This window comes from Pongo pygmaeus, chromosome 4 (genome assembly GCF_028885625.2).
Source record: "Pongo pygmaeus isolate AG05252 chromosome 4, NHGRI_mPonPyg2-v2.0_pri, whole genome shotgun sequence".
Classification (NCBI taxonomy): Eukaryota; Metazoa; Chordata; class Mammalia; order Primates; family Hominidae; genus Pongo; species Pongo pygmaeus.
The window spans coordinates 42,069,712-42,358,069 of NC_072377.2; the positions used below are offsets into that span (position 1 = coordinate 42,069,712).

General features: G+C 37.1%; 2 protein-coding genes, 1 long non-coding RNA gene and 1 pseudogene across 9 annotated transcripts; 2 read left to right on the top strand and 2 right to left on the bottom strand.

Annotated features, from left to right (window-relative positions):
• Positions 1 to 16,350: 16,350 nt before the first annotated feature.
• Positions 16,351 to 33,785, top strand: RIMOC1 (RAB7A interacting MON1-CCZ1 complex subunit 1). The gene is made up of 6 exons (XM_054489116.1): positions 16,351 to 16,663; positions 19,952 to 20,058; positions 21,961 to 22,107; positions 23,258 to 23,389; positions 24,267 to 24,381; positions 29,170 to 33,785. Exons 1-6 carry the CDS (start codon positions 16,564 to 16,566, stop codon positions 29,451 to 29,453), a joined length of 885 nt encoding a protein of 294 aa, XP_054345091.1. The 5' UTR covers positions 16,351 to 16,563; the 3' UTR covers positions 29,454 to 33,785.
• Positions 33,786 to 37,158: 3,373 nt separating this feature from the next.
• FBXO4 (F-box protein 4) lies at positions 37,159 to 239,140 on the top strand. Of its 7 annotated transcripts, none has more exons than XM_054488450.2 (7): positions 37,159 to 37,731; positions 39,250 to 39,485; positions 41,940 to 42,160; positions 46,247 to 46,322; positions 46,434 to 46,609; positions 51,736 to 51,911; positions 53,480 to 53,856. In XM_054488450.2, the coding sequence occupies exons 1-7, from the start codon at positions 37,543 to 37,545 to the stop codon at positions 53,567 to 53,569; spliced, it is 1,164 nt and encodes a 387-aa protein (XP_054344425.1). In that variant the 5' UTR covers positions 37,159 to 37,542; the 3' UTR covers positions 53,570 to 53,856. The 7 variants fall into 7 exon arrangements, with proteins under 7 accessions (XP_054344425.1, XP_054344427.1, XP_054344430.1 ...); XM_054488455.2 differs by lacking the exons at positions 51,736 to 51,911; positions 53,480 to 53,856 and adding exons at positions 104,933 to 105,009; positions 237,722 to 239,140 and having other exon boundaries at positions 37,200 to 37,731; XM_063664780.1 differs by lacking the exons at positions 51,736 to 51,911; positions 53,480 to 53,856 and adding exons at positions 65,992 to 66,050; positions 67,795 to 67,984 and having other exon boundaries at positions 37,200 to 37,731.
• On the bottom strand, positions 80,970 to 82,328 carry LOC129036824 (bifunctional methylenetetrahydrofolate dehydrogenase/cyclohydrolase, mitochondrial-like; annotated as a pseudogene).
• Positions 239,141 to 267,791: 28,651 nt separating the features above from the next.
• On the bottom strand, positions 267,792 to 285,437 carry LOC129036825 (uncharacterized). The gene is made up of 4 exons (XR_008502657.1): positions 285,244 to 285,437; positions 278,564 to 278,689; positions 271,300 to 271,409; positions 267,792 to 269,375 (listed from the first exon to the last, which is right to left on the bottom strand). It is a non-coding gene; the product is annotated as an uncharacterized LOC129036825 (long non-coding RNA).
• Between the last annotated feature and the right edge of the window lie 2,921 nt (positions 285,438 to 288,358).

Here is a 288,358-nt window from a genome sequence, read left to right on the forward strand (position 1 = left end):
TACTCCTTAACTTTAAGCCAATTTGGTACCTTGTGGTAACAACACATAAAATACAGTATGTAAACATAAATACATACATAGGCACTCAGAAAAAGATCATATAGCTTTTACTTCAAAACTCAAGCCATGAGATGCTAATACAAACTCACCAGTTTAAAAAAAAAAGGTAATTGGATCCAAACAGTTGTTTTTATCTCAATAGAAGTGTAACAGCAGAAAAGAAAATAGAGAACTTAGGAACTCTATAGTTAGTTGAAGGTCAGCCTCTGGACTCCAGATTTTCCCTTGATGCAATTTGTCCATGAGTTTAAAGTGTGCACAACAGACCATAATATGTACAGAACTAAAAAAACTGGCATGCCCTGGAGCCTTTCCATTTTACACAAATACTTGCAAGTAGAGGTGCCATAAAACCAATGAGGTGCCTGAAAGGGGGTCATTCTCATTATCTTTCTTCATCCTTAGATTTTTTGTTTCCTATCTTTTTTTCCCTAAAAGAAGTATCTGAGCTGTGGCTTAGGGTTTAGTGTGGCAGATCAATGTGTGCTGATTGTGGGCAGGATTCCAGTGTTTCACCCCTGAATCATTTTTGCCCTCTTACATATTTCAGTTTCTCTCTCTTGAGGTCTAGCACCTTTGAGATGGTCCAAAACACATAGTGATCAGGTCTTACATGTGTTTCCTAGATAAGGCTTTTTGAACTAAGTTTTTGGGGAGATTCTCTGTAGGGCCACCATATGTCATGGGGGTCAATCCCCCAGATACTCCCATTCAGCCTGTGGTCACCCAGGGGTGCCTTTCCACTGAGAGGAGCAAAATGCCCCTTTTCTTCAGAGCTGAGGAGCTCAGTCTCTTATTTATCTGTGAAAATAACACTTCAGTTTCTCATGCCAATGCACAGACAGGTCAACTGAGTTTAAATTGGGGAGAAAAAAAAATGGAGAAGACCCTTTAGAATGCACCTTCAAACTGGAAACCAAGTGGGGGGTCTCAAAAGGGAGTCATTCTCCTTATCTTTAGAAAAGGGCAATTAAGAAATCCCTTTAGAATGCACCTCTAAACTAGAAATTAGGATCCTACACAACAACTTCCTAGGGGAAAATATAACCCAGCTCAGAATAAACCAAGGACCATCAACCAGAGAGAGGTCCAGGGCTCAGGAGGACGTACCTGTTCCACTGGAGAAGATTAAAGTCAGGACTTCGAATGAAATTTGCTTTCTTCTTTGCACATTTCTGAATGATTTTATTCTGTGTACAAATCATTTTACAGGGGCAAAAATACATTTTCTATAAATGTTTACCTCTATTTAAACACTTTTAAAATGGCAGGAATATGTCTTTTTGTGCCTAATGTCCTCTGACCTCTTACCTAGTATTTAGGCTTACCTAAGCAGGCCAACTTTTCAGGTAAGAAAGTAGAATCAATTTGACAAAAAAAAAAAGTGCTTCTGAAGACGTTTGTGCTAAGACAGTAGTCTAATAGTTTAGGTCATGCTTAGCTTTACATCCTCTAAACTAAAGTTTGGGAAGACGAACATTCTTTCTTGCCAGATCCCTCATAAGTAAACCCGTGTACCCATCAAATCATTGAGGTATAAAGAAACAAGATACCCTCCGTCTTTTACCCTGCTGGATATTATCATCTAATCCAGAGGTCAACAAGATTTTTCTGCAAAGGACCAGACAGCAAATATTTGTACTATTATGTGCCATACAGTCTCTGACTCAAGTATTCAACTCTGCCTTTGTAGGACAAAAATAGCCATAAATTATATGTTACAAATTATGCAAGGTTGTGTTCTTAGAAAATTTTATTTACAAAAACAGTTTGGCTGGATTTTGTCAGCAGGCTGTAGTTTACCACACTTAAATTATAATCCATCAAAATAAACTTTTTTAGAATGTGGAATATTAAGGTTCAGTCTCTGCATAAAAATCAACAACCAGAGGAGAGACTTGTGCACAACAGTATGAGGCTCTCATGGACCCACTCCCTAGGGAAATGGGTTAAAATTATTTTTTGAAAGACTCAACTGTATAGAGTTTCTGAAAATGGCCTAAAAGACATGTAGCAAATAAGAAATGTTTATTCCAGAAAATCTGTAAAAATCTGGCAGAGCAAAACCAAACACTGACATTGGCATTTGCAGCAAGAGAAAGTGAGGCATTTATTTCAGGACTCCAAGCAAGGAGAATCAGGTAGGATGCTTAAGACCAGAACTCCTCAGTGGCCTACATGTAGGGGTTTTAAAGGCAAGGAGGCAGAGTTACAGGCAAAGCCATAACTCAATACATGGAGGCTATACACTGATTTGGTCTAAAGAGGTGGGGCATCTTGAAGCAAGGGGTCACACGTTATTGGGAGATTTAAAGATTCTCGGATTTGTGATTGGTTAAAGAAGCTAAGGTTTGTCTAAAAACTTGGGGTCAGCAGAAAGGAATGTTATGCTCTGGACTTTGGGCATGACTGTCCAGGCTCCGCAAGAAGAAATTTAGAACAAAGAACAGTGCTCTGAGTTCAGTCTTCAGTTCTCCCTTATCTGAAGTCTATGTGCCAACAGATGGCATTTTCCATTTTGTGAAGGTCTAGGTTTCTGAAAAACAATTCAGGAACATAAGTTAAGATGTTATCTTTAGTTTCTATAGGGAAGCAAACATTTTGTGGCTCTAACTTCCTTCACTGTTGTTTTAAGCTACCTTCTTGTTTATCAAGTTGCTCATTTACTACTCAAGGCTAGCTAGGTCCTTGGAATTTTCCTTTAAGGAACTCAAGATTTTCCTATATTAGCATGCTTGTGGGGGCTTGGAAGGTCCCTAAAAAGGGTCCTTGCTCCATTTCAGGTTCATTGATGATATAAGCTGTAAACCAAAAATAAAATTTTAAGTCCCACAACTAACTTAATGGACCTCCCTTTCAATTAAGGGGATTCCAAAGAAACATGAAAAACTATTAATAGTTTAGGCCAAGATGGCAAGAGAGGGGAGTCAGACATGCTTCATTATATCCTCTCCCTTTTGGAGTTTAGACACAACTAAACAGCGTTAGCATTAAAAATAGAGATCATAAGACTGACAGAGCAGACTCTTTGTAGCAATGTGTTACCAACTAAAATCTGATTGTGGTATAACATCATATGATAGATAAGAGGCCCTAAAAGAAATAAAAATATTTTACTCCAAAATGTATTACTTTTTTTTTTTTTTCTTTTTCTTTTGCTCTGTCACCCAGGCTGGAGTGCAGTGGCACGATCTTGGCTCACTCTAAACTCTCCCTCCCAGGTTCAAGCAATTCTCAAGCCTCAGCTTCCCAAGCAGCTGGAATTACAGGCCCATACCACCACGCCTGGCTAATTTTTGTATTTTTAGTAGAGATGGGGTTTCACCATGTTGGCCGGGCTGGTCTCAAACTCCTGACCTCAAGTGATCTGCCCACCTCAGCCTCCCAAAGTGCTGGGATTACAGGCATGCCACTACACCTAGCCCCAAAATACATTTCTTTGACATATTTTGGAATAATCATGCAAGTCTGCCTCATGTGGGGAAAACATACATTCTGTAGAAAATCCCCTTCCCTTTCCAGGTATTTTCCTGATCTACAAGTGATTTAACAAGGAGTCTGAAAACTTTTAAGGCCCAATTAGAGACATTTACCATCTATTCCCTCTGAAGCCCAGTACCCAGAAGCTTTATCTACATAACAAGAACCTTGGCTTCTGTAACCTCCTTTATCTTAACCACAAGCATTTCTTTCTGCTGACTTCAACTCTATAGGCAAAGCTTAACTCTTTCAACCAATTGTCAGTCAAGAAACCTTCAAATCCACCTATTACCTGGAAGCCACCCCCATCCCTTGGAGATGTCCTGCCTTTATGGGCTGAACCAATGTATTCTTTACATATATTAGTTTATGTCTTTGCCTGTAACTTCTGGCTCCCTAAAATGTATAAAATCAAACTGTAGCTCAGTCACCTTCGGAACATGTTCTCAGGACCTGAAGCAGTGTTATGACTCAGAATAAACCTCATCAAATATTTTTCAGAGTTTGACCTTCTCTGTCAACAAAGCAAAATGCAACTGGAAGGTGGTCAGTAGTTTCATTGGAGATATAAGGTAAACTGTAGGTCTGCTAGTTTGTTGGAGAGAACCAGAGGAAGAGGCAGCTGTGGGGAGATCACAAGGGGTCAGAATAAATCTCAATAACTGACGACAGGAACTATTCCTTCAAAGGAGCCCCTTTAGATTGATTTGGTCTGTGGAGCTATTTATGCCCTCAAGGCATTGCTGAAAACAACAGAACACTAACTAGAAGTTACTAGTGCTTGATAGTTAAGGTGTGGTCATGGAAAGACATAATCAAAAAGTGACCTAACCACAACAACTGTCATCTAAAAGTGACTCTGAGAGTACCACAAAGGCTGAGCCCTGATGAGCATCAGAGGCTTCACACTGGGGCTTGGGGGTTGTGGGGATGGATATAAATTCTGTTAAAACAATGCGGCTGGTCGCTAAGCAAATAGCAATAACAAGTATGGGCAGGGGGTGAGAACAGCACTCAAAGTTGCTACAGTTTATTATCTAAAATGTTGAGTTTTCAACAAAAAAAATTATGAGACATGCAAAGACACAGAAAAGTATGACGCTTATAGCAGGAAAAAAAAAATCAGGCAACAGAAACTGCCTGTGAGAGTAACCAGATGTGAGATTTCAATAGTAGCTATTATAAATATGTTCAAACAACTAAAGGAAATCATGATTTAAAAAGTAACATGAGATGACCATGTCACATCAAACAGAGGTTACAGATAAATAGAAACAGGCCAAGTGCAGTGGCCCATGACTATAATCTCCCAGCACTTGGGGAGACCAAGGCAGGAAGATTGCTTGAGCCCAGTAGTTCAAAACCAGCCTGGGCAACAAAGTGATACCCTATCTCTACAAAAATTTTAAAAATTAGCCAGACATGGTGGCATGCATCTGCAGTCCCAGATACTCGGGAGGCTGAGGCAGGAGGATCACTTGAGCCAGGGAGGTCGAGGCTGCAGTGAGCTGTGATCTCACCGCTGCTTTCTAGCCTGGGTGACAGAGCAAGACTTTGCCTCTAGGGGAAAAAAAAAATAGAAATAGAAATAATAAAAGAGAACCCAATGAAAATAATGGGATTTTCAATAAAGTATAATTTACATGAAAAATTCATATGGGGCTCAACAGTAGATTTCAACTGATAGAAGAAAGAATTTACAAACTCGAGCAGAGATCGATAGATTCTACAATCCAAAAAATAGAAAGAAAAATAAACCAGGAAGAATGAACAGAGCCTCAGAGAAATGTGAAAAACATAGGGCAATGACGTATATGTAATGGAGGTACTAGAAAGAGAAGAGAGAGAAAAAGGAGCAAAAAATATTCAAAGAAACAAGGGCTGAAGCTGGGCGTGGTGGCTCACACCTGTAATCCCAGCACGTTGGGAGGCTGAGGTGGGCAGATCACTTTAGGCCAGGAGTTCAAGACCAGCCTGGCCAACCTGGTGAAACCCAATCTCTACTAAAAATACAAAAACTAACTGTGCATAGTGGCATGTGCTTGTAATTCCAGCTACTTGGGAGGCTGAGGCGTGAGAGTCGCTTGAGCCTGGGAGGCTGAGATTGCAGTGAGCCAAGATCACACCCATTGTACTCCAGCCTGGAGAACAGAGTGAAAATGTCTCAAAAAAAAAAAAAAAAAAAGGAAAGGAAAGGAAATGAAGGGGAGGGGAAGGGAGGGGAAGAAAGAAAGGAAGGGAAGGGAGGTGAAAGAGAGAGAGAGAGAAAAGGAAAAGAAAATAAAACAAAAGAAAGAAAAGTTTGAACACTGAAGAAATGTATTTATTGAAAAGCAATCTGGACAACCAGGAAGCTCAATAACTCTAAGCAGGAATAATGTAAAGAAACCCACACAAAGACACATCATGATACAAATAATGAAAGTCAAAGATCAAGAGACAATCTTCAAAATATCAAGAGAAAAATGACTTGTCACTTACAAGGGAAGCTTAGTGATATTAAGAGCTTACGTCAGCAGAAATAGTGGAAAACATAAGATAGTGGTATAACATATTCAAAGTACTCAAAAAACAAGGTCAACTATGAATCCTACACCAAACAAAGCTATCTTTCAAAAATGAAAGCAAAATAAAGACAGACCTGCCCCAAAAAACAAAACTGAAAATGTTTGCTGTTGTAAGACTTGCTATATAAGAAGTAATAAAGGGAGTTCTTCAGGCTGGAATTAAATTACCCAGACAGTAATTGTCAGAAAATATTTGTAAAACATACCTCTCATAAGGAACTTGTATCTAGAATATATAAAGAACTATTATAAGTTGGTTATTAAAATATTAATAACCTAATTTAAAGTGGGCAAAAGACCTGAATGGACATTTTTCCAAAGAAGATATGTAAATGACCAATGAGCACATACAAAGATATTCAACATAATTATTCATCAGGGAAATTCACATCAAAACCAATGAGATACCACTTCATGTGGACAAGAATGGCTTGTGAGAATGGCCACTAATCAAAAAGTGACATAATAACAAATGTTGGCAAGGATGTGGAGAAATTAGAACCTTCATATACTGCTGGTGGGGATGCAGAATGATGTAGCCACTTTGAAAAACAGTCTGTCAGTACCTCAAAAATTAAACATAGAGTTGCCATATGGACTGCAATCCAACTGGTATGTATATATCCAACAAAAGTGAAAACATGTCTTCACAAAAATGTGTATGGGAATGTTTCTAGCAGCATTATTCTTAATAACTAAAGGTGAAAGCAACTCAAATGCCCATCACCTGGTGACTAGATGAACAAAACATGGTATATCCAAACAATGGAACCTAATTCAGCCACAAAAAGAAATGCGGTACCAATATGAGCTACAAAATAGATGAACTTAAAAACATTATACTAAATGAAAAAAGCCTGCCACAAATGGCCATTTATTATATGATTCCATTTATATGAAATGCAGCGCAAATATAGACCATTTCCTTTATTGTGGAAAGTTGTATTGGACAGAGCTGTTCTGCCTGATAGTAAGGGAAAAGGTGGTTATCTTTTAGGCTTAAATAGTTTCTAAAATTAAATCTTGTAAGAGCTGTCATCAAACCAGTAGACATTAAATTCTTAAGCAAGAATCTAGGGTATAGATTTTTTGGTACAGATTAGAGACAGATCTGCATAACTGAAAAGTCAACCGAGGAGATGGGTATGTTAGTTTTCTATTGCTTCAGTGACATACTACTACACTTTTAATAGCTTAAAACAACACAGATTTATTATCTTATTAGTTCTATAGGTTAGAATTCCAGCCTAGGGCTCATTGGGCTACAATTTAAATATTGGGCTTCTTTGAGAAAATACCAAATGACAGATGTTCCTAGTGCTGCCAGAGGGCCCCCCCACACCATGATGTCCTGGAAAAAGAAGCCTTGGCTTCCACAGAGGTTTCTGCAGCAGCATTTGGTCCAAGTCTCAGAGCTTGTGAAGGAACTAAAGACAAGGGATGCCTTCCTATCACCAAGCTGTGCCACCTGGATCAAGTCCACAAAGGAGAGCTTTCTGTTTTCCCTACCCATTCAGTAGTCTGACATCATCTACTATTTCCTGGGAATATTCCTCAAAGACAAGGTTTTAAAGATTACACCCCTGAAAAAGCAGATTCATGCTGTCCAGCTGACCAGGAACAATGCATTTTTCACTATCTTGGACTTTAAGCAACATATCATCTGTGTGTGAAGTGCTCAAAGGAAGTAGCCACTGCCATCAATGAGGCCGTCATCCTCGCAAAGCTCTCTGTAAGTCCCATGCAGTGAAGCTACTGGAGGAACAAGATTGGCAAACTCCACATTGTCCCTTGAAAGGTAATAGGCAGTTGTAGCTCTGTGCTGGTATTTGTCACCCCTGCCACCAAAGAAGCTGCTAATAATGGCCGGTATCCTCAACTACTACATTTTAGCCACGGGATTGCACTACCACCCTGGGCAACTTCACCAAAGCCACCTTTGATGCCATCTACAAGATCTATAGTTATCTCACTCCAATCTCTGGAAAGGCACTGTCTGCTTAACAAGAATTCACTGACCCACACCAGAGTGTCCATGCAGAGGATTCAGGCTCTGGCTGTGACCACCACGCTAATGTCTTTATACAAGAAAAATAAGGTGAGTTATTTAAGCCATTAAAAATTGCTGGCAGTGCTTTATTTTTTCTGGAGTATATAGGTTAAGATATCCAGATCCTAATCCTTAAGACCTTTGAATGTTACTTTGCATGACGAAAGGAACTTCGCAAATGTTATTAAGTTAAGGATCTTGAGATGGGAATATTATCCATAATAATCAGAGACAGGAGACAGTGTAGACTGTACTTCTGTAGTGTTTGGATGTTGGGACTTACATAGAGAATAGAAAGGAGCCAGAGAGAAATTCAGGGACAAGAGATTGGAGAGATTTGAAGATTTTTAAGGTGGACTTACTCATTTAATATAAATGTTAATGAATTAACTCATTAGTATTTAATAATTTGACAAATATTTAAGTGTTCACTATAGGCAAGTCAGTGGTATGTGCAAGAGATGCAACCATACATGAGGTATTCACTCTGCCCTCAAGGAGTTTACTGTCTGAGGAGAATGCACCAGAGGAAACTGACTAGGGACAAGTAAGAGAACTGTCAGGCAGCATGAATGATCCAGCTCAATTTATAGTGGCAGCAATCTGTGTGCAAATGAGGCTGTTGTGCTGCAGAGTTCACCACCTGAATGGCAGGGCAAAGAAACATTGATTGAAGATATGTTGGATTTTACGGGTTAAAAGGTTAGGGACCTGAGAGTGCTGAAAAGATAAGGAACTGAAGGTTTTGGCTTAAGTGATCAATCATGTGACTCAAGCTATAAAAAGAGGGAACAGAGGCTAGAAGGGAGTTAAAAAGATTGGGAGAAAATGTTGCCAAAAGGTTTTCTAGATGAAAGATCTCTTATGGTATGAGATCATGAGAGAAGATGCAGTCAGAGATTGGGCTTTAGAGTTTAAGATTTCTGAGATCCACAGCATGGCTTGCTGGCTACAAGGACATTGGACTGTCTTAGTATTATGGCAGGATTTAGGGTAAAGATAAATAATTTAACCCCAGATTCACTGGCTTTACTGGATATGAGCAAGGAATCCAGAAGTATAGTCAGGGAGCTTGACCTCATAGCAGATGAAGCATGGATTAATAGGTGTTCGCTGGACCAAATTTCCATCTAATTTTGAAAATATGGAGGCATCTTTTAATGTTGGAGCAAAAGTTCCAGGCAGTAGAGTGAAAGGTGGGAGAAGGGTGGTTGTTGGAAAGAATCTTGGGAGAGGGAGTTCAGGATAGTAAGGAGATGATGGCATGAGAGCAGGTTGGAGATTGTAAAGCTTCCATTGTATGAAGACTGTAGGGCTAAGAAATATGCTTAGAATTGACAGACTTCAAAGGATTTAACCTGGGCATAAGATGTGTTTTTTGTTGCTGTTGTTGTTTTTGAGACAAGGTCTCACTCTGTGTGTAGGCTCAGGTGCAGTGGTACCATCTTAGCTCACTGCAGCCTCAAACTTCTGGGATCAAGCAATCCTACCACCTTAGCTTCCCAGGTAGCTAGGTCTACAGGCATGCGCCACCACACTGGCTAATTTTTTAATTTTCTGTTTTGACAAATTCTTGCTATGTTGCCCAGGCTGGTCTAGAACTCTAGGGCTCAAGCAATTATCTCACCTCATCCTGCCAAAATGCTGGGATTACAGGCAGGAGCCACCATGCCCATTCATAAATTGTTTTAAGCCAGAGACAACTACATTATTAAAGCCAATAAAGTAAAAGGAGGAAACTTTCTAGTTTGAGTACAAGAAAGAGTATTTAATTCAGGCAGTTCTCTGATATTGTATTATATGACCTCTTTATTTTTATCAATTAATTAAAGATACAAACTAAAATTTATAAATGTGCATGGACAAACTACATTAATGCTGTCTTTGAATCTCCAAAGTTAATATGATCAACATTGTACAATGGAATGGAGAGAACTTTGACTTCAACAGATAAAGAATTTAGAAGGTAGGTGATGTATTTTTCTTGTTAATAGGCACAAAGCTGTGATTTTGGGCTTTAACTTTGTGCTAAATTAATGGCCAATTCCTACTGATTTTACCTCTTAATAACATTATTGTATCAGGTCCCTCTTGCCCTCCTATGCTGATACTATCCTTGTTTAGGCCATCATCCTCTCTCTCCCAGATTACTTTAAAAGCCTCCCCACTGCTCTCCCTCTCTTTAGACTTAAACCTACTAGTTCATCTTCCTTACCAGCAGTGTATCTTTCAGAAATCTAACCTTGTCATTATCCTACTGAAAGCCATTCCAGTCTCTCTGCTGTCTACAGCTGAGAGTACAAACTCTTTATTATGGCATCACATTGGCTCTATAATGTGTCCCCTATCAACTTTTTCAATTTAATTTTTTTTCCTTGCTGCCAGTAGGTTCCCATCTAATCAAATGCAGTATATCCTAGTTTTTAAAACAGGAATCCTCCATTAAAAAAATTACTAGATATCCGTCTAAAGTATATGCCTGTTCTGTGCTTGACAAATTAGTTTCAGAGTAATTAATCTTAAATGGGTTGGCATTTAGACATGGCTATTCCACTATTGACAACTGGATTATTTTAGGAATTACATACAATTATATTGGAGCTACAACCTTTGAATTTGTGCATAGGAATTGCTATGGATGAAATTTCAGATGCTCAGTATAGGACACATTTTTTAACAGCTTTATTGAGATATAATTCACATACCATATAACTAATTCATTTAAAGTACACATTTCGATGGTTTTAGGATATTCACATATGTTGCAATGATCACCACAATTTTATTTTATTTTTTATTATTTTTTAATTTTTCACATCCTCTTGAGGCATGAGGCATCTGACATCACCACAATTTCAGAATATCTTAACCCTCTCCTCAAAAAACCCTGTGTCCTTTAGCTATCATCTTCGTATACCCCATCTACCTTAACTCTGAGCAAGCATTAATCTACTCTCTGTCTCTATGGAATTTGCATATCATGGGCATTTAATAAAAATGGAATCATATGACACGGTCTCTTGTGTATGGCTTTTTCACATACCATAATGTATTTAATATTTAGATTCTAGCATGTGTCAGTACTTCATTTGTATAACAGAATAATATTTTATTGTATGGTTATACCACATTTTGCTTCTCAGTTCATTGACATTGAGGTTGTTTCCAGCTTTTGGCTATTATGAATAATACTGCCATGAACATTTGTGTAAAAATTTTTGTGTGGCTATATATTTGAATATCTCTTCAGTATATAGCTAGGAATGGAATTGCTGCATGTCTTAGTCTGGATTGCTATAACAAAATACAATAAACTAGGTGGTTTACAAAAAGCCCAGAAATTTGTTTCTCACAGTTTTGGAGGCTGGAAAGCCTAAGATCAAGGCATAGGCAGATTCCGTGTCTGATTAGGGCCCTCTTATTAGACAATCATCTTTTATCTGTGTCCTCACATAGTGGAGAGTTTGAGAGATCTCTCTGCGGCCTCTTTTATAATGCTATTCATGGGGGCTCCACCCTGGTGACCTAGTCACCTCCAAATGCCACACTTCTTAACACTATCATCTTGGGGATTAGGATTTCAACTTATGAATCTGCTTCAGGGCCGGTGGGGGCACATGAACATTCAACCCATTGCACTGGGTCATATGATTACTCTATAATTAACGTTTTGAGGAACTTCCAGCTGTTTTTCAAAGTGGCTGCACCATTTTACCTCACTAGCAGTGTATTAGAGTTCCAATTTCTCCACATTGTTGTCAACATGTTTTTTTACCTGAGTTTTTTATTATAGTCATCCTAGTGGATATGAAGTGGTATCTCATTGTGGTCTTGATTTGCATTTCCCTAATGCCTAATGATGTTAAACATCGTTCCATGTGCAAATTGGCTATTTTAATTTATTTTTCTATGGAGAACTACTTATTCAAATCCTCTGCATATTTTTAATTGGATTATTAATATTTCTACTATTTCATTGTAAGAATTCCTTGCATATTCTGGATACTAGTCTCTTATCATGTATATGTTTTGCAAATATTTTCTCCTATTCTGTAAGTTGTCTTTTTACTTTCTTGATAGTGTCCTTTGAAGAACTGAAGTTCTTAATTTTTAGTAAGTTTAATTTATCTATGTTTTCTTTTGTTGCTGCTTTTTTTTTTCTTGGTGTCATATCTAGGAAAACATCTGTGCTATTATTTCTTCAAATATTCTTTTGACTTAGCTGCCACTTTGATTTCAGATTTCTTACTGCCAGACCTGGGAGCAAATAAATTTCTGTTGTTTTTAAACAATATAGTTTGTGGTATTTTTTTTTTCTTACAGCAGCCACAAGAAACTAACTCTGTTGGCCTCGTCACCTTCTCTTTCTCATTTTTCCCCAAGGAAGAAATAGGTCATCTGATTGAGTGTGGCTCTAGGGAGTATCCCTTCATTCCCCTCCCCTAGCTGCCAGTGGCTGTCATCAATCTGTGGTATTCCTTGGTGCGTCACTCTAATCATTGCCTCCATCTTATATCTGTGTCTTCTCTTCTGTCCCTTCTAAAGATATTTGCCATTGGATTTAGGACTCACCTAGATAATCCAGGATGATATTATTTCAAGATAATTAAATTAGTTACATCTGCAAAGACCCTTTTCCTATATAAGGCCACATCCACAGGTCCTGGGGTTTAGGACATGGACATATCTTTTTGGAGGCCACCATTCAACCACTACAATTACTCTCATGGTGGTCTCTCCATATGGAAACATGGGGGAAGGGAGAAAAGTTCTACTTTAACTTATGCTCATTGTAGCATTTGTAAAAAATAAAATTAAAAATTAAATGTCACCTATATGTGCACCCATTGTATGAGTTTATTATTCATAATTGATATTCTCTCAAATTTTGGATTCATAAACCCAGATTAAAACTGAAGCTTGTCCGGTACCGTGGCTCACACCTGTAATCCCAACACTTTTGGAGGCTGAGGCAGGTGGAACTCTTGAGCTCAGGAGTTTGAGACCAGCCTGGGCAACATGTTGAAAACCCATATCTACAAAAAAACACAAAAATTAGCCGGGCATTGTGGCATGCACCTGTAGTCCCAACAACTTAGGAGCTGAGGTGGGGGGATCACTTGAACCTGGGAGGCAGAGCCAAGATCATGCCAGTGCACTCCATCTTGGGTGACAGAGTGAGACTCTGTCTCAACAAAAACGAAAACAAAAATAAAAACCAAAACTAAAGCTCTACTCTATGTACTGTTATACTTATTTTTATTTAATAAGAAATTATGATCATCTTAATCTGTCAATAGATATGGAGATAAAACATAATTTTTAATGCCTACAGCATATCCTGTTGCATAAATATACCAAAACTTATTGAATCAATCTCCTATGACAGATATCTGTGTTATTTACAAATGTTCACAATTATGAACAAAATTGTGGTGAACCTCCTTGTTTTATTGAGCTTTACACACTTCTCCAGTTGTTGCCTTAGGATAAATAACTGGATTAGTTATTTTTAAAGGCTTTAATACATAATTCATCCTTCAGTAGTTTGTATAAAAGTATATTCCTAACAACAGTGTAACGAGAGTGAGTGCTTATGATTTTGGGTATTACCCATCTTTTAAATTGAGTATATTCTAATTAGGATTTTTGCAAATATATTCATGATATTTGTTTGTTGTGTCTCCTTTTGTGCCATTTTTGTCACAAAGCTTGGTGTTTACCATAGAGGCCTAAAAATTAGAATCACACTCATAGCTAGAGAGAAATACTTTATTAGGAGCCTGGTAAATATGAAAGAGTCTTAACGTCAGGACTCAATGCTCCTTGGTAGTTTAACCAGACAAGACTGGCTCAGCCTGATAAAGCCGGAAGAAATGTAGCAGAGTCTGGAGAGATTGAGCAAAGATGGCAAGGAAGAAGTTATGGGGGTAAGGGTGATTTTATTATATTTCAATATTTTACAGTTTACTTAAACTTTGAACTAAAGAAAATGCATTAACAAACATGAAGTTTCTACATTTGACCACGGCATTAACTAGGGAAAGAGAACATAAAGGTAAACAAGAAAAAGACTTCGAAGTATTGGAAACACACTCCACTAAAATGTTTTTATTTTTTATTTTTATTTATTTATTTTTTGGGACAGAGTCTCTCTCTGTAACCCAGACAGGAGTGTAGTGATGTGATCTCGGTTCACTGAAACCACCACCTCCTGGGTTCAAGTGATTTTCCTGCCTCAGCCTCCTGAGCAGCTGTCACTACAGTCATGTGCCACCATGCCTGGCTAATTTTTTTGTATTTTTAGTAGAGAAGGGGTTTCACCATGTTGGCCAGGCTGGTTTTGAACCCCTGACCTCAGGTGATCTGCCTGCCTACACCTCCCAAAGTCCTGGGATTACAGGCATGAGCCATTATACCTGGCCTAAAATGTTTTCAATAGCCACATTTATGCAGAGGGAACAGATAAAGCTGTGGTTGTAATGAAAGAATCTTTTGAATATTTGACTCTAAATGTTTATTTTAAAAAGGAACTCTTGATTCAAATGGCGATCCAAGATCACTTCGAAATCATGAGCAAGATCTCCCAGACCCAAATCTCATGGCTAGAAAGTGGATGACCTGATTACATAGACCCTAAGATGTCTTTTATAAAAACCTGAGAAGAACAGTGGACTTGAGAGTAAAACACTTCTGCAGAGATAATTTGTAGATCCACAATCAAAATATTTCAGCTGTGCCTTTGTCCATTGCCCACATGTCCAGGTAATTCTTTTAAGTAGTTTAAGAATGGTAAATTACACATTTTCTAGGAGACTGAAAATTCCTAATCAAAGGTTAATTATTTTTTGAAAAGTTTAGTAAAATCTTCTGAAGGCTTCATTTAGTTCTACATCTTGTAGAAGATTCAGAAGGTATCAGGTGTAACCTTCTGCTCTTTTCTCTATCCATTACTGGCTCTCTACTTTCATTTTGAATTTATCCCTATTTCCCTACTTTTCCCCCTTTGTGTACAGATACAATCATTCTCCACTCTACCTTCCAGCACTTGCCCCTCTTCAACTACCACCTTCTCCATCCCTTATTGAGAAAGCCTTCTCTCAACTTCTTGTTTATACTTAGATTCTTTTTTTCCTCGCCTACAATTCCCAAACTATTGAATAATTGTCTACTCCCACAGACCACATCATATCTCCTTGCCATCTTGCTTGTTGACAAGAGTGCATATGTGCCAGGCACTGTATGAGGCACCAAGGACACAAAATACATGATTCCTGTCCTCTATATTTAGGGTGAATTGTCAGAAGAAGAAACTGGTATTACAAATGTCAGTTAGAGAGTCATTGTGGTCAATCACTTATAAATCACAATACACTTTTTCTCTATTTTTAGTATTTTTCTATTACATATAAAAAAACTACCTTCCATAAGAAATAATAGGATGAAGATTATTCAAGATATAGTGTGTCAAACTGAGAAATGAATACACAGAGTTAACGATTTGTTTGACCAGAGGCAAGAAAGCAGTCACAGAATGCAAAGTGAAGTTAGACTTGCTGACTGAGTGCTTTGAAACTCCCGGTTGAGAGGATGAACCTCATGCACAATTAGCGCCTTAAGGGAAGGTCTTGAGATGAAAGAAAAATGAAAATAGTTTTGTGGCCGCAGAATTTAGTACCACTGGACGCAAGATGTCTAAAGTAGTTTAAATGTGAACTCCAAGGGAGGTCAGAGATAAATTCGACTGCTAAAAATCAGATTTAGAAAAGCAATATTCAACCACGTAGAATGGCAACTCCACTAGTGTTTGGAGCTCCCCATCCAGATGTACAACAAACTCTTGGAGACTTGGATGTGTTACACAGGGGGCCGGTGGGGTTTCCGTTTCGGACCAGGAGATCATAATCACTTTATTTTAGCAACCTCCTTACTACAAGGCCAAAACTGACAGTCCTCTCTCCAGACCCTCGCGTCCGCCCTCCAGACTGTGGTTCCCCCGCCGGATAGGGAAGTGGGAGTGCGGACGACAATCCGCATCCTGCCAGCCAGACGACACCAAGCTGTCTTCCAGGAGGCAGGCGGAGAGAGCTGACTTCCGATTGGGTCAGCCGAGGGGCACGGCTGGCTCCCTATTGGCTTACAGGAGGGGGCAAGAGAGAGGCGTGTCTCAACGTCACACCCGCCCCTACTCTCATTGCTGCTCAGGATTATGGGAGGGAAGGGAAGTCCAGGAGGGAAAAATGACCCGGAACGACCTTTGCCGGCCTGAGCCAGCCCTCTTCCGGAGCTGATGTCTCCTCCCACCAACCAGGAGAGTTCCGCCCTAGGCCCCGCCCGTGCCGGGGGAATCAGGTGATTGCGGGCCAACACGGTCACGTGACCGGGGGGCGCCAGCCGATTGTGGCCATGGCGGCTGCAGTCTCCAGTGTGGTGAGAAGAGTGGAAGAGCTCGGGGATCTGGCTCAGGCCCACATACAGCAACTTAGCGAAGCTGCCGGTGAAGATGGTGAGGGAGCGGAGGAGAGGGAGGCGGGCGGGCGGGGCAGACGGCGCTAAGGTACTGGCGCTTGGTGGCTGTCAGGGCTAGAGGCTGAGGCCTGTGTTCCTTTGGGTCCCAGGCCGCAAGTGGTTACCCGAGGTCTGTCGCTTCTGATCCCCCCTGCGCCATTGATTGCCCACTTCCCAGAACTCACATTGCCAAGGCGTTGTCTTCGAAAACCGCATTATTCAGAACCCATGGAAAATCTGTCCAGATCTGTGCTGGTGTAAACTGTCTCGGTAGCGATTGGAAAAAGGGCAGAATCTAAATAAAATACAGAAGTTTAAATAAATGGCTAAGATGAATGATAACACTCAAATTAGTAATGGTGGTTTGCATCCTGTAAAGATAAAAAGGCATGTATAACAGTTCCACTTTTTCACTGCTGCGTTGTAATTTGCGTTTTACGTTTTGGATTCAAAACAACATTCCATAGAAGAGCTTTACATTGGTGTGTAGACTATTCTGCCCCATACATCATGCCAGTTCTCACAAGGGCTCTGTTAAGTATTGGCATACTTGTTTTGGAAAGGTCTAAGCTGTTAGGAAAAACTGGGCTAGGGAATTACCTCAACCTTCTGAATTTAAGTCCAATTCTTTTCATTACGTCTCAGCTGCCTTTAGATTCTACATTATTCCTTTTTGAGTTTGAGCAATTGCTACAGATAGTTTTTAAAATTCTTGTGGACTGACTCATATCATCGTACTCATAGGAAAACAGTAGTGGAACATTTTCTTAAGCGATTGAATAGTTGGTGAATTTCTTATTAAATAGGGTCTATGATGAAATGCCTTAGTTTCAGTGAATATTTTTTGCCGGATTATCATTTCTCAAGAGTGTTTTGTTTTGTTTTGTTTTGTTCTGTTTTTAGAGACAGAGTCTCATTCTGTCGCTCAGGCTGGAGCCCCTCTAGTAGTGGCACAACAGGCGCACACCATCACGCCCGGCTAACTTTGGTATATTTTGTAAAACTGGGTTCACGATGTCGCCCAGGTTGGTCCTGAACTCCTGGGCTCAAGCATTCCACCCTCTTTGGCTTCCCAAAGTGCTGGGATTACAGGCGTGAGCCACTGTGCCAGGCCAGGAGTGTGTTCTTTAAAGACCTACAGACTACCCTGAAGCCGACTTATATTTTGGTCTGTGGATTCACATGAATAATTCTTGGGTAGTAGGAGCTATTAACTTTAAAGTGTATCTAAGTTACCTCTAATTCCAGATTCACTTGAACCAGTCCAAAGAGACCAAAGAATGTTTTTTATTCACTTATCACTGAACTAAAAAGCCATTCTCATTTCCCTTGGAAGAGTTCTTTAATCTGGAATGAATCAGAGCTGGAAATAAAAGTCATGTGCTATATATGGAATTCTTGTTTGAAGGCTTTATACTTCTGAAAATTTACTAGAATATAATGACAATGTTAGTGGTCCACATTATGAGCCATTGATCAGCATGGAAATCAGTTCAATCTTAAAAATATTACAAGATTTATGAACTTTAATTAAAACAAGATTTCATGTACTTGCATTGAATTTGGCATTATTTTTCCACTCAACAAGAATAATATACATTCAAACTTTGTTCTTTAATGTAACGAGTATATATTTATACTAGGATATAGGGGTTTGATGATTTCCATTGTCTTCTTCAGATTAGATGAGATACAGCCAGACATTATTTCATCTAAGAATGCATTTTTTAATTTCTAGCCAATTTTTGTTAATTTATTTATCATCTTACAAGCACAATCTGTTTACTCTATGGAAGTACGTCATGAGGGAGTTCTTCCAGAGATTATATAAGAATCAGTTTCATCTTTTGCTTTGCCAGTCATTACTTTGACTAAATAGTTCTAGTCAAAATACTGCATTTTATGGGCTTTTCCAAAATGTGAGCTATGCCACCACCACACCCCTGCCACAGTAATTATGTCATCAATTTATGTGACATACTCTTTCAGCAATGGTTTAGTGAGTTCAATGCAAATCTTTACATTGAAAATAATCCTGCAAGTTAAACAAAATATCAACACACTCTCTAAAGAAGCACCTAAGGAATGTCATATTCCATATAATTTCAGTTTATAGTAGAATCTTTTTCTACATTGTGTGGATGTCACTTCTGGGCTAATGAGAGATGGAAGGACAGTGCTAAGTAGTAGATTTCAAGTCAAGTGAATGTGGATCTTACAGCAGTCAAAATGCATTCTCAGGCTTTACCTGAGAAGACTTAAGGCAGCAGTCACATGATTGCCAACAGACATAACCTGATGGTGCTTTTGCTCCAACAATGAGCAGCTTATCTGTGTAACTCCTGAGGCTGGAACAGGTAGGCCTACACCAAGTGCTACACTATCTGTTCATTGGCCGGTGAAGAAGAAAGGGATATATTTTAGAATATCAGAGTATGTTTCAGAAGGGAAGCACAGAGAGGTAAACTCAGGGAGTTTAGTGTCTTGATTATGGATGTATCTAAATTTGACTACATGAAGTGCTGTAGAAGGGTGGACAGTACCTTGAAGTGGACACATAAGAGAAGGTGAAATCATAGAAGCAACAAAGGGATTATGACATTAGAGAAAGGGAAAAAAAATCAGGAGATGGTGAAGGCGGAGGGAGGGTGAATTGTGATTAGAGGACTTACTAGAAGTATTTAGTTCCTTTTCTTCCAGGTTTTGAGGAAATGAGGTAATTTGTTTCTAAGTTTTTAAAGGAATTAAATACACAGATGTATTATGTAATTTTAATTGTAGTAGATATAAACACAATTATAAAATTGCTCATAATGCTGGCATTTTATAAGGAATTCGATTTGGTCAATCATGGTCTTTTGAATAACATTTGCAACTACATTCATGAAATTTTAAGTTTTCAGTGGAAGCCCTTTCTGTAATTTATGTATATTATTTGTATATTCCAGTAAGTTTTAAATTTAACTATTTTGAGTGCATTATCATAAAAGAAGCATAATGAGAATACAGACTGCATTTAAGAAATGGCAAGAGTGACTCTAGAAAGTTTTCAGTATTTTGCTTTGTAGAAAAAATTTTCATGATAAATTTACTTAATTAGGATTAGGCATTATGAGATATTTCATGTTTTAGATAAGATATTATTACTATAATGCTGTTTCTCCATATGCCATAATATTATTTCATCTTGTCATTTCACCATTTCATCTTCATACATAATTTGTTTTTTGTTTAAATAACACTCTGAAACTAGGTGAAGTAATCCTCATGTTTTTATTTCTTATAGATCACTTTTTAATTCGGGCCTCTGCAGCATTAGAAAAATTGAAACTCCTGTGTGGAGAAGAGAAAGAATGTTCAAATCCATCAAATCTTCTAGAACTTTACACACAGGTACTGAAAGAGTGGTGGACTCTGGCATTTTATGAGGGCAGGTTGTTTATTTAGATGATTGACTCCAACTTTAGGTAAAATGAAATCAGTTTATTCCATATTTCGAGTGTTTAATTTTGTCCAAAAAACTATGAATAAAACACAAAAACTTAAAACTTTGAGGCAGTAAGATTTATTAGATGTGTTAATAAGAAAAGTCAGGAAGAAAATCTTACAGATAATGGAATTGTTTTCCTTTAGAGATAATTGAACAGGACACTAGTGTGTGCAATGTCCAATCTCTTGAAAGTTTCAGAGGGAGTAGGGGAGTATATAAGGGCCCTGACTTTTTTTTTTTCCCCTGAAATTTACCTTCCCTAGGATTCTCAATATTATTCTCCCTGCTAGTGTCATGCATATCTATGCGATTTTTCTGTTCACCCACTTTTTTTTTTAACTTTCCTTTCCACATCAGGCTGCTGTGTGGACAACACCTTTTTTTCTTGGTTTTCTGAAACACTGCTGAGGCATGCTAACATCAGGAAATGTAATTTTATTATAGTAACTAACATTTATATAGCACTTTATAGTTGATAGAGTGTTTTCATGTGCCCTTTTTGGATTGCTAAGGGATAATAAAACTGAAGTGGTTACAGAAAGTACAGTACACTTAGTTAGGCTTCCAAAGTGCCCATTTATAGCATTTAAATGCTTGGTGGTGTTCTTCCTGTTAGGAAATTTCTAAAGATAGCTTCTGCCTTCAAACACTATGGCTGAGTAAGCCTAACAGCTACTCACAAACCACAGAGAACTGTTTAAGTTTGGCAGGTATTTTGCTTGGCTTTCTTTCCGTTCAGAAGACTCTGTGCTTGTCTGTATGTGTTTTACGTCATCTCATTTTTTTCACTTGAGAGTGTTCCAAACGTTTTAACTTACTTACTGGAATAAGGCAAAAGACCTAGAGATACAGACTTCAATTTTAAGATTCTCTTAAACCCTATTTATGGTTCTGAATCAACAGATCACCTTTCATATGATGATGAAATCATATATGATGATCTCTCCTTACTGGCTTAGGCCTTTCACACGATAACACTTACTCCTCATGTTCACAGAAAGTAAAAGCACTAACTGGATGCTAGGTAGCGTTTCTAGTACCTTACATATGTTAATTAATTTTATACTCCAACAAGGAACTTTGAAAGGTATTTTAGTCCAATTTATCTTTTAGCCAATTAAGAAACTGAGGCTCAAAAAAGGTAAAACTGACTTGTCTTTGGTTAGTTAAGTGATTAGTGGTAGAACTGACACTAGAACCCAGTTTCCTTAGTCTTAGTTCAATAGATTAAAAAAGGAAAAAGGATTGGGGAGTCTTAATATGCTTTAACAGCATCTCTAATAATTAGGAATACTGGGGGCTTAGTGTTTGAGTTGCATATGTTGATGGTATGCTTCCTCTATTGGGTGGCAGGATACATATGCCCCTAGTGCTGGCTCTGTATTTGGGAAAACAAATAAATCCTTTGAAGGTTCAAAACTGGAAGTAGTGACCTTAACTTGATACAGCAGGCATTTAGAAAATTTTCAGGGATTATATAAATAGCAGAATATAATAATTACCTTTTTCATAATTATATATGATTAAATTCTGTAAATTAAAACAAAGCTCTATTTTCTTTTTTGAGGGAAAGAAAGATTATCATTAATTCACTACTTTAGTAAAATACCTATGAAGTTTTCTTTAAAATCTTTCTCAAAGTATATTTACATCTAGACGTTTTGCTTACTTCTCAAATTTACATACTGAGCTAGAAGATTTAAATGTGTAATAAAGCACCTATATATGCAAGGTTAAACTGTAAGAATTGTTTTTTTTTCAATTTTAAATCATTGATAGATACCTTTCTTTTTTTTTTTTTTAAGGCTATTTTGGACATGACATATTTTGAGGAGAACAAGCTAGTAGATGAAGATTTTCCTGAAGACTCTTCTTCACAGAAAGTAAAAGAGCTGATCAGTTTTCTTTCAGAACCAGAAATTTTAGTCAAGGAAAATAATATGCATCCAAAAGTAAGTTTTACATTCCTGTTAATTATGATGGAATATTGCTGGTACTTGCTGTCCTGCTCTTTGGAGTCTATATTTTTTCTTCTTGATTGTATCTTTGTTTCTTAAATTAAGATTGGAAGAGGGAGATAAAAGAGCTTAACACTTCAGACCAATGTTGCAACAAAAGTATCATATTTTACTAAATGTATTTCAGAATATTTGCATAATAGAATTGTAATAGCTGTGCCTAATCATTTTTTTTAACATAGATATTCCCATTTCGACCCGCTTTACTTTTGCAGATGCTGTTTTCTTGAAGGTCACTATTAATTACCACATCTGTTCTTATAGTCCTTATTCTCTCGAACATTTGCTCCCCTTCTTAATGTTGATCACCCCCTCCCTCTGAGACCCTGCATGCTCCTTTTCCACTTCTTCATCTCTGAAATGTCTTCTCTTGCTAGCAACTGTCCTGCCTTCCATTCTAGAAGCACAGGTACTAGCCAGATATGTCTCTTTCATCACTAATAATCTCTATTCTGTCTTTGCTTGACAACCTGTTCACAGGCTTTGTACTGTCATCTCTATTTGGATAATCCTATGATTTGTATCTCTAGTCCTGGATACTCTTTCAAGCAAATAATTTCTCATCTTTAACTGCCTGCTGACTGTCTACTTAGATATATTTTTTTTCTCTATTTATTTATCAGGAGAGGCTGTGGAAATATCTCCAAATTTCAATGACAAACCACTTTAAAAATTTTGATTTATTAAAATTATTTTTGGGTGTAAATTTTCATTATTTTATTCCAGCGGTAGTAGAAATAGATATGATCTCACTTCAAGTAATGTAATCGTGAAAAGTTACCTTTTTAATGAGATGATGACTGCTTATATTGCAAACCTGTTAGGGGAATTTGCTAGTAAAAATATTTTTAAAATTATTTTGTAAAACTACTAGTAAATTGAAGTAGTTATTTTAATTTTCATATATTAATAGAATTGCATATTTATAATTGATTGAAAGTAAGGCCTTCCTGTGTAAGCAGCTAAACAAGGCACATTTTGTGACTTGAGAATGTTTTTAATTGATGAGTTTTTGAAATTTAACTTCAACTTTTATAGACAGCCAGTTTCCCTTTTTAGCTATGTCTTTTTTTGTGTGTTTCAGCACTGCAATTTGCTTGGGGATGAGCTACTGGAATGTCTCTCTTGGAGACGAGGAGCCCTGCTGTATATGTATTGTCATTCTCTTACAAAAAGAAGAGAGTGGCTCTTAAGAAAATCCAGTTTGCTTAAAAAGGTAAGAAGACATTCCTTACACATTTTTCATTGTTGACATTTAGAGGTTTCAGAAAGCTGTCTTTGTTTTACTACTAAGAGTAAACATAGTTTGTATTCTATGTCTTTTATTTACTAGCTGGGTAATCATAAATAAGTTGGGCTTGTTGTGAAGACAAAATCAGATAACATGTGAAAGCACTTTGTAATCTGTGAAGTTCTTTTTTTTTAGGACTTGTATTGTTTTAAGTATAAGATAAACTATATTAATTTCTAAACTTTTAAAAAATTTTTGTCGTGAAAGAAACACTTGATTGTGAGCCTGTCAGCAGATCACTTCTAAGGAACTCACATGACCCTGCTTCTAGAAAATTGTGGCCCTCTGATTCCCTTGACCATTATGACTGAATCATTAAATCCAAAATATGAGTCTTGGTATTGTATCACTAAGGATTCTAACTTGGGTTAAATGTACACACAATTTAGGTGGGCTTGAAATGGGATGCCATACTTGCAGATATAAAAGCTTGATCATAATATTTCTAAATTGTAAGCACATACATGTTTTTAATACATTGTTGTTGAGCACATCTTTATTATCTTTATTCTTTTCTTCCTCTGATAACATCTTAACAAGTATATTACTGAAATGTGTTTCTGGTTAATGTGTTCTTTTTTTTTAGTACTCTTTTTTACTACTAGAGCATTTCAAGGGGTATATTTATATTAGCAGAGTCTTGGGATGGTGGGTCTTTATATCATTGAAATAGAATAGCTATAAGCTATGCCTATATATTAACCAATTTTCTCTTGAGTAAAGAATGGAAAATATTGGTATTTGAAGTTTATGTATCTCTGCATATAATACTTTCAATTCTTTGGCTCTGACTTTTATTTAGTACCTTCTTGATGGAATCAGTTACTTGCTACAGATGCTAAATTATCGATGTCCTATCCAGTTAAATGAAGGAGTTTCTTTCCAAGACCTAGACACAGCTAAATTACTGAGTGCAGGTAATGTGATCTCTCATTAAATTTTCTAAGTGATTTAAAGCTTCTTAAGATTTTAGGAAGTTTGTTAGATTTCACTCTGATTTAAATAAATGTCAAGGTAGATTATAGACAAAAAAGTAATAAGTAATAAAAGGGTTTATATAAAATTCAAAGATAAAATCTTTTGATGTAATACAGAAAAATATTTCTAATCCCTTGTGTTTAGTAATTTTGGAAGTTATATATTGTGTTCCTTCTGCTCATTTTGCATCCTCACACAGCCCTGTAATTAGTTTGTTTTCACACTGCTATAAAGATACTACCTGAGACTGGGTAATTTATAAAGAAAAGAGGTTTAACTGACTCTCAGTTCCACATGGCTGGGAAGGTGTCAGGAAACTTACAGTCATGATGGAAGGGGAAGCAGGCATGTCTTAAATGGCAGCAGGTGAGACAGAGCATGTGTGAGTGCAAGAAAAACTATCATTTATAAAACCAGTCAGATCTCATGAGAATTCACTCACTATCACGAGAACAGAATGAGGGAAACCACCCACATGATCCAGTCACCTCCCACCAGCTTCCTCCCACAACACCTGGGGATTATAATTCAAGATGAGATTTGGGTGGGGACACAGAGCCAAACCATATCAAGCCTCAGTCAGCATTTTATCAGTACTAGATTTGGCTACTTGTAACCGAATGGAAGTAACTTTTCAACAAGGTAGACATTTAGTGATCTTTCGCACAGTAAAGGTCCAGAGCTGGTACAGTGGCTCCATCTCATCATGTTCTTACCTTTTTCCTCCATTCTTCTTTAAAACCAGACCCCCTCTTCATGAGGAGGCACTTTATATAGAACATAAAATAAATGATACTTTCCAGACTGTGCAGCATGCTTCTCTGTTTAGGACATTGCTTTTATTCTCAGTATCCCAAGATGTTCCTGGAGTTCCTTCAATCTCACCTGTGTTTCAGGCTACAGGAATGGCAAAAGGGAATTTCAGCCAAGTCTGTTCCTTTAGACCATCCTTCTCAGAAGTTTCTTACAACCTCCATTTCACTGGCCAGAATTTAATCAGATGACTTTACTTAGCTATAAGGAAACCTGGGAAGTATAGTCCTTAACCTGATACATTGCCATCCCAAATAAAATTAAGATTCTTTACTAAGAAGGAGGTATTGGGGAGAATGAATACTGGTTGGCAACTATAAATTTCTGCCACAAGCATCTGTGTACTTGAAAATTCTAGGAACTGAATATAGAGCATCATCTGGGTTTTAGACTTGTGTGTGAGGAGAGAAGAACCACTTACTTTTACCATCTCCTTATAAATGGAAGAACTGAGATCCAGGTAAATGCAAGTGAATTGTTCAAGGTCAAATAGCTGCAAGTAACATTAGATCACATGTGTAAACTTTTTTATACTTCATCTGAAGTTTTGATGGGAAAAAAATGAAATATGAAGAATAATTAGAATACCTCTTTGGAAATATTCTAGTATATTAAATATGTTTTAATTCTTCCTGTTTCTTTGTTAGCCTCTCCTGGATTGTTCTATTTGAAAGCATTTCATAGAAAAAAAATAGTGATTTAAGTGACCTGATGGCCAAAAATTATTACTTTCTGCTCATTTAGACAAATATTTTATTCTAAAACAACTTATTGTGAATACAAAAACTCCCTCAGTGGGCATGACATTTTGACAAACATGGGATATTTGATGTATTTATGGCAAGTATATACTAGTTATTAGTTATTTCAGATAACTAGGAACCAATTAGGGGCATTGAAAATGGCTTTTAAAACATTTCTATTTATACACATGGACTGATTAAATTGAATTCTTAATGTGGGACACTTTAAAAGAAAAAGGTGGGGGTAGGCACTAAAGCTCATTTAGAACCAAAGGGAGTGGCACAAATCACCTGTTTTCCTAATTCTCCCATTTCTAGTTATAAAGTAAGACACTCTAATAGCCTGGAGTTTTTTCTTCAGGAAGCATGTAATATTGGTGGCGTCTCTTTGTCATACTTTGAATTTACTAGCTCCTAGTTTCAGTTGGTTCTTCAGCAAGGGAATTAAAAGGGTCAGATAGGGTAGCATTTTCCAGGCAAAAAGAAACAGTATAGGCACCACAGCAGTTTGCTACATACTGTCCTAAGTCCTCTTAGGGTGTCGGCCTTTTGTTCTCATCTAAAGAACTTTGCTCTTGAACCTGGGAGGTGGAGGTTGCAGTGAACCAAGATCTCACCACTGCATTCCAGCCTGGGGGATAGAGCCAGACTCTGTCTCAAACAAAACAAAACAAAACAAACATAAGTTTGCCTCCTTTAGGAGGCCAAGGCAGGATGATCACTTGAGAAAACTGGCGCCAGGAGTTCAAGACATAGTGAGACATCATCTCTGCAAAAACTAAAACGAAAAAAAAAAAAAATTAGCCAGGCGTGGTGGCGCGTGACTGTAGTTCCAGCTACATGGCAGGCTGAGGTTGGAGGATCATTTGAGCCCAGGAGTTTGAGGCTGCAGTGAGCCCTGATCGCACAGCTGCATTCTAGCCTGGGTAACAGAGTGAGACTCTGAGAAAAAAGAAAAAAAGGCTGCTTTGCCCAAATGTATCTATCTGAACATGATTAGATTAGAAGCCAGGAAACCTACTTTTCATAGGCTGAATTACTCCTAAGTCCTAATTCGAGAGGCTCAAATTATTTTTTGTTAGTCAATATAAAATACAATTCTAAGTAATTCTTAGCATTTAGGGACATCAAATTTTCTGTGGCTAGATCTTGGTGATAATTTACCTAATTTTAGATAACTCAAAACTGTGTATGGTTTTTGTTACTTTTTCTAAGGTAAGATAATCGTATTGTTTAGACATTATCTGTATATCATTAAATTTTATGCAGTAAGCCCTTGTATCTCACCTCTGAGTCTCATTCTTCTGTGAAATGGGGCCAGAGAATTTTAATCTTTGGACATGGCCTTATCAGATAAAAGGGTTATAAAAATTGCATTGTCAGAATAAACCTGGAATCACATGGGGGTAAATAAAAAACTGTCCAACTTTTACACCCTTTGTTTATGCCCTTAATACCACTGAGGAGCCTCCCACCCCTACAAATCGGAGCTGGTATCACAAAAGGTTGTATGAGTGAGAGGAGGGTGATGAAGAGAGGTTGGGTTAACGAGTACAAACATACAGTTAGAAAGAAGGAATAAGTTCTGAAGGCAAAAGTTTGAGAACCACTGTTTATCGTATAGCCATTTGTATTAGTCCGTTTTCACGCTGCCAATAAAGACATACCCAAGACTGGGAAGAAAAAATAGGTTTAATGGACTCACAGTTCCACGTTGCTGGGAGGCCTCATAATCATGGCAGAAGGCAAAAGGCACTTCTTACATGGCGGTGGCAAGACAGAAGGAGAGAGAAGTGAAAGTGGAAACCCCTTATAAAACTATTAGATCGCTTGAGACTTATTTATTACCACAAGAACAGTATGGGGGAAACCGCCTCCGCGATTCAGTTATCTCCCACTGGGTCCCTCCCACAATACATGGGAATTATGAGGGTACAATTCAAGATGAGATTTGGATGGGGACACAGAGCCAAACCATATCACCATTCATTCAGCTATTCTGCTGAGCCTGTTGTTTCTCTTGGTACTCTTTATAAGCAGAAATTGAGGTGAAGTGAAGGTGAAAACTGTGGGAACAAATTTCGATACTTTAAAAAGCTTGCAATAGATTCAAAACAGAAACTACCGCTATTTTGAAAGCTGAATTTTTCATATCCAGTGCCATCATAGTCACTTTTGTTGAATCATATTAGGTGAACAACAGACATTATGATGCTCATTTATTTGAAGTAATCTTTTCTAATCACAGAAGCACATTAGAATACATCATTTATTTTTTCTTTAATGGCTTTAAGAAGTTACATTTTTATTTCTTATGTTCTTTAGGAAAATTCCAGGAATTAAGTAGGGGATGCAAACTCCTTATTTTTCAGATTTAAAACCTGAGATTCAAAGAGCTTTGGTGACTTGCCCAAAGACACAAAGCCAGTAATTTATACCCAGATCTTTTTTATTCTAGGTTTATTTGTCTTTCTGCCAAATTAATACACTTTATGCACCATAAATGTTTAATTATATAATTGCCTACTGGAAAAACTACCTATAAGAAGAAAGAGTTCAACTTTTGATGAAAATTCTGCAGCATATTCTCTTTTTTTCTGGTAATACAAAGCATCTTGGAAATAACACCTTTAATAATTTAAAATTGTATGGACTCTCAGGCATGATTATGCATGATAATTTCTTAGTCTTTTAGAGAATATAGGAGGTCTACGATACTTGACTTTAGCTATGTGAATGATCCTAGAGCATACCCCAAAATGAAGGGTGTGTCCATGGATGTAATTCAGGGAGTTTATAAGTACTCTGAAATTGACTGCAGAATTTGGGGTGTATATTCTGGGAGAAGTTCTATTCCTTAAATTGATTCTCGAAGAAGTTATAGAGTGGACCCCAAAAAGGTCAAAAACACTTACCTAAATGGTTCTCTAAAAAAATTCTCTGGTACTCTGTTTTTCTTTTTGTAATGGGCCTCCTTTATCAGTAAAATCGATATTAAAAAATGCTAATTAAATGAAGACTATATTAGTCATATTTGGCTTTTGTGTTACTGTTAAAGTGAGAATAGAAAATGCTTAATGACAAAAGGAACTTTAATTAGAGTTTAGTTAATAACTACGGTTTCTTTTTAAGCTTTTAATTCTAATCTGTCAACCTAAATGACTTTCCCAGGAATATTTAGTGACATTCATCTGCTGGCTATGATGTACAGTGGAGAAATGTGTTACTGGGGATCGAAGTATTGTGCTGATCAGCAACCAGAAAATCATGAAGTGGATACTAGTGTTTCTGGAGCAGGCTGCACTACATACAAGGAACCCTTGGATTTCCGAGAAGTAGGAGAAAAAATCTTGAAAAAGTATGTATCTGTGTGTGAAGGACCCCTGAAAGAACAAGAATGGAATACAACGAATGCAAAACAAATTTTAAACTTCTTTCATCATCGCTGTAACTAGTAAGTTCATCTAGTCCTTTTCAAATAGAAAAACAACAAAACCCATGAAACGGAAAAGAGAGTTCCAAAAAAGAAGACATGTTGATGCTGAATATGAGAACATTACACTGCATAAAGATAACCAGCTTGGGTACCCTACTAAAACAACATCACCATCTTTTTCATTATATATTAGTAAACCTATGAAGGGATGATTCTTTAATTTCTAAAGTGTTGTTCAAACTCACCTTGAAATACAGATGTTATGTTACTAATAATGAGTAGCAACCCAATTTAGCTTTACAAAGATTTTTTCTATTACTTTTTTTTTATTGTGGTATATGTAGCACAAGTTTACCACTTTTATCATCTTTAGATTATTTATTAATCTCCCTACCTTGAAGTTTGCCATGCTTCAGAAATTAAAGTCAAGTTACTTCACTGCTTTGAATACATACTATGGATATAAATGTAGGCAAAATGAAAGATTATGACTAATATTCAGATTCCATTTTCAATAAGGTAAATAATGAAAGATCTCACAAAGGAATCATTGTGTTTAATTATTTTGCCATGTATTACTAATTGTATTTAAAATTTCTACTTCCTTTAGCCATTTTATAAAAATTTAAAAATTATTTTTCTATTTTGTTTAAAAGAAAATGCATGGCTTTTCAAGTGAGTAATGAAGATAAAAACCAAGTTAGGTTAGTCTACCATTAGTTCATATGTTTTTATAGCACATCTTTTCATACCATATTGAAATTTTAATGTTTTCTGCCTTTAATAATAGGGGTGAGTGTTAAAGGCCAGAGAGCCTAACTTGATATCTTGCTCATGGTCTTTCTGTCTACCTCAACTCCTGTTGTCATTTTTGGATGATCTTTCTGATACCTTGCTGATACCTTGGACTTCTGCCCAGTGACTTTATTACATTCCAGCAGCTTACTCCTGTGGCCGCACTTTGAATGTCACCATCTTGAGTTTCTCTTTCTGGTAAAATTTCAGTAACTGATAACTGCCCTCTTTTCAGTTTTTTCACTTCCTTATTTTATTGACTTTTCTCTCCTTTATGTTCGTTCCACATTCTTTAGTTCCTTCTTACCCCCTTTTCTTGACTGCTCCCCTTCCTCCTAAACTGTCAGCCCCTTTCAGGCTTTCTTCTCTATCCACCCTCAGCTTTATGGGACACTATATGAACTAATCTCACCAGTTATTCTTCTTTCCCTGGTCTTTTAGTCTAGTCCTTCGGCAAGCCCTCAACCTCAGATTAATCCTATTTGTTATCTACCTTTTCTGGGATGCTGAGTTCTTTGTGATGGGTAGTCCTTCAAAGTAGAATTACTACAAGTGTTTCACTTCAGCCTTAGAAAAGCCCTCAATGTAACCCTTATGTTTGTTACTAGGGTGGCCTCTCCCATTTCCCACTGTGGCTGAGCCAAACTTCATTACTTTCCTTAGGCCCTCTGCCCCTCCCCTAGCATATGGCTCTTCCTCCTATTGAACAGAAAATTGAGACTATGAAGAGGTCAACTTGTATTTACCAACTTTACTCATTTTCCCCTGTTTTAGAGGAAAAGAGGTTGCCTGCTTCCTATCAAAGGCGACTGTGCTACACGTTGGTTTCATCTCTGCTGTCTCCCTCATTTCCCCACAAAGTGTTGTCTCACTTTCTGCCTACCTTTTAGGTATTGATCTTCACTAGATTTTTTTTCTCTCTCTCTGTCTTTTTTTTTTACTTTACATATTTTATACAATGTCATTCATAACTATGGCTTCTTTTACCACCTGTAATAACAGACTGAGTCTTAAACCTGTAACTTGTATCCTGACTTATCTCTTGCTTTCTAAACCTTGTTTCTAACTGTCTATCAAATATCTTCATGAGACATCCCACAGTAATTTTAAACTCAGTGTGTCCAAACATCAAGTCCTCGTCTTTTATATAAAATCCTTTCTGCTTTGTAAGTTTTCTCTTTTTGGGATTTTCCACAGATCAGGGCAACACAGAATGGCTACCTTTCCAACCATGTCTCTGCAGTCATCCTGTGTAATCATGTTCTAGTCCAGTGTTGCTCAAACAGTTAAAATGCAGGCTGCTTTGGTAAACATACAAATTCTGATATAGAGCCTTTGTGGCAAAGGGAATCTCTCAGTTCCTGCCCCAGCCCCCTTGCTTATCGTTACACAGCTAAGATTTTTATTTAACTTAGCATTTTAGCAAGTTTTATTATGAAAATACCTTTGTGCTTTCTAAGTATAAAGATTTAAATTATTTTTAATATGGTTTTTAGAACCACAGACTATCCCTCTTTTTAGAGCATCCTGATCAATTGCAAGTACTTCCACTTCTTCCCCAAATGTGCTTTGTGTGTTTTCAACCTCAGTAGCCTTGCACACATCATTACTTCTACATCCTTCTTTGTGACCAAGTGAATACCTACCTACCTCTTAGGACTCAGCTTCAGTGATTCTGTTTTCATAGGCTTTTTAAAGCCCTTTTCAGTCAAATTAGATGCTCCTTTGTTCTGGTCCCTTACTCTTCCTCTCCCATGTTATTGCACTGATCACACTGCTTTGTAATTATTTTCTTTATTGTTGGTAAACTCCATATTTTAAAAATTTACCTGTATACATAGTGCTTAATGCATGGTAGGCCCTTAGTAATGTTTTTGAATTAATGAGGCATGATTCTAAATGCCAAACTTTGCACAAAAGGTTGTTGCTATTGGATTCCAAACTGCTACGCCCTCTATACCAGTGGCTGACAAGGCATATAGGGATATATGTCATCCTGAGAGGAGTAAAGTGTTTAGATTCTGAACCTGAGAAAAGAGAACTTTCTCTTAAGAAGTTGGAAACTTCATTTTACCTTCATGACCCTGGTAGACCACTTGGTCTCACTGGTTGGTACAATTATGAGGGTAGTACTGGGTGCTTTTTATACAACTTTCCATCCCCCACACAGGTGGAGAATAATTTGTAGACCATAGCAGTTAAAATGCTTTTTACTCTGGTGTATTATAGAGTAACGAACACATTTTTGTATATGTTAAAGCCTGCTAAATCATTCACTTAGAATGAAGTAACCTCAAGGTACCAAATACCCTACATAAGGAAAGTACTACAGTAAATTCACTCAACTATTGTATGCCTACCATATGCCAGATTTTATCCTAGACCCTGAGGATATAGCTTTTTAAAACCCCCTCCTGTTTCAGAGCTTGTATTCTAGTGGAGGAAGTTAGACAAAGCATTTTAAGTAATAAATGTATAGAGAGTGTCAAGTGATGAGTACCATGAAGAAGAATAAATTAGGGTAAGGGGCTAGTGTGATAGGGAGAGGGGTGGGATGCCATCATATTTAGGGGTGGTTGGGAACTGTCTACTGCTTTAGCATTTGTGTCTTCAAATTTCCCTCCTTTGGTTATATACCTTCCATATTCAGCACATTCATAAAGTTTCTTTCTTACAGAAGTTCTGATATTGAATTAAGGAATGGGTCACTACTTAAGACTTTATCATTTCAGCTACACATAAAAGGTTTCTCTCCCCTATGGATTTTGCTAATGGTTGAGTGATACCTAAAGGCCTTGTTGCATTTTTTACACTTGGGGTTTCTCTTCGGTTTGAATTCTCTCATGGTTACCAAAACTCTGTTAAAGGACTTTTCACAGTCGTTAAATGTGTATGGCTCTTTCCCAATATGAATTTTTTTGATGTTAACTAGGCTTTTAGAATTAGTTAAAGACCTGTGTGCTCTGCTGCATTTATAGGGTTTTGGGCTACTGAGAATAATTGATGCTGATTAAGGTGCAAATCATGACTAAAGACTTTTCTTTCTTCTTTTGCATATAGTAGAGTGAAGTGAGGGTCCTGGCTAAAACCCCACAATAACATTACATTCCTAGCTTTACAGTCTTGCTGTGAATTCTCTGGTGTTCATTAAAGTGTGAGCTGTGTTAAAAGGCATTCTTAGATTCATTTTAACCACATTTTTAAAAACTCACAGTTGGTTAACATGATGGTTTCAGATTGCTTGCCTCTTTTCTCTTTCTACCTTACAGGGCTCCTTTTCTAGCTTAAATAAGGGTACTCCATCTGCCACAGAATCCAGGATTCTATAGTTTTTTAGTTTCACTTCCTTATGTTCTTTTTTTGTTTAATTTTTAACAATGAGATGATACCATGTTACAGCGGTATTACATTAAGATACATTTAATATAGCCACAATTAAAGTATGTATTATGTATTTATGCTGGTGTTCTTTCATGTTATTTCTTCTAGTGAAAATTTCCAAGTAAACTGTTTTTGGGCATATACATTTTTTAAAAAATAAAACCATACACCCCTACTTGTTGCTTGTTTTCTTTTATATTTGGCTGTTGCATCAGAATTAAAACTTTTATCATCTCAGTTTACTATTTTAACTTCTGAATGTTATTTCTTCTGGTCCTAATAACTTTTAAAGATGGGGTAGTATAGTGGTTAGGATTCTGAGCTCTGGAGCCAGAAGGCCTGAGTTTAATCATAGCCCTGCCATTTATAATACTAACTGTGTGACTTTCTTTAAGTTATTTAATCTTCCTGTGCTGCCTTATCTTATTTTTACGGCAGTAATAGTACCTACCTCAAGGATATTGAAGATAAATAAGTTAATGTTCAGAGTGCTTTAGTTCAGTGCGTAGTATATAAGAGCATAAGAGAATTAGCTATTACTAGACTGTTTCCCTTAATGTCTAGTTCTGTATATAGGCATACCTCATTTAGCATGCTGACTCATTAGCCAGACAATTGAATGACAAACTTGTTGGGCAGGAAAGCACTGCCTTTTCCTTAGTTCAAGTCATGCCGGTCTTTCTAGGTGGGAAGCAGATTTCAGAGAAGAAATCAGGACTTGGATAGGCATCTCTAATGTTTTTTGTGGATATGACTGGAAGAAAACATCCAATTAATTTTCAAAACATTTTCAGCCCTCCCTCAAAATATATATAAAACCCACTGTATTGAAATGTACTAGTCATCTAAATATGTTATACATACCCTATTTAAAACTGGATTTTTCAATCAGCCTGATTGCCTTGGCTTCTGATACCTTTTGGTCACAAAAGTTTTGACTTAACTCACAAGTCAGAAGCATTCAATGAACTAATAGTTATTTAAATTTAAATACCATACTTAAAAATAGATTATTCTAAATCCTTGTATAGCCACATGATTGAGTAGTATGTAGCTGTAAAAATCCATGAGGTATATTTCTGTATAACGCTACAGAGTGGTCTTATTAAGTTAAAACGGAGAAGGTATATATATATGTGTGTGTGTGTGTATATATATATATCATATTTAAGAAAGGGAATATAAAAGTGTGTGTGTATATATATATATATCATATTTAAGAAAGGGAATATAAAAGTGTGTGTGTGTGTGTGTGTGTGTGTGTGTGTGTGTGTGTAGTTAAAAAAAAAGAAACAATGGAAGCATAACCAAAACTTAAAAAAATGGTTACTTGTGGTGGAGGCAGGAGGAGAGGAACCAGATGGAAAGGACCAGGATGAAAGCTAGATTTCTCAGAATATATCTTGAATTTTCAACATTTGACTTTGGTACATATGTTATTCTAAAACGAGATTTAAGCAAAGTTAAGAAAAGCCCTACAAGTCCAAAGCAAAATGAAACAGACGACCTGCATTGCATATCAAGCTGATGGCTTGAATACACAGGTATGTTTCAATTATCTTTAAAGCATAGTAATTTGTGTGTCCATTCTTAATGGGATATATCCAAGGGCAAAAAGAAATGTGAAGAAATCTTAAACTCTTCAGTAAATTGTTAATCATAACTGTTAATATAATTAGAAATGAGGATTTTTAGTGTATGAGAAAAGATACATACAAAATCAAAGAGTAAAAAAAATCTGTAATCCTAAATTTGAATGGGAAATAACACGAAGTTATGTTTTCTCTATATAAAAGACACTAGAAAGGCCTGGAAACCATGTTCAAATACCATTCCCGTCAAAATGAGCCAGGGTTTTCTGGAAATATAGCTAATTCTGGCTTGAGCAGGACAATCAAATGACTGACGGAAAATTTTTCTTTAATTCAGCTAATAAAAGGAATTATAGAAGTAGAATACTAACATTTTATAACTTGTAAGCAAATAATATTCATTGATAAATGCTGTATCTTTGAGGTGAAAAACTTACAGGAAATTTGAATGGATCAGCGCAGTGAAACTACTGATCACTCCGAACATTAGAAAATGAGAATGACTTGTAGCTTTCAGTCTCAGTATATGATACTATTTACGAATGTGTTAAAGACACTATTGAGATGCCATCAAGAGTGTGCAGGCCGGGTTCAGTGGGTCACACTTGTAATCCTAGCACTTTGGAAGGCCACAGCAGGAGGATCACTTGAGTCTGGGAGGTCGAGACCAGCCTGGAAAACATGGTGAAACTCCATCTGTACCAACAAAAAAAAAAAAAAAAAAGAAGAATATAGAAAAAAGAAAGTCCAGAGTGGTCCAGAAAGACCAACCTGCTTTCTTTAACAAATATCAAGGGAAAATAAAGGAGGGGGAGCTATACAATGAAACTTAAGCTTTAAGAGTATCTGTAATGTGTGACCCTTGTTGGGCTATGATTCAAACAAATCAAATGTGAAAAATTATTTTCAAAGCAGATGGGGAAGTTAAACACTGACTCGGTATTTGGTGATTTTAATGAATTAAAATTGCTTAGGTACAGCGGTCTGTTTCTTAAAATTTGTTTTTTTTTTTTTTTTGGGGGACGGATACTGATAGATTTACAGATGATAGGTCTGGGATTTGTTTCAAAAGAATCCAGAATTGGGGGTGTAGTATTAGGTGAATACAGCAACAGCGCAAGATTAACCAGGTGTTGGTAATTGAATCTTGGATATTGGGCACACAGGAGCATATTCACTCTCCTTTTATAAATGTTCAAAATTTTCCGTAATAAAAATAAAGTTTTTCTCATTCATTTAACAGATATCATTTTAATACTTTATACTTGAACTGATTTTTTTTCTTGCCCTATTTCCAGTTTTTTGCTCTCAAAGTAAATCACGTAGTAGAAAGTGATGAGAAATGCCATATGGTTAATCCGTGGTCCTTGTCCAGATTGCCTCCCAAAAACGAGGCTGCAATTTTTATTGGTTATTGGCCCCTACCAACGGCATGCAAATAATAAAATATAATGAAACTTAAACTTGTATGTTACAGAGCCTTACAGAACCTTAGTTATGAGGCTTTCTTGGATTCTGTTGACATTTAGATCCTCAGAGATTTACTTTTTGAATGTATACATACCCAGTTCTATGTAACAGATTAACTTGTAATACGTTCTCTTAAAGCACTTTTAAAGTAAGCCCAAAGTAAGTAGAATGGGCATCTGTTTTGAGAATTAACTCACTAGTGGGATTTCAACACCACCACATCTGGGTTCTTCTAGCCGTTTTTTGCCGCCCTTTTATGAGATACATAGGTTAAGCAAATTTTTGCATAGTGGGTCCAGACTTCTCATTTTGGCAAAAGGTTCTTTATAATTGGCCCGCTGACTGCCTCTCTAGTCTGTTTTTGCTGAGACTCAAGAAAATAAATGGTAACTTGGTGATTGAGGAAACCACACACACAAAAAACACCCCACACGTAGTATGGTAGTGCTGAAAAGGAAGCAAGTGGTTATTACGCCCAAGATAGTGGCAGAGGGCTATCGAACAAGCGGAGTCGCCTAGGACCAGGCATAGTGGAAATGATGCCGGAGAGAACATCTTGAATGAAGTCAGGAAGTCAGCGGGCCAGAGGTTGCACAGGGGTTCTGCGGTTGGCGTGGCTGAGGTTGAGACCACAAGTTACTGAGGAAAATTGTTGACAGGAGCTTTGTACTCGGCTCACAACCACGCACAGTGAGCTTCCTCCCAGTACCGCCCCCCACGGCCCCTGGGCCTAACCCTGCCCTGGAGGCGGACTCGCGGGAGAGGCGGGAGGCTGAACGCCCGAAGGCGCCCCCGGCTGGCGCGGAGCTGCGCAGGAGGCTGACGCGCTGGCGTGGCTCTGAGACGCGTCACCCGCGCTGCGCGCAAGCCATGGCGGGAAGCGAGCCGCGCAGCGGAACTAGCTCGCCGCCGCCGCCCTTCAGCGACTGGGGCCGCCTGGAGGCGGCCATCCTCAGCGGCTGGAAGACCTTCTGGCAGTCAGTGAGCAAGGAGAGGGTGGCGCGTACGACCTCGCGGGAGGAGGTGGATGAGGCGGCCAGCACCCTGACGCGGCTGCCGGTGAGCGTCGGCCGCAGGCCGCGGTGGACAGTGGGGCCGGCCCGGGCCGGAGGGACCTCCCCTGGAGCCCCCCGGGGCCTGGGGAACTCCCGCGCCCCGGCCTGGGTCTGGCTTCGTCCATGCAGCCATTCCTGGCAGTGTAGTCACCGAGAAGCTACAGTTGACCAGAAGCGTCTTGGCGTGGACCCTGGTGCTCCGCAGGGCGCCCGAACATCTCAGGGAAGCACCTTCACGGGGCCCCTGGGGACCCTCCCTATCGCCCTCAGGTTTTCCACCCCCCAAAACAGGCACATGTGACTAGGACACCCTGAATGTCCGGTTACGGAAATGAGACCATTCCCAACTTGCTGATTAGCTTGGGAAAGCATTCCAGCGTCCGTGTTCCCAGCGTCTTTGATTCCGGATCATTGTACCAAAACACCTGGAGGGCCAAGGTTTTTACCCTCTCAAGAGGACATTGTGCCTGTGGCTGTTATTGTATATTTGAAGAAACAAAACTGCCCCTCAGTTGAAAATAAATGACTTCAGTTACAAGTGCCTCAAGTTACATCAAGGTCACGAGAATGATACACATAATTTATTGTTAAACTTTGGGGTAGATAGGTAAATGAAGAGAACAAAAATTATTGAAAATTATTACGATTCTTTGTCTCATTTGGACTATTGACCCCTCCCTCCAATGTGTATATCAACGTGAAAACTGCAGGTTTAGAATGCCTCCAAGTTTCTCCTCCTTGCATAGGTTTTTCATAACATTTTAATAGATTCTGTAGAGGAACTAAGATGACAAATTTACGGCCGGGCGCGGTGGCTCACGCCTGTAATCCCAGCACTTTGGGAGACCGAGGTGGGCGGATCACGAGGACAGGAGATCAAGACCATCCTGGCTAACACAGTGAAACCCCGTCTCTACTAAAAATATAAAAAATTAGCCGGGCTTGGTGGCAGGCGCCTGTAGTCCCAGCTACTTGGAAGGCTGACACAGGAGAATGGCGTGAACCTGGGAGACAGAGCTTGCAGTGAGCCGAGATCTTGCCACTACACTCCAGCCTGGGCGACAGAGCGAGACTATCTCAAAAAAAAAAAAAAAAGACAAATGTACACTCTTTAATTTGGTCTGATGATAAAACCAGATAAAGGTTGATATAGGTTTTATTTTGAAGAACAAATTATTTCCTTAACTAATTTATGTAACTAACTGGTATATCCAAATATCTCTGAGGAAAAATTAAAGGAACTGGTGATTTTGCTGGAAAAATAGCAAGACAGTGGTTGCTTTTTCAGGAATGTTTCAGTGTTTCAGAAATTAAATGTTTAACAACTACGAAACTAAAATGTTCAGTTATGATCCTTTGCTGATGGCAGGAAAATAATAGATTTAATTATTAATGGTAGATTTAATTATTAAAAATACTAGTCAGTTGACCTTTTGTTATTTATTTGTTGATTGTGTGATTTATCACCCAAAAACTATTTTCTTCATTCCTTTTTCATACCTGCTGCTTTCTTCTGTTTCAGATTGATGTACAGCTATATATTTTGTCCTTTCTTTCACCTCATGATCTGTGTCAGTTGGGAAGTACAAATCATTATTGGAATGAAACTGTAAGAGATCCAATTCTGTGGAGATACTTTCTGTTGAGGGATCTTCCTTCTTGGTCTTCTGTTGACTGGAAGTCTCTTCCAGATCTAGAAATCTTAAAAAAGCCTATATCTGAGGTCACTGATGGTGCATTTTTTGACTACATGGCAGTGTAAGTATCTAGTTTTATGAATTAAAAAGAAGATATTAAATTTTATTCTATTACTAGTCAATATCCAAGTTAGTCCTGACCCCGCCACTGATTTGTTGCGTGGATTTGGGGTCTAATTGTTCTCTTGTCAAAACTGGGAGTTAAATGACTTCCTTCATAGGACCCTTTCAGCTTTAGTATTTTATTATTTCCCTGTGGTGCCTAACCAGTATTTGAATAATTATAAGTAGTATAGATGGCAAGAAGTAAAAGACTTCTTAAAATTCTCATGATCTTTAGAACAATTGTCATTTTGTTAAATAAGTAAATACTTTTCCATATTCAGAAAAAGGATGATCAGAGACCCCTGTTGTTTGGTAGGGAAGAAGAAAACCATTCTAAAGGCTCTGAGAAATAAGATTATATTAGCACCCAAAGCACTGACATTTTTTAATATCTTGTAGGTGAGATAATTAATGTTATTGAGCAACTGCAGTGTACTGGATTCTACGAGGGATGCTTTATGTATGTTTTACTCATTTAATCCTCATGCAACAAGAAGGTGTTATCTTTGTATCCCAGATGCGGAATTAAGGTTCATGGAGGTTATGTGATTTGCCTAAAGTCATATAGCTTGTAAGGGACTATTCAGACTGGAACCCCATTATGCTACCTCAAAGATATATAATGACATTGGATCTGGATATAGCCTGTTTTTCTGAGAAACTCAAATTTAATGCATTATTTTAAAAATTTCAAAATATTTATTCTTTAAAAATTGTTGTGCTTGACTCAGTAGCAAAATACAGATTTTTTTTTCAAATTTTGAGTTATTCAGAGCCTTTCCTTATTCTAATACAGATGCCATTATGTCAAGTGTTGTGAGACTGTTTGATTCAAAGGTGTGTTGTCTGTTATAGATAATCTCAGCAAGTGCTGCTGTATCTCACTTGCTAGGCAATACGTGTACAATAGCTAACCATTGCATCAAGTGTAAATGAGGCTGTGGAATTAGATTTTGCCCAGGGAATAGTAATAATAGTAACTTCCATTTATGGTAATATAAATTACTTATCATTTTTACAACCCTGAGTTATTTCTTTCTTTCTTTTTTTTTTTTTTTTTTGAGACGGAGTCTCACTCTGTCACCCAGGCTGGAGTGCAGTGGAGCGATCTCGGCTCACTGCAAGCTCCGCCTCCTGGGTTCACGCCATTCTCCTGCCTTAGCCTTCCGAGTAGCTGGGACTATGAGCGCCGGCCACCATGCCCGGCTAATTTTTTGTGTTTTTAGTAGAGACGGGGTTTGACCGTGTTAGCCAGGACGGTCTTGATCTCCTGACCTCGTGATCAGCCCACCTCGGCCTCCCAAAGTGCTGGGATTACAGGCGTGAGCCACTGCGCCCGGCCAACCCTGAGTTATTTCTGTTGCTCAAATAATACAGATGAAGAAACTGAAATTCAGACTGTAAGTGGCTCATATAAGTAAAAGTGGTGAGGCTTGGTCAGGTCTATCTAGCTTCAAAGTTGTTTTTTGTTTGTTTTTTCCCCTTCATGAGTTACAAGGTTTCTAATAAAAGGATTTTGTTAGGTTAGTGATTTTGTTAACCAGCTTGACTTATTTGAAGGACTTTAGGTTTTATTTTGATTTGGGCAACTTTTAGTTTTTGATAAAATGCATAATTGGTACTTTAGAGATTTATAGCTATTGCAGGAAATGGAATTGTTTTACGTCATTCTTAGTTTGCTAGGTTTGCTGCAAGGATCATTTGAGCCTCCCTCATTTAACTCTTACTAAACTGTTATATTTGAGGCTATTAATAGAAGTACCCAAGACATTTGAAATTTGGTTATATTGGCAGTGTTAGCAATTTTTTTGGTTTGTTTGTTTGTTTTTTACCTCTAGGGATATTGTGCTAACTATCTGTGTGTAGCTTATCTTTAGTGCTGAGTTTCTCAATCTTGGCACTATTGACATTTTGAGACAAATAATTCTTTGTTCTGGGGCCTGCCCTATGCATTGTAGGATTAATGTTTAGCAGCATCCTTGGCCTCTGCTCACTCCTTCTCCCCTCCCCAGTTGTGACAAACATGTTGTTCAGACATTGCCAAATGTTCCAGGGGGGCAGGAATAAACCTCCTCGGGTTGAGAACCTTTATGTAGTAAAATTTCACCATTCAAATGTTCCATGAGAGAATCTAAATTAAAGATTAGAAAGTAAGTAACCACTTCATGGGGGAAGAGTTCCTTAGCTTCTGGACCACTCCCACCCCCATGGCACCTTGTGCTTTTCCCTGTCAGAGCACTCCACATACATATTATAAAGGTGTCTGTCTATTGTCCTCCCGGAGGATTGGGACTATATAATCATTGTATCCCTTGTGTCTAGCAAGTACTCAATAAATTATATATTTTTGAATGAATAACTGGCTAAGTGTTTTCTGTGTTGATGTTCTAATTGTGACAATTTTTTACAGCTATAGAATGTGCTGTCCATATACAAGAAGAGCTTCAAAATCCAGCCGTCCTATGTATGGAGCTGTCACTTCTTTTTTACACTCCCTGATCATTCAGAATGAACCACGATTTGCTATGTTTGGACCAGGTTTGGAAGAATTGAATACCTCTTTGGTGTTGAGCTTGATGTCTTCAGAGGAACTTTGCCCAACAGCTGGTTTGCCTCAGAGGCAGATTGATGGTAATTTTCATGTTAATCTACAGTTAATTCAAACACTTTGAGCTTGACATTCTTGTTAAAAAGAAAGAAATTCATTTTAAATTAATTATTTGCTATAACAAAATACAGTACTTTGGTTGTTGGGAGTCCTACCAGGTTCCACTGAACTGACAGAATTAATTTACTTACTATAAGAAAGCTTCCTCTTAATTCCTCAAATTTGTACAATCCAGCCTTTAAGATTATGTGAAAATAAATTATTTGTTGTCAAGATGTTGCATTTGTACAGTGGGATATCATATTTATCATGTTTGAAAAAGCAGAAAAAATTGAGCATCTGTGTGGAGAGTATTTTGATATGTATTAGAATTCAAAAGAGTTAAATCATCACCTTCCCCTCTTTCTATTAAAAAAAAAACAACGCATAAATATTTGGCAAGGCAGGATAAATAGTAAATATAAGTAATAATAAAATTTAGCCTTTGCTTTACTTATTTATTGAGAGCCAGCCCCTATTAGTGAGATGATAGGGATGCAGAGATTTAGAACAATGTCTCTGTCTGCCTTCAAGATAGGTGTAGGTGAAGACATAGACAAGTGTACAGATAACTAGAATATGATGTATTTAGTTCCTGGGTAGTAAGGTGAGGGTCAAAGAACGCTCCATATTGATGATGTCTTATATGAGTCACTAGGGTGAGTAGTTGTAGGCCATCACAAAAAGACAGTAAAGGTGTTCCAGGCAGCGAGAACTACATTTCTTTTTTCTTTTTCTTTCTTTCTTTCTTTTTTTTGAGATTGAGTCTCGCTCAGTCACCCAGGCTGGAGTGCAGTGGCACGATCTCGGCTCACTGCCAGCTCCACCTCCCGGGTTCACGCCATTCTCCCGAGTAGCTGGGACTACAGGCACCCACCACTACGCCTGGCTAATTTTTTTGGTATTTTTAGTAGAGACGGGGTTTCACCGTGTTAGCCAGGATGGTCTCGATCTCCTGACCTCGTGATCTGCCCGTCTCAGCCTCCCAAAGTGCTGGGATTACAGGTGTGAGCCACCGCTTCCGGCGGAGAACTACATTTCGAAAAGCACAAAGCTCTGGATGTAGAGGACACATTTGAAGTATCACTGTGTATCTAGAAAGAGCGGAGCTATGTGAAAAGACACATATGTACCATGCTTAAGCATTTGGGAGCTGCTGGAGGATTTTAAGTAGAGGATTGAGATGATCAAGGTTGCATGTTAGAAAGATTACTCAGGCTCTTGAGTGAAGAATTGATTAGAAGGGGCTAAAGATATGGAGCCCCATTAAGAAGCCACTGTAATGTTATGATTAAAATATGAAGAGGATCTGAACTCTCAGTCACTGTTAGTGAAGACGAGAGAAGAGAATGAATAGTAAGGATATAAAATTGACAGAATAAATGTTTTAGCAGTAATAAGGATGGCTCCAGGTTTCTGACTTGAGTTTTGTGTTGGATGATAGAGGATTCACTAGGGTAATAAATCACTGGAGAAGTAAGAAAAATTTGGAAGGGGCAGGTAACAGTACGATCTGTATAGGGAGAATGGCAGCTATTCTTTGGAATATGTTGACTTTGATAACTCCATGGAAGATCCAAGTAGAGATACCTACTATAAGCAAATCTGCTAGAATGGAAGCTCCATGAAGGTAAGAATCTTGTCCACTTTATTTTTAGCTATATCTGTGGTGCCAGGCACATAACAGGCACTTTCTGTATATTTGGTGAATGAGGGAATGACTTTATGGATTACTCTATGCATCCAGCTCTCAAGAGCAAGATCTGGGCTAGAAAATCGAGATTTGGGAGTCATATGGAGTCCATATGGACTTGGAAGTTTTTGAGGATGGAGAGGAATATTGGAGACAGGTGCTGAAATGTTCAGTTTATGTTTGGGGGAAGTGACTATTAAATGGAGATTCATAAGTAATAACGACAAAGAAGGAAAGAATGCTACAGCTGAATGATGTGTTTCTCAAGTAGAAGGATTTTTTTCAGAGGGTTGGTGAGTAATGGTTTAGATATGGCATTGGGAGTTAAGAGAACACGAATCCCACCTCTTTACCTTGAGTTTTGAGAAAATAAGCATCTTTGCTACTTGGGAGTTCACTGCAGGAGAAACCTCACCTAGGGGTAGGCCAATTTCAAGTACGGCTATTAGGTCAAAGGAACACCTAAAGAAGAGGTTGAGGAAATGGGGAAGTTTGATGGTTATAAAATGTCAATTCCATTTTCCAGAGAGCAGCTGAAGTGATTGTTTTAAAATTCCAATTTATGCCTCACACTCAGCAAGATGAGAGAATATGGGGTTACATAATTGGCAAAGAAGGGCAGAACAGTATGGCGACTATATTGGCCTGAAGTTAGACGTATTGCGAGGATAATCTCTGGGAGTGCAGGTGATGAAAACAAAGATCAGAAACATGGTAGTTTGATTCTGTGGTCTCTGTGAAACGTGCACCAGACCTGGTGGCTGGAGGACTAGGATCACGTGGCCTGGCATGGTTGCAGTCCTAGTACTTAAGAGCCCTGTATGTGTGTTGCCTAGAATGATGACATGAGATGGTATGGCATAGCTTATTTAAACAAATAAATTAGTTATAATGCAGGAATTAAGAGTATGAAAGGCTGGAGTTCTCTCTAATGAGGTTAGTAGGGGCCAGATATTATGGTTTTATTTCTTCATCTGAAGGGCAATGGCTTTGTAGAGAAGACACTTAATTAGATACCATTATTAAAAAATTCTTCCAACTGATGTCAGAGGAAAGGATAATAGGAGGCAAGAAGATATAGGAGACTGGTTAGAAGTGATTGCAGAGGCCCGGGTGAGTGATGATGACAATGTGAACTAAAGTGTGGTCATGGGGATGCAGAGAACTGAACAGATCTAGAAGAACATTTATATAACAGGATGAAGCAGAGCCATGGAAGCCCAGAAGGGTCTTTTGAGGAGGCAAAAGCAGAACCAGCCACTTAGTGTTAACACAGCCCAAGAAGGGAAGAGGTTAAGAAAGAAGGACAAATAACAGTGACTAATGATTCAGATACAAAGCAGTAAGAAGCTAATATTTAGCACTTGTGGTTTACTAGTCACCCTACTAGGAGTTTTACATATATGATCTCATTTAATCTTCCCATTAAACCTAAGAAGAATGTATTAGTTCAACTTCTTTTTGGTGTCAAACTGAAGGATACAAATACATGGCTATAAGTGAGAAATTCAGAATTATAATCCAACTCTGTCAAATTCTAAATTTCAGTATCTTCAGTATTTTCTCAATTTACCAATGTTCTGTTGGCAACTCCTCATTAATTTATTATTATTTTTTGAGACAAGGTCTCTGTTACCCAGGCTGGAGTACAGTGGCATGATCATGGCTCACTGCAGCCTTGAACTCCCTGGCTCAAGTGATCCTCCTTGAGTACCTGGAGGTACTCAAGTACCTGGGAAACAGGCATGGGCCTCCCAAGTACCTGGGAAACTCAGGTACCTGGGAAACAGGCATGGGCCGCCATGCCTGGCTAATTGTTTTGTATTTTTTGTAGAGATGAGGTTCTCACTATGTTGTCTAGGTTGGTCTTGAACTCTTAGCCTCAAGTGATTCTTCCACCTTAGCCTCCCAAATTGTTGGGTTACAGATGTGAGCCACTGTGCCTGGCCCCCCATCAATTTAAAAACAGCTTTTCAGAGGGGGAGAAAGACACTTAATTGAATGTATACATTGATTATTAGACTAATGAGAAACAAAAATGTGAAAATGAGTCTTAGTCTTGAGGATAAATAGTAGTAGCTGTGATTATGCAGCTGCTACTGATAAGATGATAAAGCTGATGATAGTGACGATGATATAAGGACTGTTATAAGCCTTGCAGTTTTTTTCTTTCTTTGTATTTTTATTGCCATGTGAATGAAAGTTACATATGGTATCCTTTCTTCAATGTATACATTTTATTTTATTTCAACTCTATGTATAAGTTGTTATAGAATTTTTTTCTTTGCTCTTTTTGCCTTCACTGGGTAATTTTCAATGTGATCTTTTGCTATTTTTATTAATGATTTGTTTTGGTAACTGTGATTTTCTTTCTTAGGTATTGGATCAGGAGTCAATTTTCAGTTGAACAACCAACATAAATTCAACATTCTAATCTTATATTCAACTACCAGGTAAGGCTACGTACTTGGTGGCTTAACTGAAACATCAGAACTAAAACATTTCAGGTGAGTGGAGCCTGTTTAGTGTCTTTTTATATTCTATCTTTACAATTTTTTTTCTAGAAAGGAAAGAGATAGAGCAAGGGAAGAGCATACAAGTGCAGTTAACAAGATGTTCAGTCGACAGAATGAAGGTGATGATCAACAAGGAAGCCGGTACAGTGTGATTCCACAGATTCAAAAAGTGTGTGAAGTTGTAGATGGGTTCATCTATGTTGCAAATGCTGAAGCTCATAAAAGTAAGTACTCATATGTACATTTTTAAGCACATTGTACTTTTCAAAGCAAATGGAAAATACCTTTTTAGACTTTACTGTGGCTTCTTAAGAATATGATGGCTTATTTTATCAATGTGATTTTCTGACCCTTACTATTAATAGTGTGTTCTCACACTGTGGTGTGTATTAGGATCACCTGGGGAGCTTGTTAAACATGTTAACAAGCTGATTCCTACCCTGGTGGATTTTATTCCTAAATTTGGGTTGTGTGAATCAGATTTGGGCATCTGTTTTTTCCAATCACCCAGGGAATTCTGATGCATTCCAAAGTTTGGTACTAGAGCTATACAATATTTTTTTGCTTTATGCGTCTGCATTTTTTTGATACTGACATTTTGTCTGCTTCTGGTTTTATTCAAATAATTTATGCAAATAACTATGAAAAATTTTACCTTTGTTTTATCCAAATAGTAGAGAGAAGTGATGGTAGGGTGTTAAGTAGATTAGTTGAGAACACTGTTCATATATTCTGAATAATTGCCATTCAGAATGCTATTTTTGTGTGAAATCAAAATATCATTGGGCCATGAGCTAGTATTATAATATCTTTCCCAAATCCTTTGTGAACAAGGTAGAATATAGATACATAATATATTGTATATATATTATAGTTCTCTAATACACTGGTTTGAATTTCTATTGAATTATTTTCCCTGTGATCTGTTAGGCATGAAAGCAGTTGCAATTACTTTCTGTTATTACAGGGCTATCTATAAAAAGAAAACTTAGAAGCAAAATAAAAGATAAATTCATTTAACAAATAGTTTTTTAATTCCTACAGGCATGTTGCAGTTACAATTGGGAACTAAAACAGATGTAGCCCCTACTTTTATCTAGTTTTCCAATCTGCTCCTATAAAACAAGCACACAAAAAATAAATTAAAAAAATTACAAGACACAAAGGGACTATACTCACTTATCAGCTTTTTCCCACTGGCCTCTACTAGGTGCTCATGTAAAAGGTTAGTGGTAGCAGGAGACCTATGAGTGCCCTCCTTGGTGGTACAGGCATGCATGTGATGACCAGCTGGTGCTTGAAGACAGGTATATCCTCCTGCTTTCTATATCCTTTTCTCAATGAAGCCAAAGCTGTTTTCCACAGACAAAAGTTGACTGCTGCTGTCTCAAGGGAGATAGAAACAAAAGCTGTCTTAGGGGAGGAGCAGGAATTCCACGTGTACCAAGGATCTTGTACTGATACAAATTAAATGTTTGCTGACTCTGGAGTAGAGGCAGGAAATTTGCAGTGGAGACCTTTCTACCAATACAGGGCAGAATTCAGCAGTCATGCTGGAACACTGAGAAAGCCCGCAGCACTGAGGCTCTGGTGCACAGGGCCTACCTAAGGCCTGAGGCTGGGATAAGAAAACTGAGAAGTCTCCATGTCCCTACCAATTAAGGAGCAGCAGCGGACTACTGCAGGGATGGGGGAAGGGTGTGGAGAGGCTCTCCCTGCCTCTTCCCCATAACCCCCATGGCACAGTTAAAAAGATAGGCTGAAAGCTGAGAACAAGTATAAACTCTGAGAAAGAAACTCTGGTACGCCAGTGCTCTTACTGAGAACAAGATAGGCAGCAGCATGCTGCTGGAAGAATTTAAAGTCTGTGTGTTACAAAGTTAACTATAGCAATAAAAGCCAAATCCAGCTCAACTACAGACTAGTTTGATTCAGCCTACTGCATTAATACCCTAACCAAAGTATGATGCCTGTTTTTAGGAGTAAATCCTTTTTACCTTAGTCTTTACTGCTCTTCTACATAAAACACTTAACATTAAATCTAAAAATTATGAGACACTCACATAATCAAAATGAAATGATCCATCGTCATGAGATAAGGCAGTCAGCTGAACTGGACCAGAGATGGTCAGCATGTTGGTATTCTCAGAAAGGGACATTCAAATAACTGATTAAGATATCTAGGTCAGGTGCAGTGGCTCTGGGAGGCCAAGGCAGGCAGATTGCTTGAGCCCAGGAGTTCGAGACCAGCCTGGGCAACATGGCGAAATATCGCCTCTACCAAGAATACAAAAAATTAGCCAGGCATGGTGGCACGTGCCTGTAGTCCCAACTACTTGGGAGGCTGAGGCGGGAGAATCGCTTGAGCCTGGGAGGCAGAGGTTACGTGAGCTGAAATCACACCACTGCACTCCAGCCTGGGTGACAGAGTGAGACCCCGTCCCCCACCCACAAAAAAATGAGAGATTGAGAGAGACCTAGTGGAAAAGGTGGACAATATGTGTGAACAGATAGATTTTTCAGCAGAGAAAAGGAAGCTGTTTTGAAAAAGTAAAACAAGAATGCTAGATATGAAAATATGACAACAGATGAATAGTTCCTTCAGTGGGCATATTAGCAAAGGAAAGAATCATTGAAAGTGAAGATAAGTCATTCAGAATTATCCAAATTAAAACACAAAGAGAAAAAAAAGTAAGAGCAAGGAACAGAGTGAGAGTTGGGGGAATCTATCCAGTGATCTAACTCAGGGGTCAGGAAACTTTCTTAAAGGGAAAAAATAGTAAATATTGTAGGCTTATGAACCATACAGTTTTTTTTTTTTACAATCACTTAGCTCTGCTATTACAGTACAAAAGCAGCAGAGACAATACGTAAATGAATGGACAGACTGTTTTCCAATAAAAATTTATTTAGAAAAATTGACCCACAGAATGTAGTAGGCTGACCCCTGATATAACTTATCTCTAATTGGAGTCCCAAAACATGAAGGGAGAGAGAAAAGGGGAAAATGAATTTTTGAACAGATAATGGCCAGAATTATCTCAAAATTATGGAAAGACAACAAACCACAGATTGAAGATGCTCAGAGAATGCCAAGCATAAATACAAAGAAAAATACATCTAGGCACATCATAGTCAAACTGATAAAAATCAGAGATAAAGAGAACATCTTTAAGGCAGCCAGAAAAAATGAAAACATACATATAGAAGGCCAAGATAATAGTGAGGGCAAATTTCCTGTCAGAATTGCTGCAGGATAGAAACCAATAAAGAGAAATCTTTATAGTACTGCAAGGGGGAAAAAACATACTATATCTAGCAAAAATATTTTTTTGAAAATAAAGGCAATGTTAAGACTTTTTCGGACAAACAAAAGTTCAGCGTCTTAGTTCATTTGTGCCACTATAACGGAATACCCCAGACCTGTATATCAGTGCATTTCTGTTTTTAGATTATGGAGACATCTGAATGGTACTGTGATTTTTTTTCCCTCTGGCTTCACCTAAATTCCTATTCTCCCAAGACTACTTAGTCTAATTTTATTACAGATCAATAAATGAATTTTTAAAGAACAGAAATTTATTTCTCACAGTTTTGGACACTAGGGAGTCCAAGATTAAGGCACCAGCATCTGGTGTCTGGTGAGTGCCTTTCTTGCTGATTTCTTACTTGGCAGAATGCAGAAAGGGAAGCGGGAGACAAACATTGCATTCTCACATGACAGAAGAGGGAAAGACAGGGCTGCAAGCCATTTTTAATGGCAATATTAATCTACTCATAAGAGTAAAGCCCTTATGACCTAAACAACTCCCAAAGACACCCCTTCCCCCAACACTATTGCATTGGGGTTTAAATGTCCAACCCATGAATTTTGAGAAACACATTTGAGCATAGCACTGAGAAAATTGATTGTTAACAGATCTTCACTATAAGAAATCTTAAAGGAAGCTCTTTAGGCAGAAGACTATGATAACAGATGGAAATTTGCATCTACCTAAAAAGATGAAGACTCCTGGGATGGAAGCAATGGAGCTATATATAAAAGGTTTTTTTCTAATTTTAATTAAAAAAAACTAATAGTGTATTATACATGTATGACATTTTAAAGAAAAATATGTGATAATAGAACACATCATGGAAGAGAGAACATTTAAGTATATTATAAGTTTCTTCTATATGTGAAATGGCATAATATTTAAAGGTAGACTTATAAATTAAAAATGTGTATTATATATACTTGAACAACTACTAAAAAATGTATAATGAAGTTGTAACTAAGCCAGTAGTGGATATAAAATGGAACCATTAAAAAACTCAGTCCAAAAGAAGGAAGGCAAAGAGAGAAGAAGGAACAAAGAACAGATGGACAAGTCAAAGTCTAAGATGTATAGGATACATTTAAATGTACCTTGTTGATAAGTACATTAAATGTTTATTAATTTTCAATTTCTATTAACAAATTACCTCAAATTTAATAGTTTAAAACAACTGTTTTTTTAGCTCACAGTTCTCTATGTCAGAAGTCTGGGCATGGTAGTACTGAGTTCTCTGGATATGGCCTCTTGGGCTGAAATTTGTGTATCATATGGTTGCATCCTTTTCTGGAGGCTCTGGGAAAGAATTTGCTTCTGAGATCATTCAAGTTATTAGCTGAATTCAGTTCCTTATTTTTGTAGTACTGACCTTACTGTTTTATTGCTAGCTGTCAGCTGGGAGCCTGTTATCAGCTTCTAGAGGTCACCTATATTCCTTCCCATGTGACTCCCTCCATCTTCCAATCCAGCAATGGAGAATCTCCCCTGCATTGAATCTTTCAACAAGAAGAGCCGCTTTTAAGGGCTCACCTGATTAGGTCAGGCTCAAGGAGGATTACCTGTATTTCTTAAAGTCAACTGTGTCTTAAAGCCTAATCGTGGGAGTGATGCCCCATCTTATTTGTAGGTTCTTCAGACACTAAAGGGGAAGGGGATTATGCAAGGGTTTGGAACATTGAGGTTATCTTAAAATTCTGCCTACCACAAAATGCAGATGGTCCAAACATCCAATAGAAGGTTGAGATTGTTGGTATTCATAAAAAAAGCTAAACTCTACTATATGCCTACATTTTGAAAGTAAGCCCTTTGAATGAAAGGGTAGTGACATCTACAGAATTTGTGAAAGGAACTACCTGTATCAAGCATTTTTGCTTTTAGACTATGGAGACATCTGAAGAGTACTGTGATTTTTTTCCCTCAATTTATGTTTGGATCCTGGTAAATTTTTGTTCCCTTGCTTTGTTAGTTTTTAATTTTATTATTTTCAAAACTATTAAAAGTAATGCAAATTAAGGGTTTTGACTTACATTCCTTAGGACATGAATGGCAAGATGAATTTTCTCATATTATGGCAATGACAGATCCAGCCTTTGGGTCTTCGGGAAGACCATTGTTGGTTTTATCTTGTGTTTCTCAAGGGGATGTAAAAAGAATGCCCTGTTTTTATTTGGCTCATGAGCTGCATCTGAATCTTCTAAATCACCCATGGCTGGTAAGATCATTTATACTCTAGTGACAGAAATTTTGTTTTGCACTCTATTTTCTATTTGATTTTATTTTTTAAATTCATCTTCTTTAATGAAATGGCATTCTAAAGTCAATTTTAATAGCTTAATCTATGGAAGCTATTTGATTGGTGATAATAAATGTTAGGTGATCAATTGTTTCTTACTTGCCTCTTCTCTCATACAGTGAGATAACAATTGGGGATTTTTTTTTCTTTTTTCTTTTTTTGTTGAGACAGGGTCTCACTTTGTCGCTCAGGCTGGAGTGCAGTGGCACGATCACAGCTTGCTGCAACCTCAACCTCTCCGGCTCAGGTGATCCCTCCACCTCAGCCTCCCAGGTACCTGGGACTACAGGTGTGTGCCAGCACACCCAGATAATTTTTTGTATTTTTTGTAGAGATGGAGTTTCTCCATGTTGCCCAGGCTGATCTCGAACTCCTAGGCTCAAGCCATCTGCCTGCCTTGGCCTCCCAAAGTGCTGGGATTACAGGTGTGAGCCATTGTGCCCAGCCAGGTTGTTTTTTTTAGATGCCACTATTATGTTTTTTATAACGTCAATGTATTGTGCTTTATGGATCATCAAAGGTATATGTTCCATCTTATAGTTTATTGCTTTCTAAAATATATTTTATTTATTTTTTTGTGACAGGGTCTCGCTCTCACCCAGGCTGGAGTGCAGTGGTGCAATTTTGGCTCACTCCAACCTCTGCCTCCTGGGTTCAAGTGATTCTCGTGCCTCAGCCTCCCAAGTAGCTGGGATTACAGGCATGTGCCACCACACCTGGCTAATTTTTGTATTTTTAGTAGAGACAGGGTTTTGCCATGTTGGCCAGGCTGGTCCTGGATTCCTGGCTTCAAGTGATCCACCCGCCTTGGCTTCCCAAAGTGCTGGGATTACAGGCATGAGCCACCGTGCCCAGCCCTAAAATACATTTTAATTATGGCATTCTTTCTTCAAACAAAACCTGACATGATAACCCCTGAGTAAAACAGATAAAGAAAAATTAAAGTTGGAAACCTTTTGCGGAAAAAGTAAGAGGATTTTCTTTGTTCGCCTTCCATCTCTTCCCTGGAGCTCCAAAGACTCTTTGGAGTGAAGTTTGAAAACTACTAATAAAGTTTCCCCTTCTGAATGGTGGCAATTTTAGCTTTACCGTTAGGAGGAGTGGCTGTCTTCAAGACACATTTTTGCAACATGATGTCACACATATGACTAACTGGGTCACTAAAAAATGTTTTAGTTTTCAAAGTGGATCCTTTGGAGGAATTTTTTCCCCTCATACATGGAAGCAAGTCATGGAAATGGTAGTTCTTTCCATTTCCAAAGCTGAATTCCAAGGCAAATAAGCTTTATATTGGTAACAGTTACAAGAGAAATGATCATATTTTTATCTAAGTGCTCTACAAAACAAAACTTGAGCAACTTATCCAAAGTTTATTGGGATTTTTAAAAGTTCTGTTCTCTTTTTAGTGTCTAGAAAAATGTCCCTCCTACTCATAAGATTTTGGACTTAGTTTCTTGCTAACAACATTCTCTCTTATGTATTCCGAGGTCCAGGATACAGAGGCTGAAACTCTGACTGGTTTTTTGAATGGCATTGAGTGGATTCTTGAAGAAGTGGAATCTAAGCATTCAAGATGATTCTCTTTTCAGATCTTGGGAACTGAAACCATTTGAAATTTATTACTAAGGTCATGATGTGAATATTTGCTCGGTCAGCCCACCTTGTCCTGCCTTTTTGCAGATGAGCTTTAATTTGGACAGCTATAACTGCTGTTTTTTATATTATTTTTACTCTTTACCATAAATCAATTACAAGAAAAGAGTTTCAGTCCTAGTATTTAGCCCCAGAATGAACCTTTAAACATTTTTTTGGTAATTTTTATATTTTCTGTCTTTTAAAAAATATTAAATTCTGGAAAAAACAAGTTCGTGCCTCTCATTCCCTGAGTTTCTATTCTTTTGGGTAGAAAGATTGCCTTAGTGAGAAATAGCAAATTTGCTAAACTTTCCATTCAGTCTTTTCAAGGGTTCATAAGTGGTTATCAGAAAAGAAATTTTTATCTATTCTTAATAAATACACTGCTTAAAGACTGAAAAATGTACTGGAATTGCATTTAATATTATGGCCATACAATCCCTCTTTTATTATGAAACAGTAGAAAGCAAGCTTATATCATATTTAATACTGCTTCAGTGAAAAATAACTTTTCCTGATAGTTCTTAGTATTTTCAGATAACTTCGCAAGCTCGTAAGATACTAAAGCCAAATTCTATTCCATACTCAGAGTGAAAACTTCCCAGAGACTTGTATGCATCATATTACTTCCTTCCACAGATGGCTTATACTCGGCAGAAGAAATACCCTAATATCTCACTGGAACTCAGCAATTTTAAGATTATAGTAAAAGCCATAAATATCTATATATAGTTTATATAAGTTCCATATTTAAATGTATTTCTGTTTTGGACAGAAATTTTGTAACATATATTATACATATAATTGTACTTAATGTCTTTTAGGTCAATGCTATTACTGTTTTAACCTTTTTGTTGAGGAGGCAGAATTTTGCCTAATGGACTATTGGGTTTAGGAGACCTTTGAGAAAGACCTATGAACATATGGTTTCACATATGTCAGAATGTTTACTTAGATATTTGTAGTTTTACTATGGTGAGGCATTATTAATATTTCTAATAATTAATAATCCAGAGTTATGATAGAAGAGTGGTTTAATTTATTAAGTACCACATGGAAGCAGAAGAATGCTTTTTATATCAGCTATCTTTTTTTAAAATGGCATTTCAGTTCTATAATTTAGATATTATATCTGATGAATGGAGAAAATGAAATAGTGTAGTATCAAATTCTAGGTCACTCACCAGATTTAAACTAGCACCTTATGCTCTTTTTTTCTTATAGCACACTCCAGTATTTATAATCTAGATTTTTGTTAAAGCAAGATACATTTATTTTTCTAGTTTTTAGTTTAATTTTCCACAGAGTTCCAATCAAATCTTTTTTTCCTCCTCTATAAATTTGTCTCTCTTATATTAACTCATTTTTATATGGTCTTTTCCTAGTCCTAATTATCTTTGGATAGAACTTGCTGCATGTCTTGGGGTTCTCCCCACTCTATTTGCAGCATGATATATAATTTATTATATTTGATCCTTGATGATTTTGACAAGTACATGAGCATTTGCATTTTAGGTGTTTTTCTCCATATAATTATGGTTAACACAGGAGATTTTTAAAATTACTAATTATGAGGATACTGTAAAATTTACAAAATCTTCAAATATCAGAGCCAAGACTAAATGCTAGCCTTTATGACAGCTGTGTCAGGCAATTTGTAAATGTGTATAATACTTTGTATACATAAACTTTAAATCTTAGAAAAACCTTATAAAGCCACTAGTATTATCCTCATTTTTTAGGAGACCCAGAGAAAAGAATTCTATTATAATTCAAGTCCATATCATGGTATAGGTAGCAAAGAAGACATTAGACATGGAGTCCGAAAATCCTCTTATCCAAGTTAAAAAGAGCTACAAGCTATTTTGATGTTTAATTAAAAAATCAATTTCCTGGACTCTACTATGGTTCACTAAATTCTCATCAGTGCTATATTAGCATTATCCAGGGATGAAGCAAACCAAAATTGTTATGCATGCAACCTCTGGAGTTGAGAATGACCTAACGCAAATTTCCACTCTGCCAATTTTTATTGACATGGCCACAAGTAAGTCCCTTAAATTCTGAATCTCAGTTTTCTCATGTACAAAATGAGAACAATAATACCTACCTTGGACATAAGTTTTGCTTTATCAAAAACTGATGTAAGCATCTGAACAAGTACTTCTCTGTGGGAAGGCCTCAACTTTAGTACTAACGTTCTAAGAGTTTTTATGGGTTTTTCAATGTCACTCTCTGAAATGATTATCCTGACATAAAACAACTATTTTATAGGTATGTTTAGATGGTCATATAAAAAGTGTCAGTGTTTAATCATATAAACTCTATCACCACTACTGAAAATTACTTGAAAATTGTGCCTCAGTTTGTGAACTGCATGTGCATATTAATAACTGTTAATGGACTGAATTTTGTTTCCCCAAATTCATATGTTGCAGTCCTAACTCCCAGTACACCTCACAATGTGACTGTATTTGGAGACAGGGCCTTCAAAGAGAATTAAGGTTAAATGAGGTCATATAGGTCGCCCTAATCCAATAGAAGAGGAAGAGACACAAGGGATGTTTATAGACAGACAAAAGACCACATGAGGACATAGTGAGAAGGTGGCCATCTACAAGCCAAGGAGAAAAGCCTCAGGAGAAACCAAACCGTTGACACTTTCACCTTAAACTTCTAGAGTCCAGAATTGTGAGAAAATAAATTTCTGTTGTTTAAGACACTCAGTCTATGGTATTTTATCATGGCAGCCCTAGCACACTAAAATGGTAACCCAATGCTATTTTACACTAAAATGGTAACCGAATGCTATTTTGTAACGATCTCAGGCTGTCATTTTGTAGAAATCAAATGGAAGTTCTTATTTAACATATTGAAGCATCCAGTTCTAAAACTGCCATTAAAATAAGCATATACTAAAAGAATATTTGTTTTACTTATACCTAGAGAAAGTAAAATTCTCCATATTGTCAAAATAATTTTTCTAAATCATGACATATGTGTAGTTCCTCTGTTGAGAAATGTTCAATGGTTCACTATTACCTCTAGGATAAGGCCTAAAATTTCTAGCCTGATAGCACTATAGAAGAGAGAAACTTTCTCAGCCCGTTTGTTATTTTTAGTGACACAGGAAAACCTAGTGTTTGTGAAATTATGATTCTTTACCATCATGATGAACTACAATATCAAACATTACTCATAAATTATTCCTAAATAAGTCAGATAAAAAATGAGGCTACATAAATGTTAGAAGTCTTTTCCTTTTACCAAATATTCCATATTTAGCAGTCATAGGAAATGTGAAAATAATAAAGTTCAATTTTTAGTGCATGCCCACTATATATATGCCAGGTCTTGTGCAGTTTCAGGATAACTGAAAGAAATAACAGCAATTTAGAGCCATTAGCACAAATTGCTTCTTCAGCAATTTGCTCTTTTAGCTAAGGTTAAGACTGTACTCATGCAGTATTTTGCAGTGGTACATAAGTTGATAACTTAAAATGTAGTCCACAACCAAGCAGATACTTCACTTGACAGGAAACGAAAGAAGCAAGGGTCTTAACTCCAATCAGCAAAGTTTCTATCTGAAACATTTAAAATGATAGCAGAAGTGATGAGAGTCTGGGGGAGATCTAAGCTTTCTAGGAAGGACTTGACAATTTGTGTCAAGAGCCTTAGAGCTATTAAATGTTCTAGCCTAATAATTTTATTTCTAAGATCTTATCTTCAGGAAACTGTCATTAACATGCACAAAGCTACAGCTAAAAAGATAGTCAATGAAGCACAATTTCTAATTTATGGTAGCAACATTTTTTTTTAAAAAGTGTAATGGACCAATCTGATTAAGAAACTTTCAATACAACTATGTAAAGGAATACTATGTGAGCTTTATGAAAGTGACTGTTTATTCTATTTTGTTCCTTGCTTAGTATATATCATTAAGAACAGTGGTTGGAACACAGTAGATGCTTGGTAAATATTTTTAGAATGAATAATGAATAAATGGCTAAATGTGGACATTAAAAATAATGCTTTTAAATACTTAAATACATAAAATATTCACAATCTATTTTTGTAGGGAGACCCCCTGAAACTATTGCTATGGGATAAAGATGAAATGCTCGTGATTATTGTAAATACAAAATTGCATGCAGGGTTCGGTAAAGACAATGCCAGGTTGGACTGCCAGAATGAGACAACAGCACGTGATGTGCTTCCCCCTGCAGAGAGCCTATGAATGGACGTGCAGTCAGGGAGGTTTCACATCACCAAGATTCCTATCCCAGAAAAGCCGATGTTCATAGCTCTGGGAATGGAATGCGACCCTTGTGGAGAGCCTATAAACGGATGTGTGGGGGACGCCTGTCCATATGGATAAGATAGGGCTATAAACACCCTCATCTTGCCACGGCTCTTCTAGGTCTCTTTAGGGTTAAGGCATACTCCCTTCTGAGAATTTCTGGTCTAACCAGTTGTCTAGCTTCACGTCCTGTTTCTATGGATTGTTTGTAACCAGCTTTTGCTGCAACTGTTACTGCTGATTAATATCTTGCTAATCATAGGTTATGGAAAGACTGTGTTTCTATTTTAAGGCTCTGTTAGAAATTACTGATGCACACACTATATTGTAAATTCTTATCCCTGTATACTGTACTTCTGCATACAGATGTTATGTTAAAGAATTACTTCATCCCCATGTGACCATCTCACCTCATAATCAAATGACCTTAAATCCCTCACTAACCTACCCCCACCCTCACTAAACTTAATAATAAATGCTGGCATATCTAGTGCATTGTTGGCACCATGGGACCAAAAGGCGGTGACACCCCTGGACCCAGCTTTCACTATCTCGTGTGTGTCTATTATTTCCCGACCTGCTGATCTGCCTGGGAACAAAGAGAGAGCCCTGTTGCATTGCAGGCTGCTGGCCAGATCTCGCAATATATTTTTAAGTAAAAAGCAGATTATAGAATTGTGTTTATAATGTGGCCACTGTCATGTCTATTCACCTGTTATTGTGTTCTCCAGATAAAAGGGCATAAATCACAGTTGAAAAATGCATTTGCCTGTTGAGAATCAACATATTAAAACTTTTGTAGCTGGTGGAATAATATGCATCAGCAGAAATCCTTCAAATATGTCAATAGAAAAAGTAGGGCACTCTGCTTGCTGAAAAGCACTTGCCTTGAGTAATTTTCCATTGCAGAAACGATCTATCTCATGACTTTTCAAGACTCCTAGTCAATTAGAAACAAGTAAGCAAGCTAAAACACTTTTACATGCCAAGTAATATCTAAAAATACTCCCCTTGGATCAACTACCATTATGACAAATAACTTCACATAGTTTTTGACTAGCTTTCTTTTACCAAAAAAACAAAAACAAGAAGTCAAGCCTTCCCCCAAACATCCCCACCATGAATTTCTATCCATAGCATTAAAATTCAAAAATATTTGTTTTGATCAGAAGGTTCAATAGAAGACCCCGCACTGTCTCTTCTGCTTTCTTCATTTACTGTCAAACACTGAAGTGCAATGGTACAAAAGCATATGGCTTCTTCAAGATTTCAGATATAGCCACAATGCACCCATAATTTCAATCCCTAAATACTTGGAATCAAAAGTTAATAGACATCATTGCTCACAAGTTTCCAAATAAAGGACCGTTTTTACTCTGATTTCATCAAGAGACCTTGGATTCACTGCCTAAGCTAATATTATTGTATTGAATAAATACGTGATACATAATATATTGCAACAGAACATAAAGAGCCCTAGAAAAAAATTGAAATCTTATTGTATAAGACAAGGGATATTTCCTCCTTAGAGACAATAACAAATGAGACTAGGGCAGATGAAAGTACCTGGAATATTTGAGGTACAAAGGAAATGAAAAAAGATCATGATGTATGTTCTTAACTACTTTCATCAGTTAAGAGATAAAATCACCTACCTGTCAAAGATGAGGAGGCAGGATTGGGTTTAGGCTGACAGAGGAAGGATTAAAATGAGGCATAGAACAGCTGTTGTGAGAAATATACCAGTATCCAAAGGAGATGAATAGATTGTTAAGTAGGAATGAAGAACCATTTTAATTTGAATAGCAGGAAGCTGAGCAGGTTAGCATGGTTTAGAAATGTCTCAACTAATATTCAGGAGTCTAGAAGTGGAAGCCAAGAGTGTATTTTGTGGAAGTTAATCAGGCTTAAGCTTTCACAAGAGGAGCCCAGAGGATTGTCAAGGAGGGAAAGACTGGGGAGTAGTGGGAAAATACCATCAGCCTAGTATAGGCTAGAAGTATATTCAAGCATTAATGGGAGGAGGCAGGAAATTGGGAGAACATGGATAGTAACTAAGGTGCCACTTCTGTAAGATAAAATTAGAGAGGTACTCATATGTAGGTTGTGTTCAAAGTGAGAAAGTTTATAGTTTAAGGTATTGGAGGATGAGAGTTTTGAGTGATGATAGTTTCTACAGTGTAACCATGGGAGGCTGACATCGATATGACCAGTGCTTTCCTTGAGGCTCAAGAAGTAGGGATCAGATATCACAAGGGACCCTAACATAAGTGTTGACTCACCCAAGATGGTGATGGGGCAGAGAGAGGCGAGCTACTCAATTAAGTTGGTGTTATTCAATAGAACTCTCTACAGCAATAAAAAAGTTCTGTAGCTGCCATGTCCGATCTGATTAGTCTCTAGCTATTAAGATTTTAAAAGTACTTAGTGCAACTGAGGAACTAAGTTTTAAATTTTATTTAATTTTAAATGACCTTACTGTTAGCCACATGTGGCTAGTGGCTACTATCTTTTTTTTTTTTTTTTTTTTTTTTTGAGATGGAGTCTCGCTCATCACCCAGGCTGGAGTGCAGTGGTGCAAACTCAGCTCACTGCAAGCTCTGCCTCCTGGGTTCACGCCATTCTCCTGCCTCAGCCTCCCAAGTAGCTGGGACTACAGGCGGCTGCCACCACGCCCGGCTAATTTTTTGTATTTTTAGTAGAGACGGGGTTTGACCGTGTTAGCCAGGATGGTCTCGAGCTCCTGACCTTGTGATCTGCCCATCTCGGCCTCCCAAAGTGCTGGGATTACAGGCGTGACCCACCGTGCCTGGCCGCTAGTGGCTACTATCTTAAACAGGGCAACATCCAGGGAATGTAATATATTTCCTTTGTTTATCATAGTCTATCTTTTAATATTATACTACTTTACATATAATGAATGAACGTTACATTCATTTTATCTGTGTTTTAGTTTAAGTATTTTCTGTTGGCCTCTCTTTGAGTTTTCTTTTCTTCTTTGTCTAGTCTCCTATTATACCTGTCAATTTTAAGCAATTTTAGGTGTCTTTTTGAGTTCTAAAATTTTCATTTTGTTATTTTTAGTTTCCCTTTCTCTGCTAAAATTTTTCATCTCATTAGTCATTCTATCTTTCATCTCTATTCTATCAGTTTTTTCTTTTTTTATGTCATTTGTGTGAATGCTTTCATTGATTATTTTTTCAATTCATTTGGGGCTGTATTTTTCCTGTTTCTTTACATGTGCCCAATTGTTTAAATGACATATATGAAATTTTTAAAAAAGAATGATATATTCTGAACTAGAAAATATATTTTTTATAATATTCTCCTTTTTTGTCAGTTGCTGTAAGAGGCTGATTATTCAGATTCGACCATGCATCCAGCTCACTTGGAGCTGGACCACATCTTTATTTCTAGTTCAAATCAGACTATAGCTCTAATTTCCTTTTATGCTCATCCCAAATAAGCTGTGCTGCTACCAAGGAGTTGACCTCTTTGATCTTATTAGTTCAAAAGGCATTTGGTTGCTTATGTAGTCTGTTTCAGATCGTATGCAATTCTAGCAGGGCCCTGAAACCCAAGCACAGAACGAAACAGATATTTTCCTGCTTTTCAGTTTCTTACCAGAATTTCTGTTTCTTACCAGAATTCCTGTGGGGGAGAATTGTTGGGCTAAATTTTTTTTCATTGGAGTTCTTCCATTTGTAATCCACCGCAGCAGCCATATTATCAATACAAGCTTCAGTAGTACATTTTTTAAATTCTAGCAAAGTCTCCCTGCTTATTCTGAAGATATGCTATTCCACCCGTCAATACCCAGAACAGGCAATTCGTCCCAAGAAAGCAGTACAGGACTTTGATCACCAAGAAAAGTGTTTTTCTACTTAGAATATAGCTTTATTTAGATCTCTTTGCATCTACTGCTATTTGGTGGTTTAAAGTATGAATTTTAGTCTATCCTATGGTTTACCTACTATCCTTTGATAGATTAAAGAAAAGTGCAAACTTCAGTTTATCCTGCGTTTCCTAGTTGCAGGAACAATCTTTTGTGACTTCTACATTCTATCTGAAAGTAAACCCTTGGTGGCTTTTACACTGTTTCTTAAATACCTTATAATCTCCCAGATTTGCTGATTTATTAAAACACTTCCTTAGCATTATGTCTGTACGTGGTGGCTATACTAAACTTATTTAATTATTGATCATAATTATATATTGTGAAAAATTATGTAGTGTCATATTCTCCATGATTATCATCAGCGTTTCATTTTAATATATAGTATAATGACATTTTGCTGTTTTTATTTTTGTGATGGAGCTTCTTGACTTTTGGAATAAGCAAGTTTATATAACATATGAGATCTGATTCTTGCTACAGCCTCAACAAATTAAATTTCCTATATTTTAATTTTCACATCCTTACAGGTATTTTTTTCTACACATTTGTATAAGAAGTTTGTAGAATATACTCTATTCTTGGAGTATACAAATACAAATTTGTATAATTGTAAGAATTATACAAATTTAACCCAACAATTCACCCCCACAGGAATTCTGGTAAGAAACAGAATGGACAAACCTGAAAATCAGGAAAACATCTCAGTTTTGTTCTATGCTTGGGTTTCAGGGCCCTGTTAGACTTTAAAACCAAAGTAGTTGGAGTTCAAATCTTAACTTTATCACTGGGTGATCTTAGGCAAGTTTCTTATTCTCCATGGGCCTAAGTTTCCTGAATTGTAAAATGAAGATAAACAGTAATTATACCTTATAGGGTTCTTAAGAGGTTTAAATAAATAAATATTTTAAAGTACTTAGGATAGTGGCTGATAAAAAAAAAAAGTACTCTAAGCCTAGGCAACATAATGAGACTCCGTCTCTATAAAAAAATAAAAATTATCCAGGTGTAGTGGTATTTGCCTGTAGTCCCTGCTACTTGGGAGGCTGAGGTGGAAGGATCTCTTGAGGCCAGGAGTTCAAGTTCATCCTTGGCAACATAGTGAGACCCTGTCTCTGCTCACCCACCCCCAAACTAATTAATTAATTTAATTAAAATGTATAAGAAATATTCGAAGAGAGTCTGTTCAATAAATAAGATGTTTTTGATCTTCAGAGCAATATTATTATCAAAGTGAGTTTTTATTCTTAGTCTCATAAAAACCTCACAAGACAAGGATGCCCTCTCACTACTTTTATTCAACATAGTATTGGACGTCCTGGCCAGGGCAATCAGGCAATACAGAAGTAAAAGATATTCAAATAGGAAGAGAGGAAGTCAAATTATCTTTGTTTGCAGATGGCATGATTGTATATCTAGAAAACCCCATCATCTCAGCCTAAAAGCTTCTTAAGCTGATAGGCAACTTCAGCAAAGTCTCAGGATACAAAATCAATGTGCAAAAATTGCTAGCATTCTTATACACCAACAACAGGCAAGCAGAGAACCAAATCATGAATGAGCTTCCATTCACAATTGCTACAAAAAGAATAAAATACCTAAGAATACACTTAACAAGGGAAGTGAAGGACCTCTTCAAGGAGAACTACAAACCACTACTGAGAGAAGTCAAAAAGGATACATTCTATGCTCATGGATAGGAAGAATCAATATCATGAAAATGGCCACACTGCCCAAAGTAATTTATAGATTCAATGCTATTCTCATTAAACCACCATTGACATTCTTCACAGAATTAGAAAAAACTGTTTTAAAATTCAGATGGAACCAAAAAAAGAGCACAAATGCTAAGTCAATCCTAAGCAAAAAGAACAAAGCTGGAGGCATCATACTACCTGATTTCTAACTATACTACAGGGCTACAGTAACCAAAACAGCATGACTTCAAACTATACTACAAGGCTACAGTAACCAAAACAGCACTGGTACATGAACAGACACATAGACCAATGGAACAGAGTAGAGAACTCAGAAATATGACTGAATGCATACAGCTATCTGATCTTTGACAAACCTGACAAAAACAAGCATGGGGAAAGGATTCCCTAATTAATAAATGGTGCTGGAAAAACTGGCTAGCCATATGCAGGAAATTGAAACTGGACCCCTTCATTACACCATATACCAAAATGAACTCACGATGGATTAAAGACTTAAATGTAAAACCCAAAACTATAAAAACCCTAGAAGAAAATCTAGGCAATACCATTCAGGACATAGGCATGGGCAAAGATTTCATAATGAAGATGTCAGAAGCAATTGTAACAAAAACGAAAATTGTCAAATGGGATCAAATTAAACTAAAGAGCTTCTGCACAGCCAAAGAAACAATCATCAGAGTGAACAGACAACCTACAGAATGGGAGAAAATGTTTGCAATCTATCCATCTGACAGAGGTCTGATATCCAAAATCTACAAGGAACTTAAACAAATTTATGAGAAAAAAACAAGCAGCTCCATTAAAAAGTGGGCAAAATATATGAACAGACACTTCTCAAAAGAAGACATACAAGTGACCAACAAACATGAAAAAAACTCAACATCACTGATCATTAGAGAAATGCAAATCAAAACCACAATGAGATACCATCTCATGCCAATCAGAATTGCTATTTTTAAAAAGTCAAAAAACAAAAGATACTGGTGAGGTTGTGGAGAAAAGGGAACACTTTTACACTGTTGGTAAGAGTGTAATGTTCAACCATTGCAGAAGACAGTGTAGCAATATCTCAAAGATCTAGAAACAGAAATAGCATTTGACCCAGCAAGTCCATTACTGGGTATATACCCAAAGGAATATAAATCATTCTGTTATCAAGATACATGCACGGGTTTGTTAGTGTAGCACTATTTACAATAGCAAAGTCATGGAATCAACCTACATGCTCTTTAATGATAGACTGGTTAAAGAAAATGTGGTACATATCTACCATGGAATACTATGTAGCCATAAAAAGAATTAGATCATGTCTTTCATGGATGTAGTTGGAAGCCATTATCCTCAGCAAACTAAGGCAGGAACAGAAAACCAAACACCACATGTTCTCACTTATTATTATTTTTTATTTTGAGATGGAGTCTTGCTCTGTTGCCAGGCTAGAGTGCAGTGGTACAATCTTGGCTCACTGCAACCTTCTCCTCCTGGGTTCAAGTGATTCCCCTGCCTCAGCCTCCTGAGTAGCTCGGACTACAGGCATACACCACCATGCCCAGCTATTTTTTGTATTTTAGTAGAGACGGGGTTTCACCATGTTGGCCAGGATGGTCTCGATCTCCTGACCTCGTGATCCACCCGCCTTGGCATGCATGAGCCACCGTGCCCGGCCTTGCTCTCACTTTTAAGTAGGAACTGATTGATGAAAACACATGGACACAGGTCGGGGGAACAACACACATTGGGCATCTGTTGGGGAAGGGAGAGCATCAGGAAGAATAGCTAATGGATATTGGGCTTAATACCTGGGTGATGGGATTATCTGTGCGGTAAACCACCATGGCACACATTTACCTATGTAGCAAACCTGCATATCCTGCACATGTACCCCTGAACTTAAAATCAAAATTGAAAAAAGAAAAGAAAAAGAAAATCTCTAAGAGACATGAAGGTGGCGGTGCCAGGGAACTGGTGGTGGAAACTGCCTGACAAAACCAAGCAGCATGTAGGCCATCGTGGGACACCCGAGGGAGAATGCTACACAGATGAGGTTTATTAGAACCAGATCTTGTGGCACTACACTTCAAAGTGCTAGGAACCCATAAACTCTACACAGTATCACATGAATGCCCTCTGCAAGGGTGAGGGACCTGGTAGGATGGAAGGATAGAGACAAGGCCAAAGGGGAGAAATTCCTCTCTGGGAAAAAGGAGAGCCCTGGGGGCTGTGGAATGAGAGGTGTGGGTACCAGTGAAGAAGAAGATGCCTTCTCACACCCCACCTCCTTTCATAGACTTCAGGAGCGATGTCTTTGGAGAGGGCTTGCCACACCACATCAGATGTATTAAATATATTAAAATGCATCCACATCACTATGAAACATTTTCATTATAGAAATAAGAGGATGAATAGCTTTTTCTAATTTTGCTTCTGAAATATAACTGTATTTTGCAGGAAAAAATAGAAAAACACGATGTATTTATTTAAGAAGGGATATACGAATCTATCAGTAGGTAAGTCTGATAAAGTCATTCAGGGGGCCTATCAGGGTTCTTACTTTTCACAAAGATATAGTCAATTTTAATTAAAAATAGAAATTTGACAGAATATTATTTAAGTTTTCTCCTTGCCATGATTAGCTCTGTCAGTTTTACACAAAACTACATTGTAGGTCATCTTCTAAACTCTATCTTCTTCATGCTGCTTTTCTGTATCTTATTTAAGGACAATGCAAGAGTGAGAGATAAAATAAGTTGTCTATTTGACTAATTTATCAAGGGCAGTCCCATGATTTTGTTCTCTAAAATATTTTTAATAGAAAAAAAATTTTATGCCAATACATTTGCCAATAGTTACATTGTTCCTAGGCTATTTGTTTCTAGAAAATATATATTAATGATGGCAAAAGGTCAGGGCTTTTTATGTGTTTTGTCTTGTTTTGATTTAAGAGAATGTAAAAACACAAAGTCTTAGCTCATTTGTTAAATGATGCCATAATTAATGAAGACTATTCTTAAATTCTGAAAAATATGGTAGTGCTATCTTTAGACTTCCAGAAGGTGGTACTATTGCTACATACAAGAAGACAGAATGTATGACCTGAAAAACAGTTATTTTAGCTTTTATATATATTTTTAAATCAGATTTGACTTTCAGTAGCATTTTCTAAAGTGTATTCTAAGGTGTAGGGACTTCCTTGAATACTAAATCGAAACATTAATTCTTAGTGACTTAAACAAAGTTAAGACAGGTTACACAGGACTTCTTAGATCCTTTAATATGCTGATATAAAATGTAAATCAAAGAAGATTTAGTGTGAGGCATTTCTCATAATTATTTTACCCTGAAATTCCCTTTTCACAGAATATATTTAAGGATTTGTTTTTAATGGAATGAACTTAGGGAAATCTTTTTAGAGGAATTCAAACCCAATAGAATATGTCATGACAATCCACAGAAGGGGAGAATTTTTTTTGCAAATGATATCAGTAATAAGATAATTGTATCTAACTATATCAAGAACTATTATATACCAAAAATAAAACACAAATAATCCAATTAAAAATGGACAAATAATCTGAACCGACATTTCTTCAAAGAAGATATACAAATGGCCGATAAGCACATAGAAAGATTCAACATCATAGTCATTAAATAAAGAGGACTAAGCAGATAGAAGATACCTGGAGCCAACACATGCAGACTGTATTCCATGTAGGAGCAAGTATTATGAGCCAGTAGCTTGCTAATAACCTCCCGAGCAGCTTCAGCCAAAGACACACGGGGTCAGAATGAATGTCAACAATGAATAGCCTATTTAAGAATATCATAACTGTCTTGAATATTTTATGCCTCATGAATATTGAGTGCCTACTTGCTTCTTTCATCCATTCCTATATTTGTTCAGCACACATATGTACCACTGTCTTTATCTATGCCTGTCTCTCTATGTGCTTATTCTCTCTGTTTAGTTTTTATTCTCTCTGTTTAGTTTTGTCTAAGAAAGATTATTCTTAAATAATACAGAAAATATACATAAACATCATTTGCAAAATAACCATAATTATTAACACCTCACTGGTATTTTATTTCAAAAATGCAAACATAGTCAGAGAGTGAAATCAAGCGAGAGTAAGAGAACAAATGAACAAATGAACATTATGTAACACAGAACATGTATCATGGTACCCTTATCCTGCTTGAACTCTAGACTAGGTATATTAATCTCCCTCATTTCTTTCCTCTTGTTTCTTGCAGTATTTTATTTTTTAATTGATTTAACGAACTGCAATTATCTTCTGTTCTAATGACCTCTGGGAGAGCCTGCTTTGTATATGGAATACTTAAAGACTACCATACATCAATTTATTTCCTACCACTGTGATGATTTATTTTAAATAAGTTGGAGAATGATTAAGTTTAATTTTCTAATAAAGTCACTTTATTTTACTGGCCTGTCTATTGGAATTATATCTGGCAAGCCTAGATAATGCACATGCCTTGTCTTGCATGTCACATTTCATGTGTCAAAGCTGAAGAAAAGTTTAAAATCTCTGAATAAGTAAACTAGCATTCTGGATTCAAGGTTATTAAATTCTAATCTGAAACATTTACTGACAGACCAGTTGGCCCTTCAAAGTGTTGAGGTTAATTACAGAATATGGCTAAGAAGAAAATAAAGCATAGAATTTCAGAGTTGTAACATTCTATCAGGTTCTTCAATATAAAAGTCAAATATTTTTCAGTTCCTACAATTTTTTTTTTGAATACTACAGAGGAAGAAATGCCTAAATTTACCCAAATAGTCTTCTCATTTGAATAAAAAATATTTAAGGAAATATGTAAAACTTACATTATTATTTTTACTTTGAAAGTAAATGGCAAACTTGAAATATTTTAAAGAGTAAAAACTTTATGAGATGCTACTATTAACATTTGTTGTTTAATGTAAGTGATAGAAACAATAACAATTCTATTAGGAATGTTATGCAATTTTCCTTTTTCTACTTCATTGTTATGCAATTTGAAATATGAATTTTCAATTAAGTTGCTTTGCCATCAGACCTGTATAACCACTCTCCTCAAAGCAGCACCCCGACTATAGCACTGAATCATATAATCATAATGTATCATCTACAGCTGGCCAATCCCTCCATTCTGAATTTATAGTAAAATAACTTACAGCTATTTGAACACCAGCTAGTGGTCTGGCTTCAAATTTGCAAAAAGAAATGTTTGTAAATTACTCGTCTTGCCTTTTGTTACATATTTTTTCAGTGTGCTTTTCAGGAAAACAGGATATTACTTTTTATTTAAATCTCTTCATAATTATTGATTGCGACGTATATGTTTGGCTGAAGTGAAGGGGGGATATCAAAAAGGGAGACGTCAGAAATTAATTACAGTTGTTAATTAAGTTGTTAACATTTTCTGCTGAAAGATAAAACATAGACACTAACTTAATATGAAACTGATAGATAATGTGTATGTCTGTTTCTTCACTTCTAGAGGAATTCTAGAGAAAGTAGGTAAGGCTACGGTACTTAGAAAAACTATAATTCAAAAATTTCCAAAATATTTGGCATCTAAAAGAGTTTTTAGTTGCTCTATGACACTCCCTCTCCAGAGTAGAAGGTGATCGCAGGGAACGCAGGAATGTGTGGTCCTAAAGGAAAGTAGTGTCAGAGAAGAATTTTACAAAGGGCTAAAGAAAGTAGGTAAATGGATAAGTACATGTGTACAGTCAATGTCCTTTCACACATCTCTAAGCTTCTGCTTATACTTTCGCCTATTCACAAAATTCATACATTTAATTTATATTATATTCTAAATTCAATATATCATATAGAATCTGGAAAGATATTGGAACTGGCCTAAACGGAAACATCAGGATTTCAGTCATTATGTACAGGTTACATAGATTTAGTATATTTAAAAAAGAATGATACAAAGATTTCTGTTTCCAGTGAAGATGAAGGGTAAATTTGGAGGGAGCAGATTTACCTTCCACATAAACAACAAAAAAATGAACAATATTTTTGAAATGATTTTCAAGACTTCAAACATCAAGTAATAAAAGGTAGTGATTCCTTAAGAGATGTGAAACATGTGATGAGACCTGTGAATACCCCAGAGTTTCTAGGTCATAGCAAAAGGAGATAAAACACAGACAAAGCCTGGCGGTCACTCTAAAGTTGAGAAGATAAAACTTGGGGTCTGACGAGGCCACAGGAGTTAAAGTTCATGGGGCAGAGTAGACAGAGTATCACAAAAGAGAGTGCTGCCTAGCGAGTGAGCCAGTTTCAGAGATCTTCAGAGTGTCCCTTGAGTTTTCAGCTGACTGCTGATCAGTGCATGAGTGGGAGAAAACTACCCAAGGATGAAGAAAGAACCACCAGAAAGAATAAGAGGAAATAATACCTGGGGCTTACACACAGCGCCAACCAGCATGGGAAATTTCATAATTCATGTTGAAAGTTCTCAGAAGTGGTTTGCCTCGGTAGTAGCAAAATCAACTCTAGACTCAATACTGCTCTGGTTCTTCCTAATGACACCTACAAGGAAGACCAGAATGGGTTAAAGTTTTTCTAATTAACTTAGCATCCCAGATCAAAGTTTAAGAATATTTATAGGATTACAAAAATATTCAAGATCTAACAAGATAAAATTCATAGTGTCATCCATTCAGTTAAAAATCACTGTCATACAAAGAAAGATAATAATCTATAAGCAGGAGAAAACCTATCAATAATAAAAACCAATCCAGATGTAATACAGAAGATATGATTATTAGACAAGAACTATAACTATACACCCTACGTTCAAGAAGCTGGAGTAAGGATTGGACACATTAAATAGAAACATAGAAGACAGCAAAAAGGCCCAAATTGGGCTTCTGGACATATAAATTACAATGCTTGAAATGAAAAACACACTGGATGTGATTAATGACAGATTAGAGGTTGTAGAAATAAATGATTGTTGAACTTGAAGATGCAACAAATATATTTTATATCCAAATGAAACACAAAGAGAAAATGACTGAAAAAATTAAAGATCATTAGTGAGTATTTGATATTTCTTATAATGCAGGTCTGCTGGAGATGAAGTAAATTCTTTCAGTTTTCATCTGCTTCCAAAATGCCTTTATTTTGACTTCATTTTTATAGATTTTTTTTGGTTGGATATAGATTTACAGACTAACAGTTTTTTCCCCCAGCAATTTAAAGATGATATTTGATTGTTCTGTTTCTTACAATTTTTTTCTGATAAGAAGTCAGCTGTCATTATTTTTCCTTGTATGGAATTTTTTTTTCTTTCTTCTTCTTCTTTTTTTTTTTTAAAAAAAAAAGATGGTATTTTGCTCTGTCACCCAGGCTGGAGTGCAGTGGCGAGATCTCAGCCCACTGCAACTTCCACCTCTCCGGTCCAAGTGATTCTCCTGCCTCAGCCTCCCAAGTAGCTGGGATTACAGGCACACACCACTGCAAATGGCTAATTTTCGTGTAGAGACTGGGTTTCACCATGTTGGCCAGGCTGGTCTTGAACTCCTGACCTTAGGTGATCCAACTGCCTCAGCCTCCCAAAGTGCTGGGATTACAGGCGTAAGCCCCCATGCCTGGACTTTTTTTCTTTGATTTCAATATTTTCTAATGATTTTTACATTGTAGGGCTCTCACCATGATGGAGTGAGGTGTGGTTTTCTTTGTATTTACTATTACTAGATTTCATTGAACTTCTAAGATCTGTGGTTGATGTCTTTCATCAATTTTGGAAAATTGCCATCCATTATTTCTTTCAATATTTATTCTGGTCTGTTGTATCTTGTTCTGGGACTCCAACTACACATATGATAACTTATTTGATAATCTATAGCAGTTTGGGTGTCCTTATTCTTTTCCTTTATAGTTTTTTCTCTTGGTGTTTTAGTGTGAATAATTTATGTTTTCTACAAATTCACTGATCCCTTCCTCTGATTATTAGCATGCGGAATAATTATAATTATTTAATTATGATTATATTAAAACAATATATTATACTTATATAATATGATTTCTATAATTATATAATTATATATTATAATTATATTAACTATATTAATAACAATAATTATAATAATCCTTGCTCTGATTATTAGTATGCTGAATACTTAGCATAATGAATCCATCAACATAATTATGTATCTATTATTTCATTTTTCATTTCTAGGATCTTCATCTGGTTCTTTTTCATAGGTTTCAATTCTATGATAAAATTCCCTATGTGTACACCTTTTCCACGAGATCCTTTAATATATTTATCATATTTTAAAGTCCCTCTTTGATAATTTTAAACTTGGGCCATCTTTGGATTGAGATTTGTTGACTTTTTCCTCTCTTGACAATGGGTTACATTTTATTCTTTCTTCCATACCTCATATTTTATATTGAAAATTTGATATTGTATATAATAGAACAATACACTGAAGCAAATACATTTACACTCAGAAAAAGGCACATCATTTCTTTTTCAGACAACTAACATGGAGATATGAGTTAATCTAGTCCATAATTTAGTTGTGTCTGGGCTTGTTTCTTTTTAAAGTTTTATGTACTTTTAAATCGATGAGTAAAATTATATATGCTTATGGGGCACAATAAGATGTTTTAATATATATATGCCTTGTAGAATGGCTAAATCAAGCTATTTAACATATACGTTATCTCACATACTTTTTATGTTAAGAATTCTTAAATCTGGTCTGTTAGCAAATTTTTTTTTTTTTTGAGACGGAGTCTCACTCTGTCACCCAGGCTGGAGTACAGTGGCACAATCTCAGCTCACTGCAAGCTCCGCCTCCCGGGTTCACGCCATTCTCCTGCCTCAGCCTCCTGAGTAGCTGGGACTACAGGCGCCCGCCACCACACCCGGCTAATTTTTTGTGCTTTTGGTAGAGACAGGGTTTCACCGTGGTAGCCAGGATGGTCTCGATCTCCTGACCTCGTGATCGCCCACCTTGTTCTCCCAAAGTCCTGGGATTATAGGCGTGAGCCACCCCGCCAGCCAGCAATTTTTAGTTATACAATAAGTTGTTATTAATTGTAGTAAACATGAGTACAATAGAGCTCTTGAACTCATTCCTCTTGTCTAACTGAAATTTTGTGTCCTTTGACCAACATCTCCCCAATCTCACCATCTGCCTTCTTCTGGTAACCACCATTTAACTCTTTGTTTTTATAAAGTTGGCTTTTTTAGATTCCACATGTAAGTGAGATCATGCAGTGTTTGTCTTTCTGCATTTGGCTTATTTCACTTAATATAATGTACTCTGGGTTCATCCATGTTATCACAAATAACAAGATTTCCTTCTTTTCAAAGAATGGAATAGTATTCCATTGTATATACACAGAATTTTTAAAAATTCATTTATCTCTTGATGTACACTTAGGATGATTTCACATTTTGGCTGTTGTAAATAATACTGCGACAAATAAGGGAGTGCAAATATCTCTTTGACATACTGATTTCATATCCTTTGGATACAGATCCAGTAGCAGGATTGCTGGATCATATGGTAGTTCTATTTTTATATTTTTAAGGAAACGCCATACTGTTTTTCATAATGACTGTACTAATTTACATTCCAACTAACAACATACAAAAGTTCTTTTCTCTGCATCCTCACTTACATTTGTTATCTTTTTTCTTTTTGATAGTAGCCATTCTAACAGGTGTGAGGTGATCTCTCACTGTAGTTCTATTTGCATTTCTCTGATTAGTGGTGTTGAGCATTTTTTCATACACCCATTAGGCACCTGTATATCTTCTTTTGAGAAATGTCAGTTCAGGTTTTTTGCTCAGTTTCAAGTCAGGTTATTTGTTTTCTTACTATTGAATTGTTTGAGTTTCTTATATCTTTTGGATATTAACTCCTTATGAGATCTATGGTGTTCAGATATTTTCTCCCATCCCATAGGTTGTTTCTTTACTCTGTTGACTTTTTTTGTTTGTTTTGCCAAAGTTTTTCACTTTGGTGGAATTCTATTTATCTTCTTGTTGCCTGTGCTTTTAGGGCCATATTTTAAAAAGTCCTTGCCTAGATAAGTGCCATGGAGCTTTCCCTCCATTTTTTTCCAGTAGTGTTATAGTTTTTGGTGTTATATTTGTGTTTAATCCATTTTAGATCAATTTTTGCATGTGCTTTGAGGTGATGGTCTACTGTCATTTTTCTGTGTGTGAAAATTCAGTCTTTATTGAAGAAACTCTTCCCCATTGTGAGTTCTTGACATCTTTGCCAAAAGTTGACAATAAATATGTGGATTTATTCCTGGACTGTCTATTCTGCTTCATTGGTCACGGTGTCTATTTTTATGCCAGTACCATGCTATTTTAATTACTATAATTCTGTAGTAGATTTTGAAATAGGGTAGTGTGATGCCTCCTGCTTTGTTCTTTTTGCTCAGTATTGCTTTGGCTATTCAGTCTTTTGTGGTTTCATATAAATTTTAGGATTTTCTTTCTATTTCTATGAAAAATGTCATTGGAATTTGTATAGGGATTTTTTTGAATCTGTAGATCACTTTGGGTAGAATGGGCATTTTAAAAACATTAATTCTTCCAATCCATTAACATGGGATATCTTTTTATTTATTTGTGCATTGTTCAATTTTCTTCATTAGAGTATTATAGTTTTCTGTGTACAGATCTTTCACCTTCTTAGGTGAATATATCCCTAAGTATTTTATTTATTTGGTGGCTATAATTAATGGAATTATTTTCTTGATTTTTTTATTTACAGCTTTTTGTTAACGTATAGAAACACTACTGATTTCTGTTTGTTGATTTTGTATTCTGCAACTTTATTGAATTTATTAGTTTTAACAGTCTTTTTTGGCAGAGTCCTTAGGGTTTTCTATATATAATGTAATCTATGAACATAAATAATTTAACTTTTTTCTTTCTGATTTGGATGCCTTTATTTTTCTTTCGTCTAGCTTGCTCTGTCTATAAATTCCAGTACTGTATTGAACAGAAGTGTCAATAATGAACATTCTTGTCTTACTTCTGATCTTAGAGCAAAAGCTTTCAGCTTTTCACCATTGAGTATGATATTAGCTGTGGGCTTCTCATATATGGTCTTTATTGTGTTGAGGTAAATTTCTTCTATATATCTCATTTGTTGGGAGTTTTATGATGAAAGGATGTTGAATTTTGTTTGTGCCTTTTCTGCACTAATTGAGATGATTATATGGTTTTTGTCCTTTATTCTGTTAATGTATTATATCACATTTATTGTTTGATCACGGTGAATTATTCTGGTGTTGATGTTCTCTATTGCATTTTTCATTTCATTCATTGTGATGTTCAGCTCCAGAATTTCTGTTTGTTTTTGTTTTACAATTTTAATCTCTTTGATAAATTTTTTATTTTGGTCTTTTTTTTTTTTAAATTTTACTGTATTATTACTCTGTATTTTCTTGAAGTTTATGGAATTTCCTTAAAATAATAATTTTGAATTATTTATTAGGCAAGTTTGAGTATCTACATTTGGAGTTCATATATCTTCATTGGGGCAGTAACTGAAAAATTGTGTTCTTTTGATGGTGTTATGTCTCCTTGGTTGTTTTGTTTCTTCTTGCCTTCTATTGATGTCTGCAGATTTGGTGGAGTATTCTCCTCTTCCTGACTTTATGTGCTAATTTTTCTGTGGAAAGATCTCTCCCTATAGGGAGGTCAGAGGCCGTTTCTGGGTGGGGTGCAGTGATTTGTCACCAATGGGGTCAAAGCTGTGTATTCATCTCAACATCCCTGTCTGCTGAGGTCAATACTGATGAAGGTTACAGGCATCTTCAGTGGCCGATGGTGTAGATATGCATAGTGGCAGTGAAAGTCATTGCAGTGTTTGATGGTGATGGCTGCTAAGGTCCTCCCAATCTTTTTTTCTCTCACTGGGGAAGTTGTGGCTGAAGAGATTCCTCTTCACACTGAGTCTACTTTGCAGTCCCACTCAAGTTGGCAGTGGCACTGGTGTCTGATCATGGTGCTCATGGAGTAGTCATGAAGTTGAGGCCTGAAGCATGAGCATGCCTGGAGGGACTATGGTTCTGGAGTCCAGAATGATAATGGCACAGGTGTCTAGGGCTCAGGGACCCCTGCTCCCTTGTCAGTAACAGCATGTGATGTGCAGGTGCTTGTGCAGCAGCCATAGAGTTAAGCATGGGAGCACAGGCTTATGCAGAATTAAAGTGGCTCTGAAGTTAAGGGAGAGACAAGATCTCTATGGTATCTAAGTCAGTACCTGGAATGAAACTATGTGCAGAAAGAGTTTGGCTCTGGGTCCCAGAGTGCTAACTAGCTCAATATGGCTTATGGGCAGGGCACTTGTATGGTTGGGAGAGGTGTCAGCTTCTTGGGTGGTGGAGAAGTGTGCAGACACATCTCCTTTTCTGGGGTTCCTGAACAAGAACAGCTGTTTGTTGCCTTGGTGGCAAAAGTAGCCAGTGTCCCCTATGGAGCAGACTGCTAGGAAACTCAATGGTTCCTGCCATGCAGCTGATAGCAACAGCCTTTGTCTTTCTTCTTTGTTCCTTGCTCTCTCCTGGCATCTCAAGTATGCTAATTTCACCAGCAATCTTTTATATGTGCATATTCCCAATATTTTTGCTCCATTCTGTTGCCACAGACTCTTTAGTGGGCCTTTCAGACTTCTCTGGGATATTTTGGTTTGTGGCTAGTTGTCTGTATTTGTTTCTTTGTAGGTGAATGAAAGCTGGTACCTCCTACTCTGCCATTTTGATTGATGTTTTGATATATGCATATGAAAGTTTCTTTAGACTTATTTTACCACAGGCGCAAATAATTTGGGAATGGGATCTGTGCCTTCGTTTTAGCTAGATTTGGGGCCTGAGCATCTGAAGGATTTGTTTCCATTTTTTTGTTTTGCCTTCAGTCTTTCTCAGTCCCTGCTTGGCTGCATCTCAGAGGGATTCTTATTAGCTATCCTGCCTTAGCTTCCACCAAAATCAACCAGTGCATCAGTGGGGGCCCTGAGTGCCTAGAGAATTTTGTTCAGGTTTTTGTGTTGCCTGAAGACTCCAGCAATCCCCCTACACTTGCATCTCAGAGGAGAGTTTATTTTAGCTTTCTTGCTCTTCTCTTCGCCACAGGTCATCACTGTCTGTTACTCAGTGTAAAGCCCAGAGGGTTTATCTTCGTTCTTATTCCTTGCCCTTAGATTTCATGAGGTCCTGCCCACTGTGTGTCAGTGTGGCAAGTCTCTTCCAGTATTCCTGACCCTCTTTCACCAAAGGTAAGTGCCTCCTACCTTGTACTGGGTGTGAAGTTCAAACACTTGAAAGTTTCTCTTAGCATTCCTACCCCGGCCCAATATTTCTCATGAGTACTCTGTGAATGCCTCTGAAAAGTGTTGGCAAGTGGCATACTCTCTGTTCTGGGGACTCCACATCAGATGATGCCATCCCACACTTGGTCAATAAAAATTCCTTAAACGTTCATCAGTTTTCTCATTTCCCATTTATCTGACAGCTTTCTCCCTTTTCCACTGATTCACCAAAAATGACAGAAACTGTTAGATTTCTTCACTCCAAAGAGAGGTGTGTAACTTTTTGGATTTTAAGTCATTAGGTTTTATCCCTCATTCTTAGCACTCTGATAAATTTTTTTCAAACCATGACTTTACATATTATCTGGCTGGTTACTGTTGTTAGGGTGGGAATGACATTTTCTTGTAACTTTTTACATTCTAAGCAGAAGGTAATACCTGATAGTTTACATATAAATGATCATTTTTCTCTTTCAACATATATATATACACACATATATAATATATATACTATATATACACACACTACACATAATATATATGCTGTATATGTTGATTAAAAATATTTTTGAAATTATTCTTTTAGAATATATTGGAGGTATTAATCTTTTTTTTAAATACCTTCGGTGGTAGGAAATCTTTCACTAATTCCAAAATTACATCTGCTCTAAAATAAGAGTGACATTCAGAACCAAGTTTGTAAATAATGGTGGTGATTAATTATGCTTTTTGTACAGTTGACTCTTGAACAACGTGAGGGTTAGGGCTGATCCGCCACATTGTTAAACATCTTTCCCAAAACTTAGCTACTAATAACCTACTTTGACCAGAAGTCTTACTGATAATGTAAACAGTCAATTAACATATATTTTGTATATGTATTTTGTCTTGTATTCTTACAATTAAAAAACTAGAGAAAATAAAATGCTATCAAGAAAATCACAAGAAAGGGAAAATATATTTACTATCCATTAAGTGGAAGTGAATCATCATAAAATTCTTCAACTTCATTGTCTTCACATTGACTCGGCTAAGGAGGAGCAGGAAGAGGAAGGGTTGGTCTTGATGTCTTGGGGTAGCAGAGATGGAAGAAAATCTATGTATAAGTGGACCTGTGCAGTTTAAACCTACATGGTTCACAGGTCAACTGTAATGAAATAATTGGGATGATTTTTTTAAAGACTAGTCAACTGAAGCAGTGGGTGTGGAAAAAGAACAAATAAATCTGCAACTGGTTGTGATCAGTTAGTTGTAAACACCATTGCACTCAGACCAGTCAGGATGATTTTTTATGCTTCTTCTAGGTACCTTTTGAAGGCAATATTACACAAGCAATTCAAAATTGATTTTGAATGATGGAAGCATCATTGAAATAAGGAAATTCCTCTGATGTTGACTGTTTAATTATGAGTAGTAAACAAAAAGCAAATATCTAGAAAGCTGTAATTTTAAAATATATTTTCATTGCTCATGTATCCAGCCTTGAACATTTGTTGTTAAAATTACTTTAAAATATTTCAGATTTTAGTCTTTCTTGTACTCTGAATAATCCAATGCCAATTGATATATGGTTTGCCATTTTATTGCTTTCTTTGTAAATGCAAAAAGAGATTGATTTTTTTTTAGTTTACTTGAAAGTATATCATAGGCATCTTCACCTTATTAACAACTTAGAGTGATTTCTCTTTTTTCATACCACAGCAGACACATGTGTTTTAATAAAAAAAAAAACCTTTAATCAGAAAGTCTGATTAAATTCAATATTAACTCAAACTCTTAAAAGTATTTTGGAAAAGTCAACAGGATACATCACAGAAAAGCAGGCAGCTGCTAAAAATTCTTTGGTGGAAAAGTAACTTGCATACTTATCCAAGCCACAAAATGATTATCAAGTGAAGTTTGTTTTTTTTCCAAAAATAGATTTTAAGATACACCAAAGATGATGAGCATTTTTTCATGTGTCTTTTGGCGCATAAATGTCTTCTTTTGAGAAATATCTGTTCATGTCCTTCGCCCACTTGTTGATGGGGTGGTTTGTTTTTTTCTTGTAAATTTGTTTGAGTTGATTGTAGATTCTGGATATTAGCCCTTTGTCAGATGAGTAGATTGCAAAAATTTTCTCCCATTCAGTAGGTTGCCTGTTCACTCTGATGGTAGTTTCTTTTGCTGTGCAGAAGCTCTTTAGTTTAACTAGATCCCATTTGTCAATTTTGGCTTTTGTTGCCATTGCTTTTGGTGTTTAGACACGAAGTCCTTGCCCATGCCTATGTACTGAATGGTAATACCTAGGTTTTCTTCTAGGGTTTTTATGGTTTTAGGTCTAACATTTAAGTCTTTAATCCATCTTGAATTAATTTTTGTATAAGGTGTAACGAAGGGATCCAGTTTCAGCTTTCTACATATGGCTAGCCAATTTTCCCAGCACCATTTATGAAATAGGGAATTGTTTCCCCATTTCTCGTTTTTGTCAGGTTTGTCAAAGATCAGATTGTTGTCGACATGCAGCATTATTTCTGAGGGCTCTGTTCTATTCCATTGGTCTATATCTCTGTTTTGGTACCAGTACCATGCTGTTTTGGTTACTGTAGCCTTGTAGTATAGTTTGAAGTCAGGTAGCGTGATGCCTCCAGCTTTGTTCTTTTGGCTTAGGATTGACTTGGCAATGCAGGCTCTTTTTTGGTTCCATATGAACTTTAAAGTAGTTTTTTCCAATTCTGTGAAGAAAGTCATTGGTAGCTTGATGGGGATGGCATTGAATCTATAAATTACCTTGGGCAGTATGGCCATTTTCACGATACTGATTCTTCCTACCCATGAGCATGGATATTCTTCCATTTTTTTGTATCCTCTTTTGTTTCATGAAAAAATGCTCATCATCACTGGCCATCAGAGAAATGCAAATCAAAACCACAATGAGATACCATCTCACACCAGTTAGAATGGCGATCATTAAAAAGTCAGGAAACAACAGATACTGGAGAGGATGTGGAGAAATAGGAACACTTTTACACTGTTGGTGGGACTGTAAACTAGTTCAACCCTTGTGGAAGTCAGTGTGGCGATTCCTCAGGGATCTAGAACTAGAAATTCCATTTGACCCAACCATCCCATTACTGGGTATATACCCAAAGGACTATAAATCATGCTGCTATAAAGACACATGCACACGTATGTTTATTGCGGCATTATTCACAATAGCAAAGACTTGGAACCAACCCAAATGTCCAACAGTGATAGACTGGATTAAGAAAATGTGGCACATATACACCATGGAATACTATGCAGCCATAAAAAATGATGAGTTCACGTCCTTTGTAGGGACATGGATGAAATTGGAAATCATCATTCTCAGTAAACTATCGCAAGAACAAAAAACCAAACACCGCATATTCTCACTCATAGGTGGGAATTGAACAATGAGAACACATGGACACAGGAAGGGGAACATCACACTTCGGGTACTGTTGTGGGGGTGGGGGGAGGGGGGAAGGATAGCACTGGGAGATATACCTAATGCTAGATGACGAGTTGGTGGGTGCAGCGCACCAGCATGGCACATGTATACATATGTAACTTACCTGCACGTTGCGCACATGTACCATAGAGCCTAAAGTATAATAAAAAAAAAAAAAAAAAAGATTAGAGTATTTTTTTCTTTCTACTCAGTTACTACCATTTTTTTCTTTTTCATCTTTTCCCTAATTTTTCCTCTGATTTGATGAGTTGAACTCAAAAGGTTTGGTATGTAAAATGATTATCAATGCTTATGAGAATAGCACTAGAGAAGTGCAATCCTAGAAAAGGCAAATTTTTAACAGGTGGCTTGACAAAGTTAAGCATTCATTCTCAATATGACAATGTCTCTCTTGTTAGTCACAAGGTTAATGGCTGCTCTTGGGTAGATCCCATGACCCTGCATGATACTGTAATGCTTCCTGGTGAGGTACTGCAGAGCTATGTCACACGCACCCATGAAAGCTTTCAATAAATGCAAAGCATCGTTTTAAACCATTTCAGTAGAATAAATAAAAACAAAAATCACATTTCTCTTGGCTTGCTTTGTTTCTTGAGCTGGCTTGAAGTGCTGTTGGTGATACAGAAGACACAAGAGTTAGTTAGTGGCTACTCCAAGCTCTTTAGACTTCAGCACTTTCCGTTCTTCAAGCCTCAGCACTTTTTTTTGCAGCAATTATGGTATTCTTCATTAGCATTGCCACTGTCATAGGGCCAACATCTCCAGAAACTGGAGTGATATAACTGGCTTTTTGTTTAACTCCTTTAAAATCCACATTTCCAACCAACTTAGGTTTAGCAGTTACAGGATCTTGAACTGTATCTATTCCCACATCAATGACTATTGCTTCTTCCTTGGTCATATTTGCTGTGATCAGATTTGGAACACCTGCAACAGATATTACAATATCTGCAAGAATTGTATGTTTCGTCAACTGCTCTTTGGGGGTATATCAATGAGATATTATAACAGTGGCATCACCTCCGTGACGTTCATGCACCCCATCTGTGTGCAGTGACATTGCAATGGGCATTACAACATTTTTCGACCTTCCAGCCACAACCACATTCTTCCCTAGGGTTGGAATGCCAGTTTGCTTAATTATTTCCCACACACCGCATGGAGTAGCTGGTATATGGAATACTGGTCCAGATACATTCACCCTACATTGATTACATGAAAGCCATCAACATCCTTATCTGGAAAAACAGAATTGCAGATATTTCTCTCATCAATGTGCTCTGGAAGAGGCAGGTGGAGAAGGAGGCCATCTACATTACCATCATTATTCAATTTATTGATTAAATTCAACAATTCTTCCTCTGAAATTGAAGCTGGTTTCACAATTGTCTCACTGTTGATTCCCACATCTGCAGCTGCCCTGGTTTTGTTGAGGGTATGGGAATGACTTGTAGGAGTTTTGCTGACCAGAGCCACGCTCAGGCACGGCCGTTTGTTGCCAGAGGCCAGCTACTCCTCCACCTCCTGCCACACTTCCTGCTTGATCCACTGGGCCAGTTTCCTGACAACAGCTTCATTTAGTTGGCAATGGGTTCTTCCTAAGAACCCCACTGCTTCATCCAAAGCTGACAGACCAAGAGTGAGTATCTGATGGCAAAGGCAACAATTTTTTTTCCCTTGTTATTATTATTTTTTTCTTTATTATTATTATTGTTATTATTATTATTATACTTTAGGCTCTATGGTACATGTGCGCAACGTGCAGGTAAGTTACATATGTATACATGAAAGGCAACAATTTTTAGGTTGGCCAGCTGTTCAGTTGGTGCAAAGGCTTAGCTCCTAAGAGCAGAGTTATGGGAACCAGTAAGAGCTAGTCCCTGAGGGAGTTCAAAGGAACTGCCGCGAGGTGGAAAGGGCGAGGATAGAGGCGGCAGCTCTGAGCGGGCTGGATCAGCGGGCGGCCAACGCTGACATGAGGGAAGTCGCAGCCATAGCCCGCGCCGGTGCCTGCGCTGGGCTGACAGTGATTTTAAATAAAGTTTTGTTGAAGGAAGATAGATACGTTTCATTTATAGAAATGAAGGTGGAATTTTTTACAGAAATTAAGTTCCGCAAAAAAGTAGTATTAATGGGATTAGCTGTGACACAGTCTCCCAGCAGGGGGCAACACGTTGGGAATCAGAAGTAGCTGGGCAAATGTTTTTCAACTTTTTTGCCTTTGTGTCCCAGCCTGGTCAAAGTTCTGAAAAGCATTCATTTTAAACTAAATTTCAACTAGTTATGAAATAATTAAACACCTTTTTTTAAATATTCTGACTTGGTGCCTAAGTATTCGATTTTTTTTTCTGTTACATACCGAAATTTAAGAATATGTAATAATAATAAATTACTGCAAAGTTACTACCCTCTATGTAAATTTTTTTAATTGTTGAAAATGATTTCTTTTGAATTTCATTGACATCCTCATGTTTTGAAAATTGCAGGATTTGTTGCACAAACCCGCAGTTCATGGAATTCTTATATTTTATGATTTTATGAATGCCCATTCTGTTCCCATGGAAACTTTCAGTTTTTATCTTCTAGATATTGTTAAAGCATGTTATTTATATTGAAGGTTTTCTTATCTATAAAGTTCCAATCCAACAAATGTATTGTTTTTCTAAGTGCAAGCTCTTTTGCAAATGGTTTTGTCCTTGTCTTATTTTGGGTAACCTTCTTTTTACACTCTACAGTTGTCACATATTTGTTGACATACGGTCAGATAGAGCAGCCAAGGGTTGGTGCCCCTTAGCAGCATCCTGCAATCCTGTCTCCTTTATGAATACCTAAGCTTACTTTTTCCACTCACTTTTTCCTTTTCTTACTCTGAAACATATACATTTCCAGAAGAGTTCATGAAAATATATTGTAGTTTAATGAGTGCTTATAAAACAAACACTTGTGTAACCGAAGTCAAAAAGTAAAACTGGCAGCATTCCAAAACACATATCCAGTCTATTCATGCCGTTCTCCCTAATTACAGTTCTATTCCTCCACCCTGGAGGTATCCCTATGTCTTAATCAATTTTGTGCTGATAGAACATCTCAGACTAGATAATTTAAAATGAGCAGGAATGTATTGGTTCATGTTTCTGGAGGTAATCCATACTATAATATTTGGCTATATAATTTTCTTTTTAATATACTCTCCCATTATATGAATATTTCATAATTCATGCATGCTACTAAAAGTGAACATTGAGGATGTTTACAGTTTTTGGTTACTGTAAACAATGCTGCTACAAATGCATGTGTGTGGATGTATTTAGGATAAATGGTGAGTTGCACACCTTAACATTTTCCTGGTGAAACACCTCTTGGATTTTAAAACCCAAACTTTAGAATGTAGGTGTCTTTGCAATATATTACTTGCTGATGTCTTACACACACAAAAAAATGTATATTCATGCCCCCAAAGCTCAATACTACATTTTAAACAAAACAATGTGTGTGTGTTGTGAAAAAAAGAAGGTGGGGATAAGAGTGAAATCTTGAGTTCTATTTTAAATAGAATTAAGTGTAAATGCTGTGAAAGGTACAGCTGAGAATCAATAAAGGCCATAGTACTGTGGTTACTGTATACAAAGCAACCATTTAATGAACGTTTAAATCTTTTTACATCCAAACATGATTGGTTGTTACATATAGGCATTCTACTGTGAATTAGTTCTGTTTTAGAAAATTGGTTGAAGTTTTGAGTTGATATATAAGACATTATAATTTTTCTCATTTAACATATTGAGAAATTGGTTCTCAGTTAGCACTTATAGATGCCTCATTTACAGCGGTAGAGTTCTGATTTTAAGTGGTGTATCCTGAAATTGAAAAATGCTAAACCTAAAATGGAAATGCTGGGTGATAGATTGTATATATCTTTACCTTGGCTAGATAATGGCAGATTGTTTTCCAAAGAGGTGATACAAATATTCCCATGAGGTGTGTATGAGAATTCCATTTATTATATCTTCACCTGTTAACCAATTTTCCTAATATTTGAGAAAAAGTTCTGTATTACAGAAGAAAACCAGTTATAAAATATGCAAGAAATTATAGAAAATGTAATTTTACTGGCCCAAATGATATTATTAGATTAAGGGGAAAATATTAATTGGTTTCAAAACCATTAAGTAAATGATTGATGATAAACTGGTCATTGGTTAATTGTTAAAAAAAAACCCTAATAGATTACTTTTTAATCATAAGGAAAAAAGCTTATCTGTATAGTGGATGGGAAAAACAAAATAACTTAGTGTAAGAATTTATCAATCATAGTGCCACCAATGATGGTTAACCAGATATTATGTGACTTTGGGTATGATGCTACATGAAGTATACACCATCACTTTAATTGTTATTGGCAAAAATAATTTAAATTTATTAAGCTTCTGACATAATACACAATACAGAATATAGACTATAGACAGGAAATACAGGATACAGGCTAACAAGTTCAATAATAGTACAGCAAAGCAAATAGACAAATTCAGGAATATTCTACAGAATGTAATTGGCTTGGGTTTTTAAAAAACTTAGTATTATGAAAAAGAGATTGTAATCAATTATAAGAAATTTAACAAATATAAAAGCCAGATGCAAGATTGGATCCTACATTTGATATTTGAATGGACAAATGAACTGTATGTAATATTTTTGGGTCAACTGGGGGAATTTTGAACATAGTCTGAGCAGTAGATGAGATAAAATGTACTGAAAGAGAAAGTTACTAAAAAAACAAAACCAGATTGAGGAATGGTATGTACAATAAAATTTTATATTGATGTAAAACTAGAAAGAGGTGTGTGTGTGTGTGTGTGTGTGTGTGTGTGTGTATGTGTGTGTGTATGTGTATAAAGACCTGGAAAGGTAAACATTAAGGTGATTAGCATTGGTGGACACTGATGGTAATTAAATTGATTTAATTAAATTCAAAATTTTCCTATAGTGCACATGTGCTGCTTCTGTAACTATACTTTTTAAAAGTACAAACAAGATAATAAAAAGTTAACCAATTTAACAGATTACTTTTTGTCAACTGATTACTTTTTAATGGAGTGTATTTCCTGCTAAGAGTTAAGATATAAAAGAAAAATATTTTTGGTCTAATAATAGTTCTATGCATGACTAGCATTTCATATGCTAGATAATCTTCCTGGAAATAATGATTGCCTTGATTGTTATTATAAAGACCACTCCATAGGGTCATAAATCATCTAGTGTCCTCATCTTCTTTCCTGATTATGTGCATTTTAGTATGCATCTTAAAAGAGGCAAAATGTTTCTTTCTCTATTCTAGCATTTTACAGTTTTGGTTCTATCGTTTTCTTCTCTGTTATATTATGTTTAGTTTATTAAAGGAAGAAATAGATTGATTAAAATAAATTACAAAGAATTTATGTGCAGATGGCTGTCAATAATTGTGAATAGGTTTTTTACACTCTTACTTATTTCATTTTATAAATATGTATTTTCAAAAACATGCACATCTTCTTCCTACTCTCTTTTCAAAGCCTGGATCATAATTTTTCAGTTCTGTACCCCAAAGTAATAAGAGCCATTTATGACAAACCCACAGTTAACATCATACTAAACAGGCAAAATCTGGAAGCATTCCCCTTGAGAATGTATACAAGACAAGGATGCCCACTCTCATCACTTCTATTCAACATAGTAAGGAAGTCCTAGCCAGAGCAATCAGGCAAGAGAACAAAATGAAAGGCATCCAAATAGGAAGAGAGGAGGTAAAATTATTTCCCTTTACAGATGATATATAATTCTATACCTAAAAAACTCCATCCCATAGTCTCTGCTCAAAGGCTCTTAGAACTGACAAATAACATCAGTAATGTTTCAGGATACAAAAATCAATGTATAAAAATTAGTAGCATTGCTATACACCAGTAATGTCCAAACTGAGAGCCAAATCAAGAACATAATGCCATTCACAGTAGCCACAAAATAGATAAAGTACCTAGGAATATAGCTAACAAGGGAGGTGAAAGATCTCTACAATGCAAATTAAGAAACACTGCTGAAAGAAACCAGAGATAATACAAACAAATGGAAAATCAATATTTTTAAAATGACCATACTTCCAAAGCAATGTACAGGTTCAATGTTATTCTTATCAAACCACCAATGACATTTTTTCACAGAATTAAAGAAAAAACTATTCTAAAATTCATATGGAACCAAAAAAATAAGCCTGAATAGCCAAAGCAATCCTAAGCAGAAAGAACAAAGCCAGAGGCATCACATTACCCAACTTCAAACTATACTACAAGACTACAGTAACCAAAACAGCATGGTACTGGTAAAAAAATAGACACATAAAACCAATGGAACAGGCTAGAAAACCCAGACATAAAGCCACACACATACAACCATCTGATCCTCAACAAAACTGACAATAACAAGCAATGGGAAAAGGATTCCTTATTCAATAAATAGTGCTGAATAACTGGCTAGCCATAAATAGAAGATTGAAACCGGACCCCTTTCTTTCACCATATACAAAAATCAACTCAAAATGCATTAAAGACTTAAATGTAAGACCAAAAACTATAAAAACCCCAAGAAGAAAACCTAGGAAATCTCATTCTGGTCATAGGCCTTGGCAAAGATTTCATGTTGAAGACTCCAAAAGCAGTTTCAACAAAACCAAAAGTTGACAAGTGGGACTTAATTAAACTAAAGAGTTACTGCACAGCAAAATAAACTATCAGCAAAGTAAACAGACAACCTACAAAGTGGGAAAAAATATTTTTGAACTATACATCTGACAAAGATCTAATATCTCGTATTTATTAGGAACTTAAACGATAAGCAAAACCCAAACCAAACTCATTGAAAAATGGGCAAAGGACATGAACAGACACTTCTCAAAAGACAACATACAAGCACCCAACACGCATATTTAAAATGTTCCTCCTTACTAATCTTTACAGAAATGCAAATCAAAACCACAATGAGATATTATCTCACAACAATCAGAATGGCTATTATTAAAATAGGCTCATGCCTATAATCCTAATACTTTGGAATACTGAGGCGAGAGGGTTGCTTGAGCCCAGGGGTTTGAGACCAGTCTGGGCAACATGGTGAGATCCTGTTTCTACAAAAAATAATTAAAAAAAAATAGCCAGATATCATGGTGCATGTCTGAGGTCCCAGCTACTCAGGAGGCTGAGTGGGGAAGATTTCTTGAACCCATGAGGTTGAGGCTGTAGTGAGTTGTGTTCATGCCACTGCACTCCAGCCTGGGTGAGAGAGCGAGATGCTGTCAAAAAAAAAAAAAAAAAAGAAAAAAGTAAAAATAACAGATGTTGGCAAGATTTCAGAGAAAAGAGAACCCTCATACACTGTTGGTGGGAATGTAAATTATTTCAACCACTGTGGAAAGCAGTTTGGCAATTTCTCAAAGAACTTAAAACAGGACTATCATTTGATCCAGCAATCCCATTACTTTTTACACATTCAATCTTTTGTTGCTATTGTCATTCTTTTTAGATTTACATATGCTATTAATACATAATGGGTTGATAATGGGTTAAAGCTAATATTTTTGCTTTAAATAGCTGATTATCTTTTAGACCCATTAAAATTCTGCCTGAAAAATTTTCTTTAACATTTATGTAGTATATAAACTTGCTGGCAATGAATTCTCCTAGTTTTTGTTTATTTTAGAAAGTCTTTATTTTTCTATTTGAAAGATATTATTACTAGGGACAGAATTCTGGGTTGAGAATTTTTCTTTTTCAGCACTGTAAAGCTAGACTAGTGTCTTCTGGCTTGCATCATCCCTCTAATTGTTATCTTTCTTTCTCCGTATGTATGTATCCTCCTTTTTCTTTTGTTGTCTCAACATTTCTTCTTTGTCTTTTGCTTTCAGCAGTTTGAAGATGGTATCCTTGGTCTGGGGTGTGTATGTTTGTGTAATTATCTTTCCTGGTGTTCTCTGAGCTTCTTGAAACTGTGGTTTGGTGTCTGTCATCAATTTTGGAGAATTCTTGGCCTTTTTCCTTCAAGTATTTCTGTTGTCTTTTTCTCTACTTCTGTTTCTAGAATTTCAATTACATGTATGTTAGATGGTTTTGATATTGTTCCACAGCTCTTAGATGCTCTCTTCTTGTTTTTTGTTTGTTTGTTTTTTTTTGGGGGGGGTTTTTTGGATTTTTTTTTTCCCAAGTATGTTTTTCTCTTTGTGTTTCAGTCTGAGTAATATCTGTCAATCTATTTTTAAGTTTACTAATTCTTTTGCTAGATTCCTCTAAGTCTACTAATGACTCAGTTGAAGGCATGCTTTGTCACTGTTATTGTGCTATTTGTTTCTAACATTTCCATTTGATTCATTCTTGTTGTTTCCATCCTTCTGCTGAAATTACCTGCCTGATCCTGCATGTTGTTCACCTTCTCCCTTAGAACTTTAAAACATATTAATCATATTTATTTTAAATTTCCTGTCATTTAGTTTCAACATCTGCATCATATCTGAATCTGGTTCTGGTGATTGCTTTTTTTCTTGGTAGTGTGTGTATGCGTGTGTGTTTTATTTTCCTTACTTTTTGTATTCCTCATCATTTTTTGTTAAATACTAGTCATGTTAGTAGGAAAGAATGGTTTTTATTTCTGGAAGTGCATGTATCTTTTTTTTCTGTTAGGCCTTTAGTGTCAGGGATTGAGTTAATCTATTTAGGAGGCAGGCTGAGTTTGAAGTATGTTTCTGCTATGGCCCCAGTGCCATTCTGCAGTAGCTGCAGTTCCTACCTTCAGGCCAGCCCCATAAGAGTTGATTCTTAGGACTCTTGCCAGTCTTTTTCATGAGTGCTGGTGGGGTCTATGGAGAAAAGGCGAGAACTTTACCTTCATCTGCAATTCCTAGGGCTCTATGGTCTCTCACTAGCCCACACTTAGCTTCTATTAATTTATTAACAATTGTAGCTGAATTATTCTTACTGACATCTGGCTTCGTCTGCCCCAGGGAAGCAAGTGCTTACATCTCATCTCTTCCTGCTGGAATTGTCTTTCCATAGAGTTAAGACTAATTAATTGATGTATGAGTTCAGCTCTCTCATTTAAGAATTTGCCCAGCATATGTTGTTAGAATGAGATCTCTCTAATCTATAGTAGAAGCCAGAGTTTATTAGACTCCATTGTTGCTTTGTTATACTGAAGCAAGAGATCTAAAGTAAGTTTGCTCAGTAGAAAGAATATTGTGTGTATTAATGAGAGACTGGCTAACTATATTAGAGTATATATGGTATATAGTTCTATTACTAATCTTATTTTACAGAGGAGAAAATAAGGCTCAGAAGGGCTAAAAATTGTACAGAACCATTCAATAGTAAGTAATAAGCTGGTATCTCACTATACTAAACTACTTTTCTTATTATTAGCTTTTAAAAACTTGTGGCAAAATATTCATAACGTAAAATTTAACATCTTAACCATTGTTAAGTGTATAGTTTAGTAGTGTTACCTACATTCACATTTTAGAAACTTTTTTGATCTGGAGACTACAATTAAAAGTGTGTTAGGCTGTTTTTGCATTGTTATAAAAGAATACCTGAATCTGGGTAATTTATAAAGAAAAGAGATTTAAATGGCTCATGGTTCTGCAGACTGTATGAGAAGCATGGTGCCAGCATCTGCTTGGCTTCTAGAGAGGCCTCAAGAAGCTTACAATCATGGTGGAAGGAGACGAAGACACAGCATGTCACATGGTGAGAGTGGGAGCAAGAAAGAGAGTGGGGAGAGGTTCCATGCTCTTTGAAATAATCAGATCTCACATGAACTACCAGAATGAGAACTCACTCATCACCAAGGGGACAGTGCTAAGCCATTCATGAAGGATTTGTTTCTATGATCCAAACATCTCCCACCAGGCCCCACGTCCAACTTTGGGGATTACTTTTCAACTTGAGATTTGGAGGGGAAAAATATCCAAACTATATCATTCATCCCCTGACCCACCAAATCTCATGTCCTGCTCACATTTCAAAATAGAATCATGCCTTTGCAATAGACTCCCAAAGTCTTAACTTGTTCCAGACTTAACTTAAAAGTTCCAAAGTTCAAATCCAAAGTTTCATCTGAGACTCAAGGCCAAGTTCCTTCCACTGATGAACCTATAAAATCAAACACAAATCAAATAAATTACTTTCTTCCAAGATAGGATGGTATTATAGGCATTGGGTAAACATTTCCATTCCAAAAGGGAGAAACTGGCCAAAAACAAAGGGGTAATAGGCCCCATGCAAGTCTGCAACCCAGCAGAGCAGGCATTAAATATGAAAGCTCCAAAATAATCTCCTTTGATCCCATGTCCTGCATCCAGAGCACACTGGTGCGAGGGGTGGGTTCCCAAGGCCTTGGGCAGCTCTGCTTCTGTAGCTTTGCAGGGTGAAGTCCCTGTGGATGCTGTCATGAATTGGAGGTGTGTACCTGCAGGTTTTCCAGGCTCAGGATGCAAGCTGCCCATGACTAACATTCTGGAGTCTGAAGGGCAGTGGCCTCCTTTCCACAGCTCCAGTAGGCCATGTCTGTGTGGGGGCTCCAGCTCCACATTTTCTCTTCACAGTGCCCTAGTAGAAGTTCTCAGTGAGGGATCCAGCCCTGTAGCAGGATTCACATCCTGTGAAATCTAGGAGAAAGCTGTCAAGCCTCCTTCATGCCTGCATTCTGTGTGCCTGCCACTTAACACTATATGGAAGCTAGTAAATCTTGTGGCTTGTGACCTTCAAAGCTGTTGCTCAAGCTGTACCTGGGTCCTATTGAGCCAAGGCTGGAGCTAGAGCTGCTGGGATGTGGGGAGCAGTGTTCTGAGACTGAGCAGGGCAATGGGGCCCTGGATCTGGCCCCCCAAACCATTCTTTACTCCTAGGCCTATAAACCTGTGATGTGAGGGGCTGCCTTGAAGACTTCTGCAATGCCTTTGGAGTCTTTTTCCCATTGGTCTTAGATATGAGCCCTTGGCTCCCTTTTAGTCATACTAATATCTCTAGCAAGTGGTTCCTCCACAGCCTGCTTGTATTCCTCTCCTGAAAATGCTTCTTTTTTCTCTGCCACATGGCTAGCTTGCAAATTTCCCAGAGTTTTACACTCTGCTTCCCTTTTAAATATAAGTTTCAACTTTAAGTCATTTACTTGTTCCCATATCTGATTGCAGGCTGTTAGAAGCAGACTAACTCTTGAACATTTTGCTGCTTAAAAATTTCTTCTGCCAGTTACTGTGTCATCACTCTTAAGTTCAAACTGCCACAGATCCCTAGAGCCTGGACACAAGGCAACCAAGATCTTTGCTAATGCATAACAAGTGTGACCTTTGCTCGAGTTCCTAATAAATTTCTCTTTTCCATCTGAGACCTCCTTAGCCTGGCCTTCACTGTCCATATTTCTCAAAAAACTCCTGACCTCAGGTGATCTGCCTACCTCAGTCTCCCAAAGTGCTGGATTACAGGCGTGAACCACCACGCCTGGTCACTGTCCATATTTCTATCAGAATTTTGGTTACAACGATTTAATCATTCTCTAAAATATTCCAAACTTTTCCTCATCTTCTTTTCTTCTTCAGTGCCCTCCAAACTCTTCCAACCTCTGCCCATTGCTCAGCTCCAAAGCTGCTTCCACATTTTCTGGTATCTTTATAGTAATGCCCCACTTCTGGTACTAATTTTCTATATTAGTCCATTCTTGTGTCTCTATAAGGGAATAGTTAAAACTGGGTCATTTATAAAGAAAATAGGCCTAAGTAGCACACAGTTGGGCAGTTTGAATGAGAAACTTCGTGCCAACATCTGCTTGGCTTCTGCTGAGGGCCTCAGGAAGCTTACTATCATGACCTGAGGTGATGGGAAGCCAGCATGTCACATGGTGAGAGTGGAAGCAAGATAGAGATGGGGAGAAGCCATGCTCTTTTAAACAACCATATCTCTTTTGAACTATAAGAGCAAGAGCTCACTCATCACCACTTTGTAAAGGGGATGGCATAAAACCATTTATGAGGGATTTACCCCCATGAAAAAAACATCTTGCACCAGGTCACACCTCCAACATTGGAGATTATATTTCAACATGAGGTTTGAAGGGAACAAAAATTCAAACTCTATTACTTAGAAAATTATAAAAGTACTAAAAACTCAATAACAAACACGTTGTTTAAAAAAGTGTGAAATGAAGAAAATATAGAAAGAAGAAAACAGAAAAGCGTTTATAATCTCTAAACCCAGATAGAACCACTTTAAACATTTTGGTAAGTGGTTTTTTTAGGGTTCTTTCTAAATATTTAAGTTTGTATGTATTTCTTAAGTAGTAGTATTCTGAAAATAACTTCTGAATGACACTTTGTTTAACCTATAAACTTCAACTGATATTGTGTTAGATTGTGTTGGCTTTATTTAGTGGCCAAGTTTTTCTCATATATAATCTGTAGACACCTAACTTTCCCAAATTTTTTCTTTCAAAATGAAATAAACATATATTTTTATTCATTAAAAAACTTTAAGTTCAAGTCTTTTACATTTATTTTTATTTGATCTAAATTTGTGGACTTTGACCAAGATTCCAAACTCCTGAGTTTACTTTTAATTTTCATTCCATCATACATCATGCTTCTATTCTTGGAACTTGGTGTTGAGGGCAAAGCCCTCTTGACACATTCCATGAGAGCCTTAATTCTATTGGGATAAAGGTATTGATCCTCTTAAGCAGACATCAGCAATTTTTTTTTTTTTGTAAAACGCTAGATGGTAAATTTTTTCAGTCTTGTAGACTGTGTAGTCTTTTTACAGGCAATGCATAAATGAGCATTAATGTTTTGCAATAAAGCTTTATTTCAAAAAGTTTAAGCAGTGACTGGATTTTGCCCCTATGTCTTAGTTTGTGGCCCACTACTCTCAAGGTAAGATTGGTTAATTGGTGTGAATCTGCATAATAGTATTGCGTTCCAGACAACCATAGGTCATAGAACTCTCTCAGGTTGTTGGATTAAAGTCTTCAGGCAGGATTGTGGTCTTCAGTACTCCAGAGGTCTTATTGCTTCTCATTATTAAAAGGTGACAATCTATCCACATTTCTTATGTCTCTGCCTTTATCACTTATTTCTACCCAGTGTTAATTATGTTGCTTGAAGTAGCACAGCTATAGTGCACAATCATATCTACCACTAAGTATGTTATTAAAATTCTCAAAACTATACCTCCTCATTAACTGTGTGTTAGCAAATGTTTAACAATCACCTCTCAGGAAAAGACAAACAAACCTTGATTTGTAGTGTTTGATGATATCTGTGGTTCAACCACTCCCAGCATGGCGAGTTTGAAACTACCAACATGACATCACTCAATGTGGAGGTAGGAGGAGATGAGCACAATGGCTTTCCTGAGCCAGGGCAAGTTGGTGCCAGCATACCACTGTTAAGCTCAGCAGGTCCCCTGGCATGGCTAGGACGTGTCCTTGGTTTTTGGTTACTATTTATATTTCTAGAAACTACAACCTTAAATTCTGAGGCTTTCTATTATCCAGGAAGTCTGCAACAACAACATGCTTCACCTTCTGCTAAAGTGTATCCTCTCTTATCGCTAAAGACTTCAGGTACATTTAAAATGATCCTATGCCCTTCATAGGCTTTCTTTCTGCTTTCAAAAAATACCACCAGAAGCTTAATTATAACAATCTGTGCTAAGCCTACATGAATCAATCTAAAGACAAAACAAAGCAGAGGGAGGAGCCAAGATGGCTGAATAGGAACAGCTCTGGTCTACAGCTCCCAGCCTCAGCGAGGCAGAAGACGGGTGATTTCTGCATTTCCATCTGAGGTACCGGGTTCATCTCACTAGGGAGTGCCAGATAGTGGGTGCAGGACAGTGGGTGCAGCGCACCATGCGGGAGCCAAAGCAGGGCGAGGCATTGTCTCATTTGGGAAGCGCAAGGGGTCAGGGAGTTCCCTTTCATAGTCAAAGAAAGGGGTGACAGACGGCACCTGGAAAATCGGGTCACTCCCACCCTAATACTGCGCTTTTCTGATGGGCTTAAAAAAACGGCGCACCAGGAGATTATATCCTGCACCTGGCTGGGAGGGTCCTATGCCCACGGAGTCTCGCTGATTGCTAGCACAGCAGTCTGGGATCAAACAGCAAGGCGGCAGTGAGGCTGGGGGAGGGGTGCCCGCCATTGCCTAGGCTTGTTTAGGTAAACAAAGCAGGCGGGAAGCTCGAACTGGGTGGAGCCCACCACAGCTCAAGGAGGCCTGCCTGCCTCTGTAGGCTCCACCTCTGGGGGCAGGGCACAGACAAACAAAAAGACAGCAGTAACCTCTGCAGACTTAAATGTCCCTGTCTGACAGCTTTGAAGAGAGCAGTGGTTCTCCCAGCACGCAGCTGGAGATCTGAGAACGAGCAGACTGCCTCCTCAAGTGGGTCCCTGACACCTGATCCCCGAACAGCCTAACTGGGAGGCATCCCCCAGTAGGGGCAGACTGACACGTCACATGGCCGGGTACTCCTCTGAGACAAAACTTCCAGAGGAACGATCAGACAGCAGCATTCGCGTTTCACGAAAATCAGCTGTTCTGCAATCTCCGCTGCTGATACCCAGGTAAACAGGGTCTGGAGTGGACCTCTAGCAAAATCCAACAGACCTGCAGCTGAGGGTCCTGTCTGTTAGAAGGAAAACTAACAAACAGAAAGTACATCCACACCAAAAACCCATCTGTACATCACCATCATCAAAGACCAAAAGTAGATAAAACCACAAAGATGGGGAAAAAACAGAGCAGAAAAACTGGAAACTCTAAAAAGCAGAGTACCTCTCCTCCTCCAAAGGAATGCAGCTCCTCACCAGCAATGGAACAAAGCTGGATGGAGAATGACTTTGACGAGTTGAGAGAGGAAGGCTTCAGACGATCAAATTACTCCGAGCTACAGGAGAAAATTCAAACCAAAGGCAAAGAAGTTGAAAACTTTGAAAAAAATTTAGACGAATGTATAACTAGAATAACCAATACAGAGAAGTGCTTAAAGGAGCTGATGGAGCTGATGGGGCTGAAAGCCAAGGCTTGAGAACTACGTGAAGAATGCAGAAGCCGCAGGAGCCGATGCGATCAACTGGAAGAAAGGGTATCAGTGATGGAAGATGAAATGAATGAAATGAAGCAAGAAGGGAAGTTTAGAGAAAAAAGAATAAAAAGAAATGAACAAAGCCCCCAAGAAATATGGGACTATGTGAAAAGACCAAATCTGCATCTGATTGGTGTACCTGAAAGTGATGGGGAGAATGGAACCAAGCTGGAAAACACTCTGCAGGATATTATCCAGGAGAACTTCCCCAATCTAGCAAGGCAGGTCAACATTCAGATTCAGGAAATACGGAGAACACCACAAAGATACTCCTCAAGAAGAGCAACTCCAAGACACATAATTGTCAGATGCACCAAAGTTGAAATGAAGGAAAAAATGTTAAGGGCAGCCAGAGAGAAAGGTCGGGTTACCATCAAAGGGAAGCCCATCAGACTAACAGTGGATCTCTTGGCAGAAACTCTACAAGCCAGAAGAGAGTGCGGGCCAATATTCAACATTCTTAAAGAAAAGAATTTTCTACCCAGAATTTTATATCCAGCCAAACTAAGCTTCATAAGTGAAGGAGAAATAAAATCCTTTACAGACAAGCAAATGCTGAGAGATTTTGTCACCACTAGGCCTGCCCTAAAAGAGCTCCTGAAGGAAGCACTAAACATGGAAAGGAACAACCGGTACCAGCCACTGCAAAATCATGCCAAATTGTAAAGACCATCAAGACTAGGAAGAAACTGCATCAACTAACGAGCAAAATAAGCAGCTAACATCATAATGACAGGATCAAATTCACACATAACAATATTAACTTTAAATGTAAATGGACTAAATGATCCAATTAAAAGACACAGACTGGCAAATTGGATAAAGACTCAAGACCCATCAGTGTGCTGTATTCAGGAAACCCATCTCACGTGCAGAGACACACATAGGCTCAAAATAAAAGGATGGGGGAAGATCTACCAAGCACATGGAAAACAAAAAAAGGCAGGGGTTGCAATCCTAGTCTCTGATAAAACAGACTTTAAACCAACAAAGATCAAAAGAGACAAAGAAGGCCATTACATAATGGTAAAGGGATCAATTCAACAAGAAGAGCTAACTATCCTAAATATATATGCACCCAATACAGGAGCACCCAGATTCATAAAGCAAGTCCTTACAGACCTACAAAGAGACTTAGACTCCCAAACAATAATAATGGGAGACTTTAACACCCCACTGTCAACATTAGACAGATCAATGAGACAGAAAGTTAACAAGGATACCCAGGAATTGGACTCAGCTCTGCACCAAGCTGACCTAATAGACATCTACAGAACTCTCCACCCCAAATCAATAGAATATACATATTTTCAGCACCACACCACACCTATTCCAAAATCGACCACATAGTTGGAAGTAACACTCTCCTCAATAAATGTAAAAGAACACAAATTATAACAAACTGTCTCTCAGACCACAGTGCAATCAAACTAGAACTCAGGATTAAGAAACTCACTCAAAACCGCTCAACTACATGGAAACTGAACAACCTGCTCCTGAATGACTACTGGGTACATAACGAAATGAAGACAGAAATAAAGATGTTCTTTGAAACCAACGAGAACAAAGACACAACATACCAGAATCTCTGGGACACATTCAAAGCAGTGTGTAGAGGGAAATTTATAGCACTAAATGCCCACAAGAGAGAGCAGGAAGGATCCAAAATTGACACCCTAACATCACAATTAAAAGAACTAGAAAAGCAAGAGCAAACACATTCAAAAGCAAGCAGAAGGCAAGAAATAACTAAAATCAGAGCAGAACTGAAGGAAATAGAGACACAAAAAACCCTTCAAAAAATTAATGAATCCAGGAGCTGGTTTTTTGAAAGCATCAACAAAATTGATGGACCACTAGCAAGACTAATAAAGAAGAAAAGAGAGAAGAATCAAATAGATGCAATAAAAAATGATAAAGGGGATATCACCACCAATCCCACAGAAATACAAACTACCATCAGAGAATACTACAAACACCTCTACACAAATAAACTAGAAAATCTAGAAGAAATTGATAAATTCCCCAACACATACACCCTCCCAAGACTAAACCAGGAAGAAGTTGAATCTCTGAATAGACCAATAACAGGATCTGAAATTGTGGCAATAATCAATAGCTTACCAACCAAAAAGAGTCCATCACCAGATGGATTCACAGCCAAATTCTACCAGAGGTACAAGGAGGAACTGGTACCATTCCTTCTGAAAGTATTCCAATCAACAGAAAAAGAGGGAATCCTCCCTAACTCATTTTATGAGGCCAGCATCATCCTGATACCAAAGCCAGGCAGAGACACAACCAAAAAAGAGAATGTTAGACCAATATCCTTGATGAACATTGATGCAAAAATCCTCAGTAAAATACCGGCAAACTGAATCCAGCAGCACATCAAAAAGCTTATCCACCATGATCAAGTGGGCTTCATCCCTGGGATGCAAGGCTGGTTCAATATGCACAAATCAATAAATGTAATCCAGCATATAAACAGAACCAAATACAAAAACCACATGATTATCTCATAGATGCAGAAAAGGCCTTTGACAAAATTCAACAACCCTTCATGCTAAAAACTCTCAATAAATTAGGTATTGATGGGACATATCTCAAAATAATAAAAGCTATCTGTGACAAACCCACAGCCAATATCATACTCAATGGGCAAAAACTGGAAGCATTCCCTTTGAAAACTGCCACAAGACAGGGATGCCCTCTCTCACCACTCCTATTAAACATAGCATTGGAAGTTCTGGCCAGGGCAATTAGGCAGGAGAAGGAAATAAAGGGTATTCAGTTAGGAAAAGAGGAAGTCAAATTGTCCCTGTTTGCAGATGACATGATTGTATATCTAGAAAACCCCATCGTCTCAGCCCAAAATCTCCTTAAGCTGATAAGCAACTTCAGCAAAGTCTCAGGATACAAAATCAATGTACAAAAATCACAAGCATTCTTATACACCAATAACAGACAAACAGAGAGCCAAATCGTGAGTGAACTCCCATTCACAGTTGCTTCAAAGAGAATAAAATACCTAGGAATCCAACTTACAAGGGACATGAAGGACCTCTTCAAGGAGAACTACAAACCACTGCTCAATGAAATAAAAGAGGATACAAACAAATGGAAGAACATTCCATGCTCATGGGTAGGAAGAATCAATATAGTGAAAACGGCCCTACTGCCCAAGGTAATTTATAGATTCAATGCCATCCCCATCAAGCTACCAATGACATTCTTCATAGAATTGGAAAATCTACTTTAAAGTTCATATGGAACCAAAAAAGAGCCCGCATAGCCAAGTCAATCCTAAGCCAAAAGAACAAAGCTGGAGGCATCACACTACCTGACTTCAAACTATACTACAAGGCTACAGTAACCAAAACAGCATGGTACTGGTACCAAAACAGAGATATAGACCAATGGAACAGAACAGAGCCCTCAGAAATAACGTCGCATATCTACAACTATCAGATCTTTGACAAACCTGAGAAAAACAAGCAATGGGGAAAGGATTCCTTATTTAATAAATGGTGCTGGGAAAACTGGCTAGCCATATGTAGAAAGCTGAAACTGGATCCCTTCGTTACACCTTATACAAAAATTAATTCAAGATGGATTAAAGACTTAAACATTAGACCTAAAACCATAAAAACCCTAGAAGAAAACCTAGGTATTACCATTCAGGACATAGGCATGGGCAAGGACTTCATGTCTAAAACACCAAAAGCAGTGGCAACAAAAGCCAAAATTGACAAATGGGATCTAATTAAACTCAAGAGCTTCTGCACAGCAAAGGAAACTACCATCAGAGTGAACAGGCAACCTACAAAATGGGAGAAAATTTTCACAACCTACTCATCTGACAAAGGGCTAATATCCAGAATCTACAATGAACTCCAACAAATTTACAAGAAAAAAACAAACAACCCCATAAAAAAGTGGGTGAAGGACATGAACAGACACTTCTCAAAAGAAGACATATATGCAGCCAAAAAACACATGAAAAAATGCTCACCACCACGGCTATCAGAGAAATGCAAATCAAAACCACAATGAGATACCATCTCACAGCAGTTAGGATGGGAATCATTAAAAAGTCAGGAAACAGCTGGTGCTGGAGAGGATGTGGAGAAATAGGAACACTTTTACACTGTTGGTGGGACTGTAAACTAGTTCAACCATTGTGGAAGACAGTGTGGTGATTCCTCAGTGATCTAGAACTAGAAATACCATTTGGCCCAGCCATCCCATTACTGGGTATATACCCAAAGGACTATAAATCATGCTGCTATAAAGACACATGCACACGTATGTTTATTGCGGCACTATTCACAATAGCAAAGACTTGGAACCAACCCAAATGTCCAACAATGATAGACTGGATTAAGAAAATGTGGCACATATACACCATGGAATACTATGCAGCCATAAAAAGTGATGAGTTCATGTCCTTTGTAGGGACATGGATGAAATTGGAAATCATCATTCTCAGTAAACTATCGCAAGAACAAAAAACCAAACACCGCATATTCTCACTCATAGGTGGGAATTGAACAATGAGAACACATGGACACAGGAAGAGGAACCTCACACTCTGGGGACTGTTGTGGGGTAGTGGGAGGGGGGAGGGATAGCTTTAGGAGATATACCTAATGCTAAATGACGAGTTAATGGGTGCAGCACACCAGCATGGCGCATGTATACATATGTAACTAACCTGCACATTGTGCACATGTACCCTAAAAGTATAATAATAATAAAATAAAAAATAAAAAAAATAAAAAAAAACAAAGCAAAGAGAGGCATCAATCTATTTTGCAGTTAAAACTTGTTTGTAATAGCCAGGAGGAGCTCAGTCTGTCCTAACCTGGGGGCTTAGTGCAAATTTAATATAGGGATAGTCTTAAGAGTCTTAAGAGTTATTTTAATTCCAGTCTTTTTAGGGAATGAAGAGACTGAGCCACTCATGGTAATGTTAAAGTAAAAAGCTTTGGGGGGTGTGTGTTAAATTAAAAAATTACATAATCTATTAATTAAGACTTTTGACTGAGAATTAAAATATTAAGAGATAAGGAAGGTTCATAGAAAGTCTCCAGTATATATTCAGGATGACATTTGGAATAATGAATTTTAGTGAGCAAACATATAGGTTAATACTTTCTTGTGTTGTCATTTCTCCATATTCCAGGATGAAATGAATAAAAAAGGATAGAAAGAGTCTTGAAGTTAATGAATTTCTCATTCCTTACTCCCTTTTCTTTAATCTCCATATAGCACACTATCACCAATTTATCAACATACTTCTAAAGCAGGAAATTGGAACATAAAACACATCCTTATGATAACTAAAAGCATACAGGCAGGAGTTGTAAATTATTTAAACTTTCTTAGGGATTGTGATTCCAAAACATTCCTAAGTGAACTATTATTGCTATTAATCACCTTTATAGCCAATAAATTATATTTTATGGTTTTTTTGTGCCAAATGTATGCATCCCTTTCTCTGTGAATTGAAGAGCATTTACTTAGATTTATCCAATAGCATCTTAAATATATGAGAACCATTTTAGGTTACACTTTAGCTACCTGTGTATTTTTTTTTGTTTCTTTTAACCCAAGTATTTTTTTCTGAGATAAAAACAATATATGCTCATTATTAAACAATTGGAAAATAACAAGATTTATAAATAAAACTGAACAATCAACTGTAACCCTAACACTTGTAGAGAACTACTGCTAACATTCATAGTGTGTCATTTAGACCTTTTCTATACACATAAATATTATGAATAATTGGAAATACACTCTCTATACAGTTTCAAATGCTAACATCCTCACTACATATATATAAGAGCCTTTCCCTGTACTGTAAAATATTTCAATTCTGTAATTTTTATCTGCTGAGTCATAGTCTATCATATGGATACTTCATAACTTAATACTATATCATTACAATTCCTCAATCCTGTATATATAATTTAAAATCCAAATAGCTATGAAAAGTATCTTTGTAACTCATTTGGTGGCATCTGAGCTGGTTTGATTTAATTTGGTGGCAAGATTCAACTGAACTGATTTGTGGTTATTCGTTAATTTATCCCAGTTAGAGTGAGATATTTCACAACCAAAATATTAACAAGATTGATTATGAAGTATTGCCTGAAACCTTCAGGGGTTCAGTATATGCATTCTAAATTTTTTTTTTTTTAATGGTAAGTTAAAAAAAAAAAAAAAACCTTCCAACAGTCCAAAATAGAAGATTATGGATTTTTTGGGTTTGGATTTTTTTCTTTTTATTGCTAGTATTTCAAGGAACATTTATATGCAGAAATCTTTTGCATACTTCGTATTATTTCTATAACGTATACTCTACTGAATAAAAAGAAAATACGTGAACATTGTTAAGGCTATAGTTTTTCAATTATTTGCCAGAAATCTTTACCACCAGCAGTGTATGAAACTGCTCAGCCTATGACATCTCTTGGTTTAATAATTTAAAAATTTATTTGGTGGGTGTCTTCTAATTTCTTTTTTGTTTTTTTTTTTGCTTTTTTAATATATATATATTTTTATTATACTTTAAGTTCTAGGGTACATGTGCACAACATGCAGGTTTGTTACATAAGTATACATGTACCATGTTGGTGTGCTGCACCCATTAACTCTTCATTTACATTAGGTATATCTCCTAATGCTATCCTTTCCCCCTCCCCCCACCCCACAACAGGCCCTGGTGTGTGATGTTCCCCTTCCTGTGTCCAAGTGTTCTCATTGTTCAGTTCCTACCTATGAGTGAGAGCATGCGCTGTTTGGTTTTTTGTCCTTGCTATAGTTTGCTGAGGATGATGGTTTCCAGCTTCATCTATGTCCCTACAAAGGACATGAACTCATCATTTTTTATTGCTGCATAGTATTCCATGGTGTATGTATGCCACGTTTTCTTAATCCAGCCTATCATTGTTGGACATTTGGGTTGGTTCCAAGTCTTTCCTATTGTGAATAGTGCCACAATAAACATACGTGTGCATGTGTCTTTATAGCAGCATGATTTATAATCCTTTGGGTATATACCCAGTAATGGGATGGCTGGGTCAAATGGTATTTCTAGTTCTAGTTCCTTGAGGAATCGCCACACTGTCTTCCACAATGGTTGAACTAGTTTACAGTCCCAGCAGCAGTGTAAAAGTGTTCCTATTTCTCCACATCTTCTCCAGCACCTGTTGTTTCCTGACTTTTTAGTGACGCCATTCTAATTTCATTGCTGTTTTAATTTGCATATATTTGATGAATAATGAGCTTAAAATTTCTTTGTATTTTTATTATATGTCTGGATCACTTCTGTTGGTAGTCAGTCCTTTGCTGATTTTTCTATTGGGTTGCTAACACTGAAAAAAATTATTTATATAAATATTTATTTACAAAATCATATCTATCTGTATTGTTGATTCCAAATAGTCTAATTTGCTTACTAATTCTGTTTGTGATAATTGATGTAGTCGAATTTATTGATTTTGCAATTATGTATTTTTTATTATTATTATACTTTAAATTCTAGAGTACCTGTGCAGTATGCACTGTTTTGTTACATAGGTATGCACGTGCCATGGTGTTTTGCTGCACCCATCAACCCGTCATCTACATTAGGTAATTCTCCTAATGCCATCCTTCCCCTAGTCCCTCACCCCCCCAACATGTCCTGGTGTGTGATGTTCCCCTCTCTGTGTCCATCTGTTCTCATTGTTCAACTCCCATTTATGAGTGAGAACATGTGGTGTTTGGTTTTCTGTTCTTGTGTTAGTTTGCTGAGAATGCTGGTTTCCAGCTTCATCCATGTCCCTGCAAAGGACGTGAACTCATCCTTTTTTATGGCTGCATGGTACTCCATGGTGTATATGTGCCTAATTTTCTTTTCCAGTATATCACTGATGGGCATTTGAGTTGGTTCCAAGTCTTTGCTATTGTGAATAGTACCACAATAAATATACGTGTGCATGTGTCTTTATAGTAGAATGATTTATAATCCTGTATTTTATTTTTAAAGGAGTGATACCTATATTGTATAACATACTCTGTATTGTCTATATGATATAAATTAAATGAGTGTATAATTAATATCCTTTATATGCTCATTTTTGCCTACCAAATTTGCTAAAATGTGAAGGAGGGGTTATTATGCACTTCTAATACTGTCAACTTTATTTCTGTCAACTTTAGCATTTTCTGTCAACTTTAGAATTTTCTGTCAACTTTAGCATTTCTGTCAACTTTAGCATTTTCTAATTTTCATATTTGCTATTGTGAGAGCATTATTCAGTAAACAAGTTTTGTGATAGTCATCATTTTATTATGAATTGAAATGTTTTTCAACATAAAATGATTTTCCTTATATAACTTAATTATTTACCTGAATTTTTTCTTGGTCTTTTCCTAAATGTCTTGGCCCATCATTTTTCTTTTAACTTATCTGTGCTATATTGTTTAATTTTTTTTAGGCAAACTGATTTTGTGTTGAATTTAAGCCATTGCAATTGCTTTGTCTGCTCATTATATTTCGCTTTGATTCTTTTGTTAATAATTATTTGATACTTCTCCTTTTCAGTTTTTAAAAATATGTCATATGTTTCTCCAGTATTTGTGATAGTAAATGCCCTATTTTAAAATTTTACTAGTGTCATATTTAAATTGTATATTTTTTAGTTTTTAATTATCAGACTCAATACTTAAATATTATCATTTGAGTCCCCATGGTGTAAATCTCATTATTCGGCCACATTTTATTTCCCTTCTGTTTATCATACCTCTGCCTATCATCATTGCTAATATAATTTCACATGTTCTTCTCATAATACAGCCTATCAGGACAGAGATAGTGAATAAAACTGTCCAGTAAATAAAAAATAGTAAATCAAATAGTAAATAGATATAGTAACCCCCATTAGATAATATGAGGTTACTATTCATTTTAATTAGCAAATTTTATCCATGGCATTTGTAATAGTTTCTAACAATCAGCTTCCTGTCAATTTTAGTTTTTAGTGTTGCTATTATTTTATATTTTTGTGTTTTTATAAGTGTTTTACTTGGAAAATGAAAAAAGAGAACTTAGTCAATCTGATAATGTTATCTAGATGCAAAGTAAAATCTTTCAAATTTACTTTATGCAGACTAAATAATCCACCTCCACTTCTTTAAATTAACTCTCTAGAGCTCAAAAAGTGATGTTAAATATGGCAAGATTTAGAGGGGTAGCTCAGCTAGGGTTGTAGTTATTTGTGGTAGTTGGTCATGTGTTATATTACAGGGACATAAGGGCTCACTCTCTGATGTCTCACTTATACTCTTGGGCTTTGGATCATCTTTCTTTCTGAGAGGGTGTCAGGAAATTTTCCTTTATGTCAGAAACAATTAGCTCCATGCTTTTCTTCCCTTGTTTTCTCTGCTCTACAGAGCAACAGATCTCATTCCTCATTTGGCCAGGAGTGTATGAAGATAAGTAAAACCCAAGTTGCCAGATTGAAGTGCAGGTAGGAGAACAATAAACGGCTGTTATTTATCTTAGTTTTCATCTTCTTATGTGCGACATCTCTGCATTGAAAAATAAATTAACTCTGGGTGATTGCAATCACTTCATCTTTCTTGTCTTCCTTTCCCTTCCCTCCCCTCCCCCTCCCTTCCCTTCCCCCCTCCCCTCCCCCTCCCCTCCCCCCTTCCCTCCCCCTTCCCCCCTCCCCTCCCCCTCCCCTCCCCCCTCCCCTCCCCCTTCCCCCCTCCCCTCCCCCTCCCCCTCCCCCTCCACACTCCCCCTTCCCCCCTCCCCCTCCTCCTCCCCTCTTCCTCCTTCCCCCTCCTCCCTCCCTCATCCCCCTTGCCCCCCACCCCGTCTCCCCCCCTCCCCTCCCCTCCCCTCCCTTTCCTTTCCTTTCTTTCAAGACTGAGTCTCACTCTGTTGCCCAGGCTGGAATGCAGTGGTGTGCTCTTGGCTCATTGCAACCTTCACCTCCTGGGTTCAAGTGATTCTCCTGCCTCAGCCTCCTGAGTAGCAGGAATTACAGGCATGCACCACCATGCCCTGTGAATTTTTGTATTTTTGGCAGAGATGGGGTTTTACCATCTTGGCCAGGCTGGTCTCGAAATCCTGACCTCAAGTGATTCGGCCACCTCGGCCTCCCAAAGTGCTGGGGTTACAGGTGTGAGCCACCCTGCCCAGCCCAGCTTTCCTTCTATGCATGAATACTCCAGGGTTGATGTGTTTCTGTCTCTGTTGACACCCTGAGCTGCATGGAGGGACTTTTTATTCTTAAGTGTATTAGGTATTTTTCCTTCTTGCTGTCAGTACCCAACTTCAGTCTGATTCTCTCCAAGTTGGGTTCTCTTCAATAGAGAACTTCTATCTACCCTACTTCTCAATTTCTCATATTGTGATAGACCCAACCTTCATTATTTCTTGCCTAGATTGGACAACAAAATCCTCTTTACAAATATCCCTGCATTCAGTCTCACACACTCTTTTCCAAGCTCTTCTCCAAACATCCAGCCTTGTGACTTTTCTACCATCAAATCAGAGTATACCATTATCCTACTAAATATTCTAAATGCTTCCCATTGCCTTCAAGGGGATGGTTTAGCCAAATGCATAATTCCCTTCACATTCTCATACTAAACCATCTCTTTATTAACTTATTCAACAGAGCCTAGAACATTATATTTGCTAAATGAATGTTTTCAGGCAATATGAGTAAATATTTGTGGATTTGCCGATGGTGAATATTCTGTTCAGGTGCAACACTGAAAGAAATAGGACTACAAGGCACAGGTAAACAAAGCTAGTAATAGAAAAGCAGCAATGTCAGAAAGTAGTTTCCAATTTACTTCCTGGAATCTTTATAATTACTAAGGGATGGTTCCTATTTAAAATAAAGTTTAAAGAATGAAAAGAAAATTTTCAGGTTTGGTGAGGTAGTAGAAAGGAAGAATATAGGCTTAGTGTTAGAGTCTGTGCAGGAGAGAGGTGAAGTGTGCTTTTAAGGAAGTCAGCCTGCGTTATAATTTTGACTTTTTCACTTACTAACTTGGGAGAATTACTTAACTTCCTTGAGATTTGGTTTTCTTGGCTAAATGGTTATTACTAGAATCTACCTTATAAGCTGAAAACTAACCCAGCTCATTTAAGAGCTTAACATCATAAGCTTTCAGTAAAATATAGCTATTAATGTTATTATTATTCTTAACCTCAAAAGAGAAAACTGTTAGCTTTTTGCTAACTTTGTAAAAGAGAGTTGAATGACATAAGCCATTAGCTGTTCCTTAGTCTACAGGAAAAGTCGAACTGTTAAAATAAAAATAGAGAAAATAAGCCATTTTATACTCATTGATTTCAAATTTTCTATTTAAAATTTCTGACTCTTATCTTTTTTCCCTTAGAGTGAAAGGTTAGACATTTGACTCATAAAATACACTTCAAACTCAGAATTCACTTATGGTAGTAATAATCATTGAAACTGTAACTTAAAAAATAAATTCAGAAAGTATTGCATAAGGCTAGATGAGAGCAGTCCCCATCCTTGAGGTAGTTCAAGGAGAATTTAAAGGCAGGTTCCACCTACATTGTGATATAAAAGCCCTCATTTCACTTAAAATTTTTTTCTGGTCCTACTCTCTATTTTCCTTCCCTCTAGGCTCCATTGTTTGGCCCCATTCAAAGCAAGATTTGCCATCTTTTTGACTAAGAGAGAGAGAGGAAAAAAAAAATCCAAACCCTATAACAACTGTTGACTGTAAAATTGCTTTCACTTGGAGGCACAGGTGGAGCAGGTGGAGAAAAGATATAAAAACAAGGAAGGATTGAGTTATTTTCATGGAATTTATTGGTTTAAGGACACATCTAGCCTACTATTCACTTTCTTCCATTCTGAAACATAATTGAATTTCAATGAGCTTTAGGACAAAGAACAAAATGTGATGCTACTGTTTGTATTTATGTACCAAACACAGAGGGCACTTCAAAGGAGTGTTCCCTTTCTCCAAATCATTTGTTTGGGATGTTTATGTGAACTTTTGAACTTTGTTCTTTCACTCAAGTGCTAACCTGAGGCAAGATAGCACAAAGACCCAAAATTATGATATTATTACCTCTCAGAAGGCATAACACCACAAAAATGCAAACATGTTCTAAATACAAGGAGAAGGTTTGTGAATCCTTAAAAAACTTCTGTTATTCCTTTTCTCATGCAAAAAAATAAGATAGGTTTTAGGTGGATAAAACAACAGAATTCTAGAATTTATATAAATTGTTGTGATTTGTTTTTATTTTCATTGTTGTTGCCTTAATGTGGAAATGTTACAGTCATCCTGCTGTTTGTAGAGAACAAAATGTCCTCTAGTTTAAATCCATTTAGCTTTAATGCCTGAGTTCAGATTCATGCAAGTAAATGCTACATTCTGTCTAACTAGAAAATGATGAAACAAATAACACACAGGAGTTTATGAATATGTTATTATCTAAGAATAAACAGTGTTTTTACAGAAAAATCAGACCTTTAAGATTGCAATCTTAATGAGAGGCAATTAGACTTGGTTTTCTTAGAGATTATAACATTACATTCATTTAGAAAGCTTTATCCTAAGTAAAATGGAAATAATAAATATTAATTTCATTGTAATATAATGCAACCATCTCTTCCAAACTTGACTTCTCAGTCTCTGGCCCTTCAAAAATTTCTTTAACCACCAATGTTGAACTGACCTCCCCTAACCTGGGAAGTTAAATAATTTTTCAAAGGATATGATCAAATCTCTGTTCCTGCATGCCTACATATATCTATTTTCAGCTGGGGTGTTCTCAAATTTCTAAGTTCAGTTTAGGCACTGAAATACCTTAGAAATGAAAAACCATAGAGACATGTAATTGTAATAAGCTCCTTGTGAGGAATATTACTGTAGAGAAATGATCTTACATTTTCCTGACCGTTACACAAGCCTGCGTGGCATCTAATTACAATGCCTTTTTGCAGCACGAGTGTATTGAAAACTATGGTATATGCTAAGAATATTCAAGTTTCAAATTAACTAATGAAACATTTGCTTGTGTGCATTTTACCATCTTCCTGTAATTGAAAGTAATGGCAAAAATCACAATTACTTTTTTACCAACCTGATAATAAGCTCACCAAAGGCATTCTTCATTTCTATTACAGTATTTTTAATCTCCAGCATTTCATTTTGGTTCTTTCTTAGGATTTCCATCTCTCTCCATACATTACTTGTCTGTTCTTGTATGCTGTCCACTTTATCCATTAGAGCTTTACCATATTAATCATAGTGGTTTTAAATTCCTGGTCTGATAATGCCAATGGCCCTGCCATATCTGATTCTGGCTTTGATGCTTACTCTGGCTCTTCAACTTGTGTTTTTTGCTTCTAGTATGTCTTGTAATTTTTTCTTGACAGTCAGAAAGGATGTAATAGGTAAAATGAACTGTAACACACGACTTTTAATAACATGGTGGTAAAATGTGAGGGGAGAGAAAATGTTGTATAGACCTATGTTTAGGTCTTAGTCTTTAGTGAGCCAGTATCTCTGGATTGTGAACTTCACATGTCCTTCTCATTCCCCATCCACCTTGTGTGGCACGGGATAGCTAAAGTGGGCTGGAGTTGGGTATTTTCCTTTCCCTAGGTCAGTTAGATTGTGGGAAATATCAGCAGGTTAGGCTCTGGTTAAATAGTTTCTACCGAGGGCAGATCTTTTTAGGAAGAAGGGAATGCTCTTCATCTTTCTTGAAGGGTATACTTAAAAATAATTCATTTTTCCTTTCCCCTGCTCAAAGTATGAGGATGTTTTTCTATGATATTCACTGTGAGAACATGGTAGCGCTCCAGGAGGTAGAACTCACAAAAGTGTTGGGGCCTTGATGACTGGGTCCCCTGGATGTTTTAAATTCTCGTGCTTGTCTGCATTGAGACTCCAGCAATTATTCATCAACTACAGTTGAGGTTTTCCTACCCTGGCACTGGGTTTCATGGAGGTTGCGGCTCATGAGTTTCTGGTTTGATGAGCTCTGTGATTCTCTTTATTCACCTGTCAGTCTTTCCAGCTGGGATGTAGACGTTTGTCCTATGATCTCACTTCTCTTAGGATCTAATAAGAGTTGTTGACATTTTGGTTTATTCAGCTTTTACCTGTGTTCAGGACAGAGTGATGACTTTCAAGCTTCTTACATTGCTTCACCAAAACTCAGAAATGATTTTGATTTTAAAATATATTTATCCAAAAGACCAAAAAAGATATAGAAGATCTGAAAACAAAACTATCGAGCTGACTTAAAGCTGTGGAAAGCACTTAGCCACAAATGACAGAATTCACTTTCCTTCTAAGGCACATAAATGCTTAGCAAAATTTAGATCATAATGTAAGTTGAACAAATTTCAAATAATTGAAGTCATTTGGGGCATGGTTTCTGATCACAGTTGAATAAGTTCAATATTTAAGAAAAAAACGGCCACAATGATGTTAATATTGAACACAATACCCGTGAACCTGATATATCTCTTTTACCCTAAAGAATTTCCAGTTTGCCTTAGCATGGTAGCTTGTAAATTAATTAGATATTATCATTGATATACTTAATAAGAAATGCTTATGAAAAAGTAGATTCAAATGTCAGCAGTCAAGGGGTGACTAATTTCTATGTAAGTAAACATATATGTATAATTAATGTAATTAAGTTTACAGTGGCATTTTAAAGCCAAAATAACTATTAATTCAGAACTTTGCATAGAACTTGGCAATCTAAATTATTTTATGATAAAAATAATAAATAAATACATTCCTTTACAATCTTAGCAAGTTATTGTAGAGAAAGATGAGAAAAAGCATTAAGTTGAAAAGTTATTACTGTAATTTAGGTAATTTACTTTAAAGCTCCCTTTGTATACATTAAAATATATTTGCCTTGGAATATTATTGCAGATCCAATTAAACAGTTTGAAGATCAGAGTGTGCACCCAATTAAAAGATCAGCAGTAGTCAGGTGCTCTATATGCTTACTGTTATTTCTTTATTATATTTGTCGAATTGCTCAAGTCAAAGATGTCTACCCTCTAATGATTTGCTAATTCAAGAAGTATCATCCCAAAATAGCTCCCCATTGCTTTCCCTATCATCTGCTCCTTATTCATCCTAGTTCAAACATTCCACCTTAGATTCAGACCAAAGATTACTAATAAAATGCTTATAATTACGAAGCATATTATTGGCTACATGACTGCTGGGTCTATTTAGCAGTTTAAGATTTTGCATCAATTTCACCAAAACTAGGGCAGGGGAAATATGGCAGGGACCGAATATATGCCTGGTGGATGCACATTGATTTTAGAGGGACCTAGTGGGTTCTGACAGTTATCTATGAAGTAGGATTTAGCCCTGGGGTGCATCTTGTGTCCCTCCTTTAATTCATACAATAATACCATCATCATAAAGCTACATTCATAATTTTAATGTATTACTAAATAATTTTACATCTCACACAGATAAGTTTCTGATTTCAATGAATCTCCTTTGATCTTTTTACTCATTCAATGATTGCATTTTTGAGATCCTATATATCCCATGCACTAAAACTGAATGTTAAAATTTTGGAATACTGCCTGGTTTAGAATCCCAAGGAAATTTAGACACATGCAATTCATTAATTCACTCAAAAAATAGTTCAGTGTGGTGGGCAATCTATCAGACATTGAGCCTATATAGAATAAAGGATTCATAGTCATTGCTTTATGGAATTTACAGTCTATTGCGTATTCATGTGGATGGGGAGACACATTCATCAAAGTTCAAACAATGTAATAGAACAACAGCGATGACTGCTATGAACATATATGGGTAGTGGGAATTTCAGAAAAGACTTCTCTGAGAAAATAATGTTTGAGCTAAGATCTAAAAAGTAGGAGTTAACCAAGGAACTTCCTCAATATCTGACTAATGCTCCAGGAATAATACCAATTCCCTAAAACTCTTCAAATTACAAATTTTAGTTATTATCATTTTGGACAGCATTGTAGATAGCTTTCTATTTTTTATCTAAGTTGTGAAATAACATTACTTTAATAGCATTTTTATTAGACTGTGGAAAGAGAAGCAGAGGGGAAAAGTAAAGCAAAAATAAAAAAAATGTATTAATGGCTACTATTTATTTTCTTGGCTTTGGACTTACTAATTTTAATATTAGGCCAGGCAACTTCTTTGACCTTTTATGGAAGAAGTTCTTGCTCCTGACTACCAAAGAATACGCATTTTCTGCCCCCACCGCTGAATAAAACTCCTTCCCTTTTGTAGTCTACATTTATATTGCCTTGTCTCTTCCTCATTGTCATGAACTTTATTCTACCACATCTTAAGGACAAAAGCCAAAGTCTAGATGAATTAAATATGATGGGTTGCTTAGAATGTCAGGGTCTGCCTCATCACCATCCTGGGTGAGTCAACATTCACGTTAACGTCCCTTTCTATATCTCACTCTTATATCCATATCCCCAGCCTCTACTAACCTGCTGACCACTTTATCAAAATAAGCCTCCCATGATGATACCCTGGGGCTTAGCATCACTAAAACTCTTCTTCAGAATTTTAAACCATAACCTTTGTAATGTCAACCACAAACTATTTACTGTCCACCAACTTTCTTATTTCTACCAAAGTGGCAGTTTATTATCCAATTATGTTCTCCCAGTTTCCTGGCTGTCTTCTGTTAAATCTTGAATCTGCTCCTAACCTAAAACCAGGCTGATGATATCGTCCTCAGAAATTCCTGGTCTTTTCTCTGCTTAATCCTGTGAGGTCTTTTTATGAAAGCATAAGCCTGATTAACTTACCCCACATACATTCCTGGGTTTCCTTTCTGGGCTCCTAAACATTGGTTGAGAAATAACCAAGCCATGCTTATTTGTCTCTTCAGAGTCCTGCTATCAAACTCAAATGGGTCTTCAATGCTACTCAATAATTCTGGTGTAAATTTCTGTTGGACTCTGGTATATTTCCACTATTGTAAAATTTTTTGCTCTCTCCTAAAATCCTTAACTCTAACTCCAGCTCTGCCTTTTAACTCACAGAAGGTGATTTTATCTCCTAATCTGTAGAGGTATTTAAGAACTTATATTGCTTGATCTTCCTCAACTTTTTGTGCCTTAAGTATTTATATACCTTCCGGCCGGGCGCTGTGGCTCACGCCTGTAATGCCAGCACTTTGGGAGGCCGAGGACGGCAGATCACCCCAGGTTGGGATTTTGAGACCAGACTGACCAACATGGAGAAACCCCGTCTCTACTAAAAATACAAAATTAGCCAGGCGTGGTGGCGCATGCCTGTAATCCCAGCTACTCGGGAGGCTGAGGCAGGAGAATTGCTTGAACCCAGGAGGCAGAGGTTGCAGTGAGCCGAGATCGCACCATTGCACTCCAGCCTCAGCAACAGGAGCAAAACTCGGTCTCATAAAAAAAAAAAAATTATATACCTTCATCTTCTATTTCCTCTTAGGAAGAAACATCTGTCCTCCTATATAATAAATAACACACTGGTTTATTTAGATTTTCTCTAGCTCTTTATATGCTATTGGAATATAGTACACATTACTAGTTGGTTTATTAAAACTAATAATAGTGTAAGCAGTCAATCCAAATCCTACATATGAAATTAAGTATAAAGTCTTTGTTTATTTGAGGTATATGAACATGATGGTTTACAAACATTTAGTGGATCAGAAGACTTTGGTGCTAAAATCAAGAGTCTGGTGTGGCTTATAAAAATATGTTTTTTCTATTGGGAATCTTCATGGACCCATACAGTTTTTTACCCTTACCTTCCATTGCTAAAAGGAAAAACGGAGAAGCACAGAAGAAGAGTGGGGTCCCTTATCCAAACTTATAATCCCAGAGCTAACATTTCTGAGTTCTATTGTGGAAGGCAAATGGTAGACTGTTTGGGGACAGCAATGGTCTGTAGAAAACTATTTTCTTGATAAGACAGTCAATCAAAAAGTTTACATGAAGAAATTAATTACAATGGCAGGTTATTTCATTGGGGAGATATTTTTGGATTTGAATTGTTATGTAAAAGTGTTTTGGAATTTTTCTTTTTTTAAAATTTGCTTGCAATTGATTGGAAATCTTGAAGAGCCTTCATCAAATAAGTGATTTCTAGAGTAAAAACAAATTTTGAGTTAAAATCTTTTCAGCAAGTATGCTGCCTTATTCTTTCTACTGCCAGATTTGAAGACTTCTAGTTATAGTATTCTATTAGCTTCTAAATGTTTTGTAGGCTGATTTTTAAGAAATAAATGCATTCTTCAACTGTAAGTCATGCTCTTTTAAGTGGAGAATAATAAAATTGAGAGGAGAAAATTGTGATCATTATAAACACTATTTTTTAATTTGCTTTTAAATGTAAAAACATATTGTAAACCCTTTTTAATAGACTTAAGTATTACTTAGTAGCATTAGTTTTAGTGACCACAGTACCTTCTATCCTTTATAAATTCATTTAACAAATATTTGTTGAGCATCTACTATTTATCAGTGACAAGGATAAGGCACTGAACAAAATATACAAAACTTTTCTTCATGAAGCTTGATAATATTTTCTTATACAGCTGTGTTGCAACTTTTTATTCCCTTTTTATATTTCTGCATGAAGTACTTAAAATTTTTCCCAGATTTATTGATATATATTTGACAAATAAGAGTTACATGTATTTAAAATGTAGAGGATAGTGTTTTGATATACAAAAACTTTGTGGAATGATTACTGAAATCAAGCTATTAAGCATATGCATCATCTCATAGTTACAATTTTTTTTGTGGTAAGAAAACTTATGATCAACTTTCTTAGCAAATTTCAATTATATAATTCAGTGTCAATTATAGTTACCTTGCTTACATCAGATCTTCAGGACTATTTATCCCATATAACTGAACCTTTGTACCCATATTAGTCAGGGTTCTCAAGAGAGACAGAACTAATAGGTTATATATATATATATATATATATATATATATATAGTTATATATATATATATAGTTTTATATATATATATAGTTTTATATATATGTATATGTATATAAAGGGGTGTTTATTAAGTATTAATTCACATGATCACAAGGTTCCACAACAGGCCATGTGCAAGCTGTGGAGCAAGGAGAGCCAGTTCGAGTTCCAAAACTGAAGAACTTGGAGTTTGATGTTCAAGGGCAAGAAGCATCTAGCGTGGGAGAAAAGTGTAGGCTAGGAGGCTAAGCCAGTCTAGTCTTTTTACATTTCTCTGGCTGCTTTATATTTGCTGGCAGCTGATAAGATGGTGCCCACCAGATTAAGGGTGGGTCTGACTTCCCCAGCCCATTGACTCAAATGTTAATCTCCTTTGGCAACATCCTTACAGACATACCTAGGATCAGTACTTTGTATCCTTCAATCCAATGAAGTTGATGCTAAGAATTAACCATCACAAGTCCACTCCTAGACAACTTGAACCCATACATATCTCCTGAGATCATACATAGTCTTCAAGTAAGGACAATAATAAGGTCATAATTATGCCTAACATAATACAACTATCCTTCGTACAACCAGAAATGCACCAATCTCCAAACCAAATGCTATTACATAAAGTTAACAATACTTAAATGCTGATAGGAACTCAAAAAGTCTTATGTCACATGATAAAGAAAAAAATGAAATAAAATGAAGATTTTCCTTCTTACAAGTATATACATGCAAAAACATGTTTTTAACAAAAGATGGAGGAAATACTCATGACAATTACAGTCCTTGTTTCTGCAGTTGGTTACATGGTCGTAGCTGGTATTGATGACAATCTTCTTCTACTACCCATTCTGTATTCTCTTTGCCTGCAGCAAGCACCTCAGCAGGTCGTGTTTTTTTTTTGTGATGGAGTGACCCCAACCTTCATTCCTGAAGGATCTGGGCCATTTGTAGCCCTGCCAGATTGGACTGTTGTAGTTTCTCTTTGACCTTAATCATAGGGCATGGTAATACTAAGAGACATTATAACACCCTTATCTGTGTTGTGGAGTAGTAGACTGATTTCATTTTGATAGTCCAGGTCAGTAACCCCAGCTAACACTGTAACTCCCTTCTTATCCTGTTGACTTAAAGGTAGGAGGAGCCCAAAATGTCCAAGTGGCAATCTTAACTTCCAGTTCAGAATCATTGTTGTGTCTCCTGGTGGCAGCATTCCTCCCTCTGGAACTAAGACCTCTAGGCTGTCAGAATGTAATGTCGTGGGAAGCAAAAATTTTGCACCATCACTAGGGGTGATGGTGAGTGGTGCCACTTCCACTTCCAACCCTTGATTCCTGGGCCCATGAATCCTGGCCATGGAAGAAACAGTACCATATACTGGGTGCTGATTCAGAGCATACATGGCCTCCTGGAGAACTTTTCCCAAGCCCTGCAAAGTACTGTCACCTAGTTGGCATTGTAATTGTAACTTCAAAAGGGAATTTCACCATTCTATCAGTCTAGCTGCTTCAGGATGATGGGAAACATGGTAAGACCAGTGAATTCCATGAGCATAAGCCCACTGCCACACTTCTTTAGCCGTAAAGTGAGTGCCTTGGTCAGACGCAATGCTGCGTGGAATACTGTGACAGTGAATAAGGCATTCCGTGAGTCCATTGGTGGTAGTCTTGGCGGAAGCATTGCGTGCAGGATAGGCAAACCCATCCCTCAAGTAAGTGTCCATTCCAATGAGGATGAACTTCTGCCCTTTCTATGATGGAAGAGGTCCAATAGAATCAAGCTGCCACTAGGTAGTTGGCTGATCACCCTGAGAAATGGTGCAATATCCAGGACTCAAGTGTTCTTCTCTGCTGCTGGCAAATCGGGCACTCAGCAGTGGCCATAGCCAGGTCAGCCTTGATGAGTGGAAATCCTTGTTGCTGAGCCCATGTGCAACCTCTATCGCTGTCACCATGGCCACTTTGTTCATGGGCCCATTAGGTGATGACAGGGGTGTCTGGGGAAAGAGGCTGAGTGGTGTCCACAGAACTAGTCATCCCATCCGCTTGATTATTAAAATCCTCCTCTGCTGAGGTCACCCATTGATGAGTACTCACATGGGATACAAATATCTTCACAGTTTTTGTCCACTCAGAGAGGTCCATCCACATACGTCTTCCCCAAATTTCTTTGTCACCAATTTTCCAATCATGCTTCTTCCAAGTCCCTCACCATCCAGCCAAACCATTCGCTACAGCCCATGAATCAGTATATAATCGCACATTTGCCCATTTCTCTTTCTATGCAAAGTGCACAACCAGTTGCACTGCTTGAAGTTTTGCCCACTGGGAAGATTTCCCTTCACGACTGTCCTTTAGGGATGTCCTAGAAAGGGGCTGTAGTGCTGCAGCTGTTCACTTTTGGGTGGTGCCTGCATATCGTGCAAAACCATCTGTGAACCAGGCCCTAGTCATCTCTTCCCCTGTCAGCTGATCACAGGGAACTCCCCATGAGGCCATTGGTGCAGGCTGGGGAAGAGAAGGCAGGGTGGCAGGAGTGGAGACCATGGGCATTTGAGCCACTTCCTCATGTAACTTACTTGTGCCTTCAGGACCCGCTTGAGCCTGATCACATATATACCACTTCCATTTGATGACGGAATGCTGCTGTGCACGACCCACTTTATGGCTAGATGGGTCAGAAAGCACCCAGTTCATGACAGGCAGTTCAGGTCACATGGTGACTTGATGATCCGTAGTCAAACGTTCAGTTTCCACCAAAGCCCAGTAACAGGCCAAGAGCTGTCTCTCAAAAGGAGAGTAGTTATCTGCAGAAGATGGCAGGGCCTTGCTTCAAAATCCTAGAGGCCTCCACTATGATTCACCTATGGGGTCCTGCAAAGTCTCCAAACAGCATCTCTATTTGCCACTGAGACCTCAAGCACCATTGGATCTGCTGGGTCAGATGGCCCAAGTGCCAGAGCAGCTTGCACAGCAGCCTGGACCTATTGCAGAGCCTTCTCCTGTTCTGGACCCCACTCAAAACTGGCAGCCTTTTGGGTCACTTGATAAATGGGCCAGAATAACACACACCACATGAGGAATGTGTTGCCTCCAAAATCCAAATAGACCCACTTGGCATTGTGCATCTTTCTTGGTTTTCTCTTGGTTGTAGGAGAGGCCACATGCAGCAACTTATCCTTCACCCTAGAAAGAATATCTCAACAGGCCCCACACCACTGGACCCCTAGATATTTTACTGAGGTAGAAGGCCCCTGAATTTTAGTCAGATTTATTTCCCATCCTCTGGCACACAAACGTCTCAGCAAAAAGTCCAGTGTGTTTACTACTTATTGCTCACTGGATCCAATCAGCATAATGTCGTCAATGTAATGGACCAGTGTTACATCTTGTGGAAATGAAAAGTGATCAAGTTCTCTCTGAATAAGATTATGACACAAAGCTGGAGAGTTGATAATCACCTGAGGTAGGACAGTAAATGTGTATTGCTGGCCTTGCCAGTGGGAGGCAAACTGCTTCTGGTGGGCCTTACGGACAAGAATGGAGAAAAAGGCATTTGCCAAGTTAATGGCTGCATACCAGCTACCAGGAGATGTGTTAATTTGCTCAAGCAATGAAACCATATCAGGTACAGCAGCTGCAATTGGAGTCACCACTTGATTAAGCTTATGATAATCCACGGTCATTCTCCATGATCCATCTCTTTTCTGCACAGGCCAAATGGGAGAATTGAATGAGATGTGGTAAGAATCACTATCCCTGTGCCTTTCAAGTCCTTGATGGTGGCACTAATCTCCACAATCCCTCCAGGGATGGGATATTGTTTCTGAGTTACTATTTTTCTAGGTAGAGGAAGCTGTAATAGCTTCCATTCATACTTTCCCACCATAATAGCCCTCACCCTACCAGTCAGGGAGCCAATGTGGGGGTTCTGTCAACTGCTAAGTATGTCTATGCCAATTATGCATTCTGGCACTGGGGTAAAAACCACAGGATGAGTCCAGGGACACACTGGACCCAAGTAAGTCGGACCTGAGCTAAAACTTCATTAATTACCTGACCTCCATAAGCACCTACTTTAACTGGAGGACCACAATGACTTTTAAGGTCCCCTGGAACGAATGTCAACTCAGAGCCAGTGTCCAGTACTCCCCAAAATGTCGGATCATTTCCCTTTCCCCCATACGCAGTTACCCTGGTAAAAGGCTGGGAGGTCTCCTTGGGGAAGAATGGGAAAAAGATTAACAACATAAATTGTTGGTAGTATAGTGGGGTCCTTCCTCAAGGGGACCCACCTCCCCTTCATTCAAGGGGTTCTAGGTCTATAAACTGGCTCAAGTCTAGAAATTAATTGAGGGGCCATGATTCTGTTTTTATAATTCAAATTAGTCTTTCATCCATTTCACCTATAAATTTTCTGCTTATACAACTTAAGTAGGGATGTAGCAGGCTCCCTATCAATTTCACTTCTAGGAACATTGTAATTAATTAGCCAATGCCAAAGTGCTACATGAGTCATACTATTCTGATTGCCACTTTGCCTCTGGTGTCCATTATGATAGCTATGTCTACCTTTCCTTTGATGATTGAATGCCACCACTTGGTCCCTGACATCTTGGGATCCAATTATTCCCACTGTATTTAAATTTTGTAGTTGAGTGACTGTGGTTCCCACCGTTAGATCTGATATACAGAGAAGAGCAATTACAGGGGCCTTCAAAGATGCAGGTGCTGCCCTCACAAATCTATTTCAAAAGGCATTGGTTAAGGGTATATCTCCTGAACCCTCCCAGTGGGGATGAGTAGGTCTAAAGTCACTAATCCACTCCACCATCCAGTCTCCCTAAGCCTTAGGATGCCTTCCTCTACATTAAACCAAGGGAGATCAGGCATTTCCAGCTAGCTCACAGTGGGCCATATTTTAATCCATCTTTCAGTTAACCCAGCAAATAAATTATTAGAAGCTTTTGTAACTCCATAAGCTGAAACATTAAATGCAGAGTCCCTACTTAGTGGGCCCAAATCAGTAAATCCAGCCTGATCCAACAATATGTTCCACCACAATTATCCCATACCCTTAATATGGGAGGGGATGTTGTCACTACTGGGGATGGGGAAGCTGTTTCTTCTGCCAAAAATGTTCATCAGAGTTTACAAACTCAGTGACCCCAGCTTCAGGAGGGTTCTCTCAGGCATTCCCATTCCAAGTTGCAGGATCCCATTCTTTTCCAATCAATGCCCTCACTTTAACAGTAGACACCTGGCGAAACTATGCATACACCATTGGTTGCAGGTCAGCCACTCACATGATAAAAGCTTGTGTCTGTTTTTCCACTATTTCAGCTCTTTCTCTACAGGAGATAAGACTCTCACTCAGGTAAATCTTAGCACATTCGAGGCTCAGTATCTGCTTCTGAAGCCGGGAGTTAGAATCCCTGAGTTCATAATTTTCTTTCATCACTTTCTCCACTGAACTTAGGAGCAGCGAACCAGCTTCATTATGTTCCTTGGTTCACATATGGCCCACATATGGACCACATATGGTTCACATATGGTCAAAGGTATTATATATAGAGTTGCTAAACTCCTTGCCATATGGTTCACATATAGTCAAAGGTATTATATGTAGAGTTGCTTAACTCCTTGCCTCTCACAGGTGGTGAATCAGGAGTATCAAACGCATTTATTTTGCATAACTCTCTAAACAGTTAATACCAAGGACTCTCAATGTTCTCTATACTATTAGAAGTAGAGACCTTAGCATTTTGGGGTCTAATCATATTAAGCAGCCAACTCCAGAAACCCCAAAACCAAGGAAAGAACTCCATCCTTAATATTCTGTCCCTCTAGAACCACTCCTGGTACCAAAATATGTATTAGTTAGGGTTCTCTAGAGGGACAGAACTAATGGGTGATATATATATATGATATATATCATATATATATCATATATATATGATATATATCATATATATACATATATTTCATATATATGTGAGTGTGTGTGTATATATATACTATATATAATATATACACTATATATACTATATATAATATATACACTATATATATTATATATAGTATATATAGTGTATATATAATATATAATATATATTATATATTATATATATATAGTAGTTTATTAAATATTAGACCACATGCTCACAAGGTCCCACAATAGGCTGTCTGTAAGCTGAGGAGCAAAGGGAGCCAGTCTGAGTTCCAAAACTGAAGAACTCAGAGTCCAATGTTAGAGGGCAGGAAACATCCAGCACGGAAGAAAGATGTAGCCTGGGAGGCTAAGCCAGTCTCACCTTTTCACATTTTTCTGCCTGCTTTATATTCACTGGCAGCTGATTAGATGCTGCCCACACAGATTAAGAGTGTGTCTGTCTTCGTCATCCCACTGACTCAAATGTTAATCTCCTTTGGCAACACCCTCACAGACACACCCAGGATCAATACTTTGCAACCTTCAAGCCAATCAAGTTGGCACTCACTATTAACCATCATAGTACCCAACATTTCCCCATTTCCCTCATCTCCCCAGGCCCTAGCAACCATCATTATACTCTCTGCTTTTAAGAATTTGACTATTTTAGATTCTATATATAAGTGATATCATGCAGCATTTATCTTTCTGTTTCTGGCTTATTTCATTTAACAAAATGTCTCTAGGTTCATACATGTTGTCACAAATGGCAGAATTTATTTCTTTTTTAAGGCTGAATAACATTTCATTAAATAATAATAGTTTACACTTGCTTTATCCATTTATTCGTTGATGGGCACCTATGTTGATTCCGTATCTTGGCTATTGTTAATTATGCTACAATGAACATGGGGAAGGGATAAGGCACAGATATCTCTTTAAGATACTGATTGCATTTCATTTGGATATAAACCTGCACATGTACCCCTTGTATCTAACATAAAAGTTGAAATTTTAAAAAAGAAAAATACCTTTTCAGTTCCTGAGTTCAGTTTTCATTGTGTTACTTGTTTTTGAGATATTGAAATATTTGTTTTATATATTTTGAATATCCCTTATTGAATATATGGTTTGCAAATATTTTCTCTCATTCCATAGGTTGCCTTTCATTTTATTGACTGTTTTCCTTGCTCTGCATAAGATTTTTAGTTTGATGCAATCTAATTTTCCTGTTTTGCTTTTGTTGCTTGTGTTTTTGTGTCACATCCAAAAAATCATTGCCAAGACCAATGACAAAAAACGACAAAAAGCTTTTCCCTTATGTTTTCTTCTACTTGTTTTATTATTAAGTATTTACTCTATTTCAAGTTAATTTTTGTACATAGTGTCATAAGGATTCAATTTCATTCTTCTGCATGTGGATATTGAGTTTTCCCATAACCATTTATTGAAGAGACCATCTTTCCCCCATTGTGTGTTCTTGGCATCTTTGTCAAAAATCAATTGACTGTAAATGTATGTTCTTATTTCTGGGTTTCTGTTCTGTTTCAGTGATTTCTGTCTGATTTTATGCCATAGCATATATTGGTTTGGTTACCATAGGTTTGCAACACATTTAGAAATCAGAAAGTGTGATGCTTTCAGCTTTGCTCTCCTTATTAAAAATTGTTTTGGTTATTAAGGCTCTTTTGTGGTTCCATATCAGTTTTAGGATTGTTTTTGTGTTTCTGTAAACAATGTCATTGGAATTTTTGGTAGGAAATGCATTGGCGCTCTAGATCAATTTGGGTAGTAAGAAAATTTTAACAATATAAATTTTTCAAATCCATGAAAACATTATGTCATTCATTCATTCATTCATTTGATCATTTATTGAGATGGAGTCTTGCTCTGTCACCCAGAGTGGGGTGCAGTGGTATAATCTTGGCTCACTGAGAGCTCCACCTCCCAGGTTCAAGTGATTCTCCTCTCCCACCTTTACAGGCACATGCCACCATGCCCAGCTCATTTTGTTGTATTTTTAGTAGAGATGGGGTTTCGCCATGTTGGCCAGGCTGGTCTTGAACTCTTGACCTCAAGTGATCCACCCCCTTCGGCCTCCCAAAGTGCTGGGATTACAGGTGCGAGTCACCACGCCTGGCCAATGTCTTTCATTTATGTCTGTCTTATTTCTTTCACAGTGTTTTATAATTTTCAAAGTACAAGTCTTTCACCTCTTTGGTTAAGTTTATTCCTAAGTATTTTATTGTTTTTGTTGCTGTTGTGAACGGGATTGTTACCTTACTTTTTTATTTTTTAAATTTTCTATGTATATACTTTTGAGACGGAGTCTCACTCTGTCACCTAGGCTGGAATGCAGTGGTATGAGATCAGCTCACTACAAACTCCGCCTCCCGGGTTCAAGCGATTCTCCTGCTCAGCCTCCCTAGTAGTTGGGACTACAGCGCCACCATGGCTGGCTAATTTTTTTTTTGTATTTTTAGTAGAGGTGAAGTTTCACCATGTTGGCCAGGTTGCTCTCAAACTCGAACTCCTGACCTCAGGCGATCTGCTCGCTTCAGCCTCCCAAAGTGCTGATTACAGGCTTGAGCCACTGTGCCCAGACACCTTAATTTTTAAAAAAATAGTTTGTTGTTTGTGTTTAGAAACATGACTAAACGTGTATGTTGATTTTGTATCCTGCAATTTTACTGAATTTATTTATTCATCATAATAGGTTCCTTTTTTGTTGAGGCTTTAGGGTTTTCTACATAAATGATCATGTCATCTGTAAACAGGCCACTCAAAGTACTGGTTAAAAACAAGAATGCTATGGAATGACGATGTCTATGGTTGCTCAAAGTATTAAGAATGATCATAGTACCTCTTTCCCAGAGGGTCGTTGTGTACACAAAAACAGTTATGGTAGTGAAGGCTTAAATAAGTGCCTGCTGCACAATGAGCACCATTACAGAGTGGCTCTTACTATGATGATCCTAACCTAACCTTGTTATATCTTCAAATTCTTTAAAATATTTTGATCAACAAAGAGATGTCTCTTGAAGACTCAATCATATACCGTAAAAACCATCAATAGGAACTTTGAAATTAAGACATTTCCCTTTATGATTGCCCAACTAAGATTTTTATTGAAGGATTTCTTTCCCTAATATAATTTTCTATGGAAGGTAGAAGTAGCTATAGCCTTTTAGATCCTGTTTACTTTTGCATATGTGTGATAAGAGAGATGTGTCTGTGTTAAATAACATTTTTTCCTTTTTGCTGCTCTATGTCTATGTCATCTATCTATACCATCTGTCTCTATATCTATCTATATTATCAGTATCTATATTATCTATGTCTTCAATGTTGCTTTCATGTGTACCCCAATGAGTGCTGCTTGACACATAGTGGTGTTCAACAAATCCTTGAAAAACTAAATAAATGAATAGGCTCAGATAATATAAATTTTTCTTCAATTTCAGTGTACTCATGCCCTGGTGCTTAGAAGCAAACTTGCTGAGATGTTATCACCATCACCTTTTGTTTATATTTTGCATTTTGGCTTATAAAGCACATTTAGATTGTATTTCTATAATGGCATAATATATATTGGGCATGTATTTTGTGATTCCAGTTTTACATATTATAATTGGATATGTTTTTGTAACGTATCCTGCTTAGAAACATTTTCATAAGTTGTATATTTACCCATTTTATCCTCAGAATGATTTAACGAGATAGATTATATGATTATAAAGTCTTTTCAAAGGAGAAAATATGAACTAAGTAACTTTAAGCAACTCAAACAATAATAGAATTAGATAAGTTGTGGAGTTGAGGCAAAAATAGAGATTTAACACTTCACTTTGTCTTGAGTTACATGCTCATCTTGGGATCACCCCTTGTGTGGTGAAGGATGCAGTGTTGTAATTGGCCAGACCTGACACATAAGACTTACCATGGAATTTTTTAACTACATACACTAAGAATGAAGGAGGGAAGAGCTATTCAAATGAAAATGTGGTACTGTTTTCAGAAGAGGAATTGAATGTTGTTTTGATAAAAATGATAACTGAACATCGTACCATCTAGCTAGTTTATTACCACAGATGCCTGTAATTTGGCTTTCTGTATTTATTTATTTATTTTTAAATTATACTTTAAGTTCTAGGGTACATGTGCACAACATGCAGATATGTTACATATGTATACATGTGCCATGTTGGTGTGCTGTACCCATTAACTCTTCATTTACATTAGGTATTTCTCCTAATGCTATCCTTCCCACCCCACCCACCCCACAACAGGCCCCAGTGTGTGATGTTCCCCACCCTGTGACCAAGTGTTCTCATTGTTCAGTTCCCACCTATGAGTGAGAACATGTTGTGTTTGGTTTTCTGTCCTTGCTAGTTCAACCATTGTGGAAGACAGTGTGGCGATTCCTCAAGGATCTAGAACTAGAAATACCATTTGACCCAGTGATCCCATTACTGGGTATATACCCAAAGAATTATAAATCATGCTGTTATAAAGACACATGTGCACGTATATTTATTGCGGCAATACTCACAATAGGAAAGACTTGGAACTAACCCAAATGTCCGTCAATGATAGACTGGATTAAGAAAATGTGGCACATATACCCCATGGAATATTACGCAGCCATAAAAAAGGATGAGTTCATGTCCTTTGTAGGGACATGGATGAAGCTGGAAACCATCATTCTGAGCAAACTATCACAAGATTTTCTGTATTTCTATAGACACCTCCTTGTAAAATCATTTATTCCAAGTTATTTTATCACCCATTTCCTTCCTCCAATGTCCCATACACATACTTCTGCATTTGGAAACAGTCTTACCTATTGAAGCTTTTTTTAACTTAAGAAGTATATTGTAATATCTTTGGCAAATTTAACTTTCACAACTATTAAATTTGTTGATTTTAAATTAAGAAACAAAAGATCAAAATAATATGTGTGAGAGAAAGTGGGTAATTTTGTTAAGGGGAAGAGTAGAAGTAAAAAGGTGGGTATATTTGAGAGGTAAAAAAAATTTTAAGTCTATTTAAGAGATCTAGAATCCTAAAATAATGTATGTAATACTCAATCCATTAATGAACAAAAATAGCAGAAATGTTTAAATACATAGGACCATAGAATAATACATGTAAGTTTAAAAATCATTAGGACTGGAAAAAGATTATTTGGTTTTGAAAAGTTGGTCACTTGTGCAGATTCAAAGCTCTTGCCTCTCTGACATATAGGCTGTCTTTTCTATTTCAGATAAAAAGGAATTAGAATTGAGTAGGAACAACCATAAGCACACAGTCTTGATTCCAGTTCAATTTCTGCTACAAGGATTAAAAAAAAAAAAAAAAAAACACAAGAAGTTTCTACGCTTCAAATTCCTCTTCTGTAGAATGGGTGGTGGTGAGGTAGGGTGGTGAGGTAGGATCAACTTACATTCGACTCTACGATTCTTAGTGGTGCTTTTGAATTTACAGTTGGAATGGACATTAAAACCATGTTTTTCATCCTCTTCATCTTATAGATGTGGAAACTGAGGGATGGAGGCATCGATTGATTGATCTAAATGAACACATAGCTGATTATTTTCAACACTGGTTAGCAAATTGCCTAAAACAATTGATGAAAACTTGCTGCAGGGGGGTGGGTAATATAATGCTTCTTTCTCACCTCATCATTTCCAAACTTTCAGCCATTCCTGTTCCATGTCATTTTATTTTAAATAAAACATCTTGGAAGAGGAAGGCAAAGTAGAGAAGAGAAGATACAGCCGGAGAACATGAGGGTTGCTGGAGAGGACTCATCCTCTGATGTAATACAACAGTGAAGCTCTTTCTAAGAAATTGAAACAGAGTTTTACCTTGTTATCCCTTGTTCAAAGTTCAAATTATAAACTTTATTTGCTTCATAAGTATACTTTGTGATGGCTATACGTACACAGTTCTTAGGAGGGATTTTGAACTGCACTCTAATGCAGTGCTTCCAACTTGGCTTATCTTGAAAGCCAATTGAAGTGAAAGACTATAAATACATTTACAAACCATTTTCAGATTTTTGAAGGTGTTTAAAATGAAGATTTGTATTTTTCCTTTCTCCACAAGTTCCTAACTCAGCTGATATTCTCTAATCACTGAAGAAATCTCTCTTCTCATTCTGAGTCCTCCATCTGAACTTTTATTGCATATTCGCTACTTTTCAGAGAATAATGCTCTTGACTGTTGGGATAATTTTGCTTGAATATATTTTTGGCATTATTTCATTCTGAGGAAGAGGTTTTCCTCCATGCTTTATTCCGGCTGCACAGGAGTTGATCAAATCTATGCTGTATCACCTCTTCCTTACCAGTAGGCGGCAACTGAGAATTTTTAACCAGGTCTTTTAAACTCATTTCTGTTTCAAAGAAGCCACAATGGTCAAGTTCTATTTGTTTTTGACCTCCTCTTCTATCACCCAAGCAAACTTTTTAGATTTCCTATTTAAAAAAAACCAGAGACCCTCTATTGCGTATCAGTAACTTTTCAACCCCTTAGCCTGGATCCTAAGGCCCCCTGTAACCTAACATTTACTAATGAAGCCCTGCCTCTCTTCCCCTCTTTCCATATCGAGTGCTATCATGTTACTAGTGTTCCCAAATGTTTGGCTTTTTTGTATTTATACACCTCTAAAATATACTGACATATGTTGACATATTTTTGAGGTGCACAGATACAAAAGCTTAGCTTAGCCTAAGCTTAAAGCACTGCCTGAGTTTTCATAAAATCAGTTTCACGAAATTACAGTTCAATTACTACATTTCTATCATCTCACTAGTCAAGAAATACTGACATTTCCTCTTAATATCAGTAAACAATTTTTAAAAACCAGAGGTTCTTCATGGAAATGCTAACCAAAAGTTTATTTTCTATTATCTTAAAGGAGAAAAACTGTAATGTGTTTTATAACATGCCAAGGACCCCCAATGAATTTCTAAAATGTTGCTACAATATATCAAAGTACCTACATATAAGCAAGAATTATGTTAGGCTATAAATAGTTAAACCAAAAAGCAGTTACTTTATATAAAATAATATATGTAACATACTATGATCTAAACACCTTGGCAACATGGAGTGGGAAATAGTATATAGCAATAAGTAAATTTCCTTTAAAAGTACAGCAAAAATTACATTTAAAAAGTCAATTTTCTGTCTAAACTGTTACTCATCAAGTAATGTGTAGATATGAAGTTTGAAGAAAGTTGAGAAGGAAGAAAGGAAGAAGGGTCTTAATAGCCTTTTTCTGACACTGGTTGTGGAAGGTATTGCTGGGGGAAAATTGGGTAGTAGAGAAATTTTAGGCAAACCATCAGTTTCAGAGTAATTAATTGTGATTCTCCTTCACTTTGGTTCTGTTGAAGATACACAAAGAAACGCTTTGCGGAATATAGCCAAGGCTTTAAGATAAAACATTTGCAAAATGGAGCTTTGCCTACATTCCTAAGGTTCATGCTGATATATATACATATATATGTATATATACACACACACATATACATATATACATGACATATATACATAAACATGATAGATATCAATATTATATATATTATATATATATATTTTTTGGGGGGGATACAATACTTATTATGTGTTGAACTGCCTCCCTTCATCCAAATTCTTATGTTGAAGTCCTAAGCCTCACTACTACCTCAGGATGTGATCTTATTTGGAAATTTGCTTGTAGATCTTTACAGAAGTAATCAAGTTAAAGTGAGGTCATTAGGGTGGGCCCTAATCTGATGTGACTGATGTCTTTATAAAAAAAGGACATTTGGACACAGAGTGAGGCCCTGTCTCTAAAAAAATAGTATGAAACAATGTATATTGTACTTTTTATGAATGATTTATGATATTTTCATTTTTATCATATTTTTACTGCCTATGAATTGACTTTAGATTCTTAATCTCTTTTGAGATGTAAAGATCTGCAAATAATTTGTATTAAAAGTAACTTTAAAAGAATTAGCCATCTTCTAAGACTTGTAAATTTGCAAACTACTCAGGGGCAAAAATACATATTCTTTCTTTCTATTTCTCAGACACAGTATTTAATAACTACTAACTACATATTATCCATAGATAAGTTTTACTCCTGAGGGAGAAAACTTTTCTATTGCAAACACTCCTTGATTAATCTGAGTACCCAGTCCCTTGCTTAATCTCTGTAGCTTTCATAGGTGGACAATTCCAATAGTTCTAATGCAACATTCACTTTCACCTAGAGCTAATAAACGTTTGATTCTTAGGTGATACAACTCATTGGGCATCAATAGTTTTTTAAATATATTCAAGCATTATTGCAAAACTATAAAATATTATGTCTTTTTGTACTTGAACAGTAAGAGTATCCTACTGGTGGAGTGGCGCCAACATATAGTAGACTAATCCCAATTATTTCTAGAATTGGGTGGTAGTAGGGGCTGCTCCCTAGTTAGTATTCACATAGGAAAAGATCTACTCAAGCAAAACTTTTTTTCTAGTCATTTGTTTTCATTTGGGATCATGAGACAGTTAATAATTTTGAGTAGGTACAGAGAAGGGAAAGAACAGCCACAAGAAAAGAAAAAGAATTAATAATGGACTCAGGAAGAATCACATGAAGATGACTCTCATTAAAAATCAACGAGACATTGTGATGTTACCATTAAGTTATTGCTAAGAGAGTTGGAATCCAGAGAAAGTTGAGTCTACTGGGTAATATGCCAATAATAGGAAATACATTGGACACATATTTGCCCAGAGATAATTTCAGTTAATGATGCAACAAAATCAATAGGCGAAGGGTGTTCCATTATCTTACATTAAGCTAACCTGTTTTAATGAGGAGCAAAGTATTGAGGTACCAAGGTTGCATGACTGTGACCCTTGTTTTGGGTTTTAGGGAGCTAGACATACCAGCCTGATTTCTTTCTGTTTTTCCTCCTGATTCCAGGAAAGGAAAGTGTGACCAGAGCTCCTAAGGGTAAATTTGGGCAGGCTGGTTGAAAATGTTTCAGGGGATTTGTTTTGATATGCACCGTGGATCCTTGTCCAGATTTCTGTACTGATTTCTTCCAACTGACTATGGTCCTGACTCTGACCCCTGCTCCTCTGTGCCCTAAGACTTTGTGCCTACAGACATGTCTAACTAAGAGTCATAGGAATCACACCCATGATCCTGGTTATATTGCCTCTTTGTGTGTGTGGGAATCTCTTTTTAATCCTCCTGTCCAGAAGTGCCTTAACATGGATTTAATTATTTAATCATTAATATTATCACATTTTTCTAAACTCCATAAAATTTTTGCTTGAATTTTTAATGTGTGATACTTGGATTTTTAGTATTTGACACTTTAGATTTCTAATTACGTTTTATTGACTGTAAAAGTAAGCTAATCTCTGTTCCAACACTGTCCCAGGTTGATGGGAGAGCATGAGCTGGATCCACCTATTATGTCTTAGGCCAGGCAAGGGTTTTCTTTCCTTCCTAGATCACCATCTATTGCCCAGAGCTCTGCCATTTTCTCTTTTCTAGAGAGATACAAGTGTTCTGGACCATTGAAAGGGAGATTATTCTATGTATGGTAGATAAGATGGAGGTTAAGCAAGTTTTTAAAGCACATAGGCATCATTCCCGCTAGACTTTCAATAGGTAATCTCCTATCTACTGTCAATGAGAAGGGCAACAGAGGCAGTGCTTCAGGGCAGGTGCTGTGCAGTTATCATTTAATGAAGACTGAAGTATTTCTAAGCACTAACACCTGATCTGGCCACTGACTTAGCTCTTATTTGCTCCCTGTTTCTCCCTAGTCTGTTTAACAATCCATGTCTGACAAAGTCAGGCCAATTCTTCAGTGTCTAGACTTTAACTCTTGTGTTCCTTTGGCTTCCCTTCTCTTCATCTCCTACCCTGTGAAAGCTTTACCTACTCTGGGAATTGGAATGTGTGTGTGTGCGTGTGTGTGTGCGTGTGTGTGTTGCAGAGGGGACTTTAATCTTCTAAATATTTTCCGTTTTTCTTTTAGACTGTGGCTTTGGAAAATTTTTCTACTTTTGTTATCTGATTTTGAATTGCTAGGGCTTAGGGGTACAAGTGACTGTATCACAATGGGCTAAGTGGAGCTTATTTCAAAATTATTTTTTAATTTTCTGACTTTAAATAAAATGACTACTTGTGGAACATGTTTAGCACAGGCAGTCTGTGGATGTAGGGTGCAGCAATGATGCTGCACATCTCTGTCTCATCAGTCACTGGACTGTTACATAATTGCTTGTTCATAAGTCTTTCTCTCATAGAAGACTAAATGTTCCTTTTAGTTTAAATTTTAAATTTTTAAATTAAATAACATCAATTTATCATTTCAACCATTTCTAAGTGTGCAGATTAGTGGCACTAAGAACATATATATTGTTATGCAATTATTACCACCATGTATGTATCTCCACAACTTTTAAATCTTCCCAAACTAAAACTCTATACATATTAAATGACAACTCCCAATTCCCCCTCCTTTCATTATCTGGCAACCACTGTTGTACTTCATGTCTCTATAAATTTGATTACTCTAGGTACCTTAGGTAAGTAGAATCATACAGTATTTGTTCTTTTGTGACTGTTTTATTTCACTTAGCATAATGTCACTTAGCATAATCATAAGGTAGCTTGATTACTCTAGGTACCTTAGGTAAGTAGAATCATACAGTATTTGTTCTTTTTTGAATCTTTTATTTCACTTAGCATAATGTCCTCAAGGTTCATCTATGCTGTAGCATGTCCGAATTTTCTTCTTTTCTGGCCAGGCGCGGTGGCTCATGCCTGTAATCCCAGCACTTTGGGAGACCAAGGTGGGTGGATCACTAGGTCAGGAGTACAAGACCAGCCCGGTCAAGATGGTGAAACCCCATCTCTACTAAAACTACAAAAAAAAAAAAATTAGCCGGGCATGGTAGCACGTGCCTGTAATCCTAGCTACTTGGGAGGCTGAGGCAAGAGAATAACTTGAACCTGGGCAGCAGAGGTTGTAGTGAGCTGAGACCGTGCCACTGCACTCCAGCCTGGGTGACAGTATGAGCCTCCATCTCAAAAAAAAAAAAAAAAAAAAGAATTTTCTTCTTTTCTGAGACTGAATAATATTTCACTTTAGGTACATATCACATTTGTTTATCCATTCTTCCATTGATGGACACTTGCACTGCTTCTACCTTTTGGTTATTGTAAATAATGGTGCTATGAACAAGGGGGTTATAAAATACTTGTTTGAGTCCTTTTCAATTATCTTAGGTATATACCCTGAAGTAAAAGTGCTGCACTTTATGATAATTCTGTTTAATATTTTGAGGAACTACCATACTGTTTTTCATAGGGGCTGCATCATTATACATTTCTACCAGCAATCCATGAGTTTTAATTTTCCCATTTCCTGGCTCAAGATTTGTTATTTTCTGCTCTTTTTCTTTTTTTTTTAAATTATACTTTAAGTTCTGGGATACATGTGCAGAACCTGCAGGTTTGTTACATAGGTATACACGTGCCATGGTGGTTTGCTGCACTCATCAACCCATTATCTACATTAGGTATTTCTCCTAATGCTATCCCTCCCCTAGCCCCCCATCCAGCGACAGGCCTCAGTGTGTGATGTTCCCTTTCCTGTGTCCATGTGCTCTATCCTGATGGGTATGAATACATTCTTCCTGATGGGCTAGAATAATGTCTTCATCTGCAAACTTGCTATGATTGGGATGCAATTTGTCCCTGTTAAAACTCATGTTGAAATTTGATCTCTAATGTGTCAGTGTTGAGAGGTGGGGCCTAGTGGGAGGTGTTTTGGTAATGGAGACAGATTCCTCAAGAATGCATTAATGCCATATCATGGGAGTGAGTTCTAGCTCTCTCGGGACTGCATTGGTTACTGTGAGAGTGGGCCGTTCCTTCTCATGTTTGGTCTCTTCTCTTGGCACACGCCCGCTACCAGAAAGCAGTGAGGCCCTCACCAGATGTGGCTGCTCATCCGGGACTTTCCAACCACCAGAACTGGGAGCTAAATAAATGTCTTTTCTTTATAAAATACCCAGCTTCAGGTATTCTGTTATAGCAACACCAAACAGACTAAGACAATACTCCCATCATTGCATGCATGTGCCTGGCTCTTCTGGATATTTTATATATATTTATTGAACTGTTATTAGATGGCTCTAGCTGAAGCTCTATAGTTTCTCATTATTATAAGAAACTATATTATTCACAGGTTTAGATAACTCTAAGGAAGGGTTTCCTAATAAACTGTGGTGGCATAATCTCATATCTTGTTTAAGTTCCATTCCTATGTAGAGTGTGTGCAGTAAGAGAAAGTTTAAGAATTATTTACTAATTGTACAAATAACCATGCCAAATTTGCCAATGGCTTGTATCATCTATAGATGGACATTCCTTGTTTTGGGAAGGATTTCTTGAATGTGTTTTGTTGTTGTTGTTTTTGTGGGTTTTATTTTTTCCTATGTGGATGTGAAGCAATTAGATACTTTTTTGTTCTGGGAAACAAATCTCATCTTCAAATTCCTTAATTAACTAAGCTCCAGATACGTTGGTGGGAAGGTCAGCAAGGTGAGAACATTTATATAGAAATTGAGTAAGTTTCAGAAGAAAAGTTATGGAGACGTTAGATTGTATTTTCCTTGAGGTTCAATATTGGTAGGACCTCTGATGGGTTCAGGAAACCCTAACTAAGAGAAATTGTCAGTAATTAGACATGAGGGTCCTCAAGGATTATTCATCATGGTGGCGTGCTTACCAGGTGGTCTGCACAACACCAGGGCCTCTATAGAATGCCCTGAGAGAGGGCTAGAAACGCTAGTTCTGTAGATGTACCTTGAGCAAAATCTCCAAACCTATACATGTGAGCATGTGTATGTGTGTGTCTGTGTGTGTGTACACTGAAAGATCTATGTTGCTAAAGATCTGTAACACTGGGTGCCCAGGCCTCCTGATGCAGAAACACACTCTGAGAAACCTGTGCTGTTCTAGTGAATCTGGAGAGTGGGGTCTTTTACTGGGCACTGTCTTCCGTAAATTGGAGCTCCTAGATTTTGTTGGCAATAATAGGCACAATCATTATAAAGTTTTTGATAGCAAATTAGGACTGTATTTGGCTTCTAGAATGCTAAGTTGGGGGTCAAGCAAGCCTTAGGTCACCACTGAACTTCCAGCAGGGAGCAAGAGCTATCTTGGGTGGCTGGGCTGCTTGTTCCTGACAACATCATCAGAAGCCAGTGGGCAGTATGTGCGAGGGTTAAGAACAAGGTTTCTAGATCCAAATGGCCTGCATATAACTTCTGACTCTGGGCTTCAGTTTTGACCCAAGAAAAATAGGTATGATTATTGCTCCTATATTAGAGGTTTTTTGTAAGATTTACAATGATTCCTATTACAAAGCAGCACTCAGTAACGTTAGGTAGCAGAAGAAAAGAACAGCAATCCTATAAAGAATTGCCTAAAATTTCCACTTGTTCTCTATTAGTACCTAGCATCATACCTAGTACTGAGTGGTTTATCATGGGATTCAAGACTGTGGGGGAAGGCTGGCACAGTGGCTCACACATAATTCCAACACTTTGAAAGGCCAAGGCAGGAGGATCACTTGAGGCCAGGAGTTTTAGACCAGCCTGGGCAACATGGGGAGACTCTATCTCTACAAAAAATAAAAAATTATCCAGGCATGGTGGTGCGCACCTGTGGTCCCAGCTACTAGGGAGGCTGGGAGGTCAAGGCTGCAGTGAGCCACAATTGCACTACTGCACTCCAGCCTGGGCAACAGAGTGAGGCTCCATCTCAAAAAGAAAGATTGTTAGGAAAGAAAGGTTTCTATAGCCATTCGAATTAAAAAGAGGGTAAATGCCACCTTCCACTCTAATTGGCAAAGTTGAACATATTTCTTTTCATATTTCCATGTAGGCATTCTTGTCAGATTAAAGTACCACTCAAATGGTCTTATTGGCTAATATCCCTATCAAGTTATAACCATTCCCAAACCACTCAGGAGAAAAACCTGGATTCTATTTTGAACATTTTTTCTTCCTTGAATTCCACGTTTAGTCAGTCGCTACATACTCTGGTTTTCCTTCATTATGACCCTTGCATTCCTTTCTCCCTCTCCATTCTCACTTCTATTTCTCCAATCCAATCATCCAATCCAGACAGATTCTTAATAAACTACACATGCTTAAGTGCTGCAGGACAGAAATAGGTTTTATGAGCTTGTGTTCATTTGGAAGCAAACAGAGCTGTACCCTGGCAACACTTGAAGTAGGCAAAGTTAGACTTTGGAGTCTCATTCTTTGCCAGCCTTTTCTCAGAGGTGAGAAAAGCTTGCTGTGGCTTCTGGCCAGTAGTGTACATCAGCAAGCGTATTCTCCATGAATTGAGTATTAATTAATGATTTCCCACTCAGCTGCAGAGAGGAGACAAGATCTGAGAATGGTCTCTTAGCTTCCCTGAAAGATCATACGCTCCATGAAGACAGAGCTATCTTTTTATTGCTGTAGCATAACCATATGATAGGACAACCACATGCAGTTTCAAGAAAGGCAGAAATATCAAGACTGCCAACATTTTAGAAAGACAGACGCTTGACTTGCGTGGCTGAGGCAGGTGTGGTTTCTCTCTGAGGAAAGACATTCAATGAGGAATCTTCCCCATGTCACTCCTGCCTTGCTTCTGTACTCTCACTTCTTCGTACTCAGGGCTGGAAACTTTTGGTCTATTCATTGTGATTTTTAAAAATCTGCAGAAAATTAAACATCACCTACCCCCATCTTCTGATTTTATTTAGATTGATTATCTACTTTTGTGTGAATATTAACAACGAGAACCGTTTTCAGGAATTTATACTATAAAAACAAATATATGTGGGAAATGTGAATAGACATTAATTTAATAACATTGAATATGCTTTAGGAAAACTCTGCTCTTTCACTCTGCATATTCTGACATGCATCCCTAATTGAGAACAATTGCTTCAAACTATATAGGCACTTTAGGTTAAATATGTGTCCTCATGACTCAGACAGGTTTGACTTTAAATCCCAGTCCCGCCATTTGCCGATACTAGAGTTTCTTCGGCACGTTATTTACCCTCTTATTATCTTAGTTTCCTCACCTACCTCACTAGTTTTTTTTAACACATAAAATATAAGGCAAACTACTTAGCTCAATGCCTGGCCCTTAGAGAGCACACAATACAAGAAAGCTCAAGTGTTTAGCTAAGAAGTCATTTATTAGCTAAGAAGTCATTTAGGTATCAATTCACTCTAGCCTGCCCTTTTGAGATCAGGGATATAAGCCTTGAGACTGGAATCCAAGTCTCTTTACCTATAAGCTAGATGGTGTCCACCAGAAAGCATGGGTTTTGGAATCTGATGGATCTAAATTTAATTATATTTGTTCTTCCAATTACCTCACAAGCTTTGTTTCATTACCCTCAGCCCAAGTTTTTCATCATAATGAAAAATACAAAAATATTATTAGAATATAATCTATATTAATAAAGCATTGAGGCAATTCTTGGCACAAGGTGAATGTACCAAAAATATTTGGTTTTCCCAGTGGCATTCCAAGAGTAAAGCAGTAGGTATGATCTGCTCCAAGTACAGGCAATAAGCAGAGGGGGCATTATTTGCAGAGAATTTAGAAATGAGAATAAAAGCAACTGTTTCTTTAATTATTGCTGTGCACAACAATTATAAACAATTTCACAAATTCAGCAATAAATACTATTCTTTGAAAAAATGTTTTGTTGGTCTAAGTTCCTAATTATTATTGGGCATACTGTTGAGATTTTGTGTGTGTGTGTGTGTGTGTGTGTGTGTGTGCATACACATGCACTTCAAACTGACACATTTCTATTACTTTTCCTTTAGGAGACGTTGTATTCTACATGGAAGTTAATTCAGGGAGGAGTTGGCCCCTGGCACATACAGACTGTGTTATATTCATTCATTTTTAATGTGATTTTGTAATAGAGGGGCCTTTGCCTTCTTCCCCATCCTCAGATCACATGCCTTCAGGCCAGTGCTATTAACAGTTCATCAGATACATCCACCTATGTCTAAATGCAAGTTTAGTTTCAATCAGAATCTCTTTTATGTAAGAATAAATGTGCTAATATGACACCCTCCAAATGTCTACTGTACCACAGTCAGAGGCTGAGAAGAAGATTTAACCCTTGACTCTTTCTTTCTGCTCTGGTGGGGGAATGGTCAAAGGGAATTTGATTAATCTGATATTGCCAGGATTTAAAAAAAAAGTATCCATAGAAAAATGAGAATTTAAGTGTGTTTTTAGAAAGAAAATGAGAATAGAGAGTCTGATCTCAAGTGATACTGTTTTTAACTAAGTGATTCAAGATATCTATGTAATAAGCCATTTGGAATGTAGTGATCATCTGTGGTTAATACTAGAAATAGAGACTGAGACTTTCCCTCAAAGTAATGGCACAAAATAAAGCCAAGCAAGCTAAAAGGGTGGCTGGGATGTGCTTAGGGAGTCAGGGATGTCCTCAGTAGGAAAACATTAAACATTTAGGTAGAAATGTTAAGTCTTGTGAAGGGAGAACGGACATTAACATCGGGAAGCACAAAGAAAAGGTGGAAAAGATACATATATTAATTGATTAAAAGAAAAATAGAGTAGCGAGCTAGAAAACTGTTAATTTTCAATCATTAATCATTCCCAATTCCCTTTTCCATGCTTACCTCCAAGTATAGAGGCTGAAAAAGTCACTTTCTTTACCTTCCCTGAAGACAGAGGTGGCATGTTGCTCTGTTCTGAGTAATGAGATACAAACAGAAAACTGTTGGGGATTCTGCAAAGGATTATTCTCTCTTGTAAAAGGAGAAAGATGCAGAAAGAAAGCTTTGTTCCCCCTCCCTCCTTTTTTTTTTCCTTAGGATGTTATTATATGATTGGAACTTCAATAAACATTCTGCCACCATAGTAAGAGGCATAGCTAAAGCACAAAGGATAGCAGACTAGAAAAACAAAAAAAGCCTGGGTTCTTCTTGGCATAATTCAACCACAAAGCAACCTTGCAACCTCCTGTAAACAGATTTCTTTTATTTATTATATGTATTATATTTTTCTCCCATGATAAACTCTAGGTTGAGAAAAAATCAGAGCAAATGTTTCAGATTAGCAGTGAAAAATAATGAGAACACCAAACATAAAAATTGATTATTGAAAGCCTAGCATAATCCTAATGTCAAAACCAGTCATGAATGGCACAGAAAAATAAAACTACAAACAAGTGCAAAAATGCTGATAAAATATTTCCAAATTAAATTCAGCATCGTACTTAGGGAATAACATGAAGAAATAAAAGTAAAATATAAGTAAAACTCTTGACACAATTAATTAGGTTAACAGTTAAATGAAAGAAGATTATGTGATTATCTCAATAGATGCCAAAAAATTGCTTATTGTTTCAAGTTTCTGTTTTTTATAAAGTGTAGAAAGTACTTAAAGAAATTTACCAAGCAAAAGTACAGATTATTTCATATTTTTACATGTTTTCTCAAATATTTACAATAATCTTGTTTGTCCCTAAGTCAATAGAATTTTTTTTGGTGATTTACCTTTTTCCCCCAAAAGCATTGAATTTAACAGAGAAAGAAGTTTTTCTCTTTATACTCATCTTTTATCAATATTTTGTACTGTTGATCGATGGCACAATTATAATACAATAACAAAGAGATCAAGCAGATTTTGTAATAAAATGTAACTTCATCTTTGTCAATGCAAAACTCATCTAGGGAGAGAAATGCTGCTAGGGCTACTAATGGGTAGCAGCCTCCTAGCAGCAAATGTCAGCTTCTTGTCATTCAGTGTGGGGAACAGAGCGAAGGGAACACTGGTTAATTTATAATTATACTGTCCAATACTATAGCCATGTGTGGCTATAGAGCACTTAAAATGAGATTAGTTTAACTGAAGAACTGAATTTTTAATTTAATTTAATTTCAGTACATTTGAAGTTAAGTTTAATAACCTAAGTATATTTGGGGCAACTTATATGCAATCTAAATTTTATAAAATTTAACTATAATCAAGCATTTCCAATATAAATATGGCTTTGCAATTAAAATGTGCTGTAAGTATAAAATACATACTGAATTTGGCTGACTTGGTATAAAAGGAGGAGTGTAAAATATCTTATTAATAATTTTTATATAGATTACATGATGAAATAATGAGTTAAATAAGTTAGATGCTCAAATTAATTTTACTTGTTTCTTTTACTTTTTAAATGTGTCTACTAGAAAATGTAAAATTAGGTCCGGTGCAGTGGCTCACGCCTGTAATCCCAGCACTTTGGGAGTCTGAGGTGGGTGGATCACCTGAGGTCAAGAGTTCGAGACCAGCCTGGCCAACATGGTGAAACCCCGTCTCTACTAAAAATACAAAATTAGTCGGGTGTGGTGGCACACGCCTGTAGTCCTAGCTACTCAGGAAGTTGAGACAGCAGAATTGCTTGAACCCAAGAGGCAGAGGCTGCAGTGCAATGAGTCGAGATCACACCACTGCACTCCAGCTTGGGTGAGACAGAGCAAGACTCCGTCTCAAAAAAAAAAAAAACAAGAAAGAAAGAAAAAAGAAAATGTAAAATTATATATTTGGATTACATTTCCATTAATTAAAACCTTATTAAAATAATATGTAATTTTTTCTACCTAATGTTCTATATTCTTTCACATTTTTGAAAAGTATATATTACACTTATTTTAAATAATTGAGTGACAAGGTTAGAGATATACAAAATTTGTTTGCCACATTTTGATTTATGCAACTCTGTTTTAGAATGAAAAATAGCTATAAAATAATAATTTTCAAAATTATTGCTGATTTTTTAATTTGTAAATCAATCCATAGGCAAAGCATGAACAACTTAATTTTAGATACAGAAAATATTATGAATATTCTAAATCCTGCCAAAGTAAAAATTGTGGAATTAGGAAATAGTGGGAAGAGAATGCACAATTGTTGATTCTCTCATCTCAGATAATGGAATCAAGAAATAGTGCCCCCAATATTTCAGTTTAAATACTATTTAAGATCAAAAGGTAGCCACAAGAAATTAAATATAACAGCAAAATTATTTACAGGATAGTAATCTAAACTTTCATCCTTCCTATTAAGGAGTAAAATGAAATGATCCAATATCAATCAAGTAACAATTATTGATATTCCTTTATTTAACATTTATTCAACAATTATTTGTTGACTGGGATAAACATAACAAACTAGTAAAATTAGAAAACAAAATAATTTCTGATCTATATAAATACAGAGTGAATCAAGAGGGTAACATGATAGAAACTGCTGTGAGTGTTGTATCACTTAGGATTATGTTTATCTGTGATTACCAGAAAACTTAATAAATAGTGGTTTAAACAATTTTTATTTGTCTCATGAAATAAGAAGTTTGATTTTTCAGTTCACAGTCAATGTGGTGTTATTAATAACGCCAGCAAGGAACGAGGCTCTTTTCTCTCTGTTCTGCCCTGCTTATCAGGAATTGCTGTACATCTAGCTTTCTGTTTGCATTCTGGGGAGGAAGAATAAAATTGAAGAAACCACAGTCAACTTCAGCTTATGTCTCATGGGCCAGAACCGGCAGTATGGCCTCCACTAGCCATAAGGAGGCTGAGAAATGAAGCCTCTATCTTCCCAATACCCACTTGAGAAAGCAAAGGGAAAGGGGGTTAGAATGCGTTAGACACAGGTTGCTCCTTTAGGAAGTGATATTTAAACTAAGACCTTAAAGATGAGAAGGAATCCAGGTAAACACTAGGCAATTCGCATTCCAGGCAGATCCCTCCTGGAATGCTCAAGGACAGGAATGGAGCCTAATGTGACTGGAGTATATGGTGCAAATAGAAGCATGACATGAAGTGAGGTAAGAGAGGAAGGCAAGAATCAGATCACGCAGGGTCCTGTAGGTCACAACTAGGCATTATGATTTTTATTCTACGTGTAGTATAAGAGTTTTTAAACAGAAAACGATTAGGATCTGATAACATTTTAAAGACTTCTCTGGCTGCTATATAGAAAATAGATTAAAATGGGATAAGAGTTGAAGGAAGGAAATCAGTTAACTGTTCCAGTTGTTCAGTTAGCAACAAGTGGTGGCTTGGATTAAGTGGAACGGCCATGGATACAAGGGGAAAGATATATATTTTGGTTAGAGAGCATTCTTGTGGCTTGGTGATTAATTGACTAGAGAGGGAGAAGGAAATGGAAGAATCAGAGATGACTCCTAGGTCTTGATTTGAGCACCCTTTTTGATCATGTTGTCATTGAAATTGGAGAGACTCATGGTGAACTAAATTTGGGACAGAGAATGGTATGGAATCTACAATTCTGTTTTAGGGGTGTTAAGTTTGCAATGCTCATTGAACATACAAGCTGGCGGCTGCCTCTATGAGACTGGTGTTCAGTCAAGAAGTCATGGTTACAATTAAAAAATTTAGAGTCATCAACCTAACAGCCATTTTTCCAATCTATAGGTTGAACATATCACTTAGAATTTAGGTGATGATTACCAGAAGATTAAGAGAAGAATTAGTTAAAAGTTATTTTTCCCTTTATAAAGGGACTGGAGTTTGTGGGATTGGGTAGGAGACTTCCGCTTCTCATTTGGTATTGTGTAATTTTTTAAAGTGTGCATTTTAATTCATGTACATGTTTTTAAAGAGACAGAATGTTGAAGAATAGCAACAGAGAAAGAATAAAAACATGAATCAAATAGCAGGAAAAATATATGCTTTAGTATATTTACTTCACACTTTTCTTACATTGATCTAATTACTCCTGTTGATGGTGAGAGCAAGGACAAACTAGATTAACTTTTAAGAAAAGCTAACAAAAACTCAGATTTGGTTCCTTTCATGGTCTGGGTTAATTTTGGAAACACTTTGGGTATGTCATTCTGAACAAGAACATTTGGTTTAGCCTTCAGATGATCTCATTCATAAGAAGGGCTTAAATGAGTTGTGTGGGACTCTAGGTCCACTGTGTGCAGCAGACTGTGTCCATTCACTCTTCTGACATGTCCTTCCTTTACCTTCTTAAAGTGGCTTCCCCACAAACCCACTGGAATTTCTAAGTAAATAGATGCAGACATTGGAGAAAAAGAGAAAAGCCCTGAAGGAACATGACAATTCATATGCACTGAATAAGCCAGTTTTATTATTGGGCAAAGCAGATACCCTAAATGAATTGTAAGTACCCAGCCAGTGGCTGCAAAGCTACGGTGAATTTTCAGCTTTCTTTATATGAAAGTAAAGCTACAGTTGTCATACATCATTCTGCTTCTATTAAATGGCCAGAAAATATTCAATTTGCAACAATAGTTACATTGAGCTTATTCTGATGTCCTGTTTTTCTTAATTCTTTACCACTTTTACTCTGATGCTATTGTACCACAATTCTTTTTCAGGCTCACCATTGAAGTTCTGATCTTAATAATTCTTTATGAGTACCTCCTAAAGGTGTCTCTGACAGACAGCATATCTTATATACATAATTAGTTACATGCTTCAATATTCCAAATTGAGGTTGGATATTTTTGTTTACTCACACAGTAGAAGTGTATAGTGGGTGGAGAAGTTGGGAAATAAAATCACATGGTCTTTTGACACTCTCTAGACTGTTTTGGTTTGTAGATATATGACAGCTGTGTGTGGGGTATGAGAGTGTGGAGATGAGGGAGAAAAGAGAAGCTCAGATTATCTGGATACTCTTGTCTTAGTTTTCTCCATGAGAACATAAGCAAGCAAGAAAGGCTCAGATTATTTTGTGAATAGATAATTTGAACAAATACAGGATTTAAAAAAATGAAATACAAATGTCAATTTCTACAATGATATCTAGGTAACAATGCCAATATCAAATATAAACATAATAAAGAACAATGTTCTTATCTAACATTTGATGCACTCCATTGTCTGACTACGATAATGATTTGGGACTGTGGTGAGAAGAGAAGTGAACCCACTTTCTGGGACTGAATACATGCGCAACCTGGGGAATGTTTTGTAAATTCCAGACATTATTTAAAAAATTGTTATAATAGAATTGAGATTCATAGTTCATAGCTAGCACACAGTATGAAGATATATTATACATCTCTAACATATTGCTTGGAGAAACCTACCAAGAGGGTTGAGATCTGTTGTTATTGTGGAATCTGTTAATTTTTTCCTGTTTAGCATCTCTGTTACCTTTGGGGAATGCACCTCCTTCAATGCCTGTTCACCTGATGATTCCTCACAACCATCACAGGGTTTGGGCAAACGATGAACTCCGAGACAATCCTAGTAGCTTTATTACTCTCTAGCTACAATAGGTATTCTATTTGGGTACATGGTCTATAATAAGCCAGTCATTCTTTCCTAAATTGTTATACAGTTGCTGTGAGAAAGTTATTTTTTTCCCATCCAGTTTCTAAGCTAAGTGGATATGAAAGCAGAAATGTCCATGGCCATTTTCCCCATCATGTGCAGACAACCAATTTGCAAACTGAAGTCACATCACAAACAAGGGCAAAGCAGAGAGATGGAGAATAATAGCACACCCTGAAATAATAATATGAGCCCCCATCTGCTTGTATTAAATAGCCAGAAAATATTCAATTTGTAACAATAGTTACATTGAGCTTACTCTGATGTCCCGTTTTTCTTAATTCTGAAGGAAGTTCCACACTGAGGTTTTAAGTTACAAGAATTTATCAGTTCCCATTTGAGCCGACTGTCTGCACCTTGCAACAAAGAAAATTGTGGCCAACATTGCTGTCCTCCACACCCAAACCTTCCCCTTTGATCAGGTTTGCTGGCTGTTGGCTGTATATATACATGCACTCTTTGCTCTGAACTTTGGCTTAGGTTGTGACCTTACTGGTCCCTTACATTTATTGTAAAACTATTTATCTAAATTCTATTTATCCTTTATGTCCCAGGTAAAATTCTTTCTTCATCAGCCTTCACTAATAGCCTTCACAGCCTTCTTCTGAGCTCATTGTATTTATTTTCTGTACTGCTAAATGAACATTTAATCTAATATTGCCTCAAGCTACTTCTTGAATTATTGTTATTTAATTTACGTGTGTGTGTCACCAATTAATTTATAAGCTCATTCAAGACAAAGAATATGTACTATACTGCCTATATCTTTCTAAAAGGTAATCATAATGATAAACACATTATAAGAACTTGAAAAATATTTGTTGTCTGCGTAACAGAATGAACTGAAAACAATGCCATACTCTTTTTTAAAATTTTATATTTTCTTATTTTTAATTTTTGTGGGTACCTAATAGAGGTATATGTTTATATAGGGGTACATGAGATGTTTTGATACAGGCATGCAATGTATAATAATCACATCATGGAAAATGGGATATCCATCCCCTCAAGCATTTACCCTTTGTGTTACAAACAATCCGGTTACATTCTTTTAGTTATTTTACAATGTACAATTAAGTTAGTGACTATAGTTACCCTGTTGTGCTAATAGTAGATTTTATTCATTCTTTATAAATATTTTGGACCCACCAACAATCTCTGCCTCTCCACCACCCACTCACTCCTGTTCCTAGCCTCTGGTAGCCATCCTTCTACTCTCTATGTCCATGAGTTCAATTGTTTTGATTTTTATATCCCACAAATGAGTGAGAACAAATGATGTCTTTCTGTTCCTGGCTTATTTCACTTAACATAATGACCTCCAGTTCCATCCATATTGTTGCAAATGACAGGATCTCATTCTTTTTTATGGCTGAATAGTACTCCATTGTGTATATGTACCACATTTTCTTCATCCGTCTGCTGATGGACACTTATGTTGCTTCCAAATCTTAGCTATTGTGAACAGTGCCACAACAAATATGGGAGTGCAGATATCTCTTCAATATATTGATTTTCTTTCTTTTGGGTATATACTCAGCAACGGGATTGCTGGATCATATGGTAGCTCTATTTTTTTGTTTTTTGTTTTTAGGAGACTCCAAACTGTTCTCCATAGTGGTTGTACTAATTTACATTCCTGCTAATAGTGCATAGGGTTCCCTTTTCTTTACATCATTACCAACATTTGTTATTGCCTGTCTTTTGGATATAAGCCATTTTAACTGGGATCAGATGATATCTCATTGTAGTTTTGATTTGCATTCCTCTGATGATCGATAATGTTGAGCACCTTTTCATATGCCTGTTTGCCATTTATATGTCTTCTTTTGAGAAATGCCTATTCAGATCTTTTGCCCATTTTGATTTTTTTCCTGTAGAGTTGTTTGAGCTCATTATATATTCTGGTTATTAATCCCTTGTCAGATGGGTAATTTGCAAATATTTTTCCATTGTTTGGGTTGTCTCTTCACTTTATTGATTGTTTCCTTTGCTGTGCAGAAGCTTTTTAACTTGATGCGATCCCATTTATTCATTTTTGCTTTGGTTGCCTGTGCTCATGGAATATTAATCAAGAAATTTTTTCCCAGATGAATGTCCTGGAGATTTTCCCCAGCATTTTATTATAGTAGTTTCATAGTGTGAGGTCTTAGATTTAAGTCTTTAATTCATTTTGATTTGATTTTTGTGAATGGAGAGAGAGAGGAGTCTAGTTACATTCTTCTGAATATGGACATCCAGTTTTCTGTGCACCAGTTATTGAAGAGACTGTCTTTTCCCCAGTATTAGTTCTTGGCACCTGTGTTGAAAGTGAGTTCACTATAGGTGTGCAGGTTTATTTCTGGCTTCTCTTTTCTATTCCATTGGCCTCTGTGTTTGTTTTTATGTCAGTATCATACTGTTTTAGCTACTATACTTCTGTAGTATAATTTGAAGTCAGGTAATGTGATTCCTTCAGTTTTGTTTTTTGCTTATGATAGCTTTGGCTATTCTGGGTCTTTTGTGGTTCCATATAAATCTTAGTATTGTTTTGTCTATTTCTGAGAAGCATGTCACTGGTATTTTGATATGAATTGCATTGATTCTGTAGATTGCTTAGGGTTTCATGGGCATTTTAAGATTATTGATTCTTTAATCCATAATCATGGAATATTTTTCCATTTTTTGGTGTCCTCTTCAATTTCTTTTATCAGTGTTTTATAGTTTGCATTATAGAGATCTTTCACTTCTCTGGTTAATTCTTAGGCGATTAACTTCACTTGTGGCTATTGTAAATGACATTACTTTTTTATTTCATTTTCAGATTTTTCACTGTTGGCATATAGAAATGCCACACTGATTTTTATATATAGAAATCAGCATACTGATTTTTGTATGCCGATTTTGTATCCTGCAACTTTCCTGAATTTAGTTACCAGTTCTAGGTTTGTTTGTGTAGTATTCAGATTTTTACAAATAGAAGATTATATCATCTGCAAGGAAGGAAGATTTGACTTCTGCATTGCCAACTTGGATGCCCTTTATTTCTTTCTCTTTTCTGACTCCTCTAGCTAGGACTTCCTGTACTATGTTGAATAACAGTGGTGACAATGAGCATTCTTGTTGTGCTCCGGATCTTAGATGAAAGGATTTCCGTTTTTCCCCATTCAGCATGATACTAGCTGAGGGTTTGTCACATATGGCTTCAATATGATGAGGTATATTCCTTCTACACCCAGTTTTTTATAAAAGGATGTTGAATTGTATCAAATGCTTTTTCACCATCACTTGAAATAATCATATGGTTTTTATCCTTCATTCCATTGATATGATATATCACACTGATTGACTTGCATATGTTGAACCATTCTTGAATCTCAGGAATTAATTCCACTTGGTCATGATGAATAATCTTTCTAATGTATTTTTCAATTCAGCTTGCTAGCATTTTGTTGAGGACTTTTGCATCAATATTCATCAGAGATATTGGCCTGTAGTTTTCTTTGTCTGATGTGTCTTTGACTGGTTTTGGGATTAGGGTAATGCTGGCCTCATAGAATGAGTTTGAAAGCACTCCCTCCTCCTATGTTTTTTGAAATAGATTGAGTAGGATTGGTATTAGTTATTCTTAAAATGTTTGGTAGAATTCAACAGTGAAACTGTTAGATTCTGGGCTTTTCTTTACTGGGAGACTTTTTATTACAGCTTTGATCTCATTACTTGTTATTGCTCTGTTCAGGTTTTGGATTTCTTCCTAGTTCAATCTTGGTAGGTTGTATGTATCTAAGAATTTGTCCATTTCTTCTAGATTTCCCAGTTAATCGGCATACAGTTACTCATAGTAGTCTCTACTGATCCTTTGAATTTCTGCAGTATCAGTTGTAATGTCTTCTATTTTGTTTCTGATTTTATTTAGATCTTCTCTTTTTTCTTCTTGGTCTGGCTAAGGGTTTGTCAATTTTGTTTAACTTTTTTGAAAAACAACTTTTTGTTTCATTGATCTTTTGTATTTTTTTTCATTTCAATTTCATTTATTTCTGCTCTGCTCTTTATTCTTTTCTTCTACCAATTTTGGGTTTGATTTGCTCTTGCTTTTCTAGTTCTTTAACATGCATCATTAGGTTGTTTATTTGAAGTTTTTCCTGTTTTTTGATGTAGATACTGATAAGCTACAAACTTCCCCCATAGTACTGCTTTTGCTGTATCCCATAGGTTTGGTATGTTGTGTTTCCATTATCATTTGTTTCAAAGCATTTTCCAATTTCTTCGTTGACCCACTGGTCATTCAGGAGCCCATTCTTTAATTTCCAAGTGTTTGTATAGTTTCCAAAATTCCTCTTGTTATTGACGTTTGGTTACATTCCACTGTGGCCAGAGACGATGCTTGGCATTATTTCAGTATGTTCAGTGTTTTAAGACTTGCTTTGTGAACTAACATATGGTCTATCATTGAGAATGATCCATGTGCTAAAGAAAAGAATGTGTATTCTATAGTCACTGGGTGAAATGTTCTGTAAATACTTATTAGATCCATTTGGTATGTAGTGCACATTGAGTCTAATATTTCTTTTTTGATGTTCTGTCTGGAAGATCTGTCTGGAAGAAATGCTGAAATGGTGTCTCCAGCTATTATTGTATTGGAGTAGCTCTAATAATATTTGCTTTATACATCTCGTTGCTCAAGTGTGGGTGCATATATGTTTAAAATTGTTATATTCTTTTGCTGAACTGACCTCTTTATCATTATATATTGACCTTCTTTGTTTCTTCTTATGGTTTTTGTCTTGAAATCTGTTTTGTCTGAAAGAAGTATAGCAACTTTTGCTCTTTTTTGGTTTCCATTGGCATGGAATATCTTTTTCCATCCCTTTATTTTCAGTTTTTGTGTGTTTTTATAGGTGAAGTGTGTTTCTTATAGACAACAGATCAGTCGGTCTTGTTTTTTCATCCATTCAGCTGCTCTATGACCTCTTATTGGAGAGTTTAGTCCATTTATATTGAGTGTTACTATTGAGAAGTAAGGACTTCCTCCTGCCATTTTGCTATGTGTTTTCTGGTTGTTTTGTGGTATCTCTTCCTTTTTTCTTTCCTTCCTGTCTTCCTTTAGTGAGCATGATTTTCTCTGGTGATATGATTTATATTCTTGCTTTTAATTTTTTGTGCATCTGTTGTATCTTTTTTGGCTTGAGGTTACCATGAAGGTTGCAAATACTATCTTATAACCCATTATTTTAACCTGACAACAACTTAACGTAGTTTGCATAAACAAACAAACAAAAAGAAAACTAAAAAAAGAACAACTCTATGCCTTAACTTTGTCTCCCGCTTTTTAACTTTTTTGTTTTAATTTTTATCTTGTACTGTACTGTCTATGTCTTGAAAAGTTGTTGTAGTCATTTATTTATTTGGTTCATTGTTTAGTCTTTATACAGAGGATGAGTAGTTTACACATCACAGTTAGTGTTATAACAGTTTGTGTTTTTCTGCATGCTTACTATTACCAGTGGGTTTTATATCTTCAGATATTTCTTTTTGCTCATTACATTCCTTTTCTTTCTTATTGAAGTACTCCCTTTGGCTTTTCCTGTAGGACAGGTCTGGTATTGACTAAATCCTTCAGCTTATGTTCGCCTCAGAAAGTCTTTATTTCTCCTTCACGTTTGAAGAATATTTTCACTGGATATACTATTCTAGGATGAAACTTTTTCTCATTCAGCACTTTATATATGTCATGCCACTCTCTCCTGACCTGTAATGTCAGGAAAAATCTGAAAAATCTGCCACCAGACGTATTGCAGCTCTATTGTATATTATCTGTTTCTTTTCTCTTGCTACTTTAGGATCCTTCCTTTAACCTTGATCTTTGGAAATTTTATTATTAAATTCCTTGAGGTGGTATTCTTTGAGTTAAATCTGCTTGGTGTTTCATAACCTTCTTGTAATTGGATGTTGATATCTTTCCCTAGGTTTGGGAAATTCTGTTATTATCCCTTTAAATACATTTCCTACTTCTATCTTTTTTCCTACCATCTATTTGAGGCCAATAACTCAGATTTGCCATCTTGAGGCTATTTTCTAGATTCTGTAGGTGTGCTTTATTGTTTTTATTTATTTTTTATTTTTTCTTTTGTCTCCTCTCACCATGTATTTTCAAATATCCTGTCTCCAAGCTCACTAATTCTTTCTTCTGTTTGATTCATTCTGCTATTATATGACCCTGATACATTCTTCAGTATGCCAATTGCATTTTTTTCCGCTCCAGAATTTCTGCTTGATTCTTTTAAATTATTTTAATCTCTTTGTTAAATTTATCCAATAGAATTCTGAATTCCTTCTCTGTGTTATCTTGAATTTTTTGGAGTTTCCTCAACACAGATATTTCTAATTCTCTGAAAGGAGAACTATAAACCACTGCTTAATGAAATAAAAGAGGATACACACAAATGGAAGAACATTCCATGCTCATGGGTAGGAAGAATCAATATCATGAAAATGGCCATACTGGCCAAGGTAATTTATAGATTCAATGCCATCCCCATCAAGCTGCCAAGGACTTTCTTCACAGAATTGGAAAAAACTATTTTAAAGTTCATATAGAACCAAAAAAGAGCCCACATCACCAAGTCAATCCTAAGCCAAAAGAACAAAGCTGGAGACATCATGCTACCTGACTTCAAACTATACTACAAGGCTATAGTAACAAAAACAGCATGGCACTTGTACCAAAACAGAGATATAGACCAATGGAACAGAACAGAGCCCTCAGAAATAATGCTGCATGTCTACAACCATCTGATCTTTGACAAACCTGACAAAAACAAGAAATGGGGAAAGGATTCCCTATGTAACAAATGGTGCTGGGAAAACTGGCTAGCCATATGTAGAAAGCTGAAACTGGATCCCTTTCTTACACCTTATACAAAAATTAATTCAAGATGGATTAAAGACTTAAATGTTAGACCTAAAACCATAAAAACCCTAGAAGAAAACCTAGACAATACCATTCAGGACATAGGCATGGGCAAGGACTTCATGTCTAAAACACCAAAAGCAATGGCAACAAAAGCCAAAATTCACAAATGGGATCTAATTACACTAAAGAGCTTCTGCACAGCAAAAGAAACTACCATCAGAGTGAACAGGCAACCTGCAGAATGGGAGAAAATTTTTGCAACCTACTCATCTGACAAAGGGCTAATATCCAGAATCTACAAAGAACTCCAACAAATTTACAAGAAAAAAACAAACAGCCCCATCAACAAGTGGGCGAAGGATATGAACAGACACTTCTCAAAAGAAGACATTTATGCAGCCAAAAAACACATGAAAAAATGCTCATCATCACTGGCCATCAGAGAAATGCAAATCAAAACCACAATGAGATACCATCTCACACCAGTTAGAATGGCAATCATTAAAAAGTCAGGAAACAACAGGTGCTGGAGAGGATGTGGACAAATAGGAACACTTTTACACTGTTAGTAGGACTGTAAACTAGTTCAACCATTGTGGAAGTCAGTGTGGAGATTCCTCAGGGATCTAGAACTAGAAATACCATTCGACCCAGCCATCCCATTACTGTGTATATACCCAAAGGACTATAAATCATGCTGCTATAAAGACACATGCACACGTATGTTTATTGTGGCACTATTCACAATAGCAAAGACTTGGAACCAACCTTAATGTCCAACAATGATAGACTGGATTAAGAAAATGTGGCACATATACACCATGGAATACTATGCAGCCATAAAAAATGATGAGTTCATGTCCTTTGTAGGGACATGGATGAAACTGGAAACCATCATTCTCAGCAAACTATCACAAGGACAAAAAATGAAGCACCACATGTTCTCACTCATAGGTGGGAATTGAACAATGAGAACACATGGACACAGGAAGGGGAACATCACACACTGGGGACTATTGTGGGGTGGGGGGAGGGGGGAGGGATAGTATTAGGAGACATACCTAATGCTAAATAACGAGTTAATGGGTGCAGCACACCAACATGGCACATGTATGCATATGTAACAAACCTGCACGTTGTGCACATGTACCCTGAAACTTAAAGTATAATAATAATAAAATTAAAAAAACAACAACAAAAAAGAAAGGTCACATATCTGTGTTTCTCCAGGATTTGTCATGAATGCCTTATTTAGTTCATTGGTGAGGTCATGTTTACCTGGATGGTCTTGATGCTAGTAGATGTTCTTCAGTGTCTGGGCATTGAAGAGGTAGATATTTATTGTAGTCTTCATGGTCTGGGCTTATTTGTACATGTCCTTATTGGGAAGGCATTCTAGATATTCAGTAAGACTTGAGCGCTGTGATTTAACCTGTATCTGCATCAGGAAGCATCGTAAGCTCAGTAACACTGTGGTTCTTGCAGACTTGTAGAGGTACCACCTTGGAAAAGATTCAGGAGAATTCTCTGGATTACTAGGCAGAGACTCTTGTTCTCTTCCCTTACTTTCTCCCAAAAAACTGGAGTCTCTCTCTCACTCTCTCTTTCTTTCTGTGTGTGTGTGTGTGTGTGTGTGTTTGTGTGTGTGTGTTCTGGGTCATGTAAAGCTGGGGGTGGAGTGACACAATCACCCCTGTGCCCGCTACCACTGTGTCTGTGCTGGATCAGACCTGAAGCCAGCACAGCACTATGTCTCACCCAAGGCCTGCGGTGACTGCCCTCTGGCTACTGCCTATGTTTTTCAAGGCCCTGGGGCTCTATAATAAGCAGATCACAAAGCCAGGAAGGCCTATGTCCTCCCCTGCAGTCTAGGGAGTTCCCCCAGGTCTTGGGTGGGTCCAGAGGTGCCATATGGGAGTCAGGCACTAGAATAAAAACCTTAGAAGTCTACCTGGTGTTCTATTGCACTACAGCTGAGCTGGCACTCAATTCACAAGGCATAGTCCTTCCCACTCTTCCTTCCCATTTCCCAAGGCAGAGAAGCTTTACCTCTTAGCCCCCACCACTGTAGACAATGGGAACTACTGCCAGACTACTGCCAATATTCCCTTAAGGCTAAGGTCTCTTAAGTCAGCTTATGGTGAATGCTGCCTCACCTGAGACTCACCCTTCAGGACAGTGGGCTCCCCTCTGGCCCAGGGCAGGTCTAGAAATGCCATCCAACATTCAACTCCTGGAATCAAGAATCCCAAGGGCCCACTTGGTCCTCTACTCCCCTGTGGCTGTGCTAGTACCTAAGGTGCAAGATAAAGTCCCCTTTTGCTTTTCCCTCTGATTGTTTCAAGCAACAGGAGTTTTACACCATAGCAACTACAGCTGGGACTGTGCTGAGTCTCACCTGAAGCCAGCAGGTCTCAGAGGCTCACCCAAAGCCCTCAACATAGTGCCTGGGTATCGCTGCTGGTTATTCAGGGTCCAAGGGCTCTTCAATTAGCAAATGATGAATGCTGTCAGACCTAGGTCCTTCCCTTCAAGGCAGCCAGTTCCCTTCTGGCCCAGGTTGTGCTAGAAATGCCTGGAATGGGGCCTGATGACTTTGACTGGTGCCATATCATGCTGTGGCTGAGCTGGTATCCAAAATGCAAAACAAATTCCTCCCCACTGTGCCCTCTCCTCTCCTTAAGTGGAAGGAAGAGGTCTGCTTTGAAGTTGTGAGCTGTGCAGCCTGGGGTTGGGGGAGGGGTGATGTCAGCACTCCTTTAGCTTCCCCAGCTGGCATCCTAGCAGGTTGCATCTCCCCACAACTCCAGTCCACTGTCTCTTGTCCCAGTTTAACACTAGGAGTCACCTAGGAGTTGCAGTCTTTATGGCCTAGACTGCTTTTCATGTCCACTTAGACACACAGAACACTGTAGCCCTCAGTGGTGAGGTTTTTTTAAAATTTTACTTTAAGCTCTGGGATACAAGTGCAGAACGTGTAAGTTTGTTACACAGGTATACGTGTGTCATGGTGGTTTTCTGCACCTATCAACCTGTCATCTAGGTTTTAAGCCCCGTATGCATTAGCTAATTGTCCTGATGCTCTTCCTCCCCTCGCCTCCCACCCCTCAACTGGCCCTGGTTTGTGTTGTTCCCCTTCCTGTGTTCATATGTCCTCACTTATGACTGAGAACATGCGGTGTTTTGTTTTCTGTTCCTATGTTAGTTTGCTGAGGATGATGGCTTACAGCTTCATCTATGTGCCTGCAAAGGACATTATCTCATTCTTTTTATGGCTGCATAGCATTCTGTGGTGTATACGTATGACATTTTCTTCATCCAGTCTATCATTGATGGGCATTTGGGTTGGTCATATCTTTGCTATTGTAAATACTGCTGCATGTGTCTTTATAGTAGAATGATTTATATTCCTTTGGGTATATACCCAGTAATGGGATTGCTGAGTAAAATGGTGTTTCTGGTTCTAGATCCTTGAGGAATCACCACACTGTATTCAACAATGGTTGAACTAATTTACATTCATTACCACCAACAGTGTAAAAGCATTCCTAGTTATCCACAGCCTCACCAGCATCTATGGTTTTTGACTTTTTAAGAATTGCCATTCCGACTGGTATAAGATGGTATCTCATTGTGGTTTTGATTTGCATTGCTCTAATGATCAGTGATGTTGAGCTTTTTTTTTCATGTTTGTTGGCTGCATAAATGTCTTCTTTTGAGAAGTGTCTGTTCATATCCTTTGCCTGCTTTGTGATGGGTTTGTTTGGTTTTACTTGTAAATTTGTTTAAGTTCCTTGTAGATTCTGGATATTAGACCTTTGTCAGATGAGTGGATTGCAAAAATTTTCTCCCATTCTGTAGGCTGCCTGTTCACTCTGATGATAGCTTCTTTTGCTGTGCAGAAGCTCTTTAGTTTAATTAGATCCCATTTCTCAATTTTGGCTTTTGTTGCAATTGCTTTTGACGTTTTCGTCATGAAGTCTTTGTCCATGCCTATGTCCTGAATGGTATTACCTAGGTTTTCTTCTAGGGTTTTTATGGTTTTGGGTTTTACATTTAAGTCTTTTATCCATCTTGAGTTCATTTTTGTATACGGTGTAAGGAAGGGGTCCTGTTTCAGTTTTCTGCATATGGCTAGATTGTTTTCCCAGCACCATTTATTAAATAGGGAATCCTTTCCCCATTGATTGTTTTTGTCAGGTTTGTCGAAAATCAGATGGTTGTAGACGTATGGTGTTATTTCTGAGGTCTCTGTTCTGTTCTATTGGTCTATATATCTATTTTGGTACCAGCACCATGCTGTTTTGGTTACCATATCCTTGTAGTATAGTTTGAAGTCAGGTAACATGATGCCTCTTAGCTTTGTTCTTTTTTCTTAGGATTGTGTTGTCTATACAGGCTCTTTTTTTTCCATGTGAAATTTAAAATAGTTTTTTTCTAATGCTGTGAAGAATGTCAATGGTAGTTTAATGGGAATAGCATGGAATCTATAAATTACTTTGGGCAGAATGGCCATTTTCTTGATATTGATTCTAAAGATGGTATGTTTTTCCATTTGTTTGTGTCCTCTCTTATTCCTCCTTCCCATCCCGTGTTAGCTGTATTCCTAGGTATTTTATTCTCTTTGTAGCAGTTGTGACTGGGAGTTTATTCATGGTTTGGGTCTCTGCTTTTCTGTTGTTGGTTTATAGGAATGCTTTTGATTTTTGCACATTGATTTTGTATCCTGAGACTTTGCTGAAGTTGCTTATCGGCCTAAAGAGTTTTGGGGTTGAAATGATGAGGTTTTCTAAATGTAGAATCATGTCATCTGCAAACAGAGGCAATTTGACTTTCTCTTTTCCTATTTGAATACCCTTTATTTCTTTCTCTTGCCTGATTGCCCTGGCCAGAGCTTCCAATAGTATGTTGCATAGGAGTGGTGAAAGAGGGCATCTTTGTCTTGTGCCAGTTTTCAAAGGGAATGCTTCCAGCATTGGTTAATATTATGACCAATCTTATCAGAAGCATTTTTAAATATTGTGAAACTGTTAATCTCATAGTTGCAGGTACAAGCTTTCTATAATTCTAATTTTCTTTCTAAAGGTCATATATTGTCATTGGCATTGGATTACTATCAATGTTTTCCTTTAAATGACAGGCTTATTTCATTTTTGAGAAAGTGCCTGCCAGATACTCAAGTCTGAAGAACCATGGTTTGTCTGCCAGCATTCCTACAAATAAAAATGAGGAAAGAGGCTTGTTCAGCTTGCAGCTCAAACTGTCATGCAAGAGCTTTTCCCAGAGGCAATTTTTGTACTTTGGTATGCAGTGAAAGTCCTTTATGTGCACTTTCCATTTTTTCATACAGGCTATTAAAGAGAGAAGTACTGAATGGTTAAGATTTAATAAAATTAATATTTTTATTGGCTCATTAGGACATTTTTAACTGAAACTTGCCTTTAAAAAAGTACAAACTGAGTTTAAACTGACCCTGCTTTGATTTGTGGTAAGGTGACAGCAGTTCTACCCACTATTAATTTTGTGCCATCAGTGCAAATGTCAACACAGTGAAAAAGACAAGTAATATCCTAGTATAATTATCAAAATAGTTTTGACATTGCAGACTGCTTAAAACAGTCTCATATACTCCTAGTGTTTTTCAGATATTACTTCAAGAACCACTGGAGTAGAAATTAGAATTTTGGAAGGTAAAAACCATAAATTTAAATAGCGGCTTTGGGATGGGAGCCTAATCTGTAAAATAATCAAATTCTTCTCTTAATTTTTTTTTGCATGTTTAGTGGATGGGTATGTGAGGAAAATGGACAAAAGTAAAGTTATGTCTACAGAAGAAGTAGCATATTAGAATATGAGATTAGTCTTGTTACTGAGAAAAAAATGGCTTACATAGGTATCAGAAAACTAGTACCCTCCTGCTACCCGTTTTGATGAAACGTTTGATTGGAAAACAGCACATAGACCACATGACCTGCAAAGACAAAAATGTCTACTCTATGGCCCTTTAAAATAAAAAGGGTTGTTAGCTCTTGTCTTAGATAAATGTATTTACCTCTTAATTAAAATAGAGAGAAAATCAGCCATTAGTGAAATTCAAACATTTACCAAAAGGCTTTGAGTAGTGTTGTTTGCATCCAGCCCTATCTTGGGGAATTAAAGTTTATAATATACACAAAGGGCCTGAGGGGGCAGAGTCACCTTTGATGGGGAAAGTTGGAATTTCCAGAGGATAAGTGGTGAGATGCTGGACTGGATTGGAAGGGTTAGAGAAGAGACAGAGATAGGAGTAAAATATATGATACAAACTTGTAAATGACTTCCTTTCTACCACAGGTAGACAGTTGCAAGCTTTTTTTTTCTTCACATACCATATGCATTTTGAAAGCTACCTAATCCTTGAGTAAAGAACTTTATCATGTTAATATGATGGTCTGAGATGTCTGGGGGTTATTTGGAGGGGAGGGTACTAAAGAAAGGCTAATCCCACTCCTCAGTCATCAGTTGTTTCTTGGGTGTATTGAGAAGCTCCACCCGAATTTCCCTTTCCTCACAGAAAAGGGAGAGCTCTCCAGCACTTGGTTCAGAGACTTGTTTTTTTAAAAGGAAAACCTAAAGAGTTTATTTTTGCATGACTTCTATGAATTGGAGATATTTATCCTCACTACAATTGGAGTTCACTAATCAGTTTATTTAAGCTCATAGTATCTGTGTCAACAGAAGTATGCAAAAACAAAGCTCTTTGTTTTGTAGGAGTTACCTTGGCAACATTATTTGAGGGGATTACTTGAGTACTCACTTGCAGGATGAGAGGCAAGGTTATGAGCAGGTATGTTTCTAGCTAAGCACTCCCCCCACTAACCTTATTTTTAGCCCTGATAGAAAGAATCCTAAAATTGGAATGCGTTTCATAAAATCTAAGCATATTACACTGCCAGATTAGAGGAACTGAAACCATTCCTACAAATTTTATAAAGTTAATCAGGGAAGAAGGGAGGGGGAAAACAAAAATAAATTAAGCTTGCAGTACATTCAGCACTAATCATTAGGTCAGCTTGTTCTCTGACCCGCGTCCTCATAGTTGTTTGCCTATTGCCTTAGAATCACGTAGACTCTGTTAGAAGATTATAATTCTTCTTAACTGCTCTATAGATAACAACTCAAACATTTTAAAATGTTTAGTTTTCCTTTTGAGACATTCTTTCATGTCCTGCATAACAGTGAAACTACTGACATCTACTGGTCTGAAGGGCCACAGGGGAAGCTGACTCAGCAAAGAATGTAGTTTTCACAACCCAATGCTTTCATCCTCCTAACCCCAACCAATCAATGACCTCAATTTTCCATCCCCTTAAGAATCCACAATCCCCTTAGAAATACCAGCCCAGAACTCCGTCGGGAGATTTATTTGATGGTCTCCTCTCATCTCCTTGCTCAGTACCCTGCCATCATTAAACTCCTCTTCTGCTGTAAACCCTGCTTCTATGTGACTGCACAGCAGGCAAACAAACCAGTTGGTCCTATGACAGAAGCATGGGCAGCCCTTTCAGAATTCAAATAGTAAGGATATGAGATGTGGTATCTCCTTGATGGCGTGTCCATTAAAAGAGAATGTTGTGACCTTTCCAGGAGCACTTTGCTACCTTACATTCTCAGGTAGAGCATGCCATCAATTCCCCTCTCCCAGTGGAGAAAATAGGTGGGTGGGATTTGGGACATGAGCCTTATCTGGTGAGGGATAACTCATATTCTGTTCACCACAAAGCAAGATGACACCTTTTAATTAAAAATATTAAAGTGGAAAAGCAGTTATGGATAGATTTGCAAGTGCCAATCCGTACTATAGTCATTGCTTAATCTTGTTTTCATTAAATAATTGTTTCCAATAAAGGGGAAAGGGAGAATTGAAGCAGAGAACTTGACAGAGAATGATATTCCACTACCAGCCATTCCAGGAACTAGTTTTATTTTCTATTTTGTTTTTAAAATTTTTATGTGAATTATTATGGGTACATGATAGTTGTATATGTTTATGGGGTACACGTGACGTTGTCATACAAGCATACAATGCGTAATGATCAAATCAGAGTAATTGTGGTATCTATCACCTCAAGCATTTATCATTTCTTTGTATTAAAAACATTCCAATTCTACACTTTTAGTTATTTAAAAGCATATAAATTATTATAGTTAACAACAATAAATTATTGTTAACTATAGTCACCCTGTTGTGTTACTAAGTACTAGGTCTTATTCATTCTAATTGTTATTTTTGCACCCATAACTAACCCGTTTCTGTGCTCTCCTCCCCACTGCCCTTCCCAGCCTCTGGCAATCATCATTGCACTCTCTACTTCCATGAATTCATTTTTTAAAGCTCCCACATTATAAGTGAGAACATGCAATGTTTGTTTTTCTGTACTTGGATTATTTCACTTAACATGATGTCTTCTGGAACTGGTTTATTTTTGCCTCTACTTTCTGTTTACTTCAGCTATACACCTTCTGTTTCATTTTCTATAAGATGTAGAACCCAGTGCTTCGCCGCTTCCCTTGAATTAAATGATTATCTTAGTTACATATTATTCCCATGGCTTTATTCAGGAAAGAGTTCCATTTTATTCTAACTGTAATGACAAAGTTGAGAGCCCCAGTATAGTAAAGTGACCTTGTTCCTTGCAGAAAAGCAACATGCAGCTATGTTAAAATTGAGCTCAAATTCTCTAAGATGAGAACAAATAATCACAACTTGTGCTTTTTTGTGACACCTGATAGTGTCACAAAATACATAAGTACCTTTCATTTCTTGTTATTTGTCCTCTAGATTTGCTGAAAGAGTGAGACTTCATGAAAATGTTAAAAACGTAATATGTAGAATATCTTGACAACATTCCTCACAGCTCTGTAAAATTGGGCAACCTGTTCCCACTCTGGACCACCTTCGCACTATCCTTGTGCGTTGCTGCTCCAATCACACTGGACTTGTTGCTTGATGTTCAACTTCCCAGGCATATTCCTACCTGTGGAACTATGCACTTCTTTCTCCTCTGTCAGTAATGTTCTTCCCTTAAATATCCACTTGCTCTGTCTCCTTATTTTGCTGAAGACTCCTATAACCTCTGGTGACAGGTGTACTCTGGGCTGGCCTCAAATGAATCACAGCCTTTTGTAAAACCCTCCTTTTGAGTGTGGGTACACCTGTGACTTGCATCTAACTGAAAGAATATGGCAAAAGAGATGGGATAGTACTTCCATGATAACGTTACCTTATATGGCAAAGGTGAAAAGAATTTTTCAGATATGATTAAGAGCTCAAATCAATTTGACTTTAAGTAAATAAAAATGGAGATTATACTAGTGGTGCTAATCTAATCAGGTGGCTCATTTAAAAGAGTGACTAGATTTTTCCGGAGCTCAGAGACTGTAAACTACAGAGAATCTTTTCTTTTGGCTGTGTAGAAGCATCCTGCCCTGAGTTCCACAGTTGGGAGGAAATGCATTCTGCTAACAACCACATGAGCTTGGAAGAGGAACCTGAGCCTCAGATGAAACGAGCTCTGGCTGACTCCTTGATTGCAACTTTGTAAGATCCTGAGCACAGCACACGTTGAAGCTGAGGCTGGACAGTGGGTGTTGTTTTAAGCCACTAAGTTTGTGATAATTTGTTACCTAGCAGCAGAAAACTAATACACCTCCCTTTTGTAAGATGTACCCGATCTACCCTCTCTGTCCCTTCTCGCCACTTTGTTTTTCTTCATAGCCCATATCCCTTTTATATTTCAAATAATTTAATATGTGTGTGTGTGTTTTCATTGTCTTTCCCCACTATGGTATAAGCTTCATAAGTGTAACTATTTTGGTCTTGTTTGTTTACTGCTCTGTCCGCACTGTTTAGAAGAGAACCTGGAACATAATAAACACTTAATATGTATTTGTTCAACAAATGAATAATAATATTTTTGTGACTTCTTTGTTTTCTCTGTCACTCAACTGACTTCCATATTTCCAAGTTTCCCACAAAAGATTTTTTTTATTTTTTCAATTTTTATCTTAAGAGGAACTTACCTCTCAGCAAAAGAGAAAATTATGTCAGTCAATACCTTAACAATGGAGGTTTACAATAGATGCAGAAAAAGCCTTTGAGAAAATCAAATATCCATGCATGATAAAACTCTCAGTAAATTAGGAATACAGGGAAGCTTCCTCAACTTTATAAAGAATATCTACCAAATAACCCCACAGCTAACATCATACTTAATAGTAAGAAACTTAGATTTTCCACTAAGATCAGGAACAAGGCAAGGATGGTCCCTCTCCCTACTGCTTTTCAATATTATATTGGAAGTCCTAGCTGCTGTGAAAGACAAGAAAAGAAAATGTGTATAGATTGAGATGGAAGAAATAAAACTGTGTGCAGATGGCATAATTGTGTATTTAGAAAATTGGAAAGAATCAACAAAAAAAAAATGTTGGAACCGGTAAGTGATTATAGCAAGGTTGCAAGATGCAAGGGTATCATAAAATTTCAATTGCTTTTCTGTGTACCAACAATGAACAGGTGGAATTTGAGATTAAAAAGAATACAATTTCATTAGTATCTTCCAAAAATAAAATACTTAGATATAATTCTAATAAATATGTACAAGATTTATATGAGGAAAACTATAAAACTCTAATAAAAGAATCAAAGAACTAAGTAAATAGATACTCTGTGTTCATGAATAATAAGATTCGATATTGTCAAAATGTCAGTTCTTGCCAACTTGATCTATAAATTTAATGCAATACTAGTCAAAATCCCCCAAATTATTTAGTGACTATCAATGAACTGATTATAAAAGTTATAATGGAGAGGCATACATTCCAGAATAGCTAACACATTATTAAAGAAGAAAAAGATAGACAGACATTACCTGATGTCAAGATTCACTATAAAGCCACTGTAATTAAGACAGTGTGGTATTGGTGAAAGAGTAGACAAATGCATCAATGTAATAGAATAGAGAATCCAGAAATAGATTCACATAAATATAGTCAAATGATCTTTGACAAGAAAACAAACACAACACAATGGAGAAAAGAGGAGACTTTTTAACAAATGGTGCTGGAACAACTGGATAACAACATGCAAAAAAAATGAGACTAGGCAAAGACCTCACACTCTTCACAATAATTAACCCCAAATGGATCAAAAACCTAAATGTAAATCAAACAACTATAAAACTCCTAGAATATAACACAGGAAAAAAATCTAGATGAACTGAGTTTGGTGATGACTTCTTATATCCAATACCAAAGGCATAATCAATGAAAAAAATAACAAATTGAACATCATTAAAATTTAAAATTTCTGCTTTGTAAAAATCACTGTCAAGACAATAAAAAAGCAAGACACAGACTGGAAGAAAGTATTCACAAAAGATATATTTGGTAAAGAAAAACAAACAAAAAACCTCTCAAGTATTATATTTATTAGTAAAAGTGCCACTAAGTACTGGAGTAATCAGTTCTTTAGATTTTATGAAAGAGCAGGAATGCTTTGGCCACTCAGAAATATCTTCAGCAAAAAACACCTGAATTCAACATGGTTCTAGAATGACATTTGAACTTGTGAGCTTCCTAGTCCAGGCTGAGGATATGACACAGCACTATAGAAATTCTCATTCACATACTAGAAGGGAAAAAGAAACGAGATTATGGTTTTAATATTTTAATAGCTACCTTAGATCTAGCATGTTCTTATCTGAAAAAATTGGTCAACTCTGTACCCTAACTCACAGAATCTATGCCTGTTAAATTCTGATTGAGTTGAAAAAATCCAGCATTTAAAAGCCATGCATTCTAGAATATAAAATTCAAATGATTTCATTTTCTATGAGTCTTAGAGCCTGTTTGGCTATACATCACATGCATAATCTTTCATTCCTAGATGACAACATTGTATGTCGTAATACACACACACCCTCATTTTAAAGCTTCTTTACATATTCATTCAACAATATAGTTAAGTCTGGGCTAATTGGGTATATAGTTTTGCTGATCTCAGTTAAATTCAGAGAATATTTCCTGAATTTTCTGCACACATAGTAATGAGAACAAAGGTCCAGAGATATTAATTCTAGGAAAAGAGATTCAAATAGGGCTTTCGCTTGTGTGTTACTCCACTTTTCAACAGTTCACTGAGTATAAGCCAAGGTGCAGCAAAAGACCACCGGGCACTTGACAAGGAAAGAGAAGAAAGGAGAAGGGAGGAGAAGTAACTAAACAAGAGAAGGAGTTAATGCATGGAGGAAAAGAAAATAGTGCAGTGTGGAGGGCAATAAGATAGATTTTTTTTTCATATGCTAAAGTTTCATTCATAATTGTATACACAAGTTTACATCTACTGGGAGTTTAGAAATGGGTTTGTTTATTGGCATACATTCATTCAATAAATAAATTATTGAGTAACTACTATGTGCCAGGCAGTGTACTGGGTGCTGGAGATATACCATAAACTAAAGAGAAAAAGATGGTGCCCTTAAGAAACTTATATCCTGGGGAGTAGGGATGGGAGATGCGATACAAAATAAATAGGGAAATCAAATAGTAGGTTATAAAAGTGCTGTGGGCAAAAAAGGTAGAGCAGGAACAGTAAGGAGGATTAGGGTGTCTAGGGGCCTAGGGTTAGAGAGAGAAGCAGGTTACAGTATAAATAAAGCAGTCAGGGCAGGATTAATTGAAATGGTAATATTTTAGAAAAGATTGTAGGAGATGAATTTAGCCAATCAGCTTTCTGGGGGAGTGTTGCAGCAGAAGGAAGAGACAGCACAAAGGCTCTGTGGGGGAAGGGTAGGAGTTTAGTTTGGACATGCTGAATTGGCATACTATTGGACATCCAAGTGGAGATGGCAAGTCAGCAGTTGGATGTATGAGTCTGGAGTTTGGGAGCAAGGTCTGCACTAGAGATAAGTATTTGGGAGCATTAGCAGAGAGATGGAGGATCAAAGCTCAAGCCTGGACGAAATCACCGAGACAGTGAGGGTACCAAAAGAAGAGGACAAAGTCTGTTCTGAGATGCTTAAAAATTGAAAGTTTGGGGAGAATTTGAAAAAAAAGTGAAGGAGATTGAGGGGAGGTTTACTGAAGGATGGAAGAAGAGCACAATTACTCCCTCCATTTTCAAAACTGGTTAACGTTGGTAAGTCTCAAAGAGTGCTTGCTCTACCTAATAAAAGTCATCTCCTCCCCTGTAGGAGGCAATAGAAATTATGCAACACTGGCAAGAAAAATAATAATAACCTTGGTCTCAAAACATGTACCAAAGATGGGGGTGCCAAGATGGCTAAATAGAAGCAGCTAGTGCATGCTGCTGTCATGGAGAGAATGAATGGGGCATAAACACTATCTCTTCAGCTGGATCATCCAGGTAGACACATTGGGATTAATTGAGGAAGAAAATGACCTATGGAGAACAGGGAACAGCTAGACAGGATAGCCACCCACATGGGACTGACACAGAGCCAGGGCAGGATCACCACCAAGGAAAACAGTGAGGGAGTGACAGCCCCCATGGACTCACATTTCTGCCACAGACCTTAGCAACCCTGGGCTCAGGAGATCCCCACTGACACCCCCCAACCCAGGGCCTCCAGACTGACAAGAGAGCTGCATGGGGTCTGGGCAGACCCATAGCTCAGATACATGCAGAGACCCAGGGACCTTGGATCTCTGGCAACAGTGGCTGTAGCTCCAGCAATTGGGGAGGCCAGGCAACCTACAGAGTAGGAGAAAATATTTGCAAACTATACATCCAACAAAGGTCTAATATTCAGAACCTATAAGGAACTCAAACAGATCTGTAGGCAGAAAACAAATAACACAATGAAAAATGGGCAAAGGACATAAACAGACACTTCTCAAAAGAAGACATACACACAGCAAACAAACATGAAAAAATGCTCAATATCACTAATCATTAGGGAAAAGCAAATCAAAATGATAAGACACCAGTCAGAATGACCATTATTAAAAAGTCAAAACATAATAGATGCTGGAGAGGTTGCAGAGAAAAGAGAATGCTTATACACTGCTGGTGGGAATGTAAATTAGTTCAGCCAGTGTAGAAAACAGTTTAGGGATTTCTCAAAGAATGTAAAATAGAACTACCATTTGACCCAGCAATTCTATGATTGGTTATATACCAAAATGAATATAAATTTTTCTTCCTTAAGACACATGCATGTGTATGTTCATTGCAGCACTATTCACAATAGCAAAGACATGGAATCCACCTAGATATTCATCAATAGTGGACTGGAGAAAGAAAATGTGGTGACCGAGCATGGTGGCTCATGCGTGTAATCCCAGCATCTTGGGAGGCCAAGGCAGGTAGATTGCTTAAACCCAGGAGTTTGAGATCAGCCTGGGCAACATGGTGAAACCCTGTCTCGAGAAAAAAAAATTAGCCAGGCAAGATGGCATGTACCTGTAGAGGCTGAGGCAGGAGAGTGGCTTGAGCCCAAGAGGTTAAGGCTGACATGAGCTGTGATTGTACCTCTGTACTCCAGCCTGTGTGCCAGAGTAAGACCCTGTCTCAAGAAAAAAAAAAAAAAAAAAAGAGAGAGAGAGGGAAATGTGGTACATACACACCTTGGAATAGTATGCAGCTATTAAAAAAATGACATCATGGCCTTTGCAGCAATATGGATGGAACTGGAGGTCATAATGCCAAGCAAATTAATGCAGGAACAGAAAACCAAATATCACATGTTCTCATTTATAAGTGAGAGCTAATCATTGAGTATGTATGGATGCAAAAAGGGAACAATAGACACAGGGGCCTGGCTGAAGGTGGAGGGTTGGAGGATTAACAACCTTCCTATTGAGTATTAGTCTGATTAATTGGGTGAGAAAACTATCTGTACACCAAACTCCCATGACACGCAACTTACCCAATTAATAAACCTGCATATGTACCCCTTGATCCTAAAAGAAAACTTGGAAAGTGGAAAAAAATGTACGAAGAGAAGACATGTGTTAAGCATATGTAGAAAGTAAAGAAAGAAATCTTTTAGTTTAATGCTAGGAAAACTATAATGAGAGCTTTTTATCTGAAAAGCCCATTAAAAATTTTCATTAGGCAGTAATCCAATTTCTAACACTTTTAGTAACAGCAGTACTCTGTCAGCAGATCTTCCCCACCTCCTCAACTCAAATTTACACACTAATCTCCTCTAGAAACACCCTGACAGATACACCCAAAATAATGCTGTACCAGCTTTCTAGGTATTCCTTAATCAGTCCACAAGTCCACCCCTTCTCAACTTGGCACTCATATGTACCTCCTCAAATCATACTTAATTTCCAAATAAAGACAATAGCAAGGAAATAGTCCCACCTAACATGATGCAACTAATATGAACCATCCTGCCTACAACCGAAAACACGTTAATACATTACCCAGAATCTGGTTTTCAGGATTTCAATATTTGGGACTTTAATCTTTTGGAATTTCGATTTTTTGAATTTTAGACTTTAGAAATTTTAGGTTTTAGTGATTTTAGACTTTAGAGATTTTGATCTTTAGAGATGTTGATCTTTCTGTATTTCAACATTCAGGATTGTAGCATTCAAGACTGTGTCGTTTGGATTTATGATCAGCACCAGACTCTGGCACCTAATTTTTCTTGAGTTCTCTGACTCTGGGATGATAAAAGGCATCTGTCATCAAAAGACTGTGTTAGATTAACTAGAAATGAAGGTTAACAACTTTTCTTATGCCTGATAGAAATGCGCACATAAAATTAGTAGTAACTTGATTTCATCTAATAGTAAAAAGTGGTTAATAATTCATAACTACATGTACTTTAAATTAAAAAGACTGAGATGTGCATAAGTGCAAATCCAGTTATTTTATTACTCTAAGTATAAAAAACTTAGATTAATAAAGATATGACTAGAATAAACTAGCAAATGAAAATTACTTAGATTTACCATTATCCAAAAAAAAATTATCTCCTTTTTCTTGATTTATTACCCAAACTTTAAGAAGTCCACAGATTTATTCGATAAACAGCTTTTTATGGTTATAAAACTAAAGGAGGTGGGAGCAATTCTTGTACATAGTTTTAGAAATTTATAGCAAATATATCAACATACTGAAGGCCTGTCCTTTGATCCCAGTCAAAATAAGCATATTTACTCTCTGCTGTGAAGAATTCATGACCTAACGTTCCTAGCTGGTTGAGTGTAATTTGGAAGAAGGCTTAACATAGATCAGGAAAGCTGACCTCATAAAACACAGTAATGTCTTGTGGAATTTAACTTAGGTTTAACAGTTACTCTATGTATAAATGTTATAGGAATTCATAGAACTTTGCAATAAGCAATTTCTAGAGGAAAATGTAAAATAAATTATAAAAAGATGTTCTTCACTTGATATTACTACTAAAAAAAATACTTGACCTGTCAGTCAATACAGTCAAACAGTCATGAATGATTAACACTTTCCGAGAGGTTCCCAGTGACTGTCAGTGAATGATATCCTTGGTTGATTTGAGTAGTTCTTCATGTTTGTTAACATTGAGAAGCTAATATTCATAGCCAAAAGCACTGGGAATGTTTTTTCAAAGTGTTTTTTGGCTTGCACTGTAGATGGCTTTGCCTAGGATGATACTTCCCTTGTTATTTGTCAAAATGCAAAGATAACTCTTTCATAGATAATTGCCCTGTGTTTATTTATATTGTATGTTTCCATGTTTGATCACTATTGATGTGTTTGCTTGCTCTGAGTTGATTTTCATTCAGATTTTTAATGCTAAATAAAATACCAAAAATAAAATAAGTAAAATAAGGGATGGTTTGAATTTTGGACCTTAAATAAACCAATTTAAGGACAAAAAGTTTTGCTCTGTTTTTATCTATATATATGAACAAGACCAGGACAAGGGCAAGGTGAGTAAGACACTGGTCAGGTGCAAATTCAAGGTGGTCTGGACCAGGTAATGAAGGATCTTCTGTGCAGTTCGAATACTATTCTCTAGATAAGGAATTAGCTGGGCTATCTGAAGCAAAGGAGTGATGTGATTAAGTCTTTCTTTCAGAACTGTTCTTTCCCCTAATCCTGATTGAAATGATAAGTGAATAGTAGTAGGGAGTAGTAGCAGTGGCATACTATGAATACAACATCAATGGATTTCTAGTAGATATAGCACAGATGGTACCAGATTAACGCAGTCATCAAAGATTCCATTATCTTCTAAGAAGGTAATGAAGTGTTGCAGACTTTGTAGGAAACGAGGTAGTCTTGGCCTTTAATACCTTCTAATTTGGGGGAGTTCCAGTTAGTAGTGAAGATGAGTATGGCAAGATAAGAACCATTTTTCTTGGAGTCCCTGACAATAAGCATTACTTGAAGGTATAGTCAGTTATATGAAAGTTACCTCAGAGTAAAAACTCATAATCTATGTCATGATAGGAAAGCACTGATGTTGAGCACTGAAATCATTCAAAGAAAGTATGAACAACTGTTGTGTGTTTAAAAAAACACAATTTTTGAAAGGATAATATACTTAGAATGATCTCAGACTATAATTGAAACATAATTAAACATAACAGATCATAATTAAAACACAAAACAACATCAAAAAAAGGTTATGGGTGTTGAGGAAGGCACAAATATACTAATTATCTCAGCACTGAAAAAGCAAACACTTGCTGTTTCGTTCTTGACATTGATAATTAGAGGCTAATGGCTTGATTTTAGGACTTACAAGTAAAACAGCACACGTACCTTCCAAACTTCTAGAGGTAAAAGATATCAATGAATATATGCACCATATAGCAGAAGACTAAAAACAAAAGAAACAGCAAGGAGGCAAAGCATAAAATGATATCTCTTATGATATTACATGTAAGTGGGCCCCATCAATGAGGTAGGATGGGAAAGAAGCAGTGATCAGCGAATTCTGTCTGCTTCAGGCTTGCCCCAGATCTCAGGTTCTATGCTTGGTGAAATGTCACAACTTCCTTTAGTTTCTCTGTGGCTGCTTACCCATTTATGCAGGTAATGTGAAGGATGCTCTGAAAAATACTTTTCTTCTCATCATTTGGTTTCTAAAGCCCCAAATCCCACCAACAGAATACACTCCCTCTTTCTTTCAGGTGAAAAATTCTAGCATCCCTAGACGTTTTCCAGTTTTATCTTGAATCAATCACACAACCTCTTCTTTAGCATTCAAATATATTTTAATGCTTTTATCCAGTTATTAACTACTGATGTCTTAGCAGAGGCAGATTTTCAGATCGTTTCTCAAGGATAAGTGAAAATAAGTTAGCATTGTGGTGTGGCCCAGATAAGGGTTGACAGCCAATGTATCTGGAGCTGTGATTTCCTTGCTGAAATATTTACTAGTAGGAAAGAAAATACGAAAAATACATTGAATTTCTAGAACAGCTAAATATATGCACTTGTTTCTGTTATAATAGATTCCTGATGGTTTTTAGTGTTAAAGATTTATTTGATTTAGAAAATCAGTCATTATTAGTTAGCAATTTTTAAAATGCTCATACTTGGCAAAATAGGTTATAATTAATCCTGTGCTTGTTTGTATCTTTTTTTCCCTGTAATATATGACTGTTAATTGAGGTCAGAAAGACTCTCATTCATTCATTTACTTATGTATCAAATATCTATTGAGATCCTATTCTTTGCACTGGTTTGGATCTTGGGGATACAATAGGAAACAACAAAATATTTGCTCTCATGGATCTTAAATGCTGGTGAGAGTAGAGTCAAACTATAAGGAAATAAATATACATCAGGTGAACATAATGCGAACAAAGCACAGTAAAAAAGACAGTGAACAGTGTGTTGCTATATTTGATTAGGTGATAACTGAGTAGAAGTCTTTATGAAATGAGGGATTATTTCCTGATAGGGTGGAAGGTGTCTGCTTGGTAAGGAACAGTGAAGAGACCTATCACACTGCAACAGTGAGCTAGGAGAAGGTCAATAAATTGAGAGACAAGGAATAGCTTTGCACAATGTCTTGCAAATAATGTTGTCTCAAATTTTTGTTTTTCTCCCATACTCCATAGCTATATTTGTTCACCAAAGAGGATACAGGTTGACAGAAAATCCAAAGTATAGAAATTTTTAGCAGTCAAAGAAGGAAGCAGTATGGTGACTGCTAATTAGGTTATATGACAGACATTTTCCATAATTTGAAAGAGTTAAATCTATAGTGCCAGGTTTTGGCAAAAATATATTTAAAACACATGACAAAATAAAAATGTATGATCAAAAATTATATCGGCTAAGGTGTATTGAAATTAGCATTTAAAATTTTTTTTCCAACTCTTTTTGAGTGTGTCAATTCAAATAATTTGCTTCTACATAAAAAAGTAAAAGTACAATTAAGAGTCATTTTATAGTCTTGATAAGTCCATCTGAGCATACTTTACAGAACTGGTAAATGTATATTGCTGTCATGGTGTGTAACTATTTCATTTGCAACTCAAGTGGCTTCTAATTCTTCTTTTTAAATGATATTGTTAAAAATAATTTTTGTTGATAGATCAGTGTGATAGTTAACTGATACAATTAGTATGTGACTTTTACCATGTAACTTGAAAACAGTTCAAATAATTGAGTGACATTGGTACACAAAATTCCTTTCATTTCCATGTATATAATTTCTCAGCACTTATGTCTATAAAAATGAATAATAGAAATGAAATGTCTGTTCAACTCTAGCTCATTCTAGAAATGGCTAATATTTAACTATAGTGAACCAATTGTAAAAAACAGCCACATCCACAGACTTATGTTTTTAAATAAAATTTTACTTTTCTATGTTTAAAATTATCAGTATTTATAATTTTGTTATATAATTAATTGTTTACTAATAATTAAAATGGTAATTGAATCTAGAGGAAATATTTTAACACAGCCTTATAGTCTAAAATTAAAAAAACAATATTTTGATATATATGTGTGTGTGTGTGTGTGCAGATTTTTGTGCCAAAGAAGATAGACTGATTAACAAAAGAATTTCAAATATGAAAGTAGATTTGATTTGGGTAAAATTCTACAGGCAAAGTTAATAGAAATACAAGGTACAAGCAGAAAAGGGAGCATTGTAAAATTTTTGACTCTTATAAAAGAGCTAATTCAAATATTTATTAAAACTGATAATGATATTTATATCTTTTTTGGATATATTTAAAAGATTTAACAGTTTTATTTACACGTCAATATTTAAATATACCAGAAATTATACTGTTTGCAATTATTTAAGCTTATGATAAAACGTCTTAGTTGGTAAGTTAAAAATGTGCAGAGGTACACAGTTTGCCAAAATTCTTTATGCTAGTACAGGAGTAAGAAAAATACTGGAGACCATTCTCCTGTGATATTTCTTAGTATAGCCTTTATATATAAATACATGCTAAACTCCCTCAACTTCACTGCAGTAAGAAAACTGAAATAAAATTAAATCTTAAGAAAACCCCACTGGTTATAGTAAACATGAAAAGGATTTCCATTTCTTATCATTGACCATGAAACCAAGCAAGAGCAGTCTGGTATTCTGTAAGTTGAAACAAAAAGTTCTGAGGCTAAAATTGAATGATATCAATTTTCTCATTCTTTCATAAATAATATGATAATCAACAGAGTTAAAACTTAAAAGTAGCAAATGAGTAAATACAGAAAAACTTGAAAATGATTCAACATATTAATTTGATAATTCATTTTTCTTTTCAAAGGGTGTGTGTACTAATGATTATGACTATTACATATATAATATAATTTTAGTGTTTTTTTGTTTTTGTTTCTTTTGCTAAGAAAGTAGTTCCTGGTTTGTGTTAAGGAATTAAATATCAAAATTTCAAAGTGCTGTACAAAGATTATAATATTTTGAAGAGTCCCACGATGTCGCTGCCATTTGAACACATTTGAGAACCATTAAGATGGATCATTGTTTGTAAACTACTAAATAATCTGAAGAAACCAGCTAGTTTTATTTGGCACATAAAAATCACTAGTCTATTTTTTATATGCGCAATACATTTAATTTCTAAAATAATGCACATTTCTTTATAAAAAGTATTATATAATAAATGCTACTTCTCCAGAAGGACTTAATCTCCAAATATGGTTCTTATTTTCTTAAGTAATTACAAAGACCACGCAGAATGAAAGGTTGGATTTTCAAGGACCTCAATAAATAGTGGTATATGGAATAAAGATTTCATAATAAGGAAGAATTATTAAGAATATTTCCCACTTATTAATAAAAAAACAGAACTTTATGTCCCCTCAACATGTGCATTTTAGTCCTGCATATGAATCAATAATTTTGTTTAAAACTTTATGTCTATTGACAAGGGTTCCTGACAAGCTGGCTTTTTCTATTAGCCTATTCCAGGAAGCATCTGTTTTCAACTACATTAGAGTATCTTTAGAGTTGATTAAATGTATCAGCTGGATATAGCTTTCTATTGAAGAAGAGAGTGATTTGAAATCACTTAAGAAAAAGCTTGCTTATAGAATTTATGGAAACATCCCAAGTACACCAATTTTTACTTTCTTATGTTAATTCTTGTTGAAGAGTTTTCTTCTTTGAGCTACCAATTCAGTGTTCTTTTTGTTCTTAACAATATGTTAGACAAGAGATGGATTCACATGGATCTCTTATTTCTTCTCAGCCCAAGTTCTACACATGAGAAAATTTTAAAACCCTTTTTTTTTTTTTGAGACGGAGTCTTGCTGTCACCCAGGCCGGAGTGCAGTGGCGCTAATTCAGCTCACTGCAACCTCCTCTTCCCAGGTTCAAGTTATTCTCCTGCGTCAGCCTCCCGAGTAGCTGTAAAAGCCTTTATTTTAAGGAAAAACGTGTTTAAAAGTCCAATCTTAAAGGGGTTGATCTATTTTTATGTATGTATATACCCATGTAACTACCACTAAGATCAAGAGACAGGACTTTCTTAGCTCCTCACGAGGTGTTCTTCCCAGTCAGCCCTGTGCCCGAGCTGCCCACCTCTCTGTGTTCTATGACCATCCATGAGGTTTACATCTTGCTGAACTTCATAAATGTTATCATGCAGTATGTCATCCTTGTGTCTGTCTTCTTTCACTTTACACATTGGCTGTATGCAGAGGCTATTTCATCTCTTTAAGGCAAATACAGGCTATTTAACATGAGAAATTAAAAAGAAGGTTTTTGTTTTTTTATTTCCTCTCTAATAAAAAAAAATGATCTCCTATTTCTCACCCCACTTGCCTCTGGCAACCACCATTCTACTCTCTGGTTCTATGAGTTTGACTATTTTAGATACTTCATATAAGAAGAATCATGCAGTATTTGTCTCTATGACTGGCTTACTTCACACAGCGTAATGTCCTCAAAGTTCATTCATGCTGCTGTGTATTATAGAATTTCCTTCTTTTTAAAGGCTGAAGATTATTTCACTGCATTTGTATACCACATTTTCTTTATTCATTCATCTGTTGATGGACATGTAGGTTGTTTTCACATCTTGATTATTGCGAATAATGGTGCTGCAATGAACAAAGGACAGGCATAAAATTTTAGTTATGCAAGATGAATAAGCTCAAGACATTTACTGTGAAACATTGTACCTATAGTCAACAATAATTTACACTTAAATATTTGCTAAGAGAGTATATCTCATGTTAAGTGTTCTTACTAAGAAATTAATCAATGAGATAATCCCCTTGACAAGATTCTGGTGATTCCTTTAAGGCCTACCTCCCAGAGGGGTTTACCTGCAGTGTGGGAGTTTGTGCCAAATTCAACCCCTTCTGGGCACAGGGTAGCATGTCCATGTCTGCTGCCTTGTGGTTAGGTGGGGCCACTGACGGCGGAAATTAACCTGTCATTTTTTGAGCTGGAGCATTTAGTTGATGGTGGGTGACCATCCAGAGCTCTCTTGCTCTCTGCCAGGGTGACAAGCATGTTCTAGAAAGGTGCTGCTGCATTAGCCTGAGGGCTGAATAAATGGATGGTACATAGCAAAACTACCAGCTGACAGACGTTCATGTGAAAAGAAAGAAACCACTGTTGTTTTAAGCTGCTAGGATTTGGTGGTCCTTTGTTATCAAAGCATAACAGTGTATGCTGATAGATTCCAAGGGTGAGATGTAAAATTTGAGTAGGAATCACAGAAAGTGATGAACTCATTATTGTTAACTGTGGTGGTGCGGATGTCAGGAAAAGCTTCACAGAGTTGCTGGTTTTTAAGCTAAATCTTGAGGTTGTGAGCAGTTTTGTACTTTTTTTTTTTTAAGGAAAACAAGCATTAAGTTTGACATGTGCTTTAATATTAGCAATATAACACATTTAGGTTTCCAAAAATTTTCCTACATTGAGTAAGATAATAGACTATTTTTCAAAGAAAACATCCATGAGAACTCCTATCTTTGACTTAAATTATTTTTATTGTAATAATGCTAAAATATGTATCAATTTTTTATATCTATTATGGTTATAGCTCATATATTGCTTTAAAATTGAAGCAAATTTAACATGTCATACTTTAATAAAAAGTCTTCAAAAATGTTTAACAAATTTGGGGGGGTTCTAATGAGAGTTCCTTAAGATATAATAAATAATAATTTTTTTTTTTTTGAGACGGAGTCTCACACTGTCACCCAGGCTGTAGTGCAGTGGCACGATCTGTGCTCACTGCAACCTCCGCCTCCTGGGTTCAAGCGATTCTCCTGCCTTAGCCTCCTGAGTGGCTGGGATTAGTAGCCAGCATGCCCGGCTAATTTTTTGTATTTTTATTAGAGACAGGGTTTTACCATGTTGGCCAGGCTGGTCTTGAACTCCTGACCTCGTGATCCGCCTGTCTCGGCCTCCCAAAGTGCTGGGATTACAGGCGTGAGCCACCATACCCAGCCATAAATAATAATATTCTATATTCTGGTTAAATTTTAAGTTATTTTTACTAAAAGTCTTTAACAAAGTACTTTGGTAAATTGATACCAATGGAAACTCCAAAATTAACAACATTCAAATTAATTTGGCATGACAAATGATGTTTTAAGTAATTGCTAAAATTTCGTTTAATGTTATAAAAATATGCTTGGATAGTTTCTATTTTACTTGTGGTTAACTTGAATCCTTAAATTTGATTATTATGGACCATCCTCTGAGTCACTGTCATTAACACGGTTGATATTTTTTTCTTTTAAACACTACACCATTTAAAAATGACTCTAGCATTATTTCAATGAGCCAGTCAATTCAATGTTGTACTCCATATTATAATGTCAAAATAATTTAACAATCTATAACAGAATATTCTTCATATTCTCATTACTACATTTGCTGCTACTGAATGCTTCAAGTTGGTACCTGCAGAGCTAGAATCAGTGTGGTGTATCTGTTCTCAGTGAGTATATGGATTGATTACCATAATGTCAGTCTTTCTGAGTAGAGCTTGCTTATGCTACTGTGTGCCCTCTCATCACTCAATTCCCCTTTGCTCAATTCTACTCATGTCTCCTTGAAGTACTCTGAAAACATTGTTTTCACATTTGTCAAATATTTATTAACACATGAAGGTTGCCTCTGTTTTTTACTCATTAACTCAAGATAATTAAAATAAAAACAACACATGATCCTGATGCATTTTATTGTTTTAAAATGGAAAATTAAAGTCTAAATTTATTCAATAATAAGCAAAAATTTTATTTTATGAAAATACCTTCCAAATAAGTTAATACTGTGAAAGCGTAGTGTAGCCTTTATACCTAGGAATGTATTTCAATATGAGTGCAAGGTCAAATTTGGAATGTTTATTACCATTTTCACAATTAGAACAATGTCTACTATTGAAAAACTTCTAAGGTCTGAAATTCCAATCATATGAATTAGGTATTTAGTCACACTGGTAGCTTTGTTTTTTTTGTCCTTCATTGCTAAGCAACCAAAAAAGTGGTTAGATAACCTGAAGAGTATAGTATAAACCTGTTTGGCTTTGTTTTGTTGAAATCATGCCTAGAAAATTGCATTTGTGAACAAAATAATTATATTTGCAACTTAATTAGCACTTCATATATGTCAGGAACTTTATGTGTATTATTTTATTTAACCCTCACAACAGTTCAGTTCAGACAACCTCACTTTATATATTAAAGTCAGATTATAGATCAACTACTTATAAGATAATTTATATTTAGAAGTATTTAACAAGCCTTTGAAAACTTGGTTGAGCAATCGAGAGGTTGCTATAGTGTGCCACCATGCTTTCTTTCTAAACTCAGGCACTCATTTTGATACGAGAGCGGGCCAGGGAAGTGCTGGGTACAGAAGGGCCGAGTTCCTGGAGAGGGCTCCACACTTGGGCCTGTGCCCACAGACCTGAGTGAGAACAGGCACTTCTCTTTTCACACCCGAATGTTGTGTTTTCCAAGACCACCTGTCCTGTGACACCCCCCATCCAGTGCCCATGTAAACCTGAGACCTTATCAGGCACACACAAGCAGTTGAATATCGAGACCAGCAGACCAGCATACCAGAGGCAGCAGAACGATTTGGCAGAGAAAGAGAGAAAAGGAGGGATGTTGGGACACTGAGGGGAGTTTGGCCAGGGGTGGTCAGAGAAGAGTCCGGCCGTTGGGCGATTCGACAACAGGGGGAGACCACCTTCCCACTCCATCCCCCCTTCTGGCTCCCACCCAACTTGCAGAGCTCTACCTCCACCATTCAGCAAAACCTTGCACTCATCCTTCAAGCCTGTGTGTGTTCCAATTCTTTTGGGACACTGGGCAAGAGCTCGGGATACAGAAGGCTGTCACACTTGCCCTCTGCCCTCGCGATAAGGCAGAGGGTCTATTCAGCTGATTAATGCACAAGCCGTCAGCAGATGGCAAAACTGAAAGAGCTTGGTAACACATGCCCACTTGAGCTGTGGGAGTTGCAGACACCCATCCCTAGACTCTGCTTTGGGGCTGTAGCCCAAAAGCATTCTCCCTGGCCTCTGTACCTGCCCATCTGCATGCTTCCCCTAGGGGTCTGAGCTGTGGGGTGACCAAGCAGGTGAGTCACACCCCTGTTGCACATCCTGCAATGGGAATCAGGGAACTCTTCCATTTCAATTTTCCCTGCTGCTGGGGCTGTTAGCTCCTGAGAGCTCGCTGTTGAGCCCATAAAAAAGAATGAGATCACATCTTTTGTTGGAACATAGGTGGAGTTGGAGGCCGTTATCCTTAGCAAACTAATGCAGGAATGGAAAAGCAAATACTGCATGTTCTCACTTATAAGTGGGAGCTAAATGATGAGAACTCATGAACACAAAGAAGGGAACAGCAGACACTGGGATCTACTTGAGGGTAGAGGGTGGAAGGAAGGAGAGGAGGAGAAAAATAGCCATCAGGTACTAGGCTTAGCAGCGGTGATGAAATAATCTGCCCAACAAACCCCCATGACACAAGTGTACCCATACGATAAATCTGCACATATACCCCGAACCTAAAATGAAAGCTTAAAAAATTATAAATAAGTTATAACATCTTATATTTGTAAAAAATACTTAGCCTTACAAAATGCATTTATAAATACTTCATTATTGCATACTCATAACTAACCCTGCAAGATAGAACACATTTTGTTGTTTTTATCTTATAATGAGAAAATGAAGGCTTCCATAGAAGAACCCATGATCACTTTCACAGCTGTCGGAAACCAAGTCCAACATTCTTTCCACTAATTCTTTCAGCTTTACTGATACCATAATGATGCAGACATGCTTTTCCACATGTTCTGGTTGATGTCCCAGATGTGGAGACGCAAGACAAATAAATTTGAGCACTGGTAATTGTGGCAGAAATAAGCCTTGTGTAATTTGGAGCAAAACAAAGTCACTGAGCCACAGAAGGCATGTTGAGGCAGCAAAGTGCTTGAGAATCTGTTCCTGAGGTGATGTAAAACTGAAAACAGAGGAGTAAAAAATACCAAAGCTATAATTCACTGATTTGACATGAATCAAGCTAAACAGCATCAGCAATTTTATTTTGGCAACTTGAAATGTGCCTTGACTTTTGTAAATGTATACTTCTTAAGTGAATGACCCTGGAAATAACTATTTAAGTGAGCTAGAAAAGTCACTTATAACCATAGTAAAATATAAATAATATTGAAATTCCTTGTCAAAAAGCCCTTAGTATTTTGATAAATTAATCTCTATTTGTCACATTTAAAAGCCACTTCTTTGTCTCTCAACAGTTTCATTCATATAATTTTTTATTTATATTGATGTCAGACAAAAAATTGATCATAACAAAGAATTTCTACTTACGTTATACAAATGTCTTGGTGTGGCAAACTAGGAAGTAAATACTTTCACTTTTGAAATTTTAGAGACTATTTATAAAGGTGCTTGAAGGCATAAAAAATTTTCAAAGGATATTATTTAAAACATTGGTAAGAGAGATTAGAGAAGACACAAACAAAATGACACCCAGTGCTACTGGATTGTAAAACATTATTGTCAAAATCTCCATAACACCCCAAGTTGTCTAAGATTCTATGCAATCCCTATAAAAATACCAATGGCAGTCTAGGTGCAGTGGCTCACGCTTGTAATCCTAGCACTTCGGAAGGCCAAGGCAGGTGGATCATGAGGTCAGGAGTTCAAGACCAGCCTGGCCAACATAGTGAAACCCCACCTCTATTAAAAAAACAAAAATTAGCCAGGTATGGTGGCACACACCTGTAGTCCCAGCTACTCAGGAGGCTGAGGCAGGAGAATCACTTGACCCTGGGAGGCGGAGGTTGCAGTGAGCTGAGACCACGCTATTGCACTCCAGCCTGGGTGACAGAGTGAGACTCCATCTCAAAAAAAGAAAAAGAATACCAATGGCATTTTTAAACAGAAATAAAAAAAATCTTAAACTTCATATGAAAGCGCACAAGACCCCAATTAGCCAAAAACAATCTTGAAAAAGAACAAAGCTGAAGGCATCATACTTCCTGATTTCAATATATCTTGCAAAGTTACAGTAATTAAAACAGTATCGTGCTGGCATAAAGAGACACATATAGACCAATGGAACAGAATAAAATCCACCCACATATGGTCAACTGGTCTTTGACAAGGGTGCCAAGAATATACAACAGGGAAAAGATGGCCTTTTCAAGAAATGGTGCTGGGAAAATTGTATATACACATGCAAAATAATAAAATTGGGCTCTCATACTGTGTGGTATATACACATCATACACAAAAGTAAACCCAAAATGGATTAAAGACTTAAATGTCATGACTTGAAACAAAACTCTTAGAAGAAAATAGGAAAAGCTTCCTGACGGTTTTGGCAATGATATCATGAATATGACACCAAAAGTACAGGCAACAAAAACAAAAATAGACAAATGTGATTGTGTTATACTAAAATGCTTCTGCACAGTAAGGGAAACAATCAACAGAATGAAAAGGCAACTTACAGGCTCTCTCTTCAAAATGAGGGGTTAAAAAAGGGCAGATGACTTGAACAGACATTTCTTCAACAAAAAAACATAAATGGCCAATAGGTATATAAAAAGATGTCCAATGTGACTAATCAGCAGTGAAATGCAAATGAAAACCACAATGAGGTATCATCTCAAACCTATTAGGGTGGCTATTATCAAAAAGTCACAAGATAACAAGTGTTGAGGTTGTGGAAAAACTCAAACCCTTGCACACTGTTCACAGGCAACAGTTATGTGCAATCACTATGGGAAATAGCATGAAAGTTTATCAGAAAACTAATGATAGGACTACCATATAATCCACCGATTCCATTTCTGGGTATTTATGTAAAAGAAATGAAATCATGATCTGAAAGAGATATTAGCACTTACATGTCTATTGAGGCACCCTTTACAATAGCCAAAATGTAAAAACAACAAAAATGTCCATCCAATTAATAGATTTTAAAAATGTGATATATATATATATTCACACACACAAACACAATGCAATGTTACCTAGCCTTTAAAAGAAAGAAATCCTGCAATATGTGACCACAAGGATGAACCTGGAAGATGTTATGCTAAGTAAATTAAGTCAGTTTCAGAAAGACAAATGCTACATGATTCCACTTACATGAAGTATATTTCTTTAATTATCTGTTTTCTATACACTATATATGTCTATGTGTTTGTATGTACAACCATACAAATAATGTATATATAACAATATTGAAAATATTCCCCTGAGATTTTTGAATCCTGCTTTTCATTTAACATTCTATCATGAGAATTGTCTTATGTCTACATAATCTTTATAACCATGCTTCTTAATGGTAGAATAGTATTCCAATATTGGGTTATAGTCTTTTAAATCTATGATTACCCCTTTGTTGGCCGTTTGTGGTCCTTCTTTTTCTACTGTTTTGATGAGGGAAGATAGCAAAGCCCAACAGTTAGTAGTATCACATATTGACAGAGCACTTACTTCATGCCAGACACAGATTAAGCAATCTCTCTCTATATATATTAACTTTTTAATACTCCAATAATTATATGATAGAAGTACTATTATTATACCTATTTATAGAGGGATAAACTAAGTTACAGTGTTTTCAAGAAAAAGCAAAGTGAACAAGCTGTCAAGTACATGGTCAATAGTTTGCATTCTTAGCTACTATAGCTAAATGAATAATTGCTCATGTTCATACAGGACCAGACAGTGCTGTAGGCATTTTGCATCTAATAATTCTATTAATCCTATTAAAAACAAACAAACAAACAAACCTTAAGTGGTGATGAGGCTCGATTTAGAGGTATACAGCTCTCATTTCAAACTGCAACTAACATCTAGTTGGTTCTGTGGCCTTCCCACATGGCCTTCCTATAGAGATGCTAATTGCTGCTGCCACATGTAATTTGGTATTATAATATCTGTAAATTGCTTTGCATAATACTTTGGCACATGGTAATCATTCAATAGATGACAGTTGTGGATACAGTAATTATTACTACTATCATCTTAAAAATTAGGTTAAAGGTCACCAATACAGTCTTCTAATTTTTTTTTTAATGATTTTGGTATTTTTGTTTAGCTCTTCAATCCATTTGGAATGTACTTTCATCTATCATGTGGAGTAAACATCTAGCATAATTGTTCACCATGCAGCCAATTTTTAAGCATTATATGTTAAATAATCTATGTTACTTTGCTACTTTCCGCTTTCCAACCAGAGTAACTTCTGTGTTCATAGGTATATGTACACAAACACATATAGTAGTCATTCCTTGTCTACTGTTTCATTTTCCACAATTTCAGTTACCTGTGGTCAACTGTGGTCCAAAAACATTAAATGGGAAATTCCAGAAATAAACTATTTGTAAGTTTTAAACTGCTTGCTGGTCTGAGTAACATGGTAAAATATTGTGCCATCCCACTCAGGACCTGAATCATTCATTTGTCCAGCAGTATCCATGCTTGTATACACCAACTGCAGGTTAGTCACTTAGTCTTCTCAGTTGTCAGGGTATCACAGTGCTTGTATTCAAATAAACCTTATTTTTCTCACTAATGCTGTCAACATGCAAGAGTACTGATGTTGCCATATTGTCCTATTTTGTTATTAGTTATTGTTGTTAGTCTCTTACTGTGGATAATTTATTTAAGTTAAACTTTATCCTCAGTATCTATGTTTAAGAAAAAACATAGTGCATATAGGGTTTGGATAATCTATGGTTTCAGGCATCTACTGGGGGTCTTGGAAAGGGAATACTCTGTGTGTGTGTGTGTGTGTGTGTGTGTGTGTGTACATATGACTGTTGGACTGTTTTCAGGGCTGGATATTGGAAATTCTGGTCCATTTATTTGACTATTAATTCTTGTGCCAAGTTATAACCTTCTAATTATTTTATTTTTTAAAACTTAATTTAATTTTAAATTGATAATAATTTTGCATATTCATAGGGTATACAGTGATGTTGCAATACATATAGTATATAGTGATCAGATCAGAGTAACTGTCATATACATCATCTCAAACATTTATCATTTTTTGTGTGCTTGGGACATTCACTATCCTCTTTAGCTATTTGAAACAATATAATTTATTATTAACTATAGTCATCCTACAGTCATAAAGAACACTATAATTTTATATTTTGGTTTTTACTGAGGAAACTCTTCACATATTTCTCTTCTTCTTGAAAATATGCTTAGCTATTCTTACCAATTTTTATTCCAAATATCTTTAGAATCATTTTGTAAAGGCCTATAGGCCTTGATAGGACTATGGAAAGGCTAGAAATTTATTTAGAAAAGGTCTGATATATTATAATATTTAGTCTTCCTATAAGGAAGTATACCTGCCACGTATTAAAACAATTTACAACCATTAGAAAGCTTTTCTTTAATAAAGTCCTACATATGTCTTGATAGATGTATTCCTATATTATTTGTATTTTTGTTACTATTGTGAAGGAAATATTATCCTGCCTCTCATTTATTGTAACTAGTTATTATTGGGATAGAAGGAAATGATCAATTTTTAAACTTTTATCTTGATAGTAGACACTTCACTAAACTTTTAAATAAATTTCAACAGTTTTGTAGTTGACTCTTTTGAGTTCTGGGCATGTAATACTAAGTTAAATAGTAATGATGGGAGCAAGCTCCTTCTTTTATAAATGATATTAATAGGACTGGCTCCAGTATTCTACTAGTAGGCATGATGCAGCTGTTGCATTTAAATTGATATTCTTAGCTTTCTAAGCACTTTAATTAGGTGTCAAATGCTGTAGAACATCTTTTGTCTTCTTATCATCATATGATTTTTTTGGTGGATATACTTTCAGTAGCAACATAACGGATAGGAGGCAGGGCTTAATATCCTAGCTTTCATTCTCATTAGCTACATTTTCCCTCATTCTTTGATATAAACAATTGAGATATTCTGAATCTTTGGTAAAAAATTTAGATCTCTATCTCACTTTTGTTTTTTCATAATGTCATGCTCTATATTTCCTATGTAGTTTCTTTCTGTAGCCACTTTTGAACCAGGTAATATATTTATAATCTATATTTTAATATTTCTTTTAATTCATAAAAAAATCCATTTTCAAAGTTGGAATAAGAACTTAAAAGGTACATTCAAAACAAACTATCCTCTTTTAAGTCATTATAAAATGGATGTAAACAAATACTATCCTGGAAAAATGGGACATAAAATCACTTCATCTAGAAAGATCCAGAAGTGCCATTGAGCCTTGTTTTTTCTTATGACTCATTAAATTTATACTGATTTTGGGGGAAAAACTCATTGGAACTAAAAAATTAGTCTTGAATGCTTACTTAAGGAGTATATTATTGAATATGTCTTAAGAGGCTGACTTGGAATAGAGTTGATTAATAAGGCCCAGTAGCTCATAGTAAAGAATTTATTATTTATGCTGAGAATAAAGGGTAGCATAATTAGATTAAAAAAAATTTTTTAATGTTTATGGGTATATAGTTGGTGTATATACTTGTAGGATATATGAGATATTTTGACACAAAAATATAATACATAATAATTACCTCAGGATAAATGGGGTATCCATCACCTCACAAACTTATTTCTTTATTCTGGAAGCATATCAATTATATTCTTTTAGATTTTTTAACATGTAAAAAATTATTAACTGAATCACCCTGCTGTGCTATCAAATACTAAATGTTATTCCTTCTATTTTATTATATTTTTGTACCCATTAACTATCTCACTTTTCCCTATCCCCCACTCACTACCCTTCCCAGACTCTGGTAACCATCATTCTACTCTCTAGCTCCATGAAATCAATTGCTATAATTTTTGGCTCACACAAATAAATGAGAACATGTAAAATTTATCTTTATGTGCCTGGCTTATTTCGCTCAACATAATGTCCTCCAATTCCATTTGTGTTGTTGCAAATGATTAAATCTCATTCTTTTTTATGGCTAAATAGTACTCCACTGGGTATATATACATTTTCTTTATCCATTTGTCTGTCGATGGACACTTACGTTGCTTCCAAATTTTGGCTATTGTGAATAGTGCTACGATAAACAAGGGAGTACAGATATCTCTTCAATATACTGACTTCCTTTCTTAGGGGTGTGCAACTGGCAGTGGAATGGCTGGATCATAAGATAGTTCAATTTTTAGTTTTTTTAAGGAACCTCATACTGTTCTCCATTATGACTGTACTAATTTACATCCCCAGCAACAGTGTACATGGTTGCCTTTTCTCCACATCATTACCAGCATTTGGTGTTACCTATCTTGTGGCTAACAGCTATTTTAACAGGTGTGAGATGATATCTCATTGTAGTTTAGACTTGCATTTGTCTGATGATCAAGGATGTTGAGAACCTTTTAATATATCTGTTTGTCATTGGTATGTCTTTTTTTTTTTTTTCAGAAATGCCTATTCAGATCTTTTGTCCATTTTCAATCAGATTATTAGATTTTTTTCCTATAGAGTTTTTGAGCTCCTTTTATATCCTTATTAGATGATTTGCAAATATTTTCTCCCATTTTGTGGGTTGTCTCTCCACTTTGCTCACTGCTTCTTTTGCTGTGCAGAGGCTTTCTAACTTGATGTGATCCCATTTGTCCATTTTTGCTTTGGTTGCCTGTGCTCTTGGGGTATTACTGAAGAAATATTTGCCCAGACATGTTTCCAGGAGAGTTTCCTCAATGTTTTATTTTAGAAGTTTCATAGTTTCAGGTCTCAGACTTAAGTATTTAATCCATTTTAATTTGATTTTTGTCTATGGTGAGAGAGAGATAGGGATATAGTTTCAATCTTCTGCTTATGGATATCCATTTTCCTCAGCATCATTTAGTGAAGAGACTGTCCTTTCCCCAGTGTATGCTCTTTGCACCTTTGTCAAAAATGAGTTTGCTGTAGATGTATGGATGTATTTCTGGGTTCTCTATTCTGTTTTATTGGTCTATATGTCTGCTTTTATGACAGCATCATGCTGTTTCGTTATTTGAGTTATAATAGCTCTGTAGTATAATTTGAAGTCTGGTAATGTGATTCCTCCAGTTTTGTTCTTTTTGATTAGGATGGCTTTGGCTATTCTGGATCTTTTCTGGGTCCATATCAATTTTAGGAGGTTTTTTTTCTATTTCTATTTCTATAAATAATGTCATTTGTATTTTGATGAGAATTGCACAGAATCTGTAGATTTCTTTGGGTAGTATGGATATTTAACAATATTAACTCTTCCAATCCATGGATATAAAATACCCACCAACTTTTTGTGTCCTCTTCAGTTTCTTGCATCAATGTTTAATAGTTTTCATTATAAAGGTCTTTCACTTCTTTTCTTAAGTTTATTTCTAGGTATTTTATTTGTTGCTATTGTAAATGGGATTACTTTCTTGATTTCTTTTTCAGATTGTTGACTGTTGGCATATAGAAATCCTACTGGTTTTTGTAGTTGATTTTGTGTTCTGCAAATTTACTGAATTTGTTTACCAATTTTAATAAGTTTTGGAGGAGTCTTTAGGTTTTCCCAACATAAGATCATACTTTTTCCACACAGGGATAATTTGACTTCTTCCTTTCCAATTTTTATGCCTGCTTTCTTTCTTTCTTTCTTCCTTCTTTCTTTCTTTTTCTTTCTTTCTTTCTTTCTTTCTTTCTTTCTTTCTTTCTTTCTGTCTGTCTGTCTGTCTTTCTTTCGTTCTTTCTTTCTTTCTTTTTGTCTGATTGCTTTTGTTAGGACTTCCAGTACTATGTTGAATAACAATGGTGACAGTGGGCATCCTTGTCTTGTTCCAGATTTTAGATGAAAGGCTTTCAGTTTTTCCCTGTTCAGTATGATACTAGCTGTGTTGTATATGGTTATTGTATTTAGGTATGCTTCTTCTATACTCCATTTTTTGAGTATTTTATCATGAAGGAATGTTAAATTTTATCAAACCCAGAAATACACCCAATAATTTTCAGCAGCAATCAAAACAATTATATAATTTTTGTCCTTCCTTCCGTTAATATGATGTGTCATGTTGGTTTGCATATGTTGAACCATCCTTGCATCCCTAGGATAGATCCCACTTGATCATGATGGATGATCTTTTTAATGGATTGTTGAATTCAGTTTGCCAGTATTTTGTTGAGGATTTTTGCATCAATGTTTAGCAGGGATATTGGTCTGTAGTTTTCTTTTCTGAATGTGTCTCTGTCTAGTTTTGGTATCAGGGTAATTCCAGCCTTGTAAATTGTGTTTGGAAGTATTCTCTGATCCTCTATTTTTGGAAATGTTTGAGTATTATTAGTTCTTTAAATGCTTGATAAAATTCATTAGTGAAGCCATTGGGTCCTGGGCTTTCCTTTGCTGGAAGACTTTTTTTTTATTACTTCTTTGATCTTATTACTTGTTATTGCTCTATTCATGTTTTGGATTTCTTCATAGTTCAATCTTGGTAAGTTGGATGTGTCTAGGGGTTTATTTATTTCTTCTAGGTTTCCCAATTTATTGACATATCGTTGCTCTTAGTAGTGCCTATTGACTCTTTGAATTTTGATGGTATCGATTGTAATGTCTCCCTTTTGATTTATCATTTTGTTTATTTGGATCTTCTCTTATTTTTAGCCCGTTAGCCTGGTGAAATAATTGTGGATTTTGTTTCTCTCCAAGAAGGCACATTTTTGTTTTGTTGACTTTTTCTATTTTTTTGTTTCAATTCCACTTATTTCTGTTCTCATCTTTATTATTTCTTTTCTTCTACTAATTTTGGGTCTGCTTTGCTCTTGCTTTTCTGATTCTTTCAGATGCAACATTAGGTTGTTTATTTTACATTTTCCTACTTTTTTGAAGTAGGTGCTGATTGCTATACATGTTCCACTTAGCATGGCTTTTGCCATATCCCATACGTTTTGGTACGTTATATTTCCATTTTCGTTTTCATTTATTTCAAGAAATTTTTAAATTGATTTGAAAAGTGTTATTAGCTTCTAGTTTTATTCCATTGTGGTCAGAGAGGATATTTAATATGATTTCAATTTTCTTGAAATTTTTAAGACTTGTGGCTCAACATGTGGTCTATCCCTGAGAATGATTCCTGTGCTGAGGAGAATAATGTGTATTCTGCAGCTGTTGGATGAAATGTTTTGTAAATGTCCGTTAGGCCCCTTTGGTCTATAGTGCAAATTAAGTCCAATGATTTTTTATAGGTTACCTGAGGCAAGATCATAAAGGCTCTTGAATGCTTTCTGTGGGCCTTATTCTAAAGGCATTAGGTATCATGAAAATTTTTAAGAGGAGTGTGATATAATTGGGTTTTCACTTTGGAAAGATTACCCTTACTTAGTGGAGAAAATAAATCAGGGATAGAGATGACCTCAAGACCAGAGACCGAATAAACCTTCCAGAGTCTATAGCAATCATTTCTGCTAGAAATGTTGGTAGCCTGAACTAAGGTAGTAGATGTAAAACTAGACAGAAGTGGATTGAATGGAGAGTTATTAAGGAAATTACATCAATAACAATTATTGACATGAGAAGGGAGAGTTGGGAATTAAACAAGAGAAGAATAGGCTTAGAAGCAAGATGTTATACCAACTGTGAACAGATTGAGTTTGAGTTAACTCTAGGACATCCATGTGGTGATGTTCAAGATAAAGTTATGTATATGAGTCTGGAACTCAGGAGAGGAGTCTGGATTAAAGACGTAAATTCATGAGTCTAGCATTTAGTTGGTAACTGATGCCTGGATATAAATATGGATGAGCTTGCCCAGGGAGTTAGTGATTATCACAAAACTCTGTGGAACACCAAAAGGTAAAGCATGGTCAAGAAACAAACATGTATTTTCAAAGAATATTGAAAATAGCTATAAGTAGGAGGAAAATCAGAAGAGTGTGATTTCAGGGAATCCAAATAAAGAAGAGAGGAGAGGTTGAGAGTCACATGGTGCACACTGGTAAAATAAGATAAATACTGGAAATTAAAACAAGGAGGTAATTGGTGATTTTGGAGCCAGTAGTTTTAGAAGAATGTATCCATTCCTCTAAATGCTAAATGACACTGAGAGTGTCAGTGAGTAGCATCAAGATTCCAGTGGAATAAGAAATGTTCAAGAAGTAAGAAAATGACATGGTTCCTGTTTGTAAAAGGGCAATTATCCTGTGTAGGTGGATGCTATGAATTAGCATAAGACAAAACTCACAAGATCTAGAGGAAGAGCACATTGGTCAGGCAAGGGTGCCAATAGCATTCACCTTGGTTATGAAAGGCAAAAGAGGAATACATCAGTAGTTTAAGAGAGATCTGTGCTAATTTTTGTTTGTTTGCTATTGTTGTCACTTTTGTTGATAATAGTGGGGTGTGTGTGTGTGTGTGTGTGTAAAGAGTAATTAATTCTTCAGTAATTGTTCTCAACCCTAGATGTATATTATAATCACTTGAGGAGCTTTTTAAACAATCTCAGATATTCTATTTAAACTGTCCTGGGTGTGGCTGAACATGTGGTGATTTGGGTGTACAACCAAATGTTAACAATTACTGGTCTGAGCATATGTAAACACTGATGGGAAACAGCCAGAATGCGGGGGGCAGGGAGGTGTTGCAGATAATTGAGAGGGATAATTAATTGATAGCTATCCCTGGGAGTGAACTGAAATCCACATTACAAGTGGGGAGATTGTACATACACAAGAAGAGGTAAGGCAAGGAACAATGGAGAGCAGAAAGGACAGATGACTATTCTGGTAACTGAAAGTTTGGTATCGAAAGATACACTGAATTCCTTTCTTATGTGATCTGTTTTCTCTATGAAGTAGGAAGGGTAAGTTATGAGGTAGAGATTTTGAAAAGAATCCTTAAAAAATAAAAAAACAAAACCCCCAAACAAACAGATGAATAAATTTAAGGGTGGTAAGTGACAACTTATGTTTGCTTTGAGACCATCCACTTTCTTCTACAAAACCCTTGTTCAAAGATGACTGACAGGAGAATGGCTGTGAAAAAAGTGACCATAAATAACATAAGACCTCCAACTTCAAAGCATTAACCCATATAAGAACATTTCTGAACAAATTTTCTGAACTAGAAAGCCACAGCCATTTTTTCTCTGAATTTTATTAGAATTGATAGTTGTCTGTAACTCCCATAGATATGTAAGAAACAAAATATTTTTCACATTGCACTATAATAATTTGGGAACAAATTTATAATAAATTATCTCTTCAGCAGTTAAGGAAAGAAAAGTGAATTAAGTTAAGGCACAAAAGTGAATTACAAAGAATGGAGCTTCTGAAATGGTAAAATGAGGCGGTTGGCTGACCCTCTAATCAGCAAAACAATTTAACTGGTGAAGATTACAAAATATGATTATTTAAAGTCTCTGAAAGTCATTCCAAGGACATATAGCAAATGGAAAAATATTCATTCAAGAAAACTTATTAACCCTTGGTAAGAATAGCAAGATTTTATGGAACTTGAGCCATGACCCACTCCTTTATAGCCTTTCCCCAGCTCTTTGTTAGCTCTGCTTCGATGAGGTACTCCAGCGGTGGCCAAGAAGATGGGGGCTCTTCTCTCCCAGATCCTAGTCTTGGATTATGGTTTCACCCTAGGAGAAGGAGTCTTCCAAATGTTTTTCACCCCTGCAGCTCTGTGTTGCAGAAACCCTATTTCAAGTTGGCACGATGAAAAAGATCCCACCTCCCTCCAATGCAGCCCCTATTTATAGGGTGAAAGCTCTACCCCAGACATGACAGGCCAAAAATACTGGGGTCCCAATTATCCCAATTTACTCATAGGGTAGGGGTTCCATGCCAGGAGAGTCAATCCAGGAAGACTAGGGACACCACCCCCAATACCTTCTTGTAGAGAAGGGCTCTCACTTTGGGAATAGTGGTACATAGGAGTTCTGCCCAGGGGAAAGGCAGGTATAAGTACAGATGAAGAAGTTTCATAACTCTGCCTGAGGAGAATGACTTTATTAGGAACAGAGCTCAGAGAACTTAATACCTAAAAGTGTTGTCAAAAGCAATAGAGAGGTTGGTGAAGAGCAGTTAAGAGGAGGCTAACAGCACCATGATAAGAGCAAAATGGCTCAGCAGCCAGAAGTTTAATAGAATCAGAGAAAGATACAGCCCCCTACTATCACTACTGTATTAGTCTGCCATTACCAAATACACTGACTGGGCAGCTTAAACAACAAAAACTATTTTCTCACACTTTAAGAAGCTAATAATCCAAGATCAAGGTGTTGGTGGGATTGGTTCCTTATTAGGGTTGAGTTTCAGATAGATACCTTTTTTGCTGTGTCTTCAAAGGATCATCCTTTTGTCTGTGTTGTCTGCTTACTAATTTCCTGTTCTTATAAATGCACCAGTCATATTGTATTAAGGCCAACCCTAATGATCTCATTTAAACTTAATTACCTCTTTAAAGGTCATATCTACAAATATAGTCACATTCTGAGGTACTTGGGATTAGGACCTCAAATATTAATTTGTCGGGGACATAAATGCCCATGACAACTGCTAACCTTGGGGATTTGAGAGGCTATGTACTATGTCCCGGGCTTCACCCACTGGGGAGAAATTACAGCATGATGTGGGGCAGCCAAGATAGCATTCCCAAAGCCACATGTAGATCCGTCCACAAAGGGGAAAAACTTCACTGACAAAAGGGGTTAAACACAACCTCTGACAAAACATTGAATAACAGTAAGATACCCAAATGCAGAGACAACTCCTAAGAAGCCAGGCCTAAAATTAAAATTTCATGCATCCCTGGGAGTCTGGAAGACTGTTTGCATGTCCGAAACTGTTTCCTCTCTGGAGCAATTGGAGAGGGGACATCCAAACTAATAGTCCCTGGATGACATTGGGCAAACAAAGTAAACTCAACTGCAATAGCAGCCTCGAAGGAACACACACATCCAATGTTAAAAGGGTAAAAATATAATTAGGTAATGGGGCTTAAACACAACCTTTAACCTAGAAATAACTCTTAGATACCCAAGATAAAGGATAAAACAAGGGGGAAAATATCTGAGTAGGGACAACAGAGACTCCACATGACAGAGAAAATAGACTTTGCAGAAAGAGTTCAAGAGTTCAGCACAGTCACTAAACAAATAAACAAATGACCAAACCATCAACAACAGTATCCTTCCCCTTTACTGAAGAGAGACATTGTATTCAGAGTTGCTAAATTTTATCTAAATACCCAGTCTTAAACAAAAAATTAAAACACATATAGAAATAGAAAAATGTGATCCATATACAATTCAACAATAATAGTTGAAGTCTTCAATATCTTCTTTTACTTAAAAATAGAACTAGGCATAAATCAACAAGCAAACAGAAGACATGAACATTATAAGCCAACTAGACCTAACAGACATCTATAGAATACTTCATCCAACAGCAGCAAAATAGACATTCTTCTCACATTCTCCAGGATAGATCATATATGAGGCTGTAAAAGAACCCTCTACAAATATAAAAGGATTAAAATTATACAAAATTTGTTCTCAGAGCATGGTAACAATTAAAATAGACAAAAATAACGGAATAAAATTCAGAAAATCTGTAAATATGTGGGAATTAAACAAGACATTCCTAAACAACTAATAGGTCAAGAAAAAATCACAGTGGAAGTCCCTTCAGAAGAATAAAAACACAATCCATAAAAACCTATGGGATGCAGACAATCACTGCTTAGAAAGAAATTTGTATTTGGAAATGTCTATATCAAAAAAGAGGGCAAATCTCAAATCAATAAGCCAATCTTTTACCATAAGAAATTAGAAAAAGAAGAGCAAACCAAATCCAATGCAGATAAAGAGAAAGAAGATAATAAAAATTAGAGCAGAGATAAGTAAAAAAGATAAAATAGAAAAACAATAGAAAAAAATAATAAAATTAAAAGTGTTCTGTGAAAACTTCAAAACTGATAAACTTTTTGCATAACAGATCAAGAAAAATAGAAAAAAATACTTATGATGTAAAATGTGTTGTAGGAAAATACTGTTAACAATTATATGCCAGCAAATTTGATAACCCAGATGAAATTGAGACATTACTAGAAAGACACAAACTACTAAACTGACTCAAAAGGAATAGAAATCTGATAAAATAAGAAATACAAAACGTGATATTTAGTTAGTAATTTTAAACAAATTTTCTCTTCCCAACACACACACACACAAAACCCAGGACCAGAGAGATTTAATAGTGAATTCTATCAGACATTTAAAGAAGAGTTAATATCAATTACTCACAAAAGATTAAAAAAGCAGAAGAAGAAAGAACACCGTTTGACTCATTCTACAAGGCCATTAGTACCCTTAGGCCAAAATTCAACAAAGAAGACTATGGACTGATATTCTTATAAACATAGAAGCAAAAATCTGCAAAAAAAACATAAGCAAATTGAATCTAGCAACATATAAAAATGATTTACACAATGACAAAGTGAGATTTACCCCAAGAAATCAAAGTTGGTTTAAAATCTGAAAATTAATTAGTGTGATCCATCATATTAATAAAAGAAAAATGCTTCATGATGATCTCAATAGATTTGGAAAAGTACAGTCAGTCCTCATTAACATAATTGATAAGTTCTTGGAAGCTGTAAGTTTAAGTGAAATGACATATAACAAAATCAATTTTACCATAGGCTAATTGATGTAAACAAGATTTAAGTTCTTACATCATATTTTTGGTAAAATAATCATCACCAAACTTCTAAATAAAGACCCAAAACACTTCTAATGTTAAACATTGAAATAGGAGGGGGGTCAAGATGGCCGATAAGAAGCAGCTGCAGTCCATGGTACTCATGGAGAGGAAAGAAATGGGCAAGTGAATACAGTACCTTCAACTGAAATATCGAGGTTCTCGCATTGGGACTGATTAGCCAAACAACTTGACCCGTGACCTGTGAAGAAGGAAGAAAAGCAGGGTGGGGCTATGGCACACCCAGGAGCAACACAGAGCCAAGGCAACCCGCACCCCCAGCCAAGGGAAATGGTGAGTGATTGTGCAACCCCACCTGGGAAACCACACTCCTTCCACAAATCTTTGCAACCCATGGATCAGGAGATCCCCTCATGATCCTGTGCCACCAGGGCCTTGGGTCTGACACACAGAGCTGTGTGGAGTCTCAGCAGAGCAGCTTACCAGGCACACACAGAGACCCAAGAGCTTTACATACTCCATCCCCAGGATCCCCAACAATGGTGTCTGCAACTCAGGCAAGGCAGGAGGTCCGTGCATACCCCTAGGAAGGGGGCTGAATTTAGGGAGCCAAGCAACATCATTCTGTGGTCCCTACTTCCATGTCACCTCACAAGATAAGACTCACTGGCTTGAAATTCTAGCCAGCCAATGGCAACAGGTTGGAATTTGCCTGAGGTTGGTGGGAGCTCCCAAGGGGAAGTGTGGCCGTCATCTCTGTGGTTTGGTCCATTCAGCCGTTCCAGCGTGCTGGCTTTGAAGAGTCCAAATGGCCTAGATGAGGAGGGGTCTCCCCCAACACAGCACAGCTGCTTTTCCAGATTGTGGCCAGACTGCTTCTTTAAGTGAGACACTGATTCACTCCTCATCACTGGACAAGACCTCCCAGCCAGGGCTTCAGCCACTCCAGCCAGTTTTCCATGAACAGAGCTCTAATTTCCCCCTGGGAAAAAGTGCCTGGGGGTGGGACAGGCCACCACTTTGGCTGTTCAGGTTTCCCAGTCAGTTCAGCCTGTGGGCCCATAGAAATACAAACCACCACCAGAGAATACTATAAACACCTCAATGCACATAAACTAGAAAATCTAGAAGAAATGCACAAATTCCTGGACACATACAGCATCCCAAGACTGAACTAGGAGAAGTTGAAATCTTGAATAGACCAATAATGAGTTCTAAAATTGAGGCAGTAATAAATAGCCTACCAACCAAAAAAAAAAAAAAAAAAAAAAAATCCCAGGACCAGATGGATTCACAGCTGAATTCTGCCAGAGTTAAAAAGAAGAGCTGGTATCATTTCTACTGAAATTATTTCAAAAAATTGAAAATTGAATGATGCTGGCCTCATTCTATACCAAAACCTGGCAGAGATACAACAAAAAAAGAAAACTTCAGGCCAATATCCTTGATAAGCATCAATGCAAAAATCTTCAGTAGAATACTGGCAAACTGAATCCAGCAGCACATCAAACTGCTTATGCATCACTGTCAAGTAGGTATCATCCCCAGGATGCAAGGTTGTTTCAAAATACACAAATCAATAAATATGATTCATCACATAATCAGAACTAAAGACAAAAAACATATGATTATCTCAATAGATGCAGAAAAGGCTTTTGATAAAATTCAACATCCCTTCATGTTAAAAACTCTTAATAAACTAGGTATTGAAGGAACATACCTCAAATACAGCCAATATTATACTGAATGGGAAAAAGCTAGAAGCTTCCCCCTTGAAAACCGGCACAAGAGAAGGATACCCCCTCTCACCACTCCTATTCAACACAGTATTGGAAGTTCTGGCCAGGGCAATCAGGCAAGAGAAACAAATAAATAGTTTTCAAATAGGAAGAGAGGAAGTAAAACTCTTTGTTTCAGATGACATAATCTTATATCTAGAAAATTCCATCATCTCAACCCAAAAGCTGCTTAAGCTGATAAGCAACTTCAGTAAAGTCTCAGGATAAAAAATCAATGTGCAAAAATTGCTAACATTCCTATACTCCAACAACAGGGAAGCAGAGAGCCAAAGCATGAATGAATTCCCATTTACAACTGCCACAAAAATAATAAAATACCTAGAAATACAGCTAACAAGGGAAGTGAAGGACCTCTTCAAGGGGAACTACAAACCACTGCTCAAAGAAATCAGAGATAACACAAACAAATGGAGAAACATTCCATATAGCTTGTGTTCATGGATTAGAAGTCCTGATATTGAATTCTTAGCTATGACATGAAAAGCACAAGCAACGAAAGAAAAGTAAATAAACTGGACTGCATCAAAATTAAAAATCTTTGTGCATCAAAGGACACTCTCAAGAAAATAAAAAAAAAACAGAATGGGAGAAAATATTACACATCATATATTTGATAAAGGCCTTGTATCCAGAATATATAGAGAACTCTTAAAATTCAACAACAAAAAGAAAAACTGCTCAGTTAGACCAATGATCAAAGAACTTGAATAGACATTCATTCTAAGAAGATACACAAATGGCTAATAAGTACATGAAAAGATAATATGCTTAGTCATTAGGAAAATGCAAAACAAAAATTCATTGCGGTAACACTTCATACCTACTAGAATGCCTATAATTTAAAAGATATATAATAATATGTGTTGGTAAGAATGTGGAGAAACTGGAATTATCTTATAATGCGGTGAGAATGTGAAATGGCGCAGCCACATTGGAAAACTGCCAGTTCCCCAAAATGTTAAGAATATAGAGATACCGTATTACCCAGTCATTATACACCTAGGTATATAACCAGGAGATTTGAAAACAAATTTCCACACAAAAAAATTTACAAACTTTTACAGCTATTCTTAGTGGTATTATTCACGATAGCCAAAAAGTAAAAATAATGCAAGTTTCCATCAACTAATGAATGGGTAAACAAAATGTATTCGATCTTTACAATGGAATACTATTTAGCAATAAAGAGAATTGAATTAATTCTTCATGCTGCAGCATAGATGGTCCTTGAAAACATGCTAAATGAAAGCCAGTCACAAAACACCACATATTGTGTGATTTAATTTACATGAATTATCCAGAATAGGCAGATTTGTAGAGATGGAAAGAGGATTAGTGGTTGCTAGGGACTGAGGGAAGGGGAAAATGGGCAGTGATTGCTAATGAGTATGAGTTTTCTTTTGTGGGGAGATGGAATGTTCTAAATTTACATTGTGTTGATATTTGCACAACCCTGTGTATATATAAAATACATTGAATTGTATATTTTAAATGGATAAATTTTATGTTATATGAATTATGTCTTGATAACATTATCAAATGCTAATTACAAAATAGCCTGCCAAATATTTTAGTATTAGAAGTCATCTCAAGACCTTAACTCCTTTTAAATCTTCCTTACGCATTTTGCTTTTGTTTTGAATATAAGAATACCTTAGCTGTGTTTTAAATATTATACTAAATGCTCTCAACTTAAGTAAATTTGTTTCTTATTTGAAAATGTTGCCATTTTCACTCTCTCAGTGGGTAGAAATAATTCTGTGAGTTGAATATCTTAATGTCATAAACAGAATGCTAATTATTATTGAATTGATCCTTAAGCAAGCTACTCCAGTATGGTAAGACTATTGAAGCTTATCCACATCACAATTCTATTGCTTATGTAGGTTTAGTCAAATAATAGCAAAGACTCTCTAAACCTGCGGCCTAGTCACAGTAAGCCACGTTATCTTCAGAGTAGGCTCAACATTATGGTTTCCTTGTGTGTTAGGTCAAATGGGCACCTCTTTTCTTATCATGTTCATTTTAAAAGCCCACCATTCTATACAAATTTACTTCCAGCATTTCCATGACTGAAGGTTTAAAACAAATCCAACCTTGAAAACAGCCATTAGTGTTAAGTGGTCTCTCAGTTCAACAAACAAGATGTACCAACCCATAAATGTCTAAAATCGGAGTGATGTTGACCAGTCATTTGTTCTGTTTCCTGGTAAGTTAACTACCAATGTTCTGTGTTTTAAAATCTAGGACAAATAATAATGATCTTAATTTTGAGTTCTACCCTGGATCATTTTGCACAAATAAAATTTAGCTTTCTTAGCTATTAGCACAGAACTCTTCTACCACATTCTATTCATCTTAATAAATAAAGTTAGTCAGAATCTAAGCAACTAAAAAATTTGCATAAAAAGCAAAGGTTTACTTTGCTACCAAAACCAATGAATGATTTAGATGTTACAGTCTTTCTGTGGGAAATGGATAAAATACAAAAGCAAAACAAATAGAACCAGGAACTGGTAATGACCTTGCTAGAATGGAAAGTCATGCCAGTATTATCTAAATTGATATACAAGCACAGAAAAGGAATAAAAATTTATTCAGAAAATAAAGTGCTGATGCCGAGGGAAGTGATGTGAGCAAACGATAAATTAAAAGGAATATTTGTTCCCGTTTTTACTCAGATGTAATTTGTGAATCCCATAAAAAGCATAGGGTGCTTGTTTGATGTTCTTGCCTTATGAATCTTAAATTTCTCTGCAACAAAGTGATCTCCTTTGAGGGTCTACACAAATCAAGTTGATAAAAGGTTTGTGTGGCCAAACCTTGGCCAGCCTATGAAGAACTTGTGATTTGTCTTTCCTCTCCCCCTTCCTTCTTATTCTTGCCTTCTGGGGAAACCTTTTCATTGCCCTAAAGATCTGTCCTAGAGACTCTCTAATGTGCTCTTATCACAGTCAGAAGTATTGCTTTACCTTCACCAAGATGCACATTGCTTTAGAGCCTAATAGTATCTGGAAGTTGGAAGTAATTTTTGGATTCAATGCTTCAGAGTATACTAAGAGAGCCTATATTTGAAAAGGATAAATTGTCAATAGGAAATGATGACTATCTAGTGATTTTCACATCAAAAATTGAAACAGGGTAAAGGACTGATGACTACCTTGGAAGACAAAAGCCTGCATTTACCTCAAGTCAGCACTCTAGAAGTGAATGTGGGCATCAACTCTCTTGAAGTTTAGCTTTTGCATCTCTCTCTGCCTAGACCCTATTACATCAAATTAAAGGAAGTACTTTAGAGATCATCAGTCTCATGTATTTTCATACTTTTCTCTATGGACAGAGGCATAGAATTTCAGAATGGTTTCTTAGGATTTCACTTTGGATAGTGAGAAACAGAGAGGCCCAGTAAATGAGGCGAGGGTTTTAAAGGTTTACCTGTGCTTCAGGAAATTTGATCAATTAAAAATGTATTTAATATACTCACAACTTGAATAAGATTTTATTTGAGCAATTTCTGATCTAAAACAAAAGTTAAACCCCAATGTTTCAGCCCCTCTGTTGTCTGCTGAGGGTCACACATGAATGTGGTAGCAGAGCTGGAATCCAAGTCCACTGGTTTTCAACCCAGTTCACATACATACCATCGTGCCTCCATATTGGCATCTCTGCATTCCATCTTCATTTTTGCCCAGACTATTAATTGAAAGCCAATTTTGATGGGTACCTCATCATATATGGATTCTACATTATCCCTTCAATAATGTGAGCAAAACAAAATGAGGCATCGTAGCGGCAATTGCATGTTATTTAGTTAACATCCTAATGTTGGACAAAATAAAATGAGGCAATGCAACAATAATTGTAAGTTATTTAGTTAACATCCCAATCACTCTTCCAAGCATCCCTCCTTACATTGCCATTGAAATGAAATTAATGTATTCTAAATCTCCTAGCATAACCGTAAACATAATAAATAAAATCCTCTTTATCTTCTGATTTTAAGCCCATAAGCAACCTACATATATCCTATGATAGCAGATGTTTACTGAATAAGGTTCTACACCCCAGCACTACCTGAATAAATCTGTGTATAACATCCGGGGTTTTCCTTTCTGCATAATGTTGCTCCCTGTTGGTGTTGCACCAAAATTATTTCCAAAATGAGCTGATTTGTGGAAAAGGGAGCTATGATGTTGGAGGCTATTGGGGTCTTGAAGTTCTGTCTTCTGGTTCTAAACTTGGCAGAACATTTCTACTTCTTGAGAACCACTCTATCTTTTTTTGCTGAAAATAAATATACCAGGAATGCTTTCTCCTCCAAAATTACACACCATATTTTATAGAAAGAAGATTTAAAGAAAGAGTTTTTATTCTATGAAACAGGCCCCACCTTGAACATAGAAGACAAAATCTTATGCCTGATAGGAATAGTGATTAAATGACTATTCAGATAATGCCTTCTATGAATAACGCAGAGCACACCTGGTACTGTGTGGACACAAAGCAGAGTCTAGCAGTTGAGAGGTTTGGACCTAGCAATGATCAACATATGTTCACTTCCCATACTGAGTAGTTATTAGCTATTTAACTTTGGCAAGTTCAGCTTTTTATGTCCCAGTTTCCTTATGTGTAAAATACAAATAATACTAGTTCCAGCTTCAGAAGGATTTTTTAAAAATCGTATGTAAATGATTTAAAATAGCAATTTAAATAATTTATTTTATAAATAATACATATAGCACTTTGGGAGGCTGAGGCGGGCAGTTTTCTGAGCTCAGGAGATGGAGACAAGCCTGGGCAACATGGTGAAACCCCGTCTCTACTAAAAAATACGAAAGAAATTAGCTGGGCATGGTGGCCTGCGCCTGTAGTCCCAGCTCGTCAGGAGGCTGAGGCAGGAGAATTGCTTGAACCTGGGAGGCAAAGGTTGCAGTGAGCCGAGATCGCGTGACTACACTCCCGCCTGGGCAACAGAGTGAGACTCCATCTCTAAAAAAAAAAAAAATAATAAAAATAACACAAAAAGAATTATTATTGACTTTATTAGGTTGTAATAATGGCATTGTGGCTTTGTTTAAAAATAAATCTTTGTTAAATATCCATTCTAAAGCATTAGTTAAATAATATGATACTTAGGTTTTGCTTTAAAATACTTCAGCAAAATTCCCCAGGGAAATAGATGAACTATGAATAGTATAGTAGTGACAATCCTTGAAGCTGAGTGGTGGTACATGACTGTTAATTATGCTATCATATTGACCTTGCGTACGTTTGAAAGTTTCCGTTATAAAAAGTCACTGAAGGCCAGGCGCAGTGGCTCATGCCTGTAATCCCAGCACTTTGGGAGGCCGAGGTTGGGGGATCAGGGTTGGTCAGGAGTTTGAAACCAGCCTGGCCAACACGGTGAAACCCTGTCTCTACTAAAGATACAAAAAAAAAAAAAAAAAAATCAAAAAACAAACAAAAAAACAAATTAGCTGGGTGTGGTGGCACGTGCCTCTAATTCCAGCTATTAGAGAGGCTGAGGCAGGAGAATCACTTAAATCCGGGAGGCAGAAGTTGCAGTGAGCCGAGATGGCACCATTGCACTCAACCTGGGTGAAAGGGCAAGACTTTGTCTCAAAAAAAAAAAAAAAAAAAAAAAAGTTACTGAAAGAAAAGGTACTATTGGGCAAGGAACAGGTCTGAGGATTATTTGTCCTAGTTGACAGAAAAAAAATGTATGTTGGCTTTGTTACTCCAGTACTTTGGTTTTAAGCATCTATTTAAAAAATTATAGAAGTTAAATAAATATTTGGAAGGATCTTGCTTTTTTCTTATTATTTTAATTGTTTATAACTATAAACTTAAAAGCATTTCAATCACAGTGTTTCTACATGTACTATTTGTAATATTTGTAGTACTGCTTACTATTTCAATTTATTTCAAATTGTGAGACTAACTTGGCAGTATGTAAAATAAAAATCACTCTTTTACTGAAACCTAAACCTACCAATTGAATTTGTTATTGTTGTTTTTTTTTAAAGAATAAAAAAGGGGGTAACAATGTCGGACTTTATCTGAGCCCTGTGCTTCCACTATATTCTGTTCTAAGAAATGGCAAACCTAAAAAGGCCACTCTATTGCCCTTACATAATCCAAGATAAGAGTCACCTGTACCCTTCCTCAATGACTCAGATGAAACAACCCTACACTTCCTCAGGGACTCATAGGGCATATTTCCATCCTTTTTCAGTGACTCAGATGGTACCCATCTCCATCATTTGCAGGAGCTCAGATAGAACTCATCTCTACCCTTTATCAACCACTCAGATGGGACCTATTTCCATCCTTCCTCAGCGACAGATGGAACACAACTCCATCTTTTTTAAATGACTCAGACAGGACATATTTCCAACCTTCCTCAACGTCTAAGCTAGGACCCATCTCCATGTTTCCTCAGTGATTCAGATAGGACCCATTTCTATTGTTCCTCAAAGACTGAGATAGTATTCATTTCCATTCTAGGACCTGATAGGACTCATCTTCACCCTTACTTAATGACATAGAGAGAGCCCATCTCCACAGTTCCTCAGTGACTAAGATAGAACCTATCTCCATCCTTCTTCAATGAATCAGAAGTAACAGACTCAATCCTTCCTCAGTGATTCAATTGGGACCTATCTTCATCATTTCTCAGTGACTAAGATATTACCCATCTCTATTCTTTTGCAGTGTCACAGATAGAAGCCAACTCCATCCTTTCTCGAAGACTCAGATAGGACCCATTTTCACTCGTTCTCAGTGACTCAGATAGAACTTATCTTCTTCACATTTCTTTCATGACCCAGATACAATCTATCTTCATTTTTCCTTAGTGGCTCAGATATAACCCTTCTTTATTATTTTTCAATGACTCATATGGCACAAATCTTCACCCTTCCTCAGTGACTCAGATGGAACCTATCTCCATTCTTCCTCAGTCACTCCAGTAGGACTCATCTCCATTCTTTCTCAATAAAACAGATAGGATCCATCTCTACCTTTCCTCTATGGCTCACATAAGACCTATTTCCATTTTTCCTAAGTAACTCAGATAGGACCCATATCTATTCTTCCTCAGTGACTCAGGTGGGAATCATCTTCACCCTACCTGAATGACGGGATGAGATCCATTTCCATCCTTCCTCAGTGACTCGGATAGAAACAATTTCACTCTTCCTCATTGACTCAGATGGGACCCTTCTCTCTTTCCTCAGTGACTCAGATTGGACCTATTTCCATCCTTCCTCAGTGACATATAAGACACTACTCCAATCTTCTTCAGTGACCCAGATAGGACATGGTCCTATTTTTCCTTAGGGGCTTATATAGAACCAATATGGGCTCAAGAAATCCTCCCACCTCAGCCTCTCAAGTAGCTGGGACTACAGGTGTGTGCCACCACACCTGGCTATTTTTTTGTTTTTATTTTTAGTAGAGATGAGGTCTTGCTATGTTACCCAGGCTGGTTTCAAACTCCTGGGCTCAAGCAATCCTCTTGCTTTGACCTCCCAAAGTGCTGGGATTACAGGCATAAGCCACCTCACCCAGCCTGAGACCCACCTTTGTCCTTCCTCAGTATCTTGGAGAGGACCCATCTTCATTCTTCCTCAGTAGCTCCAACAATAGGACGAATCTCCAACCTTAATCACGACTCACAGAGGACCCGTTTTCATCCTTCTTCTTTACTCAGATAGGACCAATAACTTTTCTTTATCATGTATAAGATAGGACCCATGTAAACCCTTCCTCAGTGACTCAGATAGGACCCATCTCCATCCCTTTTTAATGACTGATATATAACCTATCTCCATTATTTCTCAGTTGACTGAGGTCAGACTCATCTCCATCCTTCTTCATGACCCTCATTAACTAACTGATGACTTCCTTGTTTATCTGCCTTCATAAAATCCCTGCCACTCATCACCACCACCTTTTTAGATGTTTCTCATTATGGAACATTCTTACTATTGCAGCAGCCTAAACAAACTTATTTATTTAATTGTCCTGTGCATTTTGTCTCTTTCAGGGGTCATCATCTGTTTGATACACCTTTATTATTCTGGAGGATTCCAGGATATTTACACCTCCATTCTGATTATTATCAAATGTATGAAAGGATGCAAAACAAGTACTGTTTGTGACTTCAACAGCAGCAGTATTAGTATAAAAAATTTTCAGATCCTTCCCCTCTTCCCCAGTCTCATATGCTGCTAGTAAATTATAATGGATCAGACTTATTTGAGCAAACCAAGATAACAATGCAGAACAGTTTTCTATTTATAGAATAAGTACCACTTTCTTTTATTTAAAGCAAATCAATTAGGACATAATGCAAGTTTCAGAAACCTTTTCTTTCAGTGTATCTGAAATGTAGTTTTAAGGCAATTCTTTTGATGGGCTATGTTTGAACAACAGACAGGCTTTCTTAAAGCCAAACTAATCCCTTTAATTCTTTTGGTTGACTAATGGAGCTTGTGAAAGTTTTTCCAAGAAGGAAAATTTAGAAATATCTACATGGTCTGTATTTACCTGATCCTTTTTCCCTGTCAGTTTATTTCTGTTCCTTCTTCTAGGAGCTCCCAAAAGCCCAAAATTGCATTTGTTGAGTGATTTTTTTTTTTTGAGAAAGGTTTTTCTTGATATGATAGGATCAACTTCACTGGGGTTATTTCCAATTCTAATTGCTTTTCTGCATTATTTAGAATAATATAAACTTATATGAATCTGTTTCCATTTTAAGCAATAGATGATAGATAGATAAATAAATAGATAAGAATATGGTTAATAGTAAAATATTTTACTTTTATGAATACTGGTCTGCTTATACCATGTTGAAATCTTGTGTTTCTGAGAGACGAAGTGCTATGCATTTATCATAAGTTTTTGTTACGAATTTCTGTTCATTTGCAATTGCCATACAGATCAACTTCAACCTTCAAAGGGTAATTTTTTGGGACCAAACTTTTAAATTTGTAAAAAAGAGTAAGAGAGAAACATTTTTCATGAACCTAAATCTAGAACTGGTTACCATCTTATCCCCTGAGGTCCTCATTTGCTGTTTTCAGCTGAAGCTAAACTGATCTAATACATTTATTTTATAAAGTATCAGTGTCGTTTCTGTCCTCAGAAAAGTTCTTAGGTAGCATTGTTTTAGATGTGACATTCTCCTTCTTGGAGAGACTCTCCCTGAAGACTTGAGACCTTCAGAAAAAGCCTTCATCTCTTACATCCATAGAAATTTAGCTTATTTTGACCAGAACTATGTCAAGTTCTATTTTGTTCCAATTTAGACTTTGGAATTCTCCCATAAGAATTGTCAGTCCATCTGTGAGTTCGTGGTAACCACTCATTGCTAACCACATTCAATAACAGACTTTTTATTTGTAGCCCTGGTTTATTACCACCCAGCTATTTATTTTTCAGTCTAATTTGACCCCAATGGCACACCCTCACTGGAAGCCTTGTCTGCCACTATTGAACCTTGTTAAATGACAAAGATGTACATACAACGCATCTAAGTGACCTGATGTATCTTCCATTTGGAACTCTCTGTGCTTCTTCCTGACTTTCTTCAATGTCTGTATACCTTGAAGCTTTGCACTACCGATGTTTGTGCCTTACTTCTGAGTTTTTAGGAGGCATCTCAGTATGTTAACTATTCTATACAACATACATTTGCATTTCCTTGATTTTTACGTTTATAATCTCTAACTGAGATGACAACTTTACCAATTAGGGATGTGCTGATGGGTTCCTGAACAGACATACTCAAGTTCTGCTGTAATAATATTTCTTAGAAATGTATCAGGAGGAAACCTCAGTTATCATCAGCTATAAATTAATGTGAAACAAGTTTCTCATGCAGTGGAGTCCTCAACGATCGTGTGTTCTCATCTGTGAACTATTAAAGGATAATAATAGCAGCTAATGATTACTGAGCACTTACAAAGGCACCATGTACTACATTGTCATGTTTGACTTCTGCTACAGCCCTACGAACCGGACATTATTATCCTCATTTGACACATAAGGAAACTAAGGATTAGTTCATTAAATAACATGCCCATGGCTACCCAGAAGGTGTGGGACTCAAATATGGAATCTGGCTGATACCAAGTCCATTCTCTTAATGCCATATTCTTCAAAAGAATATAGCAAAGGTGAATATTTCAACTTGTGCATATACAAATAAATCCCCAGTCAGTGTTTACAAGAAGTTACCAAAGGACTGAGAATTAATTGAAATACAATTGGACTAGATTACAAAACCCTCTAACTGCTGTGGGAGGTTCACTCTCACAATAACCATTGAAACTGTAGTCTGTTACTCTAATCACTACCTTAGAATATGCTCAGGTCTTTAGATTGCAACTGTTGTCATCTAAATGTACCTAATAGAATTTGCTGCTATTAAGTTTTTTGTTACCTGGATTTGGAAACTAGGGGATGCCTTCCCCTTGTACCATTGACCAGCCCCTGAGATAACACATTCTATCTACCCAAAAAGTGTTGGCTATTTTCTCCAGAATCAGTATATTGAAGCACTACTTTCAGCTTTTTCAGCATCAAGTCCTGTTTCTCTGCGTCAGGCAAGTCTACTGTCTAATTGGATCTGTGCAATTCTATAGTCTTACTTTTATACCTTAAGCTCTGCCTGTTTTAGGTCAGCAACCCTCAATCATTAATTAGAGCTTCAGACCTAACAAAACTCCCGTAGAATCTTTTAAACCACTTGATTAGCTTGTAACTCCCAGCTCTGACCTGGACTGCCTCAAGTTTCCAACAATCTGAAGTTGTTGCCACCACCCCCACACCACTGCACCTCCCTTCCCGAAAACCTAATGTCTTAGTTCATTCTGGCTGCTATAATAGAATACCATAAACTGGGTGGCTTATAAACAAGAGAAATTTATATCTCACAGTTCTAGAGGCTGGGAAGCCCAAGATCAAGATGATAACAGATTTGCTGTCTAGTGAAGGCCTGTTTCCTGATTCATAGATGGTGACTTCTTGCTGTGTCTTCACACAATGAAAGAGACTAGCTAGCTCTCTGCAGTCTGTCTTTATAAGACCACCAGTCTCAATCATACGAGTCCACCCTCATCATTTAATCACCTCTCAAAAGGCCTCAGCTCCTAATAACATCACCTAGGGGTGTAGGATTTCAATATATAAATTTTGGGGGATATACAAACATTCAGACCATAGCACCTAACAACTCTTTCTGTGGGTTTTTGTTTTATGTGTTTGCTTTCTTTTCTGCCCTCCTGAGCTTTATGTCCATACTAAAAGCCTTTAGTTCTTTTAAGGATGACCCAAGACAAAAATACACAAGTAAATGAAATATATCACTTCCATGGATGGGTTGTGTATTGCAGAAATAGTTTCATTATAGCCTAAGTGCCTAGCAGAGTTCCTGATATATACTAAACATTTGAAAAATGTTTGAAAAGTAAATGAATAAATACCAGATTTCTATCCAATAATAATCCTATCTATTTTAAATGCAGAGGAATGGAGCACAGTTTGATGCAGTCGGCAATGGTCAACTTTGGTGTTATTTCAATGTATTACCGAGATTTTTCTTCCCCTTTCTTTCTATTGGTGTTGATAACATTTTTGAAAACTTAAAATACACATCTTCTCTTTTACTTGTTAATATCTGAAATGTCCTTATATCAGATATGGCTACAAATAATATTCCATTATTGTATATGTACCATATTTTCTTTATTCATCTGTTGTTGGAAACTTAGGTTGACTCAATATTTTGGTATTGTGAACAGTGCTGCAATAAACATGGATGTGCAGACATCTCTTCCATATACTGATTTCATTTCTTTTGGCTATATATCCAGCAGTGGGATTGTTGAATCATATCTGTGGTTTTTTGATGAACCTCAACAACTGTTTTTCTTAATGGCTGTACTAGTTTACATTCCCATCAACAATGTATGAGAATTCCCCATTCTCTGCATCCTTACCAGCATTTATCATTTTTTGTATTTTTTTGATAATAGCCATTCCAGCGAAGGTAGGATGATGTCTAATTGTGGTTTTGATTTTCTCTTCCCTGATGATTTGTGGTGTTGAGCATTTTTTTCCATATGCTTATTTGCCATTTATATGTCTTCTTTGGAGAAATGTCTATTCAAATATTTTGCCTAATTTTAAATCAGATTATTTATATATTTGCTATTGAGTTGTTTGAAGTATATATTCTGGTTATTTATCCCTTGTCAGATGGAGAAATTCAACTATCTTCTACAATTACATAGGCTGTATCTTCATTTCATAGTTTGTTTTCTTGCTGTGCAGAAGATTTTTATTTTGATATAATCCCATTTATTTATTTTTGCTTTTGTTGCTTATGCATTTGAGGTCTTACCTAAAACCCTTTGCCCAGACCAATGTCCTGTAGCATTTCTCCAATGCTTTTTAAAGTATTAGTTTCACAGTTTCAGGTCTTATATTTAAGTCTTTAATCTATTTAAAATTGATTTTTATGTACATCAAATGACAAGAATCTAGTTTCATTCTTCAGTATATGGATATCCATTTTTCCCAGCACCATTTATTGAAGAGACTGTCCTTTACACAATGTATGTTCTTAGTGCCTTTGTTGAAGATCAGTTGGCTGCAGATATGAAACAGCATAGAAAGCCCATGAATGAATGGGTTCACTGGTCTCATTGGTCTATGTGTCTGTTTTTATGCCAATACTATGCTCTTTTGGTTACTATAGCTTTGTAGTGTATTTTAAAATCAGGTGGTGTGCTGCTTCCAGCTTTGTTCTTTATGCTCAGGATTGCTTTGACTCTTTGGGCTCTTTCGTGGTTCCATACGAAAGTTAGGATTGTTTTTCTGTTTCTGTGAAGTTATTGACATTTTGATAGGAATTGCATTGAATCTTTAGACTGCTTTGAGTAGTATAGACATTTTAACAAGAATATTTTTTCTGATCCTTGAGCAGGAGATATTTTTTCATTTTTTGTGTTCCCTTAGATTTCTTACATCAGTGTGTTAATAGTTTTCCTTGTAGAACTCTTTACTACCTTGGTTAAATTTATTTCTAGGTATTTTGGGGGGTAGCTATGGTAAACAAGATTGCCTTCCTGATTCCTTTTTCAGTGATTGCTGTTAATGTGTATAAAGGGTAGTAAGTTTTGCATGTTTATTTTGTATCTTGCCACTTAAATAAATTGGTTTATCTGTTCTAAGAATTTTTTTGTGAAGTCTTTCAGTTTTTCTAAATATAGGACCATGTCATCTGCAAGCAATGATAATTTGCCATCTTTCTTTTCCATTTGGACACCTTGCATTTCTCTTTTGTCTAATTCCTCTGCCTAGAACTTTCAGTACTATGTTGAAAAAAAAAGTGGTAAAAGTGGATATCTGTGTTTTCTTCCAGTCTTAGCAGAAAGGCTTTTAATTTTTCCTCATTTAGTGTATTAACTGTGGGTTTGTCATACATGGCCTTTATCATGTTGAAATATCTATCCCCAGTTTGTTGAAAGTTTTATCATGAAGGGATGTTAAATTTTTTCAAATGCTTTTTCAGCGTCTATTTAAATAATCCTTTTGTTTTTGTTTTTGTTTCTGTTGATTTGATGTGTCATGTTTATTGATTTACATGGATGAATCTCACTTGATCATGGTGAATCATCTATTTAATGTGTTGTTAAATTTGATTTGTTAGTATTTCATTGTAAATTTTTGCATCTCTGTTCATCGGGGATATTAGGCTGTAGTTGTCTTTTTTTGTTGTGTCCTTGTCTAGTTTTGGCCTCAACATAATACTGGCTGCATAGAATGGGTTAGGGAAAATTCCTTCATTTTCAATTTTTGAACTAGTTGAAGAGGATTGGCGTTAGTTGCTTTTTAAACGTTTGGCAGACTTCAGGAGCTAATTTATCAGGTCCGGGGCTTTTCTTTGATGGGAGACTTTTTTTTACTGCTTTCATCTCATTACTTCTTATTGGTTTGTTCAGGTTTTCTATTTCTTCATGGTTCAATCTTGAGTAGGTTGTATGCACCCAGGAATTTATTTGCTTTTTCTGGTTATTCCAATTAGTTATTGTATAATTGTTCACAGTAGTCGCTAATGATTCTTTGTATTTCTGTAGTATGAGTTGTATTTTTTTCATCTTTTATTCTATTTATTTGGGTTTTCTCTCTTTTTTCTTAGTTGATTTAGCCAAAAGTTTGCTGACATTTTTTACATTTTTAAAGAATCAACTTTTTGTTTTATTGATCTTGGTACTTTTTTTAAGTCTCGAGTTTATTTATTCTGCTCTGACCTTTATTATTTATTTTCTTCTAATAATTTGGGTTGGTTTGTTCTTCCTTCTCTAGTTCCTTGAGATACATTGGTTGGTTGTTTATCTGAAGTCTTTCTATTTTTAAAGTAGGTATTTATTGCTATAAACTTTCCTTTTTTTTTTTTTTTGAGACAGAGTCTGACTCTGTTGCCCAGACTGGAGTGCAGTGGTTGGATCTCAGCTCACTGCAACCTCCATCTCCTGGGCTCAAGCGATTCTCATGCCTTAGCCTCCAGGGTAGCTAGGATTATAGACTTTCGCCACCCAAACCAGCTAATCTTTTTTTTTTTTTTTTTTTTTTTTTTGTATTTTCGGTAGAAACAGAATTTCCCCATGTTGGCCAAGCTGGTCTTGAACTTGTGGCCTCATGTGATCCACCTGCCTTGGCCTCCCAAAGTGCTGGGATTGCAGACGTGAGCCACTGTGCCCAGCCAACTTCCTTCTTTTTACTGCTTTTGCTATATTCTGTAGGTTCTTGTATGTTGTATTTTCATTTTAATTTGTTTCAAGAAATTTTGAAAATTTCTTCTTAATTTCTTCATTGACTCGTTGGTTATTCCAAAGCATGTTGTTCAATTTCCATGTATTTGTAGTTTCCAAAATTTGTCTTCTTATTGATTTCTAGTTTATTTTTTTCCATTGGAGTCACTAAAGATACTGGATATAATTTCAACTTTTAAAAATTTGTTGAGATTTGTTTTGTGGCCTAACATATGGTCTATTCTGAAAAACATTCTATGTGTTGATGAGCAAATTTGTATTCTGCAGCGGTTAGATGAAATATTCTGTAATAGTTTGTTAGGTCCATTTGGTCTAGGCTAGTTTAACTCCAGTGTTTGCTGATTTACTGAAAGTGAGGTATTGATATCCTCTATTATTATTATTATCTTGCAGTCTTTCTCCTTAGGTCTATTAATATTTGCTTCATATATTTTGGTGCTTCGGTGTTGGATGCATATATTATAATATCTTCTTGATGAATGGACCCCTTTGTCGTTATATAATGGCCTTCTTCATCTCCTGCTAAAATTTTTGACTTAACATGTATTTTATCTGATATGAGTAAGTGACCCTTAATCTTTTTTGGTTTCCATTTTCATGAAATATCTTTTTCCATCTATTCAGTTTCAGTCCATCTATAGCTTCATAGGCAAAGTGAGTTTCTTGTAGGGAGCATTTAATTTGGTCTTGTTTCTTAATCCATTCATCCACTGTATCTTTTTTAATGGAAGAATTTAGTCTATTTACATACATATTATTATTGATAGGTAAGAACTTACTATTGCCATTTTGTTACCTTCTTTTTAAGTTGTTTCATAACTGTTGTCTTTCATTTTTTCCATTTCTTACTGTCTCCCTTTCTGGTTAAGTGATTTTCTTTGTTAGTGTGTTTTGATTCATTGCTTTCCATTTTTAGCATATCTATTATAGATTTTTGTATTGTGGTTACCATGAGCCTTACAAAAATATATCCTATAGTTAAAACAAGTTATTTAAAACAGATGCAAACTTAACTTTGATTGTGGAAAAAAAGGAGAAAATAAATAACCAAAAATAACCTGTACAAATTAACTCCCTTCTCCACCTACATTTTGAATTAGTAATATCACAGTTTGATTTTTTTTCTTTCTAAGTTTTATTTTAGGTTCAAAGGGTACATGTGCAGGATTGTTGGGTAAACTTCATTTTGTGGGGGTTTGGAATACATATAATGTTTTCACCTAGGTAATCAGAATAATAGCCAATAGGGAGATTTTTCAGTCCTTACCTTCCTCCCACCTTCCACCATCAAGTAGGCCCCAGTGTCCATTGTTCCACTCTTCCTGTCTGTGTGTACTCAGTGTTTAGCTCCCAGTTGTAAGTGAGAACATGAAGTATTTGGTTTTCTGTTCCTGTGTTAATTCACTTAGAATAATGGCCTCCAGCTCTATCCATGTTGCTGCAAAGGACATTATCTCATTATTTGTTATGGCTGCCTAGTATTCCACAGTGTATATGTACAACAGTTTCTTTATCCAATATACCATTGTTCAGCATCTGGGTTGATTCCATGCCTTTGCTTTTGTGACTAGTGCTGCAATGAACATATGCATGTGTCTTTATGGTAGAATGATTTATATTCCTTTGGGTATATACTTAGTAATGGGATTCCTGGGTAAAAATGTAGTTCTGTTTTTAAGTTCTTTAGGAAATCTCCAAATTTCTTTCCACAGTGGCTGAACTAATTTATATTCACAACAGCAGTCCATAAATATTCCCTATTTTCTGTAACCTTGCCAACATCTGTTATTTTTAAACTTTTTACTAATAGTCACTCTGACTGGTGTAAGATGGTATCTCATTGTGGTTTTGAAGCATTTACCTAAATGATTCGTGATATTGAGCATTTTTTTCATATGTTTCTTGGACCCATGTGTTTTTTTAGTGAACTGTCTGTATATGTCCTTTGCTCGGTTTTTCAATAGGATTGTTTGTTTTGGGCTGGTTGATTTGTTTAAGTTCCTTATTTGTACTCAATATTAGACCCTTGGTGGATGCATAGTTTGGAAATTTTTTCTCACATTTTGTAGGTTGTCTGTTTACTCTGTTGATAGTTTCTTTTGCTCTGCAGAAGCTCTTAAGTTTAATTAGGTACCACTTATCAGTTTTTGTTTTTATTGTAATTGCTTCGGGAGTCTTCATCACCAAGTTTTTGCCAGGGCCAATGTCCAGAATAATATTTGCTAGGTTTATTCTGTTGGGGAAAAGCTGAGTGTTGGGAAAAAAGTTGAGGCAGGGCTTGCATGTCTGACATAATGTAAAAGAGTCTTGGAACATGTCCGGGGTCCAGGGTCTAAAACCCCTCATGGCCTTTGGAACACCAAGCTCTGTGCCAAAGGGTGGAAGGTTGCCCTGCCACACCACAATCTAAGCCCAGGGTATAAAATCCCTCGTGACTTGGATGGAATCGAGGGCTCAGGGCATAAAACCCCTCATGGCCTCTGGAATGTGTATAGACTTGCTGGCTCCTTGCTTCTAGCACTCCCAGATTCATAAAACAATTGTATCTTAAAGTAGAAGAACATGTTTCCCATTATCTCAAGTAGCAGAACATGCTCCCTATGCTCCAAAGAAAATGCTGAACTGACACAGCTGTAGATCATGCGCTTGATACATCACTTTCTTTCAACCCCCACATCCTCACCACCTGCTTCTTTATTTGATCACCAATAAATAGTGTGGGCTTCCAGGGCTTGGGGCCTTTACAGCCTCCATACTAGTGTTGGCCCCCTGGTCCCACTTTTACTCTTACCTTGTCTTTTCTCATTCCTTTGACTCCGCTGGACTTCATAGCCCCCATGGCCTGGTGTTGAGTCTGATCACCCCAACATTCTTCTAGGGTTTTTATAGTTTTAGACTTTCCATTTAAGTCTTTAATTCATCTTGAGTTTTTTTTTTGCACATGGTGAAAGGAAGGGGTCAAGTTTCAATCTTCTGCATATGGCTAGCCAGTAATCCCAGTATTTTTTAAATAGAGTCCTTTAATCTTTTTGTCAGCATTATCAAAGATCATACGGTTGTAGGTGTGTGGCTTTAGTTCTGAGTTCTAATCTTTACCACTGGTCTATGTGTCTGTTTTTTCACCAGTTGCATACTGTTGTAGTTACTGTAGCCTTGTAGCAGTGGGTAATGGTGATGCCTCCATCTTTGTTCCTTCGTCTTAGAATTGCTTTGGCTATGCAGGCTTTTTTTCGTTTCCAAATGAATTTTAGAATAGTTTTTCTAATTTGGTTTAAAAAACTGTTGGTAGTTTTATACATAATATGATTTGGCTCTGTCCCCACCCAAATCTCATCTTGAACTGTAGTTTCCATAATCCCTACATGTGGTGGGAGGGACCTGGTGGGAGGTAATTGAATCATGGGGGCAGTTTCCCCAGTGCTATTCTCGTGATAGTGAGTAAGTTCTCACAAGACCTTATGGTTTTATAAGGGGCTTCCCACTTTGCTTGACTCTCATTCTTCCTGCTGCCATGTAAAGAAGTACATGTTTGTTTCCCTTTCCACCACAATTGTAAGTTTTCTGAGGCCTGCTCAGCGCTGCAGAACTGTGAGCCAATTAAACCTGTTTCCTTTATAAATTACCCAGTCTCAGGCAGTTCTTTATAACAATCTGAGAATGGACTAACCCAGTAAATTAGTACTGCATAGAGTGGGGCACTGCTGTGAAGATATCCCAAAATGTGAAAGCAATTTTGGAACTGCGTAACAGGCAGAGGTTAGAACAGTTTGGAGGGCTCAGAAGGCAGGAAAATATGGGAAAGTTTGGAATTTCCTAGAGACTTGGAGGGCTCAGAAGACAGGAAGATGTGGGAAAGTTTGGAACCTCCTAGAGACTTGTTGAATGGCTTTGACCAAAATGCTGATAGTGATACAGACAATAAAGTCCAGGCTGAAGTGGTCTCAGATGGAGATGAGCAACTTGTTAGGAAATGGAGTAGAGGTCACTCTTGCTATGCAAACAGACTGGTGGTATTTTTCCCCTGCCCTAGAGATCTGTGGATCTTTGAATATGAGAGAGATGATTTAGGGTATCTGGCAGAAGAAATATGTAAGCAGCAAAGTGTTCAAGGAGAAGCAGAGCATAAGTTTGGAAAATTTGCAGCCTGATTATGAAATAGAAAAGAAAAACCCATCTTTCTGGGGAGAAATTCAAGCTGGCTGCAGAAATTTGTATAAGTAACAAGGAGCCAAATGTTAATTACCAAGACAGTGAGGAAAATGTCACCAGGGCACATCAGAGACCTTCATGCCAGCCCCTCCCATCACAGGCTTAGAGCCCTAGGAGGGAAAAAATGGTTTCATGATCTGGGCCCAGGGCACCCCTGCCCTATGCAGCCCCAGGACATGGTGCCCTGTGTCCCAGCTGCTTCAGCTCCAGCCATGGCTAAAAGGGACCAAATTACAGCTCAGGCCATTGCTTCATAGGGTACAAGCCCAAGGCCTTGGCAGCTTACATGTGGTGTTGGGCCTGTGGGTGCACAGAAGTCAATAATTGAGGTTGGGAAACCTCCACCTAGTTTCAGAGGATGTGTGCAAATGCCTGGATATCCAGGCAGAAGTGTGCTGCAGGGGCAGAGCTCTCATGGAGAACCTCTGCCAGGGCAGTGCAGAAAGTAAATGTGGGGTCAAAGCCCCCACACAGAGTCCCCACTGTGGCACTGCCTAGTAGAGCTGTGAGAAGAGATCCACTGTCTTTCAGACCCAAGAATGGTAGATCCACCTACAGCTTTTACTATGCACCTGAAAAAGCTGCAGCTACTCAATGCCTGTCCATGAAAGCAGCCAGGATGGGGGCTAAATCCTGCAAAGCCACAAGAGCAGAGCTGCCCAAGGCCATGGAGCCCACCTCTTGCTTCAGTGTAACCTGGAAGTGACACATGGAATTAAAGGAGATTATTTTGAGCTTTAAGATTTAATTACTGCCTCGTTAGATTTTGGACTTGCATGGGGCCTGTAGCCAATTTCACCCATTTGGAATGGGTGTATTTATCAAATGCCTGTACCTCCATTGTATCTAGGAAGTAACTAACTTGCTTTTGGTTGTACAGGCTCATAGGCTGAAGGGACTTGCCTTGTTTCAGATGAGACTTTGGACTTTGGGTTAATGCTGCAATGAGCTAAGACTTTGGGGAACTGCTGGAAAGGCATGATTGTGTTTTGAAATGTAAAGACATCAGGTTTGGGAGGGGCCAGGAGTGGAATGATATGGTTTGGATACATCCCCACCCAAATCTCGTTTTGAATTATAGTTCCCATAATCTCCACGTGTCATGGGAGGTAATTGAATCATGGGGGTGGTTTCCCCCATGGTGTTCTCATGATAGTGAGTAAGTTCTCATGTGATCTGATGGTTTTATAAAGCATTTTCCTTTTTGCTCAGCTCTCACTCTTCTCCTTCCTCCCACCATGTAAATTAGGATGTTTGCTACTCCTTCTGCCATGATTGTAGGTTTCCTGAGGCCTCCACAGCCCTGTGGAACTGTGAGTCAATTAAACCTCTTTCTTATAGAAGTTACCCACTCTTGGGCAATAAGGACGGACTAATACAATCAGAATCACATTGAATCTGTAAATTACTTCAGGCAGTATGGCCATTTTAACATTATTGATTCTTCCTATTCATGAGCATGGAAGATTTTTTCATTTTTGTTGTCTCTGATTTCTCTCAGCAGCGATCTGTAAGATCTCTGTGTAGAGATCTTCCACCTCCTTGGTTTGTTGTATTCTTAGATATTTCATTTTCTTTGTTGCTATTGTTAATGAGATTGTGTTCTTGATTTGACTGTCAGCCTGAACAGTATTAGTATGGAAATGCTAACAATTTTTATACATTAATTTTGTAGCCTGAAACTGTACCGAGGTTGCTTATCAGCTCTAGGAGCCTTTGGGCAGAGACTACAGGGTTTCCTAAGTACAGAATCATATTATCTGAGAACAGAGATAATTTGACTTCCTTGGTTTCTCTTTGGATGCCCTTTAAGTTCTTTTTCTTGCCAGATTGCTCTGGCTAGGACTTCCAGTACTATGTTGAATAGAAGTAATGGGAGTGGGTATCCATCTCTTGTTCCAGTTCTCAAAGGGAATGCTTCCAGCTTTTGCCCATTCAATCTGATATTGGCTGTGGGTTTGTCATATATGGCTCTTATTATTTTGAGTAATGCTCCTTCAATATCTAGTTTTTTGAAGGTTTTTGACATGAAGGGATGTTGAATTTTATCAAAGGACTTTCTGCATCTATTGAGATAATCATGTAGCTTTTGTTTTTAGTTTTGTTTATGTGATGAATCACATTTATTGATTTATGTATGTTGAACCAACTTTGCTTCCCAGGAATAAAGCCACTTGGTTGTGGTGGATTATCTTTTTGATATGCTGCTGGATTCAGTTTGCTAGCATTTTGTGGAGTACTTTTGCATCTATAGTCAGCAGGGATATTGGCTTGACATGTTCTTCCTTTGTTGTGTCTCTGCCAGGTTTTGGTATCAGAATGATGCTTTCCTTGTAGAATGACTCATGGAGGAGTTCCTCTCCTTCAATTTTTTGAAACAGTTTTACTAGATTTGGTTCTTTTTCTTCTTCATATGTCTGGTAGAATTTGGCTGTGAATCCATTTGGTCCAGGGCTTTTTCTGGTTGGTAGGTTTTCAAAATTGCTGATTCAACTTCAGACCACATTGTGTTCCATATTTCAAATTCTTTCTGGTTCAATACTGAGCAGTTGTTTATTTCCAGGAATTTATCTGTTTCTTCTGGATTTTCTAGTTTATGTGCTTAGAAGTGTTCCTAATAGACTACGTTCATCTGAGTGTTTTTTGTATTTCTGTAGGGTTAATGGTAATGGCCCCTTTGTCATTTCTGATTGTGTTTATTTTTATCTTCTTTTTTTGTTTGTTTGTTAGTCTATTTAGTAAGCTATCAATCTTATTCATTCTTTTGAAGAATCACTTTTCAGTTTGGTTGATCTTTTGTAGATTCTTTTCTCATCTTCATTTCAGTCATTTCAGCTTTGATTTTGGTTATTTATTTTCTTCTGCTAGCATTGGAGTTGGTTTGCTCTTATTCTCCATATCGCTGTAGGTGTGAGGTTTGGTTGTTAATTTGAGATGTTTCTCACTTCTTGATGTGACCATTTAGCACTATAAACTTCCCTTTGAACACTTCTCTGTGTTCCAGGGATTCTGGTATATTGCATATTTGTTTTCGTTAGTTTCAAATAATTTCTTGATTTCTGCCTTAATTTCATTGTTTAGCTAAAAGTCATTCAGGAATAGGTTGTTTAATTTTCATGTAATTTTATGGTTTTGAGAGAGTTTCTTTGTATTGATTTTTATTTTTCTTATACTGAGGTTTGAGAATGTGGTTGGTATAATTTTATGGTTTTTTTTGTATTTTCTGAGAATTGCTTTATGACCACATATATGGCCACTTTTAGAGTATGTGCCATGTGGAGATAAGAAAAATGTATATTCTATTGTTGTTGGGTGGAATGTTCTGTATATATATGTTAGGTCCATTTGGTCAGATGTCAAGTTTAGGTCCCAAATATCTTCATTAGATGATCTGTCTAATACCATAGTGGGATGTTGAAGTCTCCCACTATTATTGTGTGGGTGATCCAGTGTTAGGTACATAAATTGTTTTTTTTTTTTTTTGGAGACGAAGTCTCATTTTGTTGCCCAGGCTGGAGTGCAATGGTGCAGTCTAGGCTCGTCACAACCTCCACCTCCCAGGTTCAGGCGATTCTCCTGTCTCAGCCTCCTGAGTAGCTGGAATTACAGGCATGGGCTGCCATGCCTGGCTAATTTTTTTTTTTTTTTTTTTTTTTAGTAGAGATGGAGTTTCACCATGTTGGCCAGGCTGGTCTCGAACTCCTGATCTCATGATCCACCCACCTTGGCCTCCCAAAGTGCTGGGATTACAGGCATGAGCCACCGCGCCTGGCCAAAAATATTTAGGACAGTTAATTCTTCTTGTTGAATTGGATGCTTTATCAAGTAATGTCATTATCAAATAATGCCATTCTTTGTTCTTTTAGATCATTGTTGGTTTAAGTTTTGTTTTGTCTGAAATGAGAATAGCAACCCCTGCTCTTTTTTGTTTTCCATTTACTTGATAGATCTTTTTCCATCCCTTTACCTTTAACCTGTAAGAATCATTGCATGTGAGATGAGTATCTTGAAGACAACATGCAATTGGGTCCTACAATGTGATTTTTTATATTGTCTATCTGTTAATAAATTGTTGGAGTTATTTTTATTCTTAATCGTTTTGCCTTTTAGTTGTCTTAGGAAAGATACAAGTGGTTTACACATCAGAATTACAATATTAGTGTCACCCTCATTTTAGTGTCCTTTCCTTTTAATTCAAAAAACTGCCTTTAGCATTTCTTGTAGAACAGGTCTGGTACAGATAAATTCCCTCAGATTTTGTTTGTCCAGGAGTTTTAATTTCTCCTTCATTTTCTAAGTATAGTATTCTTTATTGGTGATTTTTTACCTTAGCACTCAATATATTTTCCCACTGCCCCCAGGCCATAACATTTCTGCTGAGATGTGTGCTGCTAGGTGTATCAGATTTCCTTTATATATTATTTGCTTCTTTTTCTACTTTCAGGATTATCTCCTTGTCTTTGATCTTTGAGAGTTTGATTATAAAATATCTTGGGAAATTTTTATTTGGGTTGCATCTGATTGTAACTTTTGACCTTCCTGAATGCTGAATGTGGATGCTTACATCTTTCTGTATGGTTTAAAAGTTTTCTGTTATTTTTTTAAATAAACTTTCTACTACATTGTCTTTCTCAGTTCTGTATTTCACTCCAATAACCCAAATGTTTCCTCTTTTAATGTTGTCCCATAGATCTTGTAAGCTTTTTTACTCCTTTGTGTTATTTTTCTGTTCTCTCCTCTGACTGCATTTTCAAATAGTCTGCCTTTGAGCTCACTAATTATTTTTTCTGTCTGATAAATTTTGCTGCTGATTCTCTCTCTGTTTCATTTTCTATTTTATTCATTGTCTTTTTCAGTTCAGGGATTTCTGCTTGTTGTTTTGAAATTATTTCAATCTCTCTCCTAAATTTCTGAATTGGTTATTTGTATTTTCTTGAACTTTGTTGAACTTTCTTAAAACAGCTGTTTAGAATTCTTTCTTTCAGAGATCACACATCTCCATTACTTTAGGTTCAGTCTCTCATACTTTATTGGTCCATTTGAAGTCATATTTCCCTGAATGTTCTTGATGCTTATGGACATGTGACATTGTTTATGTATTGAAGGATTAAATATTTATTTTAGTCTTCACAGTCTGGCTTTGCTTGTGACTATCCTTCTTCAGACATCCTTCTAGTGATCCTAAGCAGACTGACTGTTGAGTTCTCTGAACCTTATGAACACTGCAGCTATCTCAGCACTGAAGGACCCTCTAAGTCCATGCTTGCCATGTGTCTTATGAGAAGTCTGAGGTTGACATGGCTTTCCAGCCAGATGAACCTGGGAAAGATCCAAGGCTGTGAGCAAACACTGGACAAATACCTGAGTCCAGAAGACTGCCTCAGTGGCTCATACTGGCATACCTCCCAGCAGGTATCTGCATGGGTGGGATAGATTCCTGACTGCAATGAGATGGGCTGGGGTTGAGACTGAGACCCCTCAGAATATGCTGTGGAAATGAGGTTGGTGGGACTGTTTTATTGGCCCAGATTTTTAGGTACTACCCAGCAGGTTCCTGCAAAGGCTGGATAGGTAGATTCTTGATTGCAACAGGGGAGGCCAGAGCTGGGACTGGTGCCTCTTGGAATCTGCTGTGGGATGGAGATTGGTGAGCCTATCAGGGTGGCTCAGATTCCCGGGCTGCAAGATACAGGTGAGACTCCCTTTGGATCCTTGTGCAAGCAGCTATGAGCAGGGAGCTCAGCTGAGGGCACGCTGGAGCTGAGTCACAAGGCGACTTTCAAGTTTTTTCCTGTGACTGCTACCAATGGACAGAGAAGCCTTTCTGCCAAGGCAGTAGTGTGTGTGATTCTTTCTGGACCCTTTGGCAGATGGTTTTGGTTGTAGGCTCAAGGCAAACAGGCTTCTAGCCAAGCCCCTTAGAGAACTAGGCTGCTTCTGAGCTTGAGCCTGGGAGCAAGCTTGGAGGATTAGTGACCCAAGTATTGGTCTGCATTCTCAAAATGACCCTTCAAGAACTTGGACTCCAGTAGGATTTCACAAACTTCTATCTGAATCCTGAGGCTCCCATAAAGAGACTTTTGTCTGTGGATGTATACAGAATTTTTTTTCTTATGGGGGTATATGAGCAAGTTACCTTCCATCATCTTGGTAACCTAGGTGCAGTATTTTATATATGATAACAAATATTTTCCTCTGCCCAAACAAGGACCAAAAAAGACAAGTTACCTTTTTATCTCCCTAAGAAGGAAGCTTTTTTTTTTTAACCTTTCACTGAGGTATGGTCTTTCAATGTGTCCAGCTTTATGTTGAGAACTCAGTTCCAACTGTACAACCTTTATGGGAATTTTTTCCTCGAGCCAACAAAACCAAGTCTCTAGGTTCCTCTTATCAGATAATGTCCTTGAGGCATAGATTCAGGTATAGAGCTTCTTTTTTTTAATCTCTGAAGAGTTCCTTAACTTTTAAAAACTCAATTATATAAATAAAAAGAAATCTTCTGGCATTTTATTCAGCATTCCTAGGTATTTTTTCTAGTTTTTTCAGGAAATCTAGTTTGCTATTTTTTCTCCCAGTTTCTTATGTAGTTCTCTCTTATTCTTTAAGTTATAGATTAAATTTCACCTCCCAGTGAGGCCTTTGTAAATAACTCTAGCTCAAGAAACCAACCTCCTCTATCCCATATACTTCATTTTCTATCACTTGCTGAATTTAAATTATTTACATATTAATTCATTAATTTCTTAAATTTAATATAAAATATATACACAAATATGGAAATTTGTTTAATTTATTTATTTACTAACATGGCCATTTTTTGGTTGCCATATGCTAGTCAGAATGGTAAAAAGTACTGGGACTTTGACTCATTCATAGCAGTATCCTTAGGATTTATAAAACTGTCTGATACATGTTGCTATTCATTAAGTACTTGTTTAATGAATGAATCATCCAATAAGTAAGTGAGCACATAGACGGTTGTTTACCAAAGGGCTTTTATTTGATATCTCTTAAATAAACAGATCCTTATCTATTTGACAAACATTAGGGTTAAAGCAAGGGTTAGGATTAAAGCCAAATTCTTAGGAATAGCTTTATTTATAATTTAGAAATAAATGTGCCAATTAGCATTAAGGAGCCAAGCTGAAAATCATGTGAAAGAATTACCATGCAAACCACTTACCAATAAATTTATATTCAAATTTAGAAGAATTTTGTAAAAAAAAAAATGTTAAAGCAATATGGAATTAGGTAACAGGAAGAGTTTGGAGGGCTCAGAAGAAGACAAAATGATGGGGAAACTTTGGAACTTCTTAGAGATTAGTTAAGTGGTTGTGACTAAAATGCTGATAGAAATATAGACCATAATGGTCACAATGAGGTCTCAGATAGTGTGGGTGTTCAGTCAGGCTGGTGGGAAAAATTTTAGTTATAATAGCCATAAACCCTCTTGGAAGGCCTAAGAGTTTGTATAACTTCTGTAATACATCTGGCTGAAGGCAGCCTGATCCCCTTACCTTTAGTGAAATAAATTAGAGTAGAAATAAAGGAATGTGGGGAATTTATCTAACTTGTTTACACATGTGGCCTTAAGACTAACCTTTGTTCTACAGTGGGTGCTTAATTGCTTTCTACTTGGGAAGTCCATAATGTCAATTACCCTCTAGCGGTGTTGGCTCAAGCCTTTGTCAACTAATCTTTACTGAATAAATGTGAGTCTCAGTGGCTGGTCGGGGCCCTGTCACAACTGTTTACAGCACTCTGTGTGGAGTCTGTAAGAGGCCCAGAAACTCAACTGGACTGGCAAAGCAGAATATCTGTGTGTCAGTGTACTTTATTCATCCATTGTTGGGTCAGGTTCTACAGGACAGACCCCCACAAAATAGAAATGAACTGACTGGGACTTGGAGCAAAGTCACCCTTGTTATGCTGTAGCAAAGAACTTAGCTCCATTGGGTCCATGCCCTAGGGCTTTGTGGAAGTCCAAACTTGAGAGTAATGACCTATAGTACCTGGTGGAAGAACTTTCCAAGCAGCAGTCTTCAAGAAGTGGAATGGTTACTTTTAACAGCTTACAATTAGATACTGCAGCAAAAAAATGACCTAAAGGTGGAATTTTTAATTAAGAGGGGAGCAGAGTGTAAACATTTGGAAAATGCACAGACTGGTAGAGAATGAAGGAGCATTTCAGAAGAAAAATCCAAGGATGCAGCTGAGAATTTTTGCTAGAGATTGGCATGGCTAAAATAGAGCCAGGTGCTAATAGTCAAGACAATGGGGTAAAAAAATCCCTGAAAGCTTTTCAGAAATCTTTGAGGCAGCCCCTCCCATCACAGGTACAGAGGCCTAGGAGGGCAGAATGGTTTCAGGGGACAGGCCCAGGATGTCACTTCCCTGTACCACCTCAGAATGCTGTGTACCACCTTGGGATGCTGCTCCTTCCATCCTAGCTGATCCAGCTCCAGCCACAGCTCAAAAGGCTCCAACTATTGCTTGGGCCACCACACTGGAGAGCTCAAGTAGTAAGTCTTAGTGATATTAAGTGGTGTTAAGTCTATAGGCTTGCAAAATGCAAGAACGGTGGAAATTTGGCAGTTTCCACCGAGATTTCAGAGGATATATCAGAAAGTCTGTGTGCTTAGGCAGAAACCTTACATGGGGTGCTTTGCATGTAGCCTGTAGAACCATGAGCCAAATAAACCTCTTTGTTTAAAAAATAAAAGCTTGATTAAGTTTGTGTACTGTAACTATTTCTGACAACAGTATTCAATTTTTACTTTTACTTTTTAAAGCTCAAAATCTTATCCAAACTTGGTGGATTAAAAAAAAATTCTAGAAAAGTGATGCAGTCTATTTTTAAGTCATTATTTTTAAGCTGTAGTATTACTTTCAGGTGAACCTTTCTCTGCTCTGATTAAAGAATGCTCCATTTGCTACCATTTCATTTCTTCCAATTTGAAATTTAGAGCATGATGTTCAAGACGCATGGTGCTGTCTGTAATTTTGTAAGCTCTTCTTCCCCCTTTCAGTGCTTTTCTGCTTGCAACTCTCTCTGCCTGCCTTATTTCATAACAGCTACTCATCTCTAAGAATCCAGATTACAAGACACCCTGTTTACGATTTTTTACCTCTCTGTTCAAGTGTCTTTTTGGTGTGCTTCGCAACTCCCTTTTACTCATCTCTATCACAACATTTATGACAATGTAGTGTAATGTCTATGTGCTTACCTGTGTCCTTCACTGTGACCTTTTATAAAACTCCAGAAGGGTCTCTGATTTCTGGATGCCCAGCACCTAGTAAAAGGCCCTGCACAGACCAGATATTCAACAAATATTTGTTGAATCACTAATGGCCAATATACGTTCTTAAGAATAATTTCACTAATAATAAATAGAGAACTCTCCATATTTCATATATCAATAAGATATGAAGCCAGCTGGGCTTCTGGGTCAGATGGGGACTGGAGAACTTTTCCATCTAGCTAAAGGATTGTAAATGCACCAATCAGCACTCTGTGTCTAGCTAAATATTTATAAATGCACCAATCAGCTCTCTGTCAAAATGGACCAATTAGCACTCTGTAAAATGGACCAATCAGCACTCTGTAAAATGGGCCAATCAGCTCTCTGTAAAATGGACCAATCAGCAGGATGTGGGTGGGGCCAAATAAGGGAATAAAAGGAGGCCACCCAAGCCAGCAGCAGCAACCCGCTCATGTCCCCTTCCATGCTGTGGAAGCTTTCTTCTTTAGCTCTTTGCAATAAATCTTGCTGCACCACCCACTAAATCTTGGGTCTGAACCACCTTTATGAGCTGTAACACTCACTGTGAAGGTCTGCAGCTTCACTCCTGAAGCCAGTGAGACCATGAACCCACTAGGAGGAATGAACAACTCTGGACGTTGCTGCCTTTAAGAGCTGTAAAACACTCACTGTGAAAGTCTGCAGCTTCACTCCTGAACTCAGTGAGACCATGAACCCACCAGAAAGAAGAAACTCCAGACATGTCCGAACATCAGAAAGAACACACTCCAGACACACCATCTTTAAGAACTGTACCACTCACCGCGAGGGTCCGTGGCTTCATTCTTGAAGTCAGTGAGACCAAGAACCCACCAATTCTGGACATATTTTGATGACTGCAAAGGGACCATCACCTATTGCCAAGTGGTAAGACTATTGCCTATTGCCAAGCGATGAGTACCATGGGACCCCTTTCACTTGCTATTCTGTCCTATTTTTCCTTAGAATTCGGGGGCTAAATACCGGACACCTGTCAGCCAGTTAAAAGTGACTAGTGTGGCAGCTGGATAAAGACACAGGTGTCAGGCTTTCTGGGAAAGGGCTCTCTAACAACCCCTGACTCTTTGGAGTTGGGAGCATTGGTTTGCCTGGAACCAGCTTCCACTTTTCCTGTACTTCTGGGCTGGGCCGAGGGTCAACAGAGAGTAAAGCCATTCAGCTCCAGGTTCCTAACAACAAGTTGGTCGACCCTGTGGCCATGAGCGGAACTCTCAAAGGCATGTCGCCCAAGTGAGACTCATGCATCTATTCTACCTACCCTTACCCTTGCCTCCTGGGTCCTAATGCCTGCCAGACAAATGTCCTCCAGCCTCTCTTCTCCGAGGCTAGTCCCACTTCTAAGGATCACTCCCTGTCTCTGGTGCTTTTCTAGTTTCTCCTATGAGAATGATTTCTATTATAAACTTCAGGACTCTGTTACCTTTTTTGGCACACGGGCTCACCAATCAGAAATAAATAATTTTTGCCCAAAGCCCCATCATAGGGGGGACTATCTGGAATTTTAGGATACCTCCTCAGACTAGCAGGCCTAGCAAAAGCTACTCCTGAAGCTGGGATATGGGGAGCCTCAGAAATTGTATCCTTCCTATTCATATAAGTGAGGAAAAAGGTGTCACTCTTCCAACCCTGGAGATCCCTTCCCTCCCTCAGGGTATGACCCTCCACTTCATTTTTGGGGCATAACATCTTTATAAGACACAGGTAAGGTCCCAATACTAACAGGAGAATTCTTAGGACTCTAATATGTTTTTGAGAATGCATTGGTAAGGGCCACTAAATCCGATTTTTCTCAGTCCTCTTTGTGGTCTAGGAAGACAGGCAAGGGTGCAGGTTTTTGAGAATGCATCAGTAAGGGCCACTAAATCTGACCTTCCTTGGTCTTCCTTGTGGTCTGGGAGGAAAACTAGTGTTTCTGCTGCTGCGTCGGTGAACACAACTATTCCAATCAGCAGGGTCCAGGGACCATTGCAGGTTTTTGGGCAGGGGTTATTTCTGCTGCTGCATCGGTGAGCACAACTATTCTGATCGGCAGGGTCAGGACAAAACAAAAAAAAACCACAGGAGGTTTTGTCTTTCAGATGAGAAACACTCAGGCATCAACAGGCTCACCCTTGAAATGCATCCTAAGCCATTGGGACCAATTTGACCCACAAACGCTGAAAAAGAGGCAGCTCATTTTTTTCTGCACTATGGCCTGGCCTGGCCCCGATATTCTCTCTGTGATGGGGAAAAATGGCCACCTGAGGAAGAATAAATTGCAATACTATCCTGCAGCTTGACCTTTTCTGTAAGAGGGAAGGCAAATGGAATGAAATACCTTATGTCCAAGCTTTCTTTTCATTGAAGGAGAATACACAAATAATGCAAAGCTTACAATTTACATCCCACAGGAGGACCTCTAAGCTTACCCCCATATCCTAGCCTCCCTATGTCTCCGCTTCCTATTAATGATAAGCCTCCTCTAATCTGCCCTGCCAAGAAGGAAATAAGCAAAGAAATCTCCAAAGGCCCACAAAAACTCCTGGGCTATCGGTTATGTCCCCTTCAAGCTGTAGAGGGAGAGGAATTTGGCCCAATCTGGGTACATATCCCCTGCTCCCTGTCTGATTTAAAGCAGATCAAGGCAGACCTGGGGAAGTTTTCAGATGATCCTGATAGGTACATAGATGTCCTAAGGGGTCTAGGGCAAACCTTCGACCTCACTTGGAGAGATGTCATGCTACTGTTAGATCAAACCATGGCCTTTAATGAAAAGAATGTGGCTTTAGCTGCAGCCCGAGAGTTTGGAGATACCTGGTATCTTAGTCAAGTAAATGATAGAATGACAGCCAAAGAAAGGGACAAATTCCCTACCAGTCAGCAAGCTGTCCCCAGTATGAATCCCCACTGGGACCTTGACTCAGATCATGGGGACTGGAGTCATAAACATCTGTTGATTTGTGTTCTAGAAGGACTAAGGAGAATTAGGGAAAAGCCCATGAATTATTCAATGATGTCCACCATAACTCAGGCAAAGGAAGAAAATCCCTCTGCCTTCCTCGAGCAGCTATGAGAGGCCTTAAGGAAATATACTTCCCTGTGACCCAACTCCCTCAAGGGGCAAGCACCAGCTCATGTCATCACCCTCACTTAGCCCTGGGTTTGTTTAACCATTGAGGGCCAGGAAATTGACTTCCTCCTGGACACTGGCATGGCCTTCTCAGTGTTAATCTCCTGTCCTGGACTACTGTCCTCAAGATCCATTACCATCCAAGGAATCCTGGGACAGCCTGTAACCAGGTATTTCTCCCACCTCCTCAGTTGTAACTGGGAGACTTTGCTCTTTTCACGTGCCTTTCTTGTTATGCCTGAAAGTCCCACACCCTTATTAGGGAAGGATATATTGGCCAAAGCTGAAGCTATTATCTACATGAATATGGGGAAAAAGTTACCCATTTGTTGTCCCCTACTTGAGGAGGGAATCAACCCTGAAGTATGGGCATTGGAAGGACAATTTGGAAGGGCAAAAAATGCCTGCTCAATCCAAATCAGGCTAAAAGACACCATCACTTTTCCCTATCGAAGGCAATATCCCTTAAGGCCTAAAGCTCATAAAGGATTACAGGATATTTTAAACATTTAAAAGCTCAAGGCTTAGTAAGGAAATGCAGCAGTCCCGGCAACACCCCAATTCTAGGAGTACAAAAAACAAAAGGTCAGTGGAGACTAGTGCAAGATCTTAGACTCATCAATGAGGCAGTAATTCCTCTATATCCAGTTGTACCCAACCCTATACCCTGCTCTCTCAAATACCAGAGAAAGTAGAATGGTTCATGGTTCTGGACCTAAGGGATGCCTTCTTCTGTATTCCCCTGCACTCTGACTCCCAGTTTCTCTTTGCCTTTGAGGATCCCACAGACCGCATGTCCCAACTTACGTGGATGGTCTTGCCCCAGGGGTTTAGGGATAGCCGTCACCTGTTTGGTCAGGCACTGGCCCAGGATCTAGGCCACTTCTCAAGTCCAGGCACTCTGGTCCTTCAGTATGTGGATGATTTACTTTTGGCTATTGGTTCGGAAGCCTCATGCCAGCAGGCTACTCTAGATTTCTTGAACTTTCTAGCTAATCAAGGGTACAAGGTGTCTAGGTTGAAGGCCCAGCTTGGCCTACAGCAGGTCAAATATCTAGGCCTAATCTTAGCCAGAGGGATCAGGGCCCTCAGCAAGGAATGAATACTGCCTATACAGGCTTATCCTCACCCTAAGACATTAAAACAGTTGCAGGGGTTCCTTGGAATCACTGGCTTTTGCCGACCATGGATCCCCAGATACAGCAAGAGAGTCAGGCACCTCTATATTCGAATCAAGGAAACCCAGAGGGCAAATACTCATCTAGTAGAATGGGAACCAGAGGTAGAAACAGCCTTCAAAACCTTAAAGCAGGCCCTAGTACAAGCTCCAGCTTTAAGCCTTCCGACAGGACAAAACTTCTCTTTATACGTCACAGAGAGAGCAGGGATAGCTCTTGGAGTCCTTACACAGACTTGTGGGACAATCCCACAACCAGTGGCATACTTAAGTAAGTAAATTGATGTAGTAGAAAAAGCTGGCCTCACTGTTTAAGGGTAGTTGCAGCAGTGGCCGTCTCAGTGTCAGAGGCTACCAAAATAATACAAGGAAGGGATCTCACTGTCTGGACTACTCATGATGTAAATGGCTTACTAGGTGCCAAAGAAAGTTTATGGCTATCAGACAACCACCTGCTTAGATACCAGGTGCTACTCCTTGAGGGACTGGTGCTTCAAATACACACATGTGCGGCCCGTGGCCCTGCCACTTTTCTCCCAGAGGATGGGGAAACCAATTGAGCATAACTGCCAATAAATTATAGTCCAGACTTATGCCACCCAAGATGATCTCTTAGAAGTCCCCTTAGCTAATCCTGACCTTAACCTATATACCAATGGAAATTCATTTGTGGAACATGGGATACAAAGGGCAGGTTATGCCATAATTAGTGATGTAACCATACTTGAAAGTAAGCCTCTTCCCCTAGGGACCAGCGCCCAGTTAGCAGAACTAGTGGCAATTAGCTGAGCCTTAGAACTGGGAAATGGAAGAAGAATAAATGTGTATACAGATAGCAAGTATGCTTATCTAATCCTACATGCTCATGCTGCAATATGGAAAGAAAGGGAGTTCCTAACCTCGGGGGGAACCCCCATTGAGTATCAGAAGGAAACCATGGAGTTATTGCATGCAGTGCAAAAACCCAAGGAGGTGGCAGTCTTACACTGCTGAAGCCATCAAAAGGGGAAGGAGAGGGCAGAACAGCAGCATAAATGGCTGGCAGAGGCAGGGAAAGACCAGCAGAAAGGAAAGAGAGAAAGAGACAGAAAGTCAGAGAAAGAGAGAGAGAGGAAGAAACAGAGAGACAAAGAGAAGGAGACAGAGGAAGAGACAGAGACAGAAAGTCAGAAGGAAAGAGAGGAAGAGAAAAAGGGGGAGTCAGAGAGAAAGTCAGAAAGAAAGAGAGAGACAGACAAACAGGAGTCAAAGAAAGAGAGAAAGAAAAGCAATGAAGAAAAAACAGTGTACCCTATTCCTTTAAAAGCCAGGGTAAAATTCTGTCTACCCCGCCAAGGCATATTCTTCTTACATGGAACTTCAACCGATATCTGCCTCTAAGACAGATTACAAGAAATAACTAAATCTATCCTTACTCTACAATCCCAAATAGATTCTTTGGCAGCAGTGACTATCCAAAACCGCCTAGGCCTAGACCTCCTCACGGCTGAGAAAGGAGGACTCTGTACCTTCTTAGGGGAAGAGTGTTGTTTTTACACTGACCAGTCAGGGATAGTATGAGATGCTGCCTGGCATTTACAGGAAAAGGCTTCTGAAATCAGACAATGCCTTTCAAACTCTTATACCAACCTCTGGAGCTGGGCAACACGGCTTCTCCCCTTTCTAGGTCCCATGGCAGCCATCTTGCTGTTACTCACCTTTGGGCCTTGTATCTTTAACCTTCTTGTTAAATTCATTTCCTCTAGAATCAAGGCCATCAAGCTACAGATGGTCTTACAAATGGAACCCCAAATGAGTTCAACTAACAACTTCTACCGAGGACCCCTGGACCAACCCACGTGCCCTTCCACTGGCCTAAAGAGTTGCCCTCTGGAGGGCATTACAACTGCAGGGCCCCTTCTTTGCCCCTATCCAGCAGGAAGTAGCTAAGTGGTCATTGGCCAAATTCCCAACAGCAGTTGGGGTGTCCTGTTTAGAGGGGGGATTGAGACATGAAGCTGGCTGGGCTTCTGGGTCAGGTGGGGACTTGCAGAACTTTTCTGTCTAGCTAAAGAATTGTAAATGCACCAATCAGCACTCTGTGTCTAGCTAAAGGTTTGTAAACACACCAATCAGCACTCTGTAAAACAGACCAATCAGCACTCTGTAAAATGGACCAATCAACTCTCTGTAAAATGGACCAATCAGCAGGATGTGGCTGGGGCTAAATAAGGGAATAAAAGCAGACCACCCAAGCCAGCAGAAGCAACCTGATGGGGTCCCCTTCCATGGTATGGGAGCATTGTTCTTTCACTCTTCACAATAACTCTTGCTGCTGCTCACTCTTTGGGTCCATTCCACCTTTATGAGCTGTAACACTCACTGCAAAGGTCTGCAGCTTCACTCCTGAAGCCAGCGAGACCATGAACCCACGAGGAGGAATGAACAACTCCAGACATGCCGGCTTTAAGAGCTGTAACACTCACTGCAAAGGTCTGCAGCTTCACTACTGAAGTCAGCCTGAGACCACAAACCCACCAGAAGGAATAAACTCCAGACACGTCCAAACATCAGAAGGAACAAACTCTGGACACGCCATCTTTAAGAACTGTACCACTCACCACGAGGGTCTGCGGCTTCATTCTTTAAGTCAGCGAGACCAAGAACCCACCAATTCCTGACACATTAATAGGATACATAACTTTGAAATATGAAATAGAGATTTATAAGCCTAGAGGTTGAATGGATTAGCTTGAAATTTATTTTCTTCCATCATTGACATGGAACCATTTCTAAGAAAAATAGATACTTGAAGCTTATGGATAGGACAGGAATATAAAAATTTATATTTCTAACTTCTGGAGTATGTGATAGATTTTAGAGCTGAGAGGCTTAGTGCAACGGGAAGAGTGCCACACTCTTCAGGTGAATGTAGCTTGAAGATGAGGCCCCTGAGGCATAGTCCTTGCAAAAAAAAGATGCCTCTTTCACATCTTGAAAACACGTTCTAAATATTTAGAGGCCAAAGATGTGAAAAGAACAGAGACAAAATAGATTATCTGTGCCACCATCATATCTACTGCTTTTAGTAACTTGAAACACAAATTTTGTCTAACTACAAAATACATAGCTAAGCAAGTCTTGCTTTTCTTTTTCTGACTTTCTTTAAAATTGTGTTAGAAGAGAACATCTCTTACTACGCACTCTAATGGAGCCTGGTGGAAAAACGAAACCTGGTGGAAAGATGCTGAAGAATATAAATAGTATTTATTTGACTTAGAAAAATTAATATATGGTCCCCATGAAGTTTAAAAGTAATAGAGCATAAATACTAGAAGAAAAAGTCAGTGCCTTCTTTATTTTGCAAGTGAGGATACATATTAAGTATGTATTGATATCTCAAAAAACTTGATTTCCTGAGAACATCAGAAATGTAAACAAATAATGTAAAGCATGATGAAAATACATGATGTAATTGATTGAAAATAAATCAGTGTTGTAATTTGCTAACATTGCACTTGTATTTTATAGGGAAAATATCTCTTTATCCATGATGGCAATCATCAAAATGTCCTTACTCATTAATGATAAAGTGTATATTGGCATATGTAGACATGGAAAGCAGGTTCTTGATGAATTGCATGTTCAATATATTGAAAGTAGATAAATACGGTGATTTAAAAAAATGAAAAAAAATTTCTAGATTACCAAACTGTAAGTTCTAAGGAACACTGAGAAGTCATATAACCCCTGCCTTTAGAATGGATGTTACTTAAAATAGTCTCAGAGAGCGACACTCCTGCTATAGTTCCACAATTACTGAAGCAGATATCATAATTCCCTTCAATCAGAAAATCCTCCATGTTCTAATGAGTTATGAACAGGATATGTGCATAAAGCCATTTATTCTTAAAGATAATCATATAATTTCTATCCCAAAGTAAAATAATATTAATGAATAATGATAATGAAATGTTATTTCCTATAAAATTCTTCCATATACTTGTTAGGGTTATTTTATCCTCATAAAAGCCCAGCATGGCAATTACACTTTCCTTGTTTTACATTTGGAATGCCCAACAGTTGGTGAGGGCTTAAGTCATTGGCTTTGGAGACAAAGGGTGGATAGGTTAATCACATACTTGCCCATGAGAAATAATAAGGAGTCTTCTATTCCAGTTGTGGAATGGTGTTTGGCAACACTTGTTCCTAACTCTCCTAGGATGAGTTATTTTAAGATAGAAAATATAATTTTTGTTTTTAAGTAGGTAGCCCGTTATGTAACTGACATTATCCTAGGTATTTTACATATTATGCTATTCATTTACTCAGTGATCCTTCCCTGTGATTAAAGCAAGCTGATATAATTTCAATAATACTTGTGCCCCTGAAATCGCAAATGAGAGGTTAGATACAGCCAATGCCTAAAACACATAGGTTTGAGGCATAGATAATTTGATGAACAAAAGCTTTTAAAGAGATTGCAAATCCAGTGGCTTGCAGCTGTGCACAAGTTTACTATGAGATTGTGTAAAAACATCAAAATAATTCATTTCCACAATGTTCCCTTTATCCGAATTTGCTTTCATGTTTCAGAGAAGGCAATTAACACAGAGATACAGAAATTGCCTGTGAGTTGGCAGCTGTCCTATCCTTTGAGCCAATTAATTGTTGCTGTTTTTTTTTTAAAGGCATTTGATTAAGATTCATCCTTCACAAACATCAAGTTGGAACAGCCACTTTATTCGTATCCAAGTCATCCATTCAAAGAGACACTTTAGATGGAGAGGATTTATTCTTTATTTTTTTATTGTTAGTTAACATGAATTGGTGTCATTGATGTTTAGCTCAAAAGAGACATTTTTTCTTAAATAAAGAAATGTTATTTTATCACTTTAAATCATGAGTAGGTTTCATTCATAAAATTTTACTACTTAAAAAAATAAAAGAAAACCTTAAAGTTCAATGGAGAATAAGCCTCTTAAAGTAGGGGCTGAACTATGAGAGAAAACCAGTAATTGTTTTAATTCACTGATTAAGCAAAGGTAGTGTATTCCAGTGGGAAGAAGTTAATTGATGAGCAATTTTTAAAAAAATTTTTGAGATAAACCACCACAACTATGGCAATCTCTGAAACTGGCAAAATTTATACAATTTTACAAAAGAAATAATTTCAGAATCCTTTTAGTGCAACTCCTCCCAAATATAGTATATAAACTGAGGGGGCTAGTGTGTTCAGTATAACATCATAGGGTATATGAATTTTCCAAAAGAAATTTTAAACTATTTTCATTTTGTTGATCACATCTAGTGTAATATAAGCATACTGGGGACTATGAGAGGGCCTTCTATAAAGATCCCTAGTTTCAGTGGTCATATTTGCATTTCTGTTTTTGATAGTATGCTCAGCCAAGAAATCTTAAATGATATCACAGTGCATGCCATTAATAAATGTGTCATGGAAGATTAAACTGATAAAATTAGTAGGAGCACTGAATCTTTATGAGGCACACAAAACAGATATACCACACTAAACCCATATTTCCAATATAAACAGGTACCTTCCATGAATTTGGTTTTGCACATTATTAACTTGCAACAATTAGTTAGCAGTTAAGTATGGAGATGGAAGATACCTCTGATGAAAAATACTTCTGTTCTGAGTTCAGTAAAATATTAGCTAGATACCATTTAATACATATTTCAATAAATCGACAATGTTTATTACCAAGTAACAGAGAAAGATTTAAAATATTTTCAAGTGAAAACTTACTACTACTGCCATTAGAGAATTTTTTGCTAGCTGAGTTTTAGTTAAGAATGAGAGCTGATAGTCCTATACTAGCCAAAAAAAGCCTTGAAGTTATTAATGACATTTTGTGTTTAACACTTAAACAATACCGAGTGTGCTCTGAATTTGTATAGTTGAAGATAAAATACAGTAACAGACTAAATACAGAAACAAGCCCTGGGCTGTATCTTTTTGTTTTTGAATTCAACATCAGTCATCTAGCTCCAGAAATAAAACAAATGTATCACATTAATGTTGTAAATTTAAATTTTATTTTGGCATTGGTTAATTTAGTTGATAAGTTTGCTTTGCTTTTATAGTTTTATTAGAGCTAATCACATAACGAATCTACAAACACTTTTAAATGGAGTATCTTTCATTAATATTAAAATACAAGTGATTTTAGTCAACAGCAAGAGTCTAGAAGAAATGTTTTCCTTTTAAAGGCATCTGTAGCTGAGAAAGGCTTGTCTACCAACGATTCATTTGCTCCCTGTTGTCCATGGGTTTTCCTACAAACAGAGACATAAAACTGGATTCTTATGCAAACGATTTATTGAGGAAGTGATTTCAGGAGAGGGGGAGTGAAAAGAGAATGATGGAGCAGGGGGAGGAGGTAAGCAAGGATGTGGTCGCAGCTGGAGACCAGCTGGAACCAATCTGGTCCACGGGAAGCTACGGAACATGAATTCTACCATAGTTTTCCCAGTGTCAGCAGGGGTTGCAGGCTGGGGTGATTTTAGAGGTTCCCATTAAAAGAAGGGAAATGACTGTGAGCCTCTTACAGCTGCTAAGGCGTGGGAACTGGGGATAGGCGTTCCCGTTTAGTATGGTGAATCTGGGCAGAGCAACAATAAGGCCTCTTGTAGTATCCACCTTGCAATTCTCAGATCCACCTGCCTCTCAAATTGTTAACTCTATCTAGGCACAGATTTTCCAGGTTTATGAAACGTAAATTTTCTGGGAAAACTTACAAGGAGATTATTTAGATAAACTACATCTCTTGCTGCTGCAATTGACTGGTTCTTAGATAGTCATAACCTATCTCCTCTACCTCCCGTTCTTGACTGCCCTCTCCCTTGGCTAGCACCGCTACTGGACTAATTGGCTTCCCCTGTGGCATCTGAGGCTCTGGTTATCATACCTTTACCAGTTTATGGTTACTAGAGCTGCTCATTATAGTAAAATTGGTCATGGAAATACAAAAAATAGTCCAGTGAACTACCTTGCTTGCATTAGATGGCAGTAGCTCTACCTCTTCCTACTGAGCAGGGTCAATTACCCCTGCCAGTTGAGAAACTATTTTTTGTCTGATGACCTACTGTTTTGAGGAGCCCAAAGTAATCAGGAATCAGCCAGAGCTTTATTGGGATTTTCCGTGTCTCCTGATAGAATAATCCACTCTTATTAGAAAACCAGGACAAGCAGAGCCTGAAAGCAGGAGCAAGGAAACAAAAATTTCCTGAGTGGGTGTCTGGGAGGAATGATGAGTGGAACCACTCTTACTTTCACCCTTTGGATTTCTTGCATTCTACTTACTGTAGATAGCACTATTTAGTGTCTTTGGTTTAGGGTAAATACTTCATCCTGAAGGATAAGGCATATACTGCTTCCTTGCAAAGTGACTTCTTTGAGATGGAGCTTCAATCAAGCACTAAAGACTTCCCACTACCCTATCAAGGCATAAGCTTCTGAGTGATTTAATATATGGTGGGATCAATAAATAGATCCCATGGCTATATGCTGCCACTGAACATCTTTTGCCATAAATTTTATCTTTATGGCAATGCTATTTGTGTGAAATGATAGATCAGAAACTCTGAGCCCTTGGAGTGGTGACAGTTGGGCAGTGTGGTCAGGGACTGGCAGTTGATTGACAGTCTGGATGAAGTATTGCTCCTTGCAATGAAGAAGGGGTTCTGGGTAATCAACTTGCCACCAAATGACTTATGGGTCTCTTTGAAGAATGATACTGTGTTCTCACTGTTGCTATCTGTTGCTAGCATATTGGACATTCAATGGTGGCAGCAGTTGGTCAGCTGTCATGAGAGGGAACCCATGCTGTTTGGGTCCTTACATGGCTCTTACCTCAACTAGAATTGCTTCTCTTCTAGAGCCCATTGCACAAGCAGAGTTGGCAAGAACAGATGCTGGCTGCCATCTACTGGCCAAGTCGTTTTGTCAACTTTATAATTTAGTTTCTCTTCCATGATGAATTCCCTTTTGTGAACAATGAATTATGACACAAAGATCATTATGTATTGCATTCACTTTCACAGTTCCATCCCAATGCTTCTTTCTCAGACATCCTTGTCCCTAACCTAATATTTTTCCTTTCAGGTCTCTAACCAACCATACAAGCTATTTATAATGTTCATGAGTCAATTTTTACCCTTACTGTAAAATACTTCTTTGTCTTCTCAAAGTAAATGACAAGATGCACTGCTTAAGTTCCTTCCAGTGGAAGATTTTTCACTCATCACTGTCTTCAGCGCCATCCCTGGGTGGAATGTGGCATAATAGCAGTTCATTTTCAGCTCGTACCCACATACCAAGACAAGCCACCTTTGAACCAACCTCAGGCTTTTTTTCTGTACTACCAGATCTAAATAAAATCTGTTTGTGATCCTTTTTTCTTTTATTCTGGTACGTATGGAAAAGAATGCTTTCTCAGATCAGTGGGCATATACTACATAATAAGAATTTGTATTAATGTGGTCTGGTAAATATATCACAACTGGCATAGCAACTGCAGTTGGAGCTACAGTTGGTTAAATTCCAGTAGTCCTTTGTTATGTTTTGATCTATAGAATTTTTGCAGGAACTACATTGGTGAAGTAAGTGATGGAAATGATGGGGATCATCACCCCTGCATGTTGGCCTTTCCCACTGTATTAGTTCACTCTCTCATTGTTTTAAAGAAATATCTGAGACTGAGTAATTTATAAAGAAATGAATTTTAATTGGCTCAAGGTTCTGAAGGATGTACAGGAAGCATGAGGCTGGCATCTGCTCAGCTTCTAAGGAGGCCTCAGGAAACTTGCAATTATGTTGGAAGGTAAAGAGTGACGAGGCATGTCACATGGCCAGAGCAGGAAAAAAGTAGGGGGAGGTGCTAAAAGTGAAGGTGAAGGTAGACCAACTGAGACTGGATCCATGATTAGCTTTTTCTCCTCCCAACCACCCTTTTTGCTTCACTTTTAAACAGCCAGATCTCATGAGACCTCTCTCACCACCACGAGGACAACACCAGTGATATAGTGCTAAACCATTCATGAGAAATCTGCCCCCATTATCCAACCACTTCCCACCAGGCCCCCCTCCAACACTGGGAATTACATTTCAACATGAGATTTAGGTAGGGACACACATCAAAACTATGTCGCCCACAATAAATGTTATTACTCTATAGGTTATGGCACCAATATGGGAATTCTGCCAATGGTTAAGGATATTTATTCTGATCATATGTTCAGAAACCAGAAAAATAACAGCTGGGTAGAATTATGAAATAGACCTGAACAAGGGCTCTATTGATTATCAGAGAATTACCTGAGACAGGGTAATTTATAAAGAAAAGAAGTTGAATTGACGTTACAGTTCCACAGGCTATAAGGAAAGCATGGCTGGGAGGCCTCAGAAAAATTACAATCATGGCAGAAGGCAAAGGGGAAACAAGCACATCTTACCACAGCAGAGCAGGAGAGAGAGAACCAAGAGGGAAGTGCTACACACTTTTAAACAACCATATCTCATGAGGACTCACTCACTATCATGGGAATAGCAAGGGGGAAATCCACCTCCATCATCCAATCACCTCCCACCAAGTCCTTCCCCTAATATTGGAAATTACAATTCAACATGAAATTTGGGTACAGAGCCAAACCATATCACAGAGTAACATATGTTCTTACTACAGTGGGGGCCATAGTAGTTCCTTGGGCCTTCTGGTATCAATGTCAAAATGCTGTATTCAACAGATTTCTAAAGATCTTAGTATTTCCCTTTCCTAGTACAACTATTCAAGTAAATGATCTTAGATACCTTTAAATCTCTGCCTTGTCACATAATGTGGAAATTTCATCCTACTTATGGGTCTTGAGGTCACTAGGAAAGGTGGGAGCAGATGTTGAGAAGGGCAAGCATTGTCTTATTAGGCACATACCTCAGGTAAAGTCTCTGGAATGTCTTCAAACAAGATGAAAGCTTGTATTTTCTAGCAAAAATTAGTGCACACATTCTACGAGCCTAGAGGTTGCAAAAAATCTGAAGGTTCAAGATTTTGGTGCATCTATCCAGGTATTCCTACCTCAGGTTTCAACTTCTTCCTTATCAGAGCCCAGAATGCTGCATAGGAGACTTGCATAGCCTGAGAATTCAGCCATCTTTGATATTCTGACACTTTTATGAGAAGTATTGTGCCTAGTGTTTAGCTCTGTCTTCCCTTGGCTGAAAGAGATGGAATTATCTTTAAATGCTGCCAAAGAGGCCTCCAATTCTCACATTTTATTTTATATAATAATTAATTAATAGATCTGAGCTGGCCATTTCCTCTCTTTAATCTATCAGTGTCACTTAGCAGCATTGAAATGTTTCCAAAAGTCTTTATAGCTACTATTTCCTCAGCATATCTCAAAAGCCAGATACACCTATAGGTGAATGGTATTGTACCTGCATTCCACGCCAATTCACCACAGGTGAAAGCCTTAGTGATTGGATCACTGCAGATGCCAGGGTCTGGCAATTCTCCACCTGCCATTGAGGCTGGGGTGTTAATTACTATACAGCTGTCAATGATCTTATCCCCTGATATGGTTTGGCTGTGTCACCACCCAAATCTTATCTTGAATTATAGCTCTTATAATTCTCACATGTTGTGGTGGAGGGTGGGGGGGAGGGTGGTGGCACGAACTAGTGAGAGGTAATTGCATCATGGGGGTGAGTTTTTCCTGTGCTGTTCTCTTGATAGTAAATAAGTCTCAAGAGATCTGATGGTTTCATGAGGGGGAGTGTCCCTGCACAAGCTGTCTCTTTGCCTGCTGTCATCCATGTAAGATGTGACTTGCTCTTCCTTGCATTCTGCCATGATTGCAAGGCCTCCCCAGCCATGTGGAACTGTGAGTCCATTAAACCTCTTTCCTGTATAATTACCCAGTCTCAGGTATGTCTTTATTAGCAGCGTGAGAACAGACTAATACATCCCCAGAAGCCCATCCTTAGAGTAAGCTTCCTAGGACAAATTATGGTACACACTCTTTTAGGTTGGGTTCTTCAGACTGAGTTTCCTAGAAACAGAGCCTGAGGTGAAGATTTGTGTGCAAGTGATTTACTGATGGAGTACTTCCAGGAAAAACTGGAATGAGAAAAGCTGACAAAGATAGGTGGGGAAAGCTAATCGTGGATCCAGTCTTAGCTGGAGTCTACCTTCAGCTTGATTCCACGGGGAACTTCAGCATGACTTTCACCATAGAGTTGGTCTCACTTTGAATCAAAGGGCCTGACTTCTGTATGCCAATATCAGTCAGTCATTGTGTGTTGCCCCTGGGCAATGGGGAAAACCTGCCAGGCAAATCGTTTCCATTTAGCTGGAGGCAATTCTGAAAAAAGGGGGACAGCTATGAGCTCTTACAACCAACATCTACAGCAGCCAAGGGATGAGCTCACCAGCCTCATGGTGAAATTTAGGACAGCAACAGATTCCACCACTTGTCCTTATTTTTTTTCTCCCTTTAGTTAGGCTGAGATATGTGACTATTTCTAGCCTATGAAATGCACATATTTCCAATCTTTCTATTTCTGCTGCAATAATTAAATAATTAAATGTACATGTTACAGTTTTATCTATGAGATGATGGAACCTCCATCATCCTGGGTCCTTAAGTGACTATATGGAGCTCAGACCCATAGAAATCACCGATGGACATGAAACATAAATGAGAAACAAAATCTTGTGTTAATGTTCTAAAGTTTGTAAATAAATTTACTATTGCATTATAACTCAGCCTATAATGTCTAACACATGGTTTATCTATTAATTAGATTCAAGAAAGATTACCCTGGAACCACCTCTACTTTGCAGATGAGGAAACTGAGGCCCAAGGGTGTCATGTGATTAGCCTGAGAATGAACTAACGGAAGAACCAAGATTCAAATTCAGGCTTCCTAAATCTTCCTTACACCAGATCATAGGCACCAGGATTCCTCCATTACAATTTTTTAACCACTGTGTGGATGGCAGAAGGAGTTTCAGCATAATTAAAACTTATTAATTCACTTACTCAACAGATATATATTGAGCAATTACTATTTGTTAAATATAGTTGTAAGTGCTGGGGATATGGCCACCAATGAGACCAAGTCTCTAATCTCATGGAGCGTACCTTTTAATAGATACTGAATCAGATCCCATTGATTGGTGTTTTCCAAAACGAGTGATAAACTTTACTTTTAACACACTGTAAAAGTGTTGTTTCATATAAAATAAATTACCATTGTTGTTTTAAAGCAAAATCTGATACACTTATACAGTTATATTCATGGATATGACTCAAACTCTCAAATCTATTTTAGATGCTATCACACTTAAATATTGTGTTTCTATTTACTTTTCATTTATGCTCTCATCCCCAGTGAGGGCAAATTTTAAAGAAGATTTACCTTGATAAGTCATTGATATAAATTTAACCTAGAGCTTTACAGTATTTAATACATTTATCTGGTTTATGATTTTTCTATCTCAAATTTACTTAAAATTTTTTTACCATTACAGTTTATCAGTGGCTTTATTGGATATAACCTTGGCATTCTAGAGAATACATGTCACAAATTGACTGAAGGAAAAGATCTACCTACTAAAGTCTCATTTAAAAATTACCCAGGCTGCTCTTATATATGTGGCTGGCATTTCTTCCACCTCTCATCATTATCATTCCCTTATCACTTCCATCAATAGGCAATTAACATCTACAGAACTTTTTTTTTATTATTATTATACTTTAAGTTTTAGGGTACATGTGCACAATGTGCAGGTTAGTTACATATGTATACATGTGCCATGCTGGTGTGTTGCACCCATTAACTCGTCATTTAGCATTAGGTATATCTCCTAAAGCTATCCCTCCCCCCTCCCCCCACCCCACAACAGTCCCCAGATTGTGATGTTCCCCTTCCTGTGTCCATGTGTTCTCATTGTTCAATTCCCACCTATGAGTGAGAATATGCGGTGTTTGGTTTTTTGTCCTTGCGATAGTTTACTGAGAACTATGATTTCCAATTTCATCCATGTCCCTACAAAGGACATGAACTTATCATTTTTTATGGCTGCATAGTATTCCATGGTGTATATGTGCCACATTTTCTTAATCCAGTCTATCACTGTTGGACATTTGGGTTGGTTCCAAGTCTTTGCTATTGTGAATAGTGCCGCAATAAACATACGTGTGCATGTGTCTTTATAGCAGCATGATTTATAGTCCTTTGGGTATATACCCAGTAATGGGATGGCTGGGTCAAATGGTATTTCTTGTTCTAGATCCCTGAGGAATCACCACACTGACTTCCACAATAGTTGAACTAGTTTACAGTCCTACCAACAGCGTAAAAGTGTTCCTATTTCTCCACATCCTCTCCAGCACCTGTTGTTTCCTGACTTTTTAATGATTGCCATTCTAACTGGTGTGAGATGGTATCTCATTGTGGTTTTGATTTGCATTTCTCTGATGGCCAGTGATGATGAGCATTTTTTCATGTGTTTTTTGGCTGCATAAATGTCTTCTTTTGAGAAGTGTGACTTCAAACTATAATACAAGGCTACAGTAACCAAAACAGCATGGTACTGGTACCAGAACAGAGATATAGATCAATGGAACAGAACAGAGCCCTCAGAAATAACGCCGCATATCTACAACTATCTGATCTTTGACAAACCTGAGAAAAACAAGCAATGGGGAAAGGATTCCCTATTTAATAAATGGTGCTGGGAAAACTGGCTAGCCATATGTAGAAAGCTGAAACTGGATCCCTTCCTTACACCTTACACAAAAATTAATTCAAGATGGATTAAAGACTTAAACGTTAGACCTAAAACCATAAAAATCCTAGAAGAAAACCTAGGCATTACCATTGAGGACATAGGCATGGGCAAGGACTTCATGTCTAAAACACCAAAAGCAATGGCAACAAAGCCAAAATTGACAAATGGGATCTAATTAAACTAAAGAGCTTCTGCACAGCAAAAGAAACTACCATCAGAGTGAACAGGCAACCTACAAAATGGGAGAAAATGTTTGCAACCTACTCATCTGACAAAGGGGTAATATCCAGAATCTACAATGAACTCAAACAAATTTAAAAGAAAAAAACAAACAACCCTATCAAAAAGTGGGCAAAGGACATGAACAAACACTTCTCAAACATTTACAGAACTTTAAGTCAGCTACAAGCTGAGGAAAATGATAAGAAAAGCAGATATACTTACCGTTCTCATGGAGCTTACAGTCAAGTTATATAGATGGACATTAGTTGAATAGCCACACACCTAATGGAAAATGTAACTGGGGTGATCATTTTGGTCATGATTTTGAATATAATCATCACCATTGTTAGGAGCAGCAGTAAACATGAGAGGTGTTAAACACCATCTCTCATTTTCTGTAGTCTAAAGTATACATCTTTTCCAGATTTTAGCATTTCTGAAATAAAGATGCACCTTCCAGTTTATGGCATCTGGATGTTAAGATGTTTTAGAAATCATTTAGCCAACTTACTTCATTTGATACGAGCAATGAATGAAAAATCTAAGTCTCATGCAGCCCTTATACTAGGATGAAATCATTTGTTTAATTGGTAGTTTTGTTTTTTCTTTCCTAGTGGTATATAAGAGTACATTTTTAAACAATGGTATCTTAGAATATATACAGTAGATGGAGGCCACTGATATGTGCTCAGAATACATAGGTACACCTCACAGCCTCAGTTCTAAAAAAGACCTCAAACTTTAACTAAATTTGAAGACTATGTTGTAGGCATCATTGAGTGATCTTAGCTTGGAGCTCCAAAATAGAAAATGGATAATAGCACTGTTTCATGGGCTAAACATCGGGATTATTTGCACTTACATTTGCAGCCCATGTTCACTTGCTAAAAGTGTTCATTCTCCATCTCCCTTCTGCCCAGTTTTCCTAACAATTTGTCTCTGTAACCAATAATGCTTTGAAACAGCAAATGCCACAGGCTGATTGACTTTATAATAGTATCATAGTCGTTTCATATAATTAAGGGACACTGTTGGATTCTAAAAACCAAATGGGGGATGAGGGAAAGAAAGGACACTAGGTGAAAATATTGCTATGAGAACATGAATCAATTTGGTCAGAAGCATATTTAGCCAAATATTTGATAATACCACATTCAGGAAGAACAGGTGAAGACTTGATTCAGACTGGAAATGATACTGATCAAGAGGGGAAGAGTGTTTAGCCTGGTGGACAAGTTTACTTGTCAGATGTGAGGATGAGGAAAAAAAATCTGTGTGTGTGTGTGTGTGTGTGTGTGTGTGTGTGTGTGAAGAGAGGGAGCATGTTTGAATGTTACATCTCAAGACTTTAAATTAGCTTTTATAACATAATAGATCTTCCATATAGTTTTTATTTAGTGTGTGAATGTTTAGAAAAGTCTGTGATGTCCTTCTGAAATCTAGATTATCCCTTACTGTTTACCAGTCTAGAAAGGATACCTGGTAATAGTTGCAAGCACAGCTAAGTTTTAGGGTCAGAGAAATCCTGAATGATTTCATTTTCTTACTTTCATGGAAGGTTTTACCCTATTACTTCATTATATCTTTTTAAAATCCTTTTGAATTCACATTATGAGAAAGCTTAATAGCTAAAGCTAGTTAGTGATAAGGTACTTCTGGCATATCAACAAACTTGAATCCAAGCCAAAATGGAATTTTCTATTGCTGTCTTTAACATTTGAATAATGTTTGAGAATATGTTCATGTATTTCTGTTAGGTTAATGTGGTGGTCTTCTGAACACACAGTTCCTGGTTAGTAAGGTTTGTCTAACCCACCCACATTTGTTTAAAAAGTGCTAATTTAATGAATTTGATAAGCAATTGATTTCTGGGTGTCTTCCTATTTTGTCACGATTTAGGAAGCTTGAATGTATTTTTTAGCTTTTTAGAGAAGATTCTCCTTATGAAATAAACATCTTTCTTTGAGATAAAAACAAAACAAAACCGATAGGTTATTAAAGGGAAGTAAAAAGTATTTGGTGTTTAAGAATTTCATTACTGTAAAAGAGAAACATTGTGATGTTAGCAATGCTTCCTCTGAGACTGAAAATGGTTCCTGAACTAGCATCACACTCTTCAACACAAATAAACAAAAATATAATGCAAACATATTAAGCCCAAATTCTTAAGGTCCAATCTGCCATTTCTCTAAGGCAAAGAAAAATTTCAATGAAAAAGGGCAGCAGAACTACTGGAAGAACATGGTAAAAGCGCAATTATTTTTCTTAATAATATGTTATGTAACCTAATACATCTAAAGTATTTCAAGTTGTAATCAACATAAAATTAGATATTATAAATAAAAATATATACACGTACACATATTTAGTAATTCTTTTTTAAATTAAGTTTAGGCAAAAAGTTGTACAGCCAATCTCTAAATGGATTAAAAATGTAAACATAAAACCTGAAATTGTAAAACTCTTGAAAGAAAACATAGGGTAAAGTTTTATGACATTGGCCTTGGCAATGATTTCTTGGATATGACACCAAAAGTGCAGAAAACCATAGCAAAAATAGACAAGAGGGGCTACATGAAACTATAAAGCCTCTGCATTACAAAGGAAACAGTCAATAGGTGAAAAGGCAATCTACAGAATAGGAGAAAATATTCCAGCACTTTGGGAGGCTGAGGGGGTGGGGGTGAATCACAAGGTCAGGAGTTTGAGACCAGCCTGGCCAACATGATGAAACCCTGTCTCTACTACAAATACAAAACATTAGCTGGGCATGGTGGCAGGCACCTGCTTGGGAGGCTGAGGCAGGAGAATCACTTGAACCTGGGAGGCAGAGTTTGCAGTGAGCCGAGATTGCACCACTGCACTCTAGCCCAGGCGACAGTGTGAGACTCCACCTAAAAAAAAAAAAAAAAAAAAACTACATATTGTATTAGGAGTTAGGAGTCAGTATCCAAAATATATAAGGAACTACATCTCAATAGCAAAATATAAGTAATCTGATTTTAAAATGGTCAAAACAAGTAAATAGACATTTCTTTGAAGGAGATGTCAGGTGTATGAAAAGATGTTCAACATTACTAATCATCAGAGAAACGTAAATCACAACCACAATAAGATATCACCTCACACGTGTTAGGCTGGCAATGGTCTAAAAACAAAAGATAACAAGTATTGACAAGGATGTGGAAAAATTGGAATTCTTGTGTTCTATTGGTAGGAATGTAAATTGATAAAGTCATTATGGAAACAGTATAAAGGTTCTTCAAAAAACTAAAAATGCACTGTGGTCAGTGCTGCCACAGGGAGAGAAGCATGCATTCTCCTGAGCCTGAGAGCTGCCTGCCTGAGACTGCTTATAGCAACCCCACCTCCACCAACAGCATGGCTTCAGTGCTCTAGCATGCATCCTGAGCTCAGGCTCTCCCTGCACACCGCGGCTGCTGCTACTGATGCTGCCACTGAGGCCTGAAACACTTAATCCCCTGAGCCTTAGAACTTCCTGCCTGCCTGGGGCGGTTGACAGCAACCCTACTTCCACAAGCAGTAGGGTCACTTTTCGCCTGAGTTAGCACAGGCCCTGAAGACAGGCTGTACTCTAAAGGAATACCTGAGACTGGGTAATTTCTAAAGAAATGAAGTTCATTTGGCTCATGGTTCTGCAGGCTTAACAAGAAGCATGGTGCTGACATCTGCATCTGGTAAGAGCTTCAGACTGCTTCCAGGGGAGCAGGCAAAATAAGAGGGGCAAAGAAAAGAGAGGAGGAAGCGCCATGCTCCTTTCAACAACCAGTTCTTGCAGGAACTACATGTAAGAATTTACTCACTCCCTCAAGAATGGCACCAAGCCCTTCATGAGGTGTTCAATCCTATGACCCAAACATCTCCCAGTAGGCCCCACCTCCAATATTGGGATGAAATTTCAACAGGCGCTTTTGAGGGGCAAATATCCAAGCCATAGCACCGGCTCTTCTCAAATATCACCAGGGATCACCCTGCCTCGCCTACTACAGCTTGCACTTGTGTGGATCACTGGGAGGTCTGATACCAGGCATGCCAAGCCTGACACTACCTCTCCCCTCCCCAGGCCTGAGCACACTGCTTGTGAAACTGGGGATGACTCTGCTTAGTCTACTGCCTCTGGCATTTGTGCACTCCTCTGAAAGACCTGAAGGTGTGTCAATCCAGCCTGCCTCCAACAGCACCACTGGAACTCCCTGCACATGCCACCCAGGTGCCTGAAGCCTGGCTCACCTAGCCCATTTTGGCCACTGTTAATATTAAGCAGTGCTATCTGGGAGCCCAAGGATTGTCCTGCCACCATTCTTCCCATTGTCTCTACCACATGCACTGCCAGGGCTCTGAGGAGCTGCTCACTCATCTGGTCAACCACTGCTACTACTGGCACCTGAGCAAGCCATGTAGGGGACCATGAATCAGCCCACCTGGACCTGCTATCATGGGTGCTCACATATGCTGCTTGGGGGTCCAAGGACAAGAACACTTAGCCCACCTACCACTGTCACCACCAGGGCCCAGGACTGGCTGATGAGGCATCCCTGTCTAGGCCAAAGCCTCATCTCAACCTCCACTAACAACTATAGTCAAGCCACTGAGGAAATCAGGCACCACTGATGCTGTTCACAACTGAAGAAATCATATGGAGCCTACACTATTGCATGCACCCAGAATCAAAGTGAAAGTATCCTTCTCAACCATTGCCATAGACACATCTTCAGGAAAAAGTCTTCCCCTACAAAAGTCAGTGCAAAAATTGGAAGAGGCAACTGTTACACCAGATGTACAGATACCAATGTAAGGACCCCAGAAGCACAAATCAAGGACAGCTCCATAGGATCACAATAATTCTTCAACAACAGATTCTAATTGGAAAAAAAGTTATAAAATGCTGGAAAATTTTTGAAATAATGATAGTGAAGTTCAGTAAGATATAAGACAACAAAGATAAGCAATACAAAGAAATTAGAAAAGTAATTCAGGATATGAATGAGAAATTCACCAAAATGATGGGATATAATGAACAAGAACCAAACATAAATCCTGGAACTGAAGAATTCAATATGTAAAGTAAAAATATATTTGAGGGCTTCTACAATAGACTAGATCAAGCAGAAGAAAGAATTTCATAACTTGAAGAGAAGTCTTTTGGAACAAGCCAGGCAGACAAAGAAAAAAGAAAAAAAAAGAACAAATTCTACATGACATATAAGACACCAGAAAGCAATCAAATATTTGAATTTTGGGTGTTCTAGTAAATGAAGAGAAGGCCAACAACATAGAAAACTTATTTAACAAAATAATAGCTGAAGTCTTCCCAAGTCAAGTGAGATTTATACATCTAAATATAGGAAGCTCAGAGATCCCCAAATAGATACAACCCAAAAAGATCTTCTTGGCATATCACAGTCAAACTATCAAAAATCAAAGACAGAGAATTCTAAAAACAGAATGAGGATAACATTTAGTCACATATAAGAAAACTCCCATCAGACTAAGAATAGATTTCTCAGCAGAAACTTTACAGGCCAGAAGAGAATGGGATGATGTATTCAAAGTACTAAAAAACAAACAAACAAACAAACAAACAAACTGGAAGGCAAGAATTCTATAGCCAGCAAAGTTATTCTATATAAGTTGAGAGAAATAAAGTATTTCCCAGACAAACAAAAACCGAGGAATTCATCACTACCACTAGACCAACCCTACAAAAAATGCTTAAGGCAGCCCTAAACCTGGAAGTGAAAGGGTAATATTTTCCACTATGAAAACATACAAAAGAATAAAACTGATTGGTAAAGCAAACACAGAAATGAGGAAGAGAAAGGACTCAAATGTTATTACAATAGAAAACCACCAAACTGCAAGGATAACAATAAAAGAGAGAGAGAGAAAAAAAATCCAGAAAACAATTAATGATATGACAGGAACTAATCCTCACATATAAATAACAACCTTGAATGTAAATAGGTTAAATTTTTCAATTAAAATACAGCATGTCTAAATGGATTTTAAAAAATGATTCACTTGTATGCTGCTTAAGAGAAACTCCCTTCACCTGTGAAGACACATATAGATTGAAAGTTAAGGAATAGAAAAAGATATTCCATGCAAATGGAAACCAAACGTGAGCAGGAGTTGTTATATTTATGTGAGATACAACAGAGTCTAAATCAACAAACATTGAAAGGAGACAAAGAGGGTTGTTACATAATGATAAAGTAATCTAAATAATCTATTTAGCAAGAGGATAGAACAATTCTAAATATATATGCACCTATAACTGGAGAACCCAAATATACAAAGCAAATATTACCAGATTTAAAGAGAGAGAGATTAAACTGTAATACAATAATAGTTGAGGGCTTCAACACCCCACACTCAGCACTAGACAGATAATTTAGACAGAAAACCAAAGAAACGTTGGATTAAAACTGGACTTTAGACCAAAGGACATTAACAGACATCTACAGAACACTTTATCCAACAGCTACAGAATATATATTCTTCTCATCAGCACGTGAAACATTCTGCAAGATAGACCACCACACTTTAGCCACAAAACAAGTTTCAAATTTGTAAAACATTGAAATTATATGTCCCAATGTTTAGCTCCCACTTATAAATGAGAATAAGCAGTATTTGATTAGACACTAGGGACTAACTAGAGGGAGGCAATTGGGAGGGAACTAGGGCTGAAAAACTACCTATTGGGTACTATGCTCACTGCTTGGGTGATGGAATAATTTGTACCCCAAACTTCAATGTCATGTAATATACCCATGTAACAAATCTTCACATGTATCCCCTGAATTTAAAATAAAAGTTGAAATTATTAAAAAAGAAAGAAGCAAATAAATTGAAATGTTTATTCCAGACCCATTTTTGGTGATAACTGAAGAATTATGAATAATTTGACAGATTAGAAGAAAGTTTCCATACTTTTTTTCTTATAAAATGTTGTTCTCTAAAAACTTATGCAAGTGAGTGTGGCAATAACTTCAACCAAATTAAACAAAAATCATGTTCGTACTTAAAGTGAGTGTCTGTAGGGCCCTGATTATTCACTGGGAATCAAAAAAATTGTTTCTCTTGAAAAACAGTTGAAGTCATGTCAAGTACCTTCTCAGACCACAATGGAATAAAAGTAAAAATTATTATCAAAGGGAAATATAAAAACTATACAAAACCATTAAAATTAAACATGCTCCTGACTGACCAATGGGTTAATGAAGAAGTTAAGATGAAAATTTAAAAAATTTGCTTGAAACAAATGAAAATGAAAGCACTATATAACAAAATTTGTGGGATACCACAGCAGAAACAGTGCTAAGAGGAAGGTTTATAGCAATAAACACCTACATTAGAAAGTAGAAAGATTTCAAATAAGCAATCTAATGGTACACCTCAAGGAACTATAAAAGCAAGAACTAATCAAACAAAATTAGCAGCAGAAAAGAAATGATAAAAATCAGAGTAGAACTGAATGAAATAGCATATAAGGAACAATACAAAGGATCAGTGAAACAAAAAGTTGCTATTTTAAAAAAGATAAGCAAAATTGATAAACCACTGGCTAGATTAATTATGGAAAAAAAGGCAACCCAAATAAAATCAGAAATGAAAATGCAACATTACAACTAATACTACAGAAATTCAAGAGATCATTATAGATTATTGTGAACAACTATATGCCAACAAACTGGAAAACCCAGGGGAAATAAATAAATTCCTGGCCACGTACAACCTACCTAGATTGAATCTTAAACAGAAATCCTGAACAGATTAGTAATGAGTAATGGGATTCAGTCAGGAATAAAAAGTCTCCCAACAAACAAAAGTCCAGGACTTGATGACTTTAGTGCCAAATTCTATCAAACTTTCAAAGAAGAATAAACATCAATTCTCATCAAACTATTCCCAAAAAAATGAAGAGTAAGGAATTCTCCCTAACTTCCTCTATGAGCCCAACATTACCCTAATACCAAAAGCTGACAAAAAATGCAACAACAACGAAGAAAACTAGGGTCAATATTCCTGATGATCTTAGACTCAAAATTCTCAACAAAATAGTAGCAAACTGAATCCAACAGCATGTCAAAAAAAAATATATATATACCGTCTGACCAAGTGGTGTATATCCTAGAGATGCAAGGATGACTCAAAATGTGAAAATCAATAAACATGATACATCACATCAACAGAATGAAGGATAAAGCCATATGATTATCGCAATAGACACAGACAAAGCATTTGATAAAATTCAACATTCCTTCATGATAAATCTCTCATCAAACCAGGCATAGAAAAAATGTACCTCAATATAGTAAAGGCCAAATATGACCAACACAGAGCTAACATTATACTGAATGAGGAAAAACTGAAAGTCTTTTCTCTAAGAACTGGAACAAGACAGGGATTCCACTTTTAACATGTCTATTCAACATAGTACTGGAAGTTCTAGCCTGAGTAATTAGGTAAGAGAAAGAGGTAAAAGGAATCTAAATTAAGTAAGTCAAATTATTTCTCTTTGCAGATGATAAGATTTTTTTCTTTTTTTTTTCCCCCCGAGAGGGAGTCAAGCTGTGTCGCCCAGGCTGGAGTGCAGCGGCGCAATATTGGCTCACTGCAAGCTCTGCGTCCCGGGTTCACGCCATTCTCCTGCCTCAGTCTCCCGAGTAGCTGGAACTACAGGCATGTGCCACCACGCCCAGCTAATTTTTTGTATTTTTAGTAGAGACGGAGTTTCACCGTGTTAGCCAAGATGGTCTCCATCTCCTGACCTTGTGATCCGCCCGCCTCAGCCTCCCAAAGTGCTGGGATTACAGGCGTGAGCCACCACGCCTGGCATGATAAGATCTTATATTTAGAGAATCCAAGAGTCCACCAAAAGCCTCTTAGAGCTGATAAGTAAATTCAGTAAAGCTGCTGGCTGTAAAATCAACATACAAGGAGTAGTGTTTCTATACACCAAAAATGAACTAGCTGAAAAGAAAATCAAGAAAGCAGTTCCATTTATAATAGCTACAAAAAAACCCCCAAAATAACTAGGAATAAATTTAACCAGGAGGTAAAAGAGCTGTACAAGAAAACTACAAAACACTGAAGAAAGAAATTGAAGAGGACACAAACAAGTGGAATAACATTCTGGGCTCATGGAGCAGAATTAAAATTATTAAAACGACCATGCAACTCAAAGCAACCTACAGATTTAATGTAATCTCTATCAAAATACTGATGTCATTCTTCACAGAATTGAAAAAAAAACCTCCTAAAATTTGTATGGAATCAAAAAGAGCTCAAATAACCAAAGCAATCCAGAGCAAAAAGAACAAAACTGGAGGCATTACACAACTTGACTTCAAAATATATTACAAGGCTGTTATAACCAAAAAGTATGGAATTGGCATAAAAACAGATACATAGACCAACGGAACAGAGCAGAGAACCCGGAAATAAATCCACATATTTATCGCCAACTGACATTAGATAAAGTCACCAAGAACATACATTTAGGAAAGAACAACATCTTCAATAAATGATGCTGATAAAACTGGATATCCACATGCAGATGAGTGAACATAGACTCTTATCTCTCACCATATACAAAAATCAACTCAAGATGGATTAAAGTCTTAAATGTAAGCCCCCAATCTATGCTAGATAAAAACATAGGGAAACACTTCAGGACATTGTTCTATGCAAATACCTTATGGCTAAGAATTCAAAAACATAGGTAACAGAACCAAAAATAGACAAATGTGACTCTATTAAACCAAGCTTCTACACAGCACAGGAAACAACCAACACAGCAAAGAGACAAGCTATTGAATAAGAGAAAATATTTCCAAGCTATTTATTCAACAAAGGAAGCATACCCAGAATATACACAGAACTCAAACAACTCAACAGTAAAAAAGCAAAGTTTTTTAATCATTAAAAATTTGGCAAAGGACAGAAATAGACATTCCTCAAAAGAAGACATGCAAATGGCTCACAGGTATACGAAAAATGCTCGACATCTCCAATCATCAGGAAAATGCAAATTAAAACCACAATGAGATATTATCTTACCCTAGATGAGTGATTATCATCAAAAGGACAAAAAAACAAAAAAACAGCTGCTGATGAAGATGCAGAGAAAGGGGAATTCTTATACACTGTTGGTAAAAAATGTAAATTAGTATAGCAGTATGGAAGACAGTATAGCAGTATGGAAGAGTCCAGAAGGCCGGACTCTTCTCTGACCAGCCCGATCGAATTTCTCTCAGCATCTGCATCCTTCCACCATTGATGGCCTACCGGCATCTGTCAGTGTATTCTTCTGCTGGTGTCCTCCTCTCCACATCCAGTTACTTGTGTGTGTGTGTGCCCGCTAGGGTCTCGGGGTTTTGATGGGCACAGGATGGGGGGCATGGCGGGCCAAAAGGCAACTTTTGGGGTGTGAATAACAGGAGTGCCTGTTCACACTTAGGTCCGTGGGCACAGGCCCAAGGGTGGAGCCCTTGCCAGGGACACTGCCCTTCTCTACCCAGCACTTCCCTGCCCCCTTCCCATATCAAAACCAGAAAAAGTTAACCAAAGCCACTGTTCTTTTTAGGAAGCAGGCAAGAAAAAAGGTAAGGAGAACATGCACCTGTTAGAGAATAACTATGCTACTTTTCGAAACAACTTCCTGAATGTGTTTATAATGCAGGAGCTTAAGTGTTGTGCTGCAGATTTCTGAAAGTTTCACAATATAAACATTTTGTTTGGGACATAGAACCTAGGTGATAATCATGTTGTTTTATTTCCACTTGATAACCTTCGTAGTAAAATGTGCTCACCTTTTTATTTATTCCAACCATAGGTCTCTCCTTTTTGTATTTTAGACTTTAGGGAGAAGGGAAAATAAAATATTCCTTGTGAGAAAAAGGAACATGACCAAAGCTTCAGCTCTGAGTCCATTACATTGCAATACTGTTTCCCAAAACACTTTAAGGGCCCAGAAGTCCTATATTTTACTTCATCTTCTATGTATATTACAGGATCTGCCAATAATAAGCACTCAGCTCAAACTGAGTTTATCTATAAACTAGATTCATATTTTAAACAAAAAATGAAAAGAAAAACTGGGAGTAAATAGCCATGTACATCTTAAGATAAAATAATTCAGTAGCTGAGCATAGAACTTAAAATTATGAATTACACAAAGATTAACATAAAATTAAATTATATATGTTTGCATTTTACATAAAGGACACATATGAAAACATATATAACTATATATAAACTTCTGATATGGAAATATATGTAACCATATGGAAACATGTGAAAACCAATGTTAATATCTGGAATTTTCAGGCAGGCTCTAGCTTATTTGACATTTCCCAGCCAGTAGTAATCAACACTGAGCATCCCCACAAATTGCCAGGGTTGTATTCCCCATTTGAAGTCAAGAATAGCTGCCAAGTTACTTTCTTGTCTCATATTTCGAAAAGAGACCAGACCAGCTGCACAGGAGTGTTGGGTGTCTGCATGGTTCCTCTCTTGAGTGATGCTTCATTTACTTATGTTTGTTCCTGTTTTTATACAATTGTCAGTAATTTTCCTTGGCTCTTCTAATTGTCTACACTTTCCTGGCTCTTCTATTCAAATTGTTTCATGCTCTTTTTCAGTTGTGTTTAGTATTAGCTGCACTGGCTTGTACAATTGTTCAAAGGTGAGTAAAGAGTTCATAAAGCAAACAGCAGATGCACTTCCTAATTATACTCTTGCCGTTATGAACAATGTAAAATATTCTATGTAATAAGTTCTCAGATGATATATTCCAAATTTTCTTTTTAATTTGTGTTCTTTTCATATCAACAACACAGTGTTCTTCAAGGGAATTGTTTACTTTATTTCTTCTTTTCCTACATTAGATTATATTTATGCCTGCAGGAAATACCTCTTCCTCTTCACTATCAGTGCTGTCATGCGTATTGTAAATTATCAATACATAAAAGATGTAGAGTCCTTTTTATTTTTAGCTATTTGAATTGTAGATTAGGGTGAATTTACTATTGTGTTAATTTGAAGAAAAGCCATTATTAATTAATCATGCAAGGGTTTAGAAACTAATCAATTGAGGTACATACTTACTAGTCTCCATCCCATCCACATATTCATGATCACCTCCCGTTTTCCTTAGAGCCTAAGATTCTTTCTATACTAAGAGAAGTTACAACTTTCACCAAACCATTTCTACCAAATTCAAATCCCAGTTGACACATGAGTCACAGCCCTTTGATAACAACACCAGTTTCAAAAAACGACCCAAGAGCCGGGCGCGGTGGCTCACGCCTGTAATCCCAGCACTTTGGGAGGCCGAGGCGGGCGGATCACAAGGTCAGGAGATGGAGACCATTCTGGCTAACACGGTGAAACCCTGTCTCTACTAAAAATACAAAAAATTAGCCGGGCGTAGTGGCAGGCGCCTGTAGTCCCAGCTACTCGGGAGGCTGAGGCAGGAGAATGGCGTGAACCCAGGAGGCGGAGCTTGCAGTGAGCCCATATTGCACCACTGTGCTACAGCCTGGGCGACAGAGCAACTCCGTCTCAGAAAAAAAAAAAAAAAAGAGACCCAAGAGTCCATCGCTGATCATGCAGACATGTAAATAGAGAACTGCTATGATTTATTTTTGAAAGGCTTATTATTGAAACTAGGAGAGACTGTAAACCATATTAGATGTGTTGGATTAAACATTTTTTCAGGTTGCATATAAAATTGACCATGCTTGGCAATTAAGGTACATATGTTTTATGTATTGAAGACAGGTCTTCTTTGGCATCATACTAAAAAGTTATCTTCTGTATAAGCTATAAATTCTATTTACAAGTAGGGAAAGGAACTATTCTCACTCATCTGGGCTCTCTCATCAATCCCAGCACTTTGGGAGGCTGAGGCGGGCAGATCACCTAAGGTCAGCAGTTCGAGACCAGCCTGACCAACATGGAGAAATTCCGTCTCTACTAAAAACACAATATTAGCTGGGTGTGGTGACGCATGCCTATAATCCCAGTTACTCCAGAGGCTGAGGCAGGAGGATCACTTGAACCTGGAGGTGGAGGTTCGGTGAGCCGAGACTGTGCCATTGCATTCCAGCCTGGACAACAAGAGTGAAACTCCATCTCAAACAACAACAACAACAACAACCAGAAACAAAATAAATCTTCAAGAAGCGTTTGAGGAATTAATGAGTTAGCCAGAAGGGAATCTGTGTATAACCTGAACTTTTTTTCTTATAGAGGAAAAGGGAGCCAAACATATATGAAGTGGCCTTTTGGAATTAATAAAATTGTATGCATAGCTGCTGATGTAGTAGAGGTGTTCTAAAATCAGCAAGCTCACATGCAGAACTTTGATTGCTATGTGTTTTAAAGTCAAAATTATACATTCTCCTTTTAAATGGTGAAAAGCCACTGTGAATATAATGCATTATATAGATAGGTTATAAATATCTTTATGAGTCAATCCTATCTATATGAATATAAATATCTATTTGGCTAGTTATGCAAATAAAAAAGTAATTTTAGTTTATGGAGCACCCAACTAACATGGGCCAAACTGCCAAAGTTTTAATTTCATGGTTAAGTTGCATCAACATGAAGAGCTATGAATATTTTAGCAGTTAGACATGTGCAATGTAGAAGGTATTAGGAAATTTGTCCAAGTATCCCATAAATTTCTGAATCATACTTTCAACCATCAGTGCCTCACCTCAAGGTGAAAAGAAGAAGCAAGAAAAATGTTATATTTTATTGCTACCAGGGCCTTAGTTCTAAATGCCAGCAGAGAGCTCTGGAAAATTACATTAATTTTTGTAAAGAAATGCTGTATGAGTCTTGATTGGCTTCAAATGCTGAGAGTGAAAATAGCAGAGAGTCCTGCTTAGCTTTTTGAAACTCTAAGCAAAGTCACTGATGTTACTACATGAAATGTCTTAAATAAGCAGAAAAGAGTTCAAGAGCTTAAGAGGGGCCTGGCGCGGTGGCTCACGCCTGTAATCCCAGCACTTTGGGAGGCAGAGGAGGGTGGATCACGAGGTCAGGAGATCGAGACCATCCTGGCTAACACGGTGAAACCCCGTCTCTACTAAAAAGTACAAAAAATTAGCCAGGCATGGTGGTGGGCGCCTGTAGTCCCAGCTACTCGGGAGGCTGAGGCAGGAGAATGGCGTGAAACCGGTAGGCAGAGCTTGTAGTGAGCCAAGATCGCGCCACTGCACTTCAGCCTGGGTGACAGAGCGAGACTCTGTCTGAAAAAAAAAAAAAAAGAGCCTAAGAGAGTTTGTCTGAATGCTTGGATGGTGTGGAAGTATGTATCCAAAATGAGAATAACATTTGGTTTGCCTCTAATGAATATGAGAAGAAGGTATCTCAGTATTGGAGAAAAAGGAGTACAAATGACACATCACACTTTTTAATTCTCTATTTTTTGCTTGACCTGTAACTCAACCTACTTGATGACTAATTAATTGTTTTTAATCCAAAACAATCATGTTCCTTCCGGATACAGAAAGAGAAAGAGAAAAGAAATACCTAAAGGTACCCAAGAGACCAACACTAAGTAGAAACAATTGCCTTCTGTAATACATAAAATGCTACATAAGAAGAATAATCACCTTGTAAACAAATAATATCTGCTCAGTATAAAAAGGTATTCTCATTCCCTGCTGCAAAGGACAGGGAATATAAAACTTCTAGAAGATAACATAGGAGAAAATCTAGGTGGCTTTGGTTTGGTGATAACTTTTTAGATTTAATATTAAAAGCCAATCCATGAAAAAATTGACAAGTAGGATTTTATTAAAATTAAAGACTACTGCCCTGCAGAGGATACTGTTATGAAAATGAAAAGACAAACAATAGGTTGGAAGAAAATACCTTCAGAAGATATATGATAAAGGACTGTTATCCAAAATATGACAGGGATTCTTAAAACTCAATAATAAAGCAAATAATCTAATTACAAAATGGATAAAAGATCTGAATGGACACCTTATCAAAGAAGATATATAGATAGCAAAGAAGAATATGCTCAACTTCATATGTCATTAGGGAATTGCAAATTACATTGACAATGAGATACCACTAAATATCAATTAGAATGGCTAAAATTCCAAACATTGACAACATCAAATACTGATGAGGATTGCGGAGCACAGGAACACTTATGTATTGCTAGTTGGAAGGCAGCATGGTATAATTGCTTGAGAAACAATTTGGCAGTTTCTGAAAAGCTCAACTCAGGCTTACCATATAATCCAGCAATCATGCTCCTTGGCATTTATCCAAATGAATTGAAAACATACCTACACGAAAACCTGCACACAAATGTTGATAGCAGCTTTATACATCAATACCAAAAATTAGGTGCAACCAAGATGTCTTTCAATAAATAAATGCACAAACAATCTGTAGTACATCCAGACAATGGAGTATTATTCAGAGAAAAGGAAATGATCTATCAAGCCATGAAAAGACACATAAGAACTTTAACTGCATATTGCTAAGTGAAAAAAGCCAGTCTGAGCAAGCTACATACAACATTATTCCAACAATATTACCTATGAAAAGGGCAAAACAATAGAGGCAGTGAATGATCGGTGCTAGCTAAGGGCCTCGGGGTAAGGAAGGAGGGATGAATAGATTGAACAAAGGGCACTTAGGGCAGTTAAACTATTGTATATGATATTGTAATGATTTGTAGAACATTACTCATTTGCCAGAACTCAAAGAACTACATAAGACAGAGTGAACCATGATACTATGGACACTAGTTAACATTAAAGTATTCACATTGGCTCATCAATTGTAAAAAATGTACTACACTAATGCAAGATGCTAATAATAGAAAAACTATGGGAAGATGGCGGAGGCAGAAGAGTGGCATATGGGAACTCTGTATTTTACACTCTTTTTTCTGGAAGCCTAAAATGGCTGTAAAAAATAAAGTCTATTTAAAAATTATATTTAAAAAATATATGTTGCACCAGCCCCTACAATGAAGGTATCAGCTTCACTCTCGTATTTATCACTTGCTTAGCACTAAAACAATATACTGCTGAGGAAAGAGAAGGAAAGATAATCAGACAGACCTGTTTTTCAATTCCAGCTATGCTGCTTACTGTTCAGGTGATATTGGGAAAATTATATGACTTATCTGAGCCAATGTTTCTTCATGTGAAAAATAAACATTGTATACATGTATAACTTATAGAATTATTATAGGTATTATATAGGATAATATTTAAGTACCTAGTAGAGAACATGACACATATTATTAGTTACTTCATAAACATTAGCTCTCTTTGTTGTTGTTGTTGTTGTTTGAGACGGAGTCTTGCTCTGCTGCCCAGGCTGGAGTGCACTGGCACAATTTCGGCTCACTGCAACCTCCGCCTCCTGGGTTCAAGTGATTCTCCTGCCTCAGCCTCCTGAGTAACTGGGATTATAGGCACCCACCACCATGCCTGGCTAATTTTTTTTGTATTTTTAGTAGAGATGGGGTTTCACCACATTGGCCAGGCTGATCTTGAGCTCAGAACCTCAGGCGATCGGCCCACCTCGGCCTCCCAAAGTGTTTAGATTACAGGCTTGACCACCATGCCTGGCCAACATTAATGCTTTTATCTAGGTTAAATTGTTTCAGGACTTGTCCTAAGATTTTATGTCCTACAGAAGGTTGCTTTGACAATTTTTCAAAGTTGACAAAGGCAAAAAAAGCACTTAATTAATTTAAAATGTTATATTTTTGTGGAATTAATGAAATTAAAAGAACCTTCATTTTCAAAGAAACAGGAATTGACAATTTCAGGGTGGAGAGTATGGTGACTCTTACAGTCAGCAGGAGAAAGTGGTAAGAAAAGGAGAGTTATTAAACCAGCACCTCTGAACACCAACAGTAAAGCTGGTAGGCAAGGGAGAGAATAAAATCTCAGCTAGTTCTTCATATAGAAATAAGCAACAGAATAAGAAGTTAAATCTATAAATGCTATCTTCCTTTATATAAAGCCTCAGGAGACTTATACTTCATCAAAACTCAACTGTTGCTAAGAGGTTTTGAATGCCATGAACACAGTCAAAATACGTTCTCTTCATAGCCAATGCTGGAAGCTGAACTTTCTCTTGATTGGGCATCTTTTTTATTCTATATCCTGCTTTCCTCTCAGATATCCAGAGCACCTAATGTTACAAGCCCAGATTTGAGCTTTACTCCCTGCCAAAAGCTGAATCCCTTTAAGTGCTCCAGATTTCTTTCTTTTTATCTCATCATTATTGTCATTGTCTATCTACTCCAAGAGAGTTATGTAAAGCAATCTTTAGATATTAGGAGCAATTAAAAAGAAACAAGGAAAAAAATCTGAAAGCTCCTCTCCATTTGAGAAAAACTCAGGTTAATTTTTTAATTAAATAATTATTTTTTTCTGAAAGGGAAATGGCAAAAAAGATGTAAATATCTAGATGAATGTATTAGTTTCCTATCACTGCTGTAACGACACATTACCACATAATTGGTTAATACAATGCAAATTTGTTATTTTAAAGTTCTGTAGATCAGAAGTCTAAATAGGTCACACTGGTTAAAATCAAGGTATTGGCAGGGTGTTGCATTCTGGAGGCACTAAAGATGAATTTGTTTCCTTGCCTTTTCCAGCCTCTAGAGGGTGGTGATATTGCATGGCTCATAGCAATGGAAAGCTGAGTTCTTTTCATATGGCATCACTGACACTGACTCTTTGGCCCCCTTCTTCCTCTTTTAAGTTCCTTTCTGATCACATTGGTATTGCTTGGCTAATTCAGAATAATCCTTTCTTTAGGTCAGCTGATTAGCAATCTTAATTGGAGTAAACCTGCTATCTTTACTCTTTGCTATGTAAAATAACGTATTCACAGGTTCTTGAGATTAGGAGATGGGCGTCTTTTGGGGACTACTATTCTGCTTACCACAGTAATGACAAGTTAGGGGTTGCTGCCTATATTATCAGAGATGAGTTAGCACATGTATTATACTCTAATACCTCAGTCTTTTGGGGAGAAAAATAAATAAGCCCATTAACTTGATGGAGAGACTAGTAAAAGGTCTTTCAGCCCATACTGCTCTGACACTGTTGCCACAGAAGTTTGTGGCTGCAGGGAGGTGCACGTGAGTCTTTGACATCAGTTTATAGCTATTTAATCTGTTTACATGTTCCAGTGGATATACTGCCTTGCTTTGACAATCTTTTTTATTTTTTTTAAATGAAGCAAATGTTAAACAACAAGTTTATTTCCAGGAGGCAGGTCTCTGCTTTGCATAGTCATTTGGAGGGAGTGAAAATAGACAAGAAGTCATAGCAAACAATCTCACTAATCATCTGATGACAAGTGAATTATGTTATTTATGGGTGCGGATATATTCGCAACTTCCTTAAAAATGCTTTGGTGTGAAAACGTTGACCATCTGAGAAACATCTGAACCTGAGCTCTGGGCACTGACAATATCAGAGACTAATAAAACGAAAATAATGAAAAACAGAAATGTTTTGTTTCCCTTAAGACTGACCAACTCGGAACGGATTCTCTGGTCTCACAGACACATTGTTCTGAGAATAGTAAACCATAATTCATGGAGTTTCCACCCCTCCGAAAGCCTGTCTACAGACCAGGGGATGAACTGATTCACTTCTGAATATCCCTCATCAATTGGAAAGCCTTAGAGATGGAATTTAAACTGCCATATAATTTTGAGATTTATTTATTCACACCTAGGTTGGGCTCTTTGGTTGCAAGAATGAGAAATTAATTGCGATGTCTCAAATGTAGGATAATGAAGTTTAAAAATATCCACTACTTGTAAAGGTGTAATATGTTTCCTAATTGTGTCCAAAATGGAATTTTTATTATTACAGAGTCATTCTTCAATTCTCAACCTTCTGAAATAAACATCTGGATAGGACTATAAATTCCCCATGGGTAAGACTAGGTCTTCTATTGTTAGTTATCTATAATAAGCTGGGTTCTGGGCTCAATAGCATTGCCTTCTCTATTCCATGACCCTTATCATTATGTAATGATGACTCAGAAGAAATGTTGTCCTCAAAACTGGCAAACTCCAGAATGTTTCACAGAAATTAATTTTCTGGGCGTTTGTTCTAACTTGCCGAATCTCTGACCCCATCACCAGCAATTCTGATTCTTAAGGACTGGATGAGTATAGGGAGTTGGCATTTTTAACAGATTTCCCAAGATATTCTAGTCATAGAGTTTTGTAAGCACACTTTTTTTGAGAAGTACAACCCATGTCCTCTGAACCATTCTGGACATAAGTTTGTGTGCATCCACTCCGCGCAGCCATCTTCATTAAAGAACACACTCTCACATCACACTCTGGGCCAATTAATCTCATTTCTCTAATCATGAGTGTTATAATTGTTCACTCTTCAAAGTGGCAAGAGATTTCTCAGAAACCACTTTGGTTTTTGCAGAAGTGGAATGACTGCCTCAACACTGATTTTGTTTTTGTAATGTGAGCAGAGGATAAAATTAACCTTTTGTTTTCTGGTTTGAGGCAATCATTTACCTCAAAAAGGAAAGCCATTAATATATACACTGAATCATTTGGATTGCTTACAAACTAAATAGATTTAGTAATTCAGATTTTCATGAGTCTTGACATTTTTGATGTCCAATTTGGAGGTTGGAGGGTTGCTGCAGGGGAGAAGAAATGGAATAAGAGTAGGTGAGGAGGTTTTTCAAGACATTTTATTTTAGGAAAGCTGCCTCTATTCCTGATATCAACTTGAGCATTCCAAGAACAAATGGTTCTTAACATTCTATGGGGAGTAAGAATTCATTTAGGGGCCGAGCATGGTGGCTGAAGCCTGTAATCTCAGGAATTTGGGAGGCTGAAGCTGGTGGATCACGAGGTCAGGAGTTCAAGACCAGCCTGCCCCACATAGTGAAACCCCATCTCTAGTAAAAATACAAAAAGAAAAATTAGCTGGACATGGTGGAGGGTGCCTGTAGTCCCAGCTACTTGGGAGACTGAGGCAGGAGAATCACTTGATCCCAGGATTTGGAGTTTGTAGTGAGCCAAGATTGTGCCACTGCACTGCAGCCTGGGTAACACAGCGAGACTCTTCTAAAAAAAAAAAAAAAGAATTCATTTAGGGATCTGATTAAAGATTTAAACTAGGTTACTGGAAAAATGAATGTAGGCACACATACAAACAAAGATTTTCCAGAAACTTCAGTCCATCATAGGCCACCCAAAAGCTCTTCCAAATTTAGAATGTATGCCTTCTCATATGGTTTGGCTTTGGGTCCCCCACCAAATCCCATCTCAAATTGTAATCCCACATGTCGGGGAAGGGGTCTTGTGGGAGGTGAATGAATCATGGGGGTTGACTTTCCCCTTGCTATTCTCGTGATAGTGAGTGAGTTCTCACGAGATCTGGTTGTTTGAAAGTGTGTGACGCTTCCACTTCACTCTCTCTTTCCTGCTTTACCATGGTAAGATGTACTTGTTTTCCCATCACCTTCTGCCATGGTAGTAAGTTTTCTGAGGCCTCCTACTCATGTTTCTTAAGTGTGGAACTGTGAGTCAATTAAACTTATTTGCTTCATAAATTACCCAGTCTCAGGTAGTTCTTTATAGCAGTGTAAGAATGGACTAATACAGAAAATTGGTACCAGTAGAGTGGAGTACTGCTATAAAGATACCTGAAAATGTGGAAGCAATTTTGGAACTGTGTAATGGGCAGAAGCTGGAAGAGTTTGGAGTGCTCAGAAGAAGATAGGGAGATAAGGGAAGGTTTGGAATTTCCTAGAGACTTGTTGAATGGTTGTGACCAAAATGCTGATAGTGATATGGAAAGTGAAGTCCAGGCTGAGATGGCCTGACAGAGATGAGGAATTTATTAGGAACTGAAGCAAAGATCACTCTTGCTATGCTTTAGTAAAGAGGCTGGTGTCATTGTGCCCCTACTCTAAGGATCTGTGGAAATATGAACTCGAGATAAATTATTTAGGATATCTGGTGGAAGAAATTTCTAAGCAGTAAAGCATTTAAGATGTGACCTGGCTTCTCATAACAGCATACAGTCTTATGAATTCACAAAGAGATGGTCTGAAATTGGAAATTATGTTTAAGAGGGAAGCAAAACATAAAAGCTTGGAAAATTTGCAGCCTGAACATGTGATAGAAAAGAACAAGCCATTTTTTGGGGAGAAATTCAAGCCAGCTGCAGAAATTTGCATAAGTAAAGAGGAGCTGAATGTTAATAGCCAAGACCATGAGGAAAATGTCTCCAGGTCATATCAGAGACCTTCACAACAGCCCCTCCCATCACAGACCCAGAGGTCTAGGAGGGAAAAATGGTTTCATGGTCCAGGCCCAGGGCTCTGCTATTCTGTGCAGCCTCAGGACCTGGTGCCCTGTGTCCCAGCTGCTCCACTTCCAGCTGTGGCTAAAAGGGGCCAAGATACATCTCAGGCCATGGCTTCAGAAAGTACAAGCCCCAGACCTTGGCAGCTTTCATGTGGTGTTGTGTGTGTGGGTGTGCAGAAGGCAAGAGTTTGGGAGTCTTCACCTGGACTTCAGAGGATGTATGGAAATGCCTGGATGTCCAGGCAGAAGTCTGTGGCAGGGGCGGAGCCCTCATGGTGAACCTCTACTAGGGCAGTGCAGGGGGGAAATGTGGGTTTGGAGTCCCCACACAGATGCCCAGTGGGGTACTGCCTAGTCGAGTAGTGAGAAGACGGCCTGGTTCTCCACACCCCAGAATGGTAGATCTACTGTAAGCTTGCAACTTATACCTGGAGAAGCTGCAAGCACTCAACACCAGCCTGTGAAAGCAGATGGTGGGGTTGTGCCGAGCAGAGCCACAGGGGCAGAGCTGCCCAAGGCCTTGGGAGACCACCCCTTTCATCAGTATGTATATGAGACATGGAGTCAAAGGAGATTATTTTTGAGCTTTAAGATTTAATGATTGCCCTGCTGGGTATCAGATGTGTATGGGGCCTCTATTCCCTTTGTTTTGGGAAATTTCTCCCTTTCTGAATAGGAGCATTTACCCAATGCCTCTACCCACATTGTATCTTGGAAGTAACTAACTTGTTTTTGATTTTTACAGGCTCATAGGTGGAAGGAGCTTACCTTGTCTCAGATGAGACTTTGGATTTGGACTTTTGAGTTAATGATGGAATGAGTTAAGACTTTTGGAGACTACTGTGGAGGCATGATTGGTTTGGAAATGTGAAAAGGACATGAGATTTGGGAGGGCCCGGGGAGGGGGGGGAATGATATGATTTGGCTGTGTGTCCCCACACAAATCTCATCTTGAATTGTAATCCCCACATGTTGGAGGAGGGGCCTGGTGGGAGGTGATTGAATAATGCGGGTGGACTTCCCCCTTGCTCTTCTCATAATAACGAGTGGGCTCTCATCAGATCTGGTTGTTTGAAAGTGTGTGGTAATTCCGCTTCATTCTCTCTCTTCTGCTCCACCATAGTAAGATATGCTTACTTCCCCTTCATCTTCCACCATGATTGTAAGTTTTCTGAGGCCTTCCAGTCATGCTTTTCATTAAGCCTGTGCAACTGTGAGTCAATTAAACTTATTTTTGTTTTAAAAATTTTTTATTTTATTTTAAGTTCTGGGATACATGTGCAAGATGCATAGGTAAATGTTTGCCATGGTGGTTTCCTGTACCTATCAACCCATCACCTAGATATTAAGCCCTACAAGCATTAGCTATTTATTCTGATGCTCTCCCTCCCTCTGCCCCCTTGACAGCCCCCAGTGTGTGTTATTCCCCTCCCTGTGTCCATGTGTTCTCATTGTTCAGCTCCCATTTATAAGTGAGAAAATTCAGTGTTTGGTTTTCTGTTCCTGTGTTAGTCCACTGAGAATAATGGCTTCAGGCTTCATCCATGTCCCTGCAAAGGACATGATCCCATTTTTTTTGGCTGCATAGTATTCCATGGTGTATATGTATCACATTTTCTTTATCCAGTCTATCACTGATGGGCATTTGAGTTGATTCCATGTATTTGCCATTGTGAATATAGCTGCAATGAATATACACATGCATTTATCTTTATAATAGAATGATTTATATTCCTTTGGGTATGTACCCAGTAATAAGATTGCTGGGTGGAATGGTATTAGGTCTTTAGGTCTTTGAGGAATAACCCCACTGTCTTACATAATGGTTGAACTAATTTACACCCCCACCAAGAGTGTAAAAGTGTTTCTATTTCTCCACAGCCTCCCAGCATCTGTTGATTCATGACTGTTTAATAATCACCTTTCTGACTGGCATGAGATGGTATCACATTGTGGTTTTGATTTGCATTTCTCCAATGATCAATGATGTTGAGCTTTTTTTCATAAGTTTGTTGGCCACATAAATGTCTTCTTTTGAGAAGTATCTGTTCGTATCCTTTGCCCACTTTTTGATAAGGTTGTTTGTTTTTTTCTTGTAAATCCGTTTAAGCTCCTTGTAGATTCTGAATATTAGGCCTTTGTTAGATGGATAGATTGCAAAAATTTTCTCCCATTCTGAAGGTTGTCTATTCACTCTGATGATAGTTTCTTTGGCTGTGCAGAAGCTCTTTAGTTTAATTCGATCTCATTTGTCAATTTTTGCTTTTGTTGCAATTGCTTTTGATGAATTAAACCTATTTTATTCATAAATTGCCCAGTCTTAGGTAGTTCATTATAGCAGTGTGAGAATGGACTAATACACCTCCCTTCAGGGTTTTTTTGCTACCACAGGCACTCTTACATTAGACCTTACACATTATAAAAACAAAATCATCTGCAGATAATTATTAACCGTGTAGATCCCTGGCCTCCACCTAGATCACTGCAATTATTTTAGGATCCTCAGGTGATGCTAATGCAGGTGATGCATGATCATAATTTGAGAAATGATCACACTTGAGAAACAAGGCAGTGACACAGAGAGAAGGAGGTAACCCACCAATATAAACATTTAGTGAATTCCCACCTAATATGTACCTACAAAAATTAAAAATTAAAAAAATAGTTGATGCAATCAACCCATTTTCCTTCACCAGATGGAAACTCAGACATGAAAAGCAAGGCTGGTTTTTTTCATTCCAGACCTTGCTCTATCTGTTCTTCTGTTCAGCTTTGCCATCCTGGAACACCATTTTTATGTTTCTCAATTATAATTGTCCCCAGTGCTCATTTTACATATTTTCCATGTAAAAGGTTGAGGATGATGTTGGGTAGACAGAGAAGTTTCTTTTTCACCCCAAACTCTCACAAAGTGGGCCTTGGGCCTATTGTTTTTCTGCAAAGGACCTTCTTTTCCTCCGTGTGTTCATGGACTGTACTGCCTCTAACTCAAAAGAGATAAAGGGAGAGAGTGTTGAAAAGAAGGGCTGCAGATACTCCTCCTCACCAGCCTCTAATTGTTTCCAGACAGCAAGTTGCTGTGATATTTTGAAACAGCACAGAGGATTTTTCCATAGGTTGGCAGTAGCCATGGGTAAGCAATTCTCTACAGTTTTTGAGATGTATGCTTCTTCCAGTGGATGAGAATAGTATAGAAAGATACAAAGGAAATTTGGAGTCCAACCTGCCTGAGAGGCAGGCTCGTAATTTGCTTCATTGATATATCAAGATACTAGTTAGAATACAATACAAACCGATTTACTCTACCTCAATCAAATCAGACAGGCAGCCAAAGAATTCGACGAACATATTTCAATATCAAATTAAAATGTTTTGTTTCAAAGAGCAAATGCACATTGCTTCAATGGCATTGACCTCAGCAAACTTTCCCAACTCTGGCTTGTTAAACTCTCCTCTTTCATTTCTTACTATAAATAAAGATTGCTTTCAGATTGCTTGAGAAGAAATGGGAGAAAAGGGTAGTGCTAGGGCTCTGAAGCAAAAGGACATTTTAGTGGTTCTCATCAAGGGAAAAAAATCAAATTTAATTATTCTTTATTGTTGACCTAAGGAGATGGTTCCCTTGGCAACTAACATGTGAGGTGGTAGAGCTAGAAGATCTGAGCACTCCTATTCAACTTCACCCACAGCGAATTAAAAGGCTTTCAGACAAACAACAGTGATGGCACAGGAACAGCCGCCTGTCGGATGCTTAGGAGTGGTGGGGTGACAGGTAGGTAAGGCAAGGCAACTGCTCAATTGTCATCAAAGTTTAAGTGAAACAAAACATACTGGAGGCACTGTTTCATGAACATTCAAATCAATTACATTCAATGAAATCTAATTATTGTGCACTGCTATTTGTTTTCTAAGTGATTTCTTGAGGCAAAAAGAACAGAACCTTCTCAATTAGAAAAGAACTAACAAATATTTTATTAAACACCAAATGAGAATTGCACTGTGGTAGGCCACAAAATTGCAAAGAACAAATAAGATGGCTCAGGATTTTGAGAAACTTGGATACTATGAGCTGCCAATGTAAAAGAAGGTTGGCATCCCCAACCTGTCATTGGGAAACTTGAGTGCACTGCAGGCCTCTTATTAAGACATTTCTGAGAAGAAAAAAAAAATAAAATGTAGATGTTCTGAGGTGCTGTAGTGATGGAAAATAAAACGCTCAGATGCCTCCATTCCCTTCTGTGCCTACAGTAGACATGAAGTTTCAAACAAGACTTTTTTTTCTTGCTTTTCCAGAACTCTTTCCATTTTGTAAACTTAGCACTGTCAGTTCTATGGAGGCACTAGCTGCATCCAGACAACTCCATCCCTGGAAATATGTACTGACAACTCCCTTTGTTGGCTTTCTGTTGTAGAAATACAAAATTTATTGAATTTTGTGAGTTAAGATAGGAGCTTCCCATGTACAAAAATAAAATAAATTAAAATGTACATAAGTTTTATAGAATTGAATGTCATATCTTGGGTATATATAATAACCTAAAGAAATGAACTGAAATATGGTTAGTTATGTACAAAAGTGTTCATCATAGTGTGACTTATAACAGTGTAAAATTGGACATTATACACATGTCCTAATGTATAAAATTAGATAATAAATTTGGCCCCTCCATTTCCAGCTACTGAAAATCAGGTTTGCAGATATCAAAGGATATAGAAAAATGTTCAATATTGTATATTACTGTTGAATAAATAGAAAGCAAATTGTAAGATAATATAAACTAAAATATAAATAATATATGTATTCATTGAAAATCTGGAAGACTTACCCTTTACATTTTTATTTAAAAGCAATTAACTCTTATTATGGGTGAATTATGTCTGTGATTTCCAAATGTTTGACAATAGGAATGTTCTATTTTTTCCTCACTTAAAAATACTGTTGGCCAGGTGTGGTTGCTCATGTCTGTAATCCCAGCACTTTGGGAGGCCGAGGCAGGCAGATCATTTGAGTCCAGGAGTTTAAGACTAGCCTGGGCAATATGGTAAAACTCCATCTCTACAAAAACAACAACAACAACAAAATTAGCCAGGCATGGTGGTGTAGTCCCAACCACTTGGGAGGCTGAAGTGGGAGGATTGCTTGAACCCAGGAGGTCAAGACAGCAGTGAGCCGTGATCACGCCAGTGCACTCCAGCTTGGTCCACAAAGTGAGAGACGTCTTCCAAAGAAAAAAAAATTGTTTTCTTATTATTGACTTCCTTACTTATTATAGACACAAGTCTTATCAAATATGTGTCTTGCAAATATTTCCTCCCTTCTATGGCTCGTGTTTTCACTTTCATTTTCATAATATTGTCTTTTGAATAGTAGAAATTTTTAATTTCAATAAAGTAGAATTTATAAACATTTTCTTTTAAAGGTTATGCTTTCAATGTCATATCTAAGAAATCCTAGCCAAAGGTTACAAATAATTTCTCCTGTATTTTTATAAAAGTCTTATAATTTTGTTTTATATTTAGTCCTATGATGCATTTGAGTAAACTTTTGTATATTTTTCTTTAACTTCCTCTAATTTATAGTAGTCTCCTTGGTTTTTAGTTTTGCTTTTTATGATACTGACTTTTTTTTAGAAGTGAACAGACCAATTGTCTTGTATAATATCCAACATGTTGGATGTGTCTAACTGGTTTCTCATGCTTAGGTTCAGGTTAAACATTTCTGGCAAGATTAATTTACAGAAGTTTTGTACTTAATGCACAACAACAAAGGACATTAAAAAGAACTCATACTGATATTTTTAATTCAAATTTAATATTACATGGTTTTTTCTTTAGCTATTCAAAGGTTATATTTATATTTCTTTATCTCTCACAGTGAAAACCTTGGCTCCTCTTAGTAATATACTTATTTCACATACTATAAATCAAACAGTTTCAGAATTAAAACAATATTACAGCCTGCAATAAACTGTTATGTAAAGCTTAATATTTCTTTACAGTTCTTTTTTCTTTTATAATGGACCCTACTAAGATAAAACAAATGTTTTCAAAAGTATGTGAATTAATTCCTCTCCTGGCATAGCTATATTATCAATTTAATATGAAGTCAGATTCATTTTTTATCTTCATATTCAATTTTAGAGTTTGCTTTTCTAACCTTAGTTTTATTTTTAATAATTCAGTTTTATTGTTTCAATATGTACAGCATTTGCATAACTCAAATTACAAATAATATTTGAAAAATTTTATCTTTTCGCCCATTCCCATTTCTACCCAATGGATAACCATTTTCATTAGTTTCTATCTGTCCTTTCTACTTTCGTATTTGTTTTTTGTTTTCACAAAAGTAAGCAAATTTGTGATATCTATTCTCATTCCTCCTTCTTTCTTACACACATATAGCATAGCACATACACCTTTTGCACTTTGATTTTTTTTTTCAGTTAAAAATACGTTCTGGAAATCACTCCATGACAGTTCATGGACATGTCCCTCATTCTTTTTTACAACTTCATAAAAATTCATTTTGTGGATAAACCACAGTTTATTCTATTCCTTTCACATAAATAGACATTTATTTGAAAGATATAAAAATAGACACTAACTTGCTATTACTAACAATGTAACATTGAATAGCTTCCATTTTGCCCACATATATATAGAGAGAAGAATTCAAGATGAATTCATGAGGTGAGGTTGCTAGGTCAAAGGGTGATTGCATATATGGTTCTAACAGTTATTGTCACATTAATCTCTTTAGAGGCTATACCATTTTGCACTCTCACCAGCAACATAATAGAGCACCTTTTGCTTTTCAGAAAAAAATATTTAAATTAGATGCCTATGGAAGACTCATCAATATGGGAGAGAATTTCTGAAACAATGTATGCATTTATTTGTTTGTTTGTTTGTTTGTTTGTTTGTTTGAGATGGAGTCTTTTTCTGTTGCCCAGATTGGAGTACAGTGGTGCGATCTCGCCTCACTGCAACCTCTGCCTCCTGGGTTCAAGCCATTCTTCTGCCTCAGCCCGCCGAGTAGCTGGGATTACAGCTGTGCACCACCAAGACTGGCTAATTTTTGTATTTTTAGTAGAGATGGGGTTTCGCCATGTTGGCCAGGCTGATCTTGAACTCCTGACCTCAAGTGATCCACCCATCTCAGCCTCCCAAAGTGCTGGGATTACAGGCATGAGTCACCACACCCAACCTGAAATGTATGCATTTAAAGCAGCTGTAAATTGCTAGTAGGTCATACATAACTGAATATAGAGGTGTGGAAAGATAAGAAAGAAAAGCTGTAAATATATGAAAGGAGACAATGTCTGTGGATGTGATTATTATCCTAAGAGCTGACTTCCCACTCTTTTCCTGCCTTTTCACCTTCCCAAGCCAACTGCCTCTTATCCTTTCATCAAAACAATGGATTTGTGAGATGGGGAGGTGCATTTTACTCCTGAACACCCCTTAGCTTGCCTGGCTCATGAGTGCTGTCTTTGATGTTCCCAAAGGTTATAAATCATTTATAAGATCCCTTAATCAGAACCAGTGTCTGAATTCTTTACTTACCATTTCATCCCATGAACAAATTTCTGGAAATAGCTAGAGGGGCAGAGAGGAATCAGGCTGCATTCTTTTTTAAGTGAGTGCCAACTATTCAGATTAAAAAGTATGGAACTCTCTCTTTCTAGTAAAATGTCATAGAGGAAAGAAGGTCTGGGTACACAGCTACCCTCTTAGGCAAGTTCTGGGGGGTTTGTTTCCATATTATCTCTTAACCCTTCTCAGTTTTGTTCCCAGGGGAAAAGGACCAAGTTAGCTGACAGATGAGACAGAAAAATCTCATTGACCGGGCTGGGCATTCAGGATGTAGGGGTTTTGCTTTGTAACTCTAGTTTCCATCACTGTTGGTCTTCCCAGAAGCTGCTTGATTTCAGACAGAGTACTTTCTTGTTGCTGAGAAAAGAAACTGAAATCTTGCCCCAGTAGGAATAAACATTATAGTCTGCAGTCAGAAAAAAAGCACATTGCACCTGGAAAGAACAAACAATCAAAATGAGTCATTCTGTCTGGCACAGGTCCCTCATAGATGAAACCTTGATTCCTTTTTTTCAAAGTGCTGATTTTCTAACACAAATAACTCTATCCCTGTCATTTTGCAGTACTGATATGTAACAACTTTGCAGATTTAGTAATTATATGATTATATACCATTTTCTTCACCATTGACAGATTATTATAACCTTGGGAAATTGGTGGTTTTATAACTTAAATATCTTATTTTTTTATTTGATAAGTCAATTCTTCCAACATCTGAAGTCTCTTGTAAAGTTTTATTTGTAAAAATAATGTTTTACTTGTCTTTTCATATGGCCTACTTCTCCCTTGCAGTAAATGCCTCAAGTTGCAAATTTCCAGGTTCTACATTCATGATTCAGGGGGGGAGGGTAACAAAAGTCTCTGCACAGTTAGAGACTCTGCAAGGCTACCCAGACAAACTTGCCTAGTGATAAAGTTGATACGTTATCTCCTTTGATTCACTTCCTTGTATGAGCTGTTGGCCCTAAACTGTAAGAGTCCCAGCACCAAATCCCACTTAGAACCTTTATGAGGGTGAAGAGAAGGTCCATTTGCTTTTTAATATTTCTCACTTTTCTATTCCTATAGAAATTTCTTCATAGTATATTAGTGGCTAATTCATTTTAGATAAATTTTTTTTCTCCAAACTTATCTTTTAAAATAAACTGGGCCTGAAAACAAATTGAGTGAATGAAACATTTCTGTTTGAACAACTTCTCCTTCCATTATGGAAGGGACAGCATAAGAGCCCTAGGTACCTAGGAAAATGGGGACAAGGGAAACTGGGGGCACAACATCACATATCTTCCAATTTTGCAAGACTTGGTGTCTGTACCAACTGAATCTGACAATGTGCATGGTGGGTTGGAAGGCCCTTTTGCTGGTAGGTTTTCCAACTCTGACACCAAGGAGTTATTCTGGGATTTTGAAGTAAAAAGGAAACTAAAGCACCTGATCAATTGATTGAAGAACTGCAACAATGAAAGGCATGATCTAGGCCCCAGTAGTTTTCCCAGTGAGTATAGTAAGGCCACAGCCCCGTTGTTCTGCCCTAGCTGTAAATAGTTATTGAAACAGAAGGTTTCCTGAGCAATGCAGACTGTCTTTCTGCTGAGTGTTGCTCTTTGCTGGCCTTCCTAAGGAACTGGTGATGTGTGAGAATGAAATTGTCTTTCATCACCTCTCATTATTTTTTCCATGTTCTAAAAACAGTTGTCTAGACTGTTAGTTTCCGCCATGCCTGGCCATATTCTCCCAGCCTGAGAGAGCTCCTTGGGAGCACAGAATGAACATGACAATTTTATATTTTACTTTTACAAGCCATCTGCTCTTGCATTTGTGTGAAGACCATTGGAATCAATGGGGAAGTCAGTGCTTTGCTTTATAGGCTCGGTCTTAACAGAAAAAAGGGAAGAAAGAAAATTCTTCCCAGTGGGAATATGTGGCCTAATTAGACACTGAATTAACCAGAGTCAATTAATTTAGGGGTATAATCTGACAAATCATTTAATACTGAACATATTGCTTGAATAGCATGAAGTCAGTTAAATGAAATAGATAGAGCTTACCATTAATTCCTTGGTCCTGAGATAACAGTAAGGAAAATAAAAAGAAACATGACACTTCAAACTCTATAATCTCCAAACCAAACTCATCATTTTTGCCATATGAACTTTTCCACCTCCCAAGTTCCTAGCTCAAGAAACAGCACTATCATTTATTCAGTTTGCTTAAGCCAGAACCTGGGCACCATCGCTTCCTTCTCTCATCCCAATGTATAATCTCAATTAATTGACTTTCTTAGAATCTCTCAGATTCATTCCCTGCTCTTCATCATTCTTTGCTATATCCCCTATGGAAGCCACCATCATGTCTTACCTGGATATTGCAATAGTCTTAAGAGTAGTTTCTTTCTACTCTCATTCTTGTTTAGTTATCCAAATTCTTCCTCCAAACTATCCATTCATAATGCAGCCAGAATGATGTCTCTAAAATAAAGTATGATCACATTTCTCTTTTAAAATCTTTTAATACTTCCAATCATTCAGTGAATGAACTCTAAAATGCCTTAGCATCTCTATTGATTCTCTCCTATATCTACATAGTGGTCCTGTATGGCCACTATTTGCACACACATACTGTGCTCTTCATATTCCTTTATCACACCCCCACACTCTCTCACATCCAGGATTTGACTTGCCCTTGTTTGTCTTAAGCTATATCTTAATCATTCTCTCAGTCTCAGCTAAAACTTCACCTCACCTGGGCATCATTTTCTGATTCTAGACTGAGTTAGGTGCTCCTGAAGTATATTACCAAAGCACTCTGAATTTCCTTATTAAATACTCATCACTTTTATTTGTGATCAAAGAACTTCAATTTTTGTCCTTGCTGGACTGAAAGCTTTGGAAACGGCCTATATCTGTCTTGTTTATGACAAATACTAAATAATTATGGGAATAAATAAGTAAATGAACAATGCCTGGAGATTTTGCATGAATAATGGCCCAAAGTCACCATTTTAAGATAACATGAACAAAGTACAATTTACACAACAATGCACATTTTATGTGTGCAGTTCAATGAGGGTTTAAAACTATATAGACTCAGAGCTGGGCATAGTGGCTCATCCTGTAATCCCAGAACTTTGGGAGGCTGAGATGGGAGGTATGACTTGAGGCCAGGAGTTCAAGACCAGTCTGGGCAACATAGTGAGACCCCATCTGTACAGACACTTTAAAAAAAAAAAAAAAAAAAGCTAGTTGTGGTTATGTGCACCTGTAATTCAAACTACTCAGGAGACTGAGGAGAGAGGATTCCTTAAGCCCAAGAGTTTGAGGCTGCGGTGAGCTATGATAGCACCACTGTGCTCCAGCCTGGGTAACAGAGCAAGACCTTGTCTCTAATATATATATATCTAGATCTATCTATCTATCTATCTATCTATCTATCTATCTATCTGTCCAGAACATGTCTATCACTACAGATAATTCCCTTATGCTCCTCTGCAATAAATTCACCCTTCCTGCCCCCACTTTTGGTAACCACTGATATTATTTTTATCACTACAGATTGATTTTGCACATTCTTGAATATAATATAGGTGGAAAACAGGGAGTGTACTCTTGTATTTTTTTTTCACACAGAATAAAATTTTTGAGAGTCACCCATGTTGTTGCATTTATCACTAGTTTGTTCCTTTTAACTGCTGAATGAAATTTTGTTGAATGGATATGTCATGTTTTGTTTTCCATTCTCCTACTAATAAACATTTGAGTGGTTTCCACATTTTAGCTATTATGAATACAGCTGCTCTGAACATTTATGTACCAATTGTTTTGTAAGGATGTATTTTTATTTCTTTTGATTTCTAATTACTCCACATCCTCACAAACATTTGATATTTTCAGTCTTTTAAATTTTATGTCTTCTGATGGGCATGAAATGGTATCTTACTATGGTTTTCATTTTCATTTCTTAGATGATGATGATGATGATGATGATGATGATTATTTGAGATGGAGTCTCACTCTGTCGCCAGGCTGGAGTGCACTGGCTTGATCTTGGCTCACTGCAACCTCTATCTCCCAGGTTCATACAATTCTCCTGCCTCAGCCTCCCAAGTAGCTGGGACTACAGGCGTGCGCCATCATGCCCAGCTAAATTTTTTTGTATTTTTAGTAGAGAAAGGGTTTCACCATGTTGGCCAGGATGGCCTCAATCTCCTGACCTCGTGATCCACTCGCATCAGCCTCCCAAAGTGCTGGGATTACAGGAGTGAGCCACCACACCTGGCCCAGATTATTAATGATGCCGAGCACGTTTTTATGTGCTTATTACCAATCCAAGCATCTTAATTTGTAAATGTCTATTCATGCCTTTGCACATTTTGAGATTGTTTTTTGTCTAATTATTGAGTTGAGAAAGAGAGTTACTTTAAAGTTTTCCATCAGTTGAAGACTTGCCTTTTCATCTTCATATTTTTTTACAGTGTCTGGAAGAGGATAAGGTTTTAATTTTAAATAAGTCCAATTTATCAATGCTTTTTAAAAAAGGTTCATGCTTTTTTGTGTCCTAAGAATATTTTTCTACTCAAAGGTTGGAAATATTTTCTCTGAAGTTTTTTTTCAGAATTTTCATAATTCTAGCTTTCATTTTAGATATATGATATTTATCAAATTACCTTTATGTGTGGCATGAGAAAAAAGTAAAGATTTATTTTTTTATTTTTTTGAGATGGAATTTCACTCTTGTGGCCCAGGCTGGAGTGCAATGGCATGAACTCGGCTCACTCCAACCTCCGCCTCCCAGGTTCAAGCAATTCTCCAGTCTTAGCCTCCCAAGTAGCTCGGATTATAGGCGCCCACCACCATGCCCAGCTAATTTTTGTATTATTATTTTTAGTAGAGAGGGGGTTTCACCATGTTGGCCAGGCTGGTCTCGAACTCCTGACCTCAGGTGATCCAACCATCTTGACCTCCCAAAGTGCTGGGATTACAGGCGTGAGACACCACACCCAGCCAAGAGTAAAGATTTATTATTTCCACATGCATATTCAGTTTTTCTAGTGCTATTTATTGTATTGTGTGTGCCTTCGTCAAAAACCAAATGATTATATGTGGGTTTGTCGATTTCTAGATTATATTCTACTCCATCGAATTATATTTCTACTCCGAACATAAGCTTTTTAGTTTAATATAGTCCAATACCATACTGTTCTTTTAAGCTTTATAGTTAATTATTGAAATCCAGTTGGATAAATTCTTCAACTTTTTTCTTTTTTTTCAACATTGTTTTGACTATTTAAGGTCTTTTGCATTTTCACACACATTTTAGGATGAGCATGTCAATTTCTACTTCAAAAGCCTCTTAAATTTTGATTGGTATTATAGAAATCTATAAATCAATTTGGGGAAATGTATATCTTAACAGTATTAAGGGATCTAGTCTATCAATAAGATATAGAATTTCATTTATCTAGATAGATATTCAATAATTCAGTAATATTTTATAGATTTAATGTGGAAGTCTTGTACACTATTTTTTCTTGGTATATAATATTATACTTATTTATGGGGTACCTGTGATATTTTATTACAGGCATAAAATATATAATGGTCAAGTGAGGGTATTTGAAATACCCCTCACCTTGAATATTTATCATATCTATGTATTGAGAACATTTCAAGTCCTCTCTTCCAGCTATTTTGAAATATACAACACATTGTTGTTAACTAAAGTCACCTTATTCTGCTATCAAACATTAGAACTTATTTCTTCTATCTAACTCTATGTTTGTACCCATTAACCAATGTCTCTTAACACTCCCTCTCCTTCTGAGACACTCCTCTCAGTTGCTGCAAGTGACGTAATTTCATTCTTTTCTATGGCATGATTTCATTCTCCATATTATTCTTTTTAATGATAACACAGTATTCTATTGTGTATATATATCCCATTTCCTTTATCCATTCGTCTATTGATGAACATTTCGCTTGATTCCACATTTTTGCTTTTGTCAATAGTACTGCAGAAATCATGAAGATGCTGGTATCCCTTTGGTACACTATTTTCCTTTGGATACGTAATCAGTAGAGGGACTGCTGGACCATATGGTAGTTCTATTTTTAGTTTTTTAAAGAAAAATCTGTATTGTTTTGTATTCTGGCTGTACTAATTTACATTCCCACCAAAGTGTATGAGTTCCCTTTTCATCACATCATCACCAGCATGTTTTTCAAAATCTTTTTGATGATAGTTATTCTAACTGGAATAAGATAATATCTCTTTGTGGTTTTGATTTGCATTTTCATCACGACTAGTGATGTTGATCATTTTTACATGTATCTGTGGTCCATTTGTATCCCTTCTTTTGAGAAATGTCTATTGATGTTCTTTGTCCACTTTTTAATTGGGTTTTTTTTTCTTTACTGTTGAGTTTCTTGTATATTCTTTTCATTAGTCCTTTGTCAGATGAATACTTTGCAAGTATTTTCTCCCATTCAACAATAGGTTGTCTCTCCATTCCATTAACTGTTTCCATTGTGAAGAAGCTTTTTAGTTTAATACAGTCCAATTTGTCTACATTTGTTTTTGTGGCCTGTGTTTTTGAGGTCTTAATCATAATATTTTTGCCTAGACCAATGAACTAAAGTGTTTCCCTATGTTTTCTTCCAGTAGTTTAATGGTTTTGAGTTTTTTTGCTTAAGTCTTTATCTATCTTTGGTTGCTTTTGTACATGGTGAGAGGTAGGGGTCTAGTTTCTTTCTCCTGCATATAGATATCCAGTTACTATAGCATTGTAATATATTTTGAAGTCAGGTAGTGTGATGCCTCCAGCTTTATTCTTTTTGCTTTAGATAGTTGAGTTCTTTTTTGTTTCATACAAATTTTAGGATTTTTTAAAATTTCTGTAAAATATAACATTGGTATTTTGATAGCAATTGCACTGAATATGTACATTACTTTGGGTAATACAGTCATTTTAATGATTCTAATTTTTCTAATTCATGAGCATAAGATGTCTTTTCACTTATTTGTGTACTATTCAATTTCTTCAGTGTTTTGTAGTTTTCCTTGTGTAGGTCTTTCACTTCCTTGGTTAAATTTATTCCTACCTATTTTATTTTATTTATCTATTATAAATTAGATTATAAATGAGCTTGCTCTCTTAATTTCCTTCCCAGCTACTTCATTATTTGCACATTGAAAGACCACTCATTTTTGTATGTTGATATTGTACCTTGCAACTTTACTAAATTTATTTATTAGATATAAGAGTTTACTAAATTTATGTATTAGATATAAGAGTTTTTTGGTGGAGTCTTTTGTTTTTTCTACATATAAGATCATATCAACAACAAAGAGGGACAGTTTGACTTCTTTTGCAATTTGGATGCCTTTTATTTTTCTTGCCTGATTTCTCTGGCTAGGATTTCCAGCACTAGGTTGAACAGGAGTGGTGAATCAGGCATCCTTTTCTTGTTCCAATTCTTAGGGAAACAGCTTTCAGCTTTTCCCTGTTCAATTAAATGCTGACTGTTGGCTTACCATATATAGCCTTTATTATGTTGAGGTATATTCCTTATATACCTACTTGTTGAGACATTTTGGGTTTGTACATGTTGAACTATCCTTGCATCCCTGGGATAAACCCTACTACATTGTGGTGTATTATTATTCTGATGTGCTGTTGGATTTGGTTTACTAATATTTTGTTGAGAACTTTTTGCATTTATGTTCATTAGGGATATTAGCCCATAGGTTTCTTTTTTTTTTTTTTCCTTGCATCCTTGTCTGATTTGGAATCAGGGTAATGCTGACCTCATGAAATAAGTTAAGGAGAATTCCCTCCTGTTTAACTTTTTGGAATAATTTGGGGAGGACTAGTATAGTTTTCTCCATAAGCTTGGTAGAATTTACTAGTGAATCCATCTGGTCCTGGGCTTTTCTTTGTTGGAGACTTTTAATTGCCAGTTCATTCTTACTACTTGTGATAAATCTATTCAGGTTTTCTATTACTTCCTGATTCAATCTTGGCAGGTTGTATGTTTCCAGGTATTTATCCATTTCCTCTGTTTTCCAGTTTGCTGTCATATAATTGTTCATAATAGTATCTGCTGATCTTTCTTATTTCTGTGATATCAGTTGTCACGTCGCTTTTTTCATTTCTAATTTCCTATATTTTATCTTCTCTCTTATTTTCTCGATTAGGCAGTTTCTCTGACTCTTGAGTCAGGTGCCTGTGCAGCTTCATGACGAAGCCTGTCAGCTTCCTTGGTAGGTCATCAGTGTCAATGAGCTTATAGGCAGAGGTAGATTTGGCTTCTGATTTCTCTTGATGAACTCCAGATTGTACTGGAGCTTCAGCTGCATCCTACAAATTTTGACATATTGTATTTTCATAATCATTCAGTTAGAAATCATAATTCCTTATGATTTTTTCTTTGACCCATAGATATACATCATTTTATTTGAAAATATTTGAGAATTTAAAGAAAATATATTTAGTAAGACTTTATTTCTTATTTAATTATGATGTAGTCAGAGAATATCAATCTTTTAAAATTTATTGAGATATGTTTTTCATCTAAGATATTGTCTTTCTTGGTTAACACTGTATGTGTACTTTAAAAGACTATGTATTCTGGAGCTGTTAGGTATATGTTCTATAAACATCAATTAAGTGAAATTGTCTCATAGTGTTATTCAGATCTACTGTATCCATAATCATGTCTTTGGTCTAGTCATTTTATCAGTTATTGAGAGGGGCTTATTAAAATTCCCAATTATGGCAGTAAATTTTTCTATTTCTGTCTTAAGATCTATAAATTTTTTATTTATAAATTTTAAAACTTTGTTGATTGGACCATCCATATTTAAGATTCTTGAATCTTCCTGATGATTTTATTTTACATTATTAAATGGCCCTTTATCATTTTCAAAACTTTTAGTCTTGATGTTTAGTTTATCTGATATTAATACAATTGCCCAACTTCCTTGTGTTTTCAATCTATTCGTGTCTTTAAATTTTGAGCGTGTCTCTTTTAGGCAGAATGTAATTTGGTTTTACTTTTTCATCCAGCCTGACAATCTCTGCCTTTGAATTGGAGTGCTTAGGCCACTAATATTTGCTATAATTATTGATATGATTTGGTTTATATGTACCATCTAGCTATTTCTTTTCAATTTGTCCTATCTGTATGTCTGTCTCTCTCTTGTTCCTTTTCTGTCTTCTTTTGTTTTTATCAGTTTTTTATTATTTTATTTTTTGTTGTTATTATCTATACATTATTATTTTTAGTGGTTTCTCTAAAGTTAATAATATATTTCTTAACTTATTCAAGTCTATTAACAGTGAATACTGTACCATTTTACACTTCACACTTTCCAGTTCAGCCATGGAATAACCTTACAATACTCTACCATGGTTTTTCTGGTGACTCATTTGAATGCCTGACGTGTTACTAAGGTGTTGAACATCTCTTTCTAGTCTGGCTAGGCCAGCACTTCAATGTTCTCAGCACTTCTGGCTCACTAGCATCTCTGTTCCATTCTCCACTCTTTGGTAAGCCTCACACAATTCATCTTGCTCATGTGAAGCCCTATCCTTGGTCAAAAACTTATGCAGAACTCCTCCTACCCCCATTTACGTGCAGACTCTGCAGCCCCCTCCTCTCTGGAGCTTCCAGCTGCTACAGCTTCCTCAAGTTAGCAAGACCATCTTGTTTTGCTGATTTCAGCTTGCTGGGTTTCAGTACAGATAGTCCTAGCCAGGGAGATAGGAGAAATGTGAGATTCCCTTTGGTAGTTTCCATTCTTTCAAAGACTTCAGTCATGTATAGCCTGTTGTCTAGTTTTACATGTGTATAATGTAGATGGGCTAGTCCAGTACCCATTACAACGTAGTAATCAAAACCAAGAGGCGTTGGGCACTTTTTTGTAACGAATGTAATATGCTTTAGGGGAACAGGCTTACGACATATTTAAGTTAGAAATTTGTAGTTTAATTGCACTTTGCTTTCTATAGGACTCATCTAAGAGTCCCTATTGATGCAACTTGAATTTAGGAAGATCATAGAGGTTCTTGAAACATTCTGAAAGAATTTTATTTTTGAAATTCTGAACATTTTAGAATTTTCTCCACAGTTTATCTAGGATTGCTTACCTTTTTTGCCTTCTTTATTTTCTTTTTTACCTTCATGTTTTTCCTTGTCTTTTTAGTTAACAAATACTTGTGCAGCACATAGTATGGACCTGGCATTATTCTAAATACTTAATAGATATTTATTTAATTTTCAAGTGCGATGGATGAAGTAAAAACTGGAGTGGTAGTTGCAAAGGAAATATTCCTTCTTTATCATTTGTTTTTCTTCTACAAAATAAAATAAATTATTTGTATTGTCCTCTTCCCCTGCTTCTTTTTAAGTCTATTTGAAAATAGTGAAAACAACCACCTGTAATCTTTTTTTGAAAAAATGTAGAACAATTAGTAGCAACTTCTTTTTGGTAAAAACATCGGCAATTAACTCCTTTTTATGCTTTACCTCGTCCTTTGGAGACTTGGAAAAATTCTTCCTATTCCTCATATTATGTGACTAATTTCAATACAGGACAAAACTTCGTCTTTTTTTTTTATTATTTCTTTTTAAAAACTTCCAAACTAGACAGATCTGGTCATTTAAGTTATAGTTCAAGTAGTGGTTATTTAGGAAAAAAAAGTTTTTTGAATATAGGACTAATTCAACTATTTATAAGAGCCTGCCTGGATTTTTTTTAATGTTACTTTTTTTCTAGCTCTGGAATTGCAATCAAAATGCCCAAGAGAAGTGTGAAAACATGACTGTCAATATCCAGATGATCCGGTCTAAAAAGTAGAATAAGTTGAAGGAAAACCAGACCAAACCAAAACATTGCCACCATTCTCTCTTATGTTCTACAATTAAAACACTCAGTGTTTGCATGCTTTTTCTGTATCAGGACAATACTCTCTTCAGAATATATAGCATGTTAGTTCCCAAAGAACAAAGTGATAAAAAATCATTTTATCTATAGCAGCAAGGACACCAAAATGTAAGGGGACATTCCAGCCTCGACTTTGGCCTTTGCAGTGCAGATGCTCACAGATGGCAGTCCCAAAAGTAAGTTTTTACTGTGACTGTAAAGCCTCATTCCTGGTCCATGCATATTGCTGTGAGACATTTATAAATTAATTAATGGGCATATTGTTACCCTAGGTGAGATGGAAAATATTTCTTATATAAGACCTGCTCTAGAGGTGGTCTTCTTCTTTCTTGGACTGGAATTTTTATATGCCTGCCAAAGCTAATATGCCTTTTTGAGAGTCAGAGATAGTCCTCACAGGGGAGTTGGGATCGTTGTTCACATACAGACACCACCTTAGGACCTACTCTCATGCTTTTCCCACTGCCTGGGACAATTGTCCTCCTTACTCCTCATGGATCACATCCTTAGTTCTCCATTTAAAGGCCACCTCCTCATAGGTGCCTCCCTAAATCACCCCAATTCAAATGGATCCTCCAGATATATTCTCTCATAGCCCTGTGTTCTTGTCCTACAAAACATTTGTCACACTATGCAAATATGTCATTTTTGTTTGTTTATTTGCTTATTGCTTGCCTCTCTATGAAGCCAGGAACTATTTCTGTTTGACCACAGCATCTATGATTTCTAGTATAGATACTGGCCCATAGTGGGCATTCAGTAAATACTTGTTTGCTGAATGAATGAATCACCTTTTCTCTACCTGCTCCCCCACAGGGGATATGGCAGTCATGCGGAGACAGCTTCAACAGCCAGACAGAGGACAAGGCAAATTCATCTTATTCAAACCTATGTTGAAGACTTATAATAGCACCCCATGGAAAAGGTCACAAACATACAGGGCAAACAGTGAAAAGCAAGGTTAACTTTGGCAACCAACTAAAGAAAGCAAAACCTCACACAAGCCACATTTACCAAGGCACCTGGTATAAAGCCAGGGGAAAGGGCAGGGCTTTTACTGCTCATTTTTTACAAACCGAGGTTTTAAAAAAGTGAGGTTCTTATATGCTAGTATTAATATCTTCCTCCCTGTGAGTAGGATGATGAAAGTAACCAGTAGAGAGCAAAGTAATACCAAAGAAAGTCAGCTTACTGGGATAAGAGCTTCCAGAGTTAAGGCACAGAGGAAGGCATCTTGACACCTTCTCTCAGCTAAGTGGGGAAACACTTGCCTGAGTAAGTAGTCTCAACTGAAAATTGAGTATTCAACGAAAAGAATGTATTAAACAAAAATATCTCACTATCTTTTCAGTGTAACAGGGAACTTTTGGAACAAATATGCCCAATTCTAATCCAGGGACGGCAAAGAAATTTTATTTGGTGGGCTAAGTCTGACCCATTGGCCGGCCATGGCTGCCCAAGGTGCTAGACTGTAAGAAATTCTAAAGGTGAGTCCTGGACACAAGGAGGAAATGAGCCAGGACCAGTTATTGAAGACTAATGGAAAGAGAGCAGGGAATTAAAATATTCATGCCACACTGTTGCTATTACCAGTAAAACTAAAAAACAGATGGTTCTAAAAATAGAGGTTTCAAATTAGACTTACCTGCTGGTACCATGAGGGCCAACTTAAGGGGGGAAGTATCACCATGCAGGCAGAGTCTAGTGTTAACATAATCATTAGTTTTTCCCTATCCCATTTTTCCTATCACATGAAGAACTCACTTCATTCACTCAGAATGCATCCTTTTCTCTTTTTGGTGCTGCCTTTCATCTGTGTGATCCTTGCTCCCCACCTAGACCAACTAGATTATTGTAGGTCTTCTGCAAATTCCTAGTGTACTCGTACATGGAACATCATTGCTCTGGGCCTCAAATGCAATGGTCGAAAGAGAATATTGACTTAGATAACCTATATAGTCCTATCCTCAGAATCTAAATTCTTTGATTACTGGTATCTCTCATGATTGCATTTAGGAAATGTGGGACTCTTTCCATTTTTTTTACTCAAGAAAACAGGACAACTCCAAAATCTGATTTTAACAGAAGCTGAGTCATAGACAGGCTACTGCTTTTCAGAACACTTAATGAAAAATCGGCTTCAGGAACAGGGCTAAGTTCATAATTCCTAGTCCTGAGTCCAGGTAACTGGACCATTCATGTTTTTTAGGAAAATATGTTTTTGACTTATAAATAATTTTTAAAGAACTAACAATAAAGCAATAAAAATGCAAAAACTTTGTATGTTTGTGTTTGTTTTCTTTCATAGTTTTTCTTTTTATTATTATTATTCTTTAAGTTTTAGGGTACATGTGCACAACATGCAGGTTTGTTACATATGTATACATGTGCCATGCTGGTGTGCTGCACCCATTAACTCGTCATTTAGCATTAGGTATATCTCCTAATGCAATCCTTCCCTCCTCCCCCCACCCCACAACAGTCCCCAGAGTGTGATGTTCCCCTTCCTGTGTCCATGTGTTCTCATTGTTCAATTCCCACCTATGAGTGAGAACATGCGGTGTTTGGTTTTTTGTCTTTGCGATAGTTTGCTGAGAATGATGATTTCCAGTTTCATCCATGTCCCTACAAAGGACATGAACTCATCATTTTTTATGGCTACATAGTATTCCATGGTGTACATGTGCCACATTTGCTTAATCCAGTCTATCATTGTTGGACATTTGGGTTGGTTCCAAGTCTTTGCTATTGTGAATAGTGCTGCAATAAACATAGATGTGCATGTGTCTTTATAGCAGCATGATTTATAATCCTTTGGGTATATACCCAGTAATGGGATGGCTGGGTCAAATAGTATTTCTAGTTCTAGATCCCTGAGGAATCGCCACACTGACTTCCCCAATGGTTGAACTAGTTGATAGTCCCACCAACAGTGTAAAAGTGTTCCTATTTCTCCACATCCTCTCCAGCACCTGTTGTTTCCTGACTTTTTAATGGTCACCATTCTAACTGGTGTGAGATGGTATCTCATTGTGGTTTTGATTTGCATTTCTCTGATGGCCAGTGATGATGAACATTTTTTCATGTGTCTTTTGGCTGCATAAATGTCTTCTTTTGAGAAATGTCTGTTCATATCCTTCGCCCACTTTTTGATGGAGTTGTTTGTTTTTTTCTTGTAAATTTGTTGGAGTTCATTGTAGATTCTGGATATTAGCCCTTTGGATTAAAGACTTACATGTTAGACCTAAAACCATAAAAACCCTAGAAGAAAACCTAGGCATTATCATTCAGGAAATAGGCATGGGCAAGGACTTCATGACTAAAACACCAAAAGCAATGGCAACAGAAGCCAAAATTAGACAAATGAGATCTAATTAAACTAAAGAGCTTCTGCACAGCAAAAGAAACTACCATTAGAGTGAACAGGCAGCCTACAGAATGGGAGTTTTTCTTTAAAGGAGTGTTTCATAGAAGTTAAAAAACAATTTATCCTCCTTAATTGGTTCTTGCTGCTGAGATATATTCATCCTTCCTTTTTTAGATAAACAGCTGAACAATATTCCATATAAACCTATGCTGGGTTACAGTCCTCATGTGACATGAACAGGCTCTAAATCTTAGTGCAGGGCAAACAAGAATCATCTGTCATACTGAGTACATTTAATCAGGCTTTCCTAAATATTAATTTTCTATTAATAAGATATAAGTTGAGGCATTGACAAAGGAATTTACATAAATTTCCTCGGATTCATATTGTTTATTTCTAAAAAATTAAAAGGATTTTTCCATAAAATCTGAAAAAATATTTTGGGTGTACTAGATAATGTATAGTATATTGTAGCAATGATGTTACTAGTTACATTGTATGTAATTAGTAATTAACTAAGTTTTTGGCTTTTGTTCTTGTCACTCATCAGGATTAATTAGTTGTGTACAAATTTAGTTAACTAATAAGTTAATTAACTAATTAGTTAATTCATTAATTACTAATTACATACAATGCCTCTGCTTTAAACTTGTTGGTGCTATCCCACTGTCTGTAAGATTAAAGCTCAATCAAGTTCCTTAAAATGGTTTACAAGACCTATTTTCACCTGCTAATTTCTACCTCCCTAACTTTGTATCTCCTTTGCCTTGCATCATAATCACGAAAAATACCAAATTGCTAGTAATTCTCAGCTCATCAGCCATTCCTTTCTTTCTTAACTTTGGCCGTGTGGCCCTCTCTGCTTGGAATGGCTCCTTCTCCCTTCCTTGCCTGATAATTTCAATGTATCCCTAATCAGCGCCTCCTAATGCCACATCTCCAATCATGCATGGTAGATACTCCTCCTATATGTCATAAATTGCTGAGTTTCTATCTTTATCACTATGCAAATAAGTGTAAGTATTTTATATATGAATCTCTCTCTCTGCAACATAGGCACTTCTCAAGGTAGTGAGCAGTGTATTGTTACTCTTTTCATACTCAGTGCCATATCATTGCCAGTGTTTGGCTCATCAGAGGTGCACAGGAAATGTTAGCTGGTTGAATAAAGTATTGAATAGTGAAAAGTCATCATCTCAGATAATGAAGGTGAAAAGTATACAATAACTAATTCATGGTGATAAGCCACAAGAACAAAAAACAAAACTTTATGTGATTACTTACTTATTACACAGTTTATAGTAGAAATAAGATGAGAAAATCTCTATGCAGAAAATAGAAAAGAACTGAAGCTGGTTTGATGTCACTTTGGTTCCTTGATTCACCCTCCTCTTCTCTACACGACAGCCATGTCACTGTCCTTCTTTCCCTGATTCCTTCTCTTATAATCAGATCATCATTTCACGACCACCTTTTTTCACAGCTAACTTTCCTTCTTCTCAATATTTATACAATCCTCTGTTTATGCTACTGGCTTGATATTTAAGTATAACCTTGAACTCTTAGATATCTTTTCTGTGTCCTGTTTTTTCTATTAGATCATAACCTCATGAAAACATGTTTCTGATACATTTGCTTTCTCTGTAATATCTGGCAGTGAGTCTTACAGATGTAGAATGTCTTGCAAACATGTAATACATTCATTATGTGACAACATTGGAGAAGAAAGAGCTAGAATTGAGAATCAAGAAATCTGAGGAAAAATACTAAGCTTTGGGACCTCGGGCAAATTATTTAACTTCTGTAATCCTCAGCTTTATGGTATGTAACAGAGTGGATGTGAGGAGAGCATGAGATCATGTCTGTATAGAGCTTCATCAACTGTGGACTGCCCTTCAAATAATCAGTAATTCTCTTAGCTCATTTTCTGTTGATGTAACTGAATACTTGAGACTGGATAATTTATAAAGAAAATGAAGTTATTTCTTTACCATTTTGGAGGCTAGAAAGTTCAAGGTCTAGAGGCTGCATCTGCTGAGGGCCTTTTTGCTGGTGAAAACATTCTGGAGAGTCCTGAGGCATTGCAGGGCATCAGTGTCTTCCCCTGTGAGGACTTTGCATCAAAACTGTTGAATTGAGTAAGACTTCACCTTTTTTTGTATCACAGAGCTCTGACTCAAAGAGTCATTAACAAATCCACCCATGAACTTTAGGAAGTTTTTTAAATGAAAGCAGGACCAAAACCCAGCTGGATTTGAGTCTCAGAGCAGAGGGCATACAGGGAATAGTGATACTTTCAGAGAAACTCAGTTGAATCTTAAAGAGATAATACCAGTGGCCAAACTGTATCACTAAAATCGCTTCTTTATTAGGATTTTCTCCCTAATCTGGAAAATAATAAGGGCCCTGACATAACTTACCCAGAACATTATTTATAGTTATTTGTTTAATTAAAGATGAGGGAAAATCAATTCTACCACTACATGCAATATTTTGGTAAAGATTGTCTGCTTAAAAACAAACCACATGCACTTCATTTGGACTTACTTTCAAGAAAATATTCAGAAAGAAACTTACCAAAAGGGACATAATGTTTTCTTCCACTACTCCTAAAAATAGTAGAGCTCTAAACTTTGCTCATTTCTTATTCCAAGATAAAAGTGTTAACAGATATATACAAGCCATAGGCAGGCTTTGAGATTTGCTGTGGTTGTTTCTGTTTGTTTGTTTTTTAAAATGAGAGATAGAAGGGGAAAGAAGAGAGAAATTTGGCACTTTTCTCAGCAGTGGTTTAGTGTTGTGCCTTCTTCCCATTCTTTGGCTTATGATTTGGAAAAGGCAAAAGCAGCTAGCCAGGAGGACTTGACACCCAATTCCATTCATAGCAGCAGCTGCTGCAGACCCCAGGTGAGAGAAATTTTCATTTCTATGCTGACTCTGTACTAGTCCGTTTTCACGCTGCTATAAGGAACTGCCTGAGGCCAGTGCAGTGGCTCATGCCTCTAATCCCAGCACTTTGGGAGGCTGAGGCAGGCAGAACACATGAGGTCAGGAGTTCGGGACCAGCCTGGCCAACATGGTGAAACCCTGTCTGTACTGAAAATACAAAAAAAATTTAGCCAGGCGTGGTGCCACGTGCCTGTAATCCCAGCTACTTGGGAGGCTGACACAGCAGAATCACTTGAATTTGGCAGGAGGCAGAGGTTGCAATGAGCCGAGATTGCAGCACTGCACTCCAGCCTGGGTGACAAAGTGAGATGCCATCAAAAAAAAAAAAAAAAAAATGCCTGAGACTGGATAATTTATAAAGGAAAGAGGTTTAACTGACTCACAGTTTCACAGGGCTGGGGAGGCCTCAGGAAACTTACATTCATGGCAGAGAGAAAAGCAAACATGTCCTTCTCATGGCAGCAGAAAAGGGGAGTGCCAAGCAAAAGAGGGAAAAGCCCCTTTAAAAACCATCAGATCTCATAAGAACTTACTCCCTGTCACAAGTGAGCATGAGGGTAACTGCTCCCATGGTTAAATTACCTTACACCAGGTCCCTCATGTGATATGTGGGGACTATGGCAACTACAATTCAAAGTGAGATTTCAATGGTGACACAGAGTCAAACCATATAATTCTACCCCTAGACCCTCCCAAATCTCATGCCCGCATATTTCAAAACACAATCATGCTCTTCCAACAGTCCCCCAAAGTTTTAATCCATTCCAGCATTAACCCAAAAGTCCAAGTCCAAAGTCTCATCTGAGACAAGGCAAGTCCTGTCTGCCTCTGAGCCTACAAAATCAAAAGTAAGTTAGTTACTTCCTTGATACAAGGGGCATACAGGCCTTGAGTAAATACACCCATTCCAAATGGGAGAAATTGGCCAAAACAAATAGGCTACAGTCCCCATGCAAGTCTGAAATCCAATAGGGCAGTCATTAAACATTAAAGTTCCAAAACAATCTTTGACTCCACGTGAAAGGATTCACATTCAGGTAATGCTGATGCAAGAGGTGGTCTCTCATGGCTTTGGGCAGCCCTGCCACTGTGGCTTTGCAGGGTACAGCCCCCTTCCAGATGCTTTCAAAGGCTGGAGTTGAGTGTGGCCCTCTTCTCACAGCTCCACTAGGCAGTGCCCCAGTGGGGACTCTGTGTGGGGGCTCCAACTCTGTATTTCCCTTCTGCACTGCCCTAGCAGAGGTTCTCCATGAGAGCTCCATCCCTGCAGCAGACTTCTGCCTGGACATCCAGGCATTTCTTTACATCCTCTGAAATCTAGGCCGATGTTCCCCAACCTCAATTATTGACTTATGTGTACCCAGAGGCCGAACACCACAGGTAAACTGCCAAGGCTTGGGGCTTGCACCCTCTGAAGCCATGAGCTGAGCTGTAACTTGGCCCCTTTCAGCTATAGCTGGAGCAGTGTTTGGGATGCAAGGCACCAAGTCCCTAGGCTGTACACAGCAAGGGAGCCCTGGCCCTGGCCCAAGAAATCATTTTTCTCTCCTAGGCCTATGGCCATGTGATAGGAGGGGCTACCATGGAAGTCTCTGACATGCCCTGGAGATATTTTCCCCATTGCCTTGGCAATTAACATTTGGCTCCTCACTATTTATGCAAATTTCTGCAGCTGGCTTGAATTTCTCTTCAGAAAATAAAATTTTCTTTTGTACTGCATTGTCAGGCTGCAAATTTTCTAAACTTTTATGCTTTGCTTCCTCTTGAATGCTTTGCTGCTTAGAAATTTCTTCCACCACATACCCCAAATCATCTCTCTCAAGTTCAAAGTTTCACAGATCTCTAGTGCAGAGGCAAAATGCTAAAGCACAGCAAGAGTCAACTTTGCTCCAGTTCCCAACAAGTTCCTTATCTTCCTCAGAGACCCTCTCAGCCTGGACTTCATTGTTCATATCACTATTAGCATTTCAGTTAAAATGGTTCAACAAGTCTCTAGGAAGTTCCAAACTTTCCCATATCTTGCTGTCTTCTGAGCCCTCCAAACTGTTATAGCCTCTGCCTATTACCCGGTTTCACAGTTGCTTCCACATTTTTGGGTATCTTTACAGCAGCACTCCACTACCTGGTACCAATTTACTGTATTAGTCCATACTCACA

What these genes read in the sequence shown, in the direction of transcription:
- FBXO4 (XM_054488450.2), top strand. Translation starts at nt 37,543, where the DNA reads ATGGCGGGAAGCGAGCCGCGCAGCGGAACTAGCTCGCCGCCGCCGCCC. An exon ending in GCCTCAGAGGCAGATTGATG is followed by an intron (nt 42,161 to 46,246) that starts GTAATTTTCATG and finishes TTTCTTTCTTAG; the next exon opens with GTATTGGATCAGGAGTCAAT. An exon ending in ATCTTATATTCAACTACCAG is followed by an intron (nt 46,323 to 46,433) that starts GTAAGGCTACGT and finishes TTTTTTTTCTAG; the next exon opens with AAAGGAAAGAGATAGAGCAA.
- RIMOC1 (XM_054489116.1), top strand. Translation starts at nt 16,564, where the DNA reads ATGGCGGCTGCAGTCTCCAGTGTGGTGAGAAGAGTGGAAGAGCTCGGG. An exon ending in CGAAGCTGCCGGTGAAGATG is followed by an intron (nt 16,664 to 19,951) that starts GTGAGGGAGCGG and finishes TATTTCTTATAG; the next exon opens with ATCACTTTTTAATTCGGGCC. An exon ending in TTCTAGAACTTTACACACAG is followed by an intron (nt 20,059 to 21,960) that starts GTACTGAAAGAG and finishes TTTTTTTTTAAG; the next exon opens with GCTATTTTGGACATGACATA.